Source organism: Homo sapiens, chromosome 6 (assembly GCF_000001405.40).
Source record: "Homo sapiens chromosome 6, GRCh38.p14 Primary Assembly".
In the NCBI taxonomy this organism is placed as follows: domain Eukaryota; kingdom Metazoa; phylum Chordata; class Mammalia; order Primates; family Hominidae; genus Homo; species Homo sapiens.
The window spans coordinates 108,541,248-108,797,740 of NC_000006.12; the positions used below are offsets into that span (position 1 = coordinate 108,541,248).

The window sequence follows — 256,493 nt, forward strand, 5'->3', positions numbered from 1 at the left end:
CAATTTTAAGACTTATAACTATAGTAATCAAGACTGTGTGGTTTTGGTGAAGGGATGGTCACAGAGATTAATGGAGCAGAATAGAGAACTGGAAAATAGACCTACACAGATATGTCCAACTGATTTTTAGAAAGTTGTAAAAGCAGTTCAATAGGAGAAGGATAGGCTTTTCAACAAGTGGTGCTGGGACAACTGGATAAACATAGCTATCAACAAAAAGTAAACAAATCTCTACCTGGAACTCATATCTCATACAGAATTTAACTTAAAAATCAATCACATACTTAAATGTAAAGTGTAATTGTTGAGGAAAAAATAGAAGAATATATTCAGGATCTATGACTAGGCAAAGAGTTCTTAGACTTGACATTTAAAACACAACCCATACAAGGAAAAACTGATTAATTGGACTTTATCAAAATGAAAAAGTGCCCTGTGAAAGACTGCTGTGTGTTGAAACAGTACCTTGCTTTTCACGATAATAAAATACCGTCTAAAATGAATGTTGATAAACTACTCTAGAGCAGTGGATCTTTTAAGTGCCCACTTTGCAGACCAACCCTTAGCGCAGTGTCCAACAGCCAGTATAGGCACTCCACAAAATGTCAATGCAACTGAATGGCTTGTCTCCACCACACGCTGACGGTTCTCTGTAGCTGAATGGAGGGTGAGGGGACCTAAGGAAGAACATACAATGAAAGCCACAGGTACATGCCTTTTACATTTTCTCTCCTCCTTTTCCTCCTCTTTCTCCTCCCTCTCCCTCCTTCTCTCTTTTCCCTTTCCTCTCTCCCCTCTCCCTTTATCTTCACCTTTCTCCCTTTCCTCCTTCCCTCATCAAACCTCAGAAGATCACGGAGCATGGGAGTTTGAAGTAAGGAGTACAGGAAATGAAGATTGAAATTTGCATGTATGCTCAGCTCACAGCCACCAGATGGCGGGAGGAGATCAGGAAATTCAGGCAAAGCCCTTCTGCTCCAACTTAAAGAAACCACAACCAGCCAGCACCTGGCCAGCTTGCTTTTCTGGGTAAGTGACTATGTACAGAAATACTTTTTGTTTTCCATAACTCTCTGTAAAGCAATACCAGGTGCTGGCCAAAGCAAGTAGATGCTGTGTAATTTGATAGTGAATGTACCCATAGGAAGGGACAGTGTGTTTCTGCTTCTCCTTCCCTCTGCCTTTTCTTTCTGCATCTGCAAAATAGGGGTTCTGGTTGTGACCTGCCTCACTGTGATAAGTCCGCTGAGAGATAAAATGAGCAAAGTGCCCTGTGTGCCACAGATGACAGATGTTTTTCTAGGAAGAATGGCATCAGTGCACCATGTGTGTCTGACCACCACCACCCACAAGGAACACATGAAGTGCCCTGGTACTGTGGTAGCTGTGAACCTTGGGGTGATCTCTAAACATGCTTCCAATCCTGATGTCATTCTTTAGCTAAGTAAGACAATGACACCCACTGAGTTACACTCACCAGAAAAAGTTGCCCCATGACAGGTACCAGAGTCAACGGAGAAAGATATTTTCTTGGTAAGAATGGTTCTGGGAGGGACAGATTTGGAGCCAGGAGCTGTAGGTGAGATTTCAGCCTTGCTCTAACCAAGTCTGACCCTCCAGCCTCGCTCTCCCACCTGCAAATGAGAGTGATGCCTGTCCCTTAGCAGAGATGATGTGGAAGCACTCATTCTGACCTGAATAGACTTGGTATATATACCATGTGTGGAAGTTAGAGATGTTTCCTCCTCATTCTTCGTGTTGAATTTCACCCTTTTCTGAGGATATCTGAGTCTCTGCACTAAGGAGAGGTGGAGTCCACAGGCTGAGAGGTGCCTCACCATACTAGAAGCATGCCGAGTAGGCACTGTCTCAGGCCAGCTGGTTGACCAGTTTTGGCTTCTTTCTCCTTCTAGTGGGTAACTTCATCCTGTTTTACAAATATCATGGTTATTTCTTGGCATATTAAGCCGTGAGATGAGCCATGTAACTGGAGTCAATGTATGTTTTCATTTTAATCAGAAAATTCTTGAGACTTCACCAAAGGTCTTTCTGTTCCCATACTGTCCCTCCAAATATCTTACACATGGCAGATAGGAGGTAAGATTAAAAACAAACGGTAGGAGATGCTACAGTTACTATGATGAAAGCCCTTGGAGCAGGCGGCAGAGTGCTCAGGCCTCGAATGGGAGTCAAGGGATCTGGTTCTCCAGGTGCAGTCAGGGACAGCCTCAGACTGGCCCTTGGGAAAACCAGAAAACCAGAAAACCTGACCTGAAAACACGCCCTTCTTCAACAGCAATGTTTTCTGGAATGAGCACTTGGAGAAAGTTTGGTGGTTCAAAGGAAAGGAACCTAAGGAACAGAATGAAAGTGAAGGCATGTCATTGGTCAAAACAACTTTGCAACAAGGGAGGCACTGGCGGAGGCACCTTCTAGAAGTACACTGGAAGCCTGAAGAAGGCTACAGTCCAATGCACAGCCCAGCTGCTGGCTTGCAGCACAACTTGCTGCCTCCCGCCATGTGGCTGAATGCACACAGGGGTGCCCTGACACTGGCCATTTTGCAAAGATCCAGGGGACAATGGCAGCTGGTAGCAGCAGGAGTGGGGAGCCCACAGCAAAGGGATTAATGATGATCCACAGGGACCCCTGTGGAGAGATGTCAAACAGCATCTGCAGATGATTCTAGCAAGTACAGCAGTAGCCAGGGGTATTAGCAGTATTAGGATAACATGTGGCTCAGGTTGCAAAGTGGACCAATCCACCCTGGTTAACTGTAGGGTTCACTCAGGCAAAACAATGGTGCAAATACCACTGAGGCCTCCATTGACAAGACCCAGTTTCACCTCCCAAGATTGTTGTGAAACTTCATCCCTTCAGGAGAAAGATGCTCCAACCTTGGGTCTCATCCCTGAGGTGAATCCCTTTTCAGCAACTATTCAATTTTTTTAAGCTATGCAAGATTAGAATAGGGTGATGGTGGTGGTTATAAAACTCAGAATAAATATTAAGCTTTATTATATAGCTCATCTCTTTTTTAAAAGGGATATTTTTCTCCAATGTGAATCTTTCCTGTGACAACAGTTATAGGTCAAGGAAGGCAGAACTACAAAGATATTAAGTCCATTCTCTATTAGGGTAGAATTCCCTTGCTGATGCAAAAGTGCTGGCATTTTTTTCCTTAGCCTCATCCCCAAAGAAAAGGAAGCCAGTGATATGGGCATGGACTAATCGGCAGTCAGGAAAAAAAAAGAGCCATTGATAGTTTTGCCCAACTTTTCTGCACAAGATAGCCCTTTTTAATGTCAGACGGTTTCAAGGCATCTCCCATGATTGCTTTTACCCACTGATTGAGAAAAATTCATAATGATAAATATTTATAAGGCATATAAATACCATTCAAAAATAGTAGCACATGGTTGTGTGAGGTATGGTTTCTCAATCTCAGGCAATGTTTGGAGGCCACTGGCAGAGCTGTTGTAACAGCTCCAGGAAACCCAGAAGGGAAAAAGGCCAAGACACATCCCTTCCCCGAAGAACTCCACCATCTGGTTTTTAAAGAATGGGCCTACATAGGGCTTAGCTCCACAGCCTTGACATTAGCACGGCATGCATGGGGCAGACAGGGACCTGGCACTTGACAGAATGCCTTCTCCGCAGGGTTCCTCTGGAAGTGTTCACTGCTAAATAACTGAGGACTACTGAGGAGACAGGAGGGGAAGAAAGGGGAGGTGGGGGATTACCATAATAAAACTGCAGCCTGATAGGCCAGCAGCTGCTGCAATGAGCCCCCCACCCCCTACCCTAGGGGAGCCAGACTGGACAAAAGCAAGATGATGGACCCATTCTCTTACCTTAGGACCTCAACTCCTGACATTAGCATAGCCTGGTATAGAGCTGAGGACAAGTTCACCCCCTGCACTCCCACGCCACATCAGGGTAAAGGCCAGAACACTTGTGGTCAGATGCTGTCTCAGGACCCCAGAACCTCAAACAGGAGAGGAGCAGGTGGCTGTGAGTGGTTCCGTGGCTGAGGTCTTCCTTCAGAACCTCTCCAAGGCCCAGCCGGCTAGAGAGATGCAAGCCTTGTGAGATAGGAACTTAGCCTGAAGCCATCGATTGGGCTATATTACAGGGTCATTCCAGCACTTTGAAAAACAGATTTCACTTCTCTACCTAGAAATTAGTCCTCTTATCTTGGATACCTTAGAGGGAAATGGTAAAGAAAAAAATTAATCAGTGACCTGATCCTCCAAGCCCAGCCAGTGATCAGATTTTGGTTGGGGATGGGGGCAGTCTGTTTCCCACCCCCTGCCATCCAGGAGGAGCTCTATAGTCCAAGGCTTCTTTTTGGGAGGGCAAGGGGTTGCCATGTGAGTGCAAGCAGGTACCCTGGCTAAGCACAGAAGAACACAAGAAAGATTTTATATTTTATGTTCAAGTGAGGGGTAAAGTGGTAACTATGGGAAGGAAAGCTAATTGGGGCAGATTATAATAAATCACAGATCACCAGGAAGTTTGAACCCACAGCTGGATGCAGGTAAAGAAAATGAGGTCTTCCTAAAGAACATCTCTGAAACCCTCTAACAAAAACTAACAAGAACCGGTTGCCTTATGGCAATGCCAATTCAGCAGAAATGAGGATCTCCCAGAGCAGTAGATTTTCTATGATTAGAAGTCAAATGAGTCCAATAAATTAATTATAATATTTTTCTCTCCTCTTTTGCACTCAGGAGCACTTGGCATCCTTTATCAGGGCCATGATTACATTAGGTACCTGCAAAAAGCTTTGATAAAAATAATCTGATTTTCTATAGCTCTGATGATTTGCTGATTTGGTAAAAGGTCAGAACCTGCTACCAATGGCACCCTCTGTGGTCAGGAACTGTGGCTTAACTACCAACTGTTTCTTGTGCCCAGTGATATCATAGATATGGGAAGAGTTCAAGGATTAAACCTTCCTTCCTCCCTCCCTCTCTTCCTTCGTTCTACATTTATTGAGTGCCTGCTATGTGCTGAATATACAAAGACCAGTTAGACACAATGCCTGGCCTCAATGAGCTTCCAGTCTAGTGAGAAAACAGCCCTTGCTAAAAAATCAGCTAAGTTCAAAGGTTAGAAATAGCTAAACCATGAAGAAATAATGAACATTCACAAACATGTAAACAAGGGAAAACACAACAGCTTTGTGGAATTTTACCTGTCAGTGATACAGGCCAGAAGTTTTGCTTGTAAATTGGTGCACACAGAGGGTGTTGGGTAAATGCTTGTTGAAGAAATTCATTAACATAGTCACAGAAGCTAGCCCTAGAAACTGCGTCTGAGATTCTCTAGTTCAGCACTTTCATTTATAAAAGAGGAAACTGAGACTCAGGGAGGTCAAATGTGTTGGGTGAGCCAAGGATGGAGCAGGGTAGAGCAGCCACATCTCCTGGTTCCTGTGCCCTTTCTCTCACATTGATTCCTGACCTGGGCAACCTGGGTCTTCAACATGTGCTTTTCTGAAAAGGGATCAGGAGACAGACTTTACCCTCTAGTAGCTCAGAGTAAGAGAGGAAAGATCCCACTGCAAAAGGACTTAACAGAACTAAATGAGGCTGAGGCTGTGAGAGAAGGAAGTGGGTTTCTCAGCATTCAACAAGACAGAATAAACAGTTAAAGGTGGCTGGGCGCGGTGGCTCATGCCTGTAATCCCAGCCCTTTGGGAGGCCGAGGCAAGCAGGTCACCTGAGGTCAGGAGTTTGAGACCAGCCTGGCCAACATGGCGAAACCCTGTCTCTACTAAAAATACAAAAAGTAGCCAGCGTCATGGCGCACGGATATAATTCCAGCTACTTGGGAGGCTGAGGCAGAAGAATCGCTTGAACCTGGGAGGTGGAGGGTGCAGTGAGCCAAGATCACGCCACTGCCCTCCAGCCTGGGCGACAGAGCGAGACTCCGTCTCAAAAAACAAACAAACAAAAAACAGTTAGAGGAGTATCTAAGAGAAATCATTTCTAACAGGAGAATTGTGGTTCAACTGGGCTAGTGCAGCATGACCCTCCAGCAGCATTTCCTTGGGTGGTAAACTTCGTTAGTTAAAGCAGAGTGTCTGTGAGGACAGAGCCAGGGCCTGGTCCCCAGTGAGGGGCTCATGTGGGCCAGAGGCAACATGCCTCCAACCCGGTCAGTTGTCTTCCAGGTGAGGATAAGGGGAAGCAGGGTGCAGGGATGGAGACTGTAGCAACATGGGGAGAGTGTGGTCTTTACAGTCAGCCAGGCCTGGGTTCAAGTCTCAGCTCTGCCAGCACCTCAGCTGGGAAATCTCAGGCCTGTGGCCAAACTTCAATCTCCTCATTTATATAATGGGGATAAAATTATCTCCTTTATAGGGATGATTTTATAATCCTTTATATTATGATTTTTATGATGATTAAATATATACATTTAGAAGCTTCTAGTTATAGGCACTACTTCTTAGTAGGTATGCAGTAAATCTTAGTTAAATCTGAATTGTTTAAATCCATCATCACTAAAAGAAGAAAACTTAAACAGTCCAACAATTCCAAGTGCTAGTGAGAATGTGGCCAAGTAGATACTCACACAGTGCTGTGGAGAGTATAAACCCTACAGCCACTGTGGAAAACAATCTGGCATTGAGTGATGTAGAAGATGCATAGGGCTATTACCCAGAAATTCTTCTATTAAGTATATACTAAACTCGGGTCAGGCGTGGTGGCTCACATTTGTAATCTCAGCACTTTGAGAGGCTGAGGCAGGAGGATCACTTGGAGCCAGGAGTTCGAGACCAGCCTGGGCAACATATCGAGTCTCCATCTCTACAAAATTAAAAATAAATAAATAAGTAAAAGCGTATATTAAACTCATGCACATGTGCCCAGGAATGTTTAGAACAACAATGTTTGCAATTGCTCTAAACTGGAAACAGCCCAATTAGCCATCAACATTAGAATAGATCAATAAAGTATTATAGATTATAGATAGATAACTATTCATATAATGAAATGTCATACAGCCATGAAAATGAATGAATACAGCAACACACAGCAACATAGATGAATCTCAGGAACATAATATTGAGAAGCAGCAGCAAGACACAAAAGAACACATGCAGTGTGATACAATTCATATGAAGATCAAAAACAGGAAAAAAATGAGATTACAGTGTTTAGGGATGCAAACACAGCAAGCTATAAAGAAAAGCAAAGAGATGATTACCACAAAAGTTAGGAAAATGATTACTTTTAGGGAGAGAGAAGAGGGGTTTGTTTAATTGGAAACAGGGAGTCTTGCTCTGTTGCCCAGGCTGGAGTGCAGTGGCACCATCATGGCTCACTGCAACCTTGAATTCTTGGGCTCAAGTGATCCTCCTAACCTGGCCTCTCAAAGTGCTGGGATTACAGGTGTGAGCCACCGCACCAAGTCGAGAGGATGGTTTTGATGGGGAAGGGCACTCCAGGGATTTATAGGGGAATAGTAATGTTCTATTTCCTGATCTAGGTGATAGTTACACTTGGTTGTTCTCTTTATAATAATTCATTAAACTGTACTGTTAACATAAATGTTTTTCAGTTTTCTATATGCATGTTATATTTCTTTTTTTCTTTTTTTTTTTTCTGAGATGGAGTCTTGCTCTGTCATCCAGGTTGGAGTGCGGTGGTGCAACCTCTGCTTACTGCAACCTCTGCCTCCCGGGTTCAAGAAATTCTTCCACCTCAGACTCCCGGGTAGCTGGGATTACAGGTGCCCATCACCATGCCTAGTTAATTTTTGTATTTTTAGTAGAGACAGGGGTTTCACCATGTTGGCCAGGTTGGTTTTGAACTCTTGGCCTCAAGTGATCCACTTACCTCGGCCTCCCAAAGTGCTGGGATTATAGGCATGAGCCACCGAGCCTGGCCTGTATGCATATTTCCTGATAAAAAGTGAAAAAAAAATGCGTATGCTGAAGAAGGAGACAGAAGCACCATCCTCATAGATGTGGGACAAGTAAAAAATACAGGTGTTTTATAAAATATTTCTTTGTTTCATTTTGGGTAAGTTGAAAGATGCAAGGTTAATAAACATTTTTTACATATGAGAGAATAAAGTAGCACTAGGTAGGATACTATTAAAGACTTCTAGACAGAATTTTCCAAGCCATCTAACATTCTCATCTTCTGAGTATTTCTTGAATGCAGAAATTAAGCAACACGACATATAAATTTTGACCTGGTCTCATTCCAATATTAATGTACAACAATTGTGAAAAAGTGGAGAGGGACTAACTGAAAACAGATATAGACAAACTAGTTTTTATGCTTTTGTGAAAGGAATGCAATTCTCATTGTTCACTTGGGGATCAATTAGTTTGACAAGAATAATTTTTTTATAATATCAAGTTTATAAGAGGGAAATGGGTCAAGATGGCTGCCTCTTTTGGACTGGGCCTCATGGAATTCTTCTGCCAGTAGTTTTCTTCAGATCTGATTATTTAGCAGGTAAAGAAACCTGATTTTGCTACTTTACCCAGAGTTTTCAGATCTGGGGGACTGCTGACAGTGGTTTTTGAGGCCACTGACATTTCCTATAGCCCCTACTCTGCTGCCCATCCACTGGAAAAAGGCGAGCCTGTGCAGGCCACAGCCTCTCTGGTTCCCAGGCTCCACATAGGTCACATGGACCCTACTGGTCATGGTTGTCATGACAACCTACTCCCTCTTCAATAACATATTAATATTTTCGTGGCACAAGTGAAAAGAAAGGGCCCAGCTCAAACCTCATCTTTTTACCGAATGGCAATATCCCCAGAAACTCCAAGAGGGGTTTCACTTTCCATAGAAAATAGGAAGGCCTGACCCAAAGTGACTGGATTTGGTCAAGTTCCCTAAATAGGATGAGAACCACAGGGATTGTGTTTGTTTATGGAATTACTCACTTGGCTTCATTATTTGTTTCCAAAATACAGATTTTATAAAAGTCATTTTAAGTGTAAAAAAAAAACCCTTCAGATTATACATTTGAGAAGTGAAGTTGCAAAAGGACTCTTGATACTGTGTGAATGTGTGAGGTTCAGATGTTATGCTTTCATAAAATAACTTGTGTTTGAAGGCCTGGAGACTTCCTCCTCACAGATGTCTCACTTAGTGATTCTGTCACCTATTTTGGTGGCTTCAGCTGTCTCTCCAGAAATGAGCACAAGGAGCCCCTAAGGAGACACAGATATGGGATATTAAAGGAATGTGAACTATGCCAGGGAGTGGGAAAGGAAGGGAGGTAAGCCTTTCTAACACGTGGAGCAGAGCTGCTTTCCGAGGAAAGTGAATCTGACCCCCAGCCAAAACCACTTCTCTGGTGAAAACTCCGATGGTCTCAGGCCAGATGACTTGGACACCATCTCTTGGAGTGGGAAGACAAGGCCTCACAAGCTTGTCCCACTAACACCATTAGGACCTCTACTCTGAGAGACCACCAAGTAGGGCTCAACCAGGACCTGAACTGAGAGAAAAGTTCCTCCAACAAAGGAAAAATTTTCTTCTGAGACAGTTGAACCATCGCTAATGGATAGCATTCAGACTCAAATACACTATCTTTATAGGGGCTGTGGTAGCTTGACTTGGTACTTTTCTTTCTTTGTCTACAGGTAAACAGAACCCAACGCAGCTGGAGAAATGAGAGGAAAGGGTTCCCCATCTGTCCATGGGACTGGCCTTTCCCCCATACTCATGCTCTTCTATGTGTGCCGCTGTCTTCTGACAGGGGCAGGAGAGGCCTTGCAAGGCTGAGGACTGTCATTTAGCTCCATTTCTTTGTTTCTTTACTTCATTCTGTGCCCCTGCTATTAGTTGATCTTCTTGTTGACTCTTTACTGGGTTATTACACCATCAACCAGGGTCATTTACACTGTCCTAATATCAGGACCTACGGTATTTTCTACATCACTGGAGCCTTTGCCTTCCTCGGGCACTCTACGTGTGTCCTCACCTAGAGGTTTATAGATTTATTATAAAGAATATTACAAAGGATACAGAAGAAGAGGTATAGAGGGCAAGGTATAGGGGAAGGGGTGTGGAGGTTCCGTGCCCTCCTGGGTACGCTACCCTGAAGGAACCTCCTTCTGGTCAGCTATCTGGTAATTCCTTTACTTAGCAGTTTTCTATGCCAAGATGTGCAGTCACATGCACACAGGCCTCATGCTAGCTTGAAAATTTTAGACTGTTTACATCAGAGTCGCAAAATTTGCCAAACATTTTATTTTTCCTCTGCTGTCTTCCAGTTTCACAGGTTTACTCCATTTCTAGATATGGATGTGGGAGGAACAATAATCAGATTTAATGTCCCTGGAGCTCCAAATCACATCCTTTGGGGGGCTTTAGTACCAGGTTATTCCAGGAAACTTTACACATAAGTGGACATGCCAAACCAAACCAGGGAGATGCGATGTATTGTGCAGAGTAATGAATGATTCCACATGGCCTTGATTTCTTTGAAGTACCACTTCAATTTTTTTTTTTTGGGTAGGGTTGGAGTCTCGCTCTGTTGCCTAGGCTGGAGTGCAGTGGCACAATCTTGGCTCACTGCATCCTCTGACTCCCGGGTTCAAGCGATTCTCCTGCCTCAGCCTCCCGGGTAGCTGGGAATATAGGCGCGTGCCACCACACCTGGCTAATTTTTCTATTTTAAGTAGAGACGGGGTTTCACTGTGTTGGCCAGGCTGGTCTCGAACTCCTGACCTCATGATCCGCTCGCCTGGGCCTCCGAAAGTGCTGGGATGACAGGCGTTAGCCACTGTGCCTGTCCCACATCAATGTTTTAAAGTAATTTGTATTTAAAGTTCCAATTACTAAGCATTTTGTTTATTTATGTATTTATTTTTGAGAGTCTTGCTCTGTCGCCCAGGCTGGAGTGCAGTGGCATGACCTCAGCTCACTGCATCCTCTGCCTCCCGGTTTCAAGTGATTCTCCTGCCTCAGCCTCCCGAGTAGCTGGGATTACAGGTGCGCACTACCACGCCCAGCTAATTTTTGTATTTTTAGTAGAGATGAGGCTTCACCATGTTGGCCAGGCTGGTCTCGAACTCCTGGCCTCAAGTGAACCTCCCGCCCCTGCCTCCCAAAATGCTGGGATTATAGGGGTGAGCCACTGCGCCCAGCCAGCATTTTAAATAGATTTTCTAACACATGGACATGGACACATGCTCACTTCACAAATTTTTGCAAGATGAGAAATGGAGTAGATGGACCACTTACAAAGCTCAATGCCATTTGCTGGAGGCCAGTCAGCCGGAAGCATTGCATTAATTTTGATTTTGTCTTCCTTTCCTCTAGAAGAGATTGATTAACATTTACAACAGGAGTTTTTACATTTACATTTTAAAAATGTAGTCACAACTCTCATTCTTACTGCTGGGTTTCAAAAAAAATTGAGTACTTTGTTTCTAACTTCCTTCAATTGACAAACGATAACATATAGTGTTTAGCCTGATCCCTGTGTCTTCAAGGACATAATATCTAGCTGGGAAGAAAAACAAAGAAGTATTTTGATTTCAAATCTACTCAGTTGTTTTTTATAGACTCTTGTTCCTTTCTTCTATTTTCAAACTTCCTTTTTGTTTAAACCTATTAAGTACACTTATTTTCTGTGTCAGCTTATTCTCATACCCCAGCCTTTGTGTATCTGACCTTACATTTTGTTTCTGTCTGCTCCTACATGGAGCCTTGCTTATTATATGTTTTGTGTTTTCTGATTATGATTATGGAAGTTCTTTGGGGCCTAGGCTCAAGATAGCCCTCCAAGAGGATGTGTCTTTCCTTCTGCCAGTTGTTAAAAGCACCACAAACTGGGGCTCATGAAGTTTTTAAAATAATTCCATGGTATCATGAATTTTGGTCATAATATTACATACGGACCACACCATAGTTGTGAATTTTCAAGGAAGAATATTTTTTATACTCTTTTATTCAGGGCTTTGATCAAGACAGACGATTTTTCCTGGGATCCTCTTCTGCAAAGCCAGTTAATTTCACATTCGCCTTTACTTTGGCCCTTTGGACTTCTGGTTTTAGGGGGGTAGAGTCTTCTTATTCTCCTGATCTTGGACAAGACTGAGGATTTATCTTCTGTGTCCCAGACTCTACACACCTGTCAAAGTAGAAGCTCAAATGTTGTCAGATTTTCTAGGAGTGTGCTCACTTCCCACCTTAACTTTGTTTTTGGTCTCTGTGGGTTTCTTCCTTTTTTGCCAGCTCAATAAAATCCATTTAAAAAATTTTTAAAAATCTTATCCAGCTTTAGTTTTCATCAGGAAGTTTGTTCTGGTTATTTGCTCCATTGTGTTAAATTGAAGTACTTTAAAAACAAGGTTAGATAATGTATAATCAGTTGCTAAGCAGAATCGACGTACAGTTTCTCCAGTGCTTCTGTTTCCTTTACTTTCTATTCAGAACAAATCTTCCTCCTCAGAATGCAAGACAGTGGCTGAGTGGAGTAGGGGCAATGGTGTGCTGGCAGACTGGCCCTCCGAAAGAAGAAAAGGAAGGAAAAAAAAAAGCAAGCAAGCCTTGATGGATTTGCCAATTTCTGTGATGTAAATACTCCCATAGTAGTCCATTTCAAACTACCAAGATGTGCACAGTCTTCTCTCATGAACTGGAGCGGGTCAATGCCACTATGAAGGTAAAAGATCCAAATCAGGGTGGCTAAGTCACCCAGAGATTGGTGGGGAGAGCCTGATGAGGAAGAGGTGAACTAACTAGAGCACATACCAGCTAACTGTTACCCTGTGGGTATAGTGCCAGTGTTACCATATCTTCCAATTTCTCAAGAAGAGCTAGAAATCCAAATTTTAGGTGAAATCTCTTCCTTTTAAATGTTGGCAACAGACTAAGAAACTTTTTTTTTTTTTTTAAGAGATGGAGTCTTTCTCTGTCATCCAAGCTGTAGTGCAGTGGCACAATCATATTTCACTGCAGCCTTGAATTCCTGGACTCAAGTGATCCTCCCACCTCAGCCTCCCAAGCACCTGGGGGACTACAGGTGCATGCCACCACACCTAGCTAATTTTAAAAGATTTTAGAGATGGGGGTCTTGCTATCTTGCTCAGGCTGGTCTTGAATTCCTGACCTCAAGAGATCAAAAATTTAAAAAACACCAGAGAGAACCAAAAACTAACCCTATTGGGGCAGATTTGGCCAGATAACCACTAGCTTTAGACAGGTTGGGGAAGTGTCTCGGGTTATGTTTGCTTATCTGGTTCCAGCCCCTTTTCTCCAGGCCAAAAGGCTCACATAAAGCCCCCTTTCTTTAGGCTCATTTTGGAGAGGCAGTGCAGTACTGGGGAAGAGGAGAATGCACCATGGACTCAGAATTCTCAGTTCGAATCCTAGGCCTGCCACTCACTGTGTGACCTGAGGCAAATCCTGGTAAAATGAGAGGGATGGTCCCTGCTGTGGTAGGTTGTTCTAGAAACAAACCGAGATGTTTTGTGTATGGAAGCTGCCCCCTGTGTGTAGTCAGTTCATGGCTCTGTCCTCATTCTAAGCAGGAACCAGAGAGTCAGAGCTGAAGGCAAACGCTGGCATGTGCAGCACAGAGACCTCTATCTCAGGGTTCTCAACCTTCACTGCCTTAGATTCACCTGGCAAATATTTAAAAACAACAACAACAACAATCAGTCAATGCCAGACCCTGACCTCAGAATTTCTAATTCAGTTGGTCCAAGGTGGAGCCTGGGCATGACTATTTTTAAAGCACCCCCTAGTGCTCTAATACTAAGTGCTTTAGATTCATAATTTCAATTATCCCAATCCTTCCAACAATCTTAGAAGGTATTCTCATTTTAAAGATAAAGACATGAGGCTTCATGATTAAGTAATATCCCAAGGTCGCATGGCTGGTAAATGAGGAATCAGACTTAACTCAGAGCCTGAATTCTCAACCCCCTGCCACTTAGCACTATTGTATGTACCTCACATGGTCTTTGTGAGGTCTAAGCATTCCAATAAAGTGCTTAATTCAGGACCTGCAACTTACTGACAAATCAAGGTTGGGTAATGACAAATATCATTATCTCCTATTACCAAAACAGAGAATTCTTCCCAATTTCTCTTCTATCCAATTCCATTTCAGGTAAATGTTCACTCTTTTTTGGAACCCCGGCTTTTTTTTACCCTGCAAGCATACATACTTGCCCTCCAAATGCATCATCGTAACAACCTAGGGGACGCTTTGCCAGGGTTTGTCATGCCAAGGGAAGAAAGGGAAAGAGAGAGGACAGGAGCTGCAGATACTTGTGGAGAGCGTGGTGATGAAACCTGTCTGGAATGATGCCCCAAAGGGCGAGCCACAGCTCATAGCTGTTTGGTACACGGTGTTCAATAAAGACACACTGCATGAGAGTAATTTGCTGAGGAGAGGGTAAGCAGAGAAAGGGTCTAATGAGGGTGTCAGACATAGACTGGGGAGCAGCTATATCAGATGGGTCACATACTCGTTAGGAACCTCATCCTACTGGTTTCCTGTCTTCATTGAGATGGACACAGAAGCCAACCCAAGAGGAAAATGTGCACTTGCTGAAGGGCAGTAGGCTCAGTTCCTAGAATGTGGGCTCTGGGGTCAGAGGGAGGCTCCAGCTGGCCTAGGTACAAGGAGAACTGGGCTAGCACACAAGTGCTGAGTGAGTGGTGTTTCCTCAGAGGGAGAGCCCTGGTCTCTACCACGAATCCCCTCACAACTAGGTGTTTGAAATGGTGATTTTTACCCAGCTTACTTAGGTAAACATCTTAAATTTTGTCCCTCCAGTGACTGGATTTGCAAAATAGAGTGAACAATCACCACCTTAAATTATTAATAGAAATAAATAGGATATAAAATTGTTCAATAAGAGGTGGGAAAAGTTTTGACCAAAAATTCTGCCTTGAAGGGAATGCTGGCATTTCCTCTCAATTAACAACCATAACTTCTGGTAGGAAGAAATGGAGAAGGAACAAGGAGGCCTACAAGAGGAAGGCAAAGGTCGAGGCAATTTGTGGCTAAAAGAGAACAGTCTCTGAGATTCAACCTCTTAGTTCTCAAAGGTTTGCCCATATGCACAAATTACAAGGGTAAGGTGCACATTTACAAAGCTGCAAGTTTATAGTCACTTCCAAGTGAAGCTTTTTGATCTTCAATTCACTTGAAACTTACCCAACACTCTATGTATGACCTCTTGTATTTGTCTTCTACTGTTTTTTTTTTTTTTCCTTTGTGGTGAGGGAGGGAGGACAGGGCCTCACTCTGTCACCCACGCTGCAGTGCAGTGGTACAATCATGGCTCATTGCAGCCTGGACCTCCTGGGACCAAGCGATCCGTCCTTACACCTCGGCCTCCCATAGCTGGGACTTCTTGTATTTTTGTAGACACCTGGGTTTCGTCATGTTGTCTAGGCTGGTCTTGAACTCCTGGGCTCAAGGCATCCTCCTGCCTTGGGCTCCCAAAGTGCTGGGATTACAGGTGTGAGCTACTGCACCCGGCCTTCTACTATTTTTAAACTTGCAATATTTCTTTTTAACATGTTTTATACCCCCAAGTAACATGTCTTATACCCTCAAGTAAGCTCTTTGAGGGAAATGGCTTTATCATGTGCCTGCCCCCCATTCCTCACTGTGAAGTGAAGCTCACAAGGCTCTGTTAATCCACTGAATCTTTGACTCCTCCACTCTTTTGGAATGCCCCTGGGATATGTGTTCTGTAAATGGACACTCAACATGTTTATAGTGAAAATCTAATGGCCGAGAGCCCAGCCACTGTAAACACATTCTTTCTACTTTTGCAGGTCTGCACTCTAATGACAAAAGATTGCTTAGATTTAGAGAAGAAAACGCGTGGATTTCTTCTACAGTGTTACAAGTATTTAAAGCCAGCAACGAAAATTCTTGGAATTTTATGCTGCATCACGATGCGCGGCCCTGGGTGATCTAGCCTTCCAGTTCTTCGTGCAAAGCTGAATACCAGCTTTTAACCACCACCATACCCAACCCGCACCCCAAGCACTGGCACTTGAAGCCGAGTTGTGGTCATACATCACCATCCACACTCCCAGGCTGTAAACCCAATGCAAACCTGGGGCTTCTCAGTGGGACAGGCCTACAAGGAGAGGAGAGGTGCCTCGTGAGGAGGAGCCACCGCAGTAAGCAGTCAGAGCCCCCTTCCCCAGACTCCCCCTTCCAAGGGCAACCCGAAATAGCAGAAACGCTTTTATATGTGGGCAGAGCCGCATGCCCACGAGACAGGCACATGTGGACTGCGGGCATTCGGTACAAGGAAGCGAGGACACAGAGTACGTAGGGTGCTGAGGGTCCACCTCGCAGCCAAAGTATGTGTGCCAGTGAGTGTGTGCAGCTTGTGAGATCTGCTCTAGAAACCGTGGCCGCGGACTGGCGCGGCCTCCTGGGCGAAGCACAAACAGGAGGCTTTGTTCCCTGAATGTGAGAATGAGGGAGCCGAGCTGGGCGCAAAGACGGCGGCGTTCCGCGGCGGGAAACCGTCGTCTCCGCCGCGGCTCGGGCAGCGCGCGAAACTCTCAATCAGGTTCCCCGGCCCGGGCCGCCGGCTATGCCAGCGGCGCGCAGTGGGGACAGCCTAGCTGTCTCGCGAGCAGCGCCCGGAGAGGCCGCGCCGCGGGCCCCGCCGCGTCCCTCCGCCAGCGCGGGCGGCCCCACGCGCCCGCCACTCGGCAGCGCAGCCAGCGCCACATTCCATTTAAAAATAACACCCACGTGCGCTGGTAAACAAGCGCGCGCGGCTACCAGGGCCGCGCGCCCCGGCCCAGTGTGTGTGGCGCGCGCCCGCCCTCCTCCCGCACGTGTCGGCCGGCGCCATTCAGTCCCCGCCCCCTCGGCGGGTCGCGCCCCGCCCCCGAGCCCCCAGCCCCGCCGCTCCGGGCCCTAGCGCCCCCTACCCCGCCAGGCGCGCCCAGTCGAGTGCGCTGCAACTTTCCTCCCCCGACGCCTCCTCTTCGCTGGCAGACCCACCGCCCCAAGTCGGCTGCCTTCCTCCCGTCCGCTGTCCTCTCGCGTCCCCCCTTGAACCCTCCCACCGCCAGCGCGCGAAGGATTGGTTTCTAGTGCGCCCTCTCCCTTTTTCCCTCTCCTCTCTCTCCTTCCTTAGAATTTTACTCGATTGTTTATTATTTGCTGGGGGGCGGGGGCGGGGGGGCGGAGAGGGGCGTCTGGGGCCTGGAGACTGGTGGCCGCGGCCAGTCAGCGCGCGGCGTGCCTTGACGAGTAAGCGGCGCAGCGAATGGCGACGCGGCGGAGAGCTCCGGGGTCACGCGCGTGTGGATACGATGACATCATCTGTTTGTACGCGTCGAACTAGCTTGGTGCAGGGGCGGGGCCGCGCGTCACTTGAGTGACGGGCGCTGCGCAAAGCCCGGAGCCCGGAGGCGGCTGGGCGGGCTGGCTCTTGCGTACGCTGGGCTGGACCTTTTTGTGTATGGGGTCGTTGAGGAGCCCGCTTCTACACTCTGAGCTATCTCCGGTGACTTACAAGGATTTTTTAAAAAATATATTTATGAACTAGTGTGTAGACTTTTGGTGTGCATGTCGCGTGTGGTGCATTCGTAGAGTACAAATAAACGATTTGGGGCACGGATCGTAGAATAAGGACTTGTGCAGATGTTTTTCGTTTAACCTAAAGGATACGTCTTTTTTTAAAAGTCAAAAATGCCCACGTAGCGGTTTTGTCGTCATTTACAAATTAGATTAAAATTATTTCCCCTTCTCAGTTGTTCGGAATCTGCTCTTGAATGTAGGACGGGGGTAAATTTGCATTTCTTCCGGAGTTAGTTACACCTCTCCCCCGTTTGCCATGAAACCCATGAAAAGTGAAACACGACTGTGGTCCACCGTCCGAGGTGAGAGACTCAGTGCAAACCTTTTGGTGCCTGATCGAATCTGTGAGCATCAGCTTATCGAAGTTGTGCAGGCACCAACATCTTCGCCGTTCAGTATTTCCACACCGCGATAACCCTGCCCATCTTGCGGCCAGCATCTTATCTCGGGTGTTACCTGGTGTCGCGTTCTAACAGGGAACCGGACACCGGGGCTGGCCCAGAGCCCGGCGGGCGGACGCGCAGGCCAGGGACCCCCTGGTACCAGGCGCCCTGCCCGGAGTCAGGGAGGCCACGCCGCTGCGCTCCTTGGAGCGTCGGGGGCTGTGCGCTCCTGCCGCTCCCCCTTCTCCCTCCTCTCCCCACTTCTTCCTCCTCTCCTCCCTTCTCCCCCCTTCTCCCTCCTCTCCCGGGCCAGCGCCGCGCTTTGTTGTCGTTGAGACTCTCGGGAGGGAGGAGGAGCCCAGCGGGGACAGCAGCGGGAGCCCGCCGAGTCCCGGCCCACGGCGCGCGCCCGGACACCCACGCCCGCAGCCCCGCGGAGCCGGGCCGCGCAGGCGCGCGCGAGCTCACACACGCGCACTCACACACGCACGCCCGCCGCGCGCCCGGCCCGCCGCCCAGCCCGCCGCCCAGCCCTCCCCCTGGGCGGGGACCCGCCCGCCGTCAGCCTAGGTTGAGGCGCCCTGCGTGTGTCTATAACTTTGTGCTGCTGCCGCGGCCGCCCTGCTCGTGGAAGGGAGGAGGAGGAATGTGGAAGGTGGCGGCGCGCGAGCTGACAGGCGGTTCCTCGGGCGGGCTGCGGCGACGGCCCGAGCGCTTCTCCTTCGCCGAGGTTGCGCGCCCCCTCCTCGCCGTGCCCCGGGCCCGCGCGGGATCGTGCGTCGTCCCGCCGCGTCCCTGAAGGGAAGGAAGCGAGGTAGGCGCCGGAGCCGTGCAGCGGGCGGCCGCCTTCCCGGTGACTCCGGATCTGCTTCCGAGCTGGGCCGGGCGCTTCCCTTTCCCCTCCCTGAGCCGCGGTGTGCGCGCCCCCCTTCTCGCCCGCTAGTGTTTTTAAAGGACTCGGGAAGGGGGAAACTGTCAAGATGGCAGCAGCGGGAGCAAGGAGGTGATGAACGTGCTGGTCCGGGTTTTCTAGCAGCCCGGGAGACTTGGCGCTTCCCGACCTGTTGGAAGATTTATGTTCCGACTCGCTCCCTCCCCCGGATCCCGACTGGGAAGGGGGCGGAGGGGACGACGTCCGCGAGAATGCAAACCACACAAAACCCCGAAGTGGCCGTCCCCGCCGGGCTCGAACCTCTGCGAACACCCGCTGGGCTGCTGCTCCCCCTTCTTTCTGTCTTTCCTTTATTTTTTGGAAGTGACAAGGGCCCATCTGCGCCCAGACCCCCGTTCGCCCTCTGGCCCGCGGGCGAAGAGGGGAGAGGGAGCTGCCCGCGCAGTCCCCGGGCTCGGGCCATTCGACCGGGTGGGGGGTGACGGGGGGTCGCGGAGGCGGCCAGGCTAGGAAAGGGGAGAAGAGCCGAAGACAGCACAGACTTGAGCGGCGGCGCCGCGGGAGGCACTAGAGCGGGCCCGAGCGAAACATAAACAAACGCACGCACACCCGAGCTCGGGCTCTGACCGCGGCTCGGCTGCGCCAGCTCCGGCCGCTGCCCGCTTTAAAGGCGCGGCCGCCCCTCCCCCGGGCGCCCCTCCCCCTTCTCCCCGCCCCGCCGCCTAGCCCGGGAGGGACCTGCGGCTGGGCGGCGGGGGGAGGGGGCTGCCCCGCGCGAGGCCGTCGATTCGCTCGCGGCTCCATCGCGGCCTGGCCGGGGGGCGGTGTCTGCTGCGCCAGGTTCGCTGGCCGCACGTCTTCAGGTCCTCCTGTTCCTGGGAGGCGGGCGCGGCAGGACTGGGAGGTGGCGGCAGCGGGCGAGGACTCGCCGAGGACGGGGCTCCGGCCCGGGATAACCAACTCTCCTTCTCTCTTCTTTGGTGCTTCCCCAGGCGGCGGCGGCGGCGCCCGGGAGCCGGAGCCTTCGCGGCGTCCACGTCCCTCCCCCGCTGCACCCCGCCCCGGCGCGAGAGGAGAGCGCGAGAGCCCCAGCCGCGGGCGGGCGGGCGGCGAAGATGGCAGAGGCACCGGCTTCCCCGGCCCCGCTCTCTCCGCTCGAAGTGGAGCTGGACCCGGAGTTCGAGCCCCAGAGCCGTCCGCGATCCTGTACGTGGCCCCTGCAAAGGCCGGAGCTCCAAGCGAGCCCTGCCAAGCCCTCGGGGGAGACGGCCGCCGACTCCATGATCCCCGAGGAGGAGGACGATGAAGACGACGAGGACGGCGGGGGACGGGCCGGCTCGGCCATGGCGATCGGCGGCGGCGGCGGGAGCGGCACGCTGGGCTCCGGGCTGCTCCTTGAGGACTCGGCCCGGGTGCTGGCACCCGGAGGGCAAGACCCCGGGTCTGGGCCAGCCACCGCGGCGGGCGGGCTGAGCGGGGGTACACAGGCGCTGCTGCAGCCTCAGCAACCGCTGCCACCGCCGCAGCCGGGGGCGGCTGGGGGCTCCGGGCAGCCGAGGAAATGTTCGTCGCGGCGGAACGCCTGGGGAAACCTGTCCTACGCGGACCTGATCACCCGCGCCATCGAGAGCTCCCCGGACAAACGGCTCACTCTGTCCCAGATCTACGAGTGGATGGTGCGTTGCGTGCCCTACTTCAAGGATAAGGGCGACAGCAACAGCTCTGCCGGCTGGAAGGTGCGTACCCACCCCGGGCTGGCAGCAGGACCCGCCGGGCCTCCTGCGCAGCGCGAGACGCGTCTCGGATTCGTCGGAGTGCGCTTGCGGGCTCCAGGGCAAGGGGTTGGCAGGGGGAGCCTCCGCTGCGAGGCTTTGGGGGTTATCTTTGATCCCCGGAGTCGGGGCACCTGGGGACGGTCTCGGAGGGGTGAATGAGGCTCCCCAGAAGCTTGGGGCATGGCCAGGTGAGGAGAGGGGGCAGGGGACGCCGGCGAGGGAAGGGCGAACGGACAGGAGTACATTTGCTGGATTCTCCGGACAGCACCGAGGAGGTAGGTCCGCAGCCAACTTTGGAGTAGAGTTTACCGTAGTGGGGGTCTGGTGCGGGCGCTGTGGCTGGAGTGAGAGGTGTGGGGGTGTTTGGGACGCAGTGTCTGGAGGAGGGGTTGGATGTGTGGTTTCCAGTCTGTCGCAGGAGCATGTTGCGTCGTCACTAGCTGAATGAGAACCTTCGGGTCCAAGTTTCAGCTTGTGGGTGTTAACACCTACAGGCACATCGATCCGATTAGAAAAAGCAGTGGTTGCAAACCTTTTCCTGGACGGCTTCCTTTCCTTGCCTATATTGATACCTTTTCTTCTCGGAGATGTCGCTCCAGTAAACCTGCTTCTGACTAGCTGCTTCTGAAATGTTCTGGGGCCTCGAACCGGCCGGTCTGGCCACCTCAATCCAGACTGGCTGCACCCGCTGCTCCCGCCGAGGCCTGGATTCAGGCACTGTTTGAGGGAAGGGCTCTGGTGTGGGGGACGCGGGGCCTGCGCTTCATTCACTCTGGCGTTTGGGAGGAGGTTTGGGGGCTGGGCCGGGCCGTAATGGCTTCTACCTGTAAATGAACCCGAAGAGAGACTCTCTACCGTTCCTTATCATCCTCTTGGGGCACGGGACACGTGGTAGGGAGAGAGGTGTGGAAAGGCCTATGATGTAATGACTTCCTGCAGTTGGGTATCCAAAGAGATTAACTCCTCTGCCCCTGCTGGGCTGCTGATATCCAGCTGCTTTCCTCTTCCTAGGCACCTCCCTGGCCCCTTCCCCCAAGACAGTGTGTGTCAGTACCAGGCCAAAGAGTCCTGTGCGATTGGAGATATACATCTCTTATCAGCTGCCCATATTTGCAATTTAGCTTAGATTTTTTTTTGTTTTGTTTTATGTAAAAGAAGTAGTTGCTTCCTCCTTCCCTTTCTTCATTGTCATTGGGGAGCCCTCTGTCTTCCTGGGTTTCAGGAGGTATAAAAATAAGAACAGTTTAATCTTAGTGGAGAATTCAATGGAAGCACTGGAGACGAGCCTGTAGATGAAAAAGTTAAAGAACTTAATGTAGAGAATGTTTTATTTTGCTTCTAGAAAACCCTTGCAAAGTTAAATACGGCTTATATCAGAGAGGCTTTGTATTAGATACTTTAAAAGCAAAACACGTGTGCTTTGATATTAATCCACTAATGTGTCTCATTTCTTTTAACAAATGCTTACATTATGAGTCTTATATTTGGTTTAATTCAATTGCTTTGTAAAAGAATGCCAGGTGTATGATACGAGAGTTCTTTACAGAAAGGATGAAAGTTAGACAATTCCATTTGAAAAGAGCACTAGTGTGATATGTTTTAAAACTGGGTTTCCAAGTGGATGGGAAGGGTTAATCAGTGTATAGTATCAGGAAGGCGTAAGCGGACAGGATCTGAGAACATGGATTTGGGGGTTCGAAATGTTTTTCAGATTTCTCTCACTTGAAATTTAGTCTTGCATGTTTGAATTTGGTGAGGAGAATACGTTAGTGAAAAGTTAGTTAACTTTAAACTTAGTTAAAACGTTAACGTAGGAAGGCGTTTTCACCTTTCCTGTGATTTTTAAGGTTACAAAAATAATTTAATTTCACAAATATTTCTTGTTATTTTGTTTATAGTTAAATATAATAAGTTTAATGAACTTTATTTTTGGGGGGAAGATTTACATGAGATAATGGTATTACCAAAAGTAGCCGCGAATTGAGATTGGGCTAGATACATTTTCATATAGTTTGTAGGACTTGCAATACAGATTTTGGGACTAGTCATAAACTTTATGGTTTTATGTCATCGTTTTTTTGTCTTATGGTTTTTTTTTTTTACCCTTCTCTGCTATCTCATTTCTCTTCAACTAAAATCTTAGAAAATACTGTAAATTGAAATTCTCAAGGCTTAATATGCTTAATACAGGGCACACATTTTATGATTCTTTTACCTTAAAATTTTTTACCAATTCCATTTCTGAGTGTCACATGACAACTAATCCTTGACGACTAAAGGGATATAATTTTGTTAGAGTTTTTATAAGATGATCTTCATCAAAAGATGCAGCCATGCAGGAACTTTCAAATCTTTGATGATGGAGAAGGCCCTTTGAAACTGGAGCTGGTTTTATATTTTGATTATGACTAATAGGCAACCTTTTTTTGTGTGTGCTTGTGGTTTAGTGGAAGAAGAGGGAAAAGGGAGAGATCAGGAGCTAATTGTGACCCATTTCCAAGTGTCCAAGTTTAGGAGTTGATTCTTGTCATGATTAGTCATTTTGGAAGCACGCATGTGCATTTAAACCACACTACTTTCATTCTGAGTAATGTAAGAGGATTTTTAACTTCCAAAAATGTCTAGAATTCAGGTTAACGTCTCCTAGTCATGTGTGCATAAAGGGCACGGTATGCAGGGCCTTACTTCTTTTCAGGCTATTTGGGCCATTGCATTATGAGACCTTGTAACCAAAATTATCACCCTAACATCATAAAATGAAAGAATTAGAAAAGAGGACTTAGAGATCAGAATCTAAATCAGTGGTTCTCAGCCCTGGTTGCATGTTTGAATTACCTGGGAACTTCTGAAAAATACAAATACCCAGAGAATTTGATATAATTTGGCTTGTGTGTGGCTTAGCATTGATGGTTTTGTGTTTTGTTTTTTTTTTTCAAGTTTCTTAGGTGATTCTAATGTATAGTTAGGATGAAGTTTTCTGATCTAGTTCAACCCTCTTATTTTACTGGTGAAAAACCTGATTTTTGGAAAAGCTAATGACTTTCTTAAGATCACACAGCTAGTTAGTAGAGAGGTAATTAGTAGCCACAGTTCTAGAGGTTTTTGTTTTCCATTTTCTTCTTTAAATTGATCTTTTTTAAAAGGTCATTTGCTAGGTAATGGATAGTCTCACATAAGTAGCGCTTGCTTTCCTGAAAGGCTTATTTGCCTCTCAATCTAAAAACATCTTGCTTATTATTTCAGCATCAAAAGGATGGGCAAATGTAGATGGAGGCTGAGTGAGTGTATCATGTTTGCATAGCTGTCCAGTGCCTGTCAGTAGGGGTACTTAGGAACTATGAAGTGATAAAAGAGGTAAGAAGGATAGCATTTTAACAAAAAGAGGAAGCCCTTGGTTACTTACATTTGTCAGATACTGTGTCAGGGAGAAGGATGATGACTATCTCACAGGTTCCCTTACCTCGGGCATTAAAGTAGAAATGAACAATCAGATGTGGTTAAGAGGGGAAAAGGTTACATTTCCTTTAATTCAGATTAAGCTTGCACTGCACCCATGATTGAACAAGTGAGTTCTCTCAGTTCCTCTTGTCTTGGGGAGACCTCTAAGGACGCCAGGGCTTACCTGGTAAGGCCTATCTATCACTTATTTCGTTATACACAGCACACATCTGCTTTTCCCATGGGTCAGGGTGTAATCAAATTAGGCAGACTTGAGTTTCTGTAGTGGTTCCCATAATTTCACAAGTGTGGGGGATACTGTGTTAAGATTTCTGCTGCTGCTGCTGCTGCAGAAGATAATTCTTCAAGAGTCCGAGTCTTCTTTCATGTAAGAATGTGTATTGTTATGGCTTCTTGCCAAGATAAAAAGATGAGGGCTGTCCTGTCACATAATGCTTATTTGTGTCCTCACTGTTTCTGTTCTTTAGATTAATACATCCAGTTCCTTTTCAACACACTGTATTAGGAAAATGTTATTTTAACTGCAACTCTGTTTTAAATTTTTTTTTAATTTGAAAATGACTAAGTCATAATCATTCCACATTGGCTCATAATTTTGACCTCAGTCACCTTTTGGAGTAACTCACCAAAAGGCCAGTTATGGTCGTGTGTGAAGAATCTGTCTGCTTGGCCCGTGTTGCCAAAATGTCGTTTTGTAATTTCCTTTGGCAATAGTGTCTTCGTCAGTGATTCTCAACTAATATACTTCCTCTTTCTACAGCCCCAGTACACTAGAGGGACTGTTTTTCCTCTTTTTCAAAGCTGTGTCATTGACCTCTGAAGTGAAGAAATTGGCCCTTTTAGACTTTGATCTGTGAGTCCCATGTAACAGAGACTCTTTAAAAAAGAAGCTAAGTGTGTGTTTTGATATGTTTATCTCCTTCTTAGAAAATGAAATGAAACTACAGCAGACTTATTTTTAGGAGATTTTAGGAGTGTTCTATTTTAAGAAAATGACACCATACAAGAACATCTTTTAGTTAAACTTCTTAGTACTCTGCTTGTGATTCTTACTTAAAACCTGCAAGATACTTTTATTTGGAAAATTAATGAAGAGGCCTTGTCTCACTAATAAGTCATTTAATTTGGTCTGGCAAAAGTTTACCATCCATTCAAAGATCTTCATGAAAATGCAAAGATAAGGCTGTTTAGGCTTGAGCCCAGGAGTTCAAGACCAGCTTGGGCACATAGCAAAACCCCATCTTATTTTTTTTTTAAAGACTGTTTAGGCCTGTGCATTCTGGCAGGTTGCCCCACTTACCCAGAGCAGGTGCATCAGATTCCAGATTCCCAGGGCTGGAGAGAATATGGAATTTATTTTGTTTGTATACCCACTTATTTTGCCTATAGGGACAGACTTGACCCTATTCTCAACTCCTCATTTCTCTCCTTTTCCTGCATCACAAATTGAGGGGTCCTGAAGAGCCACTTTACCTTTTTGGTGCTATAAAAGGAGCTGGGGATCATAAATGCAAAGACGAGTTGATATCAGTGGATGTTACAGCTGGTATACAGTAAGTGAATGAAAGATTGGAAAGAGAAAACCCTTTTTACCCATTTGCATCACATCCCATTTCATGTATTCAACAAATGTTTATCAAAGGCATGCTGCTTGCAGAGCATTTGCCAGGACTTAGGGATATAGTGGTAGCAGAAGGCAGATAAAGTTCCAGTTCACTCACAGGAGTTCATATTCTGATGGAGGAGACAGAAAATAAGCTATAGCATATCTGTGCTTTGTGAATTTGTCATTGCTGCCTATTCCCGTTGCCTTTTTTTTACATCTGTATTTCTGCTTTCTCTAGTACTTCAACTCTGCTAAGAAGTTGCTGGGAAGTGGCAAATTTGATGTGGGGCATGGCTTGGAGCTAGCCTTTAACTCTCTGCAGATCATTTTGAGCTTGCTTTGGAGATGCAAAACCACCGTACCATGGCTCCTGTGGATTGGGTCTGTTTGGGAGAAGCTTTGGTTTTCCAAGCTCCACCTGGATTAGATAGAGCACATCTTTGGCCCTGGACTGATCTGGGATCCCCAGTTCTGTCTCCCAGGGCCTGATGTAGATCTGGCCTTCCTCTGGAGTGGATGTGGAGCCTTGATGCCACTGACTCATCTGTATTACTTGTTGCCTAAAACTCAGAACTAAAAGAGATCTTAAAGATCATCTAACTACCTTATTTTGCAGGTGAGAAACATGCTAGGACTATGTGAGTGACTGGGTTCAGGGTTCCACAGCTAGTAGGGGTGGAGTAACGGGTGTGTCCAGTCAGTGCAGTGGTTCATGCCTATAATTTTAACACTTTGGGAGGCCAAGGCAGGAGGATTGCCTGAGGCCAGGAGTTTGAGACCAGCCTGGGCAACAAAGTGAGACCTCGTCTCTACCAGAAAAAAAGAAAACTAGGCCAGGTGCGGTGGCTCATGCCTGTAATCCCAGCACTTTGGGAGGCCCAGGTGGGTGGATCACCTGAGGTCAGGAGTTCGAGACCAGCCTTACCAACATGGTGAAACCCTGTCTCTACTAAAAGTACAAAAAGCTAGCCGGGCATCGTGGCGCATGCCTGTAATCCCAGCTACTAGGGAGGCTGAGGCAGGAGAATTGCTTGAACCTGGGAGGCGGAGGTTGCAGTGAGCCAAGATTGTGCCGTTGCACTCCAGCCTGGGTAACAAGAGCGAAACTCCATCTCAAAAAAAAAAAAAATTAGCTCTGTTGTGGTGGTGCATGCCTGTAGTCCCAGCTGCTTGAGAGGCTGAGGCAGGAGGATCCCTTAATCCCAGGAGTTTGAGACTGCAGTGAGCACGACTGCACCACTGCACTCCAGCCTGGATGACAGAGTGAGACCCTCTCTCTCTCTTTTTTTTTTTTTTTTAAAGCGTGTGTTCATACCACTGTACTGTAGTGTCTACTGCCTACCATTGTGGTTTCACAGCTGTTCATCTCAGTGCTGTTTGCCTCAAGTTCTTCAAGCTCTTCACTTGCTGTCTTCTGCTTCTCCTCCCCTCTTCTAGGCTAGCTCGCACTGGAGTCGCTGTGTTTCTCCTTTTGTGTTCTCCATCAGCACTCTCTACTTACCTTGCTAAATGCCTTTTCTTTCAACGCCACCTTACCCTGCCCACCCCATGGCTGCTACCTGTTTATTTTGTCATTTTGCTAAGACTGTTGAATATTTTTAAGCACAGTATAAGAGGCTTTAAATTAGGGAATGTGTCTGCCAGACAAATAAGTGTTTCTAATATTTGGAGCTGCTTTTTGGATTTTATAATCAACCCATATGGATAGCCTTAGTTCTGGGGCTGTGACTCTGAAAGGGGCTGATGTGACTCAGGAGTGAGCTGGTGTCATGAGTGGAGTCTTTTGGATACTTGCAGCTCTGAAGGTGGCATCAGCTTTAGACCTCCTAGCATCGATGTTGATGTGATGTGGTGTAAATGTGAGATGATGCTGTGCTATCTGGGGTTTCTTGCAGTGCCTTGTTACCCAATGCATAAGTCTCTGAAAACTCCATAAGTGTCCATCACTACTTACCACAGAAACTGAAGGAAGCCTGATCTTGGGATGACCTTGTTGCATTAAGAGAAAAAGGAAATGAAGTTTGCCATCTGTATGTAAACCCGCTATTTGTATCATCAACATGCAGTGTCGAGAAAGTCACCATAGAATTGTTTTGCCTAAAGTTTATTTTACTCACTTTTAGGAACAAAGCTGTTATGTAAAGCCTTAGTTGTTTGTAATGTTCTGCATTTTGGGGCAGAAGTCCCAAATGTACTTCAAGTTTTCTGTCCATGGATTGGGAAATAGAAGTCATGTATGAAAGGAGAGGAGATAGCAGACAGTCTTTGAGATGAACTATTTCAAGGACCAGTCTGCAGTTCTTCCAAGTTAGAGTTCTGAATATGTGGTTAGGCTAGTGATGATGATAGAACACCCCAGTTCTGACTGCATCATTGCCCAGACAGACCCAGTATCTTTCACCATTTTATTCCTGACCAAACAACGTTCATTTCCCAGTATCTTAGTCTCTCCTAAAGGAAAAAGAACTACGGTAGCTGGCATCCATAGAGTACTGTGATGTACCACTCTTGGTAAAACGGAAATGTCTGATTGGAGTGTGTTTCAAGCCAGGCTTTTCTATAATTCGCTTGTTCCACTTTTCACTCCTGAGTTTTTGAGGTTTTAATCTTGAGACTTTTTCTCTGCAGTGCCTCAGTTACTACTATGGAATAACATAATAAGCGAAGAGGATGACTTCTCTGCTGGGCTGTGGTTCTTCTAGTAATTCCGCTACTCCTGGGTCATTGCCTGGGGTGAGGAGGCCAGGTTATCTTCTGGAGGCTCACCACACCTTGGTGTCCAGATGTGCCCTAGGACTGCAGTGGAGAGGTGAGCACAGAGTAAGGAAAGCATGTGGCACATGTGTAGGGGGCAAGGCTGGAGCAGGAAGTAAACTCTCCCCCAAACAAACAAATAAACAAACAGCATACATTACCTTCCTTCTGGAGTGAACCTATAGTAAACCCAACAGAGATGTGTTTGGCAGTTTTCAGTACGTGTTTAGGAATTTGTTTGAAAACCATTAGGGGGTGGGGTGGGGTGGAAGAATCCACATCATGTTTTCCCTTGCGTGGTTTTTTTTTTTTTTTTTTTTTTTTTTTTTTGAGACAGAATCTCGCTCTGTCGCCTAGGCTGGAGTGCAGTGGCGTGATCTTGGCTCACTGCAAGCTCCGCCTCCTGGGTTCATGCCATTCTCCTGCCTCAGCCTCCCAAGTAGCTGGGACTGCAGGCGTTCGCCACCACTCCCAGCTAATTTTTTGTATTTTTATTAGAGACGGGGCTTCACTGTGTTAGCCAGGATGGTCTTGATCTGCTGACCTCATGATCTGCCTGCCTCGGCCTCCCAAAGTGCTGGGATTACAGGCATGAGCCATTGCACCCGGCTCCCTTGTGTATTTTTATTTTAAATTTTTTATTTGAGACAAGGCCTTGCTCTGTCACCTAGGCTGGAGTGCGGTGGCACAATCATAGCTCTCCACAGCTTCAAACTCCTGGCTCTCTCTGTAGAGAGCTATGATCCTCCTGCCTCAGCTGCCCTAGTAGCTGGGACTACTAATGAGCGCCACGACACCCAGCTAATTTTATGTTTTTTTTGTAGAGATATGAGGTCTCACTTTGTTGCCAGGTTGGTCTCAAACTCCTGGGTTCAAGCGATCCTCTTACTTGGGCCTCCTAAAGTGCTGGGATTATAAACATGAGCCCCTGCAACCAGCCTTCCTTGTATTTCAGATGTCTAGTGAAGTTAGTTAAGTTAGCCCTTGAAGGTATTGAGAATTTACTTTAAATTCAGAGCCAGCAGAGGGAGTACACAAGTCTTTAAGCTGATGTCAAGTATTTTTTTCTCCACACAGCTAAAATAATACCTTGATTATTTTTTAAAGAACTCTGATATATAGTGTTTCCATGTAAGTTTATTGTCATCATTAGAAAAGGAAAATTTAGGAGAGGGGGTGTGGAGATTAAAAACTTAAAGCAAGTGTTTTAAAGGAAACCCTGGTCTTCTAAGACCCATGATTTACTTCCCACTCCTAGATCATTAAATGAGAGTGCTTTTAACTGAAAAATATCCTCCCCTGCCTTTCATCTTTTTGCTACTCAGTTCCTGATACTACATGTTCATTTATACCTAACACCAAATTTTTACAGAGTAGTCACGTGTCTGGATCAGTGGGATGTTCTGTGTTTTAGTGCTATTTTGATTGGGACTTTTGATATTTTCCAAAGCTTCACAGTTGCTCATGGGTGAGAGAAATGTATGTATGTATATTGCTCTCAGGTAAGAGAGAAAGGTAAGGTAAAAAGTAAGAACAACATTATTTCCAATTCAAAAATGAATAGTCATGGATCTACAGGAGACTACTGTAACTTTGAACTTTTTGTAATTCTGTAATGCTATATCGGTTTCTCACCTCCCTCCACTATGCCCCATATTTTGGTGGTGGGGGTTTATTTTTGACATGGCAGTTGGAGAGGGTTAAATAGAGTTCCTCTAAAATTCATGTCTTCCTGGAACTTTAGAATGGTGACCTTATTGGGAAATAGGATCTTTCCTGAAGTAATTAGTTAAATTAAAGTGAAGTCATATCGGCTTAGGGTGGGTCCTAAATCCAGTGACTGGTGTGTATAAGAAGAGGAGAAAATACATAGAGACCCAAATAAGGCCGTGGGAAGTTGGGGACAAATATTAGAGTGATGCAGTTATAAGCCAAAGAACACCAAGGATTGCCAGGAGCCGCCAGAAGCTGGTAGGGGCAAGAAAAGATCCTCCCCTAGAGCCTTCCCAGGGAGCATGGCTTTGCCAACGCCTTGATTTTGGACTTCTAGCCTCCAGGACTGAGAAAGAATGAATTTTTGTTGTTTTAAGCCCTGAAATTCATGGTAATTCGTTATGGCAGTCCTAAGAAAGTAACCTAGGAGCCTAGGGATAGAAGAGTGGGAATGGCACAGTTGCAGATGGAGAAGAATAAAAAGACTTTATTTAGATTCAAATCAAAGTGTTAATAATCATTCATAGGCTACTTTCTTGTCATCTACATTTTGTCTTTTTTTAATCCTGCAGTGAGGACAGAGGGAGGCATGAATTTTCCTTGATTTCCCAGTTAGAGCTACTAGAACATGTCCCTCTTTTGCATTTTGAATAAGGTGTGTCCTTCCCCCTAGTCCCCCTCCTTACTGAATTTCTTTTTCTCTGCCTGTTTTGTGAACTGACAGTATGGCCGTGCTTGTTGATTGTGGACTTGAGGTTTACAGTAAGTCCATGAAATCTGGCTGAGGGCTTTGGTGTAGAAGAGTCTGTCTTTGAGGGGAGGGGAGGGAGAAGCCAAGGATCCTCAGTGGAAGAATAGTGTGGAAGAAGAAGCCTCCTTTTGGCCCTGTCAGGGCTTGAGAAGATGGAGGCATACCATGTTCACTGCCATCAGTGATGGTAGTAAGGCTAATCCAAATCTCTCTGGAGTCCCCTCAGTGTGTCCTATGGTTGGTTCAAGCCTTGTAGAGTCTCACACACTTGGTCCTTCAGGCTTATGTCTGCTCTGTTTATATTTACATTCAAAAAACCAGCTCTTCTTTTAAAGCATAGAACATGGAGTGGTTGTCCTCACAGAAACAGCAGCAGTAGCAGTAGATATCTTGTAGGTACCCAGTAGGTGTTTGGCTTGAAATGTTCAGACATTTAAGAATCAGAATTGCATCTGTTTATTCTCATATTTTAAAATTATATTTTTGGGGAGGGGTGTCAGGGTTATATTAGAGATATGTGTAGTTTTTGCAATAAAAAGAGTCTACACAAGACATTTTCTAGCCTATTTATACTAATAATGACAATAATAGTAGCTGTGATTTATTGAGCCCTTATTATGTGCCCGTTACTCAACTAGGTTTTTTATGTCTAATATTGATTCTATAAGATAGGCATTTAAATGTAAGCCTCAGTTTAAAGACAAGGAAATGGTTCAGGAAGGTGAAAGTAACTTGCTTGGGATCCAAACCCAGGGCTCTCTGACTTGGGAGCATCTGCCTTTTCTAGTATACTTTCCTGTCTCCTGGAGTGTGGGTGGGACTTTGGGTGGGGTACAAGAAATTAAAGAGCTTTTGGCCGGCGCGGTGGCTCACGCCTGTAATCCCAGCACTTTGGGAGACTGAGGTGGGCGGATCACGAGGTCAGGAGATCGAGACCATCCTGGCTAACACGGTGAAACCCCATCTCTACTAAAAATACAAAAAAATTAGCTGGGTGTGGTGGCGGGCACCTGTAGTACCAGCTACTCGGGAGGCTGAGGCAGTAGAATGGCGTGAACCCAGGAGGCGGAGCTTGCAGTGAGCCGAGATCATGCCACTGCACTCCAGCCTGGGTGACAGAGAGAGACTCTGTCTCAAAAATAAATAAATAAGTAAGTAAGTAAGTAAATAAAGAGCTGCCATTTAAAAAGTTTCTACTCTATGCTGCATTCTTTACCTCTATCCCCAGGAATCCCCACCTTAATCCTTCTGACTCCATCTTGAATGCTCATCTTCAGAGTTGTGCTGACTCTGAGTAACAGCACCTCTCTGTGTGCTGGTGGGAGGTGAACTTGGCTCCGTTATTTAGGCTCCTTCCCTTGATTTTTGCATGAGCTAAATAACTTTTAAGAATTAGCTGGGCACAGTGGTTCACGCCTGTAATACCAGCACTTTGGTAGGCTGAGGCGGGAGCATCACCTGAGGTGAGGAGTTTGAGACCAGCCTGGCCAACATGGTGAAATCTCGTCTCTACTAAAAATACAAAAAATTAGCTGGGTGTGGTGGCTGGCGCCTGTAATCCCAGCTACTCAGGAGGCTGAAGCAGGAGAATTGCTTGAACCCGGGAGGTGGAGGTTGCAGTGAGCCAAGATCACACCATTTTACTCCAGCCTGGGGGACAAGAGCAAGACTTCATCTCAAAAATAAATAAGTAATGATAATAATAAAGACTTATGATATTGGCCGGGCGCGGCGGCTCACGCCTGTAATCCCAGCACTTTGGGAGGCCGAGGCAGGTGGATCATGAGGTCAGGAGTTCAAGACCAGCCTGACCAAGATGGTGAAATCCCGTCTCTACTAAAAATACAAAAAATTAGCTGGGCGTGGTGGCACATGCCTGTAATCCCAGCTACTCTGGAGGCTGAGGCAGAGAACTGCTTAAACCTGGAGGGGCGGAGGTTGCAGTGAGCTGAGATCACGCCACTGCACTTCAGCCTGGGCGACAGAGCGAGACTCTGTCTCAAAAAAAAAAAAAAAAAAAAGAAGAATTAGCGCGTACCTGGGTCTTTAATGGGAGAGTAGGAATGGCTTGAGAATTCTGTCAGAAACCTGTTGGTTTGGTGATTCTGCAGTTCTCTTTGGTCACTGCCAGGTGTGACCATGGTTTACTATGGGTCAGAGGCACAGTGTATTATTTAGAAGAATAGAGTGACGCATGGTAGGTAGAAATCTTTTGGGATGGGGCCTTATCGCAGAAATTTCTGTGTTGGGACAGTAGGATATCTGTGCTTTTTATAGGCTTCAAGCACGTAGATGAATGCAGGCAGCAACATCAAGAAAAGCAGATTTCAGGAAAAAAAAACATTTACAAGGAGTTCTTGGCAGAAGTTTTGCTGCCAAATCAGAAATCATAATGAAAGATATTAAAATTATTTTGTGAGGTGGTCGTCTCTTTGCAGTGCAGTTACTGACGGGTTTAAGAGCAGGCTGCCAAGATAGAGACAGAAAATGTTGCATAATGCAAGTTGCTGGCCAGGTTAGTGTTTATCTCTACTGAAGAGCCTACTTGCTTTTGTCTTCAAGGTAAAAATATGTATGAATAAGACCTAAAATGGTGGTTTTAATTGGCCACAGGAAGGCAGTGCCGTAAGATAAAATGTAGTTAACAGAATAGAATGCTAATTATCCCATTTTGTTCTGTGTATGTTGGAAAAAAATTACAGAACTCTCAGTTTCATAGTAAAGATAGGTAAGTAGTGTCTGGATAATGTCCAGAGGATAGACTGAAACTCTGTGATAAACGTGAGCAGGCAGCAGGATGCTACCTGATAACTGAGTATAACAGCATGCAGGGGAGGACTGTGTGGCTGGAGGCAGCTGCAGTAGAAGTTGGCAGTGCCACTGTGGACTTTTAAAGGGACAACTCTGGGTACAAGCCTGAAGTGTAAGGAGGACATAAAATTAAATACAATTGAGCTTGTCTCCTTGAAAACTGGTTCTCTCTTTTTACTACATTAAAAAGATCAAGTGGACAGTTAAGTCATTAATTCAGGTAATTCCAATCACAAAACTACTTTTTTCCTGAAGTGTCCTAATCATTGATTTTTAAAAATGATATTTCTTTCATCATAAATTATCAGCATAATTGCTTTGGTTCCATATTTCATATTAAGCTTGGGCTGAGTGATGTTTAAAGCCTCCTGCTTACCTTCCCCCCTTTTCTTCCTATTTTATTTTACTTAATACCTAAAAAAAAAAAAAAGAAAAGAAAAAAAAACCTCGATGTAAATTATTTTCTTCTGATACTGTGATGGTTTCATAGAGTAAAACACTTTCCTTAGATCTCTTCATTTGAACATTTCCTGTTGATAAATCACTGAAAACAAAACAAAACTACCTAATTTAAAAGCGTTGCGATGGGTCTTCCAGAGTTTTTATCTTACACATAGCTGTTCTAGGGCTTCCCACCAACATTTATTTCCAAACCAAGGACTTGTTTATCTCATCCTTCATACTTTTGCATTTCAGTCCGAATTGGATACGGGTTTTTGTTGTCTTTGTTTTTGCAGTAGAAAAACTTCAGTTGGTAGGATGAAAAGGAGAACAAATCTTTATTCACTTTCAGTATAGTTCCATTAACAGTATTAATGTGCCATGTGTGAATATACCTGTCATGCAGACTGAGGCCCACAGACTAATAACATTTTGAGCAAGATAATTTTAAGTAAAAACTGAAGCTCTGAACTCAAACATTCTTTCAAATTTCTTTAAAATAATAATGATCACTTAGATGAGGTGCATCATTTATGTAACCCTGAAAAGCCTGGAATTGACTTACGAAAATGTCATAGGCCTGATTATTTTAAAGTTATCTTCGAGCTGATGCTGGTGTGAGCATGTTTGCTTTAGAACACATGGACTCTTAAGCTCATGATAGATAATTTCCTAGGTGAGCTAGTATACTGTTTCTTGAAATTAGTGGCCTTGATCAGCCCTTCTCTCTCCAAGCCTGTCCAATAAAGATAAGTTTACAGCCTTCTTTTTGAATAGACACATGTCCTCTGCTGAACTGAATTATCTAAATCAGTCCTATTTAGTCTCCTCCCCTTACAAGAAAGATCCTTATTTCAGACTGAAAGACTAGGTGATTTGGGCCATATTTTAGGTTTTATCATACTTACCCTTCATGTCATTTGTTAAGGTCAAGTTCAGCATTTGACTGTGGACATAATTTTTAGTAGGTGTTCCTTGGGAAGAGGCTTATTGGGAAGAGAAGTTTATTCCAATAGTCTCATAAAATCAGTGAATGCTTTGAGTTAATTTATCAGCAACCTGTGCTGAATAAGCAAGGTGCCATGTGTTAAATTAGGAAAGGTAACGTGCTGCTAGTGAAAACTGTGTCTTCTAAGTTGGCTTTAAAATAAATTGTTTACCAGATTAATGTTTCAATCAAAAATTACAATTCTCATTTTTAAGATGCAGCTTTATCCACATCTAAGTTTTCTCATCAGCCAAAAAAAAATTTAAATGGATGAATCTGTTTAGCTTATAATGCAGTGGAAATACATCTGGATTTTTATCTCTGGGCCCCCAGTGTTTGCCCTGTTGATGTGAGCAGAGATGATTTTCACCTGACATCTTTGTTGCCTGCTTGGAGAGTCCTTGCTCTTTCCATTGACTGAGTAGTTCTAGCTAGTTTCTTTTGTGTTCATTGTTCTGCCTTAAACAGGATCATAAAGCTTTCAAAAATTTTTTTTTCAGCTTGTTACCTCATGTGTCTGTGCTGGCCAAGAAGGAAGAGAAGAAAATAACTTTATCATTTGCATCACATGATTTTACAGCTTTGAAAACCCATTTGTCAGTGTGGTTACTGGGAGGATGATTGCAGCTATTGAGTGCTCTGAGAGTTACTTCTTTAATCTCTTCCCTCTTCTTTCCCCGTTTAAAAAAACAGTTAATTTTGCTGAGGGAGAAATTTTATTGTTTTTTTGGTATATGATTTCAAAGTTGAACCTTTAAATGATTTGTGAAAAGTTAAAAGTTCTTTGCCCCAAGTTCTTAGTAACTCTTCTAAAAAAAAATAGTATACCTTATTAAGAGGGTTTCCTGGCATGTTCTTTGGACTGTTACCAAGTCTTTGGCACACGAGGGTACTTCCTTGATCGTCTAGCCATTTCTGATTTTTGAACCTGAGACAGCCAACATTGAGTTGATCTCTAGATCAGCTTTACAGAATCTAACATAGTAACCTCGGTTTCACTTGTCCTGGGCACTCCTGGCTGCTGTTCCATTTTTGTCTTTTCCTTTTATATCTACTACACATTGTCTAAAGAGGGCTTATTCCCCTTCTCTTTCCTATCCACTGGTCACCTTACTCCAACATCAGTGGTTTTCAACCCTGGCTGCATTTTAGAATCACCTGGAGAGCTTTCAAAACCACCAGTGCCTAGGTACCATCCTAAGGCAGTTAGGTCAGAATCTCTAGGTATGGGGCCTGGGCATCTATGTTTTTTAAGCTTCCCACGTGGTGATAATGTATAGCCAGGATTGAGTGCCTCTATTTTAGAGACATTAGATTTTGGCTGTGGAAGTTATCAGCTATTTTAGTACTGACTTTTAGATGCATTTCAGCCCTCTCCTCCATAGGAAGCTCCACATGACAAGGAGTGCTGTAAAGTTGGGATTAAAGAGTAAGGTTGGCTTCTAAGGGCAAGAGCATTATTATCACTTAACAAACTGTGTTTAACTGGGGTCTCCTCTTCTTTAATATAAATGCATGTGATGTCTTTAGTTTCCAACTCCCACTCATTTTTCTAGTCTCTACTGGACCCTAGTTAAGTTATTTTGAAGTTTTCAGGAATTTTTAAGAAGAGATGGTGCTGTTTTAAGTCATTGCATAAGACTTGAAAACTGAGAGATATAAACTTACTGTTCTTTTGTGCAACCTAATCTGATATACCAGAAGATTCCACCATATCCTGATGTTTGAAGGTAATGGTTCTCCAAGTGGTCCCTAGCTCAGCAGCGTCAGCATCACATAGGAACTTTCAACATCACGTAGGAACATCACGCAGATTCTCAGGCTTACCCCACACAGACTAAATCAGAAACTCTTTAACAAGCCCTCCAGGTGATTCTACTGCAAGCTGAGGGTTCAGAACCACTCTTTTAAAGTCATTTGCTAAGTCTGTGGAATTATTCTGGTGATAGGAGTAAAAAATCTTAACGTCGCTTGCCATCTTGGCTTCAGAATCATGGCAAAAATGGGGAAAAAATATGGTGGTATCTGTTGAAATATAACAAAGCTCTAGCCCCTTGAGTATTTTGGACTTCCCACAGATCTGTGCTGCTCTGTAGCCTTCTGTACAAGGCAAGGATACTCACCTCTCAGGATCACAGCAATAAAGGATCCACTCAGGTGTATAGAGGAAACCACATGTTCACCTTAGTGCATATATTGTGTTCACAGAACTTGTGTTTAGGTTGGATTCATGTTTTTTTTTGTGTGTGATCTTTTTCTCTTGTTTGTTTTGGTCTTTTGAGGACATTCCTAGTTTTAAAACCACTATCAGACGGGAGTAGTTGCACTGACTCATCCCCAGACAGACATGGGACATGTGAGAGAAAGATAGGATAAAAATGTGCTGGGTGTAATCAGTGTGAGAGGCTCAGTGCAGTGAAGGGGAGAGTGACACGGCTCTCGTGATGAAGTCAGAGGTAAGGCGGGACATTCACCTCGGCTCAGGATCCTAAAAGGCGCACGACCTCTTGCACCACAGGTGGAACCAGGTACAGATCCAAACAAGTATGCTGCTTGTCAGTATCATTGGACTCTGTAGTCCATTAAGCAGGGCCTCATGATCAGCTAGCTATATCAAACCTAGCTGGTGGCTTTAGGAATGTAAATAGTGCAAAACACAGTGGGTTGGCCAGTTCTGGATGTTCATGTGAGGGTCTTTTACCAGCTGTTTCAGAATGTTGCCTGAGATTCATAAACACTAAAACAAAACAAAACAAACTCCAGCAGGATGACTTTGGATTACAGTTCATTCTGCTGTTAGTGGCATTCCTTTTCGTACATGAAGCCATATCCAAGATGATATGGCTTGAGTGCTAAGCCTCCGAGGTACAGTGATCTGGGTTTTCTTCTTGGGGGAGTGGGTAGGGCAGGCCAGTCACTTTCCTCAGATTCACCAAGATTCCTGGGAAGGGTCAAGAAGGCAGGTTCGGTGTTGGAACAACATCAGAAGGTCCACATGGAAGGGAAAGCTGCACTGAGGGACTTCTGTCTGGGGTCAGAGTTTGGAGGAAAGTCCAAAATATTGTGCTGTTAACTGTGAACAGCATTCCAAATTGAACTCCAGGAGAGTACCAGGGACTTGTACACATTGGAAGTCAGATACAGCTGGTGGGCACTGGAAGTGCTGGGGACAGTAGGATCCTTTCCAGAGCCATCACCACTCACAGGTGAAATGTGTCAACACACGTCAGTTGCTCATCCATTTTGGTTTTCCCAAAGCATGGGCCTCTGCTTGCATGTTCTGGGGGCAAGGAGAGAGGGTATCTTGAAAGGATCTGGCATCAGGATCACTTTCACAGAGGAGTAAAACATCTGGTAGCAGTCCAGGAATAAAGCCTGCCCAGTAGCAGTCCAGAAGGCTTGTCTCTCAGCCCAGAGAAACCCCCAGTCCTTGGCTTCTGTGTCTCAGACCTGGAGATAATGAGGGACATCACCTGCTTGACCCCTCTTTGAACATTTCCTTAAGGAGGCTATAGAGGAGGCCTCTGGTTTTGAGACGGTCGGTGTCCTGACTTCTGTGTGCTGCTGAATTACAGAGTTGAAGTTTGAAAACTCTTAATTCCTCCCTGCCCAAAAGGGGCAAAAAGGGCTAAATCTTCCTTCTGTGTTGGTGTGAATGGGTGTGATGTATACAGTCATAACCTTAGATTTATCTATCATTTTCATGGCTGTAACTAAAAGCTACGGTTAATTGAACATTTATTAGCAGTGTGCCAGACACTGTTGAGCTTTATGAGTATTAGCTCTTCTTCATTTTTTTTTTTTTTTTTTTTTTTGAGATGGAGTCTCACTCTGTTGCCCAGGCTGGAGTGCAGTGGTGTGATCTCGGCTCACCACAACCTCTGCCTCCTGGGTTCAAGCAATTTACTTGCCTCAGGCTCCCAAGTAGCTGGGATTACAGGTGCCCACCATCGTGCTCGGCTAATTAGTAGAGGCGGGGTTTCACTATGTTGGCCAGGCTGGTGTTTACACATTTCAAACTCCTGAACTCATGATCCACCCACCTTGGCCTCCCAAAGTGTTGGGATTACAGGCGTGAGCCACCGTGCCCAGCCTTAGCTCTTTCTCTTTACTCATGAGGAAACTGAGGTACGAAACGGCTAAGTGACTTGGCTGAGGCCACATAGTTGGTAAGTGATAGAAGTGGGACTCCTGTATCAGTATGTCTCCACTTTGACTAAGGGAACTCCAAAGTCAATTTATCCAAGCTTCAGGGATCTTGATTTTGTAATACTGAGACCTCACTGGCTTGTTCTTTTCTATCATATTTCCCATTTTGGTTTAAAAGAAGAGAAAGGGAGTTTGCATGATCCGTTAGAATTGTAGATGTGTTCTACGTAGCTGTCATTGTTTGAGAACCCATAGAAAGAACAGAGTTGAGTGTTAGGTTGTAGACAAGCATTCACATTGAACACAAAAGGCTTTTCAGACTTGTACTCTTGTGAAGTGTGGTTATTCTTAGGGATGGGACACTTCAAACTGCCTTTTTTCTCCAGGCTCTAGAGCAGATGTGATATTCCAGCAAGGGTGACCCAGCTCATCTTTCACAGATTCAGAAATGAGACACATAGATGAGTTTACTCTAAACTGCACTTAAACTTTCCTGTAGTCATTGCTTTCTCTCCCTGCCCCTGCCCCTTCTGTGGAAGTTGAAGCAGACTAATTGTATATCATCTTTTGTTGAACAGCGACATCGTGCTTGGAAGCCAGTGGGTCATTTGGGTCTAGTTTTCATTCTTTTCTTTGGATCTGCTTCACAGTTTAAATTAGGCCCAGGACATTGTATATGGTGGTTTAAGAAGGTGACTGTAACAGGCAGATGTTGAAAGATGGAAGCAGTAGGAGGAGGCCAAACTGTGGAGGACAGGGGTAATAACTGGATTGGCAAATGGGGGTTGAGGAGCATGGAAGGCAGCCCAGTCAGAATACCTTGGCAGAGGCTGGAGGGTTGTAGTTGTGTGATTGTGATGAAATATTAGGGGTGATGGCTGGGTTTGGAAGAGTTAAGCCGTTACAAAATTTCTTCAAAGAACATTATCAAACAACACATATGTACTGCTGATTAAGCAATATCATTAATGAGCCTGCTTTATAATTTAAAATGCAAGCAGATTTACTTTCAGTTTCAGTCATGGAACCATTGAGACACTTTGGGGAGGCAAGTGAACCACTGCAGTTCTTTCTATACTGGAAGGAAAAGGAGGAAAGCAAAGTTATTTTGTGGTTTTGGAGTAGTTTAAAAAAAAAAGTTTTGTGTTTTGATAGTGCCTTCCAAAGAGTTCAGCATTATGAATCATTTCTTCTTTGTCAAGGTGAGAGAGGCATTCTGTCTGTGAACTAAATCTCCCAAAGTCTTCAGTGTTTGATGGGCAAAGGAACGAGAGGAAAGAAATAGGAAACTGCCATGCCATCTTTCCCCCATTATCTCCCTTTCATGAAAAATGATCTGTGGCTCGCTGCCAAGACTTTGTTTAAAAAAACTTGGTTGTCTGGTATTTCTCATCTGCATGAAAAATAAAAAGTGTCTCCATTTTTTTTCTGAGATAAATGGTAAAGATAAAGCTTTCTTAATGTTTAAAAATATAGGCTGCATACTCTCCAAGAAAAAAAGCCCTACAAACAATGTCAGCTATTTTTGGAATATTATATAAACAGTTTTAACTGTCATATAGGGACAACGTATTTTTCCTGCACTCCTAACCCTCACAGGAATAAAGGACATTGGCCCTTTCTTCACTGGCTTGGTATAGGCCATTTATTTACTAGCCACCTAAATAAGTGCCTACCAGCTGCTTTTAGGTGAAATCTAGGGACCATCCTAAACATCTTATGTGCTAGGTGTGGGAAGCAGGCCCAGCAGGCTTGGGCTGAATAGAAGTAAGAGTTCCCAGCCTTGTGTTGTTGTTGTCCCAGGAGGCAGATTTTCATCTGTGAAGTCATCTGGGAATCCAGTTGTAAGTTATATCCAGTTGTAAGAACTCAGTAACATCCCTTTGCTCAGTCCAGACCAATAACATTTTAAACAGTTGCTGGACTTTTTAAAATAAAAATTTTGTGTTTCCTGCCATGTAAACAGAGATGTTCCTAAAAGAAAATAAATGAACCATTTGTCAGATAATGCATTTATTCTGGTTACCTTAATCCCTTTGTTAGGTTTTTGTCATGGAGATAGTAGATGACAGCTTTGAAGGGATGTTAAGCAGTGGGGTTATTTTTTTTTTTCCCCAAGGAGACAGTTTTTAGGGCAGACTTTGAGTATTTTTTCTCTTGTTTTTGAGTGTGTAGCTGTATATTAAGATGGGAAAGCTGACTCTGACCCAGGAAAAACAGGACGGTAGGCCAGTCCACCTGCTGGGTCTGTTATTCACATTCTTGTTGGGTGTAACTGCCTTCCATGTGACTCTCGGTACCCCCTTCTCAGCAGCCCTGCTTTATGTCCCTAATGTTCCCCTGTTCATCTCACCTGGACTGCTTCCTGAGGGATTTTCTAGGGGAAGGACTAATCTGAGATGCAAATTAATGCCAAATTGATGATGGAACTCCTGAGTCCTGAAACGCAGTGCCTTGGATGTCATCTGACTTACCCTTTATTTTCTGGATGAGGATATTAAGGATCAAAGATGTAAAGGAGGTTACTTGAAACCACCCAGTGAGGTCACTCTTACCTGTGAACTGACTCCGTGGTCACCACCATTCTTGCTGAGGAAGATCTGCAGCTGTCTCATGAACATATGTAATGTGCCTGGATACAGTCCTCGCTTCAGACTCACTACTTTATTTTCTAGGGAAGAACTAGGCTTTTTATTTCACTGTGGCTGGTGTGGGGGCATTCGGTGAAAAGGTAGCTATGGGAGACAACAGGCAGCCAAAATGCTACCTAATAAACCTTTGAACCTTGAAGAAGGATTGCCCGGTGGTAGCCCTATTATCCAGAGTGATGGGGCCTGAGTTTTCTGAGTGGTTGTAACTTTGATGGTTGTGACTTTGGGAAAGAAGTATATTGCATGTAATGTTTCCAAGAATTAGTTACTGTGTGCCAGAGGAGTGGGCACATAAGCTGGATCAGTGGCTTTAATGGGCAGCAGTTGGCTGCAAGAGAAATTTGCAGTTTCACCAGTCTTAATGCTGGGCAACCCATATATTAAATAATGTTTGGTACACTTGGATATCTTTTATTGGGAATTAAGCCCCCAAAGCAGCTTTCTGTAACTATTAAAGTCTGATAATGCTAAGCTCTTCTTCAGGCACTGGAGAAGTTTGGCAGTCTCTGGAATAAGGAATTTGTTTGGCTTTGGCACTGATAGCCAAAATGCCACTTCTAGTCACTTTAAATGTTACCAAGATTTCAGTCTCATTGCCGATTATTGAAAGGTCTGTGGCAAATAAGATTTCAGTGCTGTGGTGAAGCAATCTGTGTGTGCTTTAAAGGTAAATAAAAATACAGCACATTTTCTGAGTATAATTCTCGTAGACAGAGTTTTGTTGGTCACCCAGATGGTTGGAAGTTCTGGTCCTTCAGCAGTATGGGTTGGTGGCAGTGGTGCTGGCTTCTGCAGCCTGTGCTGGTCCAGGCCTAAACTCAGGGAAAAGTATACATGTCCAGGGCTCATGTGACTTGATCATATGGGGGCGTGCTTCATAGGTCACAGCCATGGTTATTCATCCATTTAGTTTCATTCCGCCGGCACGGTAATGCATGGAATAAAGATGGACATACAAGTGGGCATTGCTTCTGGTGAGTCTGCAGTATAGTGGGTGATAGGGATATGCAAACAGAAAGTTGTTTTTCTTGGGAGATGGCACTAATCCACCTTGCCTAGAAAGAAGGGAAGTCTTGCTGAACTGTGCATCCTGGCATGTATCTCTGCCATCATTCATTATTTTCACCTTTGATAATGAAATTTCTGACAATACAGGGTGTTGTTGGAGTTCATTTTTTTGTTGATAAAAGTATTACTGTAATCAAAGAATTCCTTGCAGAAGTTTTGCAACCCTCAAGGAAAAGTGATAAAAAAACAGACCCTGCATGATGGATTGCAGGTTTCAGGGAGGTGGGAGTTGTCCATCCTTTCGCGTTGGCTTTGCTTTTGTTTGTGTAACCATGAAAGGATACTGAGTCTGCTTTTTGTAAAGGAGATAACTTGGTTCATCCGTAACATGCAGAGTGTTGGGTGAATTAACGAGTGGAAGGCACGTAATGATGTGTGGCACTTATGTAGTATTTTGATGATTTCACCTAGAATCTTGCCATCTGGAAACTTGCATTTACTAGGATGTAGAGCCAATTTTGGTTGATACTGAGTCCAATGTTTATTTAAAATGGTTTAGATTTTCATTTGGCTAAAATCTAGGAGGTTGTAGACTAATAGAATAACAATAATGATAGCCTTTCCTAAGGAGCTCTGAATAGCCTCAGTAGTACTATAGTGAGAGGTAAAAGACAAGAATCTTACCTTATTTCATAGTGATGCAGTTGAAACATGGTAGCCTGCACAGGGTGGTAGAGCTGGCCCGTTTTGAAATGAGAAGTTGAATTCCTGATCTATGGCTTTGGCACTTGCTTTGCCACCAAGAATTGCTATCTCCAAAATCTTTTTTTTTTTTTTTTTTTTTTTTTTTTTTGAGACAGAGTCTCGCTCTGTTGCCCAGGCCGGACTGCGGACTGCAATGGCGCAATCTCGGCTCACTGCAAGCTCCGCTTCCTGGGTTCACGCCATTCTCCTGCCTCAGCCTCCCGAGTAGCTGGGACTACAGGCGCCCGCCACCGCGCCCGGCTAATTTTTTGTATTTTTTTAGTAGAGACGGGGTTTCACCCCGTTAGCCAGGATGGTCTCGATCTCCTGACCTCGTGATCCACCCGCCTCGGCCTCCCAAAGTGCTGGGATTACAGGCGTGAGCCACCGCGCCCGGCCTCTATCTCCAAAATCTTCAAGCCATGAAGAATCTTTGCCATCTTATTTATTTTCCCAGCTCCTGGGGAGCAGAGGTTTCCCACTTGGAGTTTAGATTTTGCTGAAAGCACCAAAATCCAGGCCTGAAAGATCTCAAAGTGGATCAGGGCCTGGGGACCAGCTGTGCATTATTGAGATTGGAGCCCAAGTTGGCAGGGAGGCCATGGCTCCTTAACTATCCAGGAAGGCCCTCTGCCCTCTTACTCAGCGCTTCAGCAGAACAGGGCTGGGCTCTTGATCCTGAGACAGCTGGGAGTCTGCAAGGTGTGCCCCATGCTTTCCTTCAATGTAGAGATGCCTTTTACCTCCCATTAGAGTGCTTCAGAGGCTACTTAGGGTGCCTTAGGAAAAGGTATCGTTATTATTATTCCATTAGTCTGTAACCTTCTAGATTTTAGCTGAATGAAACTCTAAACCACTTAAAACACACTGGGCTCAGTAGCATACAAAATCGCTCTGTGCTTAGAGGCGTCTGCAAAGTGGTGGGCGTGCTGCCCCAGTGGCTGTCACTCTGGCTGCTGCCCTTATGTCTCCTTCAAGGGTACATGGAAGAGAGATGAGGGACACATGCCTAAGGTCGGCTTCTACCACATTCCTATCCCACTTTCTCAGCCGGCTTCCTACTTTTTCACTGCCTCTGAAATAGACACAGACCTGCCAGTCCTGGAAGGCCTCAAGCCTCTGGAAAAGCGAAGATCACTTTTCCCCAAAGATGTTAATTCCAAACTTGTTTATGTTCCTCCTTGGAATGACAGCTTATAAAAATATGTGCAGTATTAAGAGATGAAGCCTGAGGGTGAAGGACAACATAGTACTTGACAGGCACCAGAATTAGGTGACACATTTCACTCTTGAGTTTCATAGCAGCTGGAGCAAAAAGGGACATAAGATTAGCTTCCAAACTTATGTTATGCCTTTAAATGAAAACAGAAGTAGCGTGGCTTTTTCTGTTACTTAGAAACTTTTTCTCTTGGGACATCATAAAGAGAACACTGATCTAATAAACGACATTCTCCTGCTTGAAACTTGGTTCTCTGAGGTAATGAGCCAGTCCATTAGTTTCAGTGTACCTTCCTCAGTGATGTATCTATGTTCATCTATCTGGCCTTGTGAATATTTTTTTGACGTAACATGAGCTAGACTGAGTATGAATGGCTCCAAACTTAGGAGTGACTAGGATTTACAGATGAAGCAGTATGGATCAGTTTCTTTGGGAAGGTTCTTGGAGGACCCTATGGGAGGAAACCCTGGACAGGTAGGAAAACTGAGGAAGCAGAAGAGAAGGGCAGAAGACAAAAACCCTGGCATAAGAAATTGTCAATACTGAGAAGTGGCAGGGACGTAGCAGAAGGGGATGGTTGAGGGGAAGACCAGGGGGCTGGTATGTAGTTGGTCCCCAACAGCAGTGTATTGGTGTACTCGACCCTCCAGTGTGATTCTGGGCATGAGACAAGACTCTTGTTCTCATGAAGCAGGGCATCAGGGAATGGGAGTTGGTGAGGAAATTACATTAACATTTATTGAGCACCATTCTCACTATAAACCTGAACGTAAATATTATTATTATTATTATTATTATTATTATTATTATTATTATTATTATTATTTTAGTAGAGATGAGGCCTTGCTGTGTTGCCTAGACTGGTCTTGAACTCCTGGGCTCAAGCAATCCTCTCACCTTGGCCTCTCAAAGTGCCTCTCAAAGGTGTGAGCCACCATGCCCAGCCTATTCGTTTTTAATTTCTGAAGAAACTGAGGCTAACAGCTGGGTCTGGCCCATGACTGGTTCAGTTGGTATTTGGTGGACCAAGTTGACCAAGCTCACCCAGCTTCTGAGTGACAGAGTGAATATAAACCCAGCCTGCTCACTCCATTTCCTAGTTTTCTCACCTCTACCAGGGTCTCTGTTGCTCACAAGAGCTCAGGGCTGGGAGAAGCCTCTGTGTGACAGATGAAGGGGTCCTGCTGCTCTCTAGGGAAGAATCGGTCCCAAATTGCTCAAGGGAGTAAGGTGGTTTCGTTGAGGAGCATCAGCTAGGGGGATTGATGGGAATAGGTGTCAGGCAGCCAGTGGAAATTTTGTGTGCCCACCTGTGGCACATGTATTATGCAAATTCATGCAAAAATATATATATGTGTATGTGTGCACACACAAATACACACACACACGCCCCACACACTTGTTCTACGGCTTGCTTTTGAAGTGAGAGCCCCGGCTCAGTGTTGGCCTTGTTTTTTCTCCCCTTCGTTTTAGACCAGTCTGTGTTCCTGCAAACAGACAAGGCATTGTTTAAAGTACAATGTACTCTCCTGCTTTTGCATTGTCATCAGAAACCCTTGGCAAAATGTTTAATTTTTCTCACAGAGGTTATCTGTACTTACTTGACTTCCCTGATGGTACATTTGGTTCTGGAACCTGGAACTTTTCTTTTGCCCACCTGTATTGTGTTAAGTCAGCCATAGGACACACATAAATATTTTTATAGAAAACTTAAGGATTCTTTCGCTTTGAGATGACTCAGACCCATGTTTCCAAACTGGGACATGCACTAGAGAAGGGCTCCCCCATCCTCCCTCCTCCTCTAGCTTCTTGTCTGTGTAGCGTCCTTCCTAATACCCACTGTTTGCAGTCAGGCAAAAGGAACGTGCTTCCTAAGTGTAAGCTTCCATCTAAAAATGAACATAATTTCAAAGGCAACTTTAAGTTAACAGCTCTAAGTTCTGTGATAATCTGCTAACAGTTGCATTGCTTATGATCTCATTTACGAATGTGTTTTATCATCTTTAAGTTGATAAGTTCAAGAAAGGTACATAAAGTGTGTGTTGTTTTTTAATTATTTTGAACTATTCAGTATATTGAAAAATTCAATTTTTGTTTTTCTCTGCATTTGGGCTTGTTCCTTTTGCTAGTTTTCTGATTGATTTGCATAGACCATTGACTGGATGTTGTATTTTTTTTTTCTCAAAGCTAAACTGTATGAAAAATCAAGACTTAAAAAAGGTAAATGGAGGCAGTTGCACAATTACATTTGTTTAATGAGCTTTTACATTTTAAAACTTTTAATTAATGTTATACTATTTCAGAAATTCAACTGTAGTTATAAAATTATAAAGAATGCATTTGTTATTTAAAGTGAGATATGCGTGCAGACACACAGACCATGGTCTTCCCTTCTTCCTCTGGTCTACTGCTTCTGCCTTATATCCCCTAGATTCCTTCTCACTCCCCAAAAGGCAGAGGTTAAGAAGAAAGTTAAAATATCAAGACACACTAAACTGTTTTTGTGGTGAGTCAAGCTGCAGTGCCTCGCTGACTGGGAAACAATGGGCTGGGCCTCCTAGAATATAGTAGGCTGGAGAAACAGAAAATACAGCTTGACTGGGCCTTGCCCTCTCACTCCAAGCCTCAACAGGATGCTAGAGCTTTAGCATGCTTTCTGCTGTGCTGGGATTATTTTCTGCAACTAGACAAAAAACCCACAAAACTCCACATGGTTTGTTCTCAAGCAACTGGAATATGGAAAGGCTTGAAGGAATACTTACACTTTTTGATGGAAGGTAATGACCTTAGTTCTTCAGTATTTATTAGGTAAGCATGGGTTCTGCAGTATAGCATTTAAAAATTCATGTTCCTCAGGGTTTCCTAAGACAAAATAGAGTGTGTTTGGTCCAGTGTGATGGAGAAGTTTGATGCAAATCCGTCTTAAGGAGGAGAATGGAGGCTGTCATGGAGTCCTGTGGACTGTTTCGCAAGTAGTTGTTTTCCATGTTCCAGTTTTACTTAACTTCAGAAAATTATTGTTTTTGAAAATAAAGAAAAAATCTAAGTGGTAGAGAGAAATATAGGCTGTATTTAAACTGGCCTTTATAATTTTTCCTGGGCACACGCAGCCCACATTTTGGAGCTCTGTGACATAAGCACCCCCTGCCCCGGAGCTGGGAGTCTTGACCGGGCCAGGCCTTGGCTGCCCTGGGCTACACAGACACAAGCACAACCCGAATCTTTGTTTACTTCCTCTCCAAGTGCTGGGGACATTCAGTACTAAGAAGGACTGTGTGCTTGCACAAACACTCCTGCCAGCATTCTCTCAGCCCTGCCATTCCTGACTGTCTTGGAAAGTTCTTCGTTTAAGGCAGGCTTTTGTTCTTAGAGTGCATGCATTATTCCCCAGTCAGGCAGCCTTTTCCGGGTTTCCAGTGCAGACTTGCAGGTCCACTCCCCTGCAGCCTAGCCCAGGGGTGGAACCTTAGCTTTAGTTGCCATTAAGAGCAGGAGGAGGAGTTAGGCAGGGGTGACTGGCTGTTCATGTGAGTTCCTGTGACTGATGTCTCTGAAGAAACCAATGCCTTCTTCAGATCCTTATGGGAAATTTAGGGGACTTTTGGATTACACAGTGTTGCCTTTTGCTGATTCTAAGATAGAGCCTTCCAATTGTAAGTATGTTAAAAACACACAACTATTTCCTACTGAATGTTAGTCAAGCTAAAGAGTGAATCTGCAATTTCATGAATAATCAAAACAAAAGCATGCTGCCAGGATGAACTGTTGCAAGAGCAGGTGCTATTTTTTTCCAGAAACTTTTTTATCCTCGATCACGTTATGGGTATTAAGAGAGTTATTCTTAAAGGATATCATGTTCAGTGCAATGTCTTAATAGAAAAACCTTAAACATAAGTATGCAGGCAAACACAGGTACATAGCTGTATAAAGTTAAATATGAAGACTGGAATTCATTAATAGGATTTAATTTAAATCTTTTTTTTTTTTTGAGATGGCTTTACTCTGTCATGCAGGCTGGAGTGCAGTGGCATGCTCACTGCAGACTGGAACTCCTGGGCTCAAAGGATCCTGCCACCTCAGCCTCCTGAGTAGTTGGAACTACAAGCGTGAGCCACCACACCCAGCACCCACCTTTTTTTGAGAAATAATACAGATTGAGCATCCCTAATTTGAAAATTTGAAATCCAAAATGCTCCAAAATCTGAAACTTTTTGAGCGTTGACATGACACTACAAGTGGGAAATTTCACATCCAATCTCATGTAAGGGGTTGCAGTCAAAACTTTGTTCTGTGCACGAAATTATTTAAAATACTAAATGAAATTATCTTCAGGCTATGTGTATGAGGTGTGTATGAAACATAAGTGAATTTCCTGTTTAAACCTGGGTCGTATCCCTAAGATATTTTATTATGTATATGCAAATATTCCAAAATCTGAAGAAATCTGAAATCTGAAACACTTCCAGGTAATTTGGATGAGGGATACTCAACCTGTACTCAAATTAGAGGAAAGAAAAGAAGTAATGGATAGACAAAAGAAAAGTACTTATTTAGAGTTTACAATGGCCAAGAATTAGGAATGAAGAATTGAGACTGATGTTCTTGTCAGAATTTTGGATGCCTTGCTTGCAAATATGGTTTTAAAAATATGCAACTTTTCTCATTTTAGTATTGGGATTGTGGCGCTTTTTTGAGCCTCATATGACAGCTTTCAGATTGGAGATAACGTTAGAGCTCATCCTAGCTCAGCTGCCTCCCCTGACAGCAGACGAAACTGAGGCCCAGCACTTGGTGGTGGGCTCAGAGTGCCAAACTAGTTAATGAGGCAGAGTAGACAGGCAACAGCCTTCTCATGTAGGTAGGCCTCATCCTTTAGAAGATGTTGCTGCCTGCCCTTGTGACTTGTAAAGATCTGTTTGAAGCATGAGTAAGGAGATGGGGGCTCAGGAGTGTTACAGCATTTCACATCTCAGGTGTAGCTGGGACTTATCGGGTGACCTTTTAGAAACTGTTTATTTTCATTTTTGTACCCCACATTGGGATAAGTATGGTCCACTGACATTGAGAATAACCAGGCCTGTTGTAGACAGCCAGCCATCCTGAAACTACTAGGTTTATACTTCTTACCTGTTAGAACAGAGTTTCCCAAGTTGTATTCCCTTGGAAACACTAGCAGTCGTGCATCATTTGGGCAGTTAGGTTACACAAAATTTAAATGGTCTATTTATTTTCTTTTCCAGACAGAACTCAGGGCAGTCCCACCTCAAGGGAAATCTCATTACATCCTTCTGATGGTGGGGTAGCTGGGAGTCAGCATGAAATCCAAAATTCTAAATCATCGGGAAAAAGCAGAAGGGTTGGAACCCAAATTAAACTGAAGTCCTAAATAAAGTTCACTTTTCGGTCAGGCATTCAGGAAGCAGCACGTGAAAATTTGCTTGGATACAGTTTCCTCATAGTTCTTCAGCAGCTTGAAATAACATCTTGAGCTGGCTGTAAACAAAACATCTCAAGTTATCGTTTTTCTTTCCATTTGATTGAGCCAGTTATTGTATAGGGAGGTGACACAAAACAAAACTTCGTGTTTCTGAAGCCGAGATTTTGGGATTGTACTTTATGCAAAGTTACTTATAAGTTCTGATTACTTTGAGAGAAAAATATTACAGTATCCTTAGGAAGTTTTATGTATTTGTTTTAAAGCTAAGCACCACCCTCTTTTTAGTTAAAAAAAAAAAAAAGTTTGGAAAATAGTGACATGTCAGTACAAAGGGAATACTGCTCTACAATAAGAAGGAACACGCCACAGATACATAGCATGGATGAATGTCAAAAACATTGTGAGAGAAAAATGCCTGAACAGGAGAGTAACTATTGTTTGATTCCATTTCTGTGGAATTCTAGAAAAGGCAAAACTAACTTATGGCAACAGGAAGCAGATCAGCGATTGCCAGGGGTGATGGGGATTGGAGGAGGTTGACTGCAAAAGGGCAGAAGGGAACTTTTCAGGGAAATATGAAATGTTTTATATCTTAATTGTGGTGGTGCTTACACTGGTGTAAATATATTTGCCCAAATTCGTGTAAGCATATGCTTAAAATGGGTGCAGTTTTTTGTATGTAAGTTACACCTCATAAAGTTGATTTGAACCGAAAAAAGGGGTTAGAAAAGGCTGTGGTTGGAATTTTTTGTGTAACTTAAGGCCAAATAGTCCATTTACGCCAGTTTTTACAGTATTGTAAGCTATGCCCTTTGTGTTCACATTTCTTCAGTTACTCCTTTATTCGTCATCACTTAGGAGACTTTGCATCTCATCTGCCTTCCTCCTAGCTCCATGATTTGAGCAATAGAAGTTCTTGGCTTTCAGGAACCTCACAGTTCTTGTTAGTCATAAGCAAGAATGCATTTTAAATTCACTTCAAATTATTTTTTAAGTAGGGGTTCTGGTGGTTTTCTGGAATGGAGGTGTGGTGGAAGCTTGAGTGTGTGTGGGAAGAGGCTGGGTGTTCCTCAGATCATTGTACCATGCTTCCTCACACCTGTCCAAGCTTCTGTGCGAATACTGAAATAAAGTGTCATGAATTTTGCTTCTGGCATTTGTCGGCCACAGCTGTGGCTTCGGGTTGCACATTTGTTGTGGTTTCAGAGTCTCTGAGAAGCCATTGGTTGGGAGGGCGCTAAGAATGGTTGGTGCACGTGGTAATTGAGTGCTTAAGGGGAGGAGGATGATTCTTAGTGCACTCATTGCTCTCCAGTCTTTATCTCAATCCTGTTATAATTTAGAGAGACGTTTTCCTGGTGTGTCCACAGAGAGATGGATGCGTGCTTAGGAATGCATAATTTAGTGAGCAGTTTGAACATCTAGATGTTGGGAATATTGTTGAGTATTTATTTTTAAAGTTCAAGTTCTCCATGTCTAGTCAGTGTTAGCCTGTAAGAAAGAACTAGTTGTTCTTAATGGATCATGTTAGCTGGACTTGGTACAAGTGTTTTTTCTTAGAAGGGAGGATTACACGTTTATAGTAACAAGATGTTCTTTTATTTCCTAGTTTATCAAAAGATTGTGAAATAGGGTGTGCAGATATTTTAGGTAGTACTATTTTTTAAATAGATGAGCTTGAAAGAGTGAGAAAAGGTTGTGTCAGGTTAATTGGGCTTAAGGAAAGCTAAATAATTGGTGGGAGAAGGAAAAGTAAATATTAATTTTTTCCTTTGCTGTGTATTTCTTTTTTCTTTTTTTTTTTGAGATGGAGTCTCGCTCTGGCTGGAGTGCAGTGGCACGATCTTAGCTCACTGTAACCTCTGCCACCTGGGTTCAAGTGATTCTCCTGCTTCAGCCTCATGAGTAGCTGGGATTACAGGTGCCTGCCACCATACCCAGCTCATTTTTATATTTGTAGTAGAGATGGGGTTTCACCATGTTGGCCAGGTTGGTCTCTAACTCCTGGCCTCAAGTGATCCTCCTGCCTCAGCCTCCCAAAATGCTGGGATTACAGGTGTGAGCCACTGAACCCGGCCGCCTTGCTGTGTATTTTTCTTTTCTTTTCTTCTTCTTTTTTTTTTTTTTTTTTTTTTGAGATGTAGTCTCGCCCTGTCACCCAGTCTGGAGTGCAGTGGCTCAATCTTGGCTCACTGCAACCTCTGTCTCCTGGGTTCAAGTGATTCTCCTGCCTCAGCCTCCCGAGTAGCTGGGATTACAGGCATGTGCCACCACAACCAGCTAATTTTTGTACCTTTTTAGTAGAGATGGAGTTTCACCATCTTGGCAGGGTTGGTCTTGAACGCCTGACCTCAGGTGATCTACCCGCCTCGGCCTCCCAAAGTCCTGGAATTACAGGTGTGAGCCACCGTGACCGGCCTTTGCTGTGTATTTCTTTTGGACATCTTTTGGCTTTGTGTTTGTGTAAACTTTGAGGTTTCTTAAAACTACCAAAGCAGTGAGGAGAAGATGGCAGAAAGCTGTGTGCTGATATTCTTTTTCCTGTTTCTTGTTTTTCCCTCCCCCAAAAGTTGTGGAATTAATTTTAAGTAGAAGGAAAAGGGCAGCTTGAGATGTTTAAATTTGACTTAAGTTTTAACTGAAGTTTGTTTGCAAAAAGATGAAAACGGGTTAATAACTTTAGAGAAAAAAAGGAGAGTCCCTGTTCTTCTCCTTCCTCTTTTAGGGAGAGTTGTAGAATAAAAGGTTGATTTCATACTCCTAAGGTTTGGAAGCCAAATAAAGAAAACAAAACTGTGAAGTTAACATAGTAGTTTTGGTTTCTTATTTGTAGAATAAAGGTATGATCCAGCCCCATGGACCAAGGCAGCAGGAGGAGAGTTCCCAGGGTTTTTCTAAGGTCAGAGGCATGCAGCATTTTCTTCCCTCCTTCCCTGCCTCAGCCACCTCTCCCTCCCACCTTTACCTCCCGCTAATGCTTCTTTTGGGCTTGCTTGGGCCATGTTGTTTTGTTTTGCTGCTTTTTGAACTCTAAAAATATAGGTGGCAAATCTCAGGTCTGCCTTGCAGGGAGTGGCCCTGGTCTTTCCGGACCCCTTGTGCCCCATGGCCCTGTGGGTCTGGTGTGTCTCAGTGACCCAGTAGGTGTAGGGCAGAATGGCTAGGCACTGGCATGCCCATTCATCCCCAAATCGGGCCTTGTTGAATGTGGCACAGCTCCAGCTCTTTCCAAACATGACTCCTGCCAGTCCCTATGCTGTGAGATAAGAATGGGCTACACCTAAGCAAAGTTTTGTAGGCAGCTCTCCCTTCCTTTATGTGCTTATGCAACCTTTTCAGCACGTTGGTACCTACGTGTCAGGGACAATGTGTGATTTTGGTGGAGATGCTTATAATCCAAAGTATTTTCATGGTGGTTCCCCAAACAACACTAGGCTCAGATTTCAGTTTATCCTCCTAATATTAATGTTGTATTCAAGGATAGATTTTTCCCTCCCAGGTGTGACTTCTACTCTTTCTGCTCCCCCTCCCACAAGCAGCTGGATTTTGCAAAAACTCATCAAGCTACAGGTTGTCGAGGCCTAAAACATTCTTATTTCTGTTGAGCTTATGAGAGGTATGAGCATAATTGTGTTTTTAGGTAGTGATGTGGAATGCAAATTGAATTTTCGGAAATACTGGGAAGTACTTCTGAAGGAGGAGGTAGAGAGAAAAAACTTTTCATTGTAACTGTGACCTCTCCCTTCTTCAGCTTAAGCTAAATTTAGTGATACATAGAAAAAGTTTGGGGCTTATGATATTGAATTCATTTCCCAAGCATACTCATTGTTTTGTAAGAAATGCAACAAAGTTTTCATTTTTTAATAACTCGGCAAAGGTACTGGGTACAGGGGACCCCTTTGCCCTTTCATTGAGACCATTTACATAAGTTTTTGTAGTTTCTGTAACTTTTATTATTTTATGTTCTCTCTCATAGAAGTGTATGTTTCTGGAAGGAAGGCGATTTGTTAATACAAATCCTAAAGATAGATTGTTTACCCTTGAAAAGAAAGGATCAAAGAAAGCAAAAACCATATAAAATCTGCCTTCCTACATTTCCCATTCCTAAGACTTTAGGATAAAATCTCCTCTCCTGTTTTAAGTCACTTCTGTCTAAGGGAGTTTTTTTGCACACAACATGAAATTAGTGACCTCTGTGTTTGCACGTGGTTATGAGGGGCCTGATGGTGTTCAAATGCCAAGCTGCCAATTTACCTTGTTAGTGATGAGTTTGATAATTCTGCCAGAAATGGACTTTTTACATTAATGGGCCAAGTATAGAATATTTTGAGATTCAGTAAGAAATATTTTAATGGTGGCAGGCCCTGGTCCCCTTCATTCTGTCAGACTGCCCAGATACTGCTTCCTTCTTGTCCGTTTTGTTTAAACTTTCCATTCATATTTTTTTCTTCCTGAAATGTTTCTTTATTTTGAGGAATGCCCCCAAAGCTTATAACCTGTCAGTGTGCATTATTTTACCATGAAGGTCAAATGCTTTATTTTCTACCTTTCTCTTCCCCATCCTATTATCCCTTAGCATTGAAAACATTTTTATAGTACTATTTTTGTTATTGTTTCCCAGTGGTTTTTGAGGAATAATGGACCTGTTTGAGGAAATGTGTGTTGCCTGATCTCTAGAAAAATGTGGTTACCTAAGACATTTTGCATGTGATTTGGATATGATTTCAGGGGCTTATGGACCCACTAAGTCCCATCCATGGACTCCTGGTTAATGGCCTAAATGAAAAAAAAAAAAAAAAAAAAAAAAGTTCAAAGTAAAAGTAGTAATGTGGACTCAGAGGTATAGAGGGGAAAATGTCCAGATTACTTGAAAAGTTATGGGTTGTTGAATGAACATCTCCTCTAGTATGTTTTGTAAGTAGGGAAGGAAAACATTTGTTTGCCAAGGGAATGAGAAAGTTTAAGCAGGAAATGGAAATCGGAGATGGGTCACTAAGAAGCAACATTTAGAGGAAAGTGGAAGGTAAATAAATGTGTACCTGTCCATAGGCAAAGTTACAGGCAATTTGGGAGAATCCAGAACACTAGCCTAATTACACACTGTGTTTAAAAAGTGATCTGTGGTTTAAAAAAAGGATCTGGAAAATACTTAATATACACTGTCACCCTTTAGGGACTTCAGGATGCGTACCAGCAGACTGAAGCCCATAAGTCCTGCAGTAAAGAAACCTGTTTTATATTGTTTAATCCATCATATCCCAAACAGTTGCAGCTCAAAGGGATGCTTTTTTTTTCTTTTTTCTTTTTTTTAACAGAAAACAGTTATCAGCAGAACATACTTTGGGAAATAAACTGTTGGACTAAATAAACTAGAGTCTTATCTAACTCTTTAGAGTCTGAAGTGTGGATGGTATCTTGAACCACAATAAGCAGAGAAAATCCCAAAGGACTGGAGAGAAAATTTACTCTGGAGATGGCAGCAGCTAAGTGAGAACAGAACTTGGCCATACAGTTGTGTCTTAACTTGTCCCAAAAGGGAAGTGCCAGAATGTGGGTGATGCCATTGGGCTATGTTAGAGACACATCAGCTCAGAGGTTGTATAAGTTGTTTCCATGGCTAGATGAGAAAGAGAGCCAGACCTAAGAGTGTCCCCTTGAGCCATTAGAAACAGTGTCACCCCAGAGATTTACTCTTTTCAACTTCTCTGTCCCCATTAAATCCAGAAGCACACCAGGCTGAGAATGGGTAATAGGCTTAAGCACAAAGAAATTGCTTATGATTCTGAATGTGGAAGGCATCTTTCTTTTCAGCTATGAGGATGCTCATTTAAGAGAAATTGCTTTCTTATTAAACAGAATGATTGTGCTTTTTTTTTAATTGGATCAGAACATCCCCATGCTGCCTTGTGGTATTTGTACCTAACAAATGGATAATGACTATGTGAAATTATGGATTCTGTTGGCTAAATTTAAGCTGTCAATACAGGGCAAAAGGGTACTTTGATTCCATTACACATTGCGTTACCAGTCTCCAGAGTCCATGGGGTTAGGTACTCCATGTTTTAATATGTTTCAATAACTTTTTTATACTGACGTCTGCAGGCTTTGGTAACTCATACTGTAGACCTGTATGTGGCTGTGTCCAGCTGCAGCATGTGAGGTAGCCAGAGAGCTATTTCAGGAACAAACAGAGCTATTTCATGTTTCCTCTAATTTGTAATAAGCACTTAGGTCTGCCTGACTCTTGAGATGTATCACAGAGTTCATCACACGCCACCTATTGTAGTACTAAAAGGTACTAAAATTAGAATTCATGCTTTTGGTGTTTTAAAATTAGCGATTCTTTTCCCTCTGTTGAAGCTATATATATTTGTTAAATAGTGTCTTTTAAACCCATAAATTCTAAGCTAGAATTGATGAACATTCAGATTAAAGCAAGCAAGAAAAAACTTAATAAAAACAAAATTCCTCTCACGGAGTTTGAGGTTCCAGTGATTTAGTGGGTCATGTGTTTTCCATTAAGGATATAGTTCCCATGCAGTTAATAATGTACAACACTGTGGGTTCTCTCTGCTTTAATCTTTGCCTTCTTCCTCCCTACTGTCCCCTCTTCCATCTCCCTCAATTGGGGAGGGGAAAATCCCTGTGCATCTTTCTGTTCTTTGTAGAATTTGTTCCTTGGTAGTTTCTTCATCAACTTGAGTCACCTCAGCCCTAGAGGAGGAATGGATTAGCTGAATTCTGCTGACTTGTTGCTACCCAGCTCTGCTGATAGGGACATTTGTAGGGTGGGGATGACAGGGGATTACCAAGCAGTTGCTGAGTGATAAACTGAACTGAGGCAACCACAAGCAGGATACATAAAAAAGAACCACTGGCACGCACTGACCCATTGCTCTGAACCAGCTGTCTGTGCTGGGCCCTGGTGGGAAATGGAGGGAAAAAAAATCTAGAGCTTTCTCTTGAACAAAGTTACGCACAACATGAGTCAGAAACAAAATTTTAAAAGGTCTGGGGCTGTACAGATTTTGTTGTGGGGAGGGGAGTGTTACACATTTTATGATGATTGACTTACTGGAAATTCACCATCATGGAAACAAAAATTTAGGGAAGAATTCTGAATGTGTTCTGGGAAGCCTCTCATTCATGACATTGGTTTGGCAGACAAATGGCTTCCAGGAATGCCTACCCAGGGCATTGCTTTGTATGGCAAGATGTGGATGGTTGATAACTCCTTGACCTGGTGGTCATTGGAGACTGCCCACCCAGGGCAGGGGTGTCTGTATACCCCTCACCTCCTTCATGCTGACTTAGCATGATGGCCGGCAAGGAGTTTCTCTAATTCTTGTCTGGGCATATTCTTTCTCTTTCCCTTTTCTTTTTTTATGCAACTAATAAAAAGATTGCTAACACTTATTACATAGGAAACTTGAGATGTATACAGAGTTCTAGAAAATGGGATGAGAGCTGTTTTTATTCCTAGACCAGAGTAACTTTGTGAGAGCAAGCTGTTTTTTATTCCCTGTCCTCCACCTTCCTTTCACTCTGTTATTATTCCTGTTAATAAGTAAATGACCCTTCTGAATTGAAACAGGGTTGGGTCTGCTCTTTAAAAACATAACCTTTTTATTGGGATTTTCTTTAAGATAGGCTAATTTATTAAAATTAAAAAATCTTGCTAGGTATTAACTTTGTTGCTTATCTAAGACCAAGAAATATATTTTTATACATCTCAGCTCTCACCTATGTCTAGAATGTTGTATATGTGTGTAGTTTGTGGATTTATATTTTGAATACATTATTTCTTATTTGAACGGTGCTCAACATTGTATTTAGGAAGCAGCATAGTTGAAGATGATGGGATTTTCATAATGCTTCTTATAATGACCCCTCACTTAGTATGTGCCTTGCCCTGGGGCTCAGTGAGAGGGTTGTGTTTCCACAAACATGCTTCTTCGTGGTCTTTTCCATTATGGTAAGCCATAGAGGCTTTCCCGGGCTCAGTGTGCCAACTTCTGACTGCAAATGATCTCATTTTCTAAAATCTTTCTCCCATTCTCCTTTAAGAAAAAATCTTAGTTATTAAAAATCTGCCTCACAAACTTAGAAATGCTTCAGAGTAAGTATCTGAGAAGCAAGCCCACCCCACATCCACCATATATCATCGTTTCTGTTAAGGGCCATCCCATTTCTTCAGACAAATTCTATCTTCTTCCTCCCATCCCACTTACTTTTGACTTTGAAGGTGGATTATCTCATCTCAAATTTCCTTCCAGAATAGAACCACATTTCAGCAAAATATTGGGTGGCTGGTTCTTTTCTTCAAGACCCACCTGCATCTGTGTTGGTCCTCTATGTGAGGAAGGTCCTCTATGTGAGAAGATCTGAGGGGTAAGCAGGTTTTAATGGACTAAGATTTTTTTTATATGTATAAGGAGGGTGGGAGGAGGATTTTAGAAAACTAGATCCATTGGCCTGCAGTTAGAAGTCGAACACTGAACTTGGGAAAGCTTCTGTGGCTGACCGCGAGGAAAAAGACTACTTTAGTGACTACTGACATAACCTGGTTTGTATTACCTGTGAGGACTAGCTTCACACAAATTGATGTTCCATCGATATGAGCCTTTATAACTTTATTTCCTCCCATTATAAAACTATGTGTGGGCCAGGTATGGTGGCTCACACCTGTAATCCCAGCACTTTAGGAGGCCGAGGCAAGGCGGATCACCCGAGGTCAGGAATTCAAGACCAGCCTGGCCAACATGGTGAAACCCCACCTCTACTAAAGATACAAAAAATTAGCCGGGTGTGGTGGTACACTCCTGTAATCCCAGCTGCTCCGGAGACTGAGGCAGGAGAGTCGCTTGAACTGGGGAGGCAGAGATTGCAGTGAGCCAAGATTGTGCCACTGCACTCCAGTCTAGGTGACAGAGCAAGTCTCCATCTCAAAAAAAAAAAAAAAAAAAAAAAAAAAGTATGTGTGTTCATTGTAGAAAATTTAGAAGCCAGAGATTGCAAAATGAAAACAACCTATAATTCTGCAATCAATTATTGTTAATTTTTTGTGTGCATATTTCCTGGTTGGTTGATTGGAATGATAAGTAAGATTTTAAAATCTGGTTTTCACTTAAGCCTCAGGTACTTTGTGGTTGAATGTCTTGGCTAATTTTTATAAGGGAAGAAGGATTATGAATACTTTTATGTCATTAAATAATCATCAATGACTTCAAACATCTTATTTTTAAATAATTGTAGAAGTTGTGGGAAATAATGCAGAGACATCCCATGTACCATTATCTAGTTCCCCTTGTGTTAATATATTGCAAAACTGTAGTTCACACAACCAGGATATACTGACATTGATACTGTCAAGATACAGAACATTTCTTATCACTGCAAGGATCCTTCCTATTGTCTTTTTTTTTTCTGACGGAGTCTTGCTCTGTCCGCCAGGCTGGAGTGCAGTGGCGCAATCTCAGCTCACTGCAAGCTCCGCCTCTGGGGTTCACTCCATTCTCCTGCCTCAGCCTCCCCAGTAGGTGGGACTACAGGCACCTGCCACCATGCCCGGCTAATTTTTTTTTTTGCATTTTTAGTAGAGACGGGGTTTCACTGTGTTAGCCGGGATGGTCTCGATCTCCTGACCTTGTGATCCACCCACCTCGGCCTCCCAAGGTGTCCTAGTGCTTTTTAAAACATTTTATTTTTATTATTTTATTTTTGAGACAGAGTCTTGCTCTGTTGCCTAGGCTGGAGTGCAATGGCACAATCTCGGCTCACTGCAGCCTCCGCCTCCTGGTTTCAAGTGATTCTCCTGCCTCACCCTCCCGAGTAGCTGGGATTACAGGCGCCCACCACCTTGCCCGGCTAATTTTTGTATTTTTAGTAGAGACGGAGTTTCACCATGTTGGCCAGGCTGGTCTTAAACTCCCGATCTCAGGTGATCCACCTGCCTTGGCCTCCCAAAGGGCTGGGATTAGAGGGGTGAGCCACCGCACCCAGCCCCCCTTCTATTGCTGTCTTATAGCAACAGCTACCTCCTTTCCCCTGCCTAACTTGACCCCTGGCAACCATTAATCTGCTCTTCATTTTTATAATTTTGTCATTTCAAGAATGTTACATAAGTGATCATGTTATATCATACAGTATATGGATTTTTGGGATTGACTTTTTCCATTAAGCCTGATTTCCTGGATCCAAGTTGTTACACATCTCAGTAGTGTGTTCCTGTTTGTTACTCAGTAGTGTTCCACTGTATGGCTAGGTTACATTTTATTTATTCACTCATCACTCAATGGACATTTGGGTTGTTTTCAGTTTGGGGCTATTTTGAATAAAGCCTTGTGCTATGAATATTAATTTACAGGTTTTTATGTGAACGTAAATTTTCATTTTTCTGGGATAAATGCCCAATGACTTCATTTTAATGATGGCAAAATATTTCATTGTATGAAATAAATATTTCATTAATTTAGCTGATTTCTTCTAAATGGGTTGTTAAGGGTTTTTCCCCCTAGTTTTTCTGCTGTTATAAATATCACTGATGAAAATATTTTAGGTAAATCTTAATGTATATCTACTTTTATTTCTAGAAGTGGAATTGATGTCTGAGAGCATACAGAATTTTAAAGCTTTGCTTTTTCTAGTCACTCTTTTTTTTCTTTCCTAAAATCTTCCTAAACTCCTACCATCAATGTATGAAAGTGCCCATTCTCATACCCTTGCCAACACAGAGCATTATTACTTTAAAAAATCTTTGTAAATTTCTGCCATACGCCTGTAGCAGCATAACCTAAAGCTTCACTGTAAGTTTTCCAATCCCACTTGGCCTAAGAAGATCTTTCAGAGTAACAGAGATGCCACCAAGATCTTGTTTTTTGCGTGAAGTTTGGGACTCTGCAGCTTCATAGAACCTCAGAGGATTTGGTCTAGAATGGGGTAAAGAATTACAGGAAATCACTGAGTTTTTGTATGTTGCTGCTGTCTGTTATTTGTCCCTCATATTTATCCAGAAGGAGGCAAGTGTGCTGTCATAAGCAATAGCATTAAAACCAAACCAAAAAAAAAAACCTTTTATTATTAACAAAGGTTATTTTTTTATAATAGATGTGGATAACTTTTTATAAAGGCCGATTAATATAAGCAATATAGATGATTGTGTACATGTGTCTTTCTGTGTGTTTTGTATTATAGGAACCTATTTTGAAGCTCTTAGAGCTGAGAGTTAAGTGGTCTTTTAATGGAACTGCTAAGACAAGGTAGAGTAGGAGATACTTTTCTTCCCTCTTTATGCTGAAGTGTTTTAGTGTTTCTGTCTGTGACTAGGCAGTAACTTTGAAAGGAATAAGATAGGGTTAATAACATATCTACTAAAACTTGGAAAATATACTATATTTTCTGAGATAAAAATCTTTGGATTGAAAATTACTTTCTGGTGGAATATGGCAAACTGACATTCATTCAATGTAAGACTTTTTTTCCCTCACTTTTTGTGTTTTCATCTGTAGTTTTTTTTTTTCTTTTTTACCTGTGGTACCATTTTTAAGGTGAATCAGGCCAGTTTCAGCAAAAAATGGTTGTACTGTTCATCACTTCAGTAGAAGGTAGGATGACTTCGATGAGGTTGTGCTCAGTAACTTCTCTGGTGCTGAATTAGTGTCCTGTGACAAAGAAGGATCCCATTCTTACAAATAAATGAATAAAGGAGACTAGCAGAATCTGGCATTTCTCTTTTTAAAAGTTTATAATCAATTATTCATTCAGTCATTCAAGTACCTTCTACATGTTTGCAGCTAAAGACTAATGAGTGTAATTAAACAAGTGGATCAAGTAAAGCATCAGCCATGAAAACTTTTCACTTTCTCGGGGATGATAAAGGACCCTCCTTTTTTTCCTTGTCATATTTTCCAGTTTATCATGATTCTTATGGTATTGGTGATTTTAACTTTAAGTGTCTAGAAAATTTACGCACATTTTGGCCTAGGAAAGAAAATACAGTATTGAAGAACAAGTTGAGGATCTCCAGGTATTAAATATAACCTGATTTCCAGAGGAACTTGATATAAAGAGGATAGGACTCTGCTAATGGGGAGAGGAGGGAATCATTGTTGGGGTTTTGGGTAGAGCATCTTCTTTGAACTAATCCTGGACAGCCTTTCCCAAACTGAGGGTGTGCCATCATTTCCTTGAGGGCAGTAGAAGGCCCTGAGAATCTATCTGACAGCATTATTGAAGCTCAAGAGTTTAGTTCTATTTTTTAAATAAAAATTTCCCAGCATGGTACATTAGACAATTTTTTTTTATTTAAAAAGAAGTATTTTTGTAATGATCTTGGAAATATCTATAGGTCCAGGAATTCCTAGAATAATTTTTTTACTATGAAATTGCCTAGGAATGGTGACTTAAGCTACTCTGAAATAATATGGTATTGAGGATGATCACATCCTGCAAACAACTGCAGCCTCAGACTACTTTGACTAAAAGGATTCTAATGTGAGTGGTTGGAAGGAAAGGAGGCAGCATCAGGCACAATTTATTGAAGAGGTCAGAAGTAGCTAGAGGAGAAACCAACTTTTTACTCTTAAATAATCAAGATTTTTATGTAGATATTTTAGGAAAGATATGGTCATTAAAATTTGGAATTATGGTGAATGAAATAAGTAATAAAGAAAAACTGGAAAACGACAGTACGCACTGTTAATACATTTCTTGGTGACTAAATGAGGTGAAAGTCATTGGGTTCCTTTGCCCTCTTCAGTGGCAGGTTAAGTTTTTATGGCTTATTATACCTTTGGATGATTGTGTAGAAGAACTTCCTGATATATTTTTTTTCTTTTCGAATTTAAAGGTAATTTAACAGCGACGTGCCTTTGCCTGAAATGAGTAGAAATGTTATATGACTTATTAGTATGTAATATTACTTCTGACACTGACATTTGTGAACAAGGAATAATCAGTTTGCTTTCTTGTTCATTATTATGTTTTAACAAGAAATAAGTGTTACAGTGTTAGAGTCTCTACTAGAACTGAATTTGAACAACAACCAGTGAATGCAGCCAAAGAAAACAGCCAGTTTGGATGTTTCAGGCCCCCTCAACTTTTTGAAGGTTGGGTTTTTTTTTTCCTTGTTGCTTTTTGCTTTTCAGTTTGTTTGGTTTGGACCCTTTTTTAAGTATTTGAAGGATTGTCTAAGCTTAAGTTTATCCTTATGGAGATGCCTTCACGTGGGGCATCTGAATGTCATGAGTTTGGTGATTCTAAGCCTTCCCGTTTTGTGACTTGGCTCACTTATGGAGTGTAAAGGCCCTATAAGAAGAGAGAAAAAGGTATTTGAAGTCAAATGTTTCTGTTTTGCAAATTTACTTTATACTGTTCCACCACAGGATGTGGCCTCTTGGCTTTATTAATTTTTATTTTTAAGCTTAAGATGTTGCTTAGGCCAAAATAAACTTTTTAGTTGAGATAAATGAAGTTCATAGTCACACTCTTTATCATGGGTATCCTTATATCTAATACTAACTTTTCTTTTTTTTTCCCTGAGACGGAGTCTCATTCTGTCACCCAGGCTGGAGTGCAGTGGCACAATCTCAGCTCACTGCAACCTCCGCCTCCCAGGTTCAAGCAGTTTTTCTGCCTCAGCCTCCCGAGTAACTGGAACTACAGACGCCCACCACCACACCTGGATAATTTTTGTATGTTTAGTAGAGATGGGGTTTCACCATATTGGCCAGGCTGGTCTCGAACTCCTGACCTTGTGATCTGCCTGCCTTGACCTCCCAAAGTGCTGGGATTACAGGTGTGAGCCACCGCGCCCAGTCCTACTATTTTTTTTCATTTTATTTTTGCGATTTTGAAAACTATTAATAATTTCTGAGCATTCACTATGTGTCTGACACTACTGTGTCTTTTACATACAGTATTTCTAATCTATACCTTGGAAGTTGCTCATTTCTCAGAAAAAGAAACAGGCCTAGATCAATTAAAAGCTTGCCTCAAATGACACTTCTGGTAAATAAAGAGTGGGATTACAGGTCTGATTTCAGAAATGGTTCAGGGATGATTAGAATTATCCTAGAAGGGAAAGATTTGTTTGTTTTGTTTTGTGTTAGCACAGGGAATATCAAGATGTTTCTTGTTTTGATTACCTGCTTAGATAAAGCAAGGGAACAGGCCAGGAGGCTGAACAGTTCTGAGAGGGAGGCATGGAAATGCAGCATGAGGCAAATTCGCATGTAGGACAGCAAATTAGATGAAAATTAGGTTGAAGGGAGAAGTCACAAGATCCAATTATTTTGTTCAATGTAGTGCTTTCAAATCACTCAAAAGACCAAAAAAAGTTTTATTTTGTCATGTGAGCATGTGATCCTGGATAGTTAATTGCTTTGCAAATTGTCATTGGTAAAATGCTTTGGAGGTTTTTATGTAAGAGTTACAAGTAAATTAAAATAGTTTGTGCCACAAAGAAACTTTGGTGCGAAACAGAACAATTATAATTTAAAAGAGGTGGGGCAGTATGAGAAAGCAACTAATTTGGTATTAAAGGTTTGAAGACTGGAATTCTGTACAGTATGCTGGGAGACTCATCAGAACCTCTTCCCTGTTGTAAATAATGTTCTTGTCAGTTAATGCCTAATTGCTGCTCTTGCCTAGAAATCCAGAAGCTTTGGAGATAAGGAGGTCTCTCTGAATCCAGTTCCACAGTATATCAGCCCCTTTGTTCACCCCATAGACTGTACCCTTCCCAAGGGCGGTTTGTTGGCAAGTCTGTCTGGTAGGGCGGTGTTTTCTGCATAGTAATCAGGCCTCTGCAATTGTGATATTCCTCCCCTTCCCCCTAAACTCTTTGGGTTCTTGACACACATGGCAATGCCACTGGTATAACAGAAAGTCAGAAGGAGAAAAAGAGAAAATGTCTTCTCGAGTTCCAAGTGTCTGCACAGCCTTGCCAGACTATGATTAAGGCTTATCTACAGGAGACTGCATGAAAAACTTTCTTCTTCTCTTCCCAGGAAGCAAGCAGCCTTGTGAACAAGCAGGTTCAGAAAGCCAGGAACTGACAAACTTTTCTAGTCCTTTTGCCAGCCTGTTCTGCTTTTACCAAGAGTTTAGTGACAGGACTACCTGTTTTCAATAGTTAAAATGTATATTTTGATCACCTTTAGCACATGCTACCTTGCACAGCTCTTTTTAAAGCCTTATGTATTCTAGCTATTTGACCACTGTTGTGTGTGATTTTCATTTTTGATGCCTGATGTGACAGGAGGGGGTGAGGATGGGGGTCCCATAAAGATGCAGAGTAAGTTGAAGAAGACAATGCTTGTCCTGCCACCAGATGTCTCTTGTTTTTATTTTTGTTTTTGTTTTGTTATGTGTAAAAACAAATGAACCCTTGGGATATTAGGATATTTCGGAGCAAGGTGTTGTCACTGTTTCTCAGACTTGGGGAATTTAGAACTCATAGACTTTTTAATTATTAACTTGTATGTTTTGTCTTTCATACCTGAAAGGTCGTACTTAGGAGATGAAAGAATTTTTATCCCAAATTGAAATGTCTTAGAAGAATAATATTTCAGCTGGGCGCAGTGGCTCAAGCCTGTAATCCCAGCACTTTGGAAGGCCAAGGAGGGCAGATCACTTGAGCTCAGGAGTTCAAGACCAGCCTGGGCAACATGGCAAAGCCCCATCTCTACTAAAACAAAAATTAGCTGGGTGTGGTGGCGTGCACCTTTGGATCGCAGCTACTTGGGAGGCTGAGGCAGGAGAATTGCTTGAACCTGGGAGGCGGAGGTTGCAGTGAGCTGAGATCCTGCCACTGCACTCCAGCCTGGGTGACAGAGCGAGACTATCTCAAAAAAAAAAAAAAAAAAGAAGAAGGAGTTTCTGTACTCCCTTCAGAAACTTGCTTCACTGATATTTTCTTTTCTGATCCTGGAAAGGTTACATGTTTTGAAAATGGAATTGTAAAATGTGCTTGTTTCTAACCCTGTTTTTCTTGCTCTGTTTAGATGTCTAGATGATTATGGATACATTCTTTTCAGTCTCTAAAGTCTGAGGGAGTCCCTGTATCCTAATTTTTCTGCCAGCTGACATGTAGTAGAATATAAGCATCCTTCTGCCTTTAGGGACTTGCAGATTATATTCTTTGGATGGCTTACTTCAGATGCTAAGGACAAAATTTATTCATTCACTCAATAAATATTTATTGATGCTTACTGTGTGCCAGCTCCTGTTAGAGGGTTGGGGAATAAATACATCAGTGAACAAAAGATAAAATCCCCCTGCCTAAAGGAGATCCCATCCTAATAGAAATGTATGTTCTTTAACAGTAGATTATTATCCTGGAAGAACTAATCTTTATAATTACCAGATTCTTACTTCAGAGCAGTGGCATTTGGGGAGTTGGTGGCAGGTCTAACCTTCAGTCCTGCCCTATTTACTGCCATTTCCAAGGACCTTGGGATCATATAATGGTAGAGTTGAAAGACAGGTGGAAATTCTAGTCCAGTTCCCTCATTTTATTCATCAGAAGTAATGTGCAAATTCATATGCATACTCCCAGTGGGCCTTAAGATCACCTCAAGTTTCTCTCTGTTTCAAACTGAAGTGTCTGTTCTATACTCAGAATCATCTTTAGAACACTTGAGTGAGATCTCTAGTTCAGCCCTTTGAAAAACTGATGCTTGGATAAATTAAGTGACGCTCTCACTTTATTTAAAGATGATTGAGAATTGGCTATCACTGGCCTATTTTCTGGTCTTACAAGTAGTTCTGCCAAAGAGGCTAATTTCTAACTGGGAATTGTCTTTTGTCCCCAGAGGGAAATGGAACATGAACTGGATTGGAGGCACAGTCCTAAAGAGAGGGATACTCAGAGAACTTTGCAGAACTTTTTGGGTTAAAAAAAACAACTACTCTTTTCTGGTGCTACTGCAGTTTTTCTATCAAAAACAAAATCCAGGAACAAAAATACTCTGGCAGAAACCAGGAAACCAAATATCAGAAACCAAAGAGCCAACTCTATGGTTTCTGAACAGAGTGTACCATTTAGGATCCTGTTTAGCTACCTTTGGGTTTATTGGAAAACTACTCCATTGTGGTTACAAGTGGAAAACAATTTAAAGGCTCTTCTTTGGCTTTGGTACTTTTACAGGGTTTCACATTTCTAATAGTAAACGCTTCAGAAAGTTTGAAGAAATATCCTATTCTCAGAGAGAGGGTAGGGGAAAGCTTAACTTTATTTTTCTCTATCCCTCCCCTCCCAGAGTCCAGAAAACGGGCCCTAAATTCCCAGGACAGATTTGTTTCAACCTCAGGACAGTTGCTTAAGCAGTTAATGCTCAGCAGTATAGAACTTGTTTCCTTTTGTTAACGCTGAGGTTGCTACGGTACTTGGCCAGCTGTGGAGGTTTGTGAGCTGGACCTCAAGCTATTAAGAATAGCTTTGGTTGGTTTCGCCTTAATCCAAATGAACAGTTACCAGAGGACATGATGTAGAAGAGGTTATCGGAGGTTAGTTCTTAAAGGTCTTTAAGATCAGCCTGTTGTAATTCACATTCAGTAAAGCTATGGTTTATAACTGGTAAGCTGAGTAAATGGATTATCTCTAAGCCTTACTATTTTTAACCTTACTCCCCAAATAAATGGTGAATTGTCACGTCACTTCCAAAAGGTTTTATTTCAGTGAGTGTTTAGAGACTAGACAGATTTCACTTTGTTCCTGGAGAAGTCATGGTTGTGGTGACTGAGGGCATTGTCTGCTATTGTGGGAGAGGCACCAAGATGTTACACACTTGGTTGCTGATGGGCCTGGGTTCTAGGCCAGGTTTAGATGTTTAGTATCTGAGTCACCTAGAGCAAAGTTGTAAAGCTGTGCTCTTGATCTCTTTAGCTTTAAAATCAGCCAAAATACGATTTGGCCTATTAGCTTTCCAGGTGGTGATGAAAAGACACTATTGAGGTTGCAGGTGGTATTGTTAAGAAGGGAAGCAGGAAGACTGAGCATCAGATAGGCCTGTGAGTTTGTTTCTCGCTGCATCTCTCTTTGTATATAACGCTGTGGATCGCTTTTAAGGCTAAGGTATTTGTGTTTCTGGGTTAGCCACTTGTGCCAACAAAGCGACCTCTCTTTAACTGGAAAGCAGTTTGGTGTTCTCACTCATTTCTTCAGGACATATCATTACAGGTCTTTGAGTTGTAGTTAGGACTTTACACGTATGAATATGCTGCTAACACGCCTGGAGGACTTAACTGTTGACAACAGGGCTCCTTTTGCCTAGACTAGAGTTTTTTCATTAAATTCAGGAGATGTGCCTGTTGAATTTTTTTTAAATGTACACATACATGCACACATATGTACATTTTTGAAAAGAAAACAGTTGGGGGAAACCTGTCACCACTCCTCTTATCTGAGTTCCTTGCAGATTTGGCCATATATGCATGCATTGTTTGCTTGGCTGCAGTAAGAGATTTTTTTTGCACTTTGCTTTGTTTCCCCTTCCCCTCCCCATATACAGGCTTTACAATGGCTATTTAAAATCGTTGCTTTAATAGGACAAGGGTTGAATGGATTTATAATTTATTTAATTATTTCCTCACTGGAGAGCCCTTGATTTTTTTCCTCTTTATTTTAATATTCTTCAATATTATAGGTATTGTTTTTGTAATTTTAAAATAAAAGGACTGAGTCTAAGAGTCCTGTAAATTGCTTAGATTCTGTTAATAACTGGACTCCTTATCAGGAACTCAGAGTAAACTGGCCACAGGAAAATTTGCCTCACAAGAAACTCAATAGAATTAAAAGGAGAGGATTCAGTGTTCTTAAGTACAAGTGAAAGTCATGGGACTGGACCGCTTAGCTTCATGGGCTGAGCCTCTTCACCTTTGTGCTCTAAGAGGAAAAAACAGTGGAGCTTTCTGAGTTTTGTGTGTGCCCCTGTGTTTTGGTTTTTAAGAGAGAGAACGCATTCATACTCTGTTGTCTTTGCAAGTAGATAGAAGTGATAGGACAGGGACTGGGTGAAGTCTGAGGCATTTAAATACAGTGTAAAACAGTGCAGAGAGCAGCCCTCCCCATTTTCCTATCGCCCACACCTTTTGTTCCTTTTCCTCCCTCCACATCTTGTAACCCAGAAAGGATAAAAACTCTTTTCCTATAATCCTGCTGTTTTTGTGGCATTTGGATAATTTTACAGTGACATAAAATTGCCTCCCTGTTTTGAAACTGGTGATTTATTTTGAAAATTACCTGTGGAAAACAATCGTAGTTATTGAGTTGTAATTTGAAAACACTGAAATTTACCAATTTAAGTATAAAATTTGAGTTTTAGTGAATGTGTACAGTTGTATAACACCACAATTACGATAAAACATTTCAAACATTTCATCGCCACAAAAAATTCCCTCATGGCTTATTTTCATCAGTCCCTCTCCCTCCCCCTACCCACCCACAACTGCTGAGCTACTTTTTGCCTTTTCTAGAATTTCGTATAAATGTAGAGTCATTACTGTATGTAGCCCTTTGTGTTAGCATCTTTCACTTAGTAGAGTGCATTTGAGATTCATCCATGCCTTTTGTCAGTGGCTCATTCTTTTAATTGCTGAGAAGTATGCCATTGTTGTATGGATATTCTGTTATAGAAATATACCGGAATATTTTATCCATTCACCAGGGGATAGACATTTGGGTTGTTTCCAGTTTTTTACAGTTATGAATAAAACTGCTATTAATATCTATGTTCAGGACTTTTGGGGATGTATTTATTCATGTATTTGTGATAAATGCCTAGGAGTAGGACTGCTGGGTGGTAAGTGCAGTGTATGTTTAACTTTATAAGAAACTGCCAAACTGTTTTCCAGAGTGAATGTACTGTTTTGCATTTCTGCCAGCAATGTATGAGAGTTCTAGTTGTTTCACCTCCTCTCCAACACATGTAATTGCCAGTATTTTTACTTTTCTCCATTGTATAATGTAGTGGTAGATACCTCATTGTAATTTTAATTTGCATTTGCTTAATGATTAATAATGTTATGCATCTTTTCATGTGCTTATTTGTAAATTGTATATCTTCTTTGGTGACGTGTCTATTGAAATCTTTTGCCTTTTTTTTTTTTTTAAAGGATTGTATTCACACCATTTAGTTAGGAATTTCTTATGTATTCTGAATACATGTCTTTTATCAGAAATAAGTATTGCCAGTACTTTTTCTTGTTTGTGGATTGCTTATTCATTTTGTTAACAGTGTCCTAACAACTAAAGAGCTAAGTTTTAGCTCTTAAATTTAAGACTTTGATCCATTTGGAGATAATTTTAATATTTTGTATGAGTCTGGATTCATTTATCCATTGAACTTCCTTGACACCTTCGTGTATTTCTAGACCCTCTGTTCTATTGATTGCATGTTTTCTTTCTTATACTAATACTACATTGGTCTTTATTACTGTAGCTTTATTTTGTCAGGTAGTATAACTCTTCCAATTTAGTTCTTTTTCAAAATCATTTGTACTGTTCTAGATCTAGTCATCTTTAATTTCTCTCAGCAGTGTTTATATGTTTTAAAATACAATTCTTACATACTGTTTGTGAAATTTATCCCCAAGAGCTTCATCTTTTGATACTATTGTAAATGATATTTTAAAAATTAGTTTCCATTTGTTTAGTATGTAAAAATATAATTAATTGGGTTTTGTGTATTGACCTTAATGTTGTAACTGCTAAACTCATGTATTAGTTGTAATACCCTTTTTGTAGAGTTCTTAGGATTTTTTTACATTGATGATCATGTCTATAAATAGAGTTTTCTGGCCAGGCGCGGTGGCTCATGCCTGTAATCCCAGGACTTTGGGAGGCTGAGGTGGGCAGATCACCTGAGGTAAGGAGTTTGAGACCAGCCTGGCCAAGATGGTGAAACCCCATCTCTACTAGAAATACAAAAATTAGCTGGGCGTGGTGGTGGGCACCTGTAATCCCGGCTACTCAGGAGGCTGTGGCAGAAGAATTGCTTGAACCCGGGAGGCAGAGGTTGCAGTGAGCCAAGATTGTGCCATTGCACTCCAGCCTGGGTGACAATAGCGAAACTCTGTCTCAAAAAAAAAATAAAAAAAAAATTTTTTTTCTTCCTTTCTAATATATACTGTATACACTTTATTTCTTTTTCTTGCCTTATTTCACTGGCCAGGACCTCCAATACATTGTTGAATAGCAGTGGTGAAAGCAGAGATCCTTACCATTTTTCTCATCTTAAGGGGAAAGCATTCAGTCTTTCACTGTTAAGTATCATGTTAGGTGTAAGTTTGTCACATATTTCCTTTATCAGGCTGAGGTAGTTTTCTCTATTCCTATGTGTTGAGTAGTTTTTGTTTTTTAAATTATGAGTGGATATTGAATTTTGTCAGATGCTTTTTCCTCACCTGTTGAGAAGATCAGATGGTTTTTCTTTTTCAGTCTTTTAATATGATGAAATACATTGACTGATTTGCAATGTTAAACCAACCTTACATTCCTGGGATAAATCCCACCTGGTCTTGATATGTTACCATGAGATTCAAGTAGCTAAAATTTTGTTAAGGATTTTTGTGTCTGTCTTCATGAGGAATATTGATCTATACATTTCTTATAATATCTTTGCCTGTTTTTGGTACCAGGGTAATGGTGGTCTTATAACATGAGTTGGAAAGTGTTCCCTGTTCTGCTCTGGTAGCACTGTAGTATCTCTTCCTTAAATGTTTGGTAGAATTCAACGGCAGTTAAGCCATCAGAGCCTGGAGTTTTTTTGTGTGTGAGGAAATGTTTAACTGCTAATTCAATTTATTTCATAGATACAATGCTGTTGGCTTGTCTGTTTCTTCTTGAATGAGTTTTGGTAGTCTGTGTCTTTTAAGGAATTTGCCCATTTTATTTAAGTTGTCTAATTTATGGGCATAAAGTCATTTATAATGTTCTCTTATTATCCTTTTAATAGATATATCATCTGTAGTGATTTCATTTTCATTCCTGATGTTGATAATTTGTCTTAACTCCCTTTCCCCCTCATTCCTTATCTGTTTAGTGCCTTGCAATTTCATTGATCTTTTAAACGAATTAACATTTGCTTCCACTGACTTTTCCCCCGTTACTTTTATGTTTTTACTTCCATTGATTTTTTTTTTCTCTTTTAATCTTTTATTTCTTTTCTTCTGCATGTTGTGGGTTTAATTTGCTCTTTTTCTGGCATCTTAAGGTGAAACCTTAGATCATTTACTTGAGACCTTCCTTCCTAATATAAATGTTGAAAGCTATACATTCCTTGCTACAACTGCTATAGATGCATCCAGTGAAGTTTGTTTTTGCATTCAATTCAAAATTGTTTCTATTTTACCTGTAATTACTTTGGTCTGCAGTTTGTTTAGAAGTTAATTTTTAAATTTCCAAGTATTTGGAGGATTTTCTGGATATTTTTCTATTACTGTTTTCTAACTAAATTCTTTTGTGGTTGGAGAATCTGTTTTGTGTTGTTTTAAATTTGTTGAGACTTGTTTTATGAGCCAAGAATATTGTCTATCTTATTGAATGTTTTCCATGTACTTAAAAAGAATGTGTTTTCTGCTGTTTTGGGTGATTTGTTCTATAAATGTGAATTAGGTCAAGTTAGTCAAGTTCATTTTCTCACTACATGTTCTATCAATTACTGTGAAAGGAATGTTGAAATATCCAGCTGTAATTGTGGATTTGTCTACTTCAATTCTATTAGATTTTGCTTCATGTTTTTAACAAACTTTAATTGAAAAATAATAATTGTATACTGCTTTATGTATTTTGAAAATCTATTATTAGGCAGATTAACATTTAAGGTTGTTATATCCTCCTGATACATTGACTCTTCTATTATGAATTGTCTCTCTTCATCCTTGGCAGTATTTGTTGTTGAAATCTGTTCATTAATAACTGTTAATAATATAGTTACTCCAGCTTTCTTTTGACTACTGTTTGTATGGCAGATCTTTTTTCCTTGTACTTCTAATCTATCTGTGTCTTTATATTTAAAGTGGATTCCATGCAGATAGCAAATTGTTGGGTGTTTTTTAATCCAATCTGACAATCTCTGGCTTTTATTTGGAGGGTTTTTTGTTGATGTTTTGGTTTTTTTTTGTTTTTTATTTTTTGCGTTTTTTTCAAAGACCATTTTGTTTAATGTAATTATATTTGGGTTTAAATCTGTTATCTTGCTATTAGTTTTCTATTTGTCCCATTTGTTCTTTGTGTCCTATTCCCCCTTTTCTTGCCTTCTCTTGAGTTAGGTGGTTTTGTTTGGTTTTAATGAACCCGTGTTATCTCCACTCTTGGCTTATTAGGTACATCTCTTTGTTATTTTTTAATGGTTGCGCTAGGATTTACACATCTTTAACTGATGATAGTCAATCTTCTGCCACTTTACATGGAGTATAAAATCCTTGAAACAATATACAGCCACTTCTCCCTTATTATTCTTAGTGCTATTTTCTTCTACATGTATGTTATAAGCCCCAGAATATATTGTTATTTTTGCCTTAGATAGTCATTATCTTTTAAAGAGATTGAAGATAAGAAAATATTGTCTATATTTACTCATATATTGATCATTCCCCGCTCTTCATTCCTTTAAGTTCAGATGCCCATCTGGTATCATTTTCTCTCTGCTTGATGAAACTACTTTTTAAAATATCTCTTTGAATGTACCACTGCTGGCATTGATTCTCATTTTTGTTTGCCTGAAAGAGTCTTTATTTTATCTTCGTTTTTGAAAGACACTTTTAATAGGTATAAATTTCTAGATTGGTAGCTTTTTCCCTCTCTTAGTAAGGATGTTCCTCCATTGTCTCACATAGTCTCTGAAAAGTGATTTGCTCATTCTATATTTCTCTTAATGTCTTTTTTCTTCTGCCGCTTTTAAGTATTTTTTTTTTGTATCACTGGTTTTTATTATTGTGATGTGCCCTCTTTAATTACATCTGTTCTTTTTGGAGTTTGTTGAGTTTTTCTTGGATCTGAGTGTTTATAGTTTTTTATAAAAAAAATTTAAAATCCAGCCATTATTTCTTCAGATTTTTTTTCCATCCTCTCCCTCTTTCCTCTTCTTTTATGATCTCAATTACACATATGTTAGACAATTTAGTATTGTCCCCATAGATCACTGGATACTCTCAATTTCATTTTCAGTCTTTCCCTGTGCTTCATTTGGGTTAGTTGGTTAGTTGCTGTTGTTGTGTCTTATAATTTACTGATCTTTCTGCAATGTTTAATTTGCTGTTAATCCCATCCAGTGTATTTTTAAATTTATTTTTCTTTACTAGAAGTACCACTGGGTTTATTTCTTTTGTATCTTCCAATTTCCTGCCTTTTTTCCCTCTACCTTCTTACTACATAGAGTATATTTATAATTTTTTTTTTTCCTTTGAGAATGAGTCTCACTCTGTCACCCAGGCTGGAGTGCAATGGCGCAATCTTGGCTCATTGCAACCTCTGTCTCCCCAGTTCAAGCGATTCTCCCACCTCAGCCTCTTGAGTAGCTGGGACTACAGGTATGTGCCATCACGCCCAACTAAGGTTTTTTTTTTTTTTTTTTTTTTTTTTGAGATAGAGTCTCATTCTGTCGCCCAGGCTTGAGTGCAGTGGCGCAGTCTCGGCTCACTGCAAGCTCCGCCTCGTGGGTTCACACCATTCTCCTACCTCAGCCTCCCGAGTAGCTGGGACTACAGGCACCCACCACCACGCCTGGCTAATTTTTTTATTTTTTAGAGACGGGGTTTCACCATGTTAGCCAAGATGGTCTCGATCTCCTGACCTTGTGATCCACCCGCCTCTGCCTCCCAAAAGTGCTGGGATTACAGGCGTGAGCCACCACACCCGGCCAATGTTTGTATTTTTTAGTAGAAATGGGGTTTCGCTGTGTTGGCCAGGCTGGTCTCAACTCCTGGCCTCAAGCAATCCTCCCAACTCTGCTTCTCAAAGTGCTGGGATTACAGGTGTGAGCCACTGCGCCCAGCCATATTTATAACTTTTTAACAGCTTTGTTGAGACCTAATTCACATTGCCATATAATTTACCAATTTAAAGTTTGCAAATTGATGGTTTTTAGTATATTCACAGAGTTGTGCAACTATCTGTTGTGCAACCACAATCTAATTTTAGAATACTTTCGTCACCCCACAAAGAAACCTTGTATCCATTAGCGGTCATTTCCCATGTACCCCACTCCTTTTCAGCCTATATTGATATGAAATGTCAGTCTATAGGGACTCTTCTGGACATTTCATATCAATGGAATCATATAATAGGTAGTACTTTGTGAGTGCCTTCTTTCACTTAGTATGTTTTCCAGGTTCATCCATGTTGGTAGCATTTATCAGTACTTAATTTCTTTTTATTGCTAAATAATAATCCATTATATGGATATACTACATTTTATTTATTCATCAGTTGCTGGGCATTTGAATTGTTTCCAGTTTTTAGCTATTATGAATAATGCTGCTGTGAACATTTGTTACCAGTTTTTATGTGGACATATTATTTTAATGTCTTTGGGTATATGCCTAGGAGGGAATTGCTGGGTCATGTGGTAACTCTCTTTAACCTTTTGAGGAACTGCCAAGTTGTTTTTTAAAGAAGCTGCACTGTTATAATAGCTAGTTCAGTGCCCTTGTCTGCTAGTCCCATCATCTTGTCTCATTTCTGGGTCTGTTAATTGATTGATTATTTTCATTTTTATGGGTCATATTTTCCTGTTCCTTTGCTATGCCTGGTAATTTTTACTTGGATACCAGGCATTGTGAATTTTACATAGTTTTTTTTTCATATTAAACAAGAAGTTTATTTAAACAGTAAGACGCTTGACTTAAAGAGAAAACTATATAGGATTCTTTTTTTTTTAGAGTAGTTTATCCCTAGATAAAGACAGATTGCCCTACATATAACAGCTACATACAAAAAAGTTATAAAATTGTCCTTGGTTTTACAGTGATCAATTAAAAACATGAAAATTCTCCAGTTGAACAAGGTATGCAAGGATTTTTATGGGTTTTTTGTTTGTTTGTTTGTTGTTGTTAAAACAGAGCAAAATAACTTACTGGAATATGAAGAGCAGGATGAGCATGCCACTAATGGAGAGTGGGGGTGTTTTCACAGAATCAGTGTTTTTCCCCATCCCGTCTCCACTTGATGTCAATCAAAACATACCGTTGGCTGTTAAAAAAAAAATGCAGTGTGCTTGTGCACATATACCAGTTACTTTTATGTACAGTAAAAGAATGGAGAAGGAGGAAATGAACAAACAGAGAAAACTATGCTGTAGTAGTCAGGGATGTATTGGAACCAAATTGCAGTTTTCTACTTGAGAAGGTAATCGTGGTCTGCGAGAACAGAGTTCTGGAATGAAGAAGCAGGTTCCCTTCTCAGTAGACACCTCCCATCTGCTGTTGGAACACGTCAATCGTATCTTCATTCTCCATTTCCAACTGTACAGGTGTGTCTTTTTCATTGATTTGGTTGCCGGTCAAATCAGAGTCTGATCTGCCTCATGGACAATCCCTGTCATTCACAATAGGCTTTCATTAGTTTACTAAGTGGTGTATGCCTCTTAATCTTAAACTGCACCACAGAACCACCCTGCCCCACCACCTTCAAATTAATATGATTGTTCTTAGTCTTGACTCCTTCCTGGGGCTTTTTGTCAGCCATGATGAGCACCGGTTTCTCCTCAGCTGCCGCTTCACAAAAGAGATATCAGGTCCACACTGAACGAGCACATGAGCAGCACCAGGAGCCACAGAAGAAGGAGGCAGCAGCAGCAGATGAAGGAGAGGGAATTTTACTTCATTGAGTGCTAGATTTTGTTGTATTCTTTTCAAAAGCGCTAGACTTTGTTCTGGCATGCAGTTAAGTTACTTGGAATCAGTGGTATCGTTTTGAAGCTAGCATGTAAACTTTGTTAGGCTGGCTCCAGAGCACCCATTAGGAATGATGTAGCCCGAGTACTTATCTGCCGTAAGGCAGTATTCTTCTGAGGACTTTACCTGATGTTGTGTGTCTTGTGAATTATTTTTGTTTTTGTTGCTGGTGGAAACATGAACTATTGCTAGCTTTATGTGAACTGTAGGACTTCTTAGGCCAACTGCTTTCTGGTGCTCGTATCCCTAACTTTAAGTAGTTTCCTTTGAGAGATGTGCAGATCAGTCTAAGACTCTAGGAACCGACCCTTTTGTGCTGCTCTCTTCTCCTGGGTGTTCTGCCCTTCCAATTCTAGCCGTTTTGGCCTCCTTGAATGTGGCTTCTCTGATTACTAATCTGTGTTACCTCTACTCAGTAAGACTGACATGCTCTGTGTTCCCCCTTCTCTTTGCTGTGGCTTGGACACTACCTCCTGGCAGTAAGTTCAGGCAAATAAGTTCAAGGCTTGTCTCATATGTTTCACTGTTCTCAGAAATTAAGTCCTATACTGCCTGTTGTCCAATGTCTGAAAACAGTTGTCTTGTGTTTTGCCTGGTTTTCTAGTTGTTCCTCTATCATAGATGGAATCCATAATAAATATGATGCCAATGCCAAAATCTGCTACTATATTACTCTTTAAAGCAGAGACTGTATAGGAAGAGGAAAAAAGAAATCAGTGTAACCGTGGGGGCAAGGCAGGAAGCATTCTGTTTATGTAACACAGACGTGGCATTCTTTACTTTCTAACTTAGGACATTTGTGATTTGAAGAAGAGACACCTGAATTTTCAATATGTTAGTCTTTGTTGGAATAATTGGCTCTTCTCATTCTTTAGTCATCAAATAATACTTATTAAATACCAACTAAGTGCTTTGTGCCCTGCTAGGCATTACTTCTCTTTATTCTACTTCTTAACAGTTGGAATATGCCAAACAAATGAAATAAAAATAGTTTTCCTATTCTAGTTACAGGTTGGATTCTTGGATTTATCTCCCAAGCTTTGACATTCAGAAACTGAAAGTGGAATATAGTGTATTCTCAGATGTAAAGTTGATCTCATTTCCTCACTGGCCATCTGTTTATTTGCGTCTAAGAATAACAAAACTTTCATAGTCATATCTGTATTTTTTAATTACTAAAAATAATGAATGGACTGAACCATGCTTGCCCCACTTTTGAAACAATTCCTTCTATAGACTGTTGCAGTAGGAAGCTAATACCCCTGATTAAGAATAAAGACCAGACCTACATAAGCATATGTTGTATTGGTGTATCTGAAGTCATGAGGATGTGATTAATGGTCCTTAAGAGTTTTAATTTGGCGTGTCTTAATGCCTAAATCTCACTTAAGCTTGGTTGCAAAGCCTGGCAAATCAGTCTTCTGTACATGGCAAGCTAAGATGTGGCACCATCTTCTTGAGGTTTCATATCCTAAACCTGTCTGTCCTTACAGGTTAAATTCAAAGGATAGGGCCAAGCTTGATTTGCTGTAGTCATAGTGAATCATCACAGATCCATTCTTAGTGCAGAAGAGTTAAATAATTCCTTGGCCAAGAGCATGGTGCCTTCCCCAGACCAATTTCTAACAGTGTCCTCTGTTAGATCTTTAAGTTAATAAATTCTTTTATTAGATTTTTGGGTCAGAAAAACAGACTATGCTTGTACTCAGGAGCCCAGAAATACATAATATAATTGACTAATTCCTGTCTTTGAGGTCTTAACGTGGTTTCATGTGCCTTTTGATTTGTTTTTACATGTGGATCATTTTCCCTTAACACTTTAATATGATACAATTTTTGTCTATCGTTTTTCTTAAATAGGAGGGAGAAAATTTTTTTTAGTAGGAAAATATCTGGTGGTAAGTGGCATCTTTTTATTCCATGTGGGATGCAGAAGTTTCTCCCAAAAACTGAAGTGACCTGCTTTTTGCAGATAGGACCCCTGTATTTCTCCCATATTACTTTATAGCTGGTAGATGGTAGGGCTGTACACAGCAAATGGGTTTGAATGCATGATGGTTTTCTGGTGGAGCTGAGATAATTAGTATTATGAAGCCACGCTTCTGATTGTGAGAATGAGAACATCAAGTCATTATTTATCTTGGAAAGAACGAATAATTTGTTTATAGTAATAACAATTTTCTTTTATTTTTCTTTCTCTTAGTCAATAGCTGCTGCTGTTGGCAGCTTATTATGAAAAGATTTCAAGTTGTAGTTTTTAACCTGGGGTGGGAGTAGGGGAGAAGAAAATTAATATCGTAAATGTTTTTACTTGATAAAAGTTTTATTTGATACAGAGCCTATACTGGTGTTTTTATTGAATAGTGTTTTATTGCTGACATTCAATACTCTCTTTGCCTGTAGCCTCCCACGTTATCCAAAATGAAGGCACTTCTTAGATGTTTCAATGAATGATACAACCAAAAATATTAAAATGCCTATTTAAGTCATATCTTATTTAAAGCCCCATTTCAAAGGAGGATTTTGAGGATAATTAGTATTTTAATTGTTAAAGTTAGATAATTTTGTTTGGATGGAAAATCTATGTTCCTGTGAAATTGGGGTTTATGAAATAAGATTGGAAAAAAATAGAGTGTATAATTGGGCACATTCTGTACTGCTTAGTGAATCACCAAACGAGTGTAATCACCATTAAGCACTTTAAAAGCTATGCTTGTATGTCCTCGCTCTGCCTGCAGAGCTAGGAGTGCCCACGAGGAACAGCAGTTCATTCAGGCTGTAGTCATTGGGGTGACTCGTGGAACCCCTGCCTGTGTGAGTAAGCCCGCTGCCTTGCCAACTGCCTGCTGTGTGAGTCTCAAAGACATCAGATGTCATCAAGCCACAAGGACTTCTTGGTCATTCTTAAGGCCATGGCAGGAGCACAGTTCAAAATCCAATTCACAAGGCAACGTCTGGAAGAAAGAATCAAGTATGTGTGTAGTGCATGATGTACCTCAGCTACTGTAGTGAAAAATTGTTGGGATGAGTCTTTCACCATGTTAGTGTTTTTTTTTGTTTTGTTTTGTTTTTTGAGACAGAGTCTTCCTCTGTCACCCAGGCTGGTGTGCAGTGCTAAATATCCTGCAGTGCATAGGAGAGGCCCACAGCAGATGTGTCCAGCTCAAAATGCCAGTAGTGCCAGGGCTGAGAAACCTACCTGAAGCCTCACAGTGGCATGGTCCGTTTCAGAAGTATGTGGGAGAGAAAATTGAAGGTGAGAGGTCTGTAGCTCTCCTGAAGTCAGGCCACATAAGTACTTTGCCAGGTAGGTAGTGCCTAGTGACAGGGATGTACTAGAAAGAATTCCTCTTGAGCTTGGCCTTGGGTCTCGTGCAGACATGTTCATGTGACATTAGGGGAGGCTGTGGGCCTCAGGCAGCTAAGGAGTAACTGGCAAGTTTTGTATGGAGAGTCGGGAAGACAGAAGCAGGGGCAGCCGGGAGTGGTGGCTTACCTAGTAATCCCAGTACTTTGTGAGGCCAAGGCGGGTGGATCACTTGAGATCAGGCGTTTGAGACCATCCTAGCCTGGCCAATATGATGAAAGCCCATCTCTACTAACAATACAAAAAAATTAGCTGGGTGTGGTGGCGCATGCCTGTCATCCCAGCCACTTGCGAGGCTGAGGCAGGAGAGTCGCTTGAACCCAGGAAGTGGAGGTTGCAGTGAGCCCAAATCATGCCACTGCACTCCAGCCTGGGCGACAGAGCAAGACTGTCTCAAAAAAAAAAAAAAAAAAAAAAAAGGCAGGGATATCTGAGACTTAAGTTCCTCTTGGAGAGCTGGAGGGTCAGGAGAGCGAAGCTTTCTATCTTGCTTTGTACCTGAGATCTCCTTGAATCAGGGTGGGCAGGGAGAGAGAAGGGATCTGTTCAGACATTTCCTTTTGGGGTCAAATGAGAGGAAGGAGTCCTTGCCCCTTGGAGAATTACTGCAAGGATCTGGTTGAGTTGAGAATTTGTTTCCCCCACCAGTATTGTTTTTGGTGTTTTTTTGTTTTGTTTTATTTGTTTTGTTTTGTTTTAACATCTCTGTTTCCTTCCCCTTTCTGTTGTTGCTCCTTCCTCCTCCCACTCCAACTACCACACAAATCCTGACAGGAGCCTTTCTGCCCCTCTAGGGAAGGGGCCCGTGTGAGGAACTCTTACTGGACGCCCCCTTCCCTGTTGCTGTGCTGATCTTACACATCAGTTTCCACGGATCCCATGTGAATCAGTTGTCTTCCTCATTTACTCTGAGCAAGGGTGGCAGCAGCAATAGCAGAAGACGTAGATGCAGTGACTCATTTTGCATGATGTCTGCAAGAGAGCCGGGCCTCCCGTGTGCTGTGGCTCTCGTTCAGGCATTGCTTCAGAAACTTGATTCTTCTGGAATTGTGCATAAGAGGGCCTTTTAGAAAAAAAAAAAAAAAAAAGCTGGAAGAGTTCCCCTTCCTGAGCTTCAGTGGAAGCAACAGGAGGGTGGGCCACGTCCAGGACAGTGGGAGAGCAAGGATGGACCCTCTGTGTCCACCTCCAGTGTGTGGCACTGTTTTCCATCTCATCTTGGACATATCATGGGGCTACAGCATGCCTCAGAAGCCTGCCAGAACCTAGTGATGGTTTCCAGCATCTGGGTTTGGGGAGGACTGTGGTGATGCGCTAGGGATAGCCATCTGGAAGGGGTGGGGCAGAGACAGCAGGAGCCGTAGTCGTCTCAGGAGCCTACTCTGATTAGCTTATAAGTTGGCCTCTTTTCATGATTTCTGGGTCATTGGTGAGTGGATAGGAGTTATAGGATCCTTTGTGGGTGAGTAGAAGATACTGTGGCAGATAGGTTTTACTGAACCCACCTGCACATGTAAATCTTTCCTTTTTAATGTGTCACCTCTTCAGTTTGGGTGGAGAAGCTTGCCACCCCCAGGTTCATCCCTAAGCATTGTGGTAGGCTCAGGACTAACAGACACTAGCTCAGCCCCATTGAGGGCCCCCAGGCTAGGCTTCAGCTTTGGGAAAGCTTGTTTTCTCCTTGGGCAGGCCTTGTCAGACGTTTTGCTCCTGGGTGTTTGATGTTTTGATGTCTGTACTATACAAAGCCACATGGGAAGGCAAAGGAATACACCCCTTTGTATAAATGACAGTCATAACAAATGAAGTATATACCAGTTTGTGCTGTCTGTCAAGGAGTAATTCATCTCAGCTAGTAAAATAAAGGGGAAGGGAAGGAAATTCAGGTCTTTAGCTATGCATTCATAAACTGGACTTAAGAAGAGCCTTCCTCCTCTTATAATGCTAACTGCTCTTAATATTTCCTTCTTAATGAACAGTTGATATAAGAGTTTTCTCCTTTCATCTAAGAAATACAGAACAATCTGCAAGTTTTCTTAGTTGTTTGTTAAATGGACTTCGAAATGATTGAGAAATTCGTATTTCTCAGCGAAAATAAGTATTAAGTTAATGGACAAGTAGCAGTCCTTGTTGCCACCAAGATTTTGCATCTGAATTGTATATATAAACTGTGTCAGGAATATCATAAAATCATGTTGAGGCTGCAGGGACAAGGAAATTTCATCTCATGAATCTGTTTGATGTTTTCGGGATGTCCTGAGAGAAAAATTCTTTGACCTGCCTAGTGAGCAAGGTCTAAGTTTGTACACCCAGGTCACATTGTACCCTGGGCTTTCCAAAGATTTATCCTGCATCTGAGCCAAAGGCTTTTGAAGCCTGTGGTTGCTGGAATTTTAGGGTGTATCTCTTTGCTTCTTCAGATGAGACATTTCTTAAGGTAGAATAATGGTTAAAAAAAAAAAAACCTCTCAGTTTACTCTAGAAAGATACAGCATTTTTGGTACAAATCCAAGGAAGTCCAAAGAGGATCAGGTTTTATAATTATATTTTAATATGTGAAAGGAGAAACCTGTTTTATCAGGCCAGTAGGTTTTTTGCTTAATAAATAGTGGCAAGAAGAAAGCTATGGGCCCAGCTGGAATGGGTGCAGTTTTTAGAAAAGATTATTTGTAGTTGTTGGGCACATCCTTGCATGTGGACTTTGAAATAAGAAATTAAATCACCACCTTATTTTTGCAGGAAATAATCCAAATATAAAAAGTTAAAGTTCGTATTGTACTTTGGTGAAGCTTTAGATATATTTTATATTTCTTAAAATAAACTTTTTTTCTATGCATAAAAGTGGAGGTCAGATGAATTACAAGTGCATTCTTAACTGAGTGGAAATGGGTGCTGGTGTTTCATATATACATATAAATTTTTTTTGCAGTTGTTTAACTTTTTTTTTATAAAGAGTCTTGCTCTGTTGCCCAGGTTGGAGTGTAGTGGCACAAGCATAGCTTACTGCAACTGTGAACTTTACCTGAGCCTCTGGAGTAGCTGGAATTGGAGATACAAGCCACCACGCTCAGTGTTTTTTGTTTTGTTTTGTTTTGTTTTTTAAAGAGATGGGATATTGCTTTGTTTCCCAGGCTGGTCTTGAATTCATGGGCTCAAATGATCCTCTTGTCTCAGCCTCCCAAGCAGCCGGAATTATAGGTGCAAGCCACTGCACCTGGCTGCTTGACATTTTTATAGACTCATACTAAAAAGTTTATTCATTGAATGAGTACTGTGTGCATAGGGTTAAATTTATCTGACGTTTGTTATAATTTAAACAGGAGTGTTGATAAAACTGTGTAAAATGAATTAGCATATACTTGCCATTATGTTTTTATCTTAATAATTGTTATGTAGTTTCTATGAAAAGTTCAGTTACTTAACATTTCCATGCTTTTTTGTGTTTGCTTTATTTAACCTTAAAAGAGTGATTGAAGTAATAGTTTTGTTAGGTCATTAGATTGGTGATCTCCCCTTTTGTATAGTCAAATTTAATTTCATTGTTTAAGATTGAAAACTAGTGCAAATTCTAGTTTGATCACAGGACCACAGTTAAAGGTGCATTCACATATCTCATATAAGATACCTATTTTCACTGTATTAATCATTTGCATTAATCAATAAATTTTAACTTTTAAAAGATTTGATGGTTAAAAAGATGATGGAAGGAATTATTTCTCTAAAACTAAGGAAATCCTTGCTCTGGGAAGCTGTGTTGAGAAGAGTTCTAAGCTCTGCTGCCTGTGTCAGTGTTCTCTGGAAAGACCTCTCTTGGAAGGATGCTGTGATGTGGAGTCAGGAGGTCAGGACCCAGCCCTACCCTCCCTACCACCTGCCAGCTGTGTGGCCTTGAGTGAGCCAACAACTTTGCCAGGAGTCATTTGCCTTATCTTTAAAATAAAAGATCACTACCATGTCCTGGGTTGTTTAAGTGAGATTATGTAGTATTAGTAGGGTGCCTCCCACCACAGGTCCTCAGTACATTGAGGTTTCTTTCCCTGCCTCCTGCCTCCTTGCAAGGAAAGCCAGAGCACTTTGACTTAGAATTGTGTCTGAATTCAGCTGGTGTGTTGCATAAGCTTGGTTATCTGCTTTTCCTCTCAGTTCTTCCTAGGTAGAGGTGAGGGTGAGCGGGGGAGCTTCATGCAGAGGAAATAGTCTGAGGCTATTTAGTGTAGAAGCATACTTCAGTGTGATCCTGGGATGTCTAGAAAAGGCTAGATTATGTCCAGTATACACTTTTTAAACAGCTACCATTTTAATGTTTTGGTACTGGGAAATGTGTTAGTTGAAAATTTCACTTACGAGTAATCCTTTTATTTCTCTATGGTAACAAGACAGGTAAGGCATATCAGTTGGCCCAGACTCATTGGTCCTCAATGACTGACTGCCGGACTCAGAGTTGAGGGTCTGATCTCAGAGGACGCAGGTTGTGTTGCCAGCCCAGATACCTATGACACCCTTTCCTAGCAAGTGGACGCTGTTTTCTGAAATATCTGTCACTACCTTGAGGCAATCCTCATTATTTTAATCTTTATTCTTAGGCTAATGTCTTGAGCCATGTATCAGAGAGAGACAGGCAGGTTGTTGATTTTTGAGATGAAGAACAACTATCTGGCCAGGGAGAGAAAGAGAAAATCGGCTTATAAGTTAGAATGGTACAGAGTGCTCTGCCTTCTCAGATTATTTTGTTTCCAAGAATCACTGATTATATAGCTTTTTTTTTTAAGTTTAAGCCCATACCCATTCTGCATATTTCAGAGTGAAATGTCCTTTCGGGACAATCTTATTAAATCACTAATCTGAAATTTTATGTTCCCTAGTTGGCCATGCCAGTATTTTGGTTAGGGTTTTAGGTGATTTTTATATCCACTGTAAACTTGGATATAACTTACCATTAACCAGATACTTAAAACCAGGGTATTTTCCTAAGGTTTAACATTGGAAGTGGTATGTGAGCTGAGCCTTGAAGGGTGACACCAAGTTTTTTGACACGAAAAGGTTGGATGAGCTAGCTAAAGGGCTTGTTTTTTATCCTGTAGGGCAGGAGTGGTTGTAGATGCCCTCTCATGTGCTGACATACTGATTGATGGTGGCTTCTAAGGTCTCTCCTGAGTCTAGTAGGAGGCAGGCTTCCTAACTGTCATGGACACCAGGCAGGCAGGTAGGGGAATGAAGCAAGATTTGGCAGCGCAGCTGCTGTGAGTTTGCTCTCCAGTGGCTTGGAAATGGGAAGTTAAGGATTCTGATCTTATGTGAGACCATTTTCAGACTGTCCTAGTCTGCCCTCACATATCCCTGGAATGGACACATACAGGCTGGTCAGGGCTTTCTTGGGGCACTGAGGTGGGAGAAGCTGGAGGCCTGGGCAGGGTAGTGGAACTGAGAGTGAGAAGCCCCCTACACTTGGATCTCTTGCGTATCACACGAGACTCATTTATTGATGACTGCCTAGCTGGCTCATAATACTGATGGCTGAATGGGGGTATGAAAACTGGTCCTCAAGAGTATCCAGTCTTATTGGAGGAATAATGCAAAAACAAACAAACAAAAAAGGATAAAATAAAAGAAACAAAAGCCCAGGTGGTAAATTTTCCAGTCTTCTTGGAGAAGTAACACAGAAAAAAAGGTAAAATAAAAGAAACAAAAGCCCAGGTAGTCATTTTGCAGTAGAGCTCAGTGACTAAGGGCAGAGTACCTTGCAGAGGTGTTCAGTATTTTGGCTTCCCTGGGCCACACTGGAAGAATTGTCTTGGGGCACACATAAAATACACTAACACTAACAGTAGCTGATGAGCTAAAAAGAAAGAAATAGTAAAAAAAAAAATCCCATAATGCTTTAAGAAACTTTACAAATTTGTCTTGGGCCACATTCAAAGCCATCCTAGGCTGCGGGTTGGACAAGCTTGGTTTAAATCCTCTGCTTAACAGCTGTGTGACCCTGGGCAGGTGACTCAGTGACTTCTTCCATTGGTTTGCTGGTCTGTTAGAGTATCACGTACTTTATAGGGCTGTTGTGAGAATTAAATGAGTCAGTATATGCATATTTAAGGTACTTAGAGCAGAGTTTGGCATGTAGTAAGTGCCAGATAATTATATATAATTATTATTTTGGAGATAGAGTCCCTAAGCCTGTTTTGTCTTTGAAATAAGAACTTCATAGCATTGTGCAGGTTTAGTGAAGTAATGTTGGTAAAAGCATCTGGAAAAAAGCCTGGCAGAGACCAAGTGCTCAATAACCAGTAGTTGTTATCATTCTTATCATTTAATACTTACCCATTGGTGTGAGTTTATTTGGTTCTCCCTCCACAGAGATAGGGGAAGAAATAATGTATTTTAGCCATCGATTTTTGCTTTTGGTTTCAGAATCCAGTTTTGAAAACAAAATGTGTTTGTTAACAGGCTGCTCCTTTGCCAAGAAAAATGACAAAATTACCTCCATGTACTCTTCTCTCCTCCCCCAAAAGCCCTGTATGAGTGTGTCTCTGGCTGCGCATATTTAAGTATTAACTGAGATAAAGCATGAGCTCAGCAGGGGCTTTCTAATGGCTAATCCACAGTAACCCATTTAAAAAATCTTTTTCTCCACACAAGAAAAAGAACTAGTAGGGAAAGGACATTTTGGTGGTTGTTTGAAAGAAGTGTCACTCGGGTATTTGGGGGAGGAAGAGTGGTGTCTCACCATTGAGTTTTTTGTTTGGTGGATGCCTCTTTTCCAGGTCCAGTTGCTGAATCCAGGACATGGAGTGGAGACAGGGAGTGGGTAGGAGGTGCCATCAAAGTTCTAAGCAAGTTCAGCAGTGTTGAAAGAATTTAAACCCACTCTGCAGCCGGGTTATAGCTAGACAGTACTCTACCCTGGGATAGTGTGGAGAGGACATCCTTTCCCATTAGGCACTGACAGCCCAAGACAAAAAATGGGAAGAATCTTGGGTGGGTGAAAACACTTTACACAATAAGTTCTTGGTGGTCTCCTGACCTCTAGGGACCTCTGAACTTCTGGAGTTAAGATGAAGGCATGGACAGTCTTTTTTTGCGAAGTGTCATGTAGCAACAGAGTTTGGGCTTTAGAATCTGACAGACCTGGGCTCTAGGGAAACCTCCTTAGGAGCTTACTGGCTGAAATCGAGCAAGTTCTGTAACCTCTCTCTGCCTCCATTTTTCACAGGTAAATCCTAGTCGAGGATTAAGTTGAAGCTATGTATATTAAGTGCTTAGCATAGTTCCTAGCAAAAAGTAAATTTAAAATGATCTGTTACTATTAGTGGTGGTGGCGGTGTGGTGATCACCAGCAACAGTCAGAGGGTGGTGGACCAAGGAGGAAGCAGACAGCATTCTTAAGAGAGATGGAAATTGCCCTCTACATTATAGAGGACCCATCTGAGACCATCTCCCAGTTCAGTTCTGTAGGAAAGGCAGGTAAGATTGAGAATAAGGGTTGTGTAATTTTCGGGTGCCTTCTTCCTCTGGGGCTCTTAAGATCTGAGCACAGTGGATTCAAGTAAGGTAAGGAAAGACTACCAGTAGGGAGAGGTCTGGTAGTTAGGGGTGTCAGTTTAGCGGGAGGTTTTTTGTTTGCTATTTTTTTCTTTTTGTCTTAGACACTATGTTGAACTTTTTTGGAGTTGTGAAGTCAAAGGATGATAATATTGTAAGCAAATATTCTCTTTTCAGAAAGGATTAGGAGCAGGTAAAAACTTTAGTTAGCTGATATTTTTGCTTTATAGTAAAACCTCTCCGGCAGAATTATTTTATAATCTTTTTTTTAACACCTTTTTTTTTCTGACAGGAGATATTAAGTAAGAAAGGTATCTACTTTGTATGTGTTGTTCTCTGGCTTTTTATGAATAAAGTATTACTTGTCTTTAAGCATCTCTGATAGGAATTTAGATAATAAGCCAGTGAAATATTTTTCCTCCATAAATTCCTGTGGCCTTGATGGTGAACCTGTGATCAAAATATTAGAAATACTGACTCTGAAATTGATTCAGATACATTTGCTTGGTTATATAAATTCTGTACTTTTGGCCCTGAAATAGAAAAAGCCTACTTGAAGCTTTGGGGACCTTCTTACTACTTCCAGGTCATCCTCGAAGGTCTTAAAATGTTTTTAAACATGACCAGTTCTTTTCTACTATATTGGTCTAAACTCTATGTTGCTCCTTCCTGAGAGAAGATAGTTTCCTCTGGTTTTGTCTAGACCACAAGTGGCTTCAGAGAAACAGGCTTCTAGGTATAGCATGGAAAGGGGAAGATCTGGTGGATAAGGAAGGTTTTAGATGACACAAGTAATACTGGGGACAACTGTGGAACAAAGAGTGAGAAAGGTATGAAGAGGAGGGTACAAGGAAGGCAGAAACAGGGAAGAGCAGGCCGGAAGAGAGAGAAGGGAAGAAGGCAGAATGTTGAAAATGGGGAATAAGGAGCAATCTTGAGAGGACAGAGAGGGTGTTAGGTAGGAGTAGAGGGGGATAAGTGGTAAAGAGAGACTGCGTTAGACTGGTGAGTGAGGAGGCAGTGCCTGAGGTATGTCTTTGTGGCTGTGAGACTTTCAAGGGAATTTGAACATTTGAGGTGGCTAGGGTAGTATTGCGGACCTGGCTGCTCAAGGGAGCTGTTGAACATTTGTATGTAGTGATATCACCTGAACTTTTGTGCTTTGGAGTGGGAGGAAGTAGTAGAAGGAAGCTTTGCCTATCCTTTTATGTTAACTTTCTTGTGATCTTGTGAGGAGGCCTGTCCTTGTTGAGTCATTTAGTTCTACCAGTCTACCTCCTTTCTCTAAGTTGTCTCAACTCGTGCATAAGTCTTACCACTTCTCTCTATAACTAACTCTTTGCAACATGTTTTGCTTTAAGTATTTTTAAAAAAAAGCTTTTTAAGGGAAGAAGGAAAAACTATATTAGACCTTCTCAAACTCTGCTGCCCTTTCTTCCTATTTTCTCTCTTTGCCACCAAGGGTTGTTGTACTCCTTCTCAACCAGTCATTACCGAAAGGCTATTAATTAATTGATTAGAATGCAAAAAATAATCTTGGGCTTTGGGTTCCTTTATTGCCTTTCATTCCATAGGGAGTTTTTTCTTTTTGTTTAACATGTATAAATGTCTAAGCCTATTTATTGTAGACATTTTATAGTAGTTTTTCTAAAATGTATTAAATTATACTGCTTTCTTAAACTAAGTCTGGAACTTACTTTATCATCATGAACCATCAGTGTTTTCCAAATCAACTGGTTTTCAGAAGACTGAGGTGGTTAGGATTGTGAGTACATTTACTCATATTCATTTGAGTGTGTTTTATGTAGATGGGCACCTGGGGAAATAGTGGCAAGCAAGACAGACACTGTCTCTGCATGTTGGAATTTAGTCTGTAAAGTCTGAATGGTGATGATCTGGACCAGCATAGTGTGGAAGGTACTGGTCTGTGTTCTGGATGATTTAGGTTACCATGCCATCTCCAGATAAATGGAGTATTGCTGTTTAGGGCCCTGACTTATACACTTGGTCATTTCCACCTCTGGTCTACAGTTGCCTACCCCGCAATCCATATGCAATTCTGCATATGGCTTTATTTTCTAGGAGGTGGAGGGAGGAAAAGAGGTGAGGATTTGCGTGAAGACAAGCTAGTGTTGGTCCAGGTTTTTTCTGCTTTCTCAATTATCCTATAATCTTTGAAAACACATTGGTTTTTTTTTCTCTCTTGACATTTTTCCCCCCTTTCCTCTCGTGAGGACTTTAAAGCAAATCCCAGGCTTCAGATATTTCACTTCTGTATACTTCAGTGTGCACAGAATAACATGGGCATATGCTTACCTGACCAGGGTCATTATCACACCTAACTGTAGGTACTGTATTTTGTTGTATAACCTAATGCCCATTGTATAATTTTAAAAATTTCTCCCTTGTACAAAATAACTGTTCTTTATGGTTTTGTTAGAATCAGGATTCACATGTGACATTTGGATATTATGTCTCTTAATCAAGGGCCATTCCCTGCTCCACCCCTCCCCCCTTTTTCCATGCCAATGACTTGTTGCAGAAACTGGGTCAGTTGTCCTGCAGAATGTCCCACATTCTGGATATATCTGTTTTCTTGTGTTGTCATTATCTGGTTCCTCTATCGCCTGAATTTCCTGAAACTGGAAATTAACTCTAGAGGCTTGATTAAACTCAGGTTCAGCCTTCTTAGTTGGGTAGTGCTGTGTGCTTCACATTGTATCACACCAGGGAAAACCTCCTTAATTTAAGTAAAAATAAAAAATATTAGTGAGCACTGAGTTTGTTTTAGATGCGGTGCTAGGCGCTATGGGGTCTACAGAGATTAGCAAAGTGTAATCCCAGCTGCCTTAAATTTGTTTTTGGAAGCAGACCATGAACAACAGCATGACAGAGGATAAGTAAGGGGTAGCTGGGGAACAGGAGAGGTCAACAGCCAGTTTCTCTGTATCTGAGAGACTGCCCACGAAGCCTGTGGCATTTTAGCAGTCTGAAAAAATTAATACAGAAATGTAATACTTTACCATATAATAGCAACTATGCTCTTTTCTAAAACTAGTTTTATCTCACATAATTCTTGAGTAATTTCTCTTTCTCCCCTAACCCACTGTGCGTTGCATTATTTGAGGCACCATGATATGGCTGCAGATGCCTTTTCGTGCACCTGGGTCAGGATGGGACCTGCGGAAATCCCTCCTCCTTCCCATATTTAGACAGTGAGACATACCAAAGGCAAGTGAAGCACATGGTAATAGAGAAAGCTGGCACTACGTTTGAGCTAGTGATCTGCTGGTGTCAACTGGCAGTGTTTTTTCAGGTCATCCTGCTTGACCCTTATAGATGTAGAGAAGCCAAGTACAGTGTAGAAAACGTCAACTTCCTGGTGGTCACCTAAGTATTTTTTTCCCCTTCTTTTGGAGGGGTATATGGAGAGATTTCTACTTTACCAAGAATGAAGCTGGAACTTTAAATGGTTTATGTGTGTTTTATAAAACTTTTTAAAAACTTGCAAAATCATATGTTAGTATATTACAGTTTTTACTTGTGTCTTGTCTGCCCAGTTGCCACCACTTGTAAATTTTTTTTTTCCATAAGCAAGTAAAAGTTCAGCTGGAAGATATCTTCTTAATTGAGGGTTCAAAAGCCAGGAATTTAAGCAAAAGAGGAAATTCTTCTCAATATTCAAAATACAAAAACTCTAAGGAGCATCTTGTTGACTGGTATATTTTAGCATTGAGCATAGTGCTTGATACTCAGTGCTCCATAAATACTGATTGGATAAATAAAATGAGATGTAGAGGCAGTAGTGTTTATTCTCATTTATAAATTAGAAGTAAACAATGTGATCACAGTGAAAAATCCTTAGCCTGCTTTGGATAAGAACTTTCACTCGTGCACTAGAGAGAGAGGGAATGTGGGTATGAAAGTGTGTGTGTGTATGTGTGTGTGTTTGTGGCATTGGCAAATAGAAGAGAAGGATTTGTCTTATCTGCTGATTTAAAAAAAAAGATTTTATGTTTATTATCAAGAATGTAGCACTTAAGATATATGCAACTTAAAAAAACTACTGAGTAAAATTCTGGGTTTTGTCCTTGAAAGAAAAGTGGCATTTCCTGCATGAAAAACAGTTTCTATTATAAATGACAAAAAATTGTTAGGGAGCCAAGCTTTGATGCATTTACTACATGAAGGTCAAATACTTAGGTCATTATAATTCTGCCCCCTTTTGTGCATGCAGTACAATGAAGCTCTTTGACATGGTGCTAGCACATTCTCAAGATGAAGGAAGGTCACGTGTTTTCAGGCATTAAGAGCATGATCTACTCTTTTTTGGTTCCCTGTTATAAGTGGCTGTTGAGGGTAAAGTTGAGGGGAGAAACTGGACTAATGAATGGCTTTTGTCTACCTTTGTACTATTTTTTACTTTTCTTGCACAGAAGTCAATTAAAAAAAAAAAAAAGTTAAAAAGCTGAGAACCAATTGCCCAGAGCAATCCACAGGCAACCTTCAGTCTGGCTCAGTTACCCAGATTTATATCACATACTTGCTAGCAGAGTTTTGATTGCCGCCAAACCTCAAATGAATGTGTGGCTTCTTTACATGGAACTGGTCCTTTTGTTAAGGAGGCCTTGTGAGTTATTATATGGGCCTTGGAGCCAGTTCATCTGGGTCCAATATGTGGTTTCATTTATTGGCTATTGGCCTTGGAGGAATTATTTAACTCCACTGTGCCACAGTTTCCTCATCTGTAAAATGAGTTAATTTGCAACAGGAGGCATGAAAGAAAAATGCCTGGCATAAACAAAGCACTTGGTAAACATCAGCAACTGCTGACGTGTGTGCGTGTGAATTTATCAAGAGATGCAGTTCAGGTATTGAGTATATAAAGGAGGGTGAAGATGGGGTTTCTATGTGATGAGGATATTATCTTGGGTGGCGCAAGGTTTCAGAGATAAGAATCTGACCTGGGATTGAAGGTAGTGGGCAATGGAAAGGGTCAGGGATGATGACCCCCTTCCCTGCTCCAAATTCACTGGGAAAGGAGAAACTCACACTCAGACTACTGGGCCTGACTACAGCTGGCATTCCTCTTTGCCTGTTTGATCCATCTGCTAATGATTTGAGCCATAATATCTAGGGTGCTTGAGGTTGTGTACTTGGGTCCTTCCTTCCCCCTTCTGCCTTGGCTTCTCTTTAGAAAGCCAACTCCAACAGGCATGAGACCTTTAAACTTTTTGCACGTATGGGATTTGTTTCAGAGTGATTAGAGGGTCAGGAGGGGAATGAGTGGGTAGGGGATAGATGTGAATCTTAATACAGATAAGATGGATCATGAGGCTGGATGATGAGTACATGGGGGTGGGTTTATTATAACAGTCTTTCTACTTCTGCATATATTTGAAACTTAAGAATAAATATTTTTTAAAGTTAAGCAAAAAATGCAAGTATATAACAATATGGATGGTATACCTTTTATATAAAGTTTAAAAATATGCGAGCAGTATTATGTATTTTATATATAATGTTTTTGTATTTTATATATAAGGTATTGATATATACATTGTGTGCATGTATATATATATTCATATAAGAATTTAAAATTTTATAAAATAATAAATATGGCGGGCATGGTGGCTCACACCTGTAATCCCAGCACTTTGGGAGGCTGAGGCAGGCAGATAACACTTGAGGCCAGAAGTTCAAGACCAGTCTGGCCAACATGGCAAAACCTCATCTCTACTAAAAATACAAAAATTAGCTGGGTGTGGTGGCAGGCGCCTGTAATCCCAGTTACTTGGAAGGCTGAGGCATGAGAATTTCTTGAACCCGGGAGGTTGCAGTGAGCGGAGATCACACCACTGTACTGTGGCCTGGGCAACAGAGCAAGACTCCATCTCAAAAAAAAATAATAATAATAATAAATACTAGCTTTGGGATAGTGGTCGTGGTTGCTTCTGAGAAAGGTAGAAAAGAGATGGAATGAGGAGAGGGAATACGAAGGGTATTTCACCTGTATCTGGAATATTTTGCTTCGTTAAAATTTTTTGAAGCAAATACGGCACAATACTAAGATTTGCTAAAGTCGAGCAGTGGGTACACAGGTGTTTGTTATATTCTGTGTAATTTTGTTTGTTTTAAATGTGTCACAAAAAGAATAAAATGTCATGATTCTATAACAAGAAGTGTCTTTAGACATGTCAGGAGCTGAGCTGCAGGAGGTGCTGGGAGGTGCCTTGCCTTTCTGCTAGAGAGGCACATCCTGTCATAGCATTGCACCTTGCAGCAGGGGTGGCGAAACGATTGGCCACTTGTACAGTTGCATAATGGGGGAAGCCCTCGTGGTTAGTAGAGGTGGATGGTGGTAAGTAAGGCTGTGTGAATTACAGGCAGTTAGATACAGCAGAATTCATGTTTTCTGGACCATGCTGACCTACTGCCTCTGTCAGAGGGATTGGGCTGGGTTATGAATGATGAGTTGGTTACGATGACTGGAGGAAGATTTTTAGAAAGCACAGCTTTTGTGTATAAGAACTAGTTTCCTTGATAAGACTTCTCAGAAAAAAAGAAAGCTGTTTCTACTCTGGATTGGTTGTGTGGTAATCTTGTCAGTCTTCCCGCACAAAGCGGGATTAAGCTTGTCACTCCTCAGCTAGGGAAGCAAGCCCTCCATCTGGGGAGTGAGAAGACAGATTGTTCTGAGGGCTGGGTTCATGGGCTGCTTCTGAAATGTGACTAGCACCTCTGTGCCTCTGCCTGCTTCTGGGGAGGAAGACCTGGAGATTGAAGTGATCCTTGTGCCCAGGTCCCAGTCTGTGTGTTACCTAGTGTATCGATGTTGTTCATAGATGTTGGGGGTGGTGAGCTTGTGCAGTATGCACACATCAAGTGTTAGTTTGATCTCACAGAGAATACAGATGTCAGATGTCCACTTCTTTGGCATTTATTCACTAGATCTCTAAACAGGAGATCACTGTTTCGTATGCTCTAGAGAGCTCATTTAGCTGAGGGGAAGGGTAAACCCAGCATCCTTACAGGTTAAACCTTCGGGAATAGAACAAACCCTGTGTGTTGAGCCCAGTGGAACTGGGCTGGGGTGGGGGGTGCATGAGGCAAGAGACCAAGCATCTTAGAGTGTTTTTTCAGCACTCACATGCTAGTATCCTAGATTCTCAGGAAGGCGGTGACTAGACCAGACCAGCCCTTCACCACTTCACCACTGTGCATCCTGGGAAGTGGCCTCCTCCTTTAAATAGGGATGGAGGTCTCCAGGGTGTGCTCTGGAAGTTTGTGAGGATGAGGATCAGAGAATAAGGGACCTTCCTTTGACATATGCCAGGTGAGAAACCACAGGAAGCAAAGACCACCCAGCCTAGCAGCCACTCACAAGTGCTGTGTTCTGGAGAAGGACTTCATGTTCTGTGTCCATCCAGCCTGATTTGCATCCCTGGAAGAATTTGAGAGGTTACAGGACCCTGGCACCTGGGCAGCTCTGCAACATCCTCCCAGGTGGTCCCACTGAAGCACCTCTATTTAAATCCCCCTGTTCCGAATAAGGAGGCTGTGTAAATGGACCTGCAGATCTTTCTGACATGTAGGAATGGACTGGGAGAGATGCAGACTTCTGCAGAGGGAGAGAGTTTCTGGGCATTGAGCAGCAACATTGCCTCTGTCCTTCATTTTAGTTTACAACTTTATATCTTCCCTTAATGAGGTTTTCCGCAGCTGTGAAAGAAATAAAATAAATTGAGGTATTGAGAGAACACATAGAAAGTGGAGAGGCTATTTTTCTGTTACCTGTTTTTGTCTTCCTTAATTGTCTAGTTTAGCACCACTTGAAAAAATTGCGTTACATTTAAGTTTGATGAGCTCCTTGTGAACATGTGAATCAGTAGTTTCTCGAGGTGCTGCTGGGTTCGGTGACACAATACAGAACACAAAGCCAGAAACCAGCCTAGAAACCAGACAGAGGGCTTTGTCCCAGAGTCCTGCTTAACCTTATTACAGCTAAGTGTCGAAATCCAGCCCGTGGTTCTCCCCCAGAATACTGGGGGGCAAATCTCGTTCAATAATAGAAAGGTATGGTTAGCCTCTGAGTGTTTTATGGGTGTGTATATAAAAGCAGTATTAGATGAGTTAAGCCTATGCAGGTTTATTATACATATCAGACTCCTGATAATGATAGAATAATGAGTTCATTTTCTAGAGTCGTGATTCTGGAAGACTTTATTTCCACCAAGAATTTCCTTAGTGTCTGTCTTTCCCCCGGATGTTTTCTCCCTGCCTCAGAGTCAGCAGTGCATCCTCTCCTCATGGCCTGGCTTTGCCTCTTCCCCCTTTTGGTCTCTTCTCTAGTAGCTTTTTGGTTTTCTTCCCCTGTAGTTAATATTGTCCTCATTTAAAATTTTTTTCCCTTCAGTTGATAAAATGTTCAAATTTTGTGACATATTTTAGAAGGTAGCCATTTATCAAAAAGAACATCTTGAAATCCTCAGGAGTATTAATGACAGTTTAATGTGTTAAAAATACATATATTCAATGTTAAATCAGTAGAACAGGAAAGAAAATTGTGTTTCCAAATTTGTGAAATAAATATACTTAGAAGAAAAAAATGAAAACAAAATATAAAAATGTCAAAATGGTTAAGTTAGGGTAATTAGAATATGAGTAACTTTTTACCCTGTTTTTCTCATTTTCAGTAATGTCATTATATGCATGCTTGCGTGTTTCCCCTGCATACATCCCTATGGCATTTTGAGATGAATGGGACAGGAGAGTATAAAGAAGAAGTGGGTGTGGAGGAGTCATTTTCAGATGCAGTCCTAAGAAACCCCACAGACTCTTGGTAGGGGGGCCTGAGGGCCCTGGACCTTGTGTCCCCCTTTAACCAGAGCTTGTCCACTTTTCATTTGCTATGCCTATCAAGGTTTGTCCAAGATTTCATTTGGGAAGAGGATTCTGCTACTAAATACAAGGTTTGAAAACTTTACAGAGAAAAGAGAACACATTGGGATCAGAGGTAGGAAGTGTGGGTCCTGACCCAGCCTTTAACTAGCAGTGTGTCTCTATGTCCAAGGCACTTTAGCTCTCTGGACACCAGTGTTTTCATTTCTAAAATGATGGGCTTGAGCTAGTGGATAAGCTGAAGGTCCCCTACAGCTTTGACATTTTAGGATTCTATTCAAGTGGTGTCAAAAAATAAGTAACTCCAGGAAAAGAAGTTTGTGATTCCCAGCCTTCTCCCACTGCCCCAGCAGTTTTCAAGGCACCTGGAGGACAACAGACGACTTGGGCAAGCATCGCATTGTGGAATTTTTGCTTTTTTACCTTGCAGTTTGTTTTCTGTTCGTATTGTGTAGTTAGGACAAGGAGCAATAAGACCCAACACAACAAGGTATAGAGCTGTTTTAAGACGATTTACTGTTTTTAGGTTAGAGGTCTAGATTCTTTGGAAAAAGTGAATGGTGATTTCTCTCATCCTCAAGTTATTCCTGAAGTTCTGTTAATAAAATCTACAGTCAGAAAAGTGGCACCGTGTCCTGCCTAATGGTGTTCGGGGTGTCCTTTCCACAGGCCATCCAGAGTCCTTTTCCACTGCGGTGTCAGCACTGTCTAGATGGCCGTCCTTGGGAGGCTGGGCTCCCTCTGGACAAACAGGCCTATAACAGGAGACTTTTCACGTTAATGGACCCAGAGGAAAGATAACCTCAGGATCTATCCCTTTTCACTGGAGACACCTGGAGGCCTGGCACCAGTTTGCTTCTCTGACCTGAAAATAGAGCATTCTCCTTTCTGGCCCTGCCTCCCACTGGGTGAGAGAAGAGCACTGGGTGGGTGAGGCTAAATCCTGCTTCCTTTCATATGCAAAGCATAATCTCTTTCCTGGACCTCTTTGGGCACTGAAACAAGAACTCCACTAGCTGCCACACTGTCCAAGCATTTAGCTTTTTGACTTTTGGGGAAAGCTTTTATTTCCAGGTACCTAAAGTGTGTGGCATTGTAAATAAAGTCAGAAGCTCAGTTTGTTGGTCACAAATACATTGGACAGAAATGAAAGAAAGCCAATAAGACCATGTTCTTTCTGTGCTTTGCCCTCAGAACGCATTCCCTGGGATGAAAAACCCTGCTCAAGCCTGGGTACAGTGACCCAAGGTGACAGCAATGACAGTGGCCCTTCAGAAAGGAGCAAGTGGAGGTGGACCCTGCCTCAAACAGGTTTGGTTTGCTCCTGGTTGAGCTTAGCCCAAACCTCCCCCTGCTGAAAATAAATAAATAAAATCCAGATACTGCAACTACTTACGCACCTTCCTTTTCTATTTAATTTCAATAAATTGTGGACTAATTCTTCCTAAAAGTACATATCAATTAAGAAGACAAAACTTGAATGATCAATACATTGTGGTTTCGGCTGGTCCTATAGCATAACACTGTAGATTTTACTTTCTAAATATTTATTGAACACAATACTCTGTGAATCAAACTGAATCAATTACTGTGAGGTTCAGAAAGAACATAGAACTCACTCCTTGGTCTTTGATTTTACAGTCTCCTTGGAGGGGCAGAATCTAACAGAAAACCATACACCTGTGAGACAGAGACTAGTTCAAAACAGTAAAACATCGCATAAAAGACAGCTCTGTTTTTAAACATGGAGCACCTGCTCCCAGATGCAGAGGACCACAGCAGTGGTCCAAACAGGGTGGAGCCAGTCTTGCTGCAGGTAGTAGGTTTCACATCAGAATTTGGAGGAAGTGATGGGTGTGAGGAAGAGGAAGGAGGGGCAGTGCTCCCAGAGAAATTCCTTTCATTGGATAAGAAAGGTAGGGATGATATTGTGTGATAATAAGAGGGCTGTGGCACAGTAAGCCTTAGGGACAGTCTTGGACAGGGGAATTTTTCAGTTGTCGTAATTGGGGCAACAGTACATACAGGCTGAATTGAAATGGGGATCCCCACACCCACTCATTAGCCATGTGATCCCCCATGTAGTTTACTAACGTCAGGTCACTGAATGCTTTAACAGCAGTATACAATTTGGATCAGAGTTGATGAACTAAACTTTTACTAAGCACATACTTGTATTAAATAAATTCACAAAGATCTACATCATCATTGACAAAAATGTGAGCATTTCATATAAATACATGTGCATTATCTTGATGTTTAAAGTGTTTTTTTAATGCATCGTTTTCATTTGTGTGAACATTTTAGCATTTGTTTTATAGCTTGTTTAGGACATTTAGTCAATTTGAGGTTTTTGATACTTCACAATTTCATATGTACAATTAATAGATAGAAAATTTGGGTGATTAATCATACAGCTTATTATAGTAATGCCTTCTGGGCATCCTGACTTTGTACTGCTTTGATCTTGCCCTTTTATGTTGGGTTTTCTTAAAAAGTTAATGGATCCTATTCATTCATAGTTCATTCAACAAATATATATTTTGCCCTACTATGTGCTGGGCACAATTCTAGGAATTGAGCTCCCAGTTACTGATTTGGAAACTCAGTATTTCTTTCTTTTTTGTCTTTTTGAGACAGAGTCCCACTCTGTCGCCCAGGCTAGAGTGCAATGGCGCAATCTTGGCTCACTGCATCCTGTGTCTCCTAGGTTTGATTCTCATGCCTCAGCCTCCTGAATAGCTGGGGTTACAGGTGCACCCCACTACGCCCGGCTAATTTTTATATTTTTAGTAGAGACAGGGTTTCACCATGTTGGCCAGGCTGGTCTCAAACTCCTGACCTCAAGCGATCTGCCCACCTTGGCCTCCCAGAGTGCTGGGATTATAAGCGTTAGCCACCTTGACTGGCTGGAAACTCAATTATTTCAATATGAAGGGATTGTTGTAGCTAATTTTGATTTTCTTACTATGCCTTTAAACTTAAGTTACTGATTTTATTTAAAATATTTCATCATCAGTACAGAACCCAAACATTCTTACTAGTGCTTTTGAAAGAAATCAATTTAGTAAATTTGGCACATTGAATGTTGACAAGTTGGTCAGCTTCTCCCCACTCAGAGCCCTAAAGAACCTCTAGGGCTCCATAAACAGTTTGAAAACCACTGGGTCAGATAAACTCTAAAGCCTCTTACCATTGTAAAGCTCTGTCTCAACTTCTCTGTGCCATTTTTCTTTTGCATATTTAACTTATGGAATAATAAGGCAACTTATCCAGACAGAGTCGTGATGACTACTTGATACATATTTAAGGTATAATTCACCTTATTCCATTTTTAATATGTCTTTGCGTTCCCCTGGTGGTTTGGTTGCTCCCATAGCAAGCAGGATGGCATGTGAGGACTGCAGAATACCTGAACACCCCTTAAAATATAAGTATATGAGAGACATCCTCAAGCCTGTGGTGTATGTGGAGGGCTAGAATTGCCACAAAAAAAATACAGAAAAAAAGTACATTGTACAGTTAAAATCTCTTGTATTTTGCTTGTAAAGGAGAACATTTTACCTAAAATAGACTGTACTTTGAATACAAATGCTATTCATTGTATTAAGACCTGTCCATATAAATGAGTTAACTGGAAGATCATTCTGCATATTCTGTGTTGTGCATAGAATTTAGAAGAATGCAAGAATGCATGAGACTTGAAGCACAAAGCATTAATTCAAATTTTGAGAGCAGTACCCAGGTAAACAGTGAATAGTACAGGTCATTGAAGTTTTTTGCTTTTGGTGTTTTTTTTTTTTTTTTTGAGACAGGGTTTCACTGTGTGGACCAGGCTAGAGTACAGAGGCACGATCTCAACTTGTTGCAACCTCCCGTTCCCAGGCTCAAGCAATCCTCCCATCTCAGCCCTCCAAATAGCTGGGACTATAGGCACGCATTATCATGCTTGGCTAATTTTCAAAATTTTTTTGTAGAAATGAGGTCTCACTATATTGCCAAGACTGATATCAAACTCCTGGGCTCAAGTGATCCTCTATCCTTGACCTCCCAGAGTGCTGGTGTTACAGGTCTGAGCCACCATGCCCGTCCTGAAATTATAAGAAGTATACTTAAGAGAGTTTTTGGCAAGGGGGACTGCTGATAGCATAACATTAAATTGGGGGAGTGGCGTGGATCAGGATAATATGCAGGATAATATCCATATAAACAAGAAACTACAGAAAATAAGTAGCAAAATCTACAAAGGTTGTAGTTTAGAAGGTCAATTACGTATGTTTTTTCTGCTTCTCCACACTTGCCAGATGTTTAGAATAAGCATGTAATACTTTGATACTCAAGGAAAAGGTAAAGACTGAAAATAAAAAAAGTTCGGCAGCTCTCATCCAATTCAAGGCTAGCAAACGACAGGAGATTTTGAAAAATCAGAATGATGTGTGTATGGCAGTAGGTGCCCTCTAAATTACTTTAATACTATCACTGAGACTATCATTTTAACTCTTAACTTGCATTGTTTTGGACAGTTGCTGGGAGAGTCACAGGTAGGATAGTCTGATCCCTGTCCAGTTAGTGGTTCCATAAAGTCCAGTTAGTGGTTCCGTAAAGCTAATTCATTGTCAACTAATGTAACTTCAGCTTTTGTTGCTGCAGCTTGTTTCTGGTGTTTGCATACAGATTGAGCACATTTGCAAGAATCCAGAACATAATGTGTATTTCACATGATCAGATAAGTACATTTAAGCTTCTTAGCTAAAGAATTTCTATGGGTTACTCTTTACTTCCAAATCCAAAGAGACTAAATCATAAAATGTAAATAGACTTCTAAACTTTCATTTCCCCACCTTTTGGTACCTCCAGTTTTTGAATAGTGCTGTTCTACAGAGGGTGATTTCATTTTTAGTTCATTCTTGTAATTTTCATTTTTAGTTCATTCTTGTAATTTTACTGTGTAAACAATCAGTTCTTTGCCCATGCCCAGTTTGACCTTTTCAGACTTTAGTGCAAATTAAAACTGGCTGGAGGCAGAAGGGACAGGAAAGGACCTGGGGAATGAGGATGAGGGGACTAGTCAAGTACCTTAGGTTACTTAATGTTGCTTGTTTTGAACCTTGAGGTCACGTCAGAGAGGAGTGCTCACTCCTTCAAGTACCTAAGAAGTGTTCCAAAGTGAATGTGAAGTTAATGGGATTGCTAGGTTTTGAAAACAAGATGAGCAACACTCAGAAATCAACAACTGCTCTTCTATTTTGTTTTTGATTTTTGTTTGTTTGTGTTCCTGGTTATGGAATGAGAGGGCTGTTCAGTGGCAACCCAACAATTTCTTCTCTTTTGGTCAACTTTTCCTTTTTGACCAGAATGTAAGAGGAGAGTACAGATAGCAAGAATGATTGGTGTGTTTTGCTTCACCTTGTCCTTGCCCCAGCTATAGCAGTGTTGCCCACTAATTAACAGTGCTATCGTCCAGAGCTGAACTGCAGAAAGTTCAAGAGGAGTGAAGATCTGACCTTAGTGCAGAGTTCAGCTGTGTTTGCCCCTCAGATCATCTTTAGGATGGAATGATTTTCATGGTTCATTAATGAATAGTGGAGAAGCAAGTGGGAACTTATCAAAATCTGTATTCTAGAATGTACCATCCCCAAGATAGTAAGTATTTTTGCAAGATGGAAGGACTGTTCCTGTGGCCGTTGTTACCCAGTGTAGTCGTAGAGCCTGTAGGATTGTTTTGCCCCATTTTATGTCCCTCACTGGAAAAGGCCATCATGTGGCTTGAGGGTCAGGACAATGCCAGTGCCTGGCTATAGGCTCCAGATCCTGTTCCCTCTCCCTCTCTGAGGCCCTCACTGCGGCCCTCACTGCATCATGCTTAGGCCCTGGTGCAAACCTTTGAGTTCTCATCCATGTGGTCTTGGGCAGGTTTCTGCAAGCTTCAGTTTTCTCATCTGTAAAATGGGGACCATATTGTCCTCATTGTTGTGAAGACTTACAGAGATAGTACGTATGAAACACTTAGAACAGTGTTTAGTACCTCATATGCACTTAATAAATGTTAGCGTTTTTATTATTAGTAGTGATCCCTTGCTGGCATCTTTCCTGGCTTCTGTCCCTACCACTCCTTTGATACTGCTGTTGCCAAGGCAACTAGTGATAACCTCTTGTTGCCAAAGCTCATGGACACTCTGTTCTCCTCTCTTTCTGGATCTTTCAGTGGTGACTCCTTTCTCCTTGAAGCACTAAACTCTCCTGGGCACGATCGCCACACTCCCCTCCTGTCTGGTGGCTTCTGTTCTTTCTTTTGTCTGATCCCTGTTCTCTACCTGCCCTCATGTTGCATGACTCCCATGAGAAACTCTCAGGTTTTCTCTTCTCCATTTCCTCTCTAGGTACACCCATCCGCTCCATCCTCTCTAGGTAAACCCATCCCAGTGGCTTTCATTACTTAGTTGCTCCTCCTGCAGGTCTTAAGTCTTTCCTGACTTTCCAGTCTGTCTTAGGTACACCCAGCTGACCTTGTTATTTTCTCTTATGGTATCCTGTTGTTTTCCTTCAGAGCACTTTTCACAATTTGTAATTATGTATGTATTTGTTTGCTTTAATTAATGTCTGTCCCTTACCTCCCTCTCACTCCACAAAATTATAAAATCTATGAATGAGACCAGGGACCATGTCTGTCTGTTCACTCACATTTGTATGCCTGGTGCATGGAAGGACCTCAGCAAATACCAATTTGAATGACTGAACCTGCGGCCTCTCCAGTTCTTCCACCACCACTCTGGCCCTGATGTTATATGATATTAAATGTTAATAAAAATAACTTTTATTTTTTAGATTTGATGCTCTGGGCTTGAGTGGAGACTGCCTTACTTTCTGTTCATTTCGTGTTACTCCAAAGTTAGAAAAGCATAAACTTAACCAAGTTACAATATCCTGGTATGTTGTGGATAATCTGTGCTCACTGGCTGTTGATGTTATTTTCTGATAGTTTTGTGAAAATTGTTGCTAAGGCATTGGCCCAGACAAAATTCCCATGATTGGTAGAAATAACCCTATATATTCTGTTACCATTGAATTAATTCCCAGTAAATGGTAAGACCATATGTAAGCCTCTCTTCGAGCCTTCTTTCCCATGATTCATTTTTTTTGTCTTGAATCCCCAGAATTGCTTTTTTTTTTTTTTTCTTGAAATCCAGGTTGACCCAAAACAAGAAGTGTCAATAGCCTCATCATAATATAGCCTCTTAGCTATAAATGTATTAAGTCCCTATCCTTAATGGCCTCCACATGAGAACTTCTAAAACTTCAGGGCCAGGAGGATTACTGTTAGCCCTGCCAGTCGGCAACATTAGAAGATGATAGAACCCAGCACACATACAAGTCATTCACTGAAAAGCACTTTTAAAGTGCCTGATGACACATACATCAGGGTAGGTATAGAATATAGGCACATAAAAGTCTTTCTTGTTAGGTGTTTCTATTGCATTATCTTAACATGAACAGAAACCTCTAATTACCATTATTAATGCTTGGAATTTTATAATTTTTAAAAAATCTAATTTATACTAAAGTTGAGAGAGAGTGTGTGTATACACACAGAGATAACATGCAGGAGGGCATGTCAGTAAAATTAATTCCTAAAAATAGAATTGTTGAGTTATCAGGTAGGATTAGGTTTGGCTAATGGAAAACAAATTTAATAGTGAATTATTCTCATGTAAAAGAAGTCTAGGGCTTGTGTGGCCACTGTAAGAAGTGATTGATGCTCAGACTCCTCTTATTCTCTGCCCTCTCATCTCAGCAAGTGGCTTTCATCCTCAGGGTCTCCTCATGGTCCATCCGAATGGAGGCCAAAAGGAGGAAAAACAGCACGAATGAAGAGACTCATCTCTCACCTGAGTAGCTGCCTTTAAATAGTCTTGCATGGAACTCTTCCACTTCCATGTCATTCTATTTTCAAAGCTAAGTCACATAGCCACATCTAACTTCGAAGAAGGCTGAGGAATGTAGTCTTTTTGTCTGGGCCCAGCTAAAAATTGGCATTGTGTGAGTAATGAATAAGAGAAGAATGGAGTAGTCTGTTCTACTAAGTCAAAGGTTGTGTGCAGTATCAACAGATAGTGATAAACAGTCCTTCAAAAACTTTGCACCCACTTTAACACTTTCACCAACCAATCCAAATTTTTTTTTCCCAAATCTTAATTAAAAACAAAATGTCCTCTACTGCTGTATTTGAATTGTGTTGTCTTTTTGAAGCATGAGTATAACTTCTAATAGAACTTAATTTTCTATTCAGATTTTAAACTTCTAAATGCTTCTGAAGTTTAAGGCAGATAACCTAGTTTATTTAAGTTTGATAGTTTATTCCTGTGACTTCGATTGCTAAAGGTAGGTTTTCTTGGAGATGGGAAACCTGGGAAAAGAGAATGTGTACTTCTTTAGTGCTGGAAGAATGTCTGCTTCTTTCCTCCTGCATTTTATTGCAGATGCTAACCTTACTCAGCATGGTTTAGTTCAGAAGAGAAAATAAAGGGAGAATTCATTTATGCTTTCGAGAAAATGTGTTGAGTCTTCCACATGCCAGGCATCTCCAACATAAAAGAAAGAGATGTATCTCTTTTGCTATCTAACTCTTCCCACTTTCCTTCTTATGATCTGATGTGACTTCTCCATATCTTATGTACCTTCCCCCCAATAACAATTGTAATAATCATCACTAAGCGTAGTACTGCACAAAAGAGAGCTATCAGGTAAAAGGACAGAAAAACCACGGGAGTTTTAAAATGTCCAAGTAGTATTTAAATTTTAAACCTTACTTTTTTCTGTTTTTAAACCTCATATATGAATTTAGACAGACAAACTAAAACCTGTTTACTATAGTAAGAATACCTCACTGTAGCTTAAATTGGTGTTTTTAAAATGATGGCTTTGGCCAAATTCTTTGGCAGCTACCCTAGACTGGAAGCATTAAAAATTGATTACTTGCAAGTTGTTGCTAATAGTTCCTTATTTCTGCAGGCCTTGCCACTCAGCCCAAACTGGGGTCCCTGCATAATGTTTATTGTAGCTGGAGTGCTGTGCTGGTGTCCTGCTGCCTAAGTGGAGTGAGTTGACCCTAATTTACTCCTGGATGCCTGCATTCTTTTCCATGCATGTCCACAAATAGCATCACAGCAAATTAACAGAATTTTCTGATTGATGTAGGGAGAAACCAAAGAAGGCCTGTGTTTGGTGGCCAAAACACCACACAGTATGAGCAGAGTGGAACTACTGGCCCATTTTATAGCATTCTAATTGATAATTATCAAAGAGCACATTATTTGACCATGTGGCAACAATCCAGTATCATTTCAGAGGTACTAGACATGTAGATGTCCGTGAACACCATAGTGAATATACCCCCTCCTTTTGCCAAAATTGAAATAGGTTATCCAAGAGGAAAGGGGAGGGAAAAGAAAATACCAATTTCCTCTTTACAAAACTGTGGCAAATGAGATGTCATAAAATTCTGTATTTCATGATAAAGCCTCCTGGCTCATCATTAATAAGCTAGAAAATTAACTCTTTTTTTGGAAACTTGGAGAGAGTCTATAAATGTCATCGTATGTGTTTGCTGTTGGTTCACAGGCAATGCCTAGTCCATTTTCCTTCACAGAGATCTAAAGCTACTAAATACTGTCAGAAGAAAGAAGAAAATTTATGTGGGAGAGCTAAGTGGAAAGAGGAGGGAATCCTAGGTGTCTACATTCACGACACTTTACAACAGCAAAGTCACTGTGGCGAGGGGAGAGACCTGGAAGCACCTCTGCCAAGGTAAAATTGAGGGCAGTCCATAGACAAGTCGAAGAACTGAGGAGAAATGTTTCCTGGCCCAGGACTCCATAATGGAATCTGTCTGGACCCTGCAGAAACTCAGTACTGTTAGGACTGCCTTGAGATGAGGCAGCCCAGTTGTCAGGGAGATGGGAGTAGGAATGGACATAAGGTGTCTGTTCTTGTATTGGTGGAAGAGGAAGGTAAAAAGAAATAAACCTAAACCTGCTGCTCACTTAGCTCTATTTCCCACAAGCAAACCGCAACATTGAGTAACAGCTGAAAAAGATGGTGACTAATGTAGATGAAACACTGAAAATGACTCTCTGGGGGTCTTCTCACCCCTGCTCCCTTTGATTAATGGTTTATTGTCGTAAAGCCTTAAGGGTCGTTGGCAGAGCCAGGTCAGAGCATTCAGAGTGCTGGAGCCATGTATGTCTGCCTCTCTTGCTTTTTGTTTCTCATCCTATTATCTTGTATTCCTTCTTATTTTACATAGGAGAAGAGAAGAAAGATGGCTAGAGATGATCATTGCCCAATTTTATCTTTCATGGTTAAGGAAATAATCAGTTCACAAGCTAAAGCAGTGGACTGTCAAGAATGGCAAAGTGGCCAGGCACAGTGGCTCACACCTGTAATCCCAGCACTTTGGAAGGCTGAGGTAGGAGGTTCGCTTGAGGCCTGGAGTTTGAGACCAGCCTGGAAAACATAGTGAGACCCCATCTCTACAAAAAAAAATAAAAAATTAGTGAAGTGTAGGGGCGCACACCTGTGTTTCCAGCTTCTCAGGAAGCTGAGGTAGGAGGATCACTTGAGCCCAGGAGCTCAAGGCTGCAGTGAACTGTGGTTATACCACTGCACTCCAGTGCGTTCCAGCCTGGGTAACAGAGTGGGAACCTATCTCTTAAAAAAAAAAAAAAAAAAAAAAAAAGGACTACAAGTGTCTCAGATTTGCCCCTACCAGACGCCAAACTCTTGGGTCAGAGGCAAAGGGATCTGTTATTCTCTCATGGCACAGCAGCCAGCATGAGCAGTAGTCTATTTTGCATTGGTTCTTCCTTGCCCCCGAATCCCACAGGGGTGACATAGATAGGCCCAGGTTGATGGCTGCACATGTAGTGGGTTGTGCAGGAACCTTGAGCTTAGGGATCTTAAATCATTTGTAATAGGCAGTAAGTATGTCTGCCCTTTGCTCTGGAGGGAGACACTATGACTACCTTTCAAGGCTGCTCACTGTGCAGATGAAAGATAGTCCTACCTTGAAAGATAGTCTAGAACAAAGACCCGTCAGTACTTTGCTTGACAAAGCAAAGACATTCAGTAACACAAGAAACCCCTGGCAAATTGTTCTCCAAATGGAGATTTGTTAATCTTATAAGTAGCTGATATCCCTAGTTCACCACCACCCTCAGCTTTTTTTTTTTTTTTTTTTTTTTTTTGAGATGGGGGTCTCACTGTGTTGCCCAAGCTGGAATGCAGTGACATGATCTTGGCTCATGGCAACCTCCACTTCCCAGGCTCAAGCCGTTTGTCTGCCTCTGCCTCCTAAAGTGCTGGGATTACAGGTGTGAGCCCTGTGCCTGGCCCCTACTTCCCTTTCTATCCACAAATTAATATCAGGACTCAGCTGTCTTTCTTCAGAAAACTCCTTAGTTTATAGCTGTTTGAAAGGATCTGATGAGCTTGTGTCTAGAGAAACAGCTAACATTCCACATAATGCCTCAGAGAGTTGTGTGTTACTTGACGTTTGTTGTGTGTTACTTTGAACCTGAAAATGGCTCAGAAACATCTGTTTCTTCATATTTGTCCTCCCTTGTCTTGATGTGAAGGGATTACTCTCAATGGCCCCCATATATTTAATGATTTGTTAATCCTTAGGGAAAGACCTAGTACCTGATCGTATTATGAGCCCACACATCGTTCCCATTAGCAAATGAAAAACCTGACTAAAGGGAAAGGGCTGGAAATTTCAGGAGGACCAAGTTAAAGAGTTCCAGAAAGTTTGGGGAGATAATCCAAGGGCTGACCCTGCCAACTCAGACTTAACCAAGGAGGTAGTTATAAGGTCAGGGGTCCTGCATCCTCAGGAATGCCCTTAGAGTCACTGACTGCTAATATGGTGGGACCAGTGAGCCCTGGAGCACAGGGACACGTGCTGGTTGAGGAGTGGGCTCACCCTCCAACTCTCCACCGTATTCTGACCCCTCCCTCTTAGACTCTTCTGTCTCCTCCAGCCACAAGCAGGGTCTAAAAGAACTGTTTCCTACGTTCTTTTAGCCCCTGAGGCACCCAGTTATAGGAATTTTCTATTTCTACTGTGTGTTCAGCTTTTATAGTCTCTTGCATGACTGTCCTTGCCAGTTAATACTATTTCTCCTGCCCTTTGGGTGATAGATATTACACTACTGATGCTTGTATTTCCAGTTTCTTAAGTGCTTTCAAGTTTACCTAGCATGTACATGAAGTAGATTAGAGCCTGCTACAATAAAATACTGCATTTCTGTTATGGCCTTTAGAAAAACTATGATTTTATCTCATGTGCATTCAGTCTGCTTCATTCATCATAGTTTAGGGGTAGTGCTAATAATTAACTTACACATTTGGGAACACCCTAGATTTTAAGTTAGAATACAGGGGTATCTGAGTGGCTCAGTGAATGTTTTTTCAGAAAAATGCAATCAGTGCCTAGTTCTTTAGTTACTGGAAATGTCCTTTCTTTATTTGATCTTTTTTTGTGAACTTTTGAGCTTTCTGATGCTCATCTGTGTGTGTAATTAGCACCCAGGAGTGTCGTGGAATAAATAGTTGACTTGGTCAGCATTTCATAATACCATTATATTGGTCATCAGCCGCTTTTGCATCCTGTGGTTTTGAACAAGAAAAAAAAATCTTGCAAAACCACTATGGTGAAATACTGAATATGCAGATGAGGTATAGGTTAAAGAAGGCAGTCCCTCGGGAGGCTCCTCATTAGAGCTGAATTTCAGTGAGGTGTGGAGGGGACAGAAGATACTATTAGCCCAAGTCATTTTACAGAATTGACTGCATCGTACTCTTTATTTCCGTACAGAAAATATACATCAATTGTTTTGTTTGCAGTAGCCAACATGGGGTATTCTGGTGTGTAGCATTTACTTTCTCTGCTTCTTTCACTGGTAACACCTTGATTTACAGTGACTATTAGGATAATTAACATTGACACTTGGAAGATAGCCTGCTTCCAAATGCATGCACACTTGTCTGTTTTATAAATGCTAACCCAAACTTTTTCCTTTCCTAGCTGAAAAATGTGTCTCCACTCCTTCCAATCTTTCCAGGGTGTGGGCCTGTGCGTAGCTGTGTGACTGTGCCCACACACTGGCATATATTTCAGAGCTACCAAAAAGAAATCAGTTGCTCTTGAAATAACAAGACAAAAAGGAACGGTTTTTCTGAGCCATAACATCTGAAGAGCTAGAAGCAGTTGTGTTTGTATGTGTGACGCTAAAGCCAGTAAATTTCATGTGAAGGAAGGGATTGTAAACTAAGAACAGAAAAGCAGTTTTCCTGGATTTCAGATGTCAAACTCTCAAGCTGTTTAACTCACCCACTCAGCACCTCCACATCCATCCCTGTAATGTGCTTGCATTGTCAGTGATTTGTTTCTGCAGGTTTTGATGCCAGAAGACAAATAATAAAATAGTAGGCATATGTAACCTTAAAGCAGTTTTCTACCAGAGTTTTTGATTGAGGTTAAACAGAAGTATCCTGATCACGTCGTCAGTTGGCAGGCAAAAGGCATCATATTTTAAGATTCACATAGTTTTAGAGCAAGCTCATCTTTTCTGGCTCAATAATAAACTAATTACATGTTTTAAATAGTATAGAGCTGAGTCCCTGTTTCAGATTAAGCCTCATAATAGCAAGGGCCAGGCACTAGCAGACATTTGCTTGATGTTTCTGGCTTGAGGATCCGTAACGTGGTGCCAGCTGTTTTAGGGCCTGAATAGGCCTGCCAGGGACAGCCAGGTGATATTGGCTTGACGTAGTCACAGGCTAATTCTCCCAGAACACAGAAGCCTCCAGACGTGCCACCAAGGAAAGCCTGGATATGTAGAAGTTCAGTTTATGGCTATAGTAATATTTGGGCATTCCCCAAAATAGTGATCCCAGTTCAGGTTAGGACATGATAGTAGTGTCCCTTTGAGGTCTGTCTGAGAAAAGGTGTCATTTCTAAAAAATTAGTGTTAGCAGATGGGCAGATGTGGCTCCAACAAGGCTTGCTTCATGGCTTATCATTTTTCCACATTTTCCATCCCTTTCATAAGCCTAGGGACCACATGCTGAACATTTAATTGAATCACACAGATTTTGTAGTCTTTAAAGCTTCTTATTCCTTGGTCACTTGTTAGTGGTGCCTCCCTCCTTGGTCAGTTTGGTGACTTCAGAAGGAAATACACAGTGCAGTGGTGAGAGCTTCACTTTTGAAGTTAGCCTCAGGCTTGATTTCTAGCACCACCACCCACTAGACAAATTGCTTAACCTTTCTGCACCTCAGTTTCCTCCTGACAGGCTTGTTTAGAAAATAAAATGAGATCAAATTTGTCAAGCACAGAGCATTGGCCCTGGTAGGCACCACATACATGAATTTCCTTCAGATTGTAGGTGAAGTAGACTTGATTTGGGATTTCTCTTGTTACCTAGGTGCTTGTGTAGAGGAGACTTTAGAACCAGAATGTGTTATTTGTGGTTTTGAGTGTGCCTGGGACTCTGAGCCAACTGAATTACCAAGTAATGGGGGCCCCATGGCATCCCATGACAGGTGGAGAGCCGGCTCTTCACCCTGGATGGACCTGAAATGCCTGCTAAGGCCTTGCTCCACCGAGTAGCACACACCCTATCAGTTTGCCCTTCTTTCCATCTCTTATTCTAGAGACCTTAAAGCCTACTTGTTGGTATATATTTTCAGGTTTTTGGAAATTGGGCTGTTTAATTGAAGTTAATACCAGTGATGAGACTTTTCAACCTGAGAACAACCTAGATGCTACTTCACATTTTGCAGTGGAAGCTTACTTCCATCTTCACTCATGTAGGACATTCTTTGGTCTCAATGTTTTATCACATCTCATGTTAAAGTATAATTCAGGTCTATTTTGTGGCTCCTGCCCCCTTCCCATTAATTCAATGGTTAAACAGATACAATTTTTTGACCCCCTACTATGTACCAGGCCCTCTGCCGGGTGCTAAAGCTATAGTAAAACATGGTATCTGGTTTAAAGAGCCAGACTGCACCCTGCATTTTATCTTTGCTATTAGTGTGCTAATCCAGACATTGGTACTAATGTTCTCTTTCTGGGTGGTGGGTTACACCTCAAGGCCAGGTGGTGTGAGTCTGTCTCTGCTCTGTTGACACTTAGGAGCTGATTGGATTCAGGTGTGGCACTGTGCCTCTTTGGTCCTCAGGGTCTGCGACTGTGAAGTTGGGGCTGCCTGTTTCATAGAAAGAGGGTTTCCTGGCCCTCTCCATGTTCCCCAGCTATTGCTATTTTTACTGAGCTTCCTGCCCTGGTTGCTTGTCATATGTCATGAAAGTGATGCTAAATTCTTGGATGTGCTCCTGAGTTCTGGATGCATGTTTCCTATGCCCTTTTATTCGATTTCCACACACAGTAAGTTTTCAAACTGGAAAAAGGTGCAGCCTTATTTTGTTTAAGCTAAGTGAATATTAATAATAAAACTATTTCTGTTCCACTTCATGGCTTTTATAACTTCATGCCTGTTAACTCTTTGAGGCAACCATTTTGTGTGGCTAATTTGAGCATGGTCTTAAAAGAGAATTTCAGTAGCATGTGTTTGCTGAGCACCTTGTGGGAAGGGGAAACAGATTCAATAACATCACAGGAGAAGCTTGGAGAAAGACAACAGGGGCATCCAAATGCTGCAGCTTTAACCTACTTTCTGGGACTGTCATCTCGCTGACTGCACGCCTTTAGATGCTTCTTCCTCAGTCTATGGGGAGAGGGACCTGGGGCTAGAAATAGGAGAGTTTGTGGGGAGGGGCAGGATGCTGCAGGGAGTGGGTGTGGGCAGAGGTTGCAAGACTGCCAGGGTTCTCTGTGTGCCGGAAGTGCAGGTTTGGCTGTGAGGAATGGAATGTTCTCTCTTGCCCTCCAAGAGCACAAACAGCTGTGGAAGAGCTTGAAAAGAAGATTACTAAAAGAAAAAATAATAATAATTAATATGAAAATAAAATCCACCCTAGAAAACCCAACAGAACCGTGTGTGGAGTATAGTGGTAGTCATCTTTTTCATGCTATTTAAGAGAACTTTCTTCCTATCTAGGATTTCTTTTTCAGTTGAGGGCAGGATAAATTGTGTACCCAGCCCTTTCTCCCCTTGGGAAAGCCTCATATGTCTCATTTTGTTTGGATAGAAAATTGATTCATTATTCTGATGACCAGATGATGATTTTATTCTTTTTATGAGGGACCAGAACCTGTCGCTTGCTTGCTGCTTGAAAACTTAAATGTTAGTTTCCAAAGGCCATCTCTGTGGGTAGAGGGTTATCGTCAGCAGTTTAACGGGAAATCTTGTTTCTAACTGGAAATTTAATTATTCAGCCAAGTTCCCAACAATGTTTACTTTAGAGCATCGTCTTTTTTTTTTTTTTTAAGTCCCTTAATGGTTTAAACTTTTAAGCTTTAGGCAAGAGTAGAGTGGAGCTAGATTTACATATCAGGTTGTTTGTGCAATCTTTTACATGAAAGTTTATGTTTTCTTCTCAATCTGAAAATTGGTTTTGGCCATTATAGCTGGTATTATATATGACGTAATAACTCTCTCTGATCTCAGATACATTTTTATGCTGTCATACTTTCTGCACCTGCTTTTGAACAACATCTTAGTCCCAAAGTAGATAAAATCTAGCAGAAGGGAGTAGGCAGCTAAAAACTAGATTCTAGCAATATCTAAGGAAATTACAAGGATCAGTTAGTGTTCCATTCCTTCCTTCTTTGGCTATATCAATTCCTAGTTTTGTGAAAGTCCACATGCCTTCTTTCTGTCCATGCCTGTGCATGCTGGGTGGAGAAGCATCACAGAGCAGAATGAGGTGACTGTCCCCAAGGCAGGGTAAGGTCAAGGATCTTTCCCCTCACCTCATGATTTTCAAAAGAAAAGCAGATCTGGACCTCAGTTACCTAAAATAAAATAAAATTACCCTAGCTCTTATTCTGCACATAAAATCACAGCTTTAATCTCTCATCCCAGTTCTCACCTTTATCTTCTCAATGATGGAAACTTGGACTTAAAGGAAGTTACTGTGCTATGTTACCAGATCTAAGGAGACTGGGAATCATTAGATTGGAATCAGATCCTCAGTCAATGGAAATATAAGGAGGAAAGACCATTGGTTCTTGGCCCTAATTGCACATTAGAATAATCTGGGGAGCTGTAAAAATGTACCTATATCCAGGCCTTACCCCATCTATTGAATCAAAACCTCTGAGACTGGGATGTGAGTGTTTAAAGTCTCCCCAGGTGATTCTAATAGGCGGGGTGAAGAACTACTACTGAAGGGAAATTGAGGGCCTCTTCCAGAGAATTGCCTTTGAAAGATCCTGTCATTATACACCGAAGGCGCCCACCCGGGCCTGCTCCTGAAGCTAGCTGTTTGCAGTGCTCTCCTGTGGCACGCAGACCTCTGGGTCTCCCTGTGAATTGGGGTTCCATTGGGCTGTTCAAAAAACCTTTGTCATCTGTGGTTCAGCAGACGCGTATGTTAGAATTCAGGCATTTGGCAACCTCATTCTGAATTGTCAGTACCCACAAGTCAAGCAGTGAGACCCACTTGAAATGCTGGTCCTGTACACAAAGTGGGTGAGCACTGTATTGAAAGACAGTCCTTTCCAGTGCTTTCCCCTGAAATTCCTTGTAAGGACCAGGAGACGCCTGCAGTCGGCCTGGTGGGAAGTAGTGGGCCTGGCTTTGGAGTTAACCATAACTCATTTTGCTGCTCCAGACAGTCCTCCTCCCACCCCACCCCACCCCACCTCAAAAAAAAAAAGAGAGAGGAGGGGGTTGTCTTTAAAGAAAAAAAAAAAGCAGGGGCTTTTAAGAGTTAAATTACACAACTCGCTTTTTATTTTTAAAGTGAGCAGATTTCTTGTTGTCGTTGCTGAGAAAGATAAATTGATACCACATGTTGCTTCCAGACAAAAACCTCTCTGTGTTCCAGGGGAAGCACATGCAGCTGGTGTCTGGGTGAGTGGACAGTCTCCACAAGGTAAACATGGTTTGGAAGGGCTGAAGCGGACGTAGGGTACAAAATTTAAGAAATTACCAGTTACTTCTGACTGGCACGGCACCTCTGAAATACTTTTTTAAAGTTTGAAATCCTTTCCTGGAAGGGGCCGCCCTGGAACCTTTTGGCTTAAAGTATATGATGCTCGGAAAACAGTAAGTTAACATTTATGATGTCACTGCTTCCGTGTGGGATCTAACAGTTGTTGGGAGCTGCTTTTGTACTTGGCACTTCACTGAGTAGTTTGCATGCAGAGCTTTATTTAATCTTCCCAAAGAGCCAAGAGATAGTCAAAGAATGTTTTTATCCTGCCTGTGGGAATTATCCCCTTTGTAAATTATTGGTGGAATACTTTTCATTTCAGGAAGCTTCTCTCTCACACCTAATCTGATCTGTTTGGGGTCCATGTGTCTTCACAACCAGTTAGCATGTATGTAGAGATCATGGATACTTTAGTATTAGCAATAATTGTATCTTGCAATAGAAAACGGTCTTCATTATAACAAGAAAAATAATTGCCAGATTCTGCTAGGTGCAGTCATCTTTATGCTGATTTATTCAAGGTGGACCAAACAAAGGAATCTCTAGGCAGCAGGACTGTGAAATGTGAATTCCATCATGCTGCCTCCTTCACACACCTATTGCACCTGCCTCCTGGAAGGGTTATGCCACTGATTGCCAGTTCTGTAACTGATTAACTACACCTAACGGGTTTCTGCCCCAGTGCAGGGCTTCCTTCAGTGTAAATTGTTTTGTAAAAGAGAAGATGGACATAAAAATGAAATAAAGAGTATTCTTACCACTGCACTCTCTTTAGACACATTGTGATAGAGGTGTTTTAAGGGTTCTTTAAACCTTTCGGCCCACGTTGGGGACAAGCTGGTACATTTGTCCCTGAAGCTGAAGTTTTTTCCTAGAGATCTTTCTTTCTTGTAATTTCATCAAAATCTTGATTTCTAAGTACTGAATTTAAATCACATGATTTTGGGTTTGGGGGTCATAGTAGCTTCTTAGCTTCTTTAGTGAGTAACTGTGACAATTGCCTGAGCTCTAGCAGTAGGTGTCTTGGTTATTACGTACCTTACTATCTTAGCCTTAAGGAAGGCACATCCCTAGTTCTTCAGCCAGTTACCATTGGCCTGCCTCAAAGGGTATAGCAAAATGTGTATTTAGATGTGATTAGAAAAATCATTCTCGTTCTGTCAAGCCAGTCCTTTTTTATCTTCAGCTCCCAATCCCAAAACTAATGTAAAATGTTAGAAATTTAGACTATTTGGTAAGGTGACATACGAATTAGTGAAAAATCATAGAATATTTGTAATGATAGTTTTCCTGGGATTGAGGTGGCAGGAGGGACATTTGAAATATTACAGAAATTGTATCACCATTAATTTTTGATACCAGGGAAGAAGTGGGGAAACATTGGAGTTCTGGTATTTTATCTGGCATCTATTTATTTACCTTTCCTGCTTTACCAACATTTAAGTAGAGAAGTTAGTACAGTTGAGCCTTGAACAATGTAGGTTTGAATTGCACAGGTCCACTTACATAGAGCTCTTTTTCAACCAAACACAGCATTCCCAGGATGTGAAACCCCCCTCTGGGCCTGGGGGAGTTGGCTCTTACATGTGAGTTTCTTCTGCGGGGCTGACTGTGGAGTGGAGTATGCACAGGTTTAGTTATATGCAGATGGTCCTGGAACCAGTCCCCTGCGTATAACAAGGATTAACTATAATCAGAATCATGACCTGTGAGGAAAACAGAATGTATTTCTGGCATCTGATTTTGAGGGGTAACTGGGCGTTTGAACTGGAAATGGACAGATGAGCCATATTTGTTGGCCTTTGTCAATGCCCTACCTTCAGATTATGGATTTTGTCAATGGAAGGCTGGCCACCCTGTATGAATAGAAGGCTGCTGAGATTGGGGACTGTGAGAATGATGGTGGCACAGTTTTTGTTTGTGTTGACTTAGTAATGTAACTGGAAAAACCTGTCTGAACTTTCTGTAGGTAATAGGCTCCAGGGAATGCATTCTGCCACTAAGAAACCTCTAAACTGAGAGTCAAGCAAAGATTGGCCATTGAAGCTAATCATCTATTTAATAAGTTGGGCTTTGTTTCAGAATCTAAGAGTAGTTAATATTGGGGGTGGGAGGGTTGTGGTTTTTTGTGTGTTTTTTTGAGACGGAATCTCACTCTGTCATCCAGGCTGGAGTGCAGTGGAGATGGGGTTTCGCCACGTTGGCCAGCGTGGTCTCAAACTCCTGATCTCAGGTGATCTATCCCCGCTTGGCCTCCCAAAGTGCTAAGATTACAGGTGTGAGCCACCGTGCCTGGCCAACATTGGTTTGTATGGTATCCACTGTCCTCTTTAGAATGAATGTGATCATGGCCACTTTACTAAAGAAAGACAAGTAAGTCCTATAGAATAAGCTCATACTTTGAGGTTTCCTCTTCTGAAAGACTTTTTTTTGTTTGCTTTTTGGGGTTTTTGTGTTTTTTTGTTTGTTTGTTTTTTGAGATAGGGCTGTGCTCTGTCGCCCAGGCTGGAGTGCAGTGATGAAATCACAGCTCACTGCAGCCTCAGCCTCCCAGGCACAAGTGATCCTCCCACCTCAGCCTCCCCAGTAGCTGTGACTATAGGTACATGCCACCACACCTAGCTAATTTTTGTATTTTTTGTAGAGACAGGGTTTTGCCATGTTGCCCAGGCTGGTCTTGAACTCCTGAGCTCAAGCGATCCGTCTGCCTCAGTGTCCCAAAGTACTGGAATTATAGGCGTCAGGCACTGTGCCTGGCTCAGACTTTGTTTTTAAAATCTTAAAAAAAAATTTTTTTTTAGGAAGGGCCCACCAAATACCCGTAACTATTTCATAAACAAATTAAAATAGTAAGATTGTGCTTTTATATTCCTATTCTTTCTTAAATGTGAAATGATTCTTTAGATAATCTGTTTAACTGTTAGCCCAAGTAGATTAAATGGTGACTTCTGCATAATTTGGTAAGAGGCCTATATGAAAGGTTGTAGAAAAAGCAGTGCATTGGAGTTTAGGAAACCCAGTGTCAGTTTTGGCTCTTGTGAACAGTAGCTGTGGGACCTTGCATTAAGTTATTTAATATCTCTCAGCCTGAGTCTTCTTATATAAAATTAGGGCACTGACATACTAATTCTTGCAGGTTTATTATGAGGATTAGAGACGATGAATCTAAAACACTCTGGCTCAGTAACTGACAGTGCTGTAATCTGGCAGGCACTGTCATCCTTGCAATTAGGGGACCTGGGTGGGTGGGCAGTCTCCATTGTCCTTTCCCACCCGAACACCCTGTGGTTATGGCCCTGGATGTGGGTGTTCCAGCCCCTTTTTACCACATGCCCTTGTAGAAGCTTAATATCTGTGTCCAGATTTTAACCCTGTGTAGCTTTTAATTTTATAAAACTATACGCATACGTTGTTGGAGGTTAGAATTGTGATAGATGGCCATCAGAAAATTTATGTGGGGCATTTTGCAGTTCTATAAGATGTTTCACACTTTTTCTCAGTTGGGTTGGAATTGGTGATGCTAAAGTACATTTTAAAATATTGTTCCCTAAATGCTTTTTAAGGGGGTATAGCTGAATACTTGACTGGTCATTCTAGTTAATTCTGTGTGTTGGTGTGATCTCCTTCCAGAATCTAACGCAGAGGGGGCTGGACAGAGTGGGAGTACTTAGGGTAGGTGTCCACATTTCCATTTAGCCTCGGGACCTCCGTGTTTTTTCACTTAGAAGCTTGAGTTTGTTTTTATTTAATATATCTAGTGACCTGAATTGTAGATCCACCTGTACTTGCCTGCTTTCTGAACACTGCAGAGTACATGTTGAGAGCATGCTTCATACCTATTGCATAGAGAAATTGTTTTACTTTTTAAAGAAGTGTACTATCCGGACCATTAGTAGAGATGCCATTATTCTTTTTAAAAACCGTAAAAGGAATCAGGATATATAGTCTCCTGGGCAACATTTGCCTTATCAGATACTCAGCATGTTGCTTATGTTCTTCTCTCAAACGCAGTTGTAGAAATGCCAACTTATGACCCATGATTGCTAATGCTTATTGCCTATCCTGAACTACAGGCCCTTCCTACATGTGAAGCATAGTATTTTGGATTATTTACTAATGGTAAAATCCTGCTGACATTCTGTGTTTTTAAAACATTCTGGGCTGGGCGTGGTGGCTCATGCCTGTAATCCCAGCACTTGGGTGGGGAGGCCAAGGTGGGCAGATCACTTGATGTCAGGAGTTTGAGACCAGCCTGGCCAACATAGTGAAACCCTGTCTCTAGTTAAAATACAAAAATTAGGCCGGGCATGGTGGCTCATGCCTGTAATCCCAGCACTTTGGGAGGCCGAGGCGGGTGGGTCACGAGGTCAGGAGATCGAGACCATCCTGGCTAACACGATGTAGAGACAGGGTTACTACCACACTTCTCTGTCCCCTGCACTTTGCAACAAGTAGAAACCCAGTCTCTACTAAAAATACAAAAAATTAGCTGGGCATGGTGGCGGGTGCCTGTAGTCCTAGCTACTCGGGAGGCTGAGGCAGGAGAATGGCGTGAACCTGGGAGGCAGAGCTTGCAGTGAGCCGAGATCACGCCACTGCACTCCAACCTGGGCAACAGAGCGAGACTCTATCTCAAATAAAAAAAAGAAAATACGAAAATACAAAAATTAGCCAGGTGTGGTGGCACGCACCTGTAACCCCAGCTACTCGGGAGGCTGAGGTGGGAGAATCACTTGAACCCTGGAGGCGGAGGTTGCAGTGAGCCGAGATCAAGCCATTGCACTCCAGCCTGGGTGACAGAGTGGGACTCTGTCTCGGGCGGCGGGGGGAACATTCTGGTAGAAGCATGTGTTTGTATCTTCTACATGAATACAGTTCGTGATTGCCAATTTAAACAAATATATATATATGTATATATAACTTTTAGGATTGTCCATATTTAATATATGGACAGTAGCATCAGGAGTATCTTTTGTCTTTAACGTGCAAATAAAAACTCATCTGGCCTGCAGGTACTGTTCCGGATGTGGAGCATACAGATTCATCAGCTCCTCCCTTTTACTGCAGGAGGCATTTTACAGATTAGAATGAGCCTGCTGCAGGCCATGAACTCTCTCCACCATGGACTCTGTGTTTTATAATAGCAATAAGAACACCCTGACTTCATAGCATGACTGGCTTCTGAAATATATCATGTGTCACCCTTACATCATCCCTGTACAGAGATGGTTTGGATATGATTATAGCCATAATGAAGGTGGGGAACTGCAGTTGTTGCAGACAAATTAGATTTGTTCAGGGTCACATGGTTGGTCAGTGGCAGAGATAGGACTGAATCTGGGTCATCACTGTCAACTGGGTGTATTTGCCAAGCCAGGAGGAGAATTCTTGCAAGATGGAGTTTTGAGGGTATTTTGCCCTACTTTTTAAGTAAATATTTATTTTAGGATACTTTTAAATTTACAGAAAAGTTGCAGAGATAGTAGAGAGTTCCCATACACCCAATATCAAGTTTCCCCTGTGGTTAACATCTTACAGTATGTGACATTTGTCACAACTGATGAATCAATATGGATATATTATTATTAACTTAAGTTTTTACTTTCTTCAGATTTCTTTCATTTTCACTTAATGTTTTTTTTTGTTCCAGGATTCCATCCAGCATACCATATTACCTTTAGCCGTCATATCTCCTTAGGCTCTTCTAGGCTGTGACTATTTTGAGAAGTACTGACTAGGCATTTTGTAAATGTCCCTTAATTGAAATGTGTCTGATGTCTTTCTCATGCTTAGACTGAGGTTATGGGCTTTGGAAGGCAGACCACAGAAGGTGCCATTCTCATCATGTCATATCAAGGGTACATATTATCAGCTCATCTTATCCTTGTAGATATTGACCCCGATCACCTACTGAAATAGTGTTTGTCAGTTTCTCCACTCTAAAGTTGCTCTTTTCCCCCCTTTTCATACTGTACTCTTTCTAAGGAAGTTACTATGCTCAGCCCACACTAACTTGACAGGCAAGTGTCTATATAAATTATTTGAATTCTTCTGAATGGGAGACTTGCCTACTTCTCTAATCAACCTGGCAAATCCTGCTCTACACTTCTTATGTCTGCAAGAGTTACATGGTAAGGTGTAAAATCTGGCAGGATGAGATGGAGTCATAGAAAGGTTAGGTAAAAATTCTCATCGGTTCTTCATTCACAGAAGTAGTTAAGAAAAGGTAGACGTTGTGCCTCTATACTAGTGGAGGAGGGGACCATGAGAAAATAAAATAGCCCTCCACCAGGTGATTAATTACCCTTAGAGAGCCGGGGAAGTTTGTTGCAAAGTGCAGGGGACAGAGGAGTGTGGTAGTAAATTCCAAGTGTGAACTTCAATATGGGCAATATAATTACAGAAAGGCCAGTAATTAGGGGCCTTTCAATATGGGCAATATAATTACAGAAAGGCCAGGAATTTGAGGAAAACTACTATCAGTGAGCTTATCTATTCCCAGCATCTCTTGGACATGAAATCATCTCCCTTCCCCCTAGATATGAAAACTGCCATTTAACATGTCATTTTATTCTCAAAGAGGGTCATGCATATATGTGTCTTTTTGAATTAGGATGGATTTTTTTTAACCTTTGAAATTGAGGCAGCTTTAAAAAATGAGGAGTTGGCCAGCACGGTGGCTCATGCCTATAATCCTAGCACTTTGGGAGGCCAACGTGGGAGGATCTCTTGAGTCCAGGAGTTTGAGACCAGCCTGGGTAACGTGGAAAACCCCATCTGTACAAAAAATACAACAATTAACTGGGCTTGGTGGCATGCGCCTGTAGTCCCAGTTACAGGTGCTTCAGGATCGCTTCAGCCCAGGAGGTTGAGGCTGCACCACTGCATTCCAGCATGGGCAGCAGAGTGAGACCTTGTCTCAAAAAAATAAAATAAAAAATGAATGAGGAGTCTGATTTACTATATCATCTGGGTGCTCGGTTTTGGACCATTCTGGTTCATACTCTGTATTTTCTTTTCTCCCTGCAGAACTCCATCCGGCACAACCTGTCACTGCATAGTCGATTCATGCGGGTCCAGAATGAGGGAACTGGCAAGAGCTCTTGGTGGATCATCAACCCTGATGGGGGGAAGAGCGGAAAAGCCCCCCGGCGGCGGGCTGTCTCCATGGACAATAGCAACAAGTATACCAAGAGCCGTGGCCGCGCAGCCAAGAAGAAGGCAGCCCTGCAGACAGCCCCCGAATCAGCTGACGACAGTCCCTCCCAGCTCTCCAAGTGGCCTGGCAGCCCCACGTCACGCAGCAGTGATGAGCTGGATGCGTGGACGGACTTCCGTTCACGCACCAATTCTAACGCCAGCACAGTCAGTGGCCGCCTGTCGCCCATCATGGCAAGCACAGAGTTGGATGAAGTCCAGGACGATGATGCGCCTCTCTCGCCCATGCTCTACAGCAGCTCAGCCAGCCTGTCACCTTCAGTAAGCAAGCCGTGCACGGTGGAACTGCCACGGCTGACTGATATGGCAGGCACCATGAATCTGAATGATGGGCTGACTGAAAACCTCATGGACGACCTGCTGGATAACATCACGCTCCCGCCATCCCAGCCATCGCCCACTGGGGGACTCATGCAGCGGAGCTCTAGCTTCCCGTATACCACCAAGGGCTCGGGCCTGGGCTCCCCAACCAGCTCCTTTAACAGCACGGTGTTCGGACCTTCATCTCTGAACTCCCTACGCCAGTCTCCCATGCAGACCATCCAAGAGAACAAGCCAGCTACCTTCTCTTCCATGTCACACTATGGTAACCAGACACTCCAGGACCTGCTCACTTCGGACTCACTTAGCCACAGCGATGTCATGATGACACAGTCGGACCCCTTGATGTCTCAGGCCAGCACCGCTGTGTCTGCCCAGAATTCCCGCCGGAACGTGATGCTTCGCAATGATCCGATGATGTCCTTTGCTGCCCAGCCTAACCAGGGAAGTTTGGTCAATCAGAACTTGCTCCACCACCAGCACCAAACCCAGGGCGCTCTTGGTGGCAGCCGTGCCTTGTCGAATTCTGTCAGCAACATGGGCTTGAGTGAGTCCAGCAGCCTTGGGTCAGCCAAACACCAGCAGCAGTCTCCTGTCAGCCAGTCTATGCAAACCCTCTCGGACTCTCTCTCAGGCTCCTCCTTGTACTCAACTAGTGCAAACCTGCCCGTCATGGGCCATGAGAAGTTCCCCAGCGACTTGGACCTGGACATGTTCAATGGGAGCTTGGAATGTGACATGGAGTCCATTATCCGTAGTGAACTCATGGATGCTGATGGGTTGGATTTTAACTTTGATTCCCTCATCTCCACACAGAATGTTGTTGGTTTGAACGTGGGGAACTTCACTGGTGCTAAGCAGGCCTCATCTCAGAGCTGGGTGCCAGGCTGAAGGATCACTGAGGAAGGGGAAGTGGGCAAAGCAGGTCAGTGCCGAATGCTATGGCATAAAAATAACAATATGGGGATGAGGGGGGATCTCTGGGGGAGCCTGTCTTCTCTTTACTTTGAACTTTATTCCACACTGAAAACCATGGAGCAGTGGTGCACATAATATGGCTCCCAGCCAGTTCCATCTCAGGGTTTTACCTGCAAACCAAATAGGGCTGTCAGGTGCCCCCCTTCCCCCGCACAGTTTGCTGATAGTTCAGAAATCTACTGCTCGTGAAGAGAACACGTACGCATTCAGAGATCGCATTCTTTTTTTGCATCCAGTTGTCCTCACTGGCCTGTGACGCAGGTTGCCCTACTTGATGGATGGATGAGAAGAGAAGGAGAGGGATGGGAAGCTTGGGTCGTACTTCAGGGTTAAGGATCCCAGCCAAAGGGCTTTCCTAGAAAGACTCTCTGGTCCGTCACCGCTTTTGTCAATCTTCAGTGTTACATGTTCTTCATCTTTTTTTCCTTGTAAAGTAATGATCGGCAGGTACTTCTAATTTGCCTGCAGAATATGTATTCTAGACTCTTTCATATATGAATATTTCTAACAGAAGCAAAATCTGTTAATTATTCTTTATCTTAGTACTAAGCATCTTTATTAGCTAGCACTCAAGAGCTAAACCTTTAAAAAAGTAAGAGGCCAGGCACAGTGTCTCACGCCTATAATCCCACAACTATGGGAGACTGAAGCAGGAATTGCTTGAGGCTAGGAGTCAGAGACCAGCATGGGCAACATAGCAAGACTCTGTCTCTACAGAAAACTTAAAAAATTAGCTGGGTGTGGTGACACATACCTGTAGCCCCTGCTTCTCAGGAGAATCCCTTGTGCCCAGGAGTTTGAGGCTGCAGTGAGTCATGATCGTGCCACTGCACTCCATCCTGGGTGGTAAAGCAAGAACCTATCTCTTAGAAAAAAAAAAAAAAAAAGCCAAAAAATTAATTTGAAAACACAGGTGTTTGTATGAGGGAGTACTTACTCGTGTGCTTCTGCTTGTTCACCAAACTATAAATGATATCAGCAGTTTCCAAACATAGAGTGACACAGGTTGTGAATGGTGATGGAGATTTTTTCAATTGTGGCATTTTAATGTTCTCAGAACCACAAAGATCAGGCAGTGTGATGTAAGAAAAAGCATTTGATTGAAATCAGGAATTGAGGTTCAGGCCCACTTCTACCACTTTCTTGCTACCACTATGGTTGTGTCTTAGGTCTCTGAGTCTCAACTTCCAGTTTTATAAAATGAGGATAATAGCCCCCATTACTTCACAGGGTTATTACAAGAATCAAATGCACTAAAGCATGTGAAACTGCAGTAGGCTGAAATATGTACCATGCAACTAGGTATACTGACAAATGGGCAAGCAGGTAGCCCAGAGAGGTTAAGTAGTTTGCCCAAGGTTACAGAGCTAGGTTGATTTCTTTTTTTTTCTTTTTCTTTTTCTTTTTTTTTGAGATGGAGTCTTGCTCTGTCTCCCAGGCTGGAGTACAGTGGCGCGATCTCGGCTCACTGCAAGCTCCACCTTCCAGGTTCACGCCATTCTCCTGCCTCAGCCTCCTGAGTAGCTGGGACTACAGGCGCCCGCCACCACGCCTGGCTAATTTTTTTTTTTTTTTAATTTTTAGTAGAGATGGGGTTTCACTGTGTTCACCAGGATGGTCTCGATCTCCTGACCTTGTGATCCGCCCGCCTCAGCCTCCCAAAGTGCTGGGATTACAGGCGTGAGCCACCGTGCCCGGCCTAGATTCATTTCTTAAATGGCTTGAACCCCCATAGTAGTTCTTCCTTATTCTCTCTAGCTGGTTAGAAAAAAAGCGGGGAGGGGAGGGAAGTGCCCTGAACTGGAGTCAAAGTAGCAGATGATAGACAAGCTTTCCCTAAAAACTCTCCTCCTCAAGAAGTAAGATGAACACTGGGATCTTCTACCAACAGGTTTGCACCCCTAGCCACCTCGATGTTAACAGGTTCTGTTCCGTGCCCCAGCCCTTTTGCTTTGTTTTGTTTTAGTCTCAGCAAGCTACTTACAGGCTTCTTTAAGTGGTGTAAAAAGCAAGGGAATTCAAAGCTGTAAAAACTTGAGCCTTGTTTAACCCTCTGCCATGATGAAGGACTTAACAAGGGTCTCCTATGGTGAGCTCACTCCAGCTCACGGGTGGTTGCAGAAAGGGGAATGTTAAGAGTGTTGTGATGCTAAAGCCTCTCAACTTTCTCAGGCCTAAGAGACCCCTAATGGAACTCAGATATCTGATTTCAGTCATTTAATAGCCCTTGAGATGGTGAAAAGACTGTAATGGAAGCTAAGTAGGGTGGTAGTACTTCCATGCCAGCCAGCTCAGTTCCATACCAGAACTTGGGCTAGTGGAGATTTGACTTCAGAAATGTAGATATTTGGCCTTTAGAAGACTAGTTTGTCTTCCTTTAAGGAGAAGAATATGGAAGATTTGTCTTTAGAAATGTAGATGTTTGGCTTTTAAAAGAATAAATGGTTTGTCTTCCTTTAAAAATAGGCTTTTAAAGACACAAGTAAGTTTTAATTTGAGTGTAATTGTAAGGAGGCCACTTTCTAGTTCGTTGGAAAATATGTGTTCAGAAGACAATGTAGTATCAGTTTTTGTCTGATTTTTCAAGTGTTGGTTTCCCTTTTGGTTGAACAGCAGATCTTTCTCGTATATGTGTAATTCTAAAGGATTGTACAGAAAATTAAGGGAGATCTAAATACTTAGATTTTTAAAGTTTATCTGGTGAACTCTGATTTTGGTGATGATAATAAATGACTGCATTGAGGATAATGCATTTCATTGTTATATCCTAATGAAGCTTTAGGGTCATCTTCGCCTCAGAATATTTTGGGGGAGGTTGTTTTGAGAAGATAACTTCTTCAGCTAAAAATGAAAAGTCACCAAATTTTCCTGAAAGTAGACTAGCTCAGTATGACCACAGAGCATTTAAAGAACCATCCAAAGGACAGTGGGGGCTGTGAGGGGATCTAGTTTCTGGTTTAGGATTTCCATTTTTGCTTAGAATCCATTGTTCTTTCAGCAGCCAGGAGCACATGCAACCTGAAGTGTATTTTTTACTTTAAAACTTAACTGTGACTGTCACTTCATTGAAGACTCTCCTAAATTCACAGAACGAGGCTGAGGTCAGACTCTGACACCCTGCTTCTCTCAAATTAACTGTCCCAGCTTCCCAAGAGTTGCTCTCTAATAACTTTCTTGGTTTAACTTCTTAGTGTTTCTCCAGACTGAATTCCTGGCTTGCTCACAGAAGAAGGTCATGTGATGCTGAATCTGAGCCGCCTTGTGTTAATGGAGCGGTCTGCTCAGTTGACAGGCAGTCTTGCTGGGGAGCTGCAGCAAGATGCTTCTCTGGCGGGCTGGGTGTTTCACACGTCATTCATTTTAGACCACGTGTAGAATTCTTTGACCCTTAGGTCTATCTGGAAAAGAAAAAATAGCCATACTTTTTTGGAGGGCTGGCTGCTGGGTCGTGAAGGGCACTGTGTTCTCTCAGGTGTTCATAAAGCTTGGTGCATGTGCTTACAGTTGGTGGCAGAGATGGTCATGAGCTGGTGTGGTGCTGCAAGCTCGAGCTTCCGGTAAGCCTTCTTGAGTTCGACATGTGTCCTCTCTGAGGGAAACCAGCTTCAGTCTCACCTTAATTTGATATCAAAGATGCCTGCATTCACAAACTTTCATTCATCTTCATCTTTTGACATTTGGAGACACCATTAGGGAGCAGCCCAATATTTAGTTTAAAGTACTTTACATAAAGACTGGGAAGCATCCACCAGCAAAAGCCCAGATGGAGAGGGGAGGGGTGGTTCACTTCTTGTCTCTGCCACATCACTCAATCTTGTAGAATATTAGGTTTCTCATTTGTCAAAAGAAGACAGCCTCATCAAGTTTTAAAGGTGCATAGTATGTATAATTTTAAACTTGAAGACCGGGCGCAGTGGCTCACGCTTGTAATCCCAGCACTTTGGGAGGCCGAGACGGGTGGATCATGAGGTCAGGAGATCGAGACGGTGAAACCCCGTCTCTACTAAAAATACAAAAAAATTAGCCGGGCGTGGTGGCGGGCGCCTGTAGTCCCAGCTACTCGGAGAGGCTGAGGCAGGAGAATGGCGTGAACCCAGGAGGCGGAGCTTGCAGTGAGCTGAGACTGCGCCACTGCACTGCAGCCTGGGTGACAGAGCAAGACTCCGTCTCAAAAAATAAAAAAAATAAAAACTAAATAAACTTGAACCCTAACATTTTGTCTGTGAAATGGACCTGGTGAAGTCTATGTTATGATACAGAGCTAGAAAGAAATAGTGGTGTACTAGTGTGGCATCAGCAGGCTGCAGTATTGGAAGCCATTTGGAATTTACGTGTAGGCTACTTCCCAAAAGGAGTAAATCTTTGATGCTTGTTTGACTGATGTTTGAATGCTGTGATTCTAGTATGTCTTTAAAATTTATGTTGGGGATAGGACTAATTCTAACCAAATACAGGTAATATAGACTGTATCGTGTTTTTTATTGATGTAGATATTTCTGTTTTAGGGAATGTAACATCTGATAAATATGAATCTGTTATGAATTACCTGGAGAATATATTCTGCTATTTGTACCTATGACTATAGTCTTCGGTTATAGTATGCTAGCCTGAAGAATTCTGCATCTTCAGGGATCTTTATTCTTACCTTTTAAAAAAAGCCGAAAGTCTGAACTGTCATTCAGGGAGAGAATGTTGGGATCTTTTTAGTGTCGATGAGCGCGAGAGAAAATTGATATGGCCATAAAAAGGGGTTTTCTTTGCAGAGGCTGGTACACTGGCTACATACGCTGTTTTTTCCTGGAAAGCAGTGACATTTAGCATGAAGGCTGCTCTTCCTGGGCCTGTTGGTTTTATAAAATGCACCTGTTTTCACCTCTGGCCAGCCTGCTAAGCATGGAGACAGAGCCTGAGTGGCTCCTCCTTCAAGCAGTTGTATTTATAAACAGCTTTCTGGAAGGTCTCTTCTGTCCAGAGAGCTCATGTAGAACACAAACAGGGTGAAAATCACCAGAATTACTATTTATAACTTAGAGTGTTCATAATGCTCAGCAGCATCTTGTAAACAACATTTTCTATCAGTAGAGTCTTCCCCCAGGGGCCACCTGTGCTTCTCACAGGCTTATCTTTCTATATGGAGATGGGAGAAGGGGGCTTTCTGGGATCCGCTTTGCCATTGCTGGAGAGATTGCCTCCTAGAGGTCCTCCTTGGTCTTGGGCCAAGTGGGAGAATGTTTGCTGACTGCTTTCTCTTCCCTGACTTGGAGACACATATTTACTGGACTTTCATCCCAAGATGGAGATTCTCCACCTTGCAGGAGACACCACCTGCTTCACCCTGGTTTTGTTGATGTGTTCATTGAATTTCAAAGTATTGCTTTCCCCAATCCTCCAAATTGTTTTGAAGTTTAAAGTTTCAGAAACTAAAATGAATTTAAAATGTGTTTTGCAAATTAGTATTTAGAGGTCCTGTAAGTCAATGTTTCTCAAAATGTTTCTCGGAATACTAGATCCTCAAGATAGTCATAGATCCTCAAGATAGTGAAATGGAAAATGGATTCTGTGGTCAAATAAGTTTAAGAAATACCATGTTAAACAAAGAGAAATTGCATTATTTCCAAGAGAACTTCTCAGAGCCTTAAAGGTTAATACACATTATGAACTTTTTAGGGTAGGATATGTTATGCAGTGTTTCCTAAATGTGTTTGATATCTTGAATCAAATCCTTTTTCTTCAAGAAACCATAGCACCAGTGTTCTAAGGAACCCCCTTAAGAAATGCTGTCCTAGAGTTTTGCTGAAAGGAGTCAGCACCCCCTTGGAGACAGGGCTTCTTTGCCCTTCTCCTCCCTTTCTTGCTGAGTTTTTTGTATGACCTTGTCATATATCTAGTGTTTCTCAGCCATATCCATGCATGGGCTAGCTGCCCGGCAAAGTGGTAGGCCCGTGTTGGTAGAAGTGCTCAAGAAAGGCCTGAAATCATTAAGCACAGTTCATCTGTTGAGTACCTGCTGGGCACAGGGGATAGAAGTGGGTAAAAAGGGTCCCTCCCTTAAAGAATGCGTGGCCTAGTGGAGAAAGTGGTGGCAGTGGCGATGACAGTTTGTCGTAGAGCCAAAGACTGCCTTCCTCACAAGGTTGGAGCAGAGGTGCATGTGGTGTGGCAGCCTGATGTGCCTGGTTTTCTGGGACACCCCTGCATTCAGGGGTTCTGTTCCATTATCACATGGTCTATTCCACAAAAACACAGACCCTAAGACTTGAGGAGCTCCATACTAACAGGTCAGAGTTCAGGCTGAATCCAGATGCTGGTTTCTTTTAAAAGCTCTGCAGAGCACTTTATGTTTGATTTCTAGAGCTGGTGAGTTCATCACGGTTGGACATGAGCCGCCCACTTCAGCACACTGTCCCTGGGGCTCAGCTCTGAGGGAGCTGTGGATTAAAAAAGCCTCCCCTGCAGCCCACTCCAAGTTAAGTGAGATCCTGTGGGATGGCAGAGGAGCTGTGGGACTTGCAGCAGAAGGCTGCCTTTTTCATGGCTGTGTGTCCTGCAGTCAAGTCCCTCATCTCTCAGTTTCAGTTTGCTTATTTATAAAATGAGGTTAAAATTAAAACTTGCCTCACAGAGCTCCTAGAAGGACTACCTCTGATATGGGCTAATGTCTTTTGACACCTTTTTAAACATGTTATTTAATGTTTATTGTGATTTAAAACAGCTCCAGAGGTTAATAGTGGAAGCCAGAAGCAGCCACGCCAGTCTTAAACTATGGGCAGAAAGAGTGACTGTTTTCCTCAGTGAACTAGATTCCCCTGGGTTTTTCATTAAAAAGGGATCACAGTTACCTGTTGGTGTGAGAACTTTTATTTCCAGAGTCAATGTCCCTTAGAAGTTCTGCCTGCCAGTTTGGGGGTGCTCATTAAAGGGGCTGTTAAACGAAACTAATGCTACAAATGGTGTTGAGGAGAGCTGTTTGTGGTATCCAAAGTGCTCCATTAGCATCTTTAAAGGATCGCCTGAGAAGTCCCAGCTGTCTGGCTTCAGCTCTGCTTAGCATGGGTACCCATCGGTGTCCACAGGGGCTAGCAGCAAGTCCTGCTGAAGGAGATGCCCCACCCTGCTCTTTTCAGCTGCCTTAGAGCCTCAAGCCTGAGCCTCTCCTGCTGTTGGGAGGAACCTGGCAATGCCATCTTTGTCTTCCCAATGCCGGTCATCCCAAGCCACTCAGAGAGATAAAGAGCCATTGCAGTCCCTCTTAGGGCTGTCTTGGAGCAGAAAGACTGGCACATGATAGCATGGTGTTGGCAGTAGTCTGGCCTTGGGTCTCCCCAGAGCTGGTGGTTTATCGCTTATTAGTTACTGTGATACAATTTGAGGTTCAGAAAAGACAGTCACTGTACCCTTAACATCTCTTCGAATTCTAAGTTGAGTGAAAACCCAGAAAAAAAATAGGCTGTTCTTCTCTAAGCGCTTCTAAATAAGCAGCAGCCAGGCCAGGGACTAAAATACATCGCCCTGTAGAGCCACTGGACACTGGGATGCAGGTCTTTTGTGTCTTTCCTGCTCAGTAATAGATGTGGACCTTAGTTTGTAATTTTAGGTCGGCTTTGTTTTTTAATAACCTATTTTTTGCTAAAATCCATGGCATTCGTTTATTAAAGAATAGTATCACTTAGTCACGAAGTCTCAGAGGGTAATTCCAGTGTTTCTGAAGGCTAAAACTGTAATTGACAGTCTTGGTTTGATTGAAGGTTTGGATGTCAGTACGTCTCCTCTCTCTCCCTCCCTCTCCCTCTCCCTGTCTCTTCCTCTCTCATCCTCTTTCTTCTTCTTTCTCTCCGTCTCCCTTCCCTCTTCTTTTCCTGCTTTGTCTCTGATGCAAGAAGTCTGAGCCATAAGGTTGTGGGATTTTTTTGTTTCCTTTTTTTTTAAATGTGTTTCTGTTTGTGTGGAGTGTTTGACTTGATTCTTCAGGGGAAATCAGTGACTAAGAAGAGAAGGCCAGAGGTAGAAGTCCAAGAATTCTGAGGTCGAAATTTTCAGTTAATTTCCAGTAGGCCTTCATTTCTGTATATGCCACTGTAATTAATTGGGGCTTTCATTGGTCATTTGTATGTTCAAAAAAGATCAGACAGCAATACCGCCCAACGTAGTTATAAGTAATCAGAAAGTGTCTTGACTGATAGACCTGTTGGAAGGTGACCCTAATGTTTACCTGAAAATGCTGCCTGCCCACCGAGTAACAAAAGCCAAAGCACTCCCTGCCCCACTCGTCAGGTTCTACTCAGACTGCCCTGCTGGCTGGAGTGGGGTGCCCCATGGGAGGCAGCCCCAGCCGGCACTTACACCAAGGTGCAGGTGCAGGCCAAGCTGTAAGAAGAGGGCCACCGGGGCCACACACGCAGATTCCCCTCACTACCGGAATCTGCACACCTGGCCAGGGCACTCCTTTGTCTCCCTCAGTTGTGGAGCCACCCTGGAGTTCCTCTCAGTTCCTCTGTGGCACTGGTGTGATGGTTGTTACATGGCCACCATCTGTGTCACCTGTGTGTCCTGGTCATACCTTACAGGTGGTTTGGACTATTTGTAGAACTCAACTAGCTGATTCTGTGTTTTCAGTTTCAGAATCACTTGGAAAAATTAGATTGTCTCTCAGAATCCTGTGTATCTAAAGCAGGAAAAGAGCGCTTTAGAGATCCTCCCTTCAGTATTTGGTAGCTAAACCCTGAGATGGACTGGCAATTACACCTGCATTTCCACCCACCCTCCAGGGATCTAGGGCATCCCAGCCTGCACACTCCTATCATTCATCCCTGCCCCGCCCCCCACATACACACACCCCAGTAAATGCAGTGAAGAGTCATACAGGATAGGGTCACACCCAGCAAACATAAACATTGTGATATGCAGGTCATGTTTGATGACTGAACATTTCCTCCTGTACTACAATTCCCTATTGTTTTTAAAAGGTGAATCACTTTATTGACAGCAGCTTGAAACTTAGAGTAGCAAGACTCTTAATTTGGGGGCTGGTGGTAAGGATATCTATGGTGGGATGTACAGAAAGGATAGGAGAAGATAAACCTTTTATTAAATACTTGAGAATTAGTTGAATGTTAAAATCGTGCCTTGTATTGATTTCATCTGTAAGAAATAGGAGTTTTAGAAATTGAATGATTGGAAACCATCCTTTTCACATAAAGTACTGCAAATCCTAGGTCATATCCCACCAGGCAGTAGGTTCTGCCTGGACTCAGACTAACTCTTGGCAAATATGAGTAGGTCATGGAAGCAGTTGCAATGAAAGGATGCTGAGTGTTTGAGTTGGCAAAGAGGAAGAGAGGGTTCTTCCAGGAGGATGGTTCTTTGATTGATTCAGCCAACATTTATAGTGCATCCATTTAGTACTTTCAACTTACCAGGTTCCTTGGGACATCAAGAAAACTGTTGTTTCTTTCACTGGAATATGTGCTGCACGAGGGAAGATACCAGACAGTGCTCTTAAAGTAGTAGGTGCTCCATAAGTGTTTGATTTGATTTGAAGACTTTGCTTAGCTTTCAAGGAGTTCAACATGTTAGGAGCTCAAAGTCCCTGAAAAAGTTGCCATTTCAGGCACATTATGATTAGATACTAGGTGAGTGACTTAAGAATTGAGTCAAGGATAGCGTAGGGAAGGTGGGGCTGCAGGAGCCATCTGAACATGTAGGTGATTTGCTGGGTGGTAAGAAGAGCCGTCCAGGCAAAGTGTCTTTGAACCTGACCCATCGGACAAGCGGAGGGTTTGTTCCCAGAAGCAGTAGTGGGCCTTAAAGCATGGATGAGGACAGTGGAACCTGATCCCACAGGCCTTTACCAGCTAAGGGTTTTGGATATTATAATAAAGTTAAATAACCATGAATTCAGAGAGGATCCAGACACCCTTTAAAGGCTTTTTGCCTAAAAACTGGGCCTTTAAAAAGAACATAATCTAAAAGTGTACATACTATTATACGTGGTTTGCAAATCTGAGAATCTTAAGAAAATACTAAATCTCTGCAACTTTGCTATTGACAGTAAATCAATACCTGTCATATTTCTGCCACATTAGTATTCATAGTCGACTCTGGATATGTGAAAAATATTGGTTAACATAATCCCTGCCTCAACATAAAGTCAGAGATAGGGATTTATCTGTCCCTATCTCTGATAGGGATAGATCAGATAGTTTAAGATAGGGCATTCTTAAACTTATTTTAGCCATTAATAATCGCTAAATTTAAGCAACAGAAAAGCTGGTGCCTCCCAGCAGGTGGCCCCCAGCCCTTTGTCCCTCAGCTATGAAGTATGAGGATGGCTACCTCTCTCCCTGTGTCTCCCTTGGGTTTTATCAGCACAGCACAAAGGCTGGCTGGAAGGGCAGTCCACTCCAGGTCTAGGCTCTGAGGTGTCCTGGAGGCGAAGACTCTGGAGGACCTTGTCACCAGCCTTCCCAGACTGGTTCACCTGCTGCCTTGACCAAGCCCAGGAATTACTGGGAGGCAGTGCAAGGCAGCCTTTACACAAGTCAAGCTTGTGTTTTACACCCTGTCTTCCTGGAGTCCATGTGAGACTTCCTTGTCAGATTGCATTAATATCAATTCCTTATCTCTCCTAAGTGTTCCATATTTAGTCCCCAGCTTGCTCTAGGGGTTGAAAGTTTGGCTAAAATTATCTTTCTTTTTAAAGAGTGAGGAAAGTGGTGTTTCACTTTATTTTTGCTTGTGGGGCAAACTTTCCTCAAATCATCTAGTTCTGTCTAACTAGGAAAACAGTTGATAACCTTCATGGATTTGTGAATGTGAAGGTTTCAACTTATGATCTCTTTTTCCTTCCATGTCCTATTTAGTATTAGGGTCCTGTTCTGTTCTTCTCTGCCCAGAAGATAAAAACACTACTGAAAAATGTTTCACAGTGGATTAAGTTGTGGGAGGACAGCAGTAGGAACATTTATGTTTTATTCCCAGATTAAAGTTGATTGGGGTTGTTATGTTTTGTGTAGTTTTTGGAGGCATTTCCCTTTCTTAGAGTATCATGTGATTTATGGTGATAATTAGGCAGAAACTTGTCTTCCCTACAGATGCCAAGATTATAGAGGGACTTGCTCTCACCAGAGACCAGATGACAGCATCCGTAGATATTTTTAGAATGGACCTCATCATTTATTTGGTCTCCCCATTTCATTTTCTTTGTATCAGCAATTGATTTCAAACTTGTTTATTGGGCAGGGAGGGGAGAGAGGGCGTCTTCCCTTATTAATGAAAGTCACTGATGGGACAGAACAGCATCTTTGTATTTATTGTTAATTGGCATATTGCCTAGTACTTGCAGAGTAAACTACAATTCCATCAGCTGTAGCTTCATTTTCTTTTCAAAAGTTTTGCTTAATCTGATGTGTTTTCTTACAGCATTTTAAAATTTTATTTATTTATTTTGAGACCGGGTTATGAGACTAGTTTTTGTATTTTTGGTAGGGACGGGGTTTTGCCATGTTGCCCAGGGTGGTCTCCAACTCCTGGTCTCAAGGGACCGCCCCCCTCAGCCTCCCAAAGTGCTGAGACTACAGGCATGAGCCGCCATGCCTGGCCCCTTAATCCGATGTGTTTTTAAACTAGAAGAGCATCGACACATACACATAAATCTCACGGTTAACTAAATAACCGTATAACTAAAATGTCATACTTTAAACTATTTAAGAATGACATGAGCTTTCTTAAAACCCATGAAACTTGTACCCAAGCTAAGTATCATTGACTTTCCCAGCTCAGTAGCTGGGTTTCATCACTTAATATGCTCCCTCTACTCTTTCTGTCCTTGATTGAATCAGATAAGCATGTACAAACATTGAGCCACAGGAGAGCCATTAAAAATCTAAGACAGATGAGCTGCTGCTTTCCTTTTGATTATTTTTATTACCCCAGTTTTCATTGTAAATGGTGATTCTGGTGTTCCTCTGAGAAGGTTAATTGTATTTCTGTTCAACATTTATCTTCTATATTTTCAGTGTTTTACAATCTGTTTTCCTTCTGTCACAGAGGAAACCAAAGGCCTTTCTGTTCTCTGGAGTGGGAGTTTCTGTATTAAATTTGTCCTCTGCAAGAGTTGCCTCTATACCTGGGCCAAATCCTCTACCAATTCAGCCTATAAGCACCAAGGTGGTTTCCTGAGCAGGCCTCCCTGGGAGGGCATTGCCTGGGGGACCTCAGCGGAAGCTGTAGAACATAGCTTCACAGGTGACCCCAACCCCAATCTGCAGAAAGGGAAAGTGGTGATTCACACATCTCGTTTTTAATAATGGAGTTCTCTGAAGATTGGGGCCTTTTGATGAAGGAATGGATATTAAGCCTGGGGACTGTGGTTGGTTAGTGCTTTAGACTGTCCCACATGGGCCTCCTACTCCTGGCTTTGGGGTGATGGCCTGTTCTGCTCAAAATTGTGCTCTGTTAGGGGCTCATGGGTGTCCTCTGTCCTCTTTCCTGCTGTGTTGGCCCAGCCCACATTGGAGCAAGCCACACTCCCTGTCTCTGTACTTGGGGAATGAAGTGTGTCACCTTCCCATTATGCACTGGCTTCTGTGGCTGCATAATTAATACCCAAGGGAACTGGAGAGAGATCTGAATTAGGTAGTACTTTACAGCTTCTCCCTCGGCGCTTACAGTAAGTCAGGATGGGGACTTGGGGATGGGAGTCCCCTGATGACTGATCACATAGTGATGTTGGATGGTGGTTTATTAAGTGTTATTGTGAGGGGAAAAAACCAAATCCTCTTCCAGAGGACTGTGCCTGTGAAACGCTATCTAATCATTCATACTTTGCAGGGCAAGGTAGAGTAGTTAGAATAGCACTGACTTTAGCAAGCTACGGTCTTCACAGATGCTGAGATCTAGTATTTACTTCAGCTTTTACTCCCTCTAGAATCAACAAGCCATTATTTTATAGTCCAAGGTAATATTATCTAGTAGCTTTACAAAGCAAAGAATGCCCCAAAAAACCATCAGCCAGGGAAACTAAAACCTAGGGATAGACAGGAAGAAGAAAGAGGCTTCTTTTTATACTTTATTGTCCCTACCTCCAGTAAAACAACCTAAATTCTTCAATTTGGAGCTTTAACAAGGATAAGTAAATATGACCATGGGCATGTAACATTGTAAATACTAAGTCCTGCTGTGTTTGCAAACATTGAGAGTGAAAGGTAAGATTGCCAGCAAGTGCAGAGTCACAGAAGAGATTGAAGTTACAGTACACTCATGAGAATTCCTGATGACCCTACGGTACAACCTCTAAAGGTGGGAGAAGCAGATGTATATAATGTGATTTTGTGTGTGAGTTTTTTGATGCTTTTTTCATTACTTATTTACCTTGTCTGGAGAGAAAAGCACGAGTTCATGTTGTTTCACTACCACTTTTCTATCCATTTCTTGGCCTAGAGCCGTTTCTTTACTACCATAACTGCCAACACTATCTCCATAAACAAAGAATCTTATGTCTGGAGGTCTGTCATGTCACGTCCTTTTGCTATTAAGACAGCTCTATGAATATACTTTTTTTTTTTTTTTTAATCCCTTAACTTTTCTGGGCCCAGTGGTCACATGACATCTGATAAGACTTGTATAAATTCAGATGCTCTAAGAGCACCTTTTTTGTGCCTTTCCATTGAAGACAAAATAATAATTGGAGGCAGAATAATAATAATGTTGTTGATTGTTAATGGGGTGTTTTATGGGGGATTTCTTGTCCATATATGTGTTATGTAATTTTTTTTCTCCAAATTTGTAATACAAAAATCAAATTCCTAAGCCAGGTGCATTGGCGTGCCTGTAGTCCTAGCTACTCAGGAGGCTGAGACGGAAGGATCTCTTGAGCCCAGGAGTTCAAGTCCAGCCTGGGCAACATAGCAAGACCCCATTTCTTAAATTCTTTTTTTTTTTTTTTTTTTTTTGAGACGGAGTCTCGCTGTCGCTCAGGCTGGAGTGCAGTGGTGCGATCTTGGCTCACTGCAAGCTCTGCCTCTCAGGTTCACGCCATTCTCCTGCCTCAGCCTCCCGAGTAGCTGGGACTACAGGTGCCCGCCACCGCGCCCGGCTAATTTTTTGTATTTTTAGTAGAGACGGGGTTTCACCATGTTAGCCAGGATGGTCTCGATCTCCTGACCTCGTGATCTGCCCTCCTCAGCCTTCGAAAGTGCTGGGATTACAGGCGTGAGCCACTGCGCCCGGCCCATTTCTTAAATTCTTAAGATGGCCCGCTTAGTAATTACTTACTCTTTTTATGGTGGGGAATAGGGGAGTCAAGATTACCCACACCCAGCACTGCAGACTTATTAAGGCCTTTATAGAAAGTGGCCATTTCATCTCCACTGGTGTTGGGGTATTCGTGGAAAAGGGTGGTAAGCAATTCAGTTAGTCCACATAGCCAGTAGGGAAGAACCAGAAAAGTATAACTCATCTACTTAGGATGAGCGGCTCTCCTTGTTTTAGCATGGAAAGTCCCATGTCCTAGGAAATCCCTCAGTCCGGAAGTCTAGAACAGAATCTTATCTGCACCTTGAACATCTAACTAAAAAGGACCCACCAAAACACCCCTAATATGGCTTTCTTTATCTCCCAAAGTGAATGATCCCATTCCCTTTGGGCTTTTCAACTTCAGAGCATTTTGTAATAAGGACAACATGAGAAATAAGGTAAGTAATCTTTGTGCTTTGTCCTTAGGATTTCAGACCTTTGAAACTGGTGTAGCAGAGCAGCTTTGCTGTGCTAGCCCTGGGCTCTGAGGTGGGTGAGGGAGATGGAAGGCCTTGACAGGTGGCCCTCAGGTGCCCACTATTGCTGTTGCAGTGCCCTTAATGATCTCTGGTTTTCTTTTCTCCTCCTTTAGACCCTCAAACTGACACAAGACCTACAGAGAAAACCCTTTGCCAAATCTGCTCTCAGCAAGTGGACAGTGATACCGTTTACAGCTTAACACCTTTGTGAATCCCACGCCATTTTCCTAACCCAGCAGAGACTGTTAATGGCCCCTTACCCTGGGTGAAGCACTTACCCTTGGAACAGAACTCTAAAAAGTATGCAAAATCTTCCTTGTACAGGGTGGTGAGCCGCCTGCCAGTGGAGGACAGCACCCCTCAGCACCACCCACCCTCATTCAGAGCACACCGTGAGCCCCCGTCGGCCATTCTGTGGTGTTTTAATATTGCGATGGTTTATGGGACGTTTTAAGTGTTGTTCTTGTGTTTGTTTTCCTTTGACTTTCTGAGTTTTTCACATGCATTAACTTGCGGTATTTTTCTGTTAAAATGTTAACCGTCCTTCCCCTAGCAAATTTAAAAACAGAAAGAAAATGTTGTACCAGTTACCATTCCGGGTTCGAGCATCACAAGCTTTTGAGCGCATGGAACTCCATAAACTAACAAATTACATAAACTAAAGGGGGATTTTCTTTCTTCTTTTGTTTGGTAGAAAATTATCCTTTTCTAAAAACTGAACAATGGCACAATTGTTTGCTATGTGCACCCGTCCAGGACAGAACCGTGCATAGGCAAAAGGAGTGGAGCACAGCGTCCGGCCCAGTGTGTTTCCGGTTCTGAGTCAGGGTGATCTGTGGACGGGACCCCAGCACCAAGTCTACGGGTGCCAGATCAGTAGGGCCTGTGATTTCCTGTCAGTGTCCTCAGCTAATGTGAACAGTGTTGGTCTGCTGGTTAGAAACTAGAATATTGATATTTTCAGGAAAGAAATCAGCTCAGCTCTCCACTCATTGCCAAATGTCACTAAAGGGTTTAGTTTTAAGGAGAAAGAAAAGGAAAAAAAAAAAAAACAAAAAAGTCCTGTTTTGCTTTGCAGAACAAATGAACTTACAGGTGAGCATTAAGCTTGCAGTGAGAAATGTGCGAAGAGTAAAAACCCAAGTCAATGCTGAGGCAGTTCTAACTTCACTGTTTTCCTAAATACACATCCTTGATTATTTTCAGCCTTGCTATATAATCTGATCTGCTAGAAGTGTATGAGTGAGAGGCAATAGCATACAAACTGATTTTTTAAATATAAGCTTAGGTTGTAATTGTACAAGTGACTCAATGGAAGTACAAAATAGGGCAGTTTTAACTTTTTTTTCTGCTTCTATGGATTTCATTTTGTTGTGTTTTCAAAAAGTTATGGTGCTGTATAGGTGCTTTCTGTTTAACCTGGAAAGTGTGATTATATTCGTTACCTTCTTTGGTAGACGGAATAGTTGGGACCACCTTTGGTACATAAGAAATTGGTATAACGATGCTCTGATTAGCACAGTATATGCATACTTCTCCAAAGTGATATATGAAGACTCTTTTCTTTGCATAAAAAGCATTAGGCATATAAATGTATAAATATATTTTATCATGTACAGTACAAAAATGGAACCTTATGCATGGGCCTTAGGAATACAGGCTAGTATTTCAGCACAGACTTCCCTGCTTGAGTTCTTGCTGATGCTTGCACCGTGACAGTGGGCACCAACACAGACGTGCCACCCAACCCCCTGCACACACCACCGGCCACCAGGGGCCCCCTTGTGCGCCTTGGCTTTATAACTCCTCTGGGGGTGATATTGGTGGTGATCACAGCTCCTAGCATAATGAGAGTTCCATTTGGTATTGTCACACGTCTCCTGCCTCGCTTGGGTTGCCATGTTTGAGCGATGGCCCTGTTGATTTCACCCTGCCTTTTACTGAATCTGTAAATTGTTGTGCAATTGTGGTTATAGTAGACTGTAGCACATTGCCTTTTCTAAACTGCTACATGTTTATAATCTTCATTTTTAAAGTATGTGTAATTTTTTTAAGTATGTATTCTATTCATATGGTCTGCTTGTCAGTGAGCCAGACTTGCTTACTATATTCCTTTATAATAATGCTAGCCACTTCCTGGATTCTTTAGTAATGTGCTGTATGCAAGAACTTTCCAGTAGCAGTGAAGGAGGGTTGCCTCTCCAAGCTTCCTAAGGGATGCTGCCCTGTGTGGGGATGCATTGCAGAGGCACTAGTAGCATGGGGGCTAGAGTGGGGAGCGAGATGTAAAAGGGTGGGGGGATAGGAGAATTCCAGAGTGCTTCCAGCATTAGGGTCCTGAGAACTTCTGAGTTCAGAGAAACATGCAAAGTGACTAACAAAATAGCTACTTACCTTTGCAGTTTTACAGACCCTGGGAGCTGCTTTGGGAGTGAGAAAGGCAACCCTCCAATGTGTTTCAACTTTAAAATGTTGAATTCTTTTCAGACATGGTATCTCATTTATTCTCCTTTTCTAGCGTTTGTTGAATTTCAGGCAGAATGTCTTACAGAATGTCCTAGAACCAGATTATCATTTAATCTGAAACAGCTGAGGAAGGGACAGAGAAGGTACAAGGGCAAGGCAGCACAAAACAGATCAGGAGAATGAAGAGGGAATGCTTTGGTTTTTTGTTTTGTTTTGTTTTTTCTTTTTCAAGTAACTAAAACAGCATCTACATGTAGAGTGTTGTGGAGAGCTGAGACCAGGGTAAAGTCAAGTGCAGCATCAGTACTGCGAGACCCACCAGCCCCTGGAGAGGGTCAGCCGAGAATCTGGTAGTGAAGCCTGTCTAGGGTCCCGGCACCCTCACCCTCAGCCACCTGCAGAGAGGCCAGGGCCCCAGAGACTAGCCTGGTTCTGAAGTGGGCAGGGGTGCTGCCAGAGCCCTCTGCCCCTTATGTTGAGACCCTGCTTTCAGGACAGGCCAGCCGTTGGCCACCATGTCACATTCTGAGTGAGTGTCACAGGTCCCTAACAATAATTTTCTGATCTGGAGCATATCAGCAGAATGCTTAGCCTCAAGGGGCCTGGCAGCTGTAATGTTTGATTTATGATGAGAACTATCCGAGGCCACCCTTGGCCTCTAAATAAGCTGCTCTAGGGAGCCGCCTACTTTTTGATGAGAAATTAGAAGAGTACCTAATGTTGAAAACATGACATGCGCTCTTGGGATCTGCTGTTCTCTCCAGGGCTCCAGAACCTGATACCTGTTACCAAAGCTAGGAAAGAGCTTTATCACAAGCCTTCACTGTCCTGGCATGAGAACTGGCTGCCAGGCTCAGTGTACCCCATTAACTGTGAATGAATCTGAGCTTGGTTTCCTTTATTGCTTCCTCTGCAATATGATTGCTGAAACACATTTTAAAAATTCAGAAGCTTGTCACTCCTGTTAATGGGAGGATCAGTCACACATGTGTAGTACAAGGCGGACTTTGTGTTTGTTTTTGGTGTTAATTTTTAGCATTGTGTGTGTTGCTTCCCCACCCTGAGGAGAGGACACCATGGCTTACTACTCAGGACAAGTATGCCCCGCTCAGGGTGTGATTTCAGGTGGCTTCCAAACTTGTACGCAGTTTAAAGATGGTGGGGACAGACTTTGCCTCTACCTAGTGAACCCCACTTAAAGAATAAGGAGCATTTGAATCTCTTGGAAAAGGCCATGAAGAATAAAGCAGTCAAAAAGAAGTCCTCCATGTTGGTGCCAAGGACTTGCGAGGGGAAATAAAAATGTTATCCAGCCTGACCAACATGGAGAAACCCCGTCTCCATTAAAAATACAAAATTAGCCTGGCATGGTGGCGCATGCCTGTAATCCCAGCTACTCTGGAGGCTGAGGCAGGAGAATCGCTTGAACCCAGGAGGCGGAGGTCGCAGTGAGCCGAGATCATGCCAGTGCACTCCAGCCTGGGTAACAAGAGTGAAACTCCGTGTCAAAAAAAAAAAAAAAATGTTACTCATCCTCTCTGAAAGCAAAAAGGAAACCCTAACAGCTCTGAACTCTGGTTTTATTTTTCTTGCTGTATTTGGGTGAACATTGTATGATTAGGCATAATGTTAAAAAAAAAAATTTTTTTTTGGTAGAAATGCAATCACCAGTAAAGAGGTACGAAAAAGCTAGCCTCTCTCAGAGACCGGGGAGGCAGAGTACTACTAGAGGAAGTGAAGTTCTGATGGAATCATGCCTGTCAAATGAGGTCTTGAAGCGGATGCCCAAATAAAAGAGTATATTTTATCTAAATCTTAAGTGGGTAACATTTTATGCAGTTTAAATGAATGGAATATTTTCCTCTTGTTTAGTTGTATCTGTTTGTATTTTTCTTTGATGAATGATTGGTCATGAGGCCTCTTGCCACACTCCAGAAATACGTGTGCGGCTGCTTTTAAGAACTATGTGTCTGGTCACTTATTTCTCTAAAATTATCTCATTGCCTGGCAATCAGTCTTCTCTTGTATACTTGTCCTAGCACATTATGTACATGGGAAATGTAAACAAATGTGAAGGAGGACCAGAAAAATTAGTTAATATTTAAAAAAATGTATTGTGCATTTTGGCTTCACATGTTTAACTTTTTTTAAGAAAAAAGTTGCATGAATGGAAAAAAAAATCTGTATACAGTATCTGTAAAAACTATCTTATCTGTTTCAATTCCTTGCTCATATCCCATATAATCTAGAACTAAATATGGTGTGTGGCCATATTTAAACACCTGAGAGTCAAGCAGTTGAGACTTTGATTTGAAGCACCTCATCCTTCTTTCAATGCGAACACTATCATATGGCATTCTTACTGAGGATTTTGTCTAACCATATGTTGCCATGAATTAACTCTGCCGCCTTTCTTAAGGATCAAAACCAGTTTGATTTGGGAATCTTCCCCTTTCCAAATGAAATAGAGATGCAGTACTTAACTTTCCTTGGTGTTTGTAGATATTGCCTTGTGTATTCCACTTAAAACCGTAATCTAGTTTGTAAAAGAGATGGTGACGCATGTAAATAAAGCATCAGTGACACTCTATCTTACTCCAAGAAGTCTCTTTGTTCTCCCTCCCCCTTTCTTGAACCCTAGGAATAAAATGGCAGTTTCTCTCAAGGTCTTCCTGTGGAATTCCCCCACAGGCTGGGAGAGCCACAAAGCTGAGAGACTCTTATCACAAAATCTTTAAATGAACCTAGTAAACGTTTTCTCTGGCCCGCTTCTGACCTCCACAGACAACAGACAACTTAATAAAGGAAGATTTATGGCATAGTTCATGGTGGCTGATAGCCACTTTTGGTGTGTTCTGAGTCATGTTGCCCAGGGAGCTTTGAATAAGTGGGGAGTTGGGACTTAGAGACGGCCCTCACTGAGCGTCTGAGGTTTTAACTTGTCGGTTGCTTGACCTGGATGAGGTCTTCCTCACCTGAGTCCAACACATGAACGTTGGTTGGCAACAGTGCCCTCCTGCCCGACCTGCATACTGAAAGTCAGACATGACACTTCAGGCTTCTGGTGGCAACAGCGTAAACATTTCCTCTGTGTGTACCTTTAGGGCCTCCTCAGTTAAGTGAGAGGGAACTCCACCTGTTGTAAAACTATTCTTAGTAGTCTGGATTGTGTTTTTTCATTTTAATAGCCATATAAAATTATTCAGATGATTCAGAATAAGCAGGATCTATTTTAAGGTCCCACATGATAGGTTCTTACTTCAGATCAAGGAGGTGAAAGGTTTTAAAGTTGGGAATTTGGGATAAATTCTGTATTGGTGGTGTGTAAGTTTTTCTTCACCATTGTTTTAATTACTTACAAAGGTAAAACTTCACCGTCTCCTAATGCCAAAGCCTACTGGGGATGGGTATTTCACTTGAGATTACTTCCCAATTTTTATTCTGTCTTCCAGAGGATTAAAGATGGAACTCTAATACCAGTTATGACAAGATTCTTAGTAGAGAGTTCTCCACAACCAGGTAAAAATGCAACCAAAAACTAGTAAGTTAATTTAATGATCGACAGTTACGAAGCCAACCTCCAGTGTGGCAGTGGGCTAGCCTTTGTGATGGGCGGGCACCAGGAGAACGAGGATCTGTGCCTGCCCCGTAAGGGTATGTGGTCTAGGAGTGATCTGTCTACTCCACCTGGAGGGATAAAGGGCCAGCTGCTTACTCTCCTGCTTCAGCTTCTTGTTTAAAAGAGGAAGAGTTTGGACTAGTTAATCTCAAACATATGAGGGATTTGATTTTGCAGTTTATTCAATAATGAGGGCAAAGCTTTAGGCCGGCAGATGTTACTTTGATGTGTATCAGCCAAGTCACCCATACCACAGCTGGGATATAGGGGTCCCAGGCAGAGAATTCATAGCCACCATTCTGCCAGACACTGGCACACACACACCCACAGCACCCACAACCCCAACCCTGAGACATGGGAAGTAGACGGCTGTGGGTTGGTGGTGGGGTGCAGTCTGCGGTGCCCTGAGCTGCTTGCAGCCCTGTGGTGGGAGCCAGCAGGGGAGAGTATTTGAGGGGTGGAAGTGAGAGAGAGGCACTCAGAAAAGGGGCCCACTCCAGCTCTGCTTTCCTCTCCATCAAAGAAAAGCAGTGGCGCTGGGCCCAGAGGAACAGACACATTTGGAGCAGGAGGAAGAGTCCTTTCCCCCGGATTTTCCTAATTCAAAAGCCGAAAGAGGAAGACTGTCAGCAATGTTTAAGACTGGAAGAAAATTAGATTATGTGTGTGCACGCATGTGTGTGTGTAGTTCTGCCTACCAACCATCACATAGTAATGGCTCAGAACTGTTGGGGTTTGCCTACCTTCTCTGAGGACTTGCTAGAAACACATGACAAACATCTCCACTCACACTTTGGGAGGAGAAATCCCAATGCCCTGCTAGTATTGGCACAGGATCTCTTCTGTGCATCCTATGATCATTCCTCCACCAGCACTCGTGTGTGCCAGGCGCTGTGCTTGTGTTGGTGAGATGAGTTGAAGGGGCTGAGCTGAAGTGTGTAGGCCTGTTGGCATGAACTTGAGCACCTGAGTCCCTTGAATGCTGCTAAGGATAGGATGGAGGGACAGAGGAAGTTAACATTTGAGCTAAAAGGCAGAAATGAATCAGGCTTTCTGGCTGAAGTGATGAATTCCAAAGACAGGAAGGATTGGAACATGCTCAGGAAACTGAGAGGTGAGCTTGTTTGGGATTTAAAGAGCTCAAAGAAGGCGAGAAGTCAGGCAAGAAAAGAAGGCTGCCCGGAAACTCGAGACCAAGGAGCTTGGAGTTTGCGATTGAGCATGGGAAACTAGCAGGGTGGTGGCCTAGTCAGAGCTGGCCTTTGGGAAGGGCCCCAGGGCACACTGTAGGAATGGATTCTAGAAGGAAGATGAAGAAATGAGAAAGCATGGTAATTCTAGAACTGTTCTCTCAACCAGGCACCCACAGAGAGATGTTTATGTGCCCCACTGGAAAGGCGGAGAAAACTGCTTCAGGTTTCAGGTGACCAACTCAGCTCTCCCAGCCACAGGCCCTGGAGATCGCCCTAAGGGCTAAGGGAGCCATAGCTCACACCCCTGCAACTTTCCAACCAAGTTGGGAAGCTCTGATCTGGAAGAAATGATAAATTTGGTAATGGGTTAAGTCTAGAGGAGGGAGGCAAGGGCGTTTGGATTTCAACTCTTCACCTGGTGTACCATTTTATCAAAGTGGGAGTGTATTATACTTAGATAAATATAGCTTCTAAAAACCTATTGGGAGAGGCTGGCTTTGACTCAGACTGGAGGGAGTAAGGAGTAAGATGGGAGAAGGGTATTGGGGAGTAGAAGTAGAAGTGATGAGGTGACTATACTGTTGAAGGAATCTCACTGACGAATAGTATTGTTACAAATTTGTATCTCCATCACCTTGGGTTTCCTTAACTTCCTCCTATCAACATCTTGGATATCATAGTATAGGAAGTACCTAATCAGAAGAAAGGAATATTATGCATCTATCAAAACAATAATTATGAAAACTATGCATATATGTAAAAAAACACTCATTTTGGACACATGCTTAGAAGGGTAATTATTGCTTTTATATTGTAACCTTGTATGTTGATATATAAGAATAAAAGCAAAATACAAGTAATACGTAGTAGTATAAAACTGGCTGGGAGAAGTGCTAAAAGGTAAAATGTAAAAATAATTCTTGTGTCCTGGACTCTGTGGTCCTCACTACTGGACTCAGGCCCTTGGTATTGCCACCAGAGTTGGATAGTGTATGAGCTACACCTGAGCCCCAGCAGTGAGGGATCAGGAAGACATGGCCCCCTCAGTAGGGGAGGAGGGAGGGACTCTTCCTCCCACTAAGGTGCACCCAGTGGATAACTCCAAGTAGGAAGGGAGTTCTCATGCTGGGACATGCCCTCAAAATGACACATGTCCATTGTAGGAGGACAATTGAGTCATGGCATTTTGTCACAAAATTGTTTTCATTTTGTTGCACTTTGTTTTAAAATTAATATCTTGAAAGGTAGTGCATTCACACGATTCAAAAGCCAGAAAGCATGAAAAGACACACACTGGGAATGTTTTCCTCCCATCTTTGTCCTCTTATCTGCTTAGTTCCTCCCACCCCAGAATTCCTTACGTTTCCTTCCAGAATGTCTTATGTACCTACAAGTAATAAAAACACAGATTCTTATTTTCCCCTCTTATTACACAAAATGTACATCATACACGCTGTATATACACAGGCATCTTGCTTTTTAAATGATTTTCCCCAAGATGGAGGAGATTTTAATACATAGAAAGCTTCCTCATTCTTTTTATAGTTACATAGTATTCCATTGTATTAATTTGTCATAATTGATTTAACCAGTAGTCCCCTGTTGATAGATACTGGACATTGGATTGTTTGCAGATGTTTGCTATTACCGGCCACACTACAACTAGTAACCTTATACATTTGTTATTTCATACATGTGCAAGAATCTTTGTAGAATTAATGCCCAAACATGGAATTGCTGGGTCAAAGGGTATATACATTTTTAAAACTTTATTTCAGTCGTTTTTGGGGAACAGGTGGTTTTTGGTTACATGAAGTTCTTTAGTGGTGATTTCTGAGATTTTGGTGCATCTGTCACAAAGGGTATATACATTTGATCAAGGTTGACCAAATTGTCCTCCAGTGTGCCAGTTCACCACTCACACCAATCATGTAGGAAAATCTCATATTTTTGATATTTTAAAAATGCAGTTGTAGCACAGTGGCTCACCTTTGTAATCCCAGCTCTTTGGGAGGCCCAGTGGGAGGATAGCTTGAGGCCAGGACTTACAGTGAGCTATGATCACGCTGCTGCACTCCAGCCTGGACAACAGAGCAAGACCCGGTGTCTAAAAAAAATTTTTTTTTAATGAAGAGCCCAGGCTTAGGAATCAGACCAGGCTTTTTCCTTGCAAATGAAATAAAATTGCAAATCTGTTTTTCCTCTCTCCCTCCAAACTTTTTTGTTTTAAGCCTGTTCCTAAGGTAAGGAGGGCCTGAACTGCTGAGAAGGAGGGGTGGAGGATGGGAGGGAGGCTCAGGAGGTTTGGGGAGGCAGAAGGCCTCAGGTGATTTCCACACACAGAAGAGTCATGCCAACAACTTGTCCATCCAGTCTGGCCACAGACTCCACCCCTCACACCACCAGCTTGGACCGCCCAGCTTCAGGGTCAGAAGCCTGACCTCACAGCTGCGCTCCTTCACCTCCCACAATTCCAGAGGGGAGCTGTCACCCCGAAGGAAACAAGTCTGGTCTTCTTGGCCCCAAACCACACACCCAGACCTATTCATAGCGAGATTGCACAACCTGCTGGAGGACAGCCCAGCCGGGCATGGGAGAGCAGCCCTCCTCCTGTGCCAGGCCCTGGCCCTCGGGTGCCCCTGGGTGAGCCTGTGCCAGCTTTCAGAGCAGAGCTGTTCCTATAGTGGGGGGCCTCAAGGGTCTGATTGGCTCCTCCTCCCAAGTGGGAGAACTTGCTTCTCCAAAGGAGAAGCGCTCACGCCACCCGCCCACTGCCCCACTGTGCAGGTTGACACCTGGTTGGAGGGCTCACTCTCATTAGTGCACACAGAAGCCAGAAGGCAGACTGTTACAGAAGAGGAAGCTATGTCACAGAAGACACTCTTTACGTCTCTGTGGGGAGCAGTGCCATGGAGCGGGGAAAGGAGACTCAACTTGGGAATGGGACAGACCTCAATTTGAACCCAGCCCTGCAGTGCATTAGTAGAATGGTGACATGTGAGTCAGTTGCCTTCTCTGGGCCTCTGTCTTCTCGTTTATGAAATGGAAACAGGGCTGCCTGTCTTGCAGGGTTGGGAGGCTCCCATGAGAACACGCCCCGGAAGTATCTGTAGCATACTTCAAGCAGGTCAGGAGCAAGCCCTTCATCAACGTCCTCTTCTCTTTAAACACATCTCATTGGCCCACACTCCATGGGTTGTTTTTTTTTTTAGTCTTGTAAAACATACAAAATTAATCTGACATTAATGAACCTCATCAGTATAATTAGATTGCAAAGTAATTAAAAAAATGAAAGGTAACCAACTTGTAAGGTTTTTCTGCTCTTACTATTTTCCTTGATGTTCTTCAGGACCTGTTGACAGCAACCGTGCTCATGGTCAGCTGCTTCCATTCTATGTCCTGTAGAATCACTGTCATGAACACCAAGAACTCAAACGGCAAGAGAGGGTGGGAAGACTTGTTTCTAGTCCTGACTCTGCCACTGAAAGCTGTGTGTCCTTGAGTGAGTCATTTCCCTCTCCCTGGTCCACTTCATGAACATTCCATACTTTTTAAGGGGTCATGATGCATGAGCCCAGAAAGGGAGCACACACTTTACGAACTACAAAGCAAGAAACAGAAACAGAACCACAGACACTGCTTTGAGTCAGTAAGTTGGCAAATGTGAATATATTCATTTTCCAGAGGGGAAACTCGGATCCAAAGTGGACTCAAAGGTTCATTGTTACTTGCTGTAACCTGCCCTTCAGCCTGCCCCAGGCCTCCAAAGCTGACACTTATGGCCATGGAACCCTGTTGGGAGAGTTAGGGTAGAGGATGCATCTGATAGGATAGGGAAAGAAATGGAGAAAGGGGAAAGGATGGAAAAGAGGAAGAGGACTTGGAGATGGAGGAGGAGTGGGGAGGATGGGTGTGGCAAGGGATTGGAGAGAAAACAGCATTTCAGAGGAGGTGGTGCACCCTACACAGATGTTTGCGCTAGAACCCGCTGGTGTTACATTGAGTCTCTCCAGTTTCTTCCTAAAGAAGTGAAATGATACAGGGGCCTGTGGTGGCCCAGCTGGAAGGTCTTTCTGATGAAGACAGGAGGCCAGAGTGATTTGCTGCTAGTTTGAAGGGGGCAGGAAGTAGTGACAGCCTGGAATCCACCTGTGTGAGGCAGGGAAACTGTCCCCTGGGGTGTGTGTATGTGTGTGTGTGAGAGCGAGAGAGAGAGAGAGAGAGAGAGAGAGAGAGAGAGAGGAGGGGAGGGGAGGGGAGGGGAGGGGAGAGGAGAGGAGGCCTCTGATGTTGCCGTCTCTTGATCAGTGCAGATGGCATTTCCACAGCAAACCCCTCCTGCCCAGGGCACTGTTGTGGCCCTCCCAGGTGTTTGGATAAGAGTTTAATTAAGAACCTACCAGGGTGGTCTGAAGCTTAATTGCTATGCTTGTGCCTCCCTGAGTGTAAAGGTTCAAGCCACCCCTCCTCAGCTTGGCCATGCCCAGGGCTTGCTCCACCTCTGGGGGAGTAAAAACATCTTCCCTGAGTGGTGGAGCCACCACTTGGCCTGATTTAGTACAATTAGGTTCTTTTTGATGGAAGCCAGTTGTTAAGTGCAGAACTCAAAGCAATTGAAGTTTTTTGTATAGTATAAATGCACAGTGAAAAAGCAATCTTTTGAGAGGGCATGTGGATTGTGGCTTGTAGCCCCCCTGATATGGTAAGAAGCATATGGACTTTAGACATATGCTAAGACGTAGTTATAGGGTCTTATCTCTCTGAGTTTCGGGGTCCTTGATGTTTCATAGAGGATAATGATAGTATCTCCCTTGAGGATTAGAATTAGTGCATGCAAAGCCCCTATCTGTTTATTCACCCTGTAATTCAACATGTATTTATTGAGGGTCTACTGTGTGCCAGCACTGTGCTAGAATTAATGGTTAAACTCAAGCTTTAGAAAAAGAAAAGGAAGGTGATGGATAGGCTTCTTTCTGACTTTGCCTGTGCAACCGCAGGTAAGTTACCTAACCCCTTGAGTTTCTGTTTTCTTATCTGCAAAATAGGGACAATAATAACCCTACCTTGTTGTGTTATTGAGAGGATTAAGTGAGATGATGCATGGACAGCCCTTGAGGCAGAATCTGGCACATAGCAAGTGCTTGATAAGCTTAGCTATATTTATTAGGACATTGGAATTGCTCAATAAATTATAGACCATAGATTTTGTAATTAGGTTTCTAAAATGTAGCCACTATGCCCTATCCAAAGCCAAAGGAAAGCAGATTTTTCAAAATGTGGTCTTTAGATCATGTGTATCAGGAAAGCCTGAGGGAGCTTGTTAAAAATTCAGATTCCTTGGGCCCATCCTAGAAGTACTGAGTCTGAATCTGACAGGGCCTAAAATTCTGCCTTTTCAAACACTGTCTCCCATGATTCTGAAGTACACTCAAGTTTTGGAATCCCTGAGGGTCAAAGGTAAAAATGCCCATCCATTTGAGAATATCCCCCGTGTAGGCAGAATAATGCCCCCACCCTGCAAGGATGTCCATATCCTAGTCCCCGGAGCCTGTGAATGTGTTGGGCTGCATAGCAAGGAGGAGTTGAAATTGCTAATCAACAGACACTTGTGAAAAATAAGGAGATTATGTAGGTGGGCCCGGTGTAATCACAGAGGTCCTTAGATGGGGGAGAGGGAGGCAGAAGAGTCAGAACCAGAGACATGGCATGGTCACAGAAGCTCAAACAGCCACTGCCGGCCTTGAAGACGGAGGGAGGGCCACACGTCATGGAGGGAGGGCGGCCTCTAGAAGGGGGAAAATGCAAGGAAACGGCTGCTCACCTAGGGGATCACACGGGAGCATGCCCCGGAAGTATCTGTGGCACAGACGCTACTAGATACTTCCAGGGCATGCTCCCGTGTGATCCCCTAGGTGAGCCTCCAGAAGGAACACAGAGCCTAGAACGCCTGGAGCCTCCAGAAGGAACACAGCCCACCAACATCAGATACCTAATTTTAGCCCAGCAAGACCCATTCTGGGCTTCTGACCTCTAGAGTTGTAAGATTATAAATGTTTGCTGGTTTTAAGCCTCTAAGTTTGTGGTGATGTGTTACAGCAGCAAAAGAAAACTACTCTGTCGTTTCTCTTTATTTTATTTTATTTTATTTTATTTTTTGAGATGGAGTCTCACTCTTGTCCCCCAGGCTGGAGGGCAGTGGTGCAATCTCGGCTCACTGCAACCTCCACCTCCCAGCTTCAAGCGATTCTCCTGCCTCAGTCTCCTGAGTAGCTGGGACTATAGGTGCCCGCCACCACGCCTGGCTAATTTTTGTATTTTTAGTAGAGATGGGGTTTCACCATGTTGGCCAGGCTGGTCTCGAACTCCTGACCTCAGGTGATCTGCCCACCTCGGCCTCCCAAAGTGCTGGGATTACAGGCGTGAGCCACTGTGCCCGGCCTACTCTGTCCTTTCAAACCAGGCTGGATTCATGCACTGGATGTGGAAGATGCCCTGAGATCCAGGCCTGGGCTTGGGTGGGAGCCCTTGGCTGAGGGGCACTCTCAGAGTTGGGAGAGGGTTGGAGCAGGTGCACAGCTCATGCATTGTCCTCACAGCTTTGCTGACCTCCCTCTGCCATTTGTTCCTTGTTCATTTACACTCCAGTACTTAGACAGCTGTTGAGCAAGACTCATGCATCAGGGGGCTCAGAGTGTCTGTAAATTGTAAACAGTCCCAGGCCCAAAGGATCTCTGTCATCTCTGTCATGTTCTCATCTCAACCAAGAGGGCCTGGAACACCTGAAGATGGCCTGATTGCTCTTCCCAGAATCCTGAGGAAAAGGAAAGAACCGTACCAAGAGCCTCCTAACCAGAGTGGGGCTCTCCCTCCCTCACCCCTGGATTCCCTTAAGATGGGAACAGGAAGGGCAGCTCTCACACCCACACTGTCCCAAGGGTGGGCATTGCTGGGACTCCTGGGCCCCTTCCTTGTCTCCTCAGTGCTCCTCCAGCTCTGGGCCAGCCTGCAGCCCTTCCTCCTCCTCCTCTCCTGTCTGTCCCCTTCCATTGCCTGCCTTGCCATCCTTACCTCCCCCGGTCCCCAGCCAACTGAGACCTATCAAGTGACAGGCACTGGGCTGATGGCTTATATTCATCATCTCTTTATTCTGATTTTATTATGAAAAATTTCAAACATATAGGAAAGTTGAAAGAATGACTAGCCATACACCCATCACCTAGATTCAACAACTCTTTTTTTTTTTTTTTGAGACGGAGTCTTGCCCTGTTTGCCCAGGTTGGAGTGCAGTGGTGTGATCTCAGCTCACTGCAACCTCTGCCCCCCGGGCTCAAGTGATTCTCCCACCTCAGCCTCCCAAGTAGCTGGGATTACAGGCACCTGCCACCGCGCCCGGCTAATTTTTGTATTTTTAGTAGAGACTGGGTTTCACCATGTTGGCCAGGCTGATCTTGAACTCCTGACCTCGTGATCCACCCGCCTCGGCCTCCCAAAGTGCTGGGATTACAGGAGTGAGCCACCGCGCCCGGCCAGATTCAACAGCTCTTAACATGATGCCATATTTACTTTATAGATTGATGTATGTATGTATATGTACATATGTTTTTGTTTTGCTGAATCTTTAGAAAGTTCAGCCATTATAACAAGTCCCCTCCCAAGACCTCAGCATGCATCTCTCAAGCCCCATGGGATCCCTGCAAAACAAGTATAGATACCAGTCCCATTTTACACGTCAAAAATTTGAATGTAAGAATTTGAGTGTAAATATTTGAGATTCTAAGAAATGACATTACTCGCCCAGCATCACACAAGTGGTAAGTGATGGAACTGAGATTTGAACCCAGGTTGGTATCCTGCCTTCTCTAAAGTGGTTCTAGAGCTCAGAATTAGGGGTATCCCAGAGTGGCGTTGCTTCTAGCTTGGGATTTTTTTTCTCTTCTTCGAGAAAACTGAAAGCATTTCAGAGAAACAAAATTTCCTTTCAGCAATATCCCCTGAGGCCAAAGCTACCACTTCCCAAGAAGCTGGGTGAATTCCAAGATTACAGGTTAGTGGAGAAAGATGTTCAGGATGTGGGCCCAGAGGAACAGACGGTTAAAGCTGCCAAGCCTATTGCCGCTAGAATGCAGGCAACCCCTTGGGGCTCCCAGCACGTACCTGAATGTCTCCCATCTGGGATCACTATGAAGCACGAGAGTCTAAGGGGCCCTTGGAGAAACACCAAGGAATAAAAGAAGCCTGCTCATGAAGCATAAATCCCAAAATAATGAAGAAAGGCCTCATGGTGGGCCTCAAAATGTGGGCCATTAACCACCTGCATCAAAATAACCTGGAAAGCTTGTTTAAAATGCAGACTCCTGGGTTTACCCCAGATCCAGTGAACCAGATCACTGGGGCATGGGGCCCTGGACTCTTAACACCTTCCCCAGGTAATGGTTGCCAACTCTAGGTAGAGGACTAGTAGCCAAATTCCTATACTAATACACATGACACAACATGACACGACTGTGCACTACACTACACTACACACCACATTACTGTATATACTACGCTGCACATAACACTGTACACTACACCACAGCTCCCTGTGCTACACAGTGTCATGCTGTCCCCTACCACACTATGCGATACGACTGGGCTTCCTCCTCAGTTAAATGCTCTACTTTCTCATTGATCCATTTTTTTTTAATTTTCTAAAAGTAGTTTATTTTTTAATTTTTTTTTTAAAGTGTTTTAATTTACATACAGTGAACTTCACACCTTTTGGTATCCAGTTGCATGAGGTTTAACAAATGCATAGAGTTGTGTAACTGCCACCACAGCCAAGATACAGAACAGTTCCATCCCGTCTTCCAGATTCCTTTGTGCTCCCCGGTTCTGGTCACTCCCTTCCTGCACACTTACCTCTGGTAACCACTGATCTGTTCTCCAACCCTGGAGTTTTGAGGGTTCCAGAATGTAATATAAATGGAATCACACAGTCCATAGCCTTTCGAATCTGACTCCTTTCACTTAGCATAAGGCATTCGAGATTCATCCATGTTAGTGCATGTAGGAGTATTTAATTCCTTTTTATTGTTGATATTCTGTTGTATAAATGTACCATGGTTGTTTATCCATTCCCCAACCAAGGGACATTTGTGTTGTTTCTGGGTTTTGGTGATAAACTCAATGATCCAAATTTAATGAACTGATTCCTTTCTCTGGGAGAGGAGAATCTCGTATATTGGCCATGTGATAAAAGGAGTAGGTGGTGGGTCAAAGAAAATGGCCTACACATGGTTTCTGCCATGGGCCACCTATTTAACAGTCCAGGGTCAGCCATGGAGGACCCATATTTGACCTTATGACAAACTTGCTGGTCTTCCAAAAATCATAAAACAACCAGGTCTTCACAATGCTGCAGCGCCTATCTTTTACAAATAAAACAAAGGGCCCTTGGAACACCAGGCCCCAAAACTCACTGGGAAGCCATCTGAGTGAGCACCTTAGCCTTCCACTGTGGTGTGCCCCACGCCTTCCATTGTGGCGTCCCCCACAGGGGAGTCATCCGGTGGCATCATCCTTCTTCACAGCTCTCTTCAGCTTACAATGTTTTTGCCGGACTGGATCTATTTGATCTTCCAACAAGCCCAAGAAGGAAGAAAGGCAGACATTTTTATTTTTACTTGCACCATTTTGAAATCAGGTTGCCAAAGCTCAAAAGCTCAAGGCAGCTGGTACTTATTCAAAGTCAACAAGCCCCTTTGGCTGGGGAGACCCCCTGACTCTTCCCATTCTCAACCCAGTGTTTTCTGGTTTTAAAGATGTAAAACTTCTGGCCGGGCGCGGTGGCTCATGCCTGTAATCCCAGCGCTTTGGGAGGCCGAGGTGGGTGGATCACCTGAGGTCAGGAGTTTGAGACCAGCCTGGCCAACATGGTGAAACCCCGTCTCTACTAAAAATACAAAAATCAGTCGGGCATGGTGGCAGGCACCTGTCATCCCAGCTACTCTGGAGGCTGAGGCAGGAGAATCACTTGAACCTAGGAGGTGGAGGTTGCAGTGAGCTGAGATCACACCACTGCACTCCAGCCTGGAAGACAGAGTGAGACTCCATCTCAAAAAAAAAAAAGGAAAAGAAAAAGATGTAAAACTTCTGCAGATGGACGATGCAAGGGTAGTGGTCAGCTCTTTAATCTGCACATTTTAGAATCCAGTTTTGCTCAAAGTAAGTAATAAGGTGGGCGAAAAACAGAACAGAGCTGAGTTTAAACCACACATCTGCTTGCCAGCTACACAGCCTCCATGCTCTCATTTATAGGATAGGCGAAGAAATTCCTACCTTCTAGTGTTGTTGCAAACATGAGAGGCTGCAGAAGAGTTCATAATGCAAGTGGGTAAAGCATAAGAGGCACTCTATAAATGGCAGCAATTATTATTAATTTGGTTTATTAAGAGAAACCATAGAATGTACACACCATTAACCATCTGTGGTAGGTGCTCTCTGCCTCTCAGTACTGCTCAGGATTTCTGAGGCCTAATTTTCTCCTGGCAGCACTAAGGGAAACCAAGGAGTTAACAAGGAGGCCTGGAGGCTGGCATGGCTGGGACTGTTAGTTCCTAATGAGGGGCCGGCCCGAGGAGGAGGCCTAGCAGCTGTGAGGAGGGGCGCTGAGGGTGTCTCCCATGGAGGAGACTTGGGCTGGAAACTTTGTTTTTCTTATTTCTGAACTCGGTTTTACACTCCTGAGGGGAGTTCCTAGTGTCTGGACTTGGTCTTTGAGCCCTGGCGCTGGTGGTTCCCTGAGGAAATGCCTCGCGGCTTCTTATGGGGCAATGTTGTTATTGATGTTGGGCCAAGGTGGTTAGAAAATGGGATCCTCCAAATGGGGGCCTTGTGGTTTGGCCACACGGAGATATCTCCACAAGCACAGCCGGGGTGGGGACAGCTGCCCACAGGGTAGGGCTTGAGGGTAACGTGGTGCTTCTCCTCGGCCGCCCCATCCTCTCCTGTCCTTGGCATTATTCTTACATGTCGCCTGTATTCTGGCTTCAGACTCTGCTGAGAGAAACGCGCTGTGTTAGGGCCAGCTGGGCCCTGAGCAGACTCCTGAGAGCCAAAAAGCAGGGAGACCAGGGTGCCAGGGGCACTCTGGAGAGTGAGAGGTGCTCAGAGTGACAGCACCCATGGGGGGTAGAGATGCCAGGCTGAGAAGAGGGAGAGGGAGAGGTAGCTCTACCTGGAGCAGGCCCCAGTAACCTCCACCCCCTCTAGAGGCAGAGGCTTCCGTGACCCCCAGGGTCAGCCCTGTCCCCCTCAGCCCTCGGTGGTCTCCCCTCCAGCACCCCAGGTGGTTGGCTATTTCCACATTGTGCCTACCAGACAGCTGTGGCAGGTGCTTTAAATATGTCTGTGGAGTGGTTGAAGAAATCTGAAGAAAAGAGGGAAGTCTGATGGTATCTCCAAGGTGACTTGGAGGGGCTCTGGGAAAGGATCTGCCCACTCTCCAGCTTCGCCATGATGGGTAGGCTCTCACAGGAGTGTGGCGGGTAACCGCCCTCACTCCTGGCCTTTGAGTTTCATTTCCGGTGAGTTTCTCCTTCCTTTTTATTCCAACTCTTCCTGGAAGCAGTGAGTGCTGGTTTAGTTTTAGGTACACATAACATTTGTCTTCATAGCCCCCACAGATGCAAGAGGCCTCATCCCTGTTCTGTGTCCCCTCTGGGTAGGCTCATGTGTGCAGAAGGCAGCCTGGGAAAGCCCGTTCACGGAGCTCACTTTGCTTGTTCTTTATCGTGGCTTCATGCCTCCCATTTGATGCTGCAGGTAAGAGGGCTCATGACCATATAAAGCAAATTGGGTGCCGGCTGTTACAAAGGGGAGGCTGCAAAGAAACAAAAGCATTTCAGCCAAGTAAATGCCCAGAATGTGCTGGGGAGTGGGGAAGGGAGGGGATAACATAAAGCCCCTGTCCCAAGGATGCAGCTTATGCCCCCTGGTCTAATGTGGGAGGGGGACGGTAATGATAATATAGTGTGAGAAGAGCTAGGACACGGTGAGTGACTGACAAGTGACCCAACGGGCAAAGCCAATGGCCCCCTCCACGTTCCACCCCCTGGGCATGAGCACCCTCTCCCATCTTGCCCCTTGATTTGTTGTGTCCTTGCCTGTTGCCTTGGGCAGGCTGACTTCTCTCCTTCCACACAGGGAGGTGGGCAGGAGGATGCCAGGAGCCCGTGTGACATCCAGCTGGGCCAGTGAGCCATTCGGTGGGTTCGCAGCAGTTTTGATGATCACCTGTCCATTTGTCAATGCTTTTCCTCACCCTCATTGCCTCAGAGGCTGTTAGTGTATGGAACTGTGATGCATATTCTATTATCTTCCCAGGGAATTACCTCAACGTTGGCCAGAGCTTAGCATTCTTAGCCACACGGGGCTCTGGAGGTATTTTTGGCGCAACTCGGAACTCCTGAGTGTCCATGCACTCTAGACTCGGGCTAGGATGCGAAGTAGGGATAAAGCAGATGTGGCGGGTGTGGCATGTCCCATGGACCCAGGCTTGGCCTTGCGTCCCCTTCTCCCTGAAGCCCGTTCCTCCCACTTGCTTCCTGGCTCCTTGGCCTCCCGCTGTCGTCACCCTCTGAATCCTTTCTTCTCCTCCCCACCGAGCAGGCAGAGGGAGGCAACTCTCATCACAGCTCAGGCCAGAGAGAGGAGTCCTAGGCCCTTGCTATTTTCAGAGCTAAAATTAAAGCCCATGGTTTGCTTCCTCAGCACTTAATTAGACTCCAGCGCCTCACAGGGCAGCCTCCTTCCCGCCCACCAGTGAAGGCCTGACCGGTGGGTTTGGAAGCTGACGCCATGTTCCTGGCAGGAGGGCTGGGGCCTGGGGTATTTTTACATATGAGAGGCTGTGGAGAGCAAAATGCTTGGCACTGAGCCAGTTAGACTAAATCAGTTGGGAGAGGGAGGGAGCAGGAAAGCTGTTATATCGTCCTTCCTTCTTTGAACTGCACTATAAATCTGCTAGACAGGAAATGGGATTGGGAGGGTAGAGGAGGGGGCTGTACAGTGAGGCTGGACTGGGGCCTGGGATACCACCACCCTCGCAGCCTGGCTCAGGTGAGGCCCTGCCCTGAAGGTGGGGTGAAGGGGGCCTCACTTGGGGCTGGGGGTGAGGCACACTGGTGGGTGTTCAGAGTTGTCTGGGTCAGCTAGGGTATGGGCTGACTGTATCTGCCCTCGTGTTATTTCTGGGCCCCTTCAGATCCTCCAACTAAAACCACCATCGGTGGAACAGCTTTTAGGACTGGAAGAGACTTCAGAGACCCTGTAATTAGGGTTTTGAGGACAAGAGAGGGAAAATAAATTACCCAAAGCCACATACCTTATGAGAACTGGAAGTGGGGATGGGACTTTTGACCTAGGACACGATGGCTGTGCACTGGCTCTCTCCCCTTCTTATTGCTGTCTCTTGGCTTTCTTGGGGGCACAAACTTTTCATTCCAGAGTAAAGGTAAGATATAAAATGCAGATGTATGTAAGTAAAATGACATACAGTCAATTCACACTAAGAGCTAAATAATTGATATTTAGCACTGTTACTGAGTAGAGATTTTGATGAGCAGAAGGCCCCTGTGCTCCGTGGAGGTGTCCTTCTGACCGTAAGGGTGGTGAGGCATCATTGACTTCATAATCAACCTAAGGCCATCTGGCCTCAGGGTTTCTGGAGGGGGCAGGTGGGGGAAGTTGAGACCTGGGATGTACCTGAAACAGAACCTGCTCCCTCCCAGGGAAGAGTGAAAACAGGACACCTGACTAATGACATCTCATATTTATCAATTTACAGCATTTCTCCAGAAAGGTCTAGATACCAGCCTTAGGGGAACCTCATTATTGTTGGATTAAACTTATGCCTACCCATGCATCTATAAGCCAAGGAACCTCTCCTGTTTTTTATCTCTCCTTTTCCCTCCTATAACACTCCTGAGGCTGCCTCTCAAATGTAGGAACCAATAGGTGAGAACCATGTAAGATCTTCGTATATACTCCTGAACCCTGAATTAAGTTAAGGAATAGCCATAGCCTGTATTTATTTTGCTTTTTTTTTTTTTTCAAGCACTATACTAGCATTATCTTATGTCATCTTGAAAACTATTATTATCATCATCCCCATTTCACAATGAGGAGAATGAAGCTCAGAAACGTTAAATGATTTGCCTAAGATCACCCAGGTGTCAGGGCCAAGATTTGAACCAAGGTAGGCTTATTCTAGAGACTATGCTTCACATACCTCATACTGCTTCCACTGGCAGAAATGAAGTTTTGGGAAGTATAGAGGGAAATAATAGAATTTTGTCCAGTAGCAAGAATGAGGAACACACTGTTTATTGCCTGGGCTAGAGGAGTCAGAGTGTGAGGAGTGTCAGGCCTTGGAGAGTGTTTGGCTGAGAGCTGAAGTTGGCGTGGGATTTCCATGTTCCATGGCTGGTGTTTGGCATATATTTCTGCTTTTCTGGGCAAATAGCCTAAATCTCCTCTTTACTTCTCTTGGATAGGGTCTTAGGCCAAAAATGCCATACTGCCCCCATTCCGTTCTTGCCTCAAATCTGTCACTTAGCTCATTTCAGTGGCTTAAACCTGCAATTTTTTGATGTCTACTGAATGCAAATAAAGCTGATTCTTGACACCGAGGAACAGTTGACACAAGCTCTTTGTTGTTGTTGTTGTTGATTTCAAATCCTCCTCCTCTTCACTCTCCTGTTACTTCTCTGTTATTTACTTTAGACATTTCATCACCACCACTAGGAAGCACACAGTGGAAGGAAACCATGTTTATTGTGAGCCTTATGCTGGTAACTAATTTTGCTAATAGTGCCACTGGAAAAAGACTAGTGGGGAAGTAGTTTGAGGCTTGGAGATTACCTTTTTGCCTCTGCATTCCCTGTAATCTGAGATCCCGGATAATGTCTAATGAGCTATAGAGAAGGGAAACAGAGAGGTGAATGGTTTGACAACTGCAACTGCTTTCCCATGAGGCATTTTCTGATTTTGAAGCACTAGCAGTTGCTGAGCAGCTGAGCAGAACTCGTGGCAGCCTTACAGGCCTGATGGGACAAAAGTTGGGATTCAAGAATTGTCAAGGGGAAGGGTCCTAATAAACATCCCAGTCTTTCAGATGGGAGCCTTGAAAGGCTATATACTGGTAATAAAGCTAGTCTGGTAATAGACTAGCACTAACAAAGACTGAAACCCAGATCTGAATCATTTTGATTTCAGATTAGATTAAAGAGATATTCTCCTAGCAAACTGCCTGCTAGAAACAAAAGTAAATTCACTCTAGAGGAAGATATCTGCTAGAACCTTAAATTATCACTACAGTTTTTCATGCATAGTTTCTGGCATGAACTTTTCAAAAACTACCAGGCATACCAGGAGATAGGACCAAATGACTGAATACCAAGAGAAAAAAAAAATGTTATGATTTTAAAAGATATGTAGAGTCTGCCTTAAGAAGAACCAAATTCTAGGAAAACTGTAGGACTGAAATTAAGAACTTGGTAGAAGGGCTTAAAAGCAGATTAGACACAAGTGAAGAGAATATTCATGAACTTGAATATAGGTCAGAAGAAAATATTTATTCAGATGACTATAATTATAACAAGATAAAAAATTTATGAAATACAGAAAAGAGTCTAAGAGATATACAGGACCCAATGTAAACATTTGTGTAATTAGAGATCTGGAAGGAGAGAAACAATGTAGCATAAACAATATTTGAAAAGAAAATGACCGAGGATTTAAAAACTAACAAAAACATAAAGCCACAGATTCAAGAAGTGTTACAAACTCCAAGCAGGGAAATAACCCCAGAAACAAATGAAACTACAATATACATCATAGTAAAACAGCTGAAAAACAAAGGAAAAATTGCAAAAGTAGCTAGTGTAAAAGAAAATAAAAAATACATTATACGCAGACACAATATTCAGCTATTTTTTCAACAAAAACAATGGAAGCCAAAGAACAAAATTATGTCTGTAAAGGCAAAAAAGGAAACAAAAAAACCCAAACAAAAAGACAGCTAAACAACCTAAAATTCTACACCCAGAAAAAATATCACTCAAAAATGAAAGTGAAATAAAGAGATTTCCAGACAGACAAAAACTGAGATGGTTTATAAGTAGCTGACAGACACTAAAGGAAAAACTAAATAGTTTTTCAGGTAAAAGGAAAAGAATTTCAGATGGAAGCAAGGAGTTGCAGAAAGGAATGAAGAGCATTGTAAAGGGTAAACACATGGGAAAATCAAAATTAATACTGACTGTATAAAATAATATCTTGAGAGAGAATATATGTAGAATTAAAATAATACACAAAAAATAAGAAGGAGGAAAAGGGAGTTGACACATTCCAATGTCCTTAACATAGTCCAGGAATTGAAAAAAGTACTAATTTATATTGAACTTTAATAAGTCAAGGATGCATATTGTCATCTTTAAGTCTAGAAGCATATATTTAATTCCACAGAAAGAGAAGTCTTGTGCTCATGTTAGAAGGTAGTCTTGATTTGTCTACCTTCCTCTTTGAGAAATTTATTTCTTCCAACAGCCTAATTGTCAATCAATGTTAAAAAAAGATTAATGAAAGATTTTGTAGCGGAAAGGATTAACCCATAGATCTCATTATCCCAAGTAATGACACAAGATAAAAATAATAAATAGAGCTTTTTTTAAAGTTTTGGATAAATTCCTGGATGTGAGATCCATAATTGACTCTGAAAGAGAAACTGGATGCTGCTTGAGTGTAGCTCCAACCTTTAAAGTTGACTTCACTGAGGAAAACCATATGCTTCCACCGTGGATGGACTTTGGGTTTGACTCAGTGCAGCCATCTTATTAAGAATAAGCAGGCCAGGGCCAGGCGCGGTGGCTCACGCCTGTAATCCCAACACGGTGGGAGGCCGAGGTGGGCGGATCATGAGGTCAGGAGATTGAGACCATCCTGGCTAACATGGTGAAAACCCGTCTCTACTAAAATACAAAAATTAGCTGGGCGTGGTGGTGCTGCACCCTTGTAGTCCCAGCTACTCAGGAGGCTGAGGCAGGAGAATCACTTGAACCCGTAGGCGCGGAGGTTGCAGTGAGCTGAGATCGCACCACTGCACTCCAGCCTGGGTGACACAGCAAGACTCTGTCTCCAAAAAAAAAAAAAGAAAGAAAAGAAAATAAGCAGGCCAGCTGCTTGGTTCAGAAACACAGGCTTTTTAGCTACCAGGATGAAGACTCTGAGGATTCAAGCACTGGCCTCACTACTAGTAAATTATTAATATTGAATGTGGCTCATGCCCGTAATCCCAGCATTTTGGGAGGCTGAGGCGGGAGAATCACTTGAGCCCAGGAGTTTGAGACCAGTCTAGGAACATGGCAAAACCCCATCTCTACAAAAAATACAAAAATTAGCCAAGCTTGGTGGCACACGCCTGTATTCCCAGCTACTTGGGAAGCTGAGGTGCGAGGATCAATGGAGCTCAGGATGTCAAGGCTTCAGTGGGCCATCATTGTGCCACTGTGCTCTAGCCTGGGTGACAGAGAGAGACCCTGTCTCTAATAATAATAATTATTATTATAATAACGTTAACAACTGTGTGTTTGCATGTGGAAGCAGTCAAGATCATACAACTTAATATGATTTTGGAGTTGGTGACCTGATTGTCCCTGGCTTTAGCTCAAGGTCTATGCCTAACCAGCTGGGAGATATTGGGCATTAGGCATGCCACTCATTGTATCTGGGTCTCATTCATGAATAGGGATACAAAGTCTACTTCTGCAAAGTTGTTTTGGGAGTTGAATGAGAAGTGGCATGAAAGCACTTGGTTAAATATGATGCGCTGTTTGAATGTGAGGTATTGCTATTTTACCCTCAAAGAAAAAAAATAGTGTCCTGGTTACCATATTTTATGGTCAGAAATATTTGTTTAGTGCAGTAAGATGCCCTGTGATAGAAGGATTTCATGGTCAAAGAAGCCTAGGAATCCCCAGATGCCTTTCTGCCTTCGGTGATCCCCAGCGCTCACAACCCCTTTTTCTCCTCCAGAAATACAAACACTCATTAGCCTTTGAAAGGCCCTGAGAAGTCCAGCAGCAAAGACATCAGTTGAAGTGTGTTTTATCTGGTGTTTTCCAACATAATTTGACAAATAAAGCTTCTTTGTGTAACATCTCACCACATCTCTATATACATTCATACTTTCATTCTCTCCCTCTGTGGCCTCATCCATACCCACACTCATACACCGGTGTCTGCCCAGCTGATATTTCTAGTCTGGACTGCTCCTGTGAAGTTCAGGCCGATTCACCCAATTGCTTCCACTTGGTTGTCTGAGGACAACTCAAATTCAATCTATCCAAATGTCTAAAATCAGAATCAGTACCCTCCATCCCAAACCTGGATCTTTTCCAGGATTCCCCAGCTTAATGAATGGCCCCAGCATCCTTCCAGCTCCACAAAGCCCAAAACCTTGCCACATCTCTTCCCCTCTTCCCTCACATCCCACACATATATTCTATCACAATTTCCTACCCAACTTATGTTCTACACATGTTTCATACCTATCCTCTTCTCTCCAGCCCCATTGCCACCATCCTGGTCCAGTCTACCCAGAGCTATCCCCGGGACCAGTACCAGAGCTTTCCAACTAGTCTCCCCACTATCTCATCCCCCTAAACCATCTTCTATGAAGGAGTAGGATAAGGCTTCAAAATCCCTGTCAAATCCGTCTTAAACCTTCTAATAATTTCTTCTTGCTCTTAGGTTCTCTGTGTCCCAATCACCAGGATTTTTCTATTTCTTCAGATGTCCCCAAGACAGGGCCTTTGCTTATGCCCTTCCTGATGCTAGGATACTCTCAGTGCCCCAGTCCAGTCCCTTTCCTAATTAACTTGCTCCCTCCTGTAGCTCTCAACCCAGATACAACTTCCTCAGGGAAGCTGTCCCCCAGACTTAGTCAGGACCCTGGTCGCCCACCCCACCATGGGCCTCTGCTTCATTTGTAAGTTGCCTCTCAACTTACAACTGCACATTTCCTTTTTTTTGTTGTTTTTTTTGAGACAGAGTCTCACTCTGTCTCCTAGGCTGGAGTGTAGTGGTGTAATCTCTGCACACTGCAACTTCTGCTTCCCGGGTTCAAGCAATTCTCCTGCCTCAGCCTCCCAAGTAGCTGGGAATTACAGGTGCCTACCACCACGCCAGGCATTAATAAAATTTTGTGTTTTTAGTAGAGACGGGGTTTTACCATGTTGGCCAGGCTGGTCTTGAACTCCTGAGGTGCCCGCCACCATGCCGGGCATTAATAAAATTTTATGTTTTTAGTAGACACAGGGTTTCATCATGTTGGCCAGGCTGGTCTTGAGCTCCTGACCTCGTGTGATCTGCCTGCCTCGGCCTCCCAAAGTGCTGGGATTACAGGCCTGAGCCACTGCAACGGGCCACATTTGCTTTTGTATTATTTAAATTAATGTCTTTTCTCCCAGACTAGATTGTAATGCACCTCATCAGGGTAGGACCTTGCCTATTTAACTCAATATTTTCTATCAGAAAGCCCCCACAAGTAATTTTTGCTGTAGAAAAAAAATCTCCTCTTCTTCACCACACATTCCACACCTCCGTTTCTGCTCTCCCGCCTCTCTGGTCTCCAGCTTTTTCAGAAAACAAAAACTCAACTGTTAGGCTAAGCTCCTCTTTTCTCTCCAAAGATTAAGCCATCTTACTGACTTCTCCAAAGAGCCTCTTTCCTGCTCGTCTGTTTCCAAGTTCACATTCCGGCTGCCACCCAGGCTGCCCACTGCCTGCTGCAGGGCTCCATCCACATCCATCACACTGTGCACGGCACCCCTGCACTGTGCGGAGCTACAGCCCGAGGCCACTCTGCCTCATCTTTAATCAAAAGGGCAATTTCTGTCTGATTTAAGTATCTGACCCAGAGCAGTTTTGGAGGCTAATTCGTACCACTATTCCAGGTCCCTGTTCCCCTGCTGAAACCCCAAGCCCCCTGCCCACATACAGAAACTTGCTGACGCTTTTGCTTCGATCCTTGGGGCGAAATGAGAGCCTTGGTTTGCTTGCTTGTTCTGGTTTCAGTTGGGTCCCAAGTCAGCCCCTACCTTTCACAAGTCTAGGGCTTAGGACAGGCTGTTCTCTCTGCCCAGGAAGGTTACTCCACATCCCACCTTCTTCCCCTGCTTGGTTTAGTCCTACTCATCCTTCAGGCCTCAGTTTAGGTGCCACTTCTGCAAAGGAATCTCTCCTGACAAATCAACTTAAAGTTTCGGTTACCCTGCTATTCTCTCCTATTTCATGCTAGTCCATCTAGACATCCATTGCAATTTGTATTTCTATATTTATGTGTGTACTTATTTGCTTAATGATTTTCTCTTTACTAAACCATAAACTACATAAGGGTAGGGCCAGTGTCTATTTTTTCACCAATCCCACGTGCAGCACAATGCCTGTTTACACAGCAGGCACTCCGTCAATGTGTACCTCAAGGAAGAAGCAATGAATGGACCAATGAATGTGCTTGCTCTTGAAACACCATTTGACCCTTGGAAATCTGCCCGGCTTGAAAACAACTCTAAGCCCAAGCAAAACTTAAGGAAGTGTAATTTGAAGAAATAATTTGTGTCTTGAACTTGTCAATGCCAATTCTCTGTGTATTTTGATTTGTTTTTTCACCCCTTGGGTTCAGAGTGACCTTGCCAGGCCTTCATCTCCTGGGGCACATACTTCCTTCTGCCCTGTAATAATAGGCTGCCTGGGGCTCACTGGGCTATGGTTTAAAAAGTCCGCAGGTGGCTTCTCCTCTCTCCAGCTAGGCTGGCTGGAAAGGGAGGGCAGGATTGTGTGTCCCTCCCTTTCTGCACCCCCTCCCCTCGCCCCGCCAGTCCTCAGAGGGAAGGCTGGGCTTTCGGTGCCCAAGCTCGGGTACATGTGGTCTTTTGGTTCTGCTGAAACAGACGTCCTGTGCCTTCTTGGTTCCATGTTTTTTACCTGAATTCATTCTCACTTGGAGCAATGCAATGCCAAAGCCATTTTTGCAGTAAAGCTTGCAGCAGAAAATGTTAGTGGTCCACCCATATTCCCCCCAGTTTACCATTTTCTGTGTACCCTGGGTTTTGGTGTGCATTCTCTTCCAAAGCCAGCACTGTGGCTTTTTGGCAGACAGCCCTCAGGGGCTCTGGAGCCACTTTGTGTGCGTGGATGAAGAGTCTGGAAACTGACTTGCCCCCCAGCTCCCTGGATTAGGCCCTGAGAATGTTGGCCTGAGATCCTGCTCTGCCCCGCCCCCCCGCCACCACTCCTCTCCTAGTGTCCTTACATCACATCCACACAAAGCCTCAGCTAGGGGCCTGTTTAGCGGGATCCCAACCTGAGACACTAGACATCAGGAGTGGGGCTGGGAAGCAAAAGCACACTGAAGCCAGGGTGAACAAGAACCACAAGAAGGGGTCCAGGAGCGCCTGGGCGGAGCACAGACACTGTCCACTTACATCTCACATTCAAGTTCACACCTTCCTATCACGGAGTCTTCATCTTGGTGATGGGCCACAATTTATGGGGGGAGCCTTACAAGAGGAGAGTTAGTTGGATGATCCACCATTCTCACCTTTTATAGCTTGTCTGGAGGCAAAACAGATATTCATTACAACCCTCCTGGGCCCCCCATCCTCAGCTGGCTGGCACTTCCACTGGTTGTTTCCTAATGGGGTGACCCAGCCCGTCATCCTTGAGGAGTCTAAGCTCCTGGTTACCATGGCTGTGGTTGCTATAATGACCTGGTCACAGTTAACCCTGGGCATGGGAGTGACCTAGAGATGCCCTGCGTTCCACACATCCTCCCCCCGGCTCCATTGTAACAGGGACAGAGCCTCCTCCTACTGACTGGGGCCAATCATGCCTGCCAGTATGGTAACTCCTTTCTTTGCCTGATGGTCTGCCAGGATGAGGGGACCAACCTCAAATGACAAGGTGGTTGCCATCGATTTCGGTTTCGTGGGACTCTGTCCCTGGTAGAAGTGTCTCCCTTCCCTTCTAGGAATTAGGACTTCTAGACCACCGAACCTAAAGTTGTGGCAGCAGGAAGCACAACTTCCTCCAAGTAGGTCCCTGGGAATGGTGGGGAGCAGGACCACCCTCATCCCATTGCTTCCTCCCCCTCTCGTGGGGACGACTCAGGTGTGTCCATTCAGGGGTCCTTTGCAGGATCAGCCTAAAGCTGCACTCAGAGCCTCTGCTGTGACTTTGCCCTTGCTTGGCTTTGTCCCCTTCTCTGTGCTGCTTCCCCCACTCCCTTACTGGTTACCCCTGGGATCCCTTCCTTAATCAGTTACTTGTACCTAAAGTCTGCTTTCTGGAGAAGCCAACCTAAGACAGAGCTGGAAGCCATGAGGAGTCGGGCGGGCCAAGCACTCCAGCTTTGAACATAAGATTGAGCACGGCCGGGGCTGAAGGGAGGAAGTCAGAGCTACTGACTAGACCTTGAACTGCAAACCGAGGATCCTGCCCCTGTTTCTACCTCACTAAAAACCAAAAAAATGGGTCTCTGCCTTCCCAGGTATCTGATAAGATGATAATGCTTTAAACTCTGACAGTGTAGGAGAAATACTGTCCCAAAGTGCTTCTTGCACGTTTACTTAAATGTGATGAATTTTAAAAACAATGAAGTTACTTGCAAATAGTGTGTCATATAATAGTATAACACCACTGCATATGACGATAGCTAACACTCCCCATGCATCCCTCTGGCCATGACCTCTGCGAAGTACCCTACGTGGTTCTCTCCTTTCCTTCTTACAACTACCTTATGCAGAATGTACGACTATTAGTCCGTCATCCCATTTTACAAATGTGGAAACTGAAGGATAGAAACTGATCCACCTGTGTGAGCTGCAGAGCCAGGATGAAACGCAGGCCTGTGCTCTCAGCCGCCCGCTGAACCTCCAGCAGGGAGACAGAAGTGGTCCATCTCCTTCCCCAGCTGAGGAAGTGGGATGTCTGTGGCAGGCAGGGCATTTGCCATTCGGATTTTTAAGCTTGCACGCACAGAGCCCATGGTGTATTTAAGCTGACAAGAAACTGCTACTTGGCTAGCCTCCTCAAAGAGGCCAGGAGCAAGACCCAAAGCTCCTTTGATCCTCCTCCAATACAGGAATCCAGCTGATATTAATATTTGGTATTACGATGGTTTCATTTGACATTTTCATGAGGAAATCTTGGCTTTACTTGGTTCCCGGGCTGGCAGGTGGGGCCAGTGCCAGGAAGCACACTGTATACTGTATACTGTATACAGAGTCAACAGCCTCACAGCAGGTTGGTGTTCCAAACCTCCTCCTGAGGCCAGAGCCATCATTAAAACACACCTTCACTTAGAGCTGTTTTTCTCAAATAAGAAGATTACATTTTGGCTCCAAGAAGTTGTTTGTCAGGACTGTCTTCATCATGAGGTGAAGTTGAATTTGGCTTGGTGATTTGTGGGTCTGGGTTGCCCCTTTCCCTGGGCTGCCCTCACAGACAAGACACGTCCCCTCATGGAATTAACGTCCCAGACTGCAAGCTCTGGGCGGGTGAGGACTGTTCTGTTTACTGCTGGCAGTAAGGCCTGTCACGCAGTGGGCTCTCTGTGTATGGTTGTTACCAATTAATAAACAATTTAGTAAATGAGTAAAGATAGTCAGCATCGTTTGCTATTAAGAGCCCAGCCTCTGGAACCAAACACTTGGATTCAAATCCCAGCCAGGCATGTGACCACAGGCAGGCAACTTAACTTCTTAGTAGCTTGGTTTTCCCCTCCGTACAATGGGTGTGACACTACCTCCCTCGAGACTGATGGGAGGATGAACTGAGTTATTATGTACAAAATACTCAGAGCTTGGGCACACAGCACGTGCTGCCTCCCTGAGTCTTTATTGACTGGGACATCAAAGTGTGGCATTGGGCTAACACGCTGTCTCCTCAAAGTTGCTTCCTTCTGCTAATTCCACACTGGAAGAAACGACCTTTGTTGTGTCTGTATTTGTGTGAGATCCCTTCATTCTCATTCCTATCTCGAAGGGCTTTTTACCTGGAGGTGTGGTTTGCAAACTGCTGGATCTCACTGTTTGCACACAAAAAAAGTGCTGATATTCTTAAAAATCTCCCTTGTGAGGAGCGAAAAGAGATAATGCTTTTTTTTTTTTTTTTCTGGAAGCAAGGTCGACAATTTATCACCAGCTGCCAAAACCTTCCTCTAAGGCATCACTTCTCAAACTTTTAAAGCATTCTCCCTGTCAGCCCAGTCAGAATGACAAAATCCAGAGTCATTCTCAAGAGAGAGGGGTGACAGGAATAGAGGGGTGGCTGAGAGCATTAGCAGGGAGGGAGGGGCGGCTGGGGCTCTAGCGGAAAAGCCTGCTCACCACCAAATCTAGGACCCTGAAGTCTGCAAATGGCTATAGTTACAGATCAGTTTACCTGGAGGGGCTGCTTTCCACGGGCTTAGCAAGCTGTTCAATTCTTCATTTGTTGAGGCAACACATTTTTATTGAGCACTTACTGTGTGCCAAGTGTTGGGGAAAAGGTGACCAAGACAAAAGTCTCTGCCCACAGGATGCTTACATTCTGCCATCACTAACGTCTCCACTCACCACCCACTGAAAACACGACTCACGCAGGAAGCGTTTCTCTGAATGAAACCCTTAAACCCAGGTTCAAATCAAATTTAAGACACAGAAAGTAGAATAGTGTTTGCCAAGGGCAGTGGGGAGGGAGAATGCGGAGTTGTTCGGTGGGTGTTGAGTTTCAGTTTTGCAAGATGAGAAAGTTCTAGATATTGGATGCACAATAAACACTATGGAACTGTATACTTTAAAATTGTTAAGATTGTAAATTTTATGCTACTTACATTTTTTACCACAATAAAAAAAAAATGAAAAAAAAAAACATAGTTAAGGATGCAGTGTCCAAAGGCTGTGGCTGCTGCCCAGACCCAAAGGGAGGAATGGGAGGTATGTGTGTCTGGGTGTCTGTGCGTGTGTGGGGCAGGGTGGGGGTGGGGGAAGTTCTGCTCTGCCTCCCCTCCGTTTCAGAGGTCCTAGAAGCCCAGATTAAACAGTCACTAGAGAGTCTGCGGTTATTTTTTCTTGGAGAATAATAGGCCCCGCCACTGGGCCTCCAGAGAAAGTGAATTGAGGCTCAGTGGTTGGCAGTTATCTCCGCCAGGTCTCCAAGTCCCTGACTTTCTATCACAAGAGAGGAACTAGAACATAGTGCAGAGCAAGCTTACAAGAGTTCAAATCCCGTCTGTGCCACTGACTTAGCTATGTGGCCTCAGGTGAAGTACCTGATTTCTCAAGTGCCTCAGCCTCCTCATCTGTAAAATGGGGGAGGGAGGGGTAGTAATAGTACCCACACCATAGGCACAGAGCCATCCTATGAAAGCCCTTGGCATTTTGCCCCATGCTATGTTTGTGTTTAGGGAGTTCAGGGATTCTTGATAGGATTGAAGCATGTATGTGTGGGAGAATTCATGTCACATTTAAGAAATGGGAATCAGGCCGGGCATAGTGGCTCACACCTGTAATCCCAACACTTTGGGAGGCTGAGGCGGGCAGGTCAGGAGTTCAAGACCAGCCTGGCCAATGGTGAAACTCCATCTCTACTAAAAATACAAAAATTAGCTGGGTGTGGTGATGCACATCTGTAGTCCTAGCTACTTGGGAAGCTGAGGCAGGAGGATTGCTTGAGTTCAGGAGATGGGGGCTGCAGTGAGCCATGGTTGTACCACTGCACTCTAGCCTGGACAACAGGGCAAGACCCTGTCCCCCCCCCCCCAAAAAAAACTGGGCATCTGGGTGGCAATGTGTTCAGTGAAAACGTGGCTTCTTCTGGCCAGGAGAAGCTGACAGCCTGAACTGGCCTTTCTCTGGCCAGAGGGCATTTTGCTCAGCCATGGAAGGCTAACCTAAGAGCAGGTGGGATGACAGTAGGATGATGGGATGGCCAGTGCCTCCCTAACCACGCTCCCCTATGCATGCTGCATTTTCCTTCTCTGCACGCCCACAGCTGGATGGGAGGAGGTGCTCAAGTGTGTGGGAGGTGACCAGCCACATCTGCAGGAAGTTACAGGTGCCCTGGGCTGGGGCCCTGGGACACATTCCATTTCTGGGGCTGGTGCCTCCCATCCAGGCTCCAGACCAACTCCTTAGGGTGCATTTTAAAACTGGTTCTTCCAGCTATTAACCCTGCAGTTCCTGAGAGAACACACACCCAGGTGGAGCTAATTAGGGTGGGATGAGAGATTGGGACTCTAGGAATTCAGTGCCAGCCTCCCCTGCAGGTCACTCAGGAGTGGGGCCTTGATGGGCCTGCTGCAGACAGCTGAGAGCCCACATCTGTCTAATCAGGGCCCCACTCTCTTCAGGCTGCTTCAGGAATAAGTCCCCAGTCTAGGGGTGCTGGGGAATCCTGCACCGTGATTGCTGTGTAATCACAACACCTAAAGATGAAGGATTTGGACAAAGGAGCATTTATTGAGCACTTTGTCTGTGGTACTAGGCCCATTACATTCATTGTTTCCAGCCTCACAACCACCCTGTCATACAATTATGATTCCCATTTTTTTCAATGTGGAAACTGAGGCTCAGAGGTGGTAAGGTGCTTGTTTAAGCTCTCCTGCCTTTGAGCAATTGAACTGGTATCTAAAACCAGGTCTCTCAGACTCCAAATCCTACACGTAGCTGCTTCCCCTTTCAGGTTGATAAAATGATCAACCTGAGCTAGTCTATCTTGCACTGCTTCTCCTGCTTAGAGGTAATTGCGAGTGTTAGATGTTGATAAACAGCAATGTAGTAATGATGTGAACCAGTCAAAACCTTAATCCTCTCCACCTAAAATACGATCACATCACTTCCTTTTTCAAAAAAATCTTCATTGACTTCTCTACTCACCAGATCAAGTTCAAACTCTTTAGCGTACAAGACAAAACACTAAAGAGACTATGACCAAATGCCAAACTCATGTTTCCCTTTTCTCTTTCAAGAATGATGTCCAGTCTGGGAAGGGAAAAATAACCCTACTGAGTTGGAATTGGGGTCCAAGATTGGTGAGAAAGCGCCCAACAAACATGACAGAGTTTGAAGGGAGTCCAGGTCTCCTCACCCTGACCAGTGACTGCTCAGCCTCAGCTGCAGCATGTCGAGATTGCTCAACAGCTATTGTTAATCTTTCACAAACCATAACAAATGTGAGACAGTCCCCAAGGATGGAGTGGGCAAAAGTCCCAGTTTTTAAAAGGGAGAACACTTTAGATACTGCAAACTACAAACCAATAAGTGGGAAGGGGAGCCCCAATAAAATTGTAGTGCATGCTGTTAAACGGTTTGTGCCCCTTACAAATAGGAGCACAGATCTTCGAAGAGCTTCATGGGACTGCTGGAAACAAGTCATGTCAGTGTCACCTCATTTCTTCTTCTAATGGTGTGGCAGGGCGGGTAGATCAGGGAGACGTTGAGGATGTGGTACATCTGGATTTCAGCAAGACAGCTGATAAGGTCTCTTGTGACTTCCTTGTAGACAAAATTGGTTAATTGTGAGCTAGAGGTGCTTTTAAGTAGAACTCACAACCCATTGAAAGCATAAACCTGAGACATGCAGATAGAGAGTAACTCGGAGGAAGTCTCTAGTGGTAGGCAACAAGGCTCAGCTCTGAGCCCTGTGTTTTGGACATTTTTAATCAATAACTTAAAGGGCAGATGACACAGCTTGCCGGGGGTGGGGGTGGTGGGGGGGATTATTAACAGCTTGGATGCCAGAAATAGGATCCAGAAATTTAAGTGGAATAAATGGAAAGTTCTGGACTTTGGTTTAACAAACCCGTGACACAGCTGAAAGATTTTAGCTGACTAAATGCTCAATATGAGTTCATAGGAACCAAGCCACGTTAAGCAGCTCATGTTTCCCCTTTGCCTTCAGGATGCCAGATCCCTCCTTAGTGTCCAGCAGGGGGTCCTCCAGATGTGAGCTGGCTACCAATCCTGTGTCAGGCTGCAGACTTGCCATGTCCTTGAACACCTTTGCACCTCTGCACATGGTCTCATCTCTTTCTCCTGTAGCTCGCCAGCTGAGGTCCTATTCACACTTTCTTTCTTTCTGAGTCAGAATCCCTGTCCCCCAGGCTGCAGTGCAATGCCGTGATCATGGTTCACTGTGGCCTCAAACTTCCAGGCTCAAGTGATCCTCCCACCTCAGCCTCCAGAGTAGTCGAAACCAGAGGCTTGTGCGACCACACCCGGCTAATTTTTTTATTTTTTGAAGAGACAGGGTTTTGCCATGTTGCCCAGGCTGGTCTTGAATTCCTGGGCTCAAGCGGTCTGCCTGCCTCAGGATTCCTATTCACTCTTTACAATCCAGCTCTGCTGCACCCCTGAGCTTCTGGAGATGCCACAGAACACTTGTCTGTGCTCCTTTGTGGCACTCACCACGTTTTGTTAAAATGACCAATCGCCCTCCTTGACAGGGTTGTGTGCTGCTTGAGGGCAGGGGCTGTCTCATTCACGTGGAGGTTCAACACATGTCTGTGGAATGGGTTTCGCTGCCCCAAAGCTGATTCTATCTTTTGCTGTGTTTGCATTGGAACAATGGGCAGAAATGATTTCCTAATTCTGCTTGCATGGGGTAGGTCAGACAACTTGGATGTGGGTTTTAGTTCTGGGTCTTATACTTCAAATGATGCAGGGCAGAGTGATCCCACGCCAGGGCAAGCTGGGTGCTAAAGGATTTAGGCGCTCTATCACAAGAGGAACAGGAAAAAAGAAGGCTTAGGTGGGGATACGAGAGCTGTCTTCAAACATCTGGGAGAATGTCCTGTGTTCCCTCACCGTCTAAGGCTCAGGGACTTCTTCCAGAACAGGATGGAGCCCTGGACACACAACTACACACACAAACAATTGTCACAGAGTGGGAGGCAGGATAAAGTGGTGAGTAACAGCCTGGCCTGAGACACAGGCTCACGCATCTGACACTGGCTGAGCCGCGCACTAGCTGAGTGGCCTTGGGCATGTTTTGTAACCTCCTTGACTGTTCCCTTATCTGTGAAATTGAGATAAATGTACTACCCACTTCATAAAAAGATCAAATGTGATAATACTTGAAATATGTTTAGAACAAAGTTGGCCATATTCAATAAATGTTAGCTTAAAAAAAAATCAGAGAGTGTGTCATCCCTCAAAGCCTAAAGGAGTTCCCTTCAGAGGCTGCAGACACCAGATTCAGAACCTCGGGACTCAGCTTCTCAAAGGTGCTTTTCCAGATTCCCACACATCCCTGATCCCTGAGCATCTGTGGTTCTCAGCCGTCTGTCTTTCTTCTCTGCCTGAGCCTCATCCTCTCAGGGCCCAACTCAACTTTATAAAAATTTTATTTATTTTTAATTTTACAAGTAATAATTGTATATATTTATAGGGTACAATGTGATGTTTTGATATATGTATACATCGTAGAAAGATTAAATCAAGCTAATTAATATATCAATCACTTTACCAACTTACTGTTTTTGTGTGTGGTGAGAATGTTTAAAATCTATTCTTTTAGCGATTTTGAAATATACGATACATTTTCCAACCTCTGCTTTTAAAAGAACCAGCCCACTGTGACCCAGGCAGAGTCGTGGGGGCTGGGGCGGGAAAACAAATCAAGCTGACAACCGGTAAATACAACATGTCGACAGTTACTCCTTCGTAATATCCTAGCGTGGGGAGAGCTGCCCTCTTCTTTTTTTTTTACACCCCTAGAGACATCCCTTGCCATGAGAGGGTTCACATGCAGGTATGCTCACACCCCAGCCTGTGTGCTGAGTGAGCTAAATTTGCAACCATAACTTTCTCTTCCCTCCGTACTCCCGGCAGAGGTCAGCCCTCAGGTCTGAGGATGCGCCCTGTGTGGAGTGGTGCGCGCTCAGAAGGTCCGGCAAGGGGGAAAAGGCCAGCCGGGGCTGTGAACAGACTCAGGGCTGTCCGGGCAGGGACACTCAGAGGAAGGGGTAGCGGCCAGGTCTCCTTGGTTCTTGGAATCCTGGCCGTTTAAAGGTGGGGCTCAGAGCAGGGGCTCCTCCGCCCGGGCCCACGGGCAATTCTATTCCTGGTAACCCTCGAAAGCCTGCAGGTCTCTGCTCTGGCTGTGGCCCGGGCCACCCTGCCTGACGCGTGTGCTTGGAGTGAGGGCCGTGTGTTCACCCTCGAGGAAGACTGCATAGGAAGAGAGTGGCAGGTCTATTTACCCCAGGGCGGGTTGACAGAGAGACCGAGGGTGGTGACAGGGTAAAGAGAAGGAGAGCAGGGGCGGTGTCTGAGGTCTGCAGGCAGCAGGGAGAAGGCTGCCCTGACCCGAAGAGGGTGCCCGAGGCTTCGGTGTGCTGAGGCCGGGGCAGCTGCTGGACTTCGGGTCTTCGGTGCGGACCCTGGACCTGCCTCAGATCCGTTCCTAGCCGCCCCTCTGCTCTGTATGGCAGGGAAGAGGCCCTAAAGAATGCTCCTCTCAGGATGCCGGGCCAGCAGGCTGCCGGCTAGGTATGGACCATGGACGGAGGCTTTGATCAGAGATTGGAGGCTGGGTGGGGCAGGAGGAGGCACCTTCTCCCCGCTCCTTCTCCGTCTTGGGTGCCTTCTCTGGCAGGAGCTGCATTTCTCTCATGACCCCGCTCCCACTGTGGCTGCAGTTTCTTTGCAGTGACCTTGATGCGTGGCCTTGGTCAGCGGCCTCCTCCCTTGTCCCTCAGCCTCAGGCAGTGGTGGCTTCCTGCTGTTGCTGGTCCCTGGGTTGCCTTACTGACCCCTGGTTGATTTCCTGACCTTTTTGGTTTTTTTTAATCACCTGTGCAATCAATTCCCCACATTAAATTCCTCCTGTTTTATATCTTCTGTTACACTTATGGGCAATTTTAGGATTTAGATCAAAACCAATGCATATTGTTACACTCATTTATATAGTGAAGAAATTGGGTTTTAGAGACGCTAAATAATTTTCTAAGGTTACCAACTAATAAATGATAGAGCAAACAGGATTTGAATCTAAATTTGCTTCACTTCCTAGCCTATTCTCTTTCCAATAGGCCTTACTGCCTCTGGGAATACATCTTGGTCAACTGTATTGGGGAATATGTGACGCAGTGTGAGAAGCCAGAGGAAGGAGAGCTGATGGGCTGAGGATGGCTATAGCCTTCTAAAATCACCCCAGCACTCTCATTGCTAGGAAGCCAGGAATAAATATCATTTTTAAATTCTCATTTTAAATATTTTCAGAAAATCTGAATAGAAAGAAATCTCACTGTATCCACAGTAGACTGTTATTTAGACTGCTGGAAATAGATTGAAATCGTTAGGCTTAATGGAAAGCTGGGTAAGATACTATGATTTTTTTGAGAAACAAGAAGTCAGGCTGAAAGGAAATGCCTGCTATAATTAGAGAAAATTAAGATTTAATCCAGTAAATACCAATGCAAACAATTCTTCCCTTCTCTCTCTCTCTCTCTCTCTCTCTCTCTCTCTCTCGTGTGTGTGTGTGTGTGTGTGTATTTCTTTCATTTCTCTTTTAAAACTTTAAACCAGTGGCTCCTAGTGAATACCCTTGCATCACATCTTAGACTGGAGTGAGTTGTTCCCAAGGCAAAGAACTTGGTCTTGTCTCAGTTCATGGTAGGGGCTAGGGAGGGGTGTTGAGGGGGAAGTAAGAGAGGAAGAAGAGGGAAGGAAATTAGGTTAATGGTATAATTTTCCTTAATTTTAAAATTTTTTGTTTTGTTTTTCTTAAATATCACCAGAAACACTTGCGTGGACTAGCATCTATAGTATAAGATGCATCTGACTTATCATAAGTTTTCTTTTCTTTTTTTTTTTTTTTTGAGACGGAGTCTCGCTCTGTCGCCCAGGCTGGAGAGCAGTGGCGGGATCTCGGCTCATTGCAAGCTCCGCCTCCCGGGTTCACGCCATTCTCCTGCCTCAGCCTCCCGAGTAGCTGGGACTACAGGCGCCCGCCACTACGCCCGGCTAATTTTTTGTATTTTTAGTAGAGACGGGGTTTCACCGTATTAGCCGGGATGGTCTCGATCTCCTGACCTCGTGATCCGCCCGCCTCGGCCTCCCAAAGTGCTGGGATTACAGGCGTGAGCCACCGCGCCCGGCTTCATAAGTTTTCTTATTAATAATTGATGGTGTGCCACAGAGTGGCAGGACTCCAGTGGCTCTGCCCTGAAAACAAACTTGGGAACTGCTGCCTGTGTATGCCGGGACGCCCTCCTGTGCATGCTGTGTGGATCCCATCCCAGAATCCATTCTAGGAGTGGTGATGTTAGCCCTCAGCTTCCTGAACTCACCCAGCCCCAGCTCTTCTCTTCCTCTGCATACACAATGGCACTCCAGACCACAAGTGCCCCAGCCCCATTTTGGTTAAGAAAACATTGTTGTTTCAGTCAGAGGAACCCCTTGGAGTTAGGATGAGCTGCACACATCTCAGATGGTGTTGTTCTGGAGTGACCCGGCAGCATCTAGAGGATTTAGGAGGTGCCTTCTCTGCTCTGGTTGGGGGAGAAAGAGACTTGGTGACCATCACTCCTTGAACTTGGACTATCTCAAAGGCAGCCAAGACCTACAGGTGGATTGTGAAAGCCATCAGTTTGACCTTCCCAGCCTGGGAGTGCAGGGAGAACGGCAGCTCCAGTTCAGGGTAGACACTCCCCTAAACATTTCCCCTGGAGCCCGAGGTCCTCAGTCCTCCAGCCCCCAGGACCTCACTTCCTCCCTCCCCTCCCCAATCCCTAACTGTTTGCTGGAAAAGAAGACTCTTGTCAAATAGAGCATAGCAAAGACCCAGCCTGTCTCTGTGTGTTTTGCCAAGGACGAAAACAATTTTCCAGGAATCAATAGTTGGTGGCGTTTGAAGATCTCATCCCAAACCCCATCTCATTAAACCAGGCCATTTTATTCAATATTTGCACCACAGCCAGGGAGGAGTTAATGGGATCCAGATTCATCTTGGAGGTGAGAGTCTTTTATAAATTCTAATAAGTCACAAGAATTGGCAGCTTGCAGGCCAATTTTTCAGAACAGCCAATATTTAATAGACTACCTCAGATGATTAAGTGAAATGATTTCTTGGAGCAGTCCCAGAGATGGCTCTAAAAGTTGTCTCAGCTAATTATCTCAGAACTAAAGAGGAAAATTGCAATGCCACTTGCCAGTTTAAATCTGGTTTCTGACAAGAGTAGAGCTTCTTAATTTAGGCTCTACATGCTCCGAAAGTCCAAGGTGGGGCAACAGAGGGACAGTGAGCACCTTAGGTGTGTATAAAATTATGTGCATTTTTATCCATTTTTCATCAGATTCCCAGATGAACCTATGACTACAGAAGTAAAACTACTGACTTGGATTATTGATGCCATTTATTTTACTGGTCTATTTCTACAATCTGGTTAATTTTTCATTTTGATTTGTCTTTTTTTTTTTTTCTGAGACAGAGTCTCAGTCTGTCGCCCAGGCTGGAGTGCAGCGGGGCAATCTCTCACTGCAACCTCAGCCTCCCGGGTTCAAGTGATTCTCGTGCCTCAGCCTCCCAAGTAGCTGCGATTACAGGTGTGCACCACCACGCCAGGCTAATTTTTGTATTTTTAGTAGAGACGGGTTTTCGCCATGTTGACCAGGCTGGTCTCGAACTCCTGACCTCAGGTGATCCACCCATCCTGGCCTCCCAAAGTGCTGGGATTACAGGTGTGAGGCACTGCGCCCAGCTGATTCTCTTTTTATCCCCTTCCTCTAGGTAGTCTTTGTATTAATATATGGACCACTGAACCCAAGAAAACTGCTGGATGATTTATCAAACTGTTTTTGCAGTAAGAAAGAGATGGCATCATTTATTTGGGAATCTAACACCTCACTGCCCATTCCTCCCCATTCCCCACCCCTGCCCAATGTTAAAACATTCCATTCTAAACCTGGGAATAGCGTGGCAAGGTTCAGTGATTTCAAAATAAAGGCAAACCTGAGTTCTCCCTTCAAAGTCAGATTTCCAAACATCTGAGGACAGTGTCTGTTTCCTGTCTCAGTAGAATTGCTAAATTACACCTAGCTTCCTCCGATGAGATCTTTTCCTCTCCACACCCTGCCAATTACTTGCCAATTAATACAATCAAGTAACCACTTTGAACAACTTTTAACTTTGAATGTCAGGTTAACATTTTTCCTCACTCTCCTCCACCCACGATTTCTTGAATTTTCAAGGCTTGAGCTTTCCCCCATCCTCCCTCTCAATCATCTTAAAACTCTGCAAGGCTAGGGCTAGTGAAGAATATGCACATGAATATCCGATGGACTTCTGCCTACTTCCTTCCTAAATAAGCAATAAGGTCAACAAGGGCTGGGTAAAAAGCCTCACAAATACGAAAGCTGTCATGTTTGTGAGCCCAGAATTTCAGTTCTGAGTGATGATTGGCTATGGAAAATATCTGGTGTCTCCAGAAAACAAAGCCCTTTTGTTCAGGGAGCTCAAAGTTTTTAAACGCCCACACATTCATTCCCTCTTCCGAAGCCCCACCTGTGAGGAAGGTTAGGTGGGGGTGACCATCTGCACCTGCACGCTGGTGTCCTCCAGGAGGAACTTGCACTTGCATCTCTGTCCATTTTTGCCCCAGTGACCAGCTCACCTCACGTGGATGGAGGCAACTATGATAAACTCCTGCCCTGGTGCCCGAGGACAGGACACTCTTCTTATTCCTCCACAAGCTGTGTGACCCTGAACAAGTTACTTAAGTTCCTTCTACTGCCGTCAAATGGAGATAAAGATGCCTACATATCCGCGATGTTAAGAAGATTAATTTAGATGAAATACATAAAGTGGCTAGCATTCCATGTTAGATTTCTTCCTTATCTGTAGAATGGGGTAATAATACCTGACAATAATATAATCCTACTTATCCATAGCCTACTAAGGGCTCTGTGGAAGGCTGCAAGGATTGAATATACCTGAATTCTTCTAAAAATGTCTGATTTGGAGGTTAAAACTTCTGAAAGATGATGTCACCGAAACACGAGTAAGAACTACATCAGGCTTTCCTAGAATGTGTCCTTTTGGAACCAAGAGACAGTGAATTATGAAAGAATTCTGAAATCAGATATGTTTGGGAAATTCTGCTGTCTCTTTCTATATATATATATATATATATATATATATGTATATGTGTGTGTGTATATATATATATGTATATATATGTGTATATATATATATGTATATATATGTGTATATATATATATTTTTTTCCCCAGTCCTCAGAACTGAAATTCTTGGATCACAAACCTGACAGCTTTCATATTTGTGAAGCTTTTTACCCAGCCCTTGTTGACCTTACTGCTCACATATGACTAGGGTATTTAGGAAGGAAGTAGGCAGAAATCCTTCATCGGCTGTTCACATGAATATTCTTCACTAGCCCTAGCCCCCTTGAGTTTTAAGATGATTATATTTATATATATAAAATATATACATATATTCTCCTTGTAGGTTCACATTGCACATTAGTATCTTCAAGTCCTGTGACTTCAAAAAAACTTTAACTATAACTAAACCAGTGTTTGCACATTTGTTTGACCTTGGAAAACTTTTATTCATGTCACACTGTTAATATCCCTGATTTGACATAACACACTTTGAGTTATGCTAAACTACCCTACTCTCAGTGTAGGCTATTCCAAGGATTGGATGACCCACTTGCTGTGATAATTTTAAAGATTGTTTTAAAATTGAATTAGAAATCCAAAGTGGGGTGTTCCATGACTGCATTTAGTCATCAGGAAGTCTTTTTTATCCTATGATTGAATAGTTTTTAGATTCATGGCCTAAACTCTTCTTGCAAAAGAGGAATTTTATATCTTCTGGATTCATCATTTGAGCATTTTGTTTTACAAAAAAAAAATTATTTTTGGATGTATAAGGCTTTTTACCTAGTATCTGTCTGGTACTTAGGATCATCAAGACATCCAGGAAAGAAGTGGAAACAAAGGTTTTATCCACATATTCCCACAAGTAGCTTTCACCACTTTCTGCTGGCAGTGGGTTGGGATGTTTGTCTTTGCCATCACAGTTGTACCTACCACTTTATCTTCATCCTCAAGGACCAATGCCTCCAGAGTTTCACATTCAGTGCCAGATGCAATGGTGTCTGTTATTTACATGTGCTATGTATGTATGTGCTATGCACCGTGCGTGTATTTTTCTAATTTAATCCTTGCCACAACTTTTTATGTTAGGTATTTTTTCCTTCATCTTACAGAGGAGAAGAAGATGGAGGCTCACAGTGGTTAAGTTAACTTGCTTATAATAAGATGTAGAACTAGGACTCCAAGGCAAGGTCGACTGGCTGCAAAGCTGGTGCTCTTTCTAATCTTCACATCACCTTCACTCCTATTCCCCAAGATGTTTGGGGCTTCCCATCCTGGCAGGATCTCATATTCCACACCTTCTCTTATCTTTGTAAAATTACACCTGTTTTAGTAAAAGAGGAAAACCATCTGATCATTTCAATCAATGCAGAAAAAGCATTGACAAAATTCAGTACCCATATGATGAAAACTCTCAGCAACTAAAAACTTCCTTAGCTGATAAAGGACATCTTTAAAAAACAAACATCTAACATCATACTTAATGGTGAAAGATTGAAAGCTTTCTCCCTAAAATCAGGAACAAAGCAAGGATGCCTGCTTTCACTTCTATTCAACATTGTACTGGAGGGCCTGGCCATTGCCATAAGGCAGGAAAAAGAAATGAAAGGCATAAAGATCAAAGAGGAGCAAATAAAACTGTTCCTGTTTGCAGATATTATAATTGTTCATATATAAAATCCCAGAGAATCTACAAAATAAATACTAAAAGTAATAAATGAATTTAGTAAGGTTGCAGGATACACGGTTATTATAAGAAAATCAATTGTATTCTTATATGCCAGCAGCAACAATTGGAAAATAAAGTTGTCTTTTGCTTTTTTTTTTTTTTTGAGACAGAGTCTTACTCTGTCACCCAGGCTGGAGTGCAGTGGCACGATCTCAGCTCACTGCAACCTCCACCTCCCAGGTTCAAGCAATTCTCCTGCCTCAGCCTCTCGAGTAGCTGGGACTACAGGCACCAGCCACCATGCCTGGCTCATTTTAATACTTTTTTTTTTTTTCTTTAATACAGTCGGGGTTTCACCATGTTGGCCGGGCTGGTCTGGAACTCCTGATCTCAAGTGATCTGCTTACCTCAGTCAGTCTCCCAAAATGCTGGGACTACAAGTGTGAGCCACTGCGCCTGGTCAAAAATAAAGTTTTAAAAAAGCAATTCCATTTATAATAGTACCACAAAACACAAAATAGTTAAAAATAGATCTAATAAAAGATGTCCAAAGCTTCTACACTGAGAACTATACATTATTGTGGATAAAAATGTAAAAGACATACTTAACTGGAAAGCTATACTGTGTTCATTGATTGAAAGACTCAATATTGTTTAAATGACAGTGCTTCCCAAATTGGCCTATAAGTTCAACATATTCTCCATCAAAATCTCAAGAAGATCTTTTGTAGAAAGTGAGAAGCTGATTCTAAAATGTATGGCCATGCAAAAGACATAGGCTAACCAAAGCTAACTTTAAAGAGAACAGTGTAGAAGAACTTTTCCTACCTGATTTCAATACTTTTACTGAAAAGTTAGAGTAATCAAGACAGTTTTAGTATTGGCAAAAAGATTAACGTTCAGATCAATGGAACAAAATGGAGTCTGGAAATATACCCACACATAGTGATAGGAGATGTTTGATAAAAGTGCTGAAGCAATTCATCAGAGAAAGAAAAGTTTTCAACAAGCGGTATAAAATAACTGAATACTATACAGAAGAATAATGAACATCAATTCTTACTTCCCACCACATACAAAAATTAACTTGAAATGGCCTATAGACCTTCCTAGTTTTAGTAACACCTAAAGCTAAAAATATATATAGAAGAAAATATTTGTAACCTTGGAATAGCCAAAGATTTTTTTAGATATGTCACATAAATGACAAAGTGGCTTCATCAAAATTAAAAAAAACCTTTTTTCGAGACAGGGTCTTACTCTGTCACCCAGGCTGGAGTGCAGTGGTGTGGTCACAGCTCACTGCAGCCTTGACCTCCTAGACTCAAATGATTCTTCTTCTCCAGCCTCCCAAGTAGTTGGGACCACAGGTGCATGCCACCACACCCAGCTAAGTTTTGTATTTTTTGTAGAGATGGGGCCTCTATGTTGCCCAGGTTAACATTTAAAACTTTTATCTTCAAAAGACACTGATAAGAAAATGTAAAAGCAAACCACAAACTGGAAAAAAAAAACTATTTATTACACATATATCAGATAAAGAATTTGTTTCTATACTATATAAAGAATGCTTACAACGAAATAAAAAAACAATTAAAACTTGTTGAAGTATTTGAACAGACATTTCATGAAGACATAACAATAGCCAATAAACACATGAAAAGATATCGAACATCATTAGTCATCACAGAAATGCAATTAAAACCACAGGAGGAAGCCAGGCACAGTGGCTTATGCCTGTAATCCCAGCACTTTGGGAGGCCAAGGTGGGGGGATCACGAGGTCAGGGGATTGAGACCATCCTGGCTAACATGGTGAAACCCCATTTCTACTAAAAATACAAAAAATTAGCTGGGCGTGGTGGCTGTAGTCCCAGCTACTCGGGAGGCTGAGGCAGGAGAATGGCGTGAACCTAGGAGGCAGAGCTTGCAGTGAGCTGAGGTGGCACCACTGCACTCCTGCCTGGGCCACAGAGTGAAACTCCCGTCTCAAAAAAAATAAAAAAAATTAAAAACCACAGGAAGATACCACTATTACCCTACTGGAATGGCTAAAATTAAAGCATGTCATGCTAAGTATTGGTAAGAATGTGAGGCAAATGGAGTTATTGTACCTTGTTGGGAAAACCAAATGGTGCAACTACTTTGAAAAACAGTTTGGTAGTTTCTTAAAAAGTTAAATACTCATCTACCAAGTGACCCAGCCATTCTACTGGGTCACTTGGTAGATGGATATTTACCTAAGAAAAATGAAAACATGTCCACAGAAGAACTGTTCATAAATGCTCATAGCAGCCTTATTTGAAATAGTCCCAAATGGGAAACAACCCAAAATGCCCATCAGTAGGTGAATGGATGCCAAATTGTGCCACAGTTGCTCTCTCAGGAACTACATTCCAAGACCCCCAGCGGATGCCTGAAACCACAGATAGTACTGAACCCTGTGTATTACTGTGTTTTTTTCCTATACACACATACCTATGATAAAGTTTAATTTATAAATTAGGCACAGTAAGAGATGAACAACAATAACTACTAATAAAATAGAACAATGATAACAATATATCATAATAAAAGATATATGGGCCAGGCATGGTGGCTCACGCCTGTAATCCCAGCACTTTGGGAGGCCAAGGCAGGCAGATCAACTGAGGTCAGGAGTTTGAGACCAGCCTGGCCAACATTGGGAAACCCCATCTCTACTAAAAATACAAAAAAAAAAAAAAAAAAAAAAAAAAAAAAATTAGCCAGGCACGGTGGTGGGTACCTGTATTCCCAGCTACTCGGGAGGCTGAGGCAAGAGAATCGCTTGAACCACGGAAGCAGAGGTTGCAGTGAGCCAAGATCCCACCATTGCACTCCAGCCTGGGCAACAGGAACGAAACTCTGTCTCAAATAAATAAATAAATAAAATTATGTGAATGTGGCCTCTTCTCTCTCTCTCTCTCTCCAAGTAGCTTATAGTACCGTACTGCTGGTAACTGAAACCAGGGAAGGTGAGACCGTGGATAAGAGGGGACGGCTGCGTATCAATATAACCTATAACCGAATGTGACTAGTGATAACAAGGAACAAACTGTCACTGCATGCAACAGCGTGGATCAATCCTAAAAGCATCATGTTGAGTCAAAGATATGAGACACTACCCCCAAGTACACACACAGTATGTTTCCATTTATTTACAGTTTTTTTAAATCTACACTAATCTGTAGTGATAGAAAGCAGATGAGTGGCTGCTGAGTATGCAGTGCAGACAGGGATAGATTACACAAGGCACAGGGAAACTTTTGGAGGTGATGGAAATTTTCACTATATTGATCATGGTAATTTGCTAAAACTCATCAAATTGTACAATTTTACTTTTTGCAGCTTGTTGAATGTCAATCATGCCTTAATAACACTGAAAAAAACTCCACCTGTCCTGGGCCCATTTTTTCAGAGCCTGCTCCTGGTTTCCTAAGGGCCAAATCATCAAGCAGTAAAATCATGAGAGGCTTTTGAGAACCTAAGGAAGAGGAACTACTAAAAGCTAAGAGGGGCCATCAAGACTAGGTGCATTCTCCTCTCCTAAAGCTTCTTGGCTTGGGAAAGAAAAGGGGTGTGTAGACATAGGCTGAAGGGAGGTTAGTAGGCATTTGGGGCACTTGTGTGGTGCCCTGGTGAACAAGACTTGGAGGTGCCAAGGTGCATAGGCCACGTGAAGATACAGGAGGATGGCGCTGGGGGTTGAATGACCCAGGTGGTACAGATGAGGGGCCTGACATCACCCAGAGGGTGCTATCTGCTGGCAGCCACCCTTCCGCTTTGGCCTACTTCTGCTTGGCATTTTCAACTGTGACTTAGATGACAACATAAATTACAAGCTTGTTAAATATATATTCAGCAAATATCTATTGAGTCCTACAATGTGACAGGCACCATGTCGGTCCCACAAGGGATAGATGATGGGAGGAGATGACTTGGCCACCTGGAGCTTAAACAATAAAGAAAGGCTGTGAGACTTATATACTCACAAATATCCCGTTCAAAGTCTTGATTTGACACACAGAGCTGTGCTTAGAGAAGGAGTGTGGGGTTCCAAGGATTGCAAGGAGGAGGAGTGTGTACAGGGACAGGCGAGCACACGGCCAGGGAGCCCAGAGGGCTGGGTGAGTCTGGCCTTGCACGATTTGGGCGTTTGGTCTGAGAGAAGGGCAGCGATGGAGGATTTAGAGCAGCGAGGGTTGTGGTCGGATTTGTGGTTTTACTAGATTGCTCTGGGAGCTGGAGGGGGACTTGGAGGCAGAAGGGGATGGCAGCCCAGGGGAGGGAAGGCAGGGCCTCAGGGGCACAAGGGAGTGGCCTGCATACACGGCCCCCAAATGCACTCCTCAACCCTGGCCTCCCTTGTCACGTGCTGTGACCCTAAGCTGTCTCACACCTCTTGTCCCCTATCCCTGCTTCTCCAGCTCAGGCTCTTCTTGTCTTGGTGTGTCACTGTGAGCATCGTGTTTCTGAGCTCAGCTCTGAGTGTCTGCCCTAATCCTCGCCCCTCATAAAAGCATACCGATTTTGGTGTGGACAGATCTGGCTGCAAACCTTGGCTCCATTACTTATAGCTATGACCTTGGGCAACTAACTAAGCTTTCTAAGCCTCAGTTTTCTCATCTTTACAATGGGGATATCTCCCTCAGTACGATGACTGTGAGGATTAAACTGAATAAATATGTAAAGTGCTAGGTAAACTTTAGGCTTTCCCTCAGGTTTTGCCCCACAAAATCAGAATGATTCTTTGGCCTTTAATTTGGGGACAGAGAGGCAAATGACAATAACATTAGGAAATGTTGGAAATGTTAAAAATCAAACAATCTCTAGGGGCCAGAACGTCTCTAGGCAGAAGGAGGGTCCGGTAAAATCTCCCCTCCCCCATTCAGTTAGGAGGCACGTCAGAAAGTGTTGAGAGTGTAGGGGGCCTCAGTGGCCCCTGCACTAGGAAGGCAGCAGCAGGCGTTCCTGCTCCTACAGGAGACAGGCTGGCCCATCTCGGGAGGCACTTAGTGCTTCTTAACTAAAGGCGATTCTGCCCTCCAGGGAGCATTGGCAACGTCTGGAGACATCCGACTGTCACAACAGGGGAGTACTACTGGCATCTGGTGGGTGGAAGCCAGGGATGCCACTGAACATCCTATAATGCAAGGAGAGGGAGGACAGGGTCCCCCTACAACAAAGAATTCTCCAGCCTCCAATGTCAATAGTACTGAGGTTGAGAAACTCCGGGCTAGTAAGAAAGCCGGGTCCAAATTCCAACTCTCTCATTAATAGCATTGTTACTTTGGGAAGGTATTTAACTTCTGTGTGCTGGTTTCTACATCTGTAAAATGAGGATGATAATCACAGTACCGTCATAAGGTGGTTGTGAGCATCCAATGAGTTTACAGTAGGGATTGTGTTTAAATTACTGACTAGGACATAGGAAAACCCTATGTAGGAGCTGGGAATTGAACCATCTCCCATTGGAGATGCCACCTGGGGTCATAGCTCTTCCCCCAGGGGCCACATCCTTGCCTCCCTCCCAGAGAGTTTCTCTCTTCCCTAGGCTACACATCCCCATTCTTTTCAGCTGACACAGTGCCCAGAGGCTTTACCATGCTGTTCTGTTTTCTGGAAGGATTCTGTCAGAGTTACTTTTTTAAAAAGCCACCCTAATCACAAGGTCAAGAGATCGAGACCATCCTGGCCAACATGGTGAAACCCTGTCTCTACTAAAAATACAAAAATTAGCTGGGCGTGGTGGCGGGCATCTGTAGTCCCAGCTATTCAGGAGGCTCAGGCAGGAGAATTGCTTGAACCCGGGAGGTGGAGGTTGCAGTGAGCCGAGATTGCACCATTGCACTCCAGCCTGGCAATAGAGTGAGACTCCATCTCAGAAAAAAAAAAGCCACCCTAGATTGTACCCCACAAGCCCAGTGTCCTGAAAGCACAGAGGGACCACCACACTATCACCTTCCTAACCCGATGCAACCCTCTGGTGAATGTTATCTAAGATGGGGTTGGCATTTGTCATGAGAGTTGTGAGCTGCCGTTGGCTACTTATACTTTGATCAATTGGAAACTGCCAGCCCTGCTTCAGCAGAGGAGGAGCCCCAGGGTGGAAAGGGTCCTGAGAGGACATCACAGAGTACGTGGCTCTCCAGCAACAAGTGCTGTATCAAAAAGGAATTTTCTACTCAGCCTGAAAATTCAGTGAACTAAAACTCTGCTTTCCTTGGGATTAGGTAGGGTAGCATTGAACTGAAAAGATCCTCCCAGAAAAGCTATGTCACCAAGCAGGAGACCCTGACCCTTGCATGCCTTATTCCTCTTTCGCCTCATCTCCTCAGTGGGGTTATTAGTCTGATTCACTCTATCATTTCCTAAACTCCTCAGAGGATAGCCTCTTCTGGAAACAGGATCATATAAAAGATTCTCCTGGCCGAGCGTGGTGGCTTGAGCCTGTAATCCCAGCATTTTGGGAGACCAAGACGGGTGGATCACCTGAGGTCAGAAGTTCGAGACCAGCCTGGTCAATATGGCAAAACACTGTCTCTACTAATAAACAAATACAAAAATTAGCAAGGTGTGATGGTGCGCACCTGTAATCCCAGGTACTCGGGAGGCTGAGGCAGGAGAATCACTTGAACCCAGGAGACAGAGGGTGCAGTGAGCTGAGATTGTGCCATTGCACTCCAGCCTGAGTGACACTCCGTCTCAAAAAAAAAAAAAAAAGAAAGAAAGAAAGAAAAGATTCTCCTTTGTCTAACAACTTCACCCCACAGCAGTCTGCAGAGTAGCAGTTTGACAAATAAAACGGGAGATGCAGCTACTGCAAATAGCAAAAACCACTTCACTTCCAAATTTCCCAAGTCCCGGGGGAGCCCACTTAAGCATTCCTCCAATAGAGAGCCTGTTAAACCGTAATGGCTTTAATTTGGTCCAATTAACCTCACACTGGGCTAACTTCTGCCCTTAGCTATGGGTTGGCAGCTACTGCTGACTCCAGGTACAGTAGTGGGCAGGTAACACCAGAAACTAACTCGGCGAATGAAAGGAAAATATGTTCGCCACATCCTCCAAGCAGGAGGGGAAAAACGACCTGGCTCAGGCATGCTGCTCCAAAGTGCACATTCAACCCAGAAATCTTCCAAGAAGCCAAATGAGGTGAAAACAGGACATGTCAACTGAGAATGCGAGTGAGTTTTGTTTGTTTGTTTTACATTGTCAGTTGCCTTTCATTTGCAGAACATGCTGAATGGATGTGATTTCCAGCTCTCTGTGATTATAAGTCTGATTCAATTCCTTTCAAGGCATAAAAGCCTTTTCTTGCCGAGTTGTCTTTGGGAATTCTTCACTTGAAGTTTATTCTTTCAGTATAAGGCTGCCCTGCCCAAGTGGGAGACCGAGAGCCTGCTGTCTCTTTTACACACAGCGACCTGTGTGGGGTCCTCCACACCCAGGATTAATGTTCTTCTTTTTGGACATTTGAATGGTGGTTTTCACCGTCAATGGGCTATGGTTTGTAACTGAATAATGGGAAATGACAATAGAACACTTGGGGCGGGGACTGGAGAGCTGAGGTCCTCTGACCCAGCCACCTGTATTATATAAGAGAAATCAGAACCCAGACTCCAGAGCGTGCTCCCAGAACCCTGGGGTCCTGAGAGGGTTAAGTGGAGGGGTGTGGGGGAAGAAGCTGAGCACATCGAACCCCTCTTCCTGTTCAACTAGAGCATCTCCATTTTGATATATTTTCAACTTTTAAAGTTTTACATTTATACAGAAAAGTGCACCAATCACAAATGCACAGCTCGATGAACTTTTACAAACAGAACACATCTGCAGAACCAGCCCAGATCCAGAAACAGGGCCACCCCTCACTGCTGCCTTTCAACACCACCCCAGAAAGAAACCACTGCCCTGGACTCTCACAGCATCTCAGTGATACATTTTATACATTCAGGCTCCACATAGGATTGTTTTAAACTTTTTATTTTGAAATAATTATAGATTCACAGGAAGTTGCTAAGAGAGTACAGAGAAGCACATTGAATTTTATATTCATTTTCAACGTTCAGAAACAAAATTTTTAAGTTAAAAAACCGGTGGTTTAAACTAAATTAGCAAATGGACGGGTTTTGGAGCCAGGCCACGTGAGATTGAGTCCACATTCTTTCCCTTACCAGCACATGACCCCAGACTTGTCCCCTAATCATCCTGAGCTGCAGATGAGGCTCATACCTCCTTCCTGCTATTGGTGGGATTAAAATCAAAGTGAGACCGTGTGCACTGCAGGAGGTGCCCGGAGTGATGGATGCGGCAGGAGTGTTCAAGCAGTGCCTCTCCCATCTGCAGCTTCGTCCGGTTTCCAGTCAAGCACTACTGCACGCCCAGCACCCCAGCTCCTCCACCATTCCTCTGCCTCCCATGCCTGCAGCAGCTTCGCCCTCCAGCTGTTGGGGCAGGTGGGGTCTGGAGGAGTAGCCACCTGGATAGGAGAGCTGGGGAGGACTGACGAAGCAGGCCTGCCCTAGGTGCCTCACCTGTGGGCTGGCCATTGTGAAATCAGCCCTGTTCATGTGCCACCTGAAAAGGCTACCCTACCCTCCCCCCCCACCCCCACCCCCGACGCTGGGAAAGGGTGTGGCTCTCTGCTCATTAAGGAAGCATTCCCACTGTGGATGGGTAACAAAAGGCAACCCTCAAGGAGTGACCTTACTAAATCCAAAGGAATCCGGCCTCCTCTCATTAGTGGGAGGGTAGCTGAGGGTGACTCTTGGCCAGCCGGCCCTGAGTCATTGAGGGAAGAAAGGCCAAGCCTGCATGACCCATCTCAGAGGCCTTGCCCTGGACAGAAAGGGACCTGGAGCCACCCGAGAGATAACATCTGGGCGGGCCTGGGGCTGGATCCACCTGTCCACTCTGCGCACCTAAGGCCGTGCCTGCCACACCTCCAGATCCAGGAAGTTAGCAGGCAGGCAGCAGTACTCAGGGAGGCCTCCAGATCAGCCCCCAAAGGTCTACACTGTGGAACCTGCTTCTCCTCTCAGGAAAGACTTCTGGCCTCACCCCCTCTTCTAGAGCATGCGATTCTAATGAAATGGAGCTTCTCACTGGAGCCCAGGTTTCCATTCTACCCATGTCACCTGTCCCTAGAGGAAAGGCTACCCTCCTTGCCCCTGCAGGGGTTGCCCTGTTGTACCTCTGTGAGGGCTTGGTCCTGGCCCTACGTGCCTCCTCTCTCTGCCTTCCAGAGGCTTCTCTGCTCCAGCACTTCCCTTGGGCCCACCCTCTGGGGGTTTTCAGTCCAAGAATGGATGGAGAGGAAGAACCTGTCCCTCTGGTTGCCTACCATCTCTCAGGTGTCAAAATGTGGCACACTCCAGTGACACCTCTGGGGACCAGAGCATGAGCCAGCCTGTACCTTGAGGCAGCTGTGCCATTCTGGGAATTTTCCCCTTTCCTTCCTCAGTGGTTAATCTTAGGGTGGCAGTTTTAAGCCTAAGGTCAGGAAGCTCTGGCAGAAGAGGCAATGATGTTGATGGTGATAATGATAATAATAATAGATAGGGTGGCTGGAGGGATGGTGAGTGGCGTGGGAGTGAGGATGAGTCCCAGGTGGTAGTCTTAAGCAGTCTGGACACCCTGCTGCTAATGATAGGCATCACTTATTGAATACCTATATGAACCATGGGTTGCACTACGTGCTTTGCACGTGTTGTGCCACTTAATCCTCCCAATAACTCTATGGAGGTCATCATCATAGGGTTACGATGTCCTGTAAGTAACTTGCTTAAGGTCATGTAGCTAGTAAACACAGAACTAGAACATGAATGCAAGTCTGTGTGACTCCATGCTCCTTTCCTTTTTCTCTCTCTGTCCCTTGTTCACCCTACAGAAACTCTTAACCTTCCTAATTTTCTATTCTAGAAAGGGTTTATTTTTAGCTAACCACCTGCTATGCTTGTTGAGAATAACCAACACCTGTTAAAGCTTAAGGTGTCACCCACCCTGGGGGTATTTGCATTTTAATGGAAACCTGGGTGACAAGATAGTAACCAACACTTGCGTAGAGCAGTGGCTCTCAAAGTGATGATGTAGGCATTACAGTTTGTAGACACTGTTTGCATTCATTATCCCATTGTTTTATAGCAGTGCTTCTCAAACTTTAGAGGGCATCGGAATCACCTGGAGACTTGTGCAATCACAGATTACTGGGCCTCACCCAGAGTTTCTGATTCTGCAGGTTTGGAAGGGCCTGAGAATTTGCCTTTTCAACAAGTTCCAGGTGATGCTGGTAATGCTGGCCTGGGAACTACATTTTGGGAACTATTGCATTGTAGCAATCCAATAAAATTAGAATAGCAAGCATTATTGTTTCCATTTTTTAGACAAAGAAATTGAAGTGCAGGGACATTAGATGACTTGTGGTTGAGTGATGGAGTTATCAAAAAGCAGGCGAAGGACTTTGACCCAAGATAGGACTCTTCTATACCATTATTTCTCAACAGGTCTGGGCAGTACTGAGATTACTGCAAAGATGATTCAAAAAAATTATATGAGCCTCTACTAGATCACCCAGGTGGCTATGGAGACCTGAATGCTGCCTGCTCTTCAGGGCACATGGCTGCATTTGTGTATGCAAAGGCATTACCCCAGTGAAGTGAGAGCACGTGGCAGGGAAGCCTGCCAGACTCAAAGGCCTCATTCACGTGTATGCAGACGTGTCGCACACAGACCCGTTTTACTTTACTTTCATCTAACAGTTTGCAGCGAGAATTGGCCAACAGGACCCAAATTCTGTCTTCAAGTGGAAAAGGCAGAGGTCTCCAAAGGCTGGAGCCAGAGCTGGCTCTCAAGGATTGCTCCTAGCAGAGCTTTGGTTAAGTATGAGTACGACATCCCTGAAGGAAAAATAGCCCTGCAGTTACTAACTTCCACAATGTACCTGGGTGCAAAGGCATCCTCTGCTAATGGCATTATTAAAGTCCAGTGCAGAAACAGATGCAGACTCATGCTAACTTGACCACTTAATTCAGTGTTGGCAATTTAGTTTCAGCAAAACCAGACACTTACCTGAGAGCCATAGGATTAAGGAGTTTTTATTAAATGTCATATCTAGCTTATATTTAATTTGGACATATTCAAGAAACAAACATGGCGAAAATAATTTAAATCCATACTAAGAGGTTTGAGGGGTTTTGTTGTTTGTTTTTTTAAACAGACAGCCATACTTCTTAAGTTTCAGAAATGCTGCTGTATCTATGTTGCCCTGGCTTGAGATCCTAATAAATCCCAAGGTATCACCTTGGGATACCCCGGGATGCAGAAGGCAAATCCCACCGTACGTGATGCCTCTCCTTCCCCAACCCCCAAGTGCTGCCGTGACTTCTCTTACAAAAGTGAAATTGAGTTATAAGAATATGATGAAAAGTTTTGATAAATGGAACTAAAGAACATAATAGTAAATTAAAGTAAAACGGTATAAAAAAAAAAAGGAAGAGAGAGAGATGTCCCCACAAAGCATTCTGTGGCCTGAATGGTAGTGTGGCAGGGTAAGGGTCATGGGGACCTGGTCACACCATTGCCCCAGGGCAACCAGTATCAGGAGTTTTACAGCCAGGTAGTCAGGAGGAACTTAGTCATCCTGGTGCAGTGGAAAGGGCATTGGATTTAAAGGCAGTCTGTATGGGTGATGTTGTACAAGCTTGTAGTCCCAGCTACTCTGGAGGCTGAAACAGGAGGATCACTTGAGCCCAGGAGTGGGAGGATGGAGGATGCAGTGAGCTATGATCACTCCACTGCATTCCAGCTTGGGTAACAGAGCAAGACTCTGTCTCTTAAAGAAAAAAAGAAAAAAAATTACAAAATAAAAATAAAGGCAGACTGTAGGCTCTGCTCTAGCATTTCCAAGTCATGTGACTTTAGACAGCTTATTTAGCTTCTGAGCCTCATTTTTACTGTCTGTAAAATGGGAACTGTGCTCAGAGTGCTTCCCGCTTTTAAAGGAGATCAAGCAGGAGCCTGTCTACACTGGGAAGCTCCAGACACATTTGCCCTTATTGTTTCATCTGTCCTTTTTCCAAGTGCTGTCTGTCTCCCCCACCAATTCTGTAACTCTGCTCTTCTATCTCACTGCTCCTCCTACCCCATCCTCAAGGCATTACCAGCCTCTCAGTCCCCATTGGCAGGAGGGTTCGGCTCCACGGAGGCCAATTTCCAGGGCATGCCAAGGGAGGGTCGATTCTAATCTTGCTAAACCTGGGCGGGCCCTGGAAGTCTTCTGGTCCCACCCCTCTTGGAGAGATAAGGAAGTGAAACCAGACACGGTGGATGTGACCTTCTTAATGCATCACCTGGACAAAGATCGAGGAATGTACTCTCGGATTCTTTTTCAATAAGTTCTCTCTTTTCCCCATTCTTCCTCTTATATACAAGGATGGAAAAGGGGCCAGATTTTCTGGAGGCTTGAGGCCCATTTGGCAGAGAGAGTGACACACAGAGAAAAGCCAGAGAACCCCGTCTGGGTGGGAGAAGCAGGTCAGGAGTCAAATGCCTGGGAACAGAGGGCATGGTGGCAGGGGACAAAAAAAGAGAGCTACTGGAGAGTTCCAGTCCCTGGGAGGATTCAGAAGGAAAGCTGAGATATTCCTGTTAGGAATATTCTCGGCCCGGTGCCGTGGCTCACGCCTGTAATCCCAGCACTTTGGGAGGCCGAGGCGGGTGGATCACGAGGTCAGGAGATCGAGACCATCCTGGCTAATATGGTGAAACCCCTTCTTTACTAAAAATACAAAAAAAAAAAAAATTAGTCGGGCGTGGTGGTGGGCGCCTGTAGTCCCAGCTACTCGGGGAGGCTGAGGCAGGAGAATGGCATGAATCCAGGAGGTGGAGCTTGCAGTGAGCCGAGATCGCGCCACTGCACTCCAGCCTGGGTGACAAAGCGAGACTCTGTCTCAAAAAAAAAAAAAAAATTCTCAGAATACTCTCCTTGGGAGTAGAGAAGTTCTATTTTTTTTTCCTTCTCTTTTTACCCATTATGATGGTAATTCCAAAAGATCACTTGCAGGGAGAGGGGTGGGGGCCGGGAGTGCTGAGAGAAGTGGAGTGAGTCATTGCAGAAAACTTGAGCGGGGCAGAGAAGGGGTTCAGGATCTGAAACAGGAAAGGCTGGGCCCTCTGTTACTCATAGGATGTGTCAATCATTCCAGCTTGGCAAATGGCAGGGAACCCAGAGGGACTTTTTCCACTGGAATCAGGACCCTGAGCCTGAGGACGTATTGAATTTAAATAAAAATTATTTGACTGGAAATTAAAAGAAAGGTAAGTTAGAAAGAAATACGTTAACCTCAGGAATATGTAGACTCCAGAGAGGTTAGGGCCAGGCAAGGGTCTAAGAGAGGAGTGTTTCTTTTTCATCTGTGAGCCATTCTATCAGAAATCCTTATCTGTGCATGCTGCTGCATGATATTTTTGTTTTTTATTTATTAATTTTTTTTAAGCTCAGTGGCAAGACATGCATGGCATTTTCTATGGCAAAGGTTTCACTATTCAGGCATGTAGATGTGTATCCGTAACACAAAAGCAGTCCAAATAATTCTTTTCAGATCATAGTATACAGTTTACTGGCCTAGAATTAGTTTATAATCAGTTGTGGTCGGGCCAAGAAAATTATTGATATTGGGCCGGGCGCGGTGGCTCACACCTGTAATCCCAGCACTTTGGGAGGCCGAGGCAGGTGGATCACCTGAGGTCGGGAATTCGAGACCAGCCTGACCAACATGGAGAAACCCCGACTCTACTAAAAATACAAAAATTAGCTGCTGTTGTGGCACTTGCCTGTAATTCCAGCTACTCTGGAGGCTGAGGCAGGAGAATTGCTTGAACCCGGGAGGCAGAGGTTGCGGTGAGCTGAGATCGCGCCATTGCACTCCAGCCTGGGCAACAAGAGCAAAAAACTCTGTCTCAAAAAAAAAAAAAAAAAAGAAGAAGAAAAACAAAAGAAAATTATTGATATTTAGAAGTCGGAACTATCCTCAATTATTGGATTTAAGTAAATCAAAAACATGCCTCGTTTTTGGATGTAGGTTTACTGGAGATGACTTAACTTCATTCCAGCCGATTTGTGATGAGTGAGGCATGGAGTCTGGCTCATAGCAGACAATTCAGTACTGATTCTGAAACGTATCTCCAATTCCGGAAGTACCGTGTCTTCTAGGTGGTCAATCCACTGAAACTGAGTCACCCTCATGGGACAGATGCTTGATAACACAGCCACGCCCCCACACTCAAACTCCAGAGGCAGCTAGAGAAACTTATGCATGATTCATATTGCTTCATCTGTGACTCCTTCTTAAATTGTGACTTCATTTTCTCCAAATGGCTCTGCAGTGTTTCAAATCTGGGACTCTGTGGCACCCAGGGCAGTTCAGGAATGGGACAGAAAGGCTGTCTCAGGTTCATTTTCAAACCTCATGCCCATGTGAATCTGGACACCCACACTTCTGTGTTCACGTTAGAAAGGCTCTCCTCTCCCCAGCAGCCTCAATTCGATACATTCAGACAATTTGTATCACAGCAAGAAGGTACAACTGAAGCCTCTAAGTTGTCTGGGGTAAATACCCGAGGTTCCCAGTCTGGCACCAAGAAAATTTAGGACACAGACACACGGACACACATGAGGAGTTTAGGAAAGGAGGTTTAATAGGCAAAAGAAAGAGAAAGAGAAAGGAAAACAGCTCTCTCTAGTTAGAAAGAGAGGGCTTCCGAGAGGAAAAAGAACCAGAGAAGAGCCAGTTGGCCATGGATGTGCCGGATTTCATAGTCAGGCTTGAGGAGGTGGTATCTAATTTATATAGGGCTCACAGATTGGTTCGATCAGGTACGATGTTTACATAGCGCGCAGGGAAGGATGGCCGCCCCACCCTAATCTTATAAGGCAAATCAACTTTCCCCTTAGCTGGTGCCATCTTCTCTGCTCCTTACTGTACAGGTGGCTGGCAAAGAAGGGACGATGGAGCCGCCATTTTGAACATGGCTGGCACAACTGCCTGCATGTATGTCTGCAGCTCGATTTTATAGGCTGCTCTTTGCTGGAAAGGAAAATGATTTGGGGCTGCTTTTCATTAAAAGGAAAACCTTACCAAGGACTTCCATACCCTCACTATCTGCCTAAGTAATTGCATCTTCACTCCTGTATCACAGCTTTGTGAGCCACGTCAGAATAAATTCTGACAAGACCTGGGTCTGAGGACGCTGCTTAGTGTATCTCTCCAGGTTTTGACAGCCCAGCCCTTTGCCTGCATGAAAATAAACGGGATGTGCGCACTCTGCTTTAACTTCTTCCAAGTGCCCCATAAACTGGCCACAGCACAGGGCGTGAGCGTGAAGGAAACTCACCACCTCAGTCACTTCCTCCACCACTTCATATCTGCTAGGAGCCTGACTCGCCAAGTCCACCAAGTCTTCTGAAGAGGATTCCATAGAAAGTGGGCACATCTACCTTCCCTGTTAACTTGAATAAACTGTTCCATCTGCATCAGGTAAACTCACTTTTCCATGCTGAGACCAAATGTCTCAAATTCCTCATAGGGAAGTAGTTAGCCCCTGCCTAATTTGTATGCACTAATTGGGTAGAGGTTAAATTTTGCTAAAAACAAACAAAAAGCCTCAGTCCTGACGCACCTGGTAGGGAGTTGGGGCAAGTTGGCCAAATGCCTATCTGTTGGCTGATCCTTCCTGAAGCCAGAGGCAAAGCAGCCAGTGTTTGCTGGAAGCTGGATACAGCCTTTGCCACTGGCTGATGCATGTATCTCACTCAGACCGTAGGATACGGGACAGGGAGAACAGGAATGACAAGTCCGTCTCACCTGCCGAATCCAAAGAGCTGTTCATGGCTACTGACAGCACCTTGCTGAGAAGGATGCTGGGGCAGCATCCAGGCTCCAGGAGACAGATCTGTGATTGTTCAGCCACGTCTGCAGCAGGCACAGGCTGGAGGAGCAGCAGTGCCTGGCATCATAGGTCTGTGTACCTTAGACAATAGCCAAGAATTCAGAGATCAATTTTTCCAGCACAGAACCCACATCAGATGTAATATGGCCTCCAGTCTCTACACGTTGGCCCAAAATCCAACACCAACTGGGAGAAGCTACTTGAGGTCACATAAGAAAGAAAACATCAGGGTCCAATCTAGGGTATACCTTGGAGACCTTGGGGAGATTCCTCGAACTTTCCTAGCTTCCTCGTACTTGTTATTTTTGGCACCCGCCATTGATTTTCACAAAGGAATTGGCAGTAAGTCTTTTGAATTCCAGGGAAACCAATTGCTCATTTGCTTGTTTTGAGGAATGTGGAGTTGGGGAGATTGTGCCTAGCCCAAGAACAGGTCATGAGGGGAAAAAAAATGCTCTTTGTTGGGGGTAGCAGCATTAGAATGGAAAGAAAAGCAGGTCAAGTGCCTGGTGTCTGGGTACCAGGAGACATGAGGTGCACCTAGAGGACAGGTGAGAGAGGGGTGGGCAGGTGAGAGGGAGGCCATGGGGAGAATGAACAGGTGGGAGTCCTGTGTGATTTTTTTAAAACATCGAGAATGCTTTCTGGCTTTTCCTGTTATAAGATGATGATTCAAGGGAAATATTGATAACTTGGTTGTATATGTGGCAATAAAAGGACCTGACCTATAGTTTGGGCAAAGAGGACCTACATGTAGGTTTGAAAATGTCAGCTTTAGGCCAGGCGCAGTGGTGCACGCCTGTAATTCCAGCACTTTGGGAGGCCGAGGCAGGCGGATCATGAGGTCAGGAGTTCAGGACCAGCCTGGCCAACATAGTGAAACCCCATCTCTACTAAAAATACAAAAAATTAGCTGAGCATGGTGGTGGACGCCTGTAATCCCAGCTACTTGGGAGGCTGAGGCCGGAGAATCGCTTGAACCCAGGAGGCGGAAGTTGCAGTGAGTGGAGATCACACCACTGCACTCCAGCCTGTGTGACAGTGCGAGACTCCATCTCAAAAACAAAACAAAAACAAACCAACCAAACAAACAACCCCCAAAAATGTCAGCTTCACAAATGAAGACTTTGCTTTTCCTTCTGCAGAAGTAGCTCCTAAATCTATAAATCTACACGCTTATAGAAATGGACTATAGCTTGCTGAAGGAACTGGAAGAAACTGGTGTGTGTGTGTGTGTGTGTGTGTGTGTGTGTTTTATTTGTGGCTATCATAGAAGTTAAACTGGTTCTAATTTCTAAACCATAAAACATTTATATTCCCATTAAACTTTTTCTTTTTGTAACCATTCTATATTCCCTCATAAGGCACATTGCCAAATTAAGTCTTCTAAGGAAATTCAGTACAAATTCTTTTCACGGCCCAAATACTCTTTGAAGAATGAAGAAAAACAAAATATGCCCATTTTCCTTGGAAGATTAGCTGGGCTATTTTATGAATTGAGACTCTTAAAATTAAATCATTTTGTTTGAAAGAAGCCAGAACGCACATTCATTCTCAATACTTCCTGCCTCTCGATGGGATAGTAGACATTTCCAGAGAATTGCCGTGCCAAAGTTCTACAAGTCTGGTCTTTAAACCTGTTTTCCAAGCCTGCCCTCCAGTTGTTTGTGGAGAAACATGCCTTTCATGGTAAATGGAAACATACCCAGTGTCAAGTTCTCTGCTCTTAGCTCTAAAATTAGAAAGTCTTGGGTGGGGGAGTCGAGTAGGGGCGAGGAGTGTTGGACTGACTGTACTTACTCAAAAACTCAAATTAGATGGCATTATCGTATGTAATGTGTACTTTATTTTCCATGAAACCAGGGTCTTTTGAACATTGAGGAGGGGAGGGGGGATATGTTCCAGGGAGTGTGAGGAGAGAACGGTGATCCTGGGTTGACGGTTTGTATTCAAACAGGAAGCCCTCTTCCAGTCCACAATACTCTGGCCTCTGTTTGTTTGTTTTTTAAATTTTTACTTCTAAAATCAAAGTGGAAAGGGCAATAGATGGATGGATAGATTGTATGTGTGCGTATGTGTGTGTAATGTTGGGCAAGTTCTGAAAACTTGCAGTTTTACCTCTGAACTGTCCCTGAAAGTCAATCTCCTCCTGTCATATTCTTCCCAGTGTACCTGTCCCCAGGACACTCCAGTGTCCTGACTTTTCCATGTTTCTAAGCAGAACTATGAGGGTGGATGTCCCTGTTGCCAGAGCCACAGAGATGGGGCAGGAGAGAGGAAAGAGCTAGTGTCCAAGTGCATCTACTTCTGCTGCAGGCTAAGAGGCGGATTCTCCTTTCTCTTCCACTTTGCCAGAAGGGGAGGAAGTATGTAAAAGAAGTCCTTGCCCTCAGTCTAGGGTCCTGTGAGCAGTTTTGCCCTGCCCATCGAAGCAAAGTTTTGCCAAACCCATTGCATGACTGTGCATTTGTTTACTTCCTCCTTTGCTTAGGTTGTAGGTCCTATTACCTAAATGTTAGCTCTTCTCTTCATGTCCACCATTATTATACAGCCTTCTGGAGTGTAGGGGCTAGAATTCATTTATCTAAGTCTCTCTTTGGGGCTGGCATATAATTAAGAGTTCTACAAACATCTGAATGACATCTATGTGTGAGACCCATATTCCAGCACTTGAGTATGTGTCTGTGTGTATTGGGGTTGTGGGATTCCAAAGGTGACTCAGGCACCTGCAGTTTGCAAGATCCTAACTTCAGGGAAGGGAGAGGACATAATCTACTGTGGTGCCAGGCAGAAACAACACTCAGTGCCCGCTAGGAGATGCACACATACACACATTATCGAGTCTCTAAATTGAACCCGGTGCTTAGCACATAGTAATACATGCTTGTTGGTTATGTTTAAATGTTCTAAATCCAAGAAATACTAAGTTTAAATATTTTAAATCCAAGACATACTATTTCTTTCTTTCTTTTTTTTTTTTTTTGAGACAGAGTCTCGCTCTTTCGCTCTGTCGCCCAGGCTGGAGTACAGTGGCGCGATCTTTTTTTTTTTTTTTTTTTTTTTTTTTTTTTTTTTGAGACGGAGTCTCCCTCTGTCACCCAGGCTGGAGTGCAGTGGCGCGATCTCGGCTCACTGCAAGCTCCGCCTCCCGGGTTCACGCCATTCTCCTGCCTCAGCCTCCCGAGTAGCTGGGACTACAGGCACCTGCCACCATGCCCAGCTAATTTTTTTGTATTTTTAGTAGACACAGGGTTTCACCGTGTTAGCCAGGATGGTCTCGATCTCCTGACTTCGTGATCCGCCCGCCGTGGCCTCCCAAAGTGCTGGGATTACGGGCGTGAGCCACCGCGCCCGGCCCCAAGACATACTATATGAGTGGTGTTTCAGGTTTCCAGCCTCCAGCCCGCTCTTGAAGCTGCACTTTGGTGCAGCCTTTCTCTTTCCAGTCTTTGAAGGAGCCTTGAATGGGGTCCAACAAATGGTCCCCTCGCCCTCATCCAGGGTCTGTGGCACCTCTTTCCCATTTCCTGAGGCCATGGGGGGATGATTGCAGCCTAGGGCTCTAGAAGCCAAGGGCTTCTAATTAGCAAACTGATCCCATTTGTGATGCTGGTTAGTTGGTTAGTGGTCGTAGTAAAACACCTAAAATTAGTCTCTGGTGAAGTATCGGCTTTGCTCAGGCAACCTCAGGTCGGTGGAACAAAGGGACTGGGGGCAAGATTTGCAGCCTGGCCACTGAGGAAAAACTCCAGTGGGGTAGGGTGAAGGGGAGGAGGCCACATTTACTCTCACTAAGTAAAATCTGAAAAGGCCCAACCAAGTTCTGTTGATTGCTGCTTGCTGGCAGTGGTGGCAAGGGAGAGAACAGACGGATACAAGGCTAGGGTCTGTTTTGAAGTCACAAGAGGAGCCAGAAATCGCTGGTAGAGGTCACTGCTTTGTTTCAAACAACTGAGATGACGTTGCCAAAAGGGAAAAGTTCAAAATCTGAACCTATTGTAGAAGTTATTTGGCACTTCTCCCTTCATTTATTTGACATTAAAGTGTGGTGTAGGCTGGGCGCCGTGGCTCACGCCTGTAATCCCAGCAGTTTGGGAGACCGAGATGGGCGGATCACCTGAGGTCAGGCGGTCAAGACCAGCCTGGCCAACGTAGCAAAACCCAATCTCTACTAAAAATACAAAAATTAGCTGGGCATGGTGGCGCATGCTTGTAATTCCAGCTACTCAGAAGGCTGAGGCGGGAGAATTGCTTGAACCCAGGAGATGGAGGTTGCAGTGAGCTGAGACTGGGGCACAAAAACTCCAGCCTGAGCCAAAGCAAGACTGTCAAAAAAAGAAAGAGAGAGAGAGGGAGAGAGGGAGGGCGGCAGGGAGGGCAGAAAGCAAGGGAAGCAAGGGAAGGAAGGAAGAAAGAAAGGAAGAAAGGAAAGATAATTGTAATGTACACTCTTTGCATGTGGCAAAGTATACTCTTTGCATGAGAAAGTTTTCTGGCAATAGCTACCAGTGTTCCTGTTTCATAGAGGACTCCAGCCCCTCACAGCATTGTGACTCTTGCCGTCTCCCTCTCTTTTTTCTGAAACCAAAGGGTTCTTTGCTCTTTACCAAACAATTTAAGCCTTGTTCTCATTTTTCACTTGGGATGTTAAAAATGCTCTCGGGAAACAGTTCTCCCATTCAGAAATTCCAAATATATCCGTGAGCCTTTATTATTCTTCAAGGTTACAGGAATTTTCCTTGGAAGCTGTTTGGATTTGAGTAGAATTTTTGCCTTTCATGTCTCCTCTTGCTTTTAAAATAAGTTTTGGTAAATTGAAGTCGCTGAGCTTATATTTGCTTATTTATTTTGCCAAATTTAGTCTGTCTAAATATGCTTTGTCATTACAAAACAAAAAAAGTAGTTTTAGGCTCTCCTCCTGAATTTCCTTTTAAAAATTAACTGGGCAAGATATTACAATGTGTCATTTGTTACCTTCAACAGTAAGCTGGTATTGACATTAAAAAATGAAGCCAGCTGTACATAAAAAGACATCTTTTGGCGTCTGTTTTAACAATTTGAACAAAACCTCGAAAGCCATTTCGTCTTCTGGTCTCAACTTCGTAAATTAGACCCTTGAATCTGCCAAATTTCAGGAGCTCCTTTATCTTAATGCGGAGATACTCCTCCAAAGAGAACTAACTATATAGAATGTTGCCAGTAGAAACAAAAGCATGTGTATTTGAGACACAAAGGGAAGAATGCTGTCGGTCTCACTTCTTGCCTGACATATTGAGTGGTAAATGACAGCTGGCACAGTAGCCTCTCCCAGAGGCAAGTGTGTTCACTCCAGAGCCACTTCTACATCCCAGCAATCTGCCCTGCCCAGGCGCAGCACTGCTGTGGTGGCCCAAGTCAGAACTGGATTCTGCAGACAGGCTCCCAGGATACAACCAGGGAACCAGGAGGAGGGACTGTGTCATCACTCTTCCTGGGAACGAAAGTGCTGCCTAGCCAAGGTGAACTCATATGGGGCGAAGTGGAAGGACCTCAAAAAGATACATGAAAATCAAAAGACGTTGCTCCTGACATTGATCCGTAACTAACAGGGGGCATCTGGGTGGATCCTGAAGATGCTCCGTGTGCTCTTGTTTGGTTGGGTTTGACTAGGTTCGGTGGGAAGCTCACAGATTTGAGATCACATGATTGGAGTTCATGATGCCTTCCTCCTTTAATAGCTGTGCATCCTCAGGCACATCCTCTACCGTAACCTCTCTGGACCTGTACAATGTGGACAGTAATGTCTGTTATGGTTCTGTCTATGTCCCTGTGAAGAGTAAGCAAGTTAATGGCTATGAAACCATTCAGTAACCTGCAAAATGCCAGCAATGGTGGCATTATGACTGTCTGGGCTCTGTGCTAAGAGTCTATGCTTGGAGAATGTATTCTGGCCTCTAGGCAACTAGCTTTGGCTTGAGTTGACTGAGACATTTGGCTTCATAGTTATTTTTTGCAGTCCGTCAGCCTACTCTAGTCTCATCTGTCCAACTACTTCACCATGGGATGTTGGCCAAACCACCCCACCTGTCTGTGCCTCAGTGACTCCTTCTGGAAAATGGGTCTGGTATATAGCTCCATTTGTCTCAGGGAGACCCATCAAAGCAAATCAAGTTCATTCACTTAACCAGCATTTATCAAGGGTCTACTCTGTGCCTGGCACCTTTAGGGTAGAATCATGAATAAAATAAAGCTCCTGCCCTAGAAGAAGAGACAGACAAGTGATCAGTCAGTTCCAAGGCAATAAAATCAGGTTACAAAAGAAAAACAAGGATGATGACATGGGGCCCACCAGAAGCCTTGTGCTAAAACAGCAGGATTAGAAGAGACCTTCTTGCCAACTTAATTTCACTAATGTCTCCAGGAAAGAACCTGTGCTGTGCTCATCTAGGGAGAAATGGTTAAATTGGGAACATTCACCCATCTTGCACAGTGTTGGTCCCCCGTAACACAGAGAGCCACAGGGGGAGAAGTGTCTATACTTCTTACAGTAATCTCAGGCTTATTGTCCAGAGAGTGTCCAAAGTGGAGATGTCCTTACCTCAGTACCAAACAGAGGGTGATCTCACACCTGGATACTTTGCTAATTTGCCCCCGAAAGTCATTTCTTATTGGGGCCGAAGTAACACTCAGCAGTTGCGAGATTTGATAAGGTGAGAGTGAATCCACAGCACACCTGGGAGAAGTCTGGATTGCCCTGAGGTCAGCCTTCCCTGACTCACTGACTTGGTGGCTTCACAGCTTCACCTCCAAAGCTGGTGGACAGGCCTTATCCTGCCCTCTGCCTGTGCTGATGTGAAGACATCATCTGGACTCTTGTCGTATGTAGGGTGGGCGGGGGCCACTGGACAGGTGGCCATAGCACCAAATTATACAGAAATTCATTCTTTTATTCATTCTTTCATTCACTTATTGAATGGAATCGAATATATCACATGGGCTGAACTCGATATGGCATAACCAGGAAATAGCAGCTTCTACTCCTCCCTCAACTCCCATCACTGCCCTTCCAACCTTCTCTGTCAGATCTTCTTCCACTAGTAAACATCTCAGGCAGATCCCACACAATTCAGTCCCTTTTATGTTGAGCTGTTTTCATGTTAGAGTGTTTTAAAAAGCCTAGTGTTAAAACAGTTTAAAACTGTTTCCCATCAAGTTCCATGCTCTTTCCCTTCCCCCGAGCTCAGGCCTGACCCAAGCTCGTAAAGATTGCATAGTCTGTCTTTTATTATTGCTCTGTCTCTTGTCACTCGCTAGCTGATTTTTGCTCCCAGGGTAGGGCAGAGAGTCGGGGGAGAGGGAAAGAAGCAAAAATGTCTTTTTCCTTTGCTCCTAGGTGCTGTTGTCTAGCCATTGGCATTCTTTGAATACAGATGCTGAAATACTGGTTCTTATAAGGTACTTTAGTTAGGTACTTTGGAGCGACCCCATCCCCCTGCCCCAGGTCCTGTGCCTTGCAGTGCCTGGACTTGGAAGAGTACCCTCCCTGGCAGATTCTTAGGATTCCCCTTCAACCCAAGGGTCATTGGGACACCCCACATGGCCGTCTCATGTCGGGTTCACCTGGCCCTGGCAGTCAGGGCCCATGGCTGGGGACCTATTAAGAGGACTCAAGCTCAACTCCCATCTTCAGAGTTCACGTGGCCCATGAAAATATGTTCCCCCTATTAAACTCTGAAAAGCAAGGCTTGCCGAGAGCTTTTTGCTCCCCAAGATGGTGGCAACCAGGGCAGGCCAAAACCCTGCAACTCAGAAAACATCTACCAGAAAGGGAGATTTTAAACTCTGCTCCGACTCCCATACTCTCCTGAAGCTATCTTTACTTGGCTCAAGGGGCGGAGAAGCAGCCCACCTCTACCACCTCACTCAATGAGAGGAAAAGGAAAATAAATGCACAGTGCTTTTGACTATAAATCCCTTACAATCAATCCAAAACCACATCTCTATACTTCTATCTGTATCTATCTATTGTTTTGGCCAACTCTTAACCAGTCCTGCATGGTTGGTAAGCTGCATCTCTCTTTAGAATATGGGGCCACTTGTTTCACATCTCAGCTTTGGTCATGAGGAGAAATTCTCAAACAGAAAAATTTCAGCTTAACTTTCTGCTATTCACTCATTCATTCATATTATTCAGCAAACATTTATCCAATGTGTACTATATGCCCAGGACTATGCCAAGGTGCACCCAGTAAGAAGCAAAACTGACACAGACTCTGCCCTTTCCTAGATATGCTGGGTGAATCTACCAACTGCTGGCTGCTTGAAACCTTTCAAGAACATCTAAATTTGATGAACTCAACCTCCTATCAACTGGAACTGTTACTCTGTCACTTGGTGCATGACTACAAAGATAGTTCTGACTTCATGTTTATAATAATGATCCCCAATGCTGCAAGATCCTGAAGTGCCTTTGAGTCATCACCAATAACTTACTCATCAGAATTGCTTTCGTGTTGAGTAGATTTTGCTGATATCTGATTGTTCAGCAAGTACAAACTTAATTAAGCTTCTATTTTAGTACTAGATACATGCTCTAAGATCAAGACAGAATTCCCTATAAACAGAATATTTGCTAGATCATATCCCATTATTTGAGCAAACTGGATCCAGAATATTTTCTTGTTTGTTTGTAAAGTAGTTCATGTGTACATTTGTGTGTGTGTTTGTAAATCCTTCCTTTCTTGGTGAATTTTCTTTTATTAGATTGAATTCTCCTGGTATTTTCCTTTTTATCCAGAAAATAGGAGTACCCGCCTTCCTGGCTTAAATGGATAATTCATTGAAAGGTTTAACTTGATTTTTTAAATGCAAAGAGATATGTTTTTAAAACACTATTCCTGTTCTTGGCACTGCCAATCAAAAACATTCAACTTAGAATATCTGATTTGTTCCTGAAGTTGGATCCTATGTATTTTGATTTTGTGAGAATTTAAAAAATCTAATTAAACCTCAGTGTAGATAAAAAGTTTTGATCTCATACAGGGGAAAACACCAGAGGATCTTTATTGTTGCCAAGTTACATTGATAAAGTTTTGCATTCTAACCCCAGTTCCCTGATGTAATATATAAATCTCGTTAACCTTATAAATATGATTTTTCAAGAGCAAAGAACTTCTCCCTTCTTCCTTTATTATGTCTAATTTGCATATAAGCACATAGTCCAAATGTTGGCAGATAATAATATTTTAAAGGGCATCGAAGTATAAGAAGAACTACATACTTGCAGATGTGTTATGAAATATACCCCATTAGTCACTTTGTATTTGAAAGGCAGAAAAACAGGCACCTAGCAACAGCATGCCGTCACTCAGGATTAGAGAAAAGCCACTTTACATCCAGTAACTATTACCCCCTCATTTGGGAGCTGTCAAGCTAGTACATTTAATTACACAAAAGATCCTTGGCTGTTGATTGTCCATATTCACGGTGAATGACAGTAATGACATCACCAAAGGATGCCTTTTGGTGGTGGAGGAGACAGGAGACTGGGCTTAGTAGGAGCTCTCCAGATAGGCTCGTCAGTCAGTCCTATGCAGAGAGACCCAAGGCTCCACTTGAGAACTGTGCTTTCTCTTCTGAAAAGCCATTCATCCTTCCTTCTCTTCCCTCTGAGTGGATTACTGGGTGGGTGGGGAAGGGGGTTGCCCTCCTAGAACACAGAAGTAAGGGTCCAGAACTTAACACTGTTCAGGAGCAAACTTTCCCCCACCAGCCATGGGGGAAAGCATCAAATGCTGAGCTCTTATTAGACCCAATCAGATGGAATTTTCAGCAGGTTCTTTCTTCACACTTTTTAGGAGGGTAAAAAGTAACAGGAAGCAAAGGAGATGACGAGAAAGAAGAAAACATCCAAACCTAACATTGGTCTGGGGAGAGATTCCTTGTGGAACATCAGCAGGCGCTTGCATCTGGGCCAGACAATGTAGGGGCCCCCAAGGCCACTCTGCAGACATCACTGAGCCCCTGTAGCAAAGACCAGGGTCCAGAATGAAGATGCACAGCTCAGTCCTCAAGCAGCTCCCTTCAGGCAGGGGAGCTCAGCACCTGAGGAATGTCCCAGAAGCAAGATGTTCCCTCTGTGTCCTAGAGACTTGGGTGCAGACAGAAACTCACATATGATCAGGTCATATGATCAGGTCTTGCCTTCCAGTTTGAGCCTAGGTTGGATAAGTAGAGGAGTGTCAAGAAGAGCAGTGGGGATTTGCATGCATGGGGAAGGCCAGGGCTGGAGGCGAGATGGACTTTCCCTGTCTCCTAAAAAACTGAAAAATAAACATAAGAGAAAGGAAGGAGGAAGAGAGAAAGGGAAAAAGAGAGGGACCAAAAAAAATAGCATCCATTTGAAATAGATGGTTTTAATGATTGTATTGCAATGTCATGCACGACATTGTGAATGTAATTAATACCACTAAAAATAGTTAAAATGGCAAGTTGTATGTTATGTAACCATTTTAAATGATGTAATATGCCAAAAATCACAGTGTGCATTTTAAATGAAGGAATTATATGGTATCTGAATTTATATCTCAATAGAGCTGTTTTTAGAAGGTGGTATCCACAAGCAAGCATGTGTGTGTGCACGTGTGTTGGAGTACATTCACATGCACATGTGTGTGTGGCAAGAGTGTCAGTTTCCTAGCTAATCTACTTTGGGTGGAAACTGTCAGTGATGACTAGGCAAAGGTGGAGAAGAGAAATGTAACCTACCTGTCCATTGTTCACTGGTGCCCTCGAGAAAGAGAGAAAGAAGTATGACAAATGCTAAAATAATATGATATTATAAGCTTCACATATTTTTATAAGGGGGAGTATTCTCCACCACAAATTCCACGCCTGGTTTCCCGTTCTCAATACACTTTGTTTACAGAGTCAGTCTCATGAAAGCTGTGGCATGAATTATCAAGCTGAAGCTCCTATTTTCCCCTTGAAATATGCGCTTGTGCTTAGGAATGCAGCATCTCTCTTCCAATTATACCTTGGCGCCAGAGTCCCTTTTCCTGGAAGTACACCTCCAATGTCAAGAGGGTGTGGTGCAGTGGAGATGATGCTGTGTCTGGGTCAAAGACCTGCCTCCCTGCCTAGGAGACCTTGAGCAGTCATTGCCTGGACGTCTTTGACCATAAAATGCAGATGATGATGATGCCTCCCTTGCCTTCTCCCTGGAGTAGCGTGCGAAGCAAAATCCAAACAGGATAACATGTGAAAGCGTTCAGTAAACTGTGAATCACTGCCTTAGTGGAAACTATTCTGGATGCACGTAATAGAAACCCAATCAAGTAAGCAAAAAGGAAGACACTGAGTTGAAAGGAGACTGGGATACCTCTCGGAAACTATGGCAGGAGGTGAGGCTGGATCCAGAACCCGGGTCTGGAGAGCGGGGAATGCAGGCAGCTCACTCCCGTGGCTTCTCGCTGCTTTTCCATCTGTTTTCATCTCTGTCTCTCTCTCTCCAGAGTGGCTTCCATTGTTCTGGCTTGCAGGGCCAAGCAGGGATACCCCATGGCTCCTGTGACTACATAGCCTTCATTCAAGCCATGAGCCCAGACGTCTACGCCAGGTCCTAATTCAGTTGGTTCAACTGGGCTGGGTGTGGACACGTGTTGTCCAGTGAGTCATGAATATGGATAGGGGTCACACAGAATAAACTTGACCATTCTTTGTCCATCCTGTGGGTGTGAGCTGGGCAGGTACCAGGAGAAGTGCCTTCTACAAACATTTGGCAACATCTAGTGGTGTGATTACAATAGTCAGCGAAAGAGGAAGATTCAATTTTGAGGACCTCCTTTCCTAGTGTCCCCATCTTTGCTGCCTTCTGTGAGTTTGATCATGTGGACTCCATGGAGGTTGGCCACTGCTGGGCAATGCAGCCAAACAAAGTGAGCAAAAGTAGGCTGGAGGGCTCCGTGGGTGACTGGGGCTAGGCTGCCTCTGGTGCCCCAAGAACCCTGAAGCCACCTTGCAGCTCTTCTGAAATGGTGAGTGGACTGCTGTTCTTCTTGTGCCAAGGTGTCCATGTTGCCTTTCTCACAAAATGTATTGCAAATAAGAGTGGGTACAAGTCATAGAAACCCATTCCAAGCTAGCTTACATAAAAAGGAGACCATTCTGGGGCTGCTTTTCCAGATCCCTCAGTCCTTTCTCTCCTGCTGCCCTTTGAGCCATTCCACTGTTTCCAGCTCTCTGGAGACAGGCATGGTGAGGTCTGCATTGATCTCCCCCCATGAAATGAAGGAGAATATGCTAAACTAGTGGCTGCTGATTTTTCCCCCTTCTTTTTCTGTCATTGCCTGTGGTCTGCAATTACCCATTCCCCTCTTGGCCTTCAGAGCTGTGCGAGGGTGAGCAGGTGTTGAGAGCAACTTTGTTCTTTTTGAGTCAATTTCATTACGTGGAGAGGATCCAACTCTCTCCGTGTAGCTGGCAGCTCCCAAGGCCAGACCACTGGGCAGGGCTCCCAAGAGCAGTGCTAGCCTCTTTGGTGTCACAAAGGGCCAGGCCAGGCCTGTTCATCTCTTTCCCCAAGAGCAAGCTGCTTTTTGAGCAGATGTACAAACAATTGGATGCCTCTGATAGACTGCAGTTCTGTAAGGTTGCAATCCTACCAGCCCTGCAGAGAAGTAAAAAGAAAAGCTCCAAACTGAGGCCTCTCAATTCTGCCGTCTTTCAGACTTTCCTGCGTTCTCACAGGTGGGCCAGCAACTAACCATGGGCCAGTAGGCCTGTCCCCTGCACTGTAGAAGATGCTGGTTATGGGATGTATAGGTGGAAGAGGGAAGGGAGCCATGCAGAACACCCAGGCCTTTTCCTTGCCCAGAACTTAACTGGGCAAACACATAACAGATCCCTGCAGCATTTAACCCTTAAGGATTAGCCCTTAAGAAGCTACAAAGGTAAACAAGTACATGATTACATTCAGGCTAGTTGCTGAATAATAATAGCATCTGTTCCTGGCACCATACTAATCAGTTTACATTTGTCAATTCACACAGCAAATAAGTGACAGAGCCAGGATCTGAACCCAGACAGTCACTACACAAACTTCCTCCCACATTATCAGCCTCTCACAATGCAAACAAAACACTGACACAGAATGCGATCGTCTTTGCTCTTGTGTACTTGTGGTAATTTGCGTGATTGAAAGATACCATTAGGAAGAAGAAATGTTTTAAATATCTAACCCCTGGAAAAGCAAGATTTAGAGACTAAAAATTTCATGACCCATCCGAAGCTCAGCAGTCAAGTTTGCAATTCTGCCAACTTCCCGCAAGAGTAAAACTGGCTGTTCTCACTGCTGTTAATAGAGGAGGACCATGACCTTGATGTACAGGTGGTGGGAGGGTGGGGCATTATTTAAGCAATGGGATCTGATGGGGGGTGCTGGAAAATGAACAAAAGTGTGAATTATTCCACAGCTGCTCACCCTGACGTTTATTGTGACTTTAAAATCTGAGAACATATGGTAACGGCTGGAAGCATGAAATAGCAGTTGGAAACGTGTAGACTTAAGGAAAAACCAGCCACCCTTATACCTCCCCACTTGGCTTCTCTGTAGAATGCTGTTGTCTTGCTAGCCTTTTTCGCTCCCAAATCTGAAGAAAGCCCTGGAACAAATGTCCCCTTTTCTTCAGCCCCATCCCCCCATGCATCTGCAAGAGCTTTTCCCCCTCCTGTGACAGAAGTTAGTGTTTTGATTCTTGGCTATGGTATTTTTATATATTGTGCCCTTCCACAGTTTTTGTTGGATCTTGTTAAATTCCACATCTTTGTTTTACAAGGCTGGATAGAGAGCTGGAAACATTGGGATGACATTTTGTTTGGGAATCCATGGTGGTCCTTGGAAATTCAGGCCAACGGCTGCTTCAATTGCCAGTTGAGGGAGCCCCGCTGTGTGGCTAGGTGATACCACCACTCCCTGGCCCCTCAATAATCCCCCTGGTCATCCAGCAAGCCTCACATCTTCCCCTTCCTCTTGAAATCCTTTGGGAGCATCCTAGTGGCAATGACTGCCCCCTTCTCTGTGCCAGGCGCTGACTTCCACTTAGCCTGTATAACTTTCTAGTTTTCTTTCTTTTTTTTTTTTTTTGAGACGGAGTTTCGCTCTTGTTGCCCAGGATGGAGTGCAGTGGCATGATCTTGGCTCACCACAACCTCCACCTTCTGGTTTCAAGCGATTCTCCTGCCTCAGCCTCCCGAGCAGCTGGGATTTTAGGTGCCTGCCACCATGCCCAGCTAATTTTTGTATTGTTTTTATGGTAGAGACGGGGTTTCACCATGTTAGCCAGGCTGGTCTCGAACTCCTGACCTCATTATCCACCCGCCTCGGCCTCCCAAAGTGCTGGGATTACAGCACCTGGCCTACTTTCTAGTTTTCATGTTTTGTGTTTCTCTCTTCTAATTTGTAAGATTCTGAAGGTTCAGAAGCATGTCTTCTTTATCCATCCCCTGCCTCACTACATTGACAAGTAGTAGCCGGGTGCCTCCTCTGTCAACATACACATTCATATTTTTATGCTTGCTGCCAACCACCATGCCTTTGATCAAGGAATGAATCCACTGCTTTACAGAGATTTCCATTTCCCAATCCTCTCCTTTCCTAATCAAATTGACTTGGGAACTAGGGGCACTCATAGAACAGAAGCCAGTTCACCTCTCTCAGAGTGAGAGAGACCTAGAGGTCAGTTTCATGGGTAAACTGAGGCTTCCTCAGATACCTGCTCTTTCACATAACAAGCTCTCCCAGAAGGACCAGTTCAGACAGCAACTTCTTTTCTAAACACATCTCTCTGGAAAGCCCCATGCAGAGAGTGCTAGCTTCCTACCCGATATCCATCCTCACCTTCTCTCTTAGAGAGCCCCAGTGTTATCCTGGTTAGCACGTATCCAGTGAAAAGATGAGTTCTCTTGCAGAAGATAAAAGCAGAAGTTGTTGGGTGGGACTTCTAGGAAAGCCTTGTTTGCCATTTCATCCTTCCTAATTCCTTTTGTTTGAAATGTGGATGTGATGGCTGGAGCTGCAACAGACACATTGAGGCTATGAAGAAAAGATTAAAAGAATCACAGGCCAGATGCAGTGGCTTATGCCTGTAATCCCAACACTTTGGGAGGCTGAGGCGGGTGGATCATGAGTTCAAGAGATCGAGACCATCCTGGCCAACATAGTGAAACCCCATCTCTACTAAAAATACAAAAATTAGCTGGGTGTGGTGGCGTGCCCCTGTAGTCCCAGCTACCTGGGAGGCTAAGGCAGGAGAATCACTTGAACTCGGGAGGCGGAGGTTGTAGTGAGCCGAGGTCGTGCCACTGCACTCCAGCCTGGCGACAGAGTGAGATTCTGTCTCAAAATATAAAAATAAAAAAATTACAAATACCTGTCCCTGATTTTCTCAAGCCACCAAACCAATGCCAGTAATTACTCATGTCTGCATTTCTCATGACATGACAAAAATAACACCTTCATGCATTTATGCCACTATAGTCAGTTCTCTGTTGCTAGCAACTGAAAGCAATTCCTAACTGATATACTGTGTTAGAGAGAGAGTAGTTCAGTGATTATTCACAGGCTTGAGTAACAGGGAGCTGAGCTCTTATGAAGCCAGTTCTTAGGAGTTCTTCCTTTGCTGACAAGCCCTAGAGCCAATCTTCTCTGAGTTAAGAGATTCTTTTTGGTGTTCCCAAATATAACTTCTTCAGTGAAAGTGAAACACGAAAGCCACCAGGCTCCCTCCCTAGAAGCAGTTTTGGGAAAGCAAGTCATCATCTGTCTTTGACATGTGGTCACCTGCCAAAGTGTTGCTGATACCAAAGCCCACGAGCTACATGTCCAAGTTATCCAACATCTGGCAGCTGAGCTGCTACTTGCTTTTTTAAGCACAAAACCAAGCATTCAAATGTTCCCAATTTAGCCTCATAAGCATTATGCTGGGCTCCTCTACCTTGGCCCACAGCTGCCAGCAATTCAAAGCTCTCTCTTATACAGATATGTTCAGTTTTTCTTCCCTGCATGCATTCCCTTCATCCCCAACTGTGATGAAGTCACACTGGAGGAATTTTTCTAGAGGCAGCCACTCTTGTGTCTTACCAAGGTTAGGTGTCCAAAAGGTTTCTCTGGGGCTGAGGTGGAGGTGGGAGTGTCCTCAAAAGGTGGCCCTCTTGAAAAGCCAGTTCCTCTCTGTAGCCAGGCCCTCATTGCAAGCAGCCAGTTTAACTTGTGCCATGGAGGGGGTGGTATGGTGTTGGTGGGGAAAGCTAACCCCGCCTTTTTTCTCCTTCACATCTGGGCAGTTTGAGAAGCTGGTTGGTGGGAGGCTGAACTCTGGAGTCAATAAACTCCATTCTCAAGGGCTAAGCATCCCATTTTGTGAGCCCCTTCATCTCTTGCTGATGCTGTTCAGGACCTGAGTGCTCCTAGGCCGCCTGATCCCTCCCTGTGTTTTTTTCTCCTGTCATGCTGCAGTTTAGTGCTGCCTTCTGTAGGGAGCCTGTGCAGTCAGGGAATATCGGCACTAAGGGGCTTCAAGCTTGTCTCATCTCACTTTTTTTTTGAGACAGAGGCTGGAGAGCAGTGGCGTGATCTCGGCTCACTGCAACCTACACCTCCCAAGTTTAAATGATTCTCCTGCCTCAGTCTCCTGAGTAACTGGGACTACAGGTGCCCGCCATCACGCCCAGCTAATTTTTGTATTTTTAGTAGAGACAGGGTTTCACTCTGTTGGCCAGGCTACTCTCAAAGTCCTGACCTCAAGTAATCTGCCTGCCTCAGCCTTCCAAAGTGCTGGAATTACAGGTGTGAGCCACCACGCCCTGGCCTGTCTTACCTTCTAGTTCAAAGTATGGGCAAACTGACGTCGATGGCAGTTTGGAGACCTGGCTCAGGTCATATCGCTAGCTAGTGGCCCAGCTTTTAGTCCTGATCCTAAACCAGCATGCCTGTCACAATAATAGATTAGTAATAGATTAAAGCTGATTTTTTTTTTTTCCAGACAGAGTCTTTCTCTGTCACCCAGGCTGGAGTGCAGTGGCGTGTTCTCAGCTCACTGCAGGCTCCACCTCCCGGGTTCACGCCATTCTCCTGCCTCAGCCTCTAGAGTAGCTGGGACTACAGGCACCCGCCACCACGCCTGGCTAATTTTTTATATTTTTAGTAGAGACAGGGTTTCACCGTATTAGCCAGGATGGTCTCTATCTCCTGACCTCATGACCCGCCCGCCTCAGCCTCCCAAAGTGCTGGGATTACAGGTGTGAGCCACGTGCCTGGCGGAGCTGATTCTAAAATAGCATTTACTATGTGCAGGACACCATTCTAATGTATACCTAAAATCTTCCCATGTTATGCACGAAGAACGTAAGGCAAAGAAAGGTTGAATAACTTGCCCAAAGTCTCAGATAGTAAGTGGCAGAGTTGGGATTTGATCCCAGGCAGTCCGGCTCTATTCTTGACCACTCCAATATACCAATACACTAACGTAGCCCATTCTTTGACTTGTTTACATCAGGTCCAGATGAGAGATCTCTAATAAAACTCCTTGGTCAGAGGAATATTGGCTTAATATCTTACCCCTGGAGGAGCATTTCCCAAAATATGATAGCAACAGGTGTTGAACAAACTAACCAAAACAAAAATAAATGCTATGACCAAATAAATTTGCAGTTACATTAAACCAAGTTAAACAGGTTTTATATTACGGAACTTCTCAGAGCCTTTAATATGCTAATAGACATTATAAATTCTCTAAAGAGTCTAAAACATTTCCCCAACTTCTGGGACCATAGAAGCCTTTTTGATGCAATGATGTCATGACATATCATGTGCCCTGTGGAAAACTCAATTGAGTAAAAAAGGCAAATTGTGTATTATTACAAAAAGAGTTTTGACCTCAAGAATGTCCTAAGATGGATTCGAGAGCCAGGCATAGTGGCGCACACTTGTAATCCCAACACTTTGGGAGGCTGAGGCAGAAGGATCCCTTGAGCCCAGGAGTTCAAGACCAGCCTGGCCAACATAGGAAGACCCCCCCCCGCCCCCCGCCATCTCTATATTTTTTAAAAGGCTTTTTAAAAAAATGAAAAAACAAATAAGATTAATTCAAGCACCCCCAGGGTTCCCTGGTCCACACTTTAACAACAGCTGTCTAGAAAATACTATTTAAAATATAAGACTTGAAGCTCATCTTCAAGGAAGGCTAAATACCATATCATACTGCCCCATGCATAGGATGAAGGAGAAAAGCGAATGAAAGAATGTGGATGTGTGTTTTTAAAACAGTCCCCTTTCATTTCACACTCTATGTCCATATAAATAAAAAATAAAAATAATAAAAATCAGTCCCCTGTCCTACTAGTTCTTTCTTTTTTCCTTTTTTATTCTCTTTCCTCCTTTTTTTTTTTCATTTAAAAAATCTCTTGTTGCTCCATAAAGATTTAAGGTAGTTTAATCTTCCAGTGAGTCAATGTTCCTGTTGACAGAGACATATTTAAGTAAAGGGTCATTATTTTAGGGGGACTCCTAACCCTTCACTCTATCCTAAAAATTCCCTATTATCATCCTACAGGTCAACCTAAATTTTCTGTCCTTAGCATTTTGTTTATTGGGGTAAGGCCATGTCTTTCTAGAAAGAGGCCTTGGGTTAAGATATAGTTTCATTATACGGCTAGGTGTGAACACACATGGCTACTGCCACATGGGAATGTGTCTCTCAGATTAGGGCACTCATCCAGGAAGAGACCCCTAAGGACAGGGACCCAGGATGGGAAAGTACTGCAGTGGGCACTTGCATGCAGCCCTAGAAAGTGAGGTGCCCTGCTAAGAAGTCACTCTTTCCTTTTTAGGGAAATGTCCAAAGATACGTCTTATTTCTTTAACAGGTTTGCTTCTTTTTTTTTCTTTTGAGACAGAGTCTTGCTCTGTCACCCAGGCTGGAGTGCAGTGGCGCGATTTCTGATCACTGCAACCTCCACCTCCTAGGTTCAAGCGATTCTCCTGCCTTAGCCTCCCAAGTAGCTGGGACTATAGGCGTGCGCCACCACGCCTGGCTAATTTTTTTGTATTAAAGTAGAAATGGGGTTTCACCATGTTGGGCAGTCTGGTCTTAAACTCCTGACCTCAAGCAATCCACCAGCCTTTGCCTCCCAAAGTGCTGGGATTAAGGCATGAGGCACTACACCTGACCTCTTTAACAGTTTTATCTACGGCCTGCCCTTATCTGAGGTCATTTTGTGTTTATATTAGACTGCAGGTCTTTGAACCTGATTTCAAACCTCATGTCAAAGCTAATGCAGCATCTGCAGTACTGCACCCAAATATGACAACCCAGACCAGGTGGGGAAAATGAAGTCTAGTTCAGGCTGGTGGCCCAAGGTCCCCCTTGTTACACTGGCCAGCAACAAGGTAACACTGGCCTTGGCTCGCAAGGCACATAAACCACACAAGATGCTGCAGTCAACACCGCTGAGGTGAGAGAGAGAATTACAGACTGGAGGGGATGCTAAGGGTTCTCTTCCCTGAGAAGCCCACCGTCTCCCATGCTTCTTTGTTCTGTCTTCACAGGGTTGGGGGATCCAGCTATCTGTAATTGTGAAGTGAAGAGGATGTGACTGCCAGGTAATGCTAACCCCGAATCCTTGGTGCCTGTGTTATGCACCATATGCTGAATTTCGGTTCCAGCTGTGTGCTAGGTGAGTCTTTGGGTGTTTGGCTGAATGATCTTTTAAGGCTGGTGTGCCCCTTTTCAAGGGTAACCCATCCAGCTAAGTGTTTTCTAAACAACAAAACAGTCTGGGCACAGTGGCTCACATCTGCAATCCCAGCATTTTGGGAAGCCAAGGCAGGTGGATCACCTGAGGTCAGGAGTTTGAGACCAGCCTGGCCAACATGGTAAAACCCCATCTCTACTAAAAATACGAAAATTAGCCGGGTGTGGTGGCAGGTGCCTGTAGTCTCAGCTACTCAGGAGGCTGAGGCAGGAGAATTACTTAAACTTAGGAGGTGGAGGTTGCAGTGAGCCAAGATCACGCCACTGCACTCCAGCCTGGGCGACAGAAAAAGACTCTGTCTCAAAAACAAAAACAAAAAACAAAACAAGCTTATTAGTCGTTTTTGTACATGTGTTAGTAACGCATACTAATTATAGAAAATTTAGAAAATACAGATAAGAAAATGGAAAAGTCGTCATAATCCTATCACCCAGAGATAACCACAGGTGACTTTGGATGTAAGTCGCTCCTGCCCGTGCTTCCCACCTCTAACTCTCATTACATATGCTGCTGATGGGATTCACGTGTGATCCAAGCATTGCACTGCCCTACCTCTCAGACACTGATCGGCAGCCATGACTGACTTAGGGGAAGGGGCCAGTTTTTCTGTTGGGCTTCTTGGGCCTGGAGGGTAAAGGGAGAGGCTAAAAGGGAGCCTGGCCCTCTCTCTGTCTCAAGGCTGGGTCTGATCTGGCAAAGAGGAACTGGCTCCACAGCTCTGGGCAGAATCCACTGCTGCTCCCACACAGAGAAGACCAGGGGAACCGCAGTCCCACTCTGGTAAGTGAAGGGAGGGAAGCTGTTTATCTTCAATAGTGCACTGGGGCTGCTATTTTCTCTCCTGGCACCCCCATCCCGGGGCAAGGTCCTCGGCAGGAGTGGACAGAGATAATCTCCTCTTGGCCATGCGTCCACGTCCTTAGCTCTTCACACCCCCTCCAGCACTGGCCACTGAGGCTGCTTTGCTATTCCTTTTAGATTTCCCAATTCCAAGTCTATACTTAGTCTTTTCTGCACTAGAACACGCACGGCAGTTAAATATGAAATCTAAGATGTCATCAACCAGCAGCCTAGGATTCCACATAAAATGCATGCAGAAATGTACTGAGGCCTGGCTGGCTGTGATGAGTCACCTTAGGGCCCCCAGCCACTTGCCACCACTCTTAATTCTTCACATTAAGCAGGGAGAGCAGCTGGGGAAGCTGGGCTCTTTGGAGGCAAACACTGGCCAACTAGGGGATGCTCCTCTGCTGTTTCCACTTCTCCCTAGGCAGCCCCTGCTGGCTTTCTGTTTATTTTGCAATTAGCACTTGAAGGAGACTCTGGGGATATTTTTGCTTGTGGGCTGAGAGCTGATATTTCAGAAATTCTTCCCCTCCTTAGAGCACTAGGTTCTGGAAGGAGGGTTTGGAAACAACAGCTCTCAGCGTTCTTTCCAATAATACTCTTGATAATGATCCTTGGCAATTTCATTATCCACAGACACAATCCTTCCAATACTCAGCCTCCTGGTTCCTCTCCTTGCTCTTCTCCACCAATCTTGTCCTTTATGGCATTGCGGCCACTCACCCCTATGGCCGTTCCCTTGACTGTGTCATTACTCCCAGTTGTGCTATCTGTACTATCTTGACTTCAAACATCCCACTCTCCTAACACAGTTCCCATCCCACTCAGTCTTCCCTCTCCAGTGATTCTTCAGCTTTACTGGGACCCACAACTGACTGATCTGCCATCTTTTCACTGTTCCTCGCTGCTACCTGCAAGTCCTCCCTGCCCTCTGTACCCACTTAGATGCTGCGATCTGGGGCCTTCATCCCTCCCATCAATACACAGTCAACTCCCTTGACCCCCTCTCCTTTGTTGTACCTGCCTGGTAAGACCACAGTCCTGGCTGAATCCTACTGTCTGCCCACTGTGTGTACCTGCCCAGCTGACTGGTCTCACTCTAAGTTCAGCCTCACTAGCTGCAGGTGGGTCCTGGTGTTTGGCTGGCCCTTCTATTTCATTTCCCTGCACCACTTATTCTCATACTCTCCAAGACAGTGATTTCATATTTTCTCCCCGCTCAAATTCACAACATGTCCTCCCCTATCCTCACCCTCACCTGATGACCTTGCTTCCAAATTCACTGAGATAGTAAAATAAGTGGCTGCCAAGTTCCCATCTTCCCACCCTCGCCTGTACTCCCACCTCCATCTGTGCCTACCCGCTCTGCCTTCCCGCCTTGGACAAGGAATGAATTTCCCAAGCGCCTGTCAGCAATACTCAGTGTGGGCCTGAATCTTGACTGCATCAGTATCACCTGGGGGATGGTCAGAAAATGCAGCTTGTCCACCCCCAGTCCAGACCTGCTGAATCAAAATGTCTGGGGCGGGGCCAGGTGCAGTGGCTCATGCCTGTAATCCCAGCACTTTGGGAGGCCAAGGCAGGTGAATCATTTGAGGCCAGGAGTTAGAGATGAACATGTGAAACCCCATCTCTACTACAAATGCAAAGATTAGCCAGGCGTGGTGGTATGCACCTGTAATCCCATCTGCTTGAGAGGCTGAGGCATGAGAATCGCTTGAATCTGTGAGGCAGAAGTTGCAGTGAGCCAAGATTGTGCCACTGCATTCCAGCCTGGGCAACAGAGCAAGACTCTGTCAAAAAAAAAAAAAAAAAAAGAATGTCTGAGTTGGGGCCCCAGAACTTGTTTCAATGGGCTCTCCAAGGCATTCTTATGCATGACACTGAGCTAGGTCCCTTTCTCTGTCACCTACTCAAGGACATCCCTCCAGCAGTTGTCTCTTCTCTACAGGATCATTTCCAATATCATACAAACAAACCAGAAACAAAACACCTCTCTAGATCCCAAACCTGCCTTAGCTACCACCCTATTTCTCTACTTCCCTTTTTTCTCTTGAACTCCCTTCAATCAGTCTTTGGTTTCCACCCTCCTCTAAAAGTGCTCTTGCCAAGGTCATTGTGAGAGAAACTGGCTAGATGGTCACCAAACCACTTCCTCTTCCAGGGCACACAACCAAATGATGTTTCCCAGTTACTTTGCCTCTAAATGAGGCTGTGTGACTAGTTCTTGTCATGGGAACTCCAGTGGGTCAACGTGCCAGCTTCAGGCTGAAGCACCAGAGCTCAGGTGTGCTTCTATATGGACCACTCCTTCCCTTTCCAAGGGAACCATGGCAGGTGTGCACTGAAGATGGAAAGAACCTGGTACCCAAATCACAAAGAAGGCCACCTGCCAAATACTTGACTGGACTGTGAGATGAGTGAGATAGAAGCTTTTTATTGTACTAAGTTATTGATTCAGGGGTTATTCATTGGAGAAATAAGATTGCCCTAATAAAGTCACGAGGGACCTCCAAATTTCTAAATCCAATAGTCAATTCTTAGTTATTGTCACTTGTGACCAAATAGCAGCATTTGGCAAAGTTGATCAATGGTTACTTTTTGAGAAATTTTCTTTATATATTCTCTAGGTTGTTTTTTTAAGAAAAAATTATTTAACTCACTTTAGTATCCTTTGCTAAGTCCTCTTTGTGTAAGATTGCCCCAGGACTTAGTCCTTGGATCTCTTCTCTCTCAGTACTCACTCCTTTGTTAATATCAATCTCATTCTTGGCTTTGAATATCTTCTCTACAGTGATGATTTCCAAGCTTACATCTCTAGCCTGAACCTAAGACTTGCTTGATCCACAGGCTACTAGACATCTCCCCTTGGTGTCTAATAGCTACCTCAAACTTAACGTATCCCAAACCATACCCAAAACCATATCCTGATGCCTTTCACCCTACTTCACCCATAACCTTCCTCTTCCCAGTAAATGTTAACTCTCTCCTTCCAATTGCTTCAGCAAAAGAAACTGTGGACTAATCCTTGAGTCTCGCTCATTTCTCATATCCTGTTATTAGATTCTGCAGGTCTTACCCTAACAACATCCAGACTCTCAGCTCATTCTTACGCTGCTGTCGTGGTCTGAGCCACCGCCACCGTCTCCTCCTTGGGTTGTTCTGCTCTCCTCCTCACGGTCTCGCTGTTCACATTCTTTTCTGCCTTCTTTATAGTCTTAATTGAGCACCCTGCATGAGCTTCATACACAAAAATCAAATTGTCTCACTTTTCTGTTTCAACCCTCCCCCTCCGCCAGTATTTTCTCAGATCACTTGGAATTAAAAGTGCTGAAGGTGGCTCACAGGCTCCCTGTTGCCCCTCTGCCTTCATCTCTCTGGACTCTCCTTGGCTCAATCCATTCCTGTAACACCCTCTTCTTTGCTGTTTGAATCCCGCTCTTGCCTGGAATATGCTGGCCCAGAAAATCATCACTTGCTCCCTCACTGCCTTCAAAGCTTTGGTCAAATTTACCTTAACAGAGGGGCCTTCCCTGATGTCAGCTCGTGCTCTACACTCCCTGTGCCTCTTAGCACTTATCACTACCTAGACAGTTACTTTATTGTTTGTCTACTGGCACCAGAATGTAAGGTAGGCAGGGACTTTGTCTTGTTTATTCTGTGTCTCCAGAACACAGAACAGTGTTGGGTACACAGTAGGTGCTCAATAAACATTTGTAGAATGAATGAAAGAACAAACAGCTGAAAGGGCCAGCTACAGCCTCCTTGGCTTAGGTGAAGAAGCAAGTTTTTCCCGTTGCATTTTGCACGTGTGCTTCATTCTAGTGGATCCAGAGTCCGTCCTTCCTCTCCTTGTGAATTTTGTCTCAAGGATCTTGTTTGCCTCTTGTGTGACCTCTTTTGGACTGTCCTGGGCGATTCACCCATCTTCTCAAAGAATTGGCCTCGCAGATACCTGGTGACATCGTACGTGACTCTCTACCACAGGTTCTTGTTCATGAGGCTCCAGAACTCCGTTTTACACCATGGGGAGGGCTGATCCTCCACCTGCTGAGGTCTGACCAGGGTCACCAAGGGCAGCACCGGGTTCTCCTTTTGCAAAAGTGCAGAAAAGCAATCATGAAACCATCAGAGGAGAGGATGGAGGTGTGGAGGCCTGCCCAGTCATAGGATTCTGGAGGAGGGATGAGTGCGCTGGGCAGGCTGCTGAGGAGGTGCTGCTTCCTGGTGCCCCCTCCTTTCCAGCACTGTCTCTGGGAAAGGTTGTTGGAACCAGAAAACACACAGCCTTGGTTGATGAAAAGCCTGTTTATTCCTAGTACACTGGACACTTTGTTCAGGAATAGTTCATCCATTTGAAAATATTGCCCTTGTAATGGTGCCAAGGTCATTGCCTGCTGGGGTTATCAGCACTGTGTGTGCCAGCTCTGACTGGGTGTTTTAATAGGTGGATCATTTCCCTGCCAGAGGGACTAAAGAACGTTGAATGGTTAATTTGTATTCAGTGCTATCCCTGCATACAGTCTTCATATTAAGTTTTTGTTGGGACTTTAAGAAAAAAAAAGAGAAATGAATAAATAGGTTAGGATGCAATGAACTGCTTTAAAAAGGAATTTTAAGTGGTACTGACTCATTTTAGAGTTCTCCATACCCATCTGATAATAATAGTATACCTACCTTTGCAAAGTACTGGGGAGTTTGCCAACAACAACAACAACAACAACAAACCCTTGTATTCATTGTCTCCTTTGATGCTCAAATCAATCCTGTAAGGTAGGGTGGTGTGGTCCCCTATTTTAGGTGAGAAAACTGAGGCTCAGGGAAATTAAATGGCTTTTGTCAAACAAGGTCAAAGAATTAACACAGTGGAACCAGCATTGTGACCCACGTCTCTTCATGCCCAGGTTTGACCGTGTCCAGCCCATCATGGTGAGCTGGGCAGGTGTAGAGGGGAAGGATCTAGCTGGGTTTGGACAGAGATGCTTGAAGTGTCGAGGTGAATGTGAGTGAAGAATAATTTTGTTACTAGCTATAGCCCTCTGTCAGCCAACACATGGTAATAAATACAGTTGCTCACCTTGAAAATGGTGTGAAGCCCCTACCTGCCGAGTGGATGATGAGTATCCACTCAAGTGTGGCCAGGCCTGGGGAGGCAAACATCCCAGGCAGCAGCCTGTGGCACTGTGGGAAAATCTCTACTCTGGTTTTTAAGAGATCAGAGTTCTAGTGCCAGCTCCACAGTACATAGGTCCATTGTGTGACTTTGAGCAAACAAGGTCTATAATCTGTAAAAACAGATTTGATCACATCTGTTCATCCCCCTGGTATACACAGCCAAGTTTTATTGCAATGTACCAGTGGCTGGAATAAAGAAATAAAAAGCTCGCCCATCAAGTTTGTGAATGCCATGAAGCTAGAGTGTAGCTAATAATGACAAATGACAGATAAGTTTTCTTGAAGACCTTGAGACTTGTAGGAACATTTAGATGAAACGTCTAAGGTAAATGCACAGAATTGTATTTAGGTTTAACAAAAATTGCACCAGTGACAGCATTTGTTCTTGATGCACATCTTGTTTACTTGTTGAAAGGATTTGTTGAAAGGGAATACACAGGTTTGGGCTCGAGAAGATTTAAGAGTTTTAATTGACTCAAATCTCAATATGAATGGGGATTGACAAAGAAGTTAGCACAACCATGGGCACTCCCAACACAAGTGTAGAATCTAGGACAAGGAACCACATTGGGCTTGCATGCACGGCCAGGAGAGCATTGGGTTCTGTAAGCATGTGCTTAATAAGGTTATTGACAAACTGGAACTAGCGTAAATGGTTGGGAAATCATGGTCTATGTCAGGGGTTTTAAGGCCTGTAAGGAGAACACTTAGTGGGCTGACATGATGGTGGTTTGCACAGAAATAAATGGCAAGGAGGATGAGGAAGTGCATAATCCATGTGGGTATCTGCAGGGCCAAAGCTAATCCAGCAAATGAAACTAAAGGGAGGCAGAGTTTACCTGTAAAAATGGAAGCAGGAGGCCTTGCCAGGTGGTGAGCTTCTTGTCAGATGTGCAGGCAGTGGCAGCCTGACCTCCTTGTGGGGACTGGCGCGGAGGTTCCAGCACCATGTGGGATTGGAGCTAAGGAAGGGCTCTTGACTGACAGCAGCAATCTAGGAAATGGGACAATGAGTGAGATGAAAACTGGAAACGCTCTGTAAATGTGAGGTTGTACTGTTAGGCGCTGAGGAGGAAGGCCCTGAGCATTCCCCTCAACTCAGACTTTCCACCATTCCCAGGTAGGGCGAGAAGTCTCTGTCTATAGTCACTCCTTACTATCTACAGCCAGTCTCTAAGCTCTGCCCATCCCTCTGCATATGCCTGCACACAGTCACACAGTTTGCTAAGAAGTGTTTGTTCGTTTGTTTTAGACAAGGTCTCACTCTGTTGCCCAGGCTGGAGTGTTCCTAAGCAGCTGGGACTATAGGCATGTGCCACCACGCCAAGCTAATTTTTTAATTTTTTTGTAGAGATGGAGTTTCGCCATGTTGTCCAGGCTGGTCTGGGACTCCTGGGCTCAAGCAGTCCTCCCACCTAAGCCTCCCAAAGTGTTGGAATTACAGGCGTGAGCCACCGCGCCCAGCCTGCTGAGACTTTTGAATGTGTTCTGTTTCCACTACACAATTGAGAACACTGAAGTACCAGTGACTTCCAGGGTGGGGAAGAAATCCAGAGGCTGCTCCTGAAAGGGGTCACCCTTGAGTGTGAGTCTGTTCCAAGTAAATCAAGTGAGCTGGAAGATCGGTGAGCTTGGATTTATTTTGTATCTTTTTTTTTTTCTTTTTAAAGGGGAGCTGTAGAATTAAGGGTTGAGGTTTTTCTTATTCTCTTTAGAGGTTTTTTGGCTACCTAATACATCAGCTGAACTAATCTGCAGAAAATAAATTTATCTTTAAAGTAGAGCTATTTAGATGCCTGAGTAACAAACTCTATCTCAATAGAAGCTATTGGCAAAATGAAGCTCACCTCTTAGGCTGACAGCACTGTGGAAATGATGCTCAAAGTTTCAGGGGTGAAACCAGATTGGCTTCTGGCCAAGGGTACCTTACTAATGGGCGTATTTGCATTTGGGGAGGAAAAGACCTGTGACAACACAGCCACGTGGTTGTTCCTCATAACCCACAGTTGGGTTTCATCTGGACTCCCTCCCCACCCCTAACGTCTGCCGATGTATCTGTGTCTAAAGCCATAGTTTACTCTTTTTTATCCTCATCCTTCAACCAGCCCTACATCTTACGTGCCTGCTGTCCAGACTTCTCTTAAATCTATCTGTTCCTTTCCACCCCAACTATCAACTCAACTGAATAGCCACTAAATGAGGCACTGTGCTAAGCTCTGAATTGCAAAGATCATTAGGGCATTTGGTCTTATTACTTCAGTCCTGGGTTATGCACCTGTGCTAGGAGGTGCAGCTGATTTTCCTGATTATGCTTCCAGACGTGCCACTCCTTCTCATACACACAACTCTTGCTCAGACACTGTCCTGTACTTCCTGTAAGGTACAGTCAAAACCTGCGTTTTTCAGAGGCCTCTGCAGCCTGCACCCATTGTGATTGTGCAGTCTTAGCTCCTTTTGGCCTTGTGGAAGGAGAGTGGATTCTAGAAAGATCCCTGCCCAGCCACTTCCTGCCCACTGTGACCTTGAGCAAAATCTCTGGCTCCAAGTGTTGCATGGGTGGTGGTGAAGGGGTAGCAAGGAAACTTGAGTGGGTTTGTCAGAACTAGGAGCAGTAAGAAAACTTGAAAGAGCCTCCTGTCTTAAGAAGGCACTTGACTGCCTCTGATCAATTCAGGGAGGCTTCAACAGCTCTTAAGAGGATTAGGCCAAAGGACTTCAGTGAAACTTTTGTGCTTTTGTTCCCTAGAGTGGAAACCCTTGACACGTGTTACACACAAACAACACTTGGGGTGGAACAAGAGGTTTACAATGATCTGTCTGGGACCCATAATACAATTCAGCATCTCTTTAGAGCTTCAGTCTATCAAACATTTTCAGACTATTTCATTTAACCTTAACAGTTATTGAAATGCTTGGGGGGGAAAAAAACCTCCACATTTGAGATTTCCATAGCAGAAGCATCACCAGCAGCCTCAACAGCCATTCAAAAAGATATCGTCTGCAGGCTTGTTACCTCTTATCGTCCCTCCATTGTATTATAGAACTCTTATTCTTAGAGAGATTGCCTGGAAAGAGGTAAAGTATGCATAGACATGGTCAGCCCCATTTGCAGCTGAGGAAATGAGACTCAGAGTGGCAAAGTGACTTTTTCAGAATCATAGCAGTAAATGGTAGCATTAGGAAGCTAAGCCTGATCATCCTGTTCTTGTCCTGTTGAGGAGATAGTGAGAGCAAAGGAAAGTGGCAACAATGAAGGAATAAAACCCAGCTCGTCCCCCTGTTCCTCATGCCCAACCCTTGCCAAGACTTCAGGTAACAGAAGGAAGAGAACACATGGATGGGCACATGCTGGGCCCGGAAGAGCTGTGCATGTCCCACAGACCACGAGTGTGGAGCCCATGGCCGTGTGAAGGGGGTGGGGTCCCAGTCCTAGAAGCAGGATCATGGAAGTGGCCTTGGAGGACCTGACGAGGAAGCCTATGATCTTCCAGGTACTTTTAGGTGATGTGGATTTAGACACTGGATGTGGCTGTGAAGCGGGCTTTTGCTTTTTTGGTTGTCCGGCATCCATTTAATCACGCCCCAGCTTCCTGCTTGGGAACTTCCACTAACGCTGTCAGTCCATGGACTTCTAGAGGAGCTGAATCTACCGCTGGCTCAGGAACAGGAACCTGACCTGGGCCTAAGCTAATGAATCCATCAAATTTACCTTGGCAAAGTGATTGCCTCAGGAATGGGCAGTGACCCAACTAGAGCCAATAGGACTTTTCCCAGGTATCCTGAAACAGACAGTCTTTTTCTCATGGATGTGGACCTGAGACAGTATAGTTCTGGGAGTTGCTGACAACCATCTTATGGTCATGAGCTGATTTGAGATTGGCTTCAACAAGCAGGAAGTGGAACAGATGGAGATAAATTGGATCCTGGTAAAATTTGTTTGGAATCTTGTATATGTTGATTTTTCTCCTGAATTTTTTTCAGTTATATGAACCAATACATTTTGTTTGTTTAACCCAATATGGGTCATGTCTTCTCTCAACTGCAGGTGACTGCAGTTTACTTGTTTCATAAAGTAGGATTTTAAACATAAACAGTATGCAGAATAAAAGTTTGTCATACAGATTTCTTATCATGGAACTTCTTTTTTATAGAATTGTGGAAAGCTTACAAAGGGCTTCTGCTTCTGACTACGATGGAGTGACTGGTATCAGATGGCCCTCTTGTCAGGAACAACCATAAAAGCTATACTTCACCCAGCTTTTTGATAGCATGGAGAAATGTCAAGGCAGCTGGGATTGGAAGGAGTAGATAGGATCCCTGACAGAATGAAGTACAGTTCCAATAGAAAAGAAAGCCCAGATTTTGTGGAAAGTGACAAGCTAATTTCAAAATTTATATGGAAAGGTAAAAGTCCAAGAATAGCAAAGATTCTCAGGAAAAAGAAAAAACATTTTCTTAACATGACTAAATATGAAAACTTATTATCTGGTTACAGTAACTAAAACAGAATGATATGACCTCAAGTATAGATAAATAGATTATTGGAACAAAATAAAAAATCCAGACCCAGAAATATACAGTCTTTTATTTTCAGCAAAGGTGCCACTGCAATGCAGTGAAGAAAAGATGAGCTTTTCAATAAACAATGTGCTGAGTCAATTGGATATATACTTGAGAAAAAATGAACTTGACCCCTACCTCACACTATACACAAAAATCACTTTCAGATTGATTACAGACCTAAATGTGAAAGATAAACAGTAAAGCTTCTAAAAGATAGCATTAAAGAATATCTTCATGGCCTTGTTCATTCTGGTATTTCCTCAAGAGTTTGGTACGTGGTCAGTGTTTGATAATTGTCCATTACATGAATTATGGAGTAGGGGAAATAAAGTGAGAGCAATGGATGGGAGGCTGGTGTGAGAGCAGCAAAGGTAGCAGTCATAGGATCAGGGAGAAAGGACACACTTCATCATTCTGGGGTAATTTTTAGCAAAAGATACATAATCCCTCCATCAAGGAAGGTGGAAGCCATGGCAGGTTGGAGGAGCAGGCCAGGAAGGCTCTAAGCCAGCCAAGCCCACAGAAAGTCAAACATTTGTACTCTCCTGAGGACTCCAGGCTTTTAGCTTGTGGCACTTCATTCAAAATTTCTGTCCTTGTATTTCGTAGTTGTTTTAAGAATCGGAATAACTATATATTATTAGTTAATAACTTACATATTTCACTTGTTAAATTTTGGCGTTGCTGCTTACAAAGTGCCACAGCTGGCCAGGTCTTGTGGCTGATGCCTATAATCTCAACACTTTGGGAGGCCGAGGTAGGAGGATTGCTTGATCCCAAGAGTTTGAGACGAGCCTGGGCAACATCGTGAGACCCTGTCTCTTAAAAAAAAAAAAAAAGTTTAAAAAAAATTAGCCAGGTGTGGTGGTGCATGCCTGTAGTCCCAGCTACTCGGGAGGCTAAGGTGGGAGGATCCCTTGAGCTTGGGAGGTCGAGGCTGTAGTGGGCTGTGGTTACACCATTGCACTCCAGCCTGGGTGACAGGGTGAGACCCTGTCTCAAAAATAAAATAAAAAATAAAACATGTCTGCAAATTCTTTGATGCTTCTGCCATTGAGAGGTAGGTTTATGTATCCTTCCGCTTCAATCTGGGCCTTAGTTATTTGTTGACCCACTTTAGTGACTGGTTAGCCATGGAATAAGGCAAAAATTATCCTAAATGTCTACAATGTTAGGTTATAAAAAGCAACACCGCTGTAACTGGTTCTCTTGGGATACTTGCCTTTGCAGCCCCAAGCTGTCATGTAAGAAGTCCAAGGTTGCCAAGCTTTGAGCAAGTCTCAGCCACATCGAAGGCCAGATGAGGGTTTTCTGGATAATGGGCCCAGTTGAAATCCCAGCCAACAGATGCCATCAATTACCAGACACATGAGTAAGGCTGCCTCCAGATGACTCCTGTCCCTCATGACTGAGTTGCTCCCAGCCTCCAAGTCTTGCCAATCAAGACTCTAGACATTACAAAGCCATGGCAAGCTGTCCCCACTTTGCCTTTGCCAAATTTCCAACCCACAGAATCTGTGAACATAATACAATGATTATCTTTTACTGCTAAGTTCTGTAATAGTTTGTTACACAGCAGCAGATATTTGGACTATCAGTCATGATGTACTTTCATCAGAACACACAGTTTGCAGTAACTGCTGTTATGAAAAAACAGTTGCTTGTGTCTTATGTTTCAAATATACATCTATATAGTATCTAACAGTTTCTATTTACTCTAACAGTCAATGATGTCAATTTCAGTGGCGTCTACAAATTAAAAGCCCCAAATACAATGTCCTTCCACCCAAAACAGACGTGTGAACACGTTGATATTGTGTGGTTTCTATAACACGCTCATGAGACTGAGGGAGGAGTAAATACATAGCACTTTTATACTCAATTCTCGAGTAAGTGTCCTGCATTTTGACTTGGGCTCAGAAGGTGTTTCTCACGGTCTGGTAGGAAGCCTGGTGAGGGAGGCTGACACTCTAGTTCACCTGAAGGCAGAACAGAAATGACGATGGGGAGCTGGTGTTGGAGGCAGGGAGGAGAACGTCCTGGTAATCTGGTTGGAAGTGGCCAGTCTTTCTGTTTAGATAAAAGAAAAAACTCAAACTAGACTTCAACGTAAAAATGCCTCATGGGCTATACATAAGACTCCATGTAAAACTATGTGTTACTGAAAGCCTAAAAACAAAGGATTGACAAAATCATACGAAGCAAAGGCAAATAAAAAATAGGGATTGGCACCTCTAAAATCAAACAAGTTTGAATTTAGAGAAGTATTATTAAATTATCAGAAGAAGTATTAAGCAAGACAAAGCATGATGTTTTGTAATGATAAAAGTGTAAACCACAATGAAACCCTAGCTATATATCTAGTTACAAATAGATATATAGTAAATTATAATAGTGATAAATTCATAAGACATAAACTACAGAAATTCAAAGAGAAATAGAAAAATACTAATCGTAGAAGATTTTAATTCTTTTACCTGAGACTTTGACAGGTACAAAAAAATAAGAATATTGAAGACTAAAATAATGTAATTTAAAAGATAGACTTTATGAACATATATTCAAATGCTATATCAGAATATATCTTCTTTAAAGTACTCATGCAATAATCACAAAATGTTACTCTTACATTAGATTGAAATAATGCTTCACTAATTTGCAAAATGGAGAAATAGTGCAGGTAAAACTCTCAGACAGCATTTCCACAAAATGGAAATTAGTTTTTAAATAATTTTAAATCTAAAAACCTTATCATTTAGAGCATTTAAACTCTTCATTAACTTTCTGATCAAATAGGAAATTTAAAAGTATAGGAAATCTACAAAGTAACAGCAACACATATATAATCAGAATCTATGGGATATTGCTAAATCGATAAACAAGAAAGAAAATAAATGAAGTATCCAGTTCTAGAAGTTTAAAAGAACAATAACACTAAGGCAAACAGATGGAAAGAATACTAACTAAAAAAAAATCAATCCAATAACTGATTCTTTAGGGGAAAAATAAAAAACTATGTAGATGTTAATTAATCTAATCAAGAAAATAGGGAGAAAGCACAAATATATAAAATTTTAATAAATGAAGTGAAGAAATCATAAAAGGCTACTTTGTTTAACTATATGTAAATAAATGGCTAAATGGATGTTTTTCGAGGAAACATAAATTTCCAAAATTGGTCAGAACAGAAAGCTAAACAGACAAATTAACATGGAGAAATTAGAAAATGTTATTAATAATATTAATAACTAAATAGCAATAGGCTCGTATAGTTTATTAAGCAAATTCTATAAAACTTTTAAGGAACTGGTAATTTCAATGCTATTTAAGATGTTTCAGAACAAAGGAGGAGAATCAAAGGTGCAAATTCTTCTTATGAAGGCAGTATAACATTGATATGAAAACCCAACAAAATGGCAACAAAAATAAATAAAATTATAGCCCAATCTCACCTAATGAATATTGCTGTAAAAATCTAGAATAAAAGAAACAGACCCATTAAAGTCAGAAAATAGATGAAAATATGTATTATTATTTAACAATGAACTGGAAATGCTAGTCAACATAATTAAACAAGAGAAAAATAGAGGTTTGAAAACTTGAACGTAGGAAGTAAAATTACCATTTTGTGTAGATAATATTTACTTTAGAATTCAAGACAATCAACTAAAAATATGTTATAAATAATAAGAATATTTAAGAAGCATGTTACAGAGTTAACATTAGGAAATCAATAGTCTAATTATGTAGAAACAATAGCCAGTTAAAATGTGACAGAAGAAAAAACTCATGTATAATAGGAACAAAAAAATAAGTTGTCCAGAACAAATTGTTTTGTGTGTTTGTTTTGAGACAGAGTCTTCGTTATGTTGCCCAGACTGGATTCAAACTCTTGGCTTCAAGTGCTCCTCTCACTTCAGCCTTAAGAGTAGCTGAGACTACAGGCAGGTGCTACTACTGCCCACAGCCAGAATAAATTTAAAAGGAAATTGTGCAAGGACTATGTAGAGAAAACTTGAAAATGCAAATGAAGATTTTAAAAAATAGAAAGACATGATGTTCTTGGGTAGGAATATTCAACACTGTAAATATGTCAATTCTCCCTAAAGTAATATATAAATGTAAAACAATGACAATAAAAATACTATCAGAATATTCTTTTGGAATTAAATAAGCTGATTGTATAGTCTATTATAAAAATAAATAATTACTAACCAGAAACAAATCTGAAAAAGGATACAAGGAGGTGTATTAGTTTTCTATTACTGCATAACAAATTATCATAAATTTAGTGTATTAACACAATACCTATGTATTAGCTCTCAGTTCTGTGGGTAAGAAGTCCCAGCACAGCAAGAACGGGTTCTCAACTCAAGGTCTAATGAGGCTGAAATCCAGGTGTCAGCCAGGCTGCATTCTGATCTGGAGGAGGGACTGTGGGAGAATCAGCCTCCAATTTCATTGAGTGTGTTGGACAAATTTAATTCCTTGTGGTTCTAGGATTGAGGACCCAGTTTCCTCGCTGACTGTCAGCCAGGGCCTCTCAGCTCCCCAGAGGCCTCCCTCATTCCTGGCCACACAGCCCCCTCCATTTTTAAAGCCAGCCAGGAAGAATCTCCCTCATATTGATTTCCTTCTTGTTTTGAATCTAGTCTCCAGGAAAAGCCCATTCTATTTTAAGGTCTCACCTGGGTCAGGTCTACTCAGCATAATCGCTCTTTTTTAAAGTCAGCTGTGCTAAATAACATAACTTAATCATGGAGTAACGATCCCATCATTCACAAATTCCAGGGGTTATAAAAGATGTTTATACCTGGGAGCAGGAATCTTGGGGATCAACTTAGAATTCTGCCTACCACAGGGGGTAATAGCCTTACTATTACTATTACTATTGCTATTACTAATATAAAAACATACTAGAAGGTAACAGTTAAACAGTATGACACTCCAAGGTGGGCGGATCGCTTGAGCCCAGGAGTTCGAGACCAGTCTGGGCGACATAGAGAAACCCCCATCTCTACTAAAAATAAAAAAAATTAAAAATTAGCTGGGCATGGTGGTGCATGCCCATAGTCTCAGCTACTTGTGAGGCTGAGGCAGGAGGATCACTTGATCCCAGGGAAGTTGAGGCTACAATGAGCTCTGATCGTGCCACTGCACTCCAACCTGGGTGACAGAGTAAGACCCTGTCTCAAAAAAACAAAACAAAACCAGTATGACACTGATGAACAAATAGGTCAATATTTATTGATCAATAAATAATAGATTCAGGGCTGGGCACAGTGGCTCACATCTATAGGAGTTCGAGACCAGCCTGGCCAACATGTTGAATCCCTATCTCTACTAAAAACAGAACAAAAAAATTAGCTGCGCATGGTGGCAGGTGCCTGTAGTCCCAGACACTTGGGAGGCTGAGGCAGGAGAATCGCTTGAACCCAGGAGGCGGAGGTTGCAGTGAGCCAAGATCACACCACTACACTCCTGCCTGGGCAACAGAGTGAGACCTTGTCTCAAAATAATAATAATAATAATAATAGTTTCTATAGATAAGTAGGTCTAAATTGAAGTCAAGGAATAAATCCAAAAGCATATAGAGATATAGAACATGAGAAAGACGATTTTCAAATTTTTGGTGAAAAAGATCAATTATTTCGTAAATGACAGCCATCTGGAAAAAGTAGAGTAAGATCTTATATTAATTATATAAAAATCACATAACTGCTATAACAAACCCCAGGTTCTCAATGGTTTCACATAATTAAAGTTCATCCTTATGTATGTCATGTACGGTTGGCTGTTACCAGGTTGTGTAGTCTCTCTTATGGTCATTCAGGGAGCCAAGCTCTATTCATCTGGACACTCTCTAGAGCTGTGCTGTCCATTGTTTTGGTTACTAGCCCCAGTCCAAAGTGAGATGTGCTGTGAGTATAAAATACACATCAGATTTTGAAGATATAATATGAAGAAAAGAATGTAAAATATCCCATTGATACATTTTGTACTGATTACTTGTTGAAATGGTAATATTTTTGATATATTGGGCTTAATAAAATATATTTTGACAATTCCACTTTTTGTTTTTTTGGTTTTTTTTGAAATGGAGTCTAGCTCTGTCACCCAGGCTGGAGCGCAGTGGTGCGATCTTGGCTCACTACAACACCCGCCTCCCAGGTTCAAGCAATTCTCCCACCTCAGCTTCCCAAGTAGATGGGATTACAGGCACCTGCCACCATGCTCGGCTAATTTTTGTATTTTTGTAAAGAAGGGGTTTCACCATGTTGGCCAGGCTGGTGTTGAACTCCTGACCTCAGGTGATCTGCCTGCCTCAGCCTCCCAAAGTGCTGGGATGACAGGCGTAAGCCACCACACCTGGCCTAATTTTTCTTAATATGGCTACTAGAAAATGTAAAATTCCATTTATGTCTTGCACGTATGGCTCACACTTATTTCTATTGAACACCACTGCTCTGGAATCTTCTCCAGAGCCTTCCCCATGGTGACTTGAGATGGCAGATAGGGAAAATGAGAGGGTCCCATGACTGTCCCTCACATTCCACTGGCCAGAACTCAGTCACATGGTCATACGCAACTGCACGGGAAGGGGAGAAAATGTTGTCCAGCTGTGTGCCAAGAGGAAGGGGAGATGGATTTGATGAACAACTAGGCACCTCTTCCACAGATCCCTCACTCACACCTTGCACCAAAACAAACAGTAAAGGAATGAGATTAAAATGTGGTAAAGAGGAAGGAAGGAAAAAAGAGAGGAAGGGAGGGAGCCAGAAGAAATGGGAAAATTTTTAATTTTAAAAATAATTTTTAGAAATATTTTTAGAATTAAAAAAAAATCTCAGAATATAAAAGGTCCAAGTATGACTCAGAATGTAGAGCTATAAAAGAAAAAAGAAAAGATCAATTTAAACAATCTTGAAATTAAAAAAAATTCTACCTGACAAAAGAAAACACCACAAACAAAGTAAAAACAAGTCAAATTCTAACTGGGAAAAATCTGACACATTGATATCTCAACCAAAGTATAAATTTCCTAAAGTATAAAGACCTCTTACAAATCAATTTTAAAAGAGCAATAAAACCCTATAGAGTAGTGAGCAGAACGTGTAAAGAGATAATTCACTGAAAAGGAATAAAAACAGTTTCTAAAAGTATGAAAGAATGATTCTTGACTTCACCTATAACTAGAAAAACACAAAGCTATATGTTTAACCTGTCAAACTGGCAAAGATTAAAAGATGGGTAACACGTTGTGTTGGTGATGGTGTGAAGTCAGGTTGGTGGGGTATAAATTGCTCTAACCTCTGTGAAAAGCAATTTGACAGTTAAATTCAGCATATCCTTGCTCTTTGATCCAGTAAACCCACTTCTAGCAGTTTATCTTGCAGATGTACATGATGAAAAGACAATGTACAGTAATACAGTAGTCATGGTGAAGATTTGACATACTTAAATGTTTGTCAATGTGGAAACAGTTAAATGCAATGGAATACCGTGGAGCCATATAAAGAACGAGGCCTAATATATATGTGTGGTATGTATGGTCATGACTAGTATTCCATACTCTACTCTTAGTCACAAAAGCAACATAAAAATAGTGCATAGTGCGGAAGGGTAGACAGAGATTGACTTCTGAGAGAGGAAGGAGAATATTTAGAAGGTAATCAGGGGCCGGAGGAAAGAGATGAGAGGGCAACTTTCCAGCCGGGCATGGTGGCTCACACCTGTAATCCCAGCACTTTGGGAGGCTGAGGTGAGCGGATCACCTGAGGTTAGGAGTTCGAGACCAGCCTGGCCAACACGGTGAGACCCTGTCTCTAATAAAAGTACAAAAATTAGCTGGCCATGGTGGCACGTGCCTGTAGTCCAAGCTACTCGGGGGGCTGAGGCAGAAGAATCACTTGAACCCAGGAGGTGGAGGTTGCAGTGAGCCAAGATTGTGCCACTGCACTCCAGACTGAGCGACAGAGCGAGACTCTGTCTCAAAAAAAAAAAAAAAAAAAAAAAACAACTTTCCTTTTATAGTATATCCACTTCAAAAACTTTTTGCTGTTCAAATTTTCTACAATGTGCATGTATTGGCCATTTTTAAAAGTAGATAATATATATTTAAATTTTGGAAGCAATGCCCTTCTTTGTGTTATTTGTGTCCTCTGAGATGCAAGTAATTTATTGGGGAACACACCTGTAATGGAAAATGGGGATGGAGCCAGAGGCGATGGGGAGGACGCTCAGAGTGTGATGAAGGTCTGACCCTGGAGAAGACAGGAGAGAGGGAAGGAAATTTGGACAAGGTCAGTGAACGTCCTTGAGCCAAAATTGCCCATCAGAAGTCCCACCTCTCCCAGGAGAAGGCGTGCCTTCCTATTCCTGCTACACTGAGAGGTTGGCTGAGGGCAGCCCCTGGGAAGCGCAGCCTCAGATGTGTTGATGGATTCAGAGCACAGCAGCTGGGGCCCTCGATCAGCTGCACTCCCTGCAGCAGATCTCATGGCTGTGGCCCCTCCAAAATCTGTGCTGATCACCTCTTCACTGAAGTTTGCAAATATTGCTCTTATGTGATGACTTCCTTGATTTTATAGTTACAGTGACTTGGATTCTTCTGATTCTAGGAAGTAACTTTTTTCTTTAATCATTTATTCATCCATTCATTTAACCAGTCTTTATTAAATACTTACCACATGTTATGTACTGAGCTAAGTGCTGGGGACACAAAAGTGAATAAAACAGACCTGGGTCCCAGATTCATGGACTTGAGGATCTGCTGAGCAGGCAGAAATGAATCAAACGATCAGCCAGCATATAACTTCCAACTCTAGTGAATGCTGCAGAGAAAAAGTGTAGAAAGTCATGATGCATCTGACACCAGTTGGAGTTTGGGGAAGGCTCCACAAAAGATGTGAAATATTAGAAATAAATGCTTATTGAGAAAACAGTGTGCAGAAGAGTGTAAAGTACAAAACCAGGCCAGGTGGTGGCTCACGCCTGTAATCCCAGCACTTTGGGAGGCTGAGGCAGGAGAATTGCTTGAGCTCAGGAGTTCAAGACCAGCCTGGGCAACATAACAAGATCCTGTTTCCACAAAAGATCAAAAAATGAGCCAGGTGTGGTGGCACGTGCCTCCCATAGTCCCAGCTACTCAGGAGGCTTTGGTGGGAGGATCTCTTGAACCAGAAGGTCAAGGGTGCAGTGAGCTGAGATTGTGCCTCAGCACTCCAGCCAGGGTGACAGAGTGAGACCATGTATCAAAAAAACAAAAACTAAAAAAAGAACAAAACTAAAATCACTCATAATTCTAGAACCAGAAATAACATCACCTGGCAGCTTTCTTTGTCTTTTACAAAAAATGCAGTTGTCTAATACAGCATTGTTCAATAGAACGGAATGTGAGCCACATATGTAATTAAAAATTTTTAAGACTCTTGAGACATTTTATAAAATTTTTGGAGAAGTGCTGTTCTCATTTGCATTGCTGGCAGTCCCCAGAGTGCATGTCTCACTGTGACTCTGGCAGTGGTGACCAATGTAATTTCCTCTAAATTTGTTAATTTGATTTGTCAAATTTGGCATTTCCTTATTTTCACAAACAATTCCGAAGTCTTTGCATTCTAGAGAGGCTGAACATTCTTTGTCCCTCTGCTCATTAGCTAATTCATTTCTAGTTTTACATTACTAATTTTCTTCTTTTAGAAGTGAATGAATGGTGCCTCTTACATTGAATGGAGTCAGATGAAGCCTGATACTTGTATTTATTTTCATATGCTAACATGGTTTGATTTCAAATCTCACCAACAATGGTTAAGCTTTGCCGACTGGGAGATGCAGTGCTGAGTATTAGGGGAAATACACTGAGAGCTGGAGGGTGCTCACAGGAAGCATACAAGTCCTGGAGGAAAACAGCAGGCCGGGCACAGCAGCTGAACCATGAGGCTGTGCACACTCAGGTACCATGGGACGTCTGGGTGCCCACGAGAGCAAGAGTGGGGCTGGGTAGCTGACTCTGGAGGGATCAGGTTCATGGAAGCAGTGAGATTTGAAACAGATCTGGGGGAGAAGGATCTCCGCGAGCAGGGTGGGATGAGAGGAGCCGAGGGCTGGGCTGGAACGTAGTGGTGTCTAATAGCAGATGTGGGAGACAAAGCAGGAAGGTCTGCTGGGCCCCTGTTCTAGCAGAATTTAAATAACCCCCTGAGGCTTTATTTTATAGATTTTGAGAACCTGGCCAGGCGTGGTGGCTCATGCCTCTAATCTCAGCACTTTGGGAAGCTGAGGTGGGTGGGACACTTGAGGTCAGGAGTTCGAGACCAGCCTGGCCAACATGGTGAAACCCCGTCTCTACTAAAAATGCAAAATTAGCTGGGCTTGGTGGTGCACACCTGTAATCCCAGCAACTTGGGAGGCTGAAGCAGGAGAATCCCTTGAGCCCAGGAGGTGGAGGTTGCAGTGAGCCAAGATTGTGCCACTGCACTCCAGCCTGGGCGACAGAGTAAGACTATTTCAAAAAAAAAAAAAAGAATTTTGAGGACTTGATGGTGCTTTTAAGCTGTTTTATTTTTCCTTTGAGAAGAGAAAATCCTAATTCACAGAGCTTTTCAAGGGAAAGGGCCTAAAGAGAGAAAAGGTGGCGTATCCTCAGCTCTTCCGCTGAGGTCAGCCTACCAAGGAGAGATCAGCTTTAGTTCCTCAGAGACATGCCCAGTGATTCCAGGTGTGTGCAGGAGAGTGGCCAAACAGCTAAGGCAATAAGTCTGTTCTGAAGAAGACTTCTGTGTGTCAGGGGCCCACCTGCCGTGGCCAGGGAGGCTCTGCTCGTGCTTGAACCAGGCTTCTGCCAGGCGCCCTCCACCCACTCCATGCCTGCCCTCTCCACCCACCCCCTCCTCTACCCCCTCCCCTTCACCACCTCCCACACCCTCTTCACCCCTGCCCCTAAACCCCCACCTACCCCGGGGTCTAGTCCTTTGGGGGGAACATGAACTTGGCCTTCTTTAGAGCAGGCTGACCAATGGCTACCTCCATTCAGAAATGCTTGCTGTAACTCAGGACATCCTGTGTTGGCTGTGTCCCAAAGTCCAGGTGAAAATCTCCCGGGCCTCTGCACATCTTAGGAAGGAAGAGGGACCAAGCATCTAATGAGGTCTCTGATCTGGAGAGGAGAAGCACCTTGAGCCAGGGAAAGCCTCTTCCAGCACAGACAAGGCAGCCCTTTCTTTAGTGGGTGTCCTTTTCAGAACCAGGTGTTGCTAAGATTTAAAAGGTATTCTGTTTGCTAATTCAACTGAAATACACACAATCCGCCCCCAGTGCTGGGTTCAACATCTTTTTGCCAAGGCGGTTTTTACAAATGCTGATGAACCACTCCATGTGGCTTCCTAGGCAAGCACATTCCTCAAGCATTTTGACACCGGCTAATGATTTAAAGTCCCTTTGGCTCCATAAACAGTGGAGGCCGGCCCAAAGTGTTGGCTGATTAGAAACCCACTGGGCAGGCTCGCCCAAAAGGGCCTGGGGCTGGGTGAGCGCTCTACCTGGCTTCCCTCCTTGGGTGAGGAGGAGTGGGGTGGAAGGAAGGTGAGAAGGTGGTGCCCCTTTTCTGGATCTCTTGGTTTCCCTTTGACTCTCCATCTAGTATTCTCTGCATACACACACACTCGCACACACACACGCGCACACACATGCACACTCATATGCACACGCACACTCGTCTCTGCCTATGACTGTTCGATATCTTGTTGAATAGGCTCTGTGAAGGGCTGGGGGAGGGGCACATGTTGGAGAGAATGCCTACTTTTACTTCACTCGCAAAGATTCATCCCAAATTCTGTGGGGGTGTGTTGGCAAGGAGGGGAGGCAAGACTAAACAGAGGGGATAAAAACTTGCATCCGCATGATTGCTTTTTAAAAATATGACAACTTGTGAAAGCTTTATTTTCTGTTTATAGTGAAAGGCATTTCTTCTTGCCATTTACAGAGCAATTCTGCAAGAGAGCTTCAGCAAAATTCCAAAACAATCGCATCGAGAGTCGGCACAACGCAGGTCTCCCGACTTTGACTGGTTCCAGACGAAGTTTCTTTTGTCGTTTGCTAGCCTCCAGGGATGCAATCTCTACACTCTCTGTGGGATGGAGGGGGAAGGTGAGTGGAGGGAACATTAAATATTAGGAAACCCGAAGAAAAAGCAAAAGCAACTGCTTTCTCAGGCTGCCCTTCGGAGGTTCGTAGTCCGGGAACGATGAAGGGAGACTGCCACCTATGGGCCAGGTTCCAGGGACGCCCGCACGTGGCGTTCTGCGGGACAGACGCAGTCTTAAGGTAGAAGGGAAGGCGTCTTCATGGGACAGTGAGTCACCGCACACTCTGCTTGCAGGCAGAAGCACTCTTAACTCATTCAGGACAGATGAGCATTTTCCCAATTTAAAGGACACTTTTTTTTTTTTTTAAACAAGAGTGTGATCTTGTAAGCCAAGTTTTGTAATACAAACAAAATAATGGAACTGACACCCCAGGACCCACCATTTAAATTAAACAGATGTTCAGTTCAGTTTGGCTGCTAGGTTCCACAGTGGGATCCACTCCAGCACTATACCTGAAATTGTGTGGCTGCTTAACAAAAATGAATCAGCATAATGAATCAGAGATAAACATCCTCTTGCCGTGCCGTCCCAGTAGAAAAGCAACAGGATAAATAACAATTGGGCAAATATCAAACCCATTCCAGCAGATGCCTGTGGGTGGGGGCAAGGGAAATGAAAGTGGAATCAGACACAAAGGGGAATATAAAAGGAAGCACAGTTGTAAAACTAGAGAGGGACCTCACATACAGTCACGGTAATGGGATAAGAACTGAGGAGTATAATTCAATCACCTCTGCTCCCAACGTGAAAAAGAAAAGTTATATGCTTTGAGCTTGGCAAGTGGGAGACGGCTACTGTGTTATAATGGTTCCAATGGTATCATACAGTTGTCCTTTGATATTTGAGATCTATGTGTTCGTGAATAGCAAATCCTATTATTCCCATTGTCTTCCATTATAAAATCAGATCTGCCACACAACACCTATACGATACTGGATTTAGAGTAACCAAGCAGTCCCGACTCCTGTTGCAGAGAAGGGAGTGGTGTAGGTATTTGTGTGTGCATTTTTTTGTCTGAGTGTGTGTACATGTGCATGTATATGAAAGCATGTGTGTATGTATGAGTGTTTAAAAAAGGAGCTCAGGAAGGATTATGGTTCTGTCACTCCAAACCAAAGGAGATTTAAGGTCCTCTGCCCAGCATTGTAGCACCTAGAGAAAAGCTAACCCTGTCCAGGGAGGCATCTCCCCTGAATAGGCACATGTACTGAATAGGCACACTGCCTTCCAGACCCATCAGAAAGGCAGAGTTGGGCTGTAGAGTCTTCAACAGAAATCAGCAAGTAAAACTTGGGATGCTAGAATGGTACTGTACTTTCAGCAAGTGGCAAAGGAAACACAGGAAAGAATCCAACAGAAGCAGGATGGGGATTTTCTGGGCAGACTAGTAGGCTGGGTGAGGGAGAATAACCCAGTGTTGCACTCTATGTATAATCCACATTTTGTTTGCCCATTTTGCTCCTGAAGGACCTGTAGGAGACAGGAGCTAGGCCAGAACTGTTCTCTTAGCCCCACCAACTAAGGGTTAGTAGCATCAGTTCCTAAGTGAAGAAGAACTGGCAACCGATACCAGAATCCATCGAATGTCCTTTAGGGTTCTTTATACATAAAAACATAAATAGTGCCAAATTCTCATTAGTAGCTCAGTTGCTCTTTAAAAAAACACTCCTTTTATCTTTTATGAAGTGTAAGTTCAAGAGTCTTTCTAGATGTTGTAATATTCGGACACCTGGTTTAGGAGGCCTCTCTCTCCCCCCTTCATATATGTGAACCATAACCAGGAAGATCTGAGTATCTTTAACGTATATTAGTAAATTATATATACTATCGTTTCATGTACTTTACATTTTATGTAAATTATATTGTATAAATATTTATGTTGCATCTTTCTAGTTTATCATTACACATTTTAGATGTATCCATGTAGGTGATAAGGATCTAGTTCACTCATTTTAATGGCTGTGCAGCATTGCATTGCATGAATAATCCACATTTGATTTGCCCATTTTGCTCCTGAAGGTCAGGTAGCTTGTTTCCACTTTTAAGCTATTACCCAGAGTGCTGAAAGAATGTGCTTTTGTTCATATCTCCTTGGACCCACGTGTCTCTTGGGAACTTCTAGACATATAGTGGCAGAATTTTTGGTCATAGGTTATGCATTAACTTTACCAGGTGTTGCCAAATCGCTCTCTACAGTGGGTCTGTCATTTTTACATGCCCACTAGCAGTGGATGTAAGTATCCATTTCTCCATTCTCATCAACTTTTGGTATTGTCAGAGTTTTTTCAAGAAATTCCCACTCTAATAGGCATGAAATAGTATCTATTTGTTTTAATTTGCATCTCCTTGACTACTAATAAAGGCGAGCACATTTTCATGCGTCTATAGACCATTAAATGTCCTCTTTTGCCGATTGCTTGTTAACATCCTTAAGCTTTTTTGATGTTCGGTTGTTGCTCTTTTTCTTGCTTATTTGTAGGAACTAGTTGTACATTTTGGATAGTAATCTTTGGTTGGAAATGTGGGATATAACTATTTTCTCCAAGTCTGTGTTTGTCTTCTTGCTTTGCTGTTAGTGCCATTTGTCATTAAGAAGTTTAAAAAAATTATCTACTTCAACTTCTCACTTTTCCATGATAATTTTTGGTTTTGTATTGTTTAAGAAACCCTACCCTCCTTGGATGTCATTGAAATATTTTCCTGTAGTTCTGTCTAAATGTTTACTGCTTTTCCTTAACACATCTGAAATTTATTTTTGTTCACACAGTGAGGTACGAATCTAATTTTTCTCTTAGAAAATATTATTAGCCAATAGTCACAGTGCCATTTATTGAATAGTCATCCTTTCCCTGCTGATTTGCAGTGTCACCTCTTATATCCTAAGTTCCTACTTATGTGTGTTTCTAACTTTTTCAGAAAATTTGCCCCATTGATCTATTTAGCTAAATGCTGATACCAGAATATTTTATTTCATTTTCCAGGTGTAATTTTATTCCACTTTCTCCAACTTCAGAGTTCCAACCTTAGAGGACAGAGCATTATGTGGAGGGAGGGTAAAGACTTGATATGAAAAAAGTGATAATGACATACCCCTGGTTCATTTCTGGGTTTCTTCCTAGGCCAATTCAAAGCCTCAAAATAAGGTCAAGTAACACAATAGGCTCACACTTGCATTACAAGCTGTTTAGAAAATGTGCCTAGATCTCTGACTCAGACAAGATGTCCTCCCCACCATGGGCAAGGGCTGGTGGGCAAGACACTCCCAGCCTTCTTCCAATACTAATAAATAACCTGCAGAATGAGCAGCGCTGGAGAGCTGGCCCTTGACCCACCCACTGCTACCGTTGTGGAGCCAGGCCTGCCTCATAGCCCTCTGTCTTCATGTCATTGAGCTCTAGCTCCTCATTTTAGTCAAAGGTGTGCTTATAATGCTCCGCCTTCATCTCAGGATCATCTTCAGTTGCATACACATTCTGCAAGTAACTGTTTCCTGCTGAATCATCCATAATAAAGTCGGTCTTCATGTTACCTTCGATGATCTGGTCCATCTTCTGGCTAAACTCCTGCAGTCTCTCCGTCTGGCCAGGATTGGAACTGTCGCCCAGTGTGAAAGGGTTTTTGGTCACCAGTTCCCAGATATCTTTCAGCAGCCCTTCTAGTGTGGTGAACTTGCACCTGAGGATGGCCATTCCCAGTCAAATTCTGGCTCTGGGATTTCCACACTACAAGTCTCAGACTTGAGGAGGTCTCTGGTCATATCTGAGGGACCTGTGATGTGGAGGGTGATCCTGGTGCCCAAGGGTTCTACTGCTTCTCCAGATTTCACCTCATTGGTCTGATGCACGCAGTTCTTGTACTTGGTCCCTCCTTAAAGTGAGGGATTTGTACTAGCTTCATGTTGGTCTGAGTGGGGGCATTGCATTCTGGGCCGTTTGTGTTAAACTGGAGCACTTCATTTCTGAGATCTTCCTCTTCTGGCTTCTCTGTTGGTGCTTCTGCTTGGAGCCCCAGCATCTCTTCCTGCTGTCGGGTCTGGTTGTAGTGTGTGATCACCAGGGCATCATCTTTCTGAGCAGCCTGTGGGTTTTCCACAAAGCTGTTCCCTGAGGGATCATCAATGATCAGAGTGAAAGGGGAGGCTGATTGCTTTAGCTCCTTCAGTTTGACAATGAACTCATCAATTCTTTCAGCTGTGGCATCTTTGTTGCCCTTCGCGCAGGCTAGTCCTGCTCCCGGCCAGAGATAGCACGGGTGATCAATCCTTCAACAGTGTTCAGACCTCCTTTCTGGCTAAAGGCAGGAATTTGAAAATCTAGCTCAGGAATCCTTGTGGTAGCAGAGTCAGTCTTCACCACTTCTCTGTTCATGTCCTCCAGAGCCCTGATGCTCAAAGTGTAGCGCACTCCCTGGTCCTGGATCCTGCCTGCCGATTGGATCTCCGTGTTGTTCCAGCCACAGTGGTGGCAGGAAAAGGAGCTCACGATTATTTCTCTGAAGAAGGGAATCTTGGTGAGCAGGAGGCGCGTCATGCCATTGCGGTAACAGTTCATGCACAGTGACTTGATCTGGGTGGGCTGCTGCTCCTTGTCCTCGGCGCTGATGGGCCAGAACAGATGACCCAGGGCAGGCAGCAAGTCCAGGGCGGGCGAGGGGGCAACGGCTGACCCCGGGGACCCCACTTCCACAGCCCCGGTGGCCGCCATCACCACCCTGCATCCAAATATTTTAATTACTTATTTAATTATTTAACCACTGCACTTCAGCCTTCAGCCTGAGTGACAGAGCGAGACCTTGTCTCAAAAGGAAAAAAATATATATATACATATATGTAAATGTATGTGTATGTGTATATATATGTATATATGTATATACAAAAAATTAAATAAAATTTAATTTTAATTTTATTCATAAAATAAGTTCATTTTTGTTAAGTATATTTTATTTGCCCCACATTTACTCTCAATATAACAAGGGTACAAGATATTAAACGACAAAAGATGACTCTTTTTCAACAAATGATATTGAGATAACTGGATAGGCATATGCAAAAGAATGAAGTTGCACCCCCTCTTCACTTCATTTATAAAATTAACTAAAAACAAGTTTTGCTATCTGTTAGGGTGAATCCTTTCTCTTTATGCTGTCTCAAAATTGTGGCCAGGCACCATGGTTCATACCTGGAAGCCCAACACTTTGGGAGGCTGAGGCAGGAGGATCACTTGGGCCCAGGAGTTAGAGGCTGCAGTGAGCTATGATTGTGCCACTGCACTCCAGCCTGGGCAACACAGTGAGATCCCGTCGCTTAAAAAAAAATTGTTTTGGCTGTTCTTAACCCCTTTATTTTTCTGGATGGATATTCTGATATGCTTATCGAGGTCAGTGAAAACAATTCTCCACGGATTTTGAATAGAATTTATTAATAGTATAAATTTAGGAAAGCTGCTACTGTTAAGCTGTTGTCTTTCCATACATAAACAGGGTGTATCTCATCATTTCTTCAGGTTTTCTATCTTTCAGTGAGGTTTTAGAGCTTTCTTTGTAAAAGTTTCATGTCATTTATTAGATTTATGAATAACATAGTTTTTTAAAAACTATAAATGTAAATGGCATGTCTTTTTATTTCATCCTCATTCTTGAATGATAGTTTAGCTGTGTATAGAATTCTAAGTTAGCTATTTTCCCTCAACACTCTAAATAGAACTTCTCTCAGATAACTAGGTATAGAAGGAACATTCCTTGCTGAGCACAGCAGCTCACACCTGTAATTCCAGCACTTTGGGAGACCAAAGCCGAAAGATTGCTTGAGCCCAGGAGTTCGAGACAAGCCTGGGCAACATAATGAGATCCCATTTCTAAAAAAACTTTAAAAACTTAGCTGGGCATAGTGATGTGTGCCCGTAGTCCTAGCTACTCGGGAGACTGAGATGGGAGGATTGCTTGAGCCCAGGAGGTTGAGGCTGCAGTGAGCCATGGTCACACCACTGCCCTGCAGCCTGGGTGACAGAGCAAGATCCAGTCTCAAAAAACAACAACAAAAAAGGAACATTCTTTAACCTGAAAATGGCATCTACCAAACCCTAAAGCAAATATTATTCTCAGTGGTGAAATCCTAAAAACATCCCATTTGAATTCAGGAATAAGACACGGGAAATACTGGAATGCAACATCATCCTAATTATCAGGAACAAACAAGATGCAATTTTTAAAAACCATGACATATAGCTGGATTTATTTAAATTAAGTCTCAGCCCTTTAACCTATGAAGTTAGTTCATTTACATTATTGTGATTATATACTGTGGTGGATTTATTCTTTAACCTTGCTTTGTGCTTTCTGTACATTTTTTTCTTTTTCTCCTTTTTTTGCCTTTTATAGAACTGATCAATATTATCTTTCAAATGATTATATTTCTGTTTTTTTCATATTTACTTTAAAATTGAACAAACATACTGCTCAACAATCTTGTAGGTTAATCAATATCCCTTGGTTTCCTTTCAAACAAAATAAGGACCTTAGGTGGTTTTCTCTCTTATTCTTCTTTTTCTCTCACACATTGTTTCTAGTATTTTAATTCCATCTTTTTATGGAACCTCCATTAGTGCTTTTGTTACTATTGTTTCATACAGTCAATGCTTGTTTAGATTTGACTATGTATTTTTCAACTTTTTAATTCTCCACTGCTTTTCTAAAAACATTTTTGAGGTATAATATAGATATAATTCCTCCATTTAAAGTATACAATTCAATGGTTTTTAGTATATTGACAGTTGTACAACTATTAGCACAATCAACCTTAGTACATTTTTATGAACCTCAAAAGAAACCTCATACCCATTAGCAGTCACTCTCCAATTTCCCTCCAACCCAACCAGCCCTAGGCAACCACTAATCTGCTTTCTGTCTCTATAGATTTGCCTATTCTAGATATTTCGGAGCAATGGAATCATACACTATATGGTCTTTTGTGACTGGCTTCTTTCACACAGCATATTTTCTTTTTTTTATTATACTTTAAGTTCTAGGGTACATGTGCACAACGTGCAGGTTTGTTACATATGTATACATGTGCCATGTTGGTTTGCTGCACCCGTTAACTCATCATTTACATTAGGTATATCTCCTAATGCTATCCCTTCCCCCTCCCTCAACCCCACGACAGGCCCTGGTGTGTGATGTTCCCCCTCTGTGTCCAAGTGTTCTCATTGTTCAATTCCCACCTATGAGTGAGAACATCACATAGCATATTTTCAAAGTTCATCCATGTTGTAGTATGTATCAATACTTCATTATTTTTATGGCTAAATAATATTCCACTGTATGGATATACCACATTTTATTTATCCATTCATCAATTAATGGACATTTGTATTGTTTCTACTTTTGGGCTACTGTGAATAATGCTGCTATGAACATTCATGTGCAAGTTTTTGTGTGGACATATGTATTTCATTTCTCTTGGATATATATCTAGGAGTGGAATTAGAGGGTCAAAGGGTAACTTTCAATTTAGCTTTTTGAAAAACTGCCAAACTGTTTTCCAAAGGGGCTGTGACATTTTATATTCCCACCAGCAATGTATGAGGGTTCTACTTTCTCTATATCCTTGCCAAAACGCTATCTGCCTTTTTCATTATAGCCTCTCAAGTGTGTGTAAGTGGTATCTCACTGAGGTTTTGGTTTCCATTTCTCTAATGACTAATGATGTTTAGCATCTTTTCATGTGTTTATTGGCCATTGGCATATTTTATTTGGAGATTCATATCCTTTGCCTCCCTTGCTTTTTGTTGAGACAGGGTCTCACTTTGTCACCCAGGCTGGAGTGCAGTGGCACAATCATGGCTTACTGCAGCCTCAAACTCCTGTGCTCAAACGATCCTCCTGCCTCAGCCCAACAAATAGCTGGGACTACAGGCATGTGCCACCATGCCCACCTTTGTCCATTTTTAAATTGTGTTATTTGCCTTTTTATTATTGAGTTGTAATAATTATTTTTTATTGAGTTGTAAGAATTACAACTCAATAATAATAGTAAGTAAATACAAGTATTTTATCTGATATATGTTTGCAAATATTTTTTTCCATACTGTGAGTTGTCTTTTCATTTTCTTCATGATGTTCTTTGAACCACAAAATTTTTCAATTTTGATGAAGTTCAATTTACATATATTTTTATTTTGTTGCTTATGCTTTTGGTGTCATACCTAAGAAGGCTTTACCTAACCAAGGCCATGAAGATTTAGGCCCATGTTTCTTCTAAGAAGTATATAGTTGTAGGAGCCGGGTGCAGTGGCTCACACCTGTAATCCCAGCACTTTGGGAGGCCGAGGTGGGCAGATCATGAGGTCAGGAGTTCAAGACCAGCCTGGCCAATATGGTGAAACTGCATCTCCACTAATATACAAAACTTAGCCAGGCGTGGTGCACCTGTAGTCCCAGCTACTCTGGAGGCTGCGGCAGGAAAATCACTTGAACTTGGGAGGCGGAGGTTGCAGTGAGCCAAGATCACACCATTGCACTCCAGCCTGGGCAACAGAGCGAGATTCCGTCTCAAAAAAAAAAAAAAAAAAAAAAAGAAGTGTGTAGTTGTAGGTCTTACATTTAGGTCTGTGATCCATTTTTAGTTAATTTTATAAATGAAGTGAAGAGGGGGTGCAACTTCATTTTTTGCATATGCCTATCCAGTTATCTCAATATCATTTGTTGAAAAAGAGTCATCTTTCCTCATTTAATGTCTTGTACCCTTGTTATATTGAGAGTAAATGTGGGGCAAATAAAAGAAAATATACGTAATAAAAATGAACTTATTTTATTAAAATAATAAAATTAAAATTAAATTTTATTTAAATTTTTTGTATATACGTATATACCCATATATATATACACATACATTTACATATATGTATATATATATTTTTCCTTTTGAGACAAGGTCTCGCTCTGTCACTTAGGCTGAAGGCTGAAGTGCAGTGGTTCAATCATAGCTCTTTGCAGCCTTGACCTCCCAGGCCCAAGCAATCCTCCTACCTCAGCCTCTCAAGTAGCTAGGATCACAGAAATGCACCACCACACCCAGCTAATTTTTAAAAAGATTTTTGTAGAGAAAGGGTCTCCCTACATTGCCCAGGCTGGTTTTGAACTCCTGGCTTCAAATGATCCTTGCATCTCAGTCTCCTAAAATGCTGGGATTGCATGAATGAGTCCCCACACCCAACCTGTATTTTTATATTTCTTAAATAAAAATATTATTTCAAAATAAAATATTTTGGACTAAGTCTATTTTATTCATCCATGTCTATTCTTAAGCAAGTACCACAGTGTGTTCACTACTGTAACTTTGTAATACATTTTGAAATCAGTGGGAAATGTGAGTCCTCCAACATGGTTCTTCTTTTAAAAAATTGTTTTGACTATTTTGGGTCACTTGCATTTACATATTAATTTTAGTATCATTTTCTGCAAAGGAAAGCCAAGTAGGATTTTGATAGAGTTTAACTCTGTAGATGAATATGGGAGTATGGCCATTTTAACAATATTAAATCTTTGAATCCATGAACATGGGATGTCTTTCCATTTATTTTGGAATTCTTTAATTTCTTTTAACAATGTCATAGTTCACAGAGTACAAGTTTTATACTTCTTTTGTTAAATTTATTCCTAAGTAGTTTGTTCTTTTTAATTCTCTTATAAATGGAATTGCTTTCTTAATTTCTTTTTCAGATTGCTCATGGATAATTTATTGCTTCTTGATCCTTTTCTCATGGGTTCATATTTCCTACTCCCTGAAGTATATCCTCAAATAATTCATAAAATAAATCTGCAAATACAATTCTCTTACTTTCCATCTGAAAGTGTCTTTATTTCACCCTCACTCTTGAATGATAATTTAATTAGGTATAGAATTCTAGGTCAGTAGTTTAGAAGATATTTTTCTATTTTATTTTGGCCTTACTTCTTGTTACTGAGATGTCAACTCTCAGTCTAATTGTTTCTCTGCAGACAAAGTGCCTTTTTTTCCTGGTTGTTTTTAACTTGTCTTAGTTTATTTTTGATGTTCGACAGTTTTATTATATATATATCAAAATGGAGCTTATTTTATTTATTCTATTCAATGTTTGTTGTACCTCTTCAACCTAAGGATTTGTGTTTTAATTCTAGAACATTCTCAGTGATTAATTTTTTGAATATTGCATTCTCTCTAGTATCTCTTTCTAGAACTTTCAGGGATATACTTTCTCATTTTATTCTCCCAGTGTCTATTTTTGTCATTAAAAATATCTCATTCTGGTTGGATGTGGTGGCTCACACCTGTAATCCCAATACTTTGAGATGCTGAGGTGGGCAGATCACTGGAGCCCAGGAGTTCAAGAACAGCCTGTGTAACATGCTGAAACCGTGTGTCTACCAAAAAATACAAAAATTAGCCAGGCATGGTGGTGTGTGCCTATAGTCCAGCTACTTGGGAGGCTGAGGTGGGAGGGTCACCTGAGCCCAGGAGGTCGAGGTTGCAATGAAAAAAAAATATATATATATAATATATATAAATATATATATATAAAATATATATGGGATATATATATTATTCTGAACTGTATTTTTAGTACTTCTCAATTCTATATTCTAGTTCTTTTTAATACAAAGTAAGGGAGTTAACTCTTCTCAAAAAAAACCAGACTTTAAAAGGAGGAGGACAGGAGTTTCATCCAGGGGAGAAAACAATTTTCATAAAAGACATTATACCTCTTCCAATCATACTCCCTAAAAATAGCGAATGGCCCTAAGGTGGCTATATTTTTTTAACATAAGTATTTGTGAGATGATTAGATTCATGCTAAGGAAATATGTCTGAAATTGTGGTGGGAAAGGACCATCATGATTATGATTTACTGTCCAGGTTTTACCTGTTGAATCTGACAGTGTGGCAGGATGCAAAACAGCATGTGCTTTGAGGTCAACCAGACTTGGGTTCAGGTGCCAGCTTTGCTAATAGCCAGTTATGGGATTGGGCAGCTTATTTTAACCTCACTGAGTTTTTCTGAATCTTAACTTCATCATCTGTAAAATAAACCCATCAATGTTGTTATGAAGAACTAATGATATGGCAGATATAAAGTGCCTTGTGCAAAGCCTGGCCAACAGCAGGTGTTTCATGCAAGATTATCATTATTTCTGGTAGAAGACTCTTAATTAGAATTGGTGCCATCATGTGGGTTATCCTCATTTAGTATTTGAGACCTTCTCATTAGTCATGTCCCATTGTAACCTGTTTGCTGTGATCTGACCTTCCTAGGATACACAGATTAATAATTAATCCAAGTAAGAGATGGAATCGTTGCTTGTGGAAATGTCTGTGTTGATATTTCCCACACTTTTCTTCTGCAGCAGTCCCCTTAGACAGCTCTCGAAGGCCCCAAGTAAAACATTCTGGGGTTCTTTCTTGCAGCAGATGATGTAATGCAAAGTCCATCTGGGAGGCACACCCTATAAGAAAGACCTCTAGGACTCTTAAAAGATAAATGCTTAGAAAATTGATCCAATCAAAATGGAACTGTTATAAATACGCTTTCCCTGTAATTTTTCAAACTAATATATTTAATTCTGTCTGGCAGCATCCTCTAAATTGAATCCACGTGAGACAGATGAGACCATTGGAAGAATATAATATACTGATGCAGGAATTATTCTGCCTTTGGTGGGGGCAGTCAGTGTTTCCTGACTGCCTCATGCTTGGGGTGAAGCTGCCTCATGCTTGGGTTATGATGGCAAATATTGCCTCCAGTAGGCTGCTCATGAATTATTTCTGTTGTGAGATTTATGACAGGAAACGGGATTTTTCTGTAAGCACAGTTTAATGACTAACATTCCTACATGTGCAGTACATTCAGGTCTTTTCCTTGGGTGGGCTTCTTGATTGTATAGCCACCTGAATGTCCACTTTTATTAGACAACATCAATTAACCTTACCCTGCAATGTAATATTGCACGTGCCATCATTACCCAGAGCACAGAGAACATGTGAACCACTAGGAGAATGGTGATGACATTGTTAACGTCACTAGGCTATTTAAGGTGGGGAAAACCTTCAATAATTTAGTGATATTAATAATTGCAATAGTTAATAGTTATCATATAGTCTCTGTGTGCCTGATACTATGCTAAGTGCACCCCTCTATTTATCTATGTTTATATTTATATGTGTTTAAGTTAGTCTTCGCAATAGCCTTGTGAGAGGGGTACTGTGATTAGCCGCATGTTCTAGATGAGGAAAATGAAGCATGAGGCATGGAGTTACCTTGCTCAGGATGGTACAGTGAAGGAGTTGGGGAGCTCGATCCATACCCGGGTGGGCTGGCACCAAGAGGAAAGTGGCCTTACCTTCACCACATGAACATGAGGCCTGGAAGTTTCAGAGGGCCGCCCTCTCTATGCTCAGAGATACCTGGACTCAGCTGATGTGTGAAAGCCATGCTTCGACTCCCCAGTCGAGTGTAACCCCTCTAGATAGACTGTCCAAAAGGCTACATACAATTCAGAACATTTAGCTTATCTTTACTTTAAATTGTATACTTACCTTACCAACTCCACTGGCATTAGGGATTCTTCTTGCTCACCATTCCTTCCTTTCTCTGTCTTCACATTTGCTGGGTGCTTTGGGGACAAAAGGAGGAAGGGGAGAAAGAGGAGGAAGCAGAGGAGAAACAATTCTCTTTGCTTGGGAAGTCTGCATTCCAGCCCTGGCAATGGGCTCTGTAACTGTGAAAGAACTGGAGAGTGACATGACAGGGTTTGGTAGCAAGTCGTTCCCTCCTTAGATAGCTCAGGCGGGACCAGGTGAACATCTCCAGACTCTTCCCCACACATTTGGCCTCTGCCTCACCTCTCCCTGATGGGGTTAATTCACTATGTCCCTACTCTGTGGCCTTCCCAGCCCATTACCCTACCTCTGTCACAGTCCTCCTTACTTTGCCACCTCATAGGGCCTTCCTGATAGAGCAGGAGGCCAAAGTCCTCTGACCAAGTTTGCAGAGTAAATTTGAGGTGAAATGAAATTCCACCTCCTAAGTTGACAGAAGGCACAGTCAGAACATTAAATTGGCTTTAGCACATAGAATAATTCTTATATATTTTGAGAGGTCTGGAAACGTTTGCTTATAAGCAAGTGTTTCAGAAAGACCTCCTTATATTTTGATATAGTGATTATAAAATAAAAATATTTCTAGTCCATCTTCTGTCCAGGGAGAGGTGCTTTTAGCTTTTAGAAGCAAGAGGAGCCACCTGGTTCTTCTCTTGGTCACCTTTCCTCTCGCCCACCACCTATATCAGGTGAGTCAATGCCATAAAGGATATTTACCTTTAAGATCAGAATAATTGATCTTTCCAAAGTGACCACCTCCTACTGCTAATTTATAGACCAAAGAAGGTATCTGAGATAAGTATTTATTCTATAAAACTTCTGAAGAATCTAGCTTAAACAGATATTTTTCCTTAAAATTATTTTTTGTAATACATGCACAAAGTCAGAGCATAAAAGAACATAACATTTATTTGTCAAAAACTCATTGAATAATATATATCAACAAAGTTGATTTAAATGTGAAAAAAAAACCCAGTCATAACATTAAAACCTAGTTTTTCTCACTTCCCTGTCCCCTAGCCACCCTACCCCTCCCCAGAGATTACTGGATTACTGCCGTGATATTTTTTGAAGAGGGTGGCATATTGACTTCTAGAGATGTTCCCTGCGTGTATGCATTTATAATCTTTGTTGTTGTTGTTGTTTGTTGTTTGTTTGTTTTTGTTTGAGACGAAGTCTCGCTCTTGTCCCCCAGGCTGGAGTGTGATGGCGCAATCTCAGCTCACTGCAACCTCCGCCTCCCAGGTTCAAGCAATTCTCCTGCCTCAGCTTCCCAAGTAGCTGGGATTACAGATGCCTGCCACCACGCCCGGCTAATTTTTGTACTTTTAGTAGAGATGGGGTTTCACCATGTTGGCCAGGATGGTCTAGAACTCCTCACCTCAGGTGATCCACCTGCCTTAGCCTCCCAAAGTGCTGGGATTACAGGCATGAGCCACCGTGCCCGGCCGCATTTGTAATCTTTTTTAACAACCTGCACATGGCAGCATTTTGTACACTCAGTTCTTGCTTTTGTCTCCTACTACTGTATAATGGAGACGGTTCCATATCAGCACAGTCAGTGCTGCTTCATTCTTTTGATGGGCAACACAGTTCCCCCCGGCAAGGCTATAGCCTAATATCCATACCAGTTCTTTTCGATAACTTTTAAGCTATTTAAAATCCTTTGTTATTACGAACAATGCTTATGTATAAGCATATCTATAGAATAAACTCCTGTGAGTAGAACTACTAGGTCAAATGGTATATAGACTTTATAAAATAGTTTAAATACACAAAAAAGTATAAAAAATAATGTAACTAACAACGTACCCAGCATTATTACATCTCAACAAGGAAAATCACATTTCATTTAGGAAGCACTGAAGTGCGAGGTCACTGAAGTCATGAGTTATTGCTAATTTATTTGGAATAAGGGAGTTATCTAATTTTGCTTTGAAATCTGGAAGCCTGTACTCAAATGCTGCTAGGATTGTAAATGTATTCCATCTAGTGGGCTCAGCTGTGTCCAGAGTGGACTGGTTTTTCTAACCAATCACCTGCGTGTTCCTAAATTTAGTTCTTTGGTGTGTTTTGCCCTAATCAATGAGATATGCAGGCCTGGCCTGGCAAAAGGCCCGAATTAGCTCAAAGGTGACTGCTAAGATCATGTAGCCTATCCCAAGTATCCTGTCATACAAGTGACTTTACAGGGATTTGTTTTACTCCTTATTAGATGGAATGAGCTTTCAGTTTCATTCTTATCATTTAAGTGGATTGTGGTTTAATGTATTTGTAAAGGCATACCGTGTATCTATGCACATGTATTGTTTCCATTATGCTTTATCTCAGGCCTCATACCTTCTGCAAGGATTTTCATAATGTTTTTCTGAGTGGGAAGCCAGGAGTTCTCTCTGTGCCTCAACCCCTGCTCCCACTGCATTCATTCTCTTTGGGGGTTGCACATAGGGTTAAGGATTTCTGGTTTTCCTTTGAACAATGATTGCTGTATTAAACACAGCTTGGTAACTTTCAGCCTATTATTTGTGTAAATGGCTCTCTAGTGCTTTTAGATTTACTTAATTAAAATTCTAGAATGATGTGATTCCAGTGGGTTACATTAGTCTCACCCTTAACTTCTTCAGTCATTTTTGTCTTCTAGCCTTTTTCTTTGCAAGAGTTCTTATTGAAGACAACAGCTTAGCAGACTTCTCAACTCATAATTCATTACTTAAAAGTTAAAATAATTAAAAGCGTTTGTTGTGGAGCATAGTGGAGTT

At 43.2% G+C, this 256,493-nt stretch overlaps 1 protein-coding gene, 3 long non-coding RNA genes and 2 pseudogenes across 18 annotated transcripts, besides 22 other annotated features; 3 read left to right on the plus strand and 3 right to left on the minus strand.

Moving 5' to 3' along the window:
* Window positions 1–10,217: 10,217 nt before the first annotated feature.
* LOC124901372 (uncharacterized) lies at window positions 10,218–17,259 on the minus strand. Its single transcript, XR_007059700.1, has 2 exons — window positions 16,917–17,259; window positions 10,218–12,120 (listed from the first exon to the last, which is right to left on the minus strand). It is a non-coding gene; the product is annotated as an uncharacterized LOC124901372 (long non-coding RNA).
* Window positions 16,605–16,874: a silencer, noted in NCBI's record as "silent region_17451". NCBI's record gives its function as "represses an Ori minimal core promoter by ATAC-STARR-seq in GM12878 lymphoblastoid cells {active_cell/tissue: GM12878}" and the evidence as "EXISTENCE:reporter gene assay evidence [ECO:0000049][PMID:35858748]".
* Window positions 17,445–17,504: an enhancer, noted in NCBI's record as "active region_24914". NCBI's record gives its function as "activates an Ori minimal core promoter by ATAC-STARR-seq in GM12878 lymphoblastoid cells {active_cell/tissue: GM12878}" and the evidence as "EXISTENCE:reporter gene assay evidence [ECO:0000049][PMID:35858748]".
* Window positions 18,035–18,394: a silencer, noted in NCBI's record as "silent region_17452". NCBI's record gives its function as "represses an Ori minimal core promoter by ATAC-STARR-seq in GM12878 lymphoblastoid cells {active_cell/tissue: GM12878}" and the evidence as "EXISTENCE:reporter gene assay evidence [ECO:0000049][PMID:35858748]".
* Window positions 18,435–18,504: a silencer, noted in NCBI's record as "silent region_17453". NCBI's record gives its function as "represses an Ori minimal core promoter by ATAC-STARR-seq in GM12878 lymphoblastoid cells {active_cell/tissue: GM12878}" and the evidence as "EXISTENCE:reporter gene assay evidence [ECO:0000049][PMID:35858748]".
* On the plus strand, window positions 18,578–143,527 carry FOXO3 (forkhead box O3). Of its 15 annotated transcripts, none has more exons than NM_001415146.1 (5): window positions 18,578–18,768; window positions 19,839–20,582; window positions 25,925–26,302; window positions 122,208–123,642; window positions 138,580–143,527. In NM_001415146.1, exon 4 carries the CDS (start codon window positions 122,247–122,249, stop codon window positions 123,606–123,608), a length of 1,362 nt encoding a protein of 453 aa, NP_001402075.1. In that variant the 5' UTR covers window positions 18,578–18,768; window positions 19,839–20,582; window positions 25,925–26,302; window positions 122,208–122,246; the 3' UTR covers window positions 123,609–123,642; window positions 138,580–143,527. The 15 variants fall into 15 exon arrangements, with proteins under 15 accessions (NP_001402075.1, NP_001402069.1, NP_963853.1 ...); NM_001415140.1 differs by lacking the exon at window positions 25,925–26,302 and adding an exon at window positions 98,246–98,362; NM_201559.3 differs by lacking the exon at window positions 25,925–26,302.
* Window positions 19,484–19,703: a silencer, noted in NCBI's record as "silent region_17454". NCBI's record gives its function as "represses an Ori minimal core promoter by ATAC-STARR-seq in GM12878 lymphoblastoid cells {active_cell/tissue: GM12878}" and the evidence as "EXISTENCE:reporter gene assay evidence [ECO:0000049][PMID:35858748]".
* Window positions 20,147–20,647: an enhancer, noted in NCBI's record as "H3K27ac hESC enhancer chr6:108882597-108883097 (GRCh37/hg19 assembly coordinates)". NCBI's record gives its function as "activates a minimal SCP1, AML or CMV promoter by ChIP-STARR-seq in naive H9 embryonic stem cells {active_cell/tissue: H9 hESC(naive)}" and the evidence as "EXISTENCE:reporter gene assay evidence [ECO:0000049][PMID:30033119]".
* Window positions 21,459–21,753: an enhancer, noted in NCBI's record as "tiled region #14072; K562 Activating DNase unmatched - State 1:Tss, and HepG2 Activating non-DNase unmatched - State 1:Tss". NCBI's record gives its function as "activates a minimal TATA promoter and a strong SV40 promoter by Sharpr-MPRA in K562 cells, with weaker activity in HepG2 cells {active_cell/tissue: K562 | HepG2}" and the evidence as "EXISTENCE:reporter gene assay evidence [ECO:0000049][PMID:27701403]".
* Window positions 24,384–24,453: an enhancer, noted in NCBI's record as "active region_24915". NCBI's record gives its function as "activates an Ori minimal core promoter by ATAC-STARR-seq in GM12878 lymphoblastoid cells {active_cell/tissue: GM12878}" and the evidence as "EXISTENCE:reporter gene assay evidence [ECO:0000049][PMID:35858748]".
* Window positions 45,930–46,131: a silencer, noted in NCBI's record as "fragment chr6:108908380-108908581 (GRCh37/hg19 assembly coordinates)". NCBI's record gives its function as "represses an EF-1alpha promoter that drives an FKBP-Casp9 reporter gene in an ReSE screen in K562 erythroleukemia cells {active_cell/tissue: K562}" and the evidence as "EXISTENCE:reporter gene assay evidence [ECO:0000049][PMID:32094911]".
* Window positions 76,154–77,162, minus strand: SUMO2P8 (SUMO2 pseudogene 8; annotated as a pseudogene).
* Window positions 97,750–98,251: an enhancer, noted in NCBI's record as "OCT4 hESC enhancer chr6:108960200-108960701 (GRCh37/hg19 assembly coordinates)". NCBI's record gives its function as "activates a minimal SCP1, AML or CMV promoter by ChIP-STARR-seq in primed H9 embryonic stem cells {active_cell/tissue: H9 hESC(primed)}" and the evidence as "EXISTENCE:reporter gene assay evidence [ECO:0000049][PMID:30033119]".
* Window positions 104,979–105,273: a silencer, noted in NCBI's record as "tiled region #11562; K562 Repressive non-DNase unmatched - State 23:Low". NCBI's record gives its function as "represses a minimal TATA promoter and a strong SV40 promoter by Sharpr-MPRA in K562 cells {active_cell/tissue: K562}" and the evidence as "EXISTENCE:reporter gene assay evidence [ECO:0000049][PMID:27701403]".
* Window positions 123,150–123,350: a silencer, noted in NCBI's record as "peak6015 fragment used in MPRA reporter construct". NCBI's record gives its function as "represses an SCP1 promoter by STARR-seq MPRAs in K562 erythroleukemia cells {active_cell/tissue: K562}" and the evidence as "EXISTENCE:reporter gene assay evidence [ECO:0000049][PMID:32103011]".
* Window positions 132,399–132,693: a silencer, noted in NCBI's record as "tiled region #11560; HepG2 Repressive DNase matched - State 14:Gen5', and K562 Repressive non-DNase unmatched - State 19:H4K20". NCBI's record gives its function as "represses a minimal TATA promoter and a strong SV40 promoter by Sharpr-MPRA in HepG2 and K562 cells {active_cell/tissue: HepG2 | K562}" and the evidence as "EXISTENCE:reporter gene assay evidence [ECO:0000049][PMID:27701403]".
* Window positions 157,328–158,527: an enhancer, noted in NCBI's record as "CDK7 strongly-dependent group 2 enhancer chr6:109019778-109020977 (GRCh37/hg19 assembly coordinates)". NCBI's record gives its function as "activates an origin of replication core promoter dependent on BRD2, BRD4, P300/CBP, MED14 and CDK7 cofactors, with strong dependence on CDK7, by STARR-seq in HCT116 cells {active_cell/tissue: HCT116}" and the evidence as "EXISTENCE:reporter gene assay evidence [ECO:0000049][PMID:35650434]".
* Window positions 157,328–158,561: a biological region, named in NCBI's record as "CDK7 strongly-dependent group 2 enhancer GRCh37_chr6:109019778-109020977".
* Window positions 157,755–158,561: an enhancer, noted in NCBI's record as "H3K4me1 hESC enhancer chr6:109020205-109021011 (GRCh37/hg19 assembly coordinates)". NCBI's record gives its function as "activates a minimal SCP1, AML or CMV promoter by ChIP-STARR-seq in primed H9 embryonic stem cells {active_cell/tissue: H9 hESC(primed)}" and the evidence as "EXISTENCE:reporter gene assay evidence [ECO:0000049][PMID:30033119]".
* Window positions 166,119–166,413: a silencer, noted in NCBI's record as "tiled region #15105; HepG2 Repressive non-DNase unmatched - State 8:EnhW, and K562 Repressive non-DNase unmatched - State 24:Quies". NCBI's record gives its function as "represses a minimal TATA promoter and a strong SV40 promoter by Sharpr-MPRA in HepG2 and K562 cells {active_cell/tissue: HepG2 | K562}" and the evidence as "EXISTENCE:reporter gene assay evidence [ECO:0000049][PMID:27701403]".
* Window positions 189,277–190,204: an enhancer, noted in NCBI's record as "OCT4-NANOG hESC enhancer chr6:109051727-109052654 (GRCh37/hg19 assembly coordinates)". NCBI's record gives its function as "activates a minimal SCP1, AML or CMV promoter by ChIP-STARR-seq in primed H9 embryonic stem cells {active_cell/tissue: H9 hESC(primed)}" and the evidence as "EXISTENCE:reporter gene assay evidence [ECO:0000049][PMID:30033119]".
* Window positions 190,539–191,331: an enhancer, noted in NCBI's record as "H3K4me1 hESC enhancer chr6:109052989-109053781 (GRCh37/hg19 assembly coordinates)". NCBI's record gives its function as "activates a minimal SCP1, AML or CMV promoter by ChIP-STARR-seq in naive H9 embryonic stem cells {active_cell/tissue: H9 hESC(naive)}" and the evidence as "EXISTENCE:reporter gene assay evidence [ECO:0000049][PMID:30033119]".
* Window positions 191,332–192,123: an enhancer, noted in NCBI's record as "H3K4me1 hESC enhancer chr6:109053782-109054573 (GRCh37/hg19 assembly coordinates)". NCBI's record gives its function as "activates a minimal SCP1, AML or CMV promoter by ChIP-STARR-seq in naive H9 embryonic stem cells {active_cell/tissue: H9 hESC(naive)}" and the evidence as "EXISTENCE:reporter gene assay evidence [ECO:0000049][PMID:30033119]".
* Window positions 195,105–195,774: an enhancer, noted in NCBI's record as "H3K27ac hESC enhancer chr6:109057555-109058224 (GRCh37/hg19 assembly coordinates)". NCBI's record gives its function as "activates a minimal SCP1, AML or CMV promoter by ChIP-STARR-seq in primed H9 embryonic stem cells {active_cell/tissue: H9 hESC(primed)}" and the evidence as "EXISTENCE:reporter gene assay evidence [ECO:0000049][PMID:30033119]".
* On the plus strand, window positions 197,015–207,735 carry LOC107986629 (uncharacterized). Its single transcript, XR_001744280.2, has 2 exons — window positions 197,015–198,176; window positions 206,855–207,735. It is a non-coding gene; the product is annotated as an uncharacterized LOC107986629 (long non-coding RNA).
* A 2,671-nt stretch (window positions 207,736–210,406) lies between these two features.
* LINC00222 (long intergenic non-protein coding RNA 222) lies at window positions 210,407–228,695 on the plus strand. Its single transcript, NR_033376.1, has 5 exons — window positions 210,407–210,602; window positions 218,171–218,298; window positions 219,055–219,156; window positions 227,144–228,323; window positions 228,549–228,695. It is a non-coding gene; the product is annotated as a long intergenic non-protein coding RNA 222 (long non-coding RNA).
* Window positions 241,119–241,168: an enhancer, noted in NCBI's record as "active region_24916". NCBI's record gives its function as "activates an Ori minimal core promoter by ATAC-STARR-seq in GM12878 lymphoblastoid cells {active_cell/tissue: GM12878}" and the evidence as "EXISTENCE:reporter gene assay evidence [ECO:0000049][PMID:35858748]".
* On the minus strand, window positions 244,080–245,812 carry ZPR1P1 (ZPR1 pseudogene 1; annotated as a pseudogene).

Bases quoted from the DNA above. Each gene is read 5' to 3' on its own strand.
- FOXO3 (NM_201559.3), top strand. From the start codon at position 19,962: ATGGCAGAGGCACCGGCTTCCCCGGCCCCGCTCTCTCCGCTCGAAGTG. The intron at 20,583-122,207 runs GTGCGTACCCAC...TTCTCCCTGCAG, and splicing joins ACAGCTCTGCCGGCTGGAAG to AACTCCATCCGGCACAACCT.